Source organism: Anabrus simplex, chromosome 5 (assembly GCF_040414725.1).
Source record: "Anabrus simplex isolate iqAnaSimp1 chromosome 5, ASM4041472v1, whole genome shotgun sequence".
Lineage (NCBI taxonomy): Eukaryota > Metazoa > Arthropoda > Insecta > Orthoptera > Tettigoniidae > Anabrus > Anabrus simplex.
The window spans coordinates 302630548-302862961 of record NC_090269.1 but is presented as its reverse complement, the minus strand read 5'-3'; the positions used below and the strand labels follow the sequence as shown (position 1 = coordinate 302862961).

The following is a 232414-nucleotide window of genomic DNA, read 5'->3' as shown; positions in this document are numbered from 1 at the left end:
GTGGGAATCGAACCCTCTTCTACTCAGTTGACCTCCCGAGACTGAGTGGACCCCATTCCAGCCCTCGTACCACTTTTCGAATTTCGTTTCAGAGCGCGTAATCGAATCTGGATTTCCGGAGGTGGCAGCTAATCAGACTAACCACTACACCACAGAGGTGGACTGTTTGCAACAGATATCTATAAAAATAGCCAGCAAACTTCAGAATAAAGATCGTCCCGATAGTGACATACGGGTTGGACATCAGTTTGAATATCTTAGGAATTAGAACCTGCTGATCCTAGAACAGCCGGCCTGAGTGGCTCAGACGGTTGAGGCGCTGGCCTTTTGACCCCAACTTGCCAGATTCGATCCTGGCTCAGTCCGCTGGTATTTGGAGGTGCTCAAGTACGTCAGCCTCGTGTCGGTAGATTTACTGGCACGTAAAAGAACTCCCACGGGACTAAATTCCGGCACCTCGGAGCTTCCGAAAATTATTATTATTATCCTGGAACAAGTACAGAAAGTCTATTAGAAAAGAGGTCTCTGCGTATCGAAGTACACGCCTTCTAGATCTAGGGTGATATACGAGCTGGCTAGGAAAGTCTTCATAGCAAAACTGAGATATGAAATGGAGAGAAACACACTACTACACTGCTCGATCGAGACAATGTTAACTTCTGAATTGGCAAACTCAGACTATGACTTGCGACACACATTACGCGCTTTGCAGTGTGCGGTTTCCAAGAGAAAGTGTGCATAAACAAGATTTTCCACGAACCGACCCCAATTTGTAAGTGTGGACGGTGTGGAAACCCTTGCGACAAATATCACTGCAAAGAGAACGATTTCCGTAGTGAAACTGGAGTGAATAACAGGGGGCAGTGCAATCAAATGGGTCAACTGCAATATTATTTCCATGCATGTTTTGTGCTTTTCTACGATTATTATTATTATTATTATTATTATTATTATTATTATTATTATTATTATTATTATTATTATACCCTATTATTATTATTATTATTATTATTATTATTATTATTATTATTATTATTATTATTATTATTATTATTATTATTTAAAATGAAAATCCATAGCCTGTTTCCAGTCATTCGACCGGGTCAGGAATGCAATGAATGAAGCCACCATCTAGCGGCGAGGATAGGAATTGCGCCGGCTGCCGAAGCCTGTCGCACTCCTCTGGGGTAATGATTATTGACTGACAGATGAACTGAAATGATGTGATGACAGGGAAAACCGGAGTACCCGAAAAAAAACCTGTCACGCCTCCGCTTTGTCCAGCACAAATCTCGCATGGAGTTACCGGGATTTGAACCACGGAACCCAGCGGTGAGAGGCCGGTGCACATCCGCCTGAGCTACGGAGACTCCATTATTATTATTATTATTATTATTATTATTATTATTATTATTATTATTATTGTATGTGTATGTTGAGTGCTCAGTCCGGAGGCTGGTTTGGACCTCAACAGCTCCGCCGTCAGCCGTCATAGGTGACCCAGGTGTCACTGAAGCAGCGTATTAGGAAAATGAGAAGTGAGGTAGTTTCCCGTTGCTTTCCTCACTGAGCCAGGAGTTGCTATTACATATCAGTCTGCCAAGCCCACTGAAATGTGCGCACCAACCGACCCTAGGAGCAACATTTTCACATCATTCATAACAGGCAATAGCGTAGCCAGGATTTCAGTTTGGGGTGGGGGGTGGGGCATTCATCCAGAATTTTATTTTGATAGGTGTCCAAACTTCCAGGGTTTAGGTGGTGTAGAATACCTAAAAAGGAAAGGAGTGTCCTTGGATCCAAGTAAGAGGGGTGGATTCGTCCGGATTCCGGAAGCTAATAGTAATCTTTTTCTTGTCTTCTCCCGCTTTTCCCACAACTGTGGGACCGCTGGTACGAACTGTGCCGCACATGTGGATTTGGCCCTGTTTTACGGTCGGATGTCCTTTCCGACGCCAACGCTACATGGAGGGATGTAATCACTGCTGTGTGTTTCTTTGGTGGTTGGTAGTGTAGTATGTTGTCTGAATATCAAGAGGAAAGTGTTGGGACAAACGTCCAGTCCCCGAGTCAGAAGAATTAAACAGACGTGATTAAAATCCCCGACCCGTCCTGGAATAGAACCCGGGACCCTCTGAACTGAACGCCTCAACACTTGATCATTCAGCCAATGAGTCCGACTCCGGAAACTAATATTAATATACATTATACACTGACTGACAGTGACAATGCAACACCAAGGAGGAGTGGTTCGAAAGGGATGAAAGTTGGGGAAAAAACAGAGACGGCACGGACGAATAATTGATGTTTATTTCAAACCGATATGCAGGTTACACAATGCGCACGGCATCGACTCAGTAGGATGTAGGACCACCGCGAGCGGCGATGCACGCAGACACACGTCGAGGTACAGAGTCAATAAGAGTGCGGATGGTGTCCTGAGGGATGGTTCTCCATTCTCTGTCAACCATTTGCCACAGTTGGTCGTCCGTACGAGGCTGGGGCAGAGTTTTCAAACGGCGTCCAATGAGATCCCACACGTGTTCGATTGGTGAGAGATCCGGAGACTACGCTGGCCACGGAAGCATCTGTACACCTCGTAGAGCCTGTTGGGAGATGCGAGCAGTGTGTGGGCGGGCATTATCCTGCTGAAACAGAGCATTGGGCAGCCCCTGAAGGTACGGGAGTGCCACCGACCGCAGCACATGCTGCACGTAGCGGTGGGCATTTAACGTGCCTTGAATACGCACTAGAGGTGACGTGGAATCATACGCAATAGCGCCCCAAACCATGATGCCGCGTTGTCTAGCGGTAGGGCGCTCCACAGTTACTGCCGGATTTGACCTTTCTCCACGCCGACGCCACACTCGTCTGCGGTGACTATCACTGACAGAACAGAAGCGTGACTCATCGGAGAACACGACGTTCCGCCATTCCCTCATCCAAGTCGCTCTAGCCCGGCACCATGCCAGGCGTGCACGTCTATGCTGTGGAGTCAATGGTAGTCTTCTGAGCGGACGCCGGGAGTGCAGGCCTCCTTCAACCAATCGACGGGAAATTGTTCTGGTCGATATTGGAACAGCCAGGGTGTCTTGCACATGCTGAAGAATGGCGGTTGACGTGGCGTGCGGGGCTGCCACCGCTTGGCGGCGGATGCGCCGATCCTCGCGTGCTGACGTCACTCGGGCTGCGCCTGGACCCCTCGCACGTGCCACATGTCCCTGCGCCAACCATCTTCGCCACAGGCGCTGCACCGTGGACACATCCCTATGGGTATCGGCTGCGATTTGACGAAGTGACCAACCTGCCCTTCTCAGCCCGATCACCATACCCCTCGTAAAGTCGTCTGTCTGCTGGAAATGCCTCCGTTGACGGCGGCCTTGCATTCTTAGCTATACACGTGTCCTGTGGCACACGACAACACGTTCTACAATGACTGTCGGCTGAGAAATCACGGTACGAAGTGGGCCATTCGCCAACGCCGTGTCCCATTTATCGTTCGCTACGTGCGCAGCACAGCGGCGCATTTCACATCATGAGCATACCTCAGTGACGTCAGTCTACCCTGCAATTGGCATAAAGTTCTGACCACTCCTTCTTGGTGTTGCATTTGCTCTGTCAGTCAGTGTATATAAAATCTATATATATAAAAGCAAGTCGGGCTGGAGCGATGTATATATAAATATTTAAAAATAAAAAAAGACGTGAATTAATGAGCCACTTCCAGAAATCTCAGAAATTTGAAACTTGGTACGAGGGAAACTGATGACCCCAGGATCCCTAGAAAAATCGGAAATTCTCAAAATTCCCTGAAGGGGGCACGCTGGGGGGGCTCAAATTTTGGGCTCAGTATAAGAACACAGTCGTATAGTATATCCAAAACGATAACCTATAGGTTTCGTGGGCTTAAAAATTGTCGGGAATTTCCTAACATTTATCCCCCATCCCCCCAAATCAAGATGGCGGCACAACCTGCGAGACGAGGTAGACAATTGAAATTTGGTGAAATTATAGCTTTTGGTCTCTAACCGACGGGAAAATTCCAAGATGTTCAAATTTTTCACTTTTTACCCCCAAGGATATCGAAATATGTAGGCAATTTTAATGACTGTGCAGACATTCCTTTTGAGCTATTTTTTGGCTAAACGGTAAGTCGTATCACAAAACGGATGGCACAATGTCGCTTCAATTCGGAGTGATCTACAACTTTGCTCCTGTGACATTTTGTCGTATCTCTCTCCCTTATACGTTAAATTTGGCCGTATTTCTGGATTGTTCGTAAATTTGGTGATTTTTACAAGTATATTTTATTGTTTGACACACTTATAAGAATGATAGGATCATCACGTTGTGTGCGCACATTGGCACGATTAAGGGACATATGTGTACCAAATTTCATGATTCTAGCTTATACATAAGTAGGCAAAATGTAATGTAAAATGTTAAAAATGCACCCAAATTTCACCCTATTCAAAATTTGAACTCAATTTACCCCCTTAATATGGGAGATACGAGGAAATGGGTTAGAAACAAACATGTAGAGCGATAAATGAGGCGTCTGATGGCGCAAACCGTTTCTTAATATCATACACCGTTTAGGAGATATGAATCTCGAAGTGGAAGTCTGCACTTTTGAACGTGCTCATGCTTATCCGTCATCTATATATATAAAAGCAAGTCGGGCTGGAGCGATGTATATATAAATATTTAAAAATAAAAAAAGACGTGAATTAATGAGGCACTTCCAGAAATCTCAGAAATTTGAAACTTGGTACGAGGGAAACTGATGACCCCAGGATCCCTAGAAAAATCGGAAATTCTCAAAATTTCCTGAAGGGGGCACGCTGGGGGGCTCAAATTTTGGGCTCAGTATAAGAACACAGTCGTATAGTATATCCAAAACGATAACCTATAGGTTTCGTGGGCTTAAAAATTGTCGGGAATTTCCTAACATTTATCCCCCATCCCCCCAAATCAAGATGGCGGCACAACCTGCGAGACGAGGTAGACAATTGAAATTTGGTGAAATTATAGCTTTTGGTCTCTAACCGACGGGAAAATTCCAAGATGTTCAAATTTTTCACTTTTTACCCCCAAGGATATCGAAATATGTAGGCAATTTTAATGACTGTGCAGACATTCCTTTTGAGCTATTTTTTGGCTAAACGGTAAGTCGTATCACAAAACGGATGGCACAATGTCCCTTCAATTCGGAGTGATCTACAACTTTGCTCCTGTGACATTTTGTCGTATCTCTCTCCCTTATACGTTAAATTTGGCCGTATTTCTGGATTGTTCGTAAATTTGGTGATTTTTACAAGTATATTTTATTGTTTGACACACTTATAAGAATGATAGGATCATCACGTTGTGTGCGCACATTGGCACGATTAAGGGACATATGTGTACCAAATTTCATGATTCTAGCTTATACATAAGTAGGCAAAATGTAATGTAAAATGTTAAAAATGCACCCAAATTTCACCCTATTCAAAATTTGAACTCAATTTACCCCCTTAATATGGGAGATACGAGGAAATGGGTTAGAAACAAACATGTAGAGCGATAAATGAGGCGTCTGATGGCGCAAGCCGTTTCTTAATATCATACACCGTTTAGGAGATATGAATCTCGAAGTGGAAGTCTGCACTTTTGAACGTGCTCATGCTTATCCGTCATCTATATATATAAAAGCAAGTCGGGCTGGAGCGATGTATATATAAATATTTAAAAATAAAAAAAGACGTGAATTAATGAGCCACTTCCAGAAATCTCAGAAATTTGAAACTTGGTACGAGGGAAACTGATGACCCCAGGATCCCTAGAAAAATCGGAAATTCTCAAAATTCCCTGAAGGGGGCACGCTGGGGGGGCTCAAATTTTGGGCTCAGTATAAGAACACAGTCGTATAGTATATCCAAAACGATAACCTATAGGTTTCGTGGGCTTAAAAATTGTCGGGAATTTCCTAACATTTATCCCCCATCCCCCCAAATCAAGATGGCGGCACAACCTGCGAGACGAGGTAGACAATTGAAATTTGGTGAAATTATAGCTTTTGGTCTCTAACCGACGGGAAAATTCCAAGATGTTCAAATTTTTCACTTTTTACCCCCAAGGATATCGAAATATGTAGGCAATTTTAATGACTGTGCAGACATTCCTTTTGAGCTATTTTTTGGCTAAACGGTAAGTCGTATCACAAAACGGATGGCACAATGTCGCTTCAATTCGGAGTGATCTACAACTTTGCTCCTGTGACATTTTGTCGTATCTCTCTCCCTTATACGTTAAATTTGGCCGTATTTCTGGATTGTTCGTAAATTTGGTGATTTTTACAAGTATATTTTATTGTTTGACACACTTATAAGAATGATAGGATCATCACGTTGTGTGCGCACATTGGCACGATTAAGGGACATATGTGTACCAAATTTCATGATTCTAGCTTATACATAAGTAGGCAAAATGTAATGTAAAATGTTAAAAATGCACCCAAATTTCACCCTATTCAAAATTTGAACTCAATTTACCCCCTTAATATGGGAGATACGAGGAAATGGGTTAGAAACAAACATGTAGAGCGATAAATGAGGCGTCTGATGGCGCAAGCCGTTTCTTAATATCATACACCGTTTAGGAGATATGAATCTCGAAGTGGAAGTCTGCACTTTTGAACGTGCTCATGCTTATCCGTCATCTATATATATAAAAGCAAGTCGGGCTGGAGCGATGTATATATAAATATTTAAAAATAAAAAAAGACGTGAATTAATGAGCCACTTCCAGAAATCTCAGAAATTTGAAACTTGGTACGAGGGAAACTGATGACCCCAGGATCCCTAGAAAAATCGGAAATTCTCAAAATTCCCTGAAGGGGGCACGCTGGGGGGGCTCAAATTTTGGGCTCAGTATAAGAACACAGTCGTATAGTATATCCAAAACGATAACCTATAGGTTTCGTGGGCTTAAAAATTGTCGGGAATTTCCTAACATTTATCCCCCATCCCCCCAAATCAAGATGGCGGCACAACCTGCGAGACGAGGTAGACAATTGAAATTTGGTGAAATTATAGCTTTTGGTCTCTAACCGACGGGAAAATTCCAAGATGTTCAAATTTTTCACTTTTTACCCCCAAGGATATCGAAATATGTAGGCAATTTTAATGACTGTGCAGACATTCCTTTTGAGCTATTTTTTGGCTAAACGGTAAGTCGTATCACAAAACGGATGGCACAATGTCGCTTCAATTCGGAGTGATCTACAACTTTGCTCCTGTGACATTTTGTCGTATCTCTCTCCCTTATACGTTAAATTTGGCCGTATTTCTGGATTGTTCGTAAATTTGGTGATTTTTACAAGTATATTTTATTGTTTGACACACTTATAAGAATGATAGGATCATCACGTTGTGTGCGCACATTGGCACGATTAAGGGACATATGTGTACCAAATTTCATGATTCTAGCTTATACATAAGTAGGCAAAATGTAATGTAAAATGTTAAAAATGCACCCAAATTTCACCCTATTCAAAATTTGAACTCAATTTACCCCCTTAATATGGGAGATACGAGGAAATGGGTTAGAAACAAACATGTAGAGCGATAAATGAGGCGTCTGATGGCGCAAGCCGTTTCTTAATATCATACACCGTTTAGGAGATATGAATCTCGAAGTGGAAGTCTGCACTTTTGAACGTGCTCATGCTTATCCGTCATCTATATATATAAAAGCAAGTCGGGCTGGAGCGATGTATATATAAATATTTAAAAATAAAAAAAGACGTGAATTAATGAGCCACTTCCAGAAATCTCAGAAATTTGAAACTTGGTACGAGGGAAACTGATGACCCCAGGATCCCTAGAAAAATCGGAAATTCTCAAAATTCCCTGAAGGGGGCACGCTGGGGGGGCTCAAATTTTGGGCTCAGTATAAGAACACAGTCGTATAGTATATCCAAAACGATAACCTATAGGTTTCGTGGGCTTAAAAATTGTCGGGAATTTCCTAACATTTATCCCCCATCCCCCCAAATCAAGATGGCGGCACAACCTGCGAGACGAGGTAGACAATTGAAATTTGGTGAAATTATAGCTTTTGGTCTCTAACCGACGGGAAAATTCCAAGATGTTCAAATTTTTCACTTTTTACCCCCAAGGATATCGAAATATGTAGGCAATTTTAATGACTGTGCAGACATTCCTTTTGAGCTATTTTTTGGCTAAACGGTAAGTCGTATCACAAAACGGATGGCACAATGTCCCTTCAATTCGGAGTGATATACAACTTTGCTCCTGTGACATTTTGTCGTATCTCTCTCCCTTATACGTTAAATTTGGCCGTATTTCTGGATTGTTCGTAAATTTGGTGATTTTTACAAGTATATTTTATTGTTTGACACACTTATAAGAATGATAGGATCATCACGTTGTGTGCGCACATTGGCACGATTAAGGGACATATGCGTACCAAATTTCATGATTCTAGCTTATACATAAGTAGGCAAAATGTAATGTAAAATGTTAAAAATGCACCCAAATTTCACCCTATTCAAAATTTGAACTCAATTTACCCCCTTAATATGGGAGATACGAGGAAATGGGTTAGAAACAAACATGTAGAGCGATAAATGAGGCGTCTGATGGCGCAAGCCGTTTCTTAATATCATACACCGTTTAGGAGATATGAATCTCGAAGTGGAAGTCTGCACTTTTGAACGTGCTCATGCTTATCCGTCATCTATATATATAAAAGCAAGTCGGGCTGGAGCGATGTATATATAAATATTTAAAAATAAAAAAAGACGTGAATTAATGAGCCACTTCCAGAAATCTCAGAAATTTGAAACTTGGTACGAGGGAAACTGATGACCCCAGGATCCCTAGAAAAATCGGAAATTCTCAAAATTCCCTGAAGGGGGCACGCTGGGGGGGCTCAAATTTTGGGCTCAGTATAAGAACACAGTCGTATAGTATATCCAAAACGATAACCTATAGGTTTCGTGGGCTTAAAAATTGTCGGGAATTTCCTAACATTTATCCCCCATCCCCCCAAATCAAGATGGCGGCACAACCTGCGAGACGAGGTAGACAATTGAAATTTGGTGAAATTATAGCTTTTGGTCTCTAACCGACGGGAAAATTCCAAGATGTTCAAATTTTTCACTTTTTACCCCCAAGGATATCGAAATATGTAGGCAATTTTAATGACTGTGCAGACATTCCTTTTGAGCTATTTTTTGGCTAAACGGTAAGTCGTATCACAAAACGGATGGCACAATGTCGCTTCAATTCGGAGTGATCTACAACTTTGCTCCTGTGACATTTTGTCGTATCTCTCTCCCTTATACGTTAAATTTGGCCGTATTTCTGGATTGTTCGTAAATTTGGTGATTTTTACAAGTATATTTTATTGTTTGACACACTTATAAGAATGATAGGATCATCACGTTGTGTGCGCACATTGGCACGATTAAGGGACATATGTGTACCAAATTTCATGATTCTAGCTTATACATAAGTAGGCAAAATGTAATGTAAAATGTTAAAAATGCACCCAAATTTCACCCTATTCAAAATTTGAACTCAATTTACCCCCTTAATATGGGAGATACGAGGAAATGGGTTAGAAACAAACATGTAGAGCGATAAATGAGGCGTCTGATGGCGCAAACCGTTTCTTAATATCATACACCGTTTAGGAGATATGAATCTCGAAGTGGAAGTCTGCACTTTTGAACGTGCTCATGCTTATCCGTCATCTATATATATAAAAGCAAGTCGGGCTGGAGCGATGTATATATAAATATTTAAAAATAAAAAAAGACGTGAATTAATGAGGCACTTCCAGAAATCTCAGAAATTTGAAACTTGGTACGAGGGAAACTGATGACCCCAGGATCCCTAGAAAAATCGGAAATTCTCAAAATTTCCTGAAGGGGGCACGCTGGGGGGGCTCAAATTTTGGGCTCAGTATAAGAACACAGTCGTATAGTATATCCAAAACGATAACCTATAGGTTTCGTGGGCTTAAAAATTGTCGGGAATTTCCTAACATTTATCCCCCATCCCCCCAAATCAAGATGGCGGCACAACCTGCGAGACGAGGTAGACAATTGAAATTTGGTGAAATTATAGCTTTTGGTCTCTAACCGACGGGAAAATTCCAAGATGTTCAAATTTTTCACTTTTTACCCCCAAGGATATCGAAATATGTAGGCAATTTTAATGACTGTGCAGACATTCCTTTTGAGCTATTTTTTGGCTAAACGGTAAGTCGTATCACAAAACGGATGGCACAATGTCCCTTCAATTCGGAGTGATCTACAACTTTGCTCCTGTGACATTTTGTCGTATCTCTCTCCCTTATACGTTAAATTTGGCCGTATTTCTGGATTGTTCGTAAATTTGGTGATTTTTACAAGTATATTTTATTGTTTGACACACTTATAAGAATGATAGGATCATCACGTTGTGTGCGCACATTGGCACGATTAAGGGACATATGTGTACCAAATTTCATGATTCTAGCTTATACATAAGTAGGCAAAATGTAATGTAAAATGTTAAAAATGCACCCAAATTTCACCCTATTCAAAATTTGAACTCAATTTACCCCCTTAATATGGGAGATACGAGGAAATGGGTTAGAAACAAACATGTAGAGCGATAAATGAGGCGTCTGATGGCGCAAGCCGTTTCTTAATATCATACACCGTTTAGGAGATATGAATCTCGAAGTGGAAGTCTGCACTTTTGAACGTGCTCATGCTTATCCGTCATCTATATATATAAAAGCAAGTCGGGCTGGAGCGATGTATATATAAATATTTAAAAATAAAAAAAGACGTGAATTAATGAGCCACTTCCAGAAATCTCAGAAATTTGAAACTTGGTACGAGGGAAACTGATGACCCCAGGATCCCTAGAAAAATCGGAAATTCTCAAAATTCCCTGAAGGGGGCACGCTGGGGGGGCTCAAATTTTGGGCTCAGTATAAGAACACAGTCGTATAGTATATCCAAAACGATAACCTATAGGTTTCGTGGGCTTAAAAATTGTCGGGAATTTCCTAACATTTATCCCCCATCCCCCCAAATCAAGATGGCGGCACAACCTGCGAGACGAGGTAGACAATTGAAATTTGGTGAAATTATAGCTTTTGGTCTCTAACCGACGGGAAAATTCCAAGATGTTCAAATTTTTCACTTTTTACCCCCAAGGATATCGAAATATGTAGGCAATTTTAATGACTGTGCAGACATTCCTTTTGAGCTATTTTTTGGCTAAACGGTAAGTCGTATCACAAAACGGATGGCACAATGTCGCTTCAATTCGGAGTGATCTACAACTTTGCTCCTGTGACATTTTGTCGTATCTCTCTCCCTTATACGTTAAATTTGGCCGTATTTCTGGATTGTTCGTAAATTTGGTGATTTTTACAAGTATATTTTATTGTTTGACACACTTATAAGAATGATAGGATCATCACGTTGTGTGCGCACATTGGCACGATTAAGGGACATATGTGTACCAAATTTCATGATTCTAGCTTATACATAAGTAGGCAAAATGTAATGTAAAATGTTAAAAATGCACCCAAATTTCACCCTATTCAAAATTTGAACTCAATTTACCCCCTTAATATGGGAGATACGAGGAAATGGGTTAGAAACAAACATGTAGAGCGATAAATGAGGCGTCTGATGGCGCAAGCCGTTTCTTAATATCATACACCGTTTAGGAGATATGAATCTCGAAGTGGAAGTCTGCACTTTTGAACGTGCTCATGCTTATCCGTCTGTCCTTCTGTAACTTGAAAACTACTGGATATATTTCCACCAAACTTCATATTTAGCATCCACCTGTCCTTGGGTAGGTTTTAGCGCAAACTGTGTGTCTGTACACTGATTATTTTGGCGAAATTTCCGTACAGTTATCCGTTTCAGGTGTAATAATGACCATCTGCATCATTTTTAGCTTTGGTGTCTGTTTGTCTGTTTGTTTGTCTGTTAGTCTCTTTGTCTGTTTGTCTGTTTGTCTGTCCTTCTACAGCTTGAAAACTACTAAATATATATTTCCACCAAACTTCATATTTAGAATCCACCTCTCCTTGGGTAGGTTTTAGCGCAAGTATCGTTTCTAAATCCCTGAACTGAGTGGGGATTTTTACGAAACCGAAACCGTGATTTTGCACTCCCTCAAAGTATACACAACCGAACTTAATGGAAATCAACCTGCCTTAATGAAAATTAATTTTTAAACCTTTTTTTCTCATGTGCATCATTTCGATAACAGGATTTAGTAAGGGAGATATCATTAACGGACCGTTTTTCGGTACAAATCCCAGCGGACTTAACGCAAGAGCGGGTGCGTGTAAAGCGTACTTCTTACAACTTGAAAACTAACAAGATATTTGAACCAAATTTTATATATAGCATCCATCTGTCCAAGGGTAGGTTTCCTTGGTGTCTGTTAGTTAGTTAGTTTGTTTGTTTGTTTCTTTGTTTGTTTGTTTGTTTGTTTGTTTGTTTGTTTGGTCTGTTTGTCTTTCTCTAACTTGAAAACTACTGGATATATTTCCACCAAACTTCATATTTAGAATCCACCTATCCTTTGGGGAGGTTTTAGGGCAAATATTGTTTCTAAATCCCTGAACTAATTGGGGGTTTATACGAAACCGAAACCGTGATTTTGCACTCCCTCAAAATACACACAACCAAACTAAATGGAAATCTACCTGCCTTAATGGAAATTAATTTCTAAACCTTTTCTTCTCATGTGCATCATTTCAGTCACTTACAGGAAAGATAGTATGATCAAACTCTACACGAACATTGGCCCACCCAGTACCCATATGTGAGCCAAATGCTATGTCAGATAATTATCCGAAAAGTAATGCAATGTAAGATAATCTTACACAAATTTCAACCTATTCAACGTTTCTGATTCAATCTGACCCATGAATAGATTAGATGCGAGAAAATATCATAGGACCAGCCATTTAGATCGCTAAATACTGCGCCTTACGGTACAATCCTTTGTCGATATGACGTACCGTTTAGCAGCAGTTAATCTGTAAATGAAGGTCTGCAATATTGTAAACATTCATATACTTTCGTATGTCCATCTGTATATATTCATTGATGTCGATTTGTAGCGATCGAGAAAGGATGTGTCTGCTATTGTAATCAGTACTCCCTACACCGACTTTGACTGCTGGCAGTAGGAATGGGGTCCTTCTCCAACTCCTGTGTAACTGGCATTAGTAAGGAGGGCCTACCATTTTAATGAATAATTCACTTTTCGATTTGTCTTGCAGAAGGCAAGGGATCATGCAGTTTTGTTCGAAAGTCCCCTACTCTATTGTGTTTGGCTGTAGGCCAGGGTGCCCGCCATTATAAACAAATGTTCCAATCTAAAATTTGACTAGCATTAGGCATAGTGGCCTGCTATTTTCATGGAAGCTCACTAATTCCGTGTGACTGGCAGTAAGCTGGCTAGCAGCAGTAAAAAGGGACTGTCATTATAATGATAACTGCACAACTCAATTTTGACTGGTGGTGGGGAAGTTGCCTGGTATTATAATAAAAACTCCTCAACTGTAACCTGTCTGAAAGTAGGAAATGGGTGTGCCATTGTAACTAAAACATCCAAATCGATTGTGACCGCGCAGTAGGCATTGGGGCCTGCAATTATAATGTAAAGTTGCCAACTCGATTGTGAATGGCAGTTGGCAAGTGAGCCTGGCGTTATCATCACAACTCCGCAACCCTCACTTTACATTGGAAACAACGTATGTGGACCTCCCCATGCTATTTCTCGGATAAGGCTAAGAGACATGCAATTTTAAAACAATCTCATTTGCTGCACGCACAGTATTTACGTCGATATCCGTATACAATGTAGAATACCGTAGCGAAGCACGGGTACATTTGCTAGTGCTTAATAAAAGTATATTCGTTAAAACTCCTGGAGTGTCTGGACTCCTTGGACGACAACCCCCCCCCCCCCCCGGCTCTGTTACTCCCATCCCAACATAACTGCAGCATTTCATATATTCCGAGTAGGCCTACAAGTGAAATGAATGCAAGAATAAACAGTTTGAGTAAAGATGCAATATTCTGGTTTAGAATAAATACGGTAATGTTATTATAATAATGGTCATGTGATAAGCAATAAAGAAGTGACATTTTGTACAAACAATGCGGCAAAGAAAAAAACACACACGCACACACACACACACACGTCGAATAGAGGTTTCTCGCCCTTCTTGTCCATGGCTAGATGATGAAGCCAAGAGAATGATGGTCCACCGTGACTCGTTATTTCGACATTATAAAACAAACCCTAGATGACACAGACTTCCAATCTTAACCCATCTTAAGAAATCGCACAAAGCAGTTAATCAGAAATAAAATATGTATATATTTCCGCAATTTTGTTAACAACTTAAATTCTAATCGCGCATGGGACCAACTTAGAGCTCTGGGAATAGGAAAACATCAACAGAGACAGACGACTCCTGACATTCCACTTGACGAACTGAACGATTACTTTAGTAGAGTAAATATTCAACCAACTCCAATTAACTGCACCGACTCACCGCCGTCCCTTCCAGTCAATCCACCATTCACATTTCACAGTGTCACAGAAAATCAGGTTAAAAAGTCTTTGTATTCCATTAAATCAAAGGCTACAGGTGTAGATGATATTCCTATTACTTTTATACATAACATCATGGGTGCTGTCCTGCCTATACTACTGACGAATATACTGAACTACTGTTTACTAAACGGAACTTTCCCTACTGTCTGGAAAACAGCCAATATTATACCGGTACCTAGGAGTTTAGACCCGCAATCACTCTCTGACTATCGTCCTATGTCAATACTCCCTGCGCTTTCTAAAGACTTTGAACGTTTAGTATACGAGCAAGTTCTGGAATACCTAAATAAAATGCTCTTTTGGATTTAAGAAGAGTCAAAGTACCGCGACAGCACTTTTGAAGGTTACTGAAGACATTAGAAACGCTATGGACAAACGACTGCTCACTATACTGATCCTTCTTGACTTCAGTAGCGCCTTTGACACTATTGTAATTCCGACTATGATAAAGAAAATGAAACTGCTAAATTTCGACCTGGCTGCCCTTAAGGTTTTTAGTTCTTATTTGAGTAACCGTCAACAGCGTGTAACAGTAAACGACAAGGCCTCTATATGGAAAATGAAACTTAGTGTTGCCCCACAGGGCAGTATTCCAGGGCCCCGAATTATCTGTATTTATATCAATGACATACAATTTGTGACAGGAAGTAACAAACACTACCTCTATGTTGACGATCTTCAAATATATCGACACTGCAAGACAAGATATTAACAATGACCTCCGACGACTCAATATAAATATGCACAACGAAACTCTCTTATACTAAACTGCACAAAATCTCAGGCAATCATAACTGGATCACGAAAACTACTGAGCTGCTCAAACAATATCGCAACCAATATCGCAATCCCGCCTATCCTATTGAATGGTAACATTATTCCCCATAGTAAAACGGTTAAAAATCTCGGCGTAATGATTAATGAAACAGTTGCTTGGTCTGATTACACGAAAGAAATACGTAAAAAGATTTTTGGAGTGCTTCACCCTCTTAAACGGCAGAGGGATGTATTTCCATTTGAGCTACAGGCCAAACTAATACAGACACTGGTTATCCCCATTCTTGATTATTGTTTTAGAGAAGAAACAATTATACTTCAACGAGCACTGAATTCCTGCCTGCGATTTATTTACAATATCGGGTACGATGTTCATATCACCCCATACTATCAGGCTGTGCCTCAGTGGCTTACACGGCAGCACGCCGGTCTCTTACCGCTGGATACCGTAGTTCAAATCCCGGTCGCTCCATGTGAGATTTGTGCTGGACAAAGCGGAGGCGGTACTGGTTTTTCTTCGGGTACTCCGGTTTTCCCTGTCATCTTTCATTCCAGCAACACTCTCCATTATCATTTTATAGCATCTATCAGTCATTAATAAATCACTCTGGGAGTAGCGACCCCATCGTACTAATAGCCTATATCTGCTTCATTCATTACATCCCTGACCCAGTCATTGACTGGAAAACAGGTTGTAGGTTTTCATTTTCACTATCAGGCTGTCTCATGGCTGATGTCTGATAAACGTCGGCAGCTACACACTTTAACGATGGTGTATAGAGTGGAAGCTGAAAGTCAGCCACTGTATATTTCTTCTAAATTCATCTTTTCATCATCATTTCACAACTTAAATATATGTTCTAGATTCATTCTTTCTATTCCACTGCACCGCACAAATAAAATTAATAGATTCTTTGTGATGACTGTCGCCAGATTATGGAATTCCCTGCCAGCTCAGGTCAGAGAAACTAGCTTCTTTAAAATCACGATTTAAGGTCACCTGCCGAGACTACCTGCTGAGGACAGCTGACGGAATGAAGAATGGATATGTGCGTGCCTGAGGATTAGTAATTTTTAAGGGTTTTAAATATTACTTACTTACTTACTTTCTATTCATGGATTAGGCTAATAGCCTGTTCCGACCTCAGATTTCATTCCATCTCTTCACAGGACGACCAATATCTCTTCTTCCCGTAGGATGGTATTCCAGGGCAAGTTTTGGGATTCTTTCGTTATTCATCCTCAGAACGTGGTTTTTCCAATTTATCCTGTTTTGGAATATTCTTTCATTCATTGAGAATATATTTAATTTTTGTCTTATCTCTTCATTTCGTATTTTATCTTTTAGGGAGTATCCTTTCACTGATCTTAGGAATCTCATTTCAGATGATTGTATTTTATTCCTATAGCTTATTTTATCTACCCATGTCTCACTTCCATATAGCAAAGTTGGTACAACCATAGTCTTATAGAATTTAAGTTGAGTATCTTCTCTTACTTTTCCTTTCAGTGTTCGGCGAATTGTCCCACACATATATTGAAATCGTTGAAGCTTCTTCTTCACCTCGTCATCATCAATAAAAGATATTTCACAACCAAGGTACTTAAAATTTGTGACTTGTTCTACTGGTTGATTGTCGATTACTATCTTCGCTCTGATAGGATATTTCCCTTGCCACGCCATAACTTTGGTTTTTGTTCTGGATAGCCGAAGATTATAACTTTTACAAATGGTGTTTAACTGATGTATTGATTTCTGGAGTTTATCTTCATCATCCTGCAGGATAAATTGATCATCTGCAAAGAGCATAGTATTTATGTATGTGTTTGTGTTCAATTTTATTCCAGAGTGCACAATTCGTTTCCAATTTCTGATTACTTCATCTATATATATATTGAATAGTGTTGGAGAGAGGCTGCATCCCTGACGTACACCTTGATTAATTAATATTTCTTCCGTTAGTTTGTATCCTAAATCTAACACAATTCTCGTCCTTTTGTACAGACTTTGGATAACTTGAATAAGATGTTTAGGGTATCCATTTTTTACCATTATATTCCATAACTGTTCTCTATCTACCCTATCAAAAGCCTTTTCATAGTCGACAAAATCGACATAAATATTCAAGTTAAATTCTCTTCTCTTCTCTTCTCCAGTATCTGTTTGAGGTTAAATATATTATCTGTACAGGATCTGCCTTTCCTAAATCCACATTGTTCTTCCAATAAGAGATTGTGTGCAATGATTTTAAGTCTATTATTTATTATTTAGCATATATTTTATAGCCAACAATTACAAAATATTTAATAAATTTAATAACATATGCAAAAGTGACTTTGTTGTTCTGGCTGGTGATCGCAATGCTCGAGTAGGAAACAAACCAATTGCAGAAATAGTGGGAAATAAAGGTGAACCAACTTTGAATGAAAACGGTAAATTATTGATAGAATTTTCATCCTATAATCAATTAAAAATTACTAACACCTTCTTTGAGAAGAAAGATATACGTAAATTCACATGGACTGCAAGAGGACAGCGATCAATTATTGACTATATAATGGTCAATAAAAAGTTAGGCCCAGATGTAACAGATGTCAGATTACATAGAGGCAGCGATTTATATACAGATCATTATCTGGTCATTGCAAAAATCAGAATTCTTGCTAAATGGAGGAAAAGGCTGAATAGAAATATACACAGAAACCAAGAGATCTATAAGGTATATTTACTACAGGATGATGGAATAAAATACACTGACTGACAGAGCAAATGCAACACCAAGAAGGAGTGGTTCGAAAGGGATGAAACTTAGGGAAAAAACAGAGACGGCACGGACGAATAATTGATGTTTATTTCAAACCGATATGCAGGTTACACAATGCGCACGGCATCGACTCAGTAGGATGTAGGACCACCGCGAGCGGCGATGCACGCAGAAACACGTCGAGGTACAGAGTCAATAAGAGTGCGGATGGTGTCCTGAGGGATGGTTCTCCATTCTCTGTCAACCATTTGCCACAGTTGGTCGTCCGTACGAGGCTGGGGCAGAGTTTTCAAACGGCGTCCAATGAGATCCCACACGTGTTCGATTGGTGAGAGATCCGGAGACTACGCTGGCCACGGAAGCATCTGTACACCTCGTAGAGCCTGTTGGGAGATGCGAGCAGTGTGTGGGCGGGCATTATCCTGCTGAAACAGAGCATTGGGCAGCTCCTGAAGGTACGGGAGTGCCACCGGCCGCAGCACATGCTGCACGTAGCGGTGGGCATTTAACGTGCCTTGAATACGCACTAGAGGTGACGTGGAATCATACGCAATAGCGCCCCAAACCATGATGCCGCGTTGTCTAGCGGTAGGGCGCTCCACAGTTACTGCCGGATTTGACCTTTCTCCACGCCGACGCCACACTCGTCTGCGGTGACTATCACTGACAGAACAGAAGCGTGACTCATCGGAGAACACGACGTTCCGCCATTCCCTCATCCAAGTCGCTCTAGCCCGGCACCATGCCAGGCGTGCACGTCTATGCTGTGGAGTCAATGGTAGTCTTCTGAGCGGACGCCGGGAGTGCAGGCCTCCTTCAACCAATCGACGGGAAATTGTTCTGGTCGATATTGGAACAGCCAGGGTGTCTTGCACATGCTGAAGAATGGCGGTTGACGTGGCGTGCGGGGCTGCCACCGCTTGGCGGCGGATGCGCCGATCCTCGCGTGCTGACGTCATTCGGGCTGCGCCTGGACCCCTCGCACGTGCCACATGTCCCTGCGCCAACCATCTTCGCCACAGGCGCTGCACCGTGGACACATCCCTATGGGTATCGGCTGCGATTTGACGAAGCGACCAACCTGCCCTTCTCAGCCCGATCACCATACCCCTCGTAAAGTCGTCTGTCTGCTGGAAATGCCTCCGTTGACGGCGGCCTGGCATTCTTAGCTATACACGTGTCCTGTGGCACACGACAACACGTTCTACAATGACTGTCGGCTGAGAAATCACGGTACGAAGTGGGCCATTCGCCAACGCCGTGTCCCATTTATCGTTCGCTACGTGCGCAGCACAGCGGCGCATTTCACATCATGAGCATACCTCAGTGACGTCAGTCTACCCTGCAATTGGCATAAAGTTCTAACCACTCCTTCTTGGTGTTGCATTTGCTCTGTCAGTCAGTGTACTTACATCAAAATCGGCTGCAACACTATTCCTAAGGTAATTTCGGACCCTTTTTAATGTGCTGAATCTTCGCTCTGCTTCCGATGTTGAAACTGGAGTGCAATTTGTAGAGTTTTGTGTACCTCAGAGAACGATTCTTCTAAGGAATGTTTCATGAAGAATGTGAACAAATCACAGACAGAACGAATAGAGGCATCATTGCGATACATCACTGAAAGTTCATTTCTCAATTTCCTTTGGGAAATAAATTGACTGTAAATCGATGAAAAAGTATTGACTAAATTCGTTGGAAAAATTTCTCTGTACGTAGCAAACTTTTTCGGATCAATAATTTCGAAAATACTAAATATATGAGACTGTTGGAATCGGTCTTTCAGTTTGTTGATCACTATATCACACACTTCTTTGGCATCTACAGTCAAATTTACACCAGAGCTACATGTAGATCTTTTTGTTGTTGGAATAGAACATTCATCTTCATTTACCTGATACCTTTCAGTGTTCTGTCGTATTTCAGAAACAGCTTATTCAAAACGTTGTAATGCATTGGATATGGTAACTGCATTGGCACTCTGCATCTGAATCGTGTTATACAAAATATCAACATGTTTCGTCATCCCATAGAATAATTTCTGAAAAAATCTGAATTGTTAAGTTTTTTTTAAACCAAAACACTCCCTTATTGTTACATCATTCCAACCATCTTCGTTCTCAATCATCTCAAAACATTGTAGTAAATGTGATATCTTTTCATGAACACTACTCAGAACCCGAGACTGAAAGTTCCATTTTGTTGAAGAAACTGATGGCAATACTTCACTTCTCTTAGGTGATGAAGAGAAAAACGTAGTGAATCCTGCAATGTTTGCGAAGAACAACCTAACCGATTTTATATTCTTTGGTACAAGCATTTCGTATCACCAAATTTAGTTAATGAGCGTAACAGTGAACGTACTTGGCACACGGAAAAGTATTATGCATCAGAACCCGAACACCTCCCTTACTCCCTTGCATCACCGCGGCTTCATCAAATGCCTGAGCTATGAGCTTTTCCTCAACGTTGAAAGGTTCAAGTCGTTTTTTCAGAACCTCGCTGAGACCATAGGCTATCCTATCAGTAATATTTTCAAAGGAAATTAATTTTTCAACAGGTTTATTTTCCTTAATGTACCGCAATATGATACCAAATTGACTTTGGCAAGCAATGTCTGTTGCTTCATCTGCCTGGTTGCAGCATTGATATATTTGACCAAGTCTTCAATGTACACTTGATAGAAACAATCAAATAGTTCGTTTTGTGTAATATGTGACGCATATTTAGAAACTGATGTGCGAGTACTGTTCAAATGGTCATCTAACACACTGTCGAGATTACCAAGAAGATATAACATATCTAGAAATGACCACGGTTTGCTGAGTCCTGTATTTCATTATGTCCCCTCGGTGCTAACTCGAGAGTCCCACAAAATTGTAAGCACTCTACTACTCTATTATTATGTGTCTATTTGACTACTTCATTATGTTTCTGAATTGAGATTTTATATGCAGGGTCAATTTATGCACCAGTGTTAACAGTCCCAAAGAGTTTGTATTTACAGGCCTTTTCTAAGTGTAATGCGCTTTCCGCATGTGTTTTGATTCGTCCACTTACATGTTTTAGGTCCTTATAACTGGCCGTTGACCACTGTCCTTCACCACGAAATAGCACAAATTAAAACCAAACAGACTTTGTTTCTCTTCACTCACAGTTAACGGGTAGGTCTTCATCCATAAGTTTATTTTGGTGGATGTCCAAACTTCCAGAGAGTTTAGGTAGCGAAATAAACTCGTGTCCTCATTTTACTGAACCATGTATTATAGAAAGTTCTCTTTTTCTTGCCATCAAGTTGAGACAACGTGAAATCATTCGGCTGGTAAGCACCTAAACGTTTAATTTGAATATTTTCATCCAGACTTAATGAATTGAAGGGAGTTTTTAATAAACAATCCATTCGGTTCATCTTAAATTAGACACTCGATTGTCCAAACAACTGAGAATTGCCGTACCACAATAATCACAGTTCCGCGCAGAACCATGGCTGTTGACGTTCTATTAGTGTTGAATTTCATACTCGCTTCATAGTGTTTGCAATAACTACAAATAATATAAATTACATAGGATTACAAAGGTGGGGCCTGGCCCTCTGGCCCTTATAGTAAATTCGCCCCTGATGGTTCACATTTCTTCGGATCTACTGGAACTCTTTGTCTCCGCTGTAGATGGAGTGAAAGGATCAGTAACGTAGCCAGGATTTCAGTTGGGGGAGGGGAGGGGCATTTCGGGTAGGCCTTCATCCAGAAGTTTATTTTGGTGGGTGTCCAAACTTCCAGAGAGTTTAGGTAGCGAAATAAACTCGTGTCCTCATCTCGAGGTGGTGCAGCTCTTTTCAGGCACACCCCCAATGGAGGTGAGCTGCATGAACCATTTTAACCACATACTGTTCTTAAATTTCTGGCAGTATCGGGAATAGAACCTGGGTCCCCGAAGGATGGCAGCTAATAACACTAACCGTTACGCTACGGAGGTGGACGTTTAGGTGTTATGGAATACCTAAGAAGGATTCCAAAGCTAATAATAAACATTATATAAAATGCTTGTTAAAAGTACATTCGTTAAAATTCGTGGAGTGTCTGGACTCCTTGGACACTCTCCCACCTCTGGATACGCCCTTGTCTTCATCTACTATTCCCTTCTTAACAGAAGCCGGAGCATCGGAATTTTGTCCCGGCACGTGCCAGAAGCCAGCGACACGTAGCTGTTGCCATTACAATAGACTTCTAATGGCCATCGACCCAAGTCGGGATTTGAACCCGCGAACTCGGACACAAAAGGACAGCGACTCAACCAACTGAGCCGCATGAAAAGGAGGCGTTCGTACTTATCGTTATAAACAGATACAGTTATTATTTTTACAAAGTTTTTATGAGGAGCATTTATTAAGACGTACATTTTCTAACTGTCTTAAATGCACGATACCGGACCGAAGCACTAACTGGAAGCTAAGGAGCCTTGCAGGGATGTCGCTATATTCTCCGTTTACTTTTAGGTCTCGTTATTTTAGAATTTGAATTACGGCATCCTGCATTCGATTCCAGCCCTAGCAGAGTTAAGAAAGACATGACATGGGGAAGATACAGCCTTGTTTGTGGGTGCAATGGAGTAGGTCTTGAGTCTCCCGTAATCGAAATGTCTATGACCTGGAAGTTAGTCGCCTTCATGGGGCGTAGTACCAAACTGGTTCCTTTTTTTAAGAAGACAAATTAAATGAGGTTTCTATTTCCTCACAAACGAAGAACGATATTATTCATATTACGATGTTTCAATAATGCAGCCGATTTATGTTAACAGTACAGAAGCTATGATTTCGATTGTTGGATATAATTAGTGGCGCGCGGTGAACATATTCGTTATCCCAGCTGCAAAAATGTATTTAAATATAAGCAATCGTAGCCCACTACACTCAACATTACCATTTTATGAACTCACTTGATAACTAAGTGGAAATATAACAAGCAAACAGACCAACAAAAAAAAAATAAATAAATAAATAAATAAATAAATAAATAAATAAATAAATAAATAAATAAATAAATAAATAAATACATTTTAGATATTAAAGAACTTTTGATATCATAACTCACATGAATGATTTTTGGAGGTGAACTCAGCTGCGTATTTTCGCAGTAGCTGGTACTCTGCAGTCGGGAAGGGGGATTCAAATCCAGTCGAGATTTATGATGTGTAAGAGAATTTGGTGCACCTTGAAGAATTCGTCCGAGATGATATTTTACCATTCTGCCAACCGTTTTGGCCACTAAAGTAAGTGAGCAGTAAATAAGATTTATTTCATGTTGCTTAGTGACATAGTAGTCTGTCCTGAATCAAAGTCGACAACGTTGCCATCCTCATTAAAGGTGAACTCCATTCTTCTCTCCTGCATAGCAAAGTAGCGAACAGTTCTTTAAAAAATGAATCTTTCTGGCGAACGTCTTCCAGTAATGCTGCTTCAATGGAAAGCAGTGCCAAGCTTGAATGTCTTTTTTCACCCTTCTGTTCCTTGAGTCGGTTTTTATTCTTTTTCAAGCTGAGAAGGTCCTTTTCACCGACGCAGTAGACACTGGTATGGTACAAATGATCGCAGTTAACTTAGAAAGTTGTGGGAAACAAATTAATGATTGTTCTGAAAAGAGGCTCATTAATTCAAATGGACTCTTTTCGTTAAACTCCTCGCTACTGTAGAACGCCGTTAGTTCGTTTCTCAACCTAATTTCATCGAAATGGCCAGGGTATGAATTTAGAAGGCTAAATATTTCAGATTGAGGGATATTTTTCTAATAAATTTCATACTTTCCTTTCTCCGCAGATATTAGTCCTAAGAAGTTCGATTTCCCATAATCCTGAAAACGTATTTCAACGTCATTATCAAATATTTCACAGTAAATTTGTTTGTAATTAGGACTATTTCTTTTTGTTGGCTCACCTATTTCGTGCTGTTTCTACATAGATGGACTCAAATTCGCCCCTTAACGAATAAATGGCCTTCCGAATTTCATCAACTTTTCTTCGGCAGAAAATGACGTAGAAAGTTTTCGACTGGAGGATATTGTAGAGAAAATAAGCGAAAACAAATATTTTGTCAAATGTCCTAAGGAGAAAAAAGAAGTGAAATCATTCAGTGTGAGGAGGTAACCTGTCACTGGAGCTAAAATTTCATTCCCAATTTCGAGGGAAATGTGTAGCATTGAGTTAAAAACTTCACACAAATCACTTCTGTGAATGAACACGGTGCTCATTAACCTCTTTGTATAGTTCTACCACTGCCTTCGTAATATACAGGCCGTACTGTAGAAAGCGTGCGAAGCCAATCAGCTGATCGACTGAGGCGAGCTAACGGAATGTTTCAAATTAAACTCTTGAATGTAATTCATAAGGATTAGGAGAATTCTTTGTATAATTGCGAATGTCGAAAGACAGAAGTAAATTGCATGTTTGTTCTTTAAATTTGTCACATCAGAATTCACGTAAACAACTGTAATTAAGATAACGAAACCAGTAGCGTAGCCAGGATTTCAGTTTGGGGGGGGGGCATTTATTTTGATAGGTGTCCAAACTTCCAGAGTTTAGGTGTTATAGAATACCTAAAAAGGAAATGAGTGTCCTTGGATCCAAGTAAGAGTGGTGGATTCGTGCGGATTCCGGAAGCTGGTAGTAATCATCATTATCAACATCTTCTTCTACTACTTCCGTTCTTCCCACATCTGTGGGGTCACGGGTGCGAAGTGTGTCGCACATGTGAATTTGGCCCTGTTTTACGGCCGGATGCTCTTCCGGACGCCAGCCATATATGGAGGGATATAATCAATGTTGTGTGTTTCTTTGGTGCTTGGTAGTGTAGTATGTTGTCTGAATATGAAGAGGAAAATGTTGGGACAAACACCCAGTCTCCAATCCATAAAATAAATGCGGTAATTTTATTATAATAATGGTCATGGGATAAGCTATAAAGAAGTGACATTTTATACGATTAATGCGGCAAAGAAACACACATAAACGTCGAATAAAGGTTTCTCGCCCTTCTTCTCCATGGCTAGATGTTGAAACCAAAGAATGATGGCCCACCGTGACTCGTTATTTCGACATTATAAACAAACCTTAGATGACACAGACTTAGAATCTTACCGCATCTTAAGAAATCGCGCAAAGCAGTTAATCAGAAATTTTTAAAATGTGCATATTTCCGGAATTTAGCTAACAACTTTAATTCCAATCGCGCATGGGACCAGTTTAGAGCTCTGGGAATAGGAAAACATCAACAGAGCCAGACAACTCCTGACATTCTACTTGACGAACTGAACGATTACTCTAGTAGAATAAATATTCAACCTACCCCAATTAACTGCACCGACTCACCGCCCTCCCCTCTAGCCAATCCACCATTCACATTTCACAGTGTCACAGAAAATCAGGTTAAAAAGGCTTTGTACTCGATTAAATCAAAGGCCACGCCTGTAGATGATATTCCTATTACTTTTATACATAATATTATGGGTGCTGTCCTGCCTATACTGACGCACATACTGTCTACTGTTTACTAAACGGAATTTTCCCTACTGTCTGGAAAACAGACAATATTGAATATTATATTGGTACCTAAGAGTTTAGACCCAGAATCACTCTCTGACATTCGTCCTGTGTCCATACTCCCTGCGCTTTCTAAAGCCTTTGAACGTTTAGTATACGAGCAAGTTCTGGAATACCTAAATGAAAATGCTCCTTTGGACCCTTTGCAATCTGGATTTAAGAAGGGTCACAGTACCGCGGCAGCACTTTTGAAGGTAAGAAGAAACGCTATAGACAAACGACTGCTCACTATACTTATCATTCCTGACTTCAGTAGCGCCTTTGACACTATAGAAATTCCAACTATGATAAAGTAAATGGAACTGCTAAATTTCGACCTGGCTGCACTTAAGTTTCTTAGTTATTATTTGAATAACCATCAACAGCGTGTAACAGTAAACGACAAGGCCTCTAAATGGAAAATGAAATTTAGTGGTGCCCCACAGGGCAGTATTCTAGGGCCCTTAAGTTTCTGTATTTATATCACTGACATACCATTCGTGACAGGAAATAACATATCGACACTGCAAGACGAGATATTAACAATGACCTCCGATGACTCAGTATATATGCACAACGAAATTCTCTTATATTAAACTCCACAAAATCTCAGGCAATCATAATTGGATCACGAAAATTACTGAGCTGCTCAAACAATGTCGCAATCCCGCCTATCCTACTGAATGGTAACATTATTCCCTACAGTAAAACGGTTAAAAATTTCGGCTTAATTATGAATGAAACACTTGATTGTTCTGGTCACACGAAAGAAATACGTAAAAAGACTTTTGGAGTGCTTCACCCTCTTAAACGGTAGAGGGATATATTTCCATTGGAGCTACAGGCCAAACTAATACAGACACTCATTCTCCCTATTCTTGATTATTGTGACGTTGTTTTAGTTGATATGGCGAGAGAAGAAACACCTAAACTTCAACGAGCACTGAATTCCTGCCTGCGATTTATTTACAACGTCGGGTACGATGTTCATACCACCCCATACTATCAGGCTGTCTCATGGTTGAAGCCTGATAAATGCCGGCAGCTACACACTTTAACGATGGTGTTTAGGAGTGTTAGCTGAAAGTCAGATACTGTATATTTCTTCTAATATCACCATTTTTCATCATTTCACAAGTTAAATACACGTTCTAGATCCTTTCATTCTATTCCACTGCACCGCACAAATAAAATTAATAGATAATTTGTGGTGATCGGCGCCACATTATGAAATTCCCTGCCAGCTCAGGTCAGAGAAACTAGCTCTTTATCAAGATTTAAGGTCACCTGCCAAGACTACCTGTTGAGGACAGCTGACTGAATGGTTGAAGTGTGAATGTGTGCGTGCCTGAGGATTAGTCATTTTTAAGAGTTTTTAATATTGAAATGGCGTATGGCTTTTAGTGCCGGGAGTGTCCGAGGACATGTTAGGCTCGCCAGGTGTAGGTATTTTTATTTGACTCCTGTAGGCGACCTGCGCGTCGGGATGAGAATGAAAAGATGATGAAGACGACACATACACCCAGCCCCGTGCCAGAGAAATTAACCAATGATGGTTAAAATTCCTGACCCTGCTGGGATTTGAACCTAGGACCCCTGTGACCAAAGGCCAACTCGCTAACCACTTAGCCACTGAGCCGCAAATTTTAATATTAATTAGTTTTAATATCAATTTAGTTAGTAATTTACTTAAATTTATTTTTAATTCTATTAATTTATGTAGTTTTAACTGTTTTACGTATCTCAGTATTTTATTTAAGATTTTGATTAGTATGTGGTTAAGTGTACGAGAGGGCCTCGAGCCCTAACTTCGCCACTGTAAAAAAGGCACTAATAATTAAATAAATGTAGAATGTAAGGGGTATGTATATGGATATTTTGTTAGTTGGTAAAGAAAAATATACGTCACAACATATGCTAGGGAGTGTTTACCTTGTCCTATTAGTTTCCCTAGCGGTTAGGGCAGCGCAGCTGTGACCTTGCATCAGGGAGCCAGTGGATTCGAACCCTTCTGTCGGCAGCCCTGAAAATGGTTTCTTGTGGTTTCTCATTTTCACACCAGGCAAATGCTGGGGCTGTACCTTAATTAAGGCCACGGCCGCTTCCTTCCCACTCCTACGCCTGTCCTATCGCACCGTCACCATAAGGCCTATCAGTGTCGTTGCGACGTAAAGCTAATTGTTAATTCGTTTCCATCGCAAGCCTGGGGTGCAGAATATAGTAGTATAAAGTTACAGTTTTATGACGCTAATATTCGTATGTATAACTTTTATTAACATGCCAGAAACCAACGACATGGAGCTGTTGCCATTTCAACACCGTTTTGAGGGCCACCGACCAAAGTCGAGAGTTGAACCTGCGAACTCGGACTCAGAAGGACAGCGACTCAACCAACTGAACCACATGAAAAGGAGGCGTTTGTTATTATTTTTATAAATAGATTCAGTTAGTATGTTTACACAGGTTTTATGAAGAGCATTTATTAAGGCGTACGTTTTCCAACTGTCCTAAATGCACGAGTCCGGACGGAAGAACTAGCTGGAAGCTAAAGAGCCTTGCAGGGGTGTCGCTTCCTTCTCTGTACACTTTTCCAAACCAAACTCTATGGCGTAACAGCCCCGAAGGGCCATCGCCTACCAAGCGACCGCTGTTCAGCCCGAAGTCCTGCAAATTACGAGGTGTCCTGTGGTCAGCACGAACGAATCCTCTCCGCCGTTATTTTAGGCTTTCTAGACCGGGACCGCCATCTCACCGTCAGATAGCTCCTCAATTATAAGCTCGTGGGCTTAGTGTACCTCGAACCAGTCCTCAGGTCCAGGTAAAAAACCCTGACCTGGCCGGGAATCGAACCCGCGGCTTCCGATAAGAGGCAGGCAAGCTACCCCTACACCGCGGGGTCGGCTTGTTACATTTAGGTCTCCTTATTTTAGAATTAGACTTAAGGCATCCTGCATTCGATGCCCGCCATTGACAGAGTTAAGAAAGGCATGGTATCGGCAAGATACAGCCTTGTTTGTGGGTGCAATAGAGTTGGCCATGAGTCGCCCGTGATCGAAATGTCTACGACTTGGCAGGTAGTCACTTTCACGGGGCGTAGTACCAAAGTGGTTCCTTTTTTTTAGAAAAAAAATGAAGATTCTACTTCCTCACAAACGAAGAACGATATTATCAATTTTACGAACAGTTTCAATAATGCAGCCGGTTTAGAGTACAGAAGCTATGATTTCGATTGTTGGATATAATTACATGGTAACAATCAAAACCATCAATATCTACAGAAGATCCGTCACCGCACTCGGTAGGACCGGCTTTTTTTCATATCCACCGGACGAGTTGGCCGTGCGGTTAAGGGCGCACAGCTGTGTGCTTGCATCTGCTTCGAACCCCACTGTCGGCAGCCCTAAAGATGGTTTTCCGTGGTTTCCCATTTTTACACCTTAATGACAGCTGATGGCGGAGCTGTTGAGGATCCAACCAGCCTTAGGGATGAAGACTGAACATACAACATACAATTAAGGCTACGGGCGCTTCCTTCCCACTCCTAACCCTTTACTTTCCCATCGTTGCCATAAGACCTATGGTGCGAAGTAAAGCAAATTCTAAATTCAAAATAAAACATCTTTTCACAACCCCTTCCAAGGAAAAGCTGTATTCCACGCTACTTGCCTAGACTTGGCCACTGAAATTATTTCATGGGTACGCCACTGCATCCACTCACCATTTAAGGTACAAGGTAAGCCCGCAGAATGGTTGATACTCAAAATACACCATCATAAATGATGCGGTTATGACTCAAAAGTACTAAAGAAAGGTAAGGCACGCGACCTAGTGTTTTAAGTAGAATCTGAATCCATAGAACGTGACTTGCCATTTTAAAAATGTTTCATGCATCGACTGCGACTTAAGCCTCGGCCGTCTTGATGAGAAGATAGAACTGTTGGAAATGAGTTATCACCCCCGCTAATTACAAAATAGTTACATGCACTTTTGATGGTGCCATTTGAGGTTCCAATCAGTCCCCGGACATTTGACAAAATATATAGACCTACCTATAGAACTAAGGCACGCATCTGCGATCTGTCTTGCTACTGTTAGAATTTTTAAAAAATCATAACTTACCGAGGATGCACATTATTTTGCCCTTAGTGACAAAACGGTCCGTCTTCAAATAAAGTTACTTATATGGCACCAAATGCAGAACTAACGTGCAGCTCACAATCCTGTCACAGTCTTCCGAACGCTGCAACTTAAACATAGCACATCTTTCAACCACGGTACAACCCCAGTTTCCTGGAACCGATCTGCAAAAGCTGACACGATGTTGTAAGCTTTCAACTGTTTCTGGCCGTGGACACCGTTATCTCGATGGTCACGTTCCGGCCCCCTATTTAGTAATCCCTGGCTAATTGCCCTTTTCCTCATATTTTGGGATTTGTCAGCACACAGTTGCATTCCCAATACTGAGGTCTCTACAGTGAAGTATCCCCGCGCATCGCAATCCTAAGTGTTTTCCTTTCATTCAAACAGTACAAATATGGAGAATTATGAATGGCCGTATTGAGCCCTGCTAGTAGATTCTTTGTCGCTACGTTAATTTAATATTTCGGCGTAACTTTTTAAGTTGTTCGTACCGTACGTAAAACAACGGCTGATCCTCGCTCTAGTTTCAGGAAATATTCTGGGGGGGGGGGGGCCGGCCCCACTGCCCCCCCCCCCTTGGCTACGCCAGTGAACGAAACCTCATAGTTTACGTTAGGTATGGTATCTTCACGTGGTGAGTGATGTAAATTCAAGGGACGTAATACTTCTCGTGGAATTTATTTTAACTGTTATCGAATAAGACGTTTTTGTGGAAATATGATGTGTTGCGAATTTAAATACAGTGTGTGAAAGTTCGCAGTTGCCACAATGCTAAGAACTTGGGCGTACCACGGCAAAAATACAAATATACAAGTAAATATACCCTAATATTTTCATTTTCTTTGTATGAAGGCAGGTTACTTTCATGAAAACCGAAAATTCCAACCGAAAATGTACCTGTTACGAAGAATAAAGGAGCATGTTTCACTCGTTTCCCCGAGCTGACGATGAGTTCTGCTTTTGACTTTCTTGTCACACAGATTTACAGCAGGGCATTTTATTGTTGACACAGAACAAGCATAAAAGTGGACAGTAACCAATCGAACCTGCCTCTTCTTCCAAAAATTAATGCGAGTAAAAACAAAACTCAATCTAAAAATGTTGAACTAAATGCGATTTATAAAACCTAACCTTCTGCTAATGATTTTTATGTATACTATTTACAGTTTTAAAATTAAACTATTGTTGGTAGATAACATTTAGATGTTAGTAAGTAATACTTAAGGAATGATTCCTCGAAGTTTCCGTGAATGTGAGAAGTAACTAACGGATCTTGCTGGTCAGTGCATTAATATTCGGGAAAACGTGGGCTATTCTTAAACAAAAAATGATAAAAATGATTGTGTGGAAGAAAGGGTCTCAAGAAAGTCTTCGAAGGATAGTGCCAGAAGTGTCAAGAAAAAAAACAAGAAATCCACTGTATTTATGACCATCTAGAATTATGGACGTATAGTCTATTATTATTATTATTATTATTATTATTATTATTATTATTATTATTATTATTATTATTATTATTATTATTATTATTATTATTATTATTGTACCGGGTGGTACACCCCCACGCCGCTAATTCAAACTTTGCACCAGTTGAAACTCCTCTACTGGAGGAAGTCTGAACTTTATTTACTCTGTTAATTTTCAAGTTTCTCAGAAGATGTCACTACTTGGAAATTTTGAAGTTTCTGAACTGGGTCGTTTTCGATGTATTTTTGTTTTGCCTGTAGTAAGAAGTGTGGACATTCTCTTCCAGATGGCACTACTGAAGAACTACAATTGTGCACCCTAGTGCGAAGTGAAAGAACTATGTTTTTGGAGAAATTTGGAATTCATAAGTTTTTTCTTTGTTAAATTTCTTTCAGTTATTGTTTAAGTTGGCAATATTAACCCTTTCTTTCTGCCAGTTTTGAAACTGGCCAATCATAATTTTCCTGTAATTAATTTTCCACCAATAAGGTGTTTCTTCCTCATCTAGTGTAGGGGTTTTCGTCGTTAACCAATAAAATTTTTGTGGGAGGGTGTTCTCATTCCTGAAACGCCTCGAACTTTCCACGAGGGTATATAAACTGCTGATTTTCGGGTCTCCAGGCCACTTCAGTATCATCTATCAGTGCGTAAAGTACGTAGCAGGGGGCGGGAAGCGCCTCTTTCTTCGGACAGCAGTTCAGCCACCAGGTAATGGCCGTTTAATAACTTCTTTTCTTGTCAGCTCAGCAGTTTAACTCTCGGGGCAGGTCCGAAGCCTTTCCACCATGTAACTTTCCCCTAAAATGTAAAGACACTTAGGATCAATTCTATAGTATCAATTCTATCTTTTAAACTACATATTGGGATAGAGAGTGCTTAACCCTCTCGAGCTCCCACTCATATTGCATTGAGGTGAACTTATTTTCACAACCGTTTCTTCCTTAACGTAATGTAAATTGTTTCCTTCTAAAGTCATCTCTTTAGTATGGGATTAGCCCTTGCAGTAACGGCCTAGTGCCAAGTAGGTTTTATATAAAATGTGTTAGGAGTGCAAGAACGCCTCCTCTCAAGCTGGTATTTTAGAGGCCATGTAATTTACCTGTTTCTTTACTTAATAGGCCTCAGTAGGTTGGGTATTTTTACCCCTGTTTTCATGTCCTTGGAGGACAACTTGAATGTGGAGTTTGGTGTGGCCTTTGATAGGCTTAAATTTTGAGAGCGAGTTGCTCTTTCTTGAAAATCGAGTTGTTGTATGCCTCGAGGAGGCTTTACCGTGTAAAGAGGAGCAAATGCTCCTAGGCATGATTGGGGTCTTCTGCCCCTTTGTTGAATTCTGTATATCGTAAGGTTGGGCTTATAGCTCAAGAATTGTGTGTTTGGCTCTCGGAGGCCAAATCCTGTAATCACTGTAATTGTACATTTTCGAATTGTGTTTCGGCTACTGAGTACCTGTTCTATTTGTTATTTCTTGATCTTGAAAAGAAAATATAACCTTGTTAAATTTTATCTTAAATTTAATTTCGTATTTTGAGACCTGTTCACCCCCGCACCTTCTTTCACTTCTGCACATCCACTATACTCCGTAACAATTATTATTATTATTATTATTATTATTATTATTATTATTATTATTATTATTATTATTATTATTATTATTATTATTATTATTATTATTATTGTACCGGTTGGTACACCTATTCGCCGCACATTTGAATTTTCCGCCTTAAATTACTCCTCTACTGATGAAACTCTGAACTTTAGAACTGAATTAATTCAACCGTTTATCTGAAGATGTCACTGTGTTAATTCCGAATTGTTTTTGTTTACTAATTATCAAGAAGTGTGGACATTCTCTCACAGATGTCTCTACCAAAAACAATGACCATGCACTCTGGTGCGAAGTGAAGGAACTTTTGTTGAAGAAATTTTGTATTTATAAGTTTTGGTCTTTACTAAATTTTGTTCTTTCATTTGTGGGTTGGCAATATTAAGCTTTCTTTCCGCCTGTTTTGAACTTAGCCAATCAGTTATTTCTGTAATCAATTTTCCACCTATCAGAGGTTTCTTCTTCGAATTTCCATGTGTAACTCTTAGCTACCCAATAAAGTTGAGTGGGTGTGTCTTTATTATTAATGAAAGGTCTCGAATCTTCCACCAGGGTTTAAAAACTGCTGATTTTCTTGGCTCTTGGCCACTTCAACATCATCTAGCTTAGTGTATGGAAGTATAGCAGGGGGCGGGTAGCGCCTCTTCCTTCGGGCAGCAGCTCTTCAACAAGGTAGTGGCCGTTTATCATCTTTCTTTTTTCCTTGCTAGCTCAGCAGTTTAACCCGCGGGGCAGGTTCGAAACCTTTAATATGTAACCTATAACTTAAAACATGTAAACCTTTTCCTATTTTGTAAAACTTCATTTATCTTCAACTGTAATTCGGGGATAGAGTGTGCTTTACCCTCTCGATCTCCCCTTCATTTTGAATTCGAGGTGACTACGTTTTCGTAACCGATTTTCTCTTCCTTCTTAATGTGTTAAATTTATTTTGTATACAAGTCACCTCCATAGATTAGGATTAGTCCCTGTGCAATAGGCCTAATGGCTCTTAGGTTTTAAAATGTGTATTTAGGAGTGCTAATTCACGCCTCCATTCCTTTTGCGTTTTGGGCCATTTTTATTAACCTAGTATTTGTCCACTAAGGCCCGGTAGAATGGTTACAAGATACCCCTGTTTCTTTGTAAGTGTGCCTTGAGGGCAGTTTGTAGTAAAGTCCGTTTATGGCCTTTTGATAGGCTTGAAAAATTGAGAGAGGGTCGGCTCCTTCTTATATTTTGATAAGTGCCTCTAGAAGGCCTGATTGTGTTAGATGGGAGCAAGTGCTCCTTGTGTGAAAGGGTTTTCTGCCCTTTTGATCAAGTGTGTACCGTGGTAAAGTGGAGCTAATAGCTCAAGGAATGTAAAACTGGGGCTTGAAGCCCAGAACGTGTAAAGATCCCTGAACTTGTGTTTGAGTTTGGAAAATCATACTTGCACCTGATTTTTGTTTTATTGTTATTTCACCTAGCAAAAATATGTTAAATTGCTTCTAAATCTTGACCTTCCTGGTCTTGGACCTTATTGTTGGTTATTGGTTGACTTGTTGTTATTGGTTGAAGTCTAAAACTCCTTGTTAAATCTTGTTAAGTTTTGGTATTTTATAACCTTTATTGAAATTTTAATTCATCTTTCGGACTTGTAGTTAGTCCCATTCCAGCCCGCACCTTCTTTCACCTCTGCTGATCCACCAAAACACGGTAATAATAATTATTATTATTATTATTATTATTATTATTATTATTATTATTATTATTATTATTATTATTATTATTATTATTATTATTATTGTACGTTTGTTGTATCCATATTTGTATTAATGCATAATAATTATTTGTTGGGTACATTGACGAGTAAAGCACTGAAGCTTTGAGCGCGTAGATATTTCATAATTACAATGTACAGACGTATCAAGTCTTTGCATTGCACGGGCCGGGCGGAGGAAATAGTTCGCCTCTTTGCGTGACATCATCGGAACTACAGTACGCCCTGTACATCACGAAGGCAGTGGTTCCACCCAGTAGGTGAAAGACTAGGAAGTCTTCTCTGCAAATACTCTTCCATGAATTTAGCCCGTTTCGGTGAAGAGGGCTAAAAATATTTTGCATTCAGACAACTTGTTCACGGTATGGGACAAAACTAGATTCAAGCAGTGCGCATAGCAATGAATAAATAAAGCTTGAGGATGTGTTCTTTTAATTAAAGCTTGCACTCCATTCATATGCCCGGCCATTGAAGCAGCTCCACCGTAAGACTGCGTAATTACCTTATTACAGTCAAACTCAGTCAAATATTGTCTTACAATTTCTGAAATGCCTAAAGCTGTTCTATTTTTACTGACGTTACTGTGCCCGACAAATCTTTCCTTTGTTTGCCCATTGTAAAGTTAACGTAGAACTACAGAGAGTTGTGCAGTGTTGGAAACATCAATCGTCTCGTCCACTAAAACTAAAGCAAACTTGGCTTCTTTCAATTCAGATTTTATTTCTTCCAGCAACGAGTTTGCCACTGCATCAATTAAATCATTCTGAATTCTATTTGATACACCCCTAAAAATTGTGGATATCTGTGGCTTTTCAAGAGAGGGTCATATTCTGCAGTGTATTTTAACAGCTCCATGTAGTTACCTCTATTAACTGAAGTTTCACACTTACCATGCCCTCGGGAAGAAAGTTCTCGCTTACATAAAAAGCACATACCATTAACGAAACGCTTCAAGAATTCCCTGTTCTGTTTTACTCTCTCGTTATGAAATGTGGTTCTCTGTTTGAGCTGGTCATCTAGTTGTGTGTCCACCCTAACTTTGCCAAGCGACGCTAATAAGATGCTCTGTGTCCTATAGACTCTTCGTGAAAAAGAGCTGCATTGATAAAATTTCCCAAATTAATATACCCCGTCTTTCTGTCTTTATCAAAAAGAAGGCAAAACCAACAGAACACAGCATTCACTTTGGTGCATCCTGTCAACTAAACATATTTTTCGTACGAAGAAGCAGTGAAGTGCCTAGTGAAACCTTTTATTTGTTTTGTTAAGCTTGGTAAATCTGGAGTTGGCCTGCCTTCTTTTATAAGGCTGCATTTTTCGTGGAAAGGTCTACCTGAGAAAGGCCTTTCAAGAATATTTTCCACTACACATTCGCGCATATTTCCAAACTGATATTCACGGCAGTGCCGACACCATCATAACTTAATCTGCAGCGTCACGACACATAACACACTTTATATTCATGAATAATGGCACAGAACTCACGAAAACTTCACCTGTAATCCAAGGGGAACACTACAAAAATTCACTACTGTATATATCACCATTACAGACAACCAAATACAACATTCCTTTACTTCGCGCTTAACTCTGTGTTCATGCTGGGCAACCTAAATATTTTTCTGCGGCTATCGGAAAACATACTGTACACGTGCCATCAATGAATTGCTCGAAAAAACTTTATACATGCCGAAATACAAAAATAAAATATATTTTATATTACAATTGATTTCATAACCAGGCTCTATTTTTATTAGCAAGACGATGTGTAAGTGGCTATACTGTTAATTTGTTGATATTTTTGTTGTAGCCTCTAGTGTATGGCGCTGAACACGTCGAGTATCAAGTATTAGAACTAAAATGCCCTACCTAAGCTAGCTGGCCTGTCACCGTAAATTTCTGTTGGGGGAGGACCCACAGCCCCGCCCCGCACCCAGGGCAAGGAAGCGTCAAGTGCATGTGTCATCCAAGCGACTTAAATTTCGCTGGGGTAGCTCTCTTTCGTGCCGGCAAGGAAACCCAGCTCCTTGGAGAAGCTGAACTGCGGTAGTGCGAGTGGATCGTCGAGACACCTGTACTTGGCTTAGATATTCGCAGTTTTTAAACTAAAATAACAAGCGCTCCGAGGAATAATAAGTAAATACAAATAAAAAGTTATTTACTCCAGCAGCACTGGTGTAGATGGGGTTCAGTGCACGCCACTGGATATAATTCCATCGTAACCATCAAAACCAACAATATATATTGAAGATCCGTCACCGCACTCGGTAGGTTTGGCCTTCTCTTCAAATTCCCCTTCCAAGGAAAAGTCATATCCACGCTACTGGCCTGGACTTACACTCACCCACTGAAATTATTTTCTGGGTACACCACTGGATCCATTCACCATTTAAGGTATAAGGTAAGCCCGAATGATGGCTGGATACCAACGTACGCCGTCATAAACGATTCGGTTATGTTTCAAAAGTAAGCAAACTTAGGGTTCGTGAGAATTTACATCTTAGCGGCGGGATCTACGGTTTTAAGCAGAATCCGACTTCCCATTCCAAAAATTGTGTATCCATCGACTGCGATTCAAGCTTCGGCCATCTTGATGAGATGATAGAACCATTGAAACTGAACAATCACGTCCGCCAATTACAAAATAGTTACCCGCACTTTCTATGGTGCCGTTTGATTCCAATCAGTCCTGGGCATTTGACAAAACAGACAGGCCTACCTATAGAACGTAGGCATGCATTCGCGATCGTGTATTGCTACTAAATGTTAGTGCCAATCATAACTTACCGAGGATGTACATAGTTTAGGATACTTTATGACAAAACGGTCCATCTTCAAAAAGGTCACTAATATGGCACAATGGGGAACTGTCGTGCAGTGCACAATCCTGTTACAGTTTTCCCAACAATGCAACTTAAACCGCGGTACTACCCGACAATCGCGACCAGCTGTTTCAGGGTCCCTGGGAATTTGTTGTTTCCAGGAACCGAGGTACAAAAGCTGAAACGATGATGTAAGCTAGCAACTGTTTCTGGTCGTGGCCCCCGTTTTCTCGGTGGTCTCATTCCGGCCACCTACTGAGTAATCCCTTGCTAATTGTCCTTCTCCTCGTCTCTTAACATTTGTCAACACGCGGTTATATTTTCAATACTGAGGCCTCTACGAAGAGGAGTATCCCCGCGCATCACAATCCTAAGTGCTTTCTTTTCATTCAAGCTCCTTCAAGAAGTACAGACATAGCCCTACTGAGCCATGCTAGTAGATTATTTGTGTATACGTTAATTTAAAATTTCGGCGTAAGTTCTTAATTTATTCGTACCGTACGTAAAACAACGGCTGATCTTCGCTCTAGTTTCAGGAAATATTTTGGGGTGTCCATGCCCCGTGTATCCCCTCCCTGCCTACGCCAGTGGAAAGGATGCATTATCTGTATCCCTGCATGTCGCGAGAGACTATTTAGAGGGGAACAACCAAAGAATCTGTACTTGCTCTCTCATCTTCTAAGCCCCAAAACATATCTATGATTCTATGTAGTATCGGATAAATTTACACATATTTTATTTGAAATGAAGGTATGGTTACGAGAAAGGGCTGGCGATACAACAGCACAAGTGAGGAAAAACGCTGAAGAAGTTGCAACATTAAGGGAAAAAATAGGACGACTAGAGGAGGAGACGTTGAAACTGAAAGCAGAAGTGGAAGCCAACACTTTAAATCGCAGGAAGAAATGCCTATTTATATATGGTGTGCCGGAGGAATTGAGAGAAGATAAAGTGCTTACAACCTACAAGGTAGTGGACTTAATATAGGGGAAATTGAAAGTAAATTTTAGTGAAGTAGACATAGATGATGTGCAGAGAGTGGGGAGAATTAAAGGCAACAGGCCTATCAAAGTTCAACTGCTTTCTACGCTGATGGCGGATGCTGTGTTGGGCAATGCGGGGAATGTGCAGAGGGAAAAATATGGATCAAGAGAGACGTGGGAATGGAGGCGATTAGGAATGAAAAAATACTGAGAAAACACAACATTCGAGCTGTAAAGCAGGGGCTGAGAGCAACGATCAAAGGACAGGAACTAGTTGTGACAGGCAGCAACTGGAAGAGAATCTGGTCTGTGAATAGATTGATGGACTTAGAAATGAAGATAGAACAAGACGAAGAAAACGAGGGAAGAGCAGCGATCAGTAGCGATGATAGGCAAAACACACCAAAAGTATCAGTAGTCTATGTGAAGTGAGGCAGGGAGAGGGGCCAAGTGAAAATGGGACCATAATCAGTGAAGAGGATAGGCAGGAAAGTGAAAGCAGTGAAGTAAGAGAAGCGAAGGGTAAAAAGGTAAGGTCAGGGGCGACCTGGGAGAGTCTGGATATGAGTAGGAGCAGAGGGAGGAGCAGAAGTTTAAGGGACCTGAGTGGAGCTGAAGTTGGAGGCAAAGGAAACCAACAGAGTGAAGATAGTGATGAAATGGCGGCCAAGAGAGGTGGTAGAGAAGCAGGAAGGCACAGAAAATTGACAGACATGTGGGGTACAGGTGGAAATTAGAGGGGTGTTGTTACTCGAAGCAAAAAAGCATTAGTGTATTGAAGAGCGAAGTTAAAGATGGTTTGACGACAGAATGTAGAGTTGAGAAGTGATGTTCGCTGGTATGGTTCGATGACAGAATAAGTGAAGACGGTTGAGTTTATTGAAATGTGGTGTTGGAGAAGTATTGAGAAGGGGTGGTGTATTAATTGTTGTGGTATGAGTTATTGATGAGTTGATGTTGAATTACGAGTAATTTGTTAGTAACGGATGAAGTCGTAAGTGGTAGATGGTAGAGTGAGGGCAGATGTGTTGGTATGGAATTTAAGAGTAAGTGGTGGTGTATGTATTGTTGTAGTATGATTTATTGATGTGTTGGTATTGAAATATGAGTAAGCTGTTAGTATGGTATGAAGTGTAAGTGAAGGAGGTTTGGTAGATTGAAATGTGGTGCTGGAGAAGTATAGAGAAGTGGTGGGTGTATTTATTGTTGTAGTATTATTTATTGATGAATGAATGTTGAAAGGTGGGGTGGGAGAAGTAGGGAGAAATGGTGGTGTATTTATTGTTGTAATGTGAAGATGGTAAAAGCTGTGAGTAAGAGATGCAGTGGTAAGTGAAAGTGGCTTGGTATGTGGAAATGTAGTGTTAGAGAAGTATAGAGAAGTGGTGGCGTATCTATTGTTGTAGTATTATATATTGATGAATATGTGTGGTATTGGATTGATGGAGCGAGGAAGTGGTAAGTGAAGTTGGCTTGATGTTGAAATGTAGTGTTGGAGAAGTATAGAGAAGTGGTGGTGTATTTATTGTTGTAAAATTATTTAGGGATGGGTGCATTTATTCTTGTATTGGGAAACTGGTAAAGTGATGGTAGTTGTGTTGGTATTGAATTATGAGTAATTTGTGAGTAAGGGTTGAAGGTGTAATTGATGGCGGTTTGGTATGTTGAAAGATGGTGTGGGAGAAGTAGAGAGAAGTGGTGTATCTACTGTTGCAGTATTATTTATTGAGGTATAATTTATTAAGTCGTGGAGAAGTATGGAGAAGTTGTTAAGTTAAAGAAGGATTGATGGTATATTTTCATTGAAACCTGATGGCAAATTTATGTGATGGCATTGAATTGATGGAGCGAGTAAGTGGTAAGTGATGTTGGCTTGATGTTGAAATGTCGTGCTGGAGAAGTATAGAGAAATGATGGTGTATTTATTGTTGTAGAATTATTTATTGATGGGCTATTTATTGTTGTAGTGGGAAGATGGTAAAGTGATGGTAGTTGTGTTGATGTTGAAATGTGGTGCTGGAGAAGTATAGAGAAATGATGGTGTATTTATTGTTGTAGAATTATTTATTGATGGGCTATTTATTCTTGTAGTGGGAAGATGGTAAAGTGATGGTAGTTGTGTTGGTATTGAATTATGAATAACTTGTGAGTAAGAGATGAAGGTGAAGGGATGGCGGTTTGGTATGATGAAATGTGGTATTGGAGAAGTATAGAGAAGTGGTGGTGTATTTACTGTTGTAGTATTATTTATGGAGGTATTATTGATTAAGTCTTGGAGAAGTATGGAGAAGTTGTTAAGTTATAGAAAGACTGATGGTATATTTTCATGGAAACGGGATGGCAAATTTAATGCGGAGTGTGGCTGGATTTTTGAATTAGATTAGGTAGGGTTAAATATGAAGTGCAGTAACAGAGAAGTAGCACAAGGATAAAGTTGCAACATGAGCAGATGAATGTAAACAAAGTCCAGACTGGTGATGTAAGGGAGTGTGGACTCAGGAATCCGGAGTGTGTCAAGCAGAAGTACAATAGCGGTGAAGGAATGTGCCGTGACGGTAAGGATGAATGTGACGAAAGTGCTGAGTGCATAAGGACATATTTTATTTAAAGAACATAATTTGGAGTGGCAATAGATATATTTAGGGGAGACGATGGACGTGGCATGAAGGTACGGAGGATGACTACTGTGTTGACCCAAACTTTGTGGGTCAAGTTTCCGGAGTATCCAACGGACTTCATGGCATGTCCAAGGAGTACGTTTGGGGTTTATTACTATTATTATAATTTCCGTTTGTATTATTAATTTTATTAGGAATTTGTGTTGTCAATTTCTGTTGGTGGAATTTGGTGGCTTAGGATGAACATTGTTATTTTTCTCATTCAATGGATCGATTGGGTATTTGGTTACTGTGATCTGGAGAAAAATAATAATAATAAAGAATAATAAAGAATAAAGAATATTTTATTTGTATATATTAAAGTGTATTAAGAAAAGCGATGGGATATTTTTAGGCTGGTATCCAATATTCAGGAAAAGACACTCATATTTTCAACTAACTGGAGGAAGATTCTAGTCAGATCTGATTATTAAATATGTACCTTTCATTAGTACTACTTTTAGAAGGTCAACGTTTTGTCGAATCAAGGAAAATCATATCATGAAATAGTACTAAAGTTTATTTTTACTTACAGAGAATAACAATAGAAATGACACAGTACCGTACAACATATCTTCAGTGAGCATCACTTTGAAATAACTTACCAGTACGTCACAAATAACAGCATAAGAAAATAAACATAGTGATAATGGTAAATGTTTTATTGCGTGGTTGTCAGCTCTCAGGAAAATAATGAAACGACGACTTCGTGGACATGTTGGGCGAAGCGAAGTGAGGTACGCCTCATTGGTAATCTACAACCATCCTTTTCATGCTGCGTTTCAGAAAACTGATGATATTTTATGTATTTTTGTTCATGTTTGTTCATAACTAACTAGGTTCCCATGTAGTAATTTGTCCGTTTGATACATTTACCGGCCCAGAATGAATTTCGTGTGTTATTCATCAGTATGAAAATATAAACTATTTCACGTTGATTATATAGTTGATGATGTAGATGCCACACCTAAAAAACATAGAGAGTTTTCACGTTGGTTAAATCAGCATACATCCATAACAGTGTTGGGACTTTCATACTGGAGCTCACTTGAGGAACAGCTCATCGATAGGATACTGAGCGAATATTTTATTTCCCATTTCTTTGAAAAACTGTCCGAAAGCTTCTTCTGGAAGAGACTTCAGTGTTTCGAAGGCTTCCTTATGGTTCTCATTCAAGAACTTGTTGGTAGCGTCACCTAAAACAACACAAAATTTATTATAATCAACAAAATGACCATAAAAATAAATGTTTTAATATTATATGTAGAGCCTCTCAGATGGTAAACAAGTGATTAAGTTCCAAACTACATTCAGTAAAAGATTTAGTAGTTTAATTTTGCACTAACACATATAAAGTATTCAGCGACACAAGGATGGGAAACGGGTAGCATTTGGAACGTAGTGGCCACGGCCATGAAAAATTAAGGAGTTTTGCACCACCCCTCTATCTTGAATGTTCACTAGAAGATAGGAAAGCAGACCCATATTTTTTGTTCACCAACATAACAGCATCTGTAACGACTAATTGAGATGGTAGGTAGCTTCTCAGTTGAAATTGTAAGACCAGTAAGGGAGGACTGGAATCCTATTCTGAATAGTGTAGTGTAGTCTATGCTAGCAAGAAAAATTCCACGCCCTCATCATTACCCATATCAAGAAGGATTGTCCATGGTGGAAGTAGATTTGATATTTCTGTATTCAAATAAAACATTACTTTCGCTGAATTATAAAATAATTTTTCCGTAAGCAGATTACAGAATGACTAAGGAATCTAGGTGCAAGGATCGTGGGTGTGAGCAGGCATTAAGACGTGTGAGGGAAGAGTTAGAGTTTGAGAAAGATAATTAGGGTATTAACAGGGGACAGGAAATAAGGTAGAAATCTCCCTCAGACAATGTACAGGATACGGTAGGCGTATGAGTGTATGTATGTGGGGGGAGGGGAGGGAAGTTGTGGATGTCCGTGACAAATTAATTACTAACACAACAACTCGGTATGCACGTATTATAGCCTGGTGCCACCCACTGAACACAGTCCTTGAGGAAGTTGCATGACTTTTTCCGGCAGTGTAGTTGGAGATGTGCATATTCTGGTTAATGCAGCGCGGTCGAAACCACGAAAACTCACTTCAGGGCCGACAGTGGGGTTCGAACCCGCTATCTCCCGAATACTAGATACTGGCCGCACTTAAGCAACTGCAGCTATGGTGCTCGGTAGGGAGAAGTTTAAGGAAGTGGAGATTGTTATCAGTGACTGTGTAGGTGGGATTCTGACTGGAAAGTGATCGAGTATTTAAATGAGACTATGGAATGGTTATGTGGGGAAACTAGGAGTGAGATTTGTAGATAGATCCTAATGCATGGGTAGGAGGTAGGGTTCTCGGCTCAGATGACCTTCACTTGAACTGCAGTGGTACGTATAAGTTAGAAGGGTTCTAGAGAGGTAAGTTCAGGGAAACAAGGTGGGCTAGGGAACAGTAATGAGATTTCAGGGCGGTTGAAGTTATGTAAAGGTCACATAAAGTTGTTAGTGGTAAATGTAGAATTATTGTAAGGAAAGGAACAGAATTAATTTAATTGACATATATACAAGATACTGTAACACGAGTTAAATTATGGCTAAGAATGGAGATTACAGAAGCGGAAGTTTTCTTCCAGAGCTGGAGTGTTTACCGTAGAGATATGAGAGATTCGAAAGGAAAGGGAGTATTCATATCGGTGTACGAAAATTAAGTAAACAATGAAAAAATTAAGAATAAAAACCATGAATTTTCTGGGTGTAATGCTCATATCTAAAGATAATGGACAAACTTGATGTTTATGGGGTGTTATGTATTAAAAAGGATGACACTGACGTAGAATTATTTGATAAGATAATCAGCTATCTGAAAAACGACTCTGAAAGGGACGTGATTGTAGCGGATGTTCTACATATACCAAATGTTAATTGGAACGGTAATGATGACAGAAAACATGGCCAACAAATGGTTAAGTTAATCAGGGAAGAACAGATGAATCAGAAAGTGATGGAACCATCTAAATGTAAAAGTATTTTAGACACAGTGCTTAAAAAATCAGATGTACTCAATCGAGAAATTGAAGTATAGATTGTATAAGTGATCATGAAGCTGTTTTTGTTCTAGTTAAAATATATGTGATAGAAAGGAAGGTTGTAAAAGTAGAAATGTTAAGCAGTACCGTATGGTTGAATAAGCAACCACGAGGGAGTTAATAAAAAGCAACTATGGCCGGTGGAAAATCTATATAAATTAAGTTGTAGGGGTTCCACTGTCTGTAATTTCGTTTGTTTTGCCAATTTTTCAGATATATATCCGTTTTAGGTCAACTTAAAACCGAATCGGTGGTTTTTATTTTCCAGCGAAACGGCTAGATAGATCTCGACGAAACGTCACATTAATCTTGGGGGAGATTTTTATATGCATATGATTTAAAAATCTTTGAATAGGAAAATCTGAACAGTTTCCCTCCATTTTCTCTTATACTACTGATTTTCTGGAAAATCCGTGGATTGTACGTGAAACGTCTCTTCATTATAAACATTTTTTTTATGTTCACGATTTAGCTTACTCTTCAAACGACAGAGAATATGACCATTTTCTGCGGGTATCATGTTCTGGATTGAGTAACCGACAGACCGAGAACGAACATACAGGTTACTGTGGCAACGTATCTGACTGCTTGCAGCAGGGAAGTAACATACTGTCATTTTTGTCATCATTTCTGTAAACTCATGGTTGTTCCTTGGGTATAAAGAAAGAGAGACGTCAGTCGGCCATTCTGCGGGAAAATGGCGGAATGTCAATCCCCTGCGAACCATGTGACATTGCCGCGTTGGGGAGGCTTGCGCGTCCCAATGAAGCAGATAGCCGAGCCGCAGGTTCAACCATATCGGATGGGTATCTGTTGAGAGACCAGACTAACGGATGGTTCATTGAAAGGGGAGTAGCAGACTTTCGGAAGTTGCAAGGGCGGTAGTCTAGACGATTGACTGATATGGGCTTGTAATAATACTCAATATGGATTAGCTGTGTTGATACTGCTACATGGCAGAAAACAACGGGAAACTACAGCCGTAACTAGCTCCCGAAGACATGCATCTCTCTCTGTATGATTGATATACTGATGATCCTCCCGGTAAAATATTCTGGAGGTATAAAGGTCCCGCATTGGATCTCAAAGTGGGGACTGCATGAGAGGTGGAAATCAACAGGAAGATGGATACTGACATTCTGCGAGTTGAAGCGTGGAATGTTAGAAGTTTGAATCGTTGCAGTAGGCTAGAGAGTCTGAAAATGGATATGGATACACTAAAGTTAGATGTAGTAGGTATAAGTGAAGTACGTAGGCAGGAAGAGCAGGATTTTTGGTCAGGCAACTACCGAATTATCAACACAAAATCAAACAGGGGAAATGACGGAATTGATTTAATAATGAATAAGAAAATAGGGCAGCGGGTAAGCTACTGCACCCAGTATAGTGAAAGGATTATTGTTGTCAACATAGACACCAAGCCAATGCCCACCACAACAATGCAGGTCTATATGCCTACTAGTTCAACGGGTGATGAAGAAATCGAAAGAATATACAAAGAGATAGAAGATACAATACAATACGTGAATGGTGACGACAATCTAATTGTGATGGGAGATTGGAATGCAGTGGTAGGACAAGGAAGAGAAAGTAACAGAGTCGGAGTATTTGGACTGCGACAAAGGAATGAAATAGGAAGCCGGCTGGTTGAATTCTGCACCGATCATAATTTAGTCCTTGCCAATACTTGGTTCAAACACCACAAACGATGGCTGTATACATGAACGAGACCTGGAGACAGTGGAAGGTATCAAATAGACTTCATTATGTTTAGGTAGAGATTCAGAAACCAGGTGTTGGATTGCAAAACATTCCCAGGGCAGACGTGGACTCTGACCACAACTTGTTGGTCACGAAATGCCATCTGAAGTTGAAGAAATTGAAGATAGGAAGGAATGCAAGGAGATGGGATCTACACAAGTTGAAGGAAAAAGTGCGAAGGATTGTTTCAAGGAACATGTTGCACGAGGACTAAATGAAAAGGCTGAAGGAAACGCAATAGAGGAAGAGTGGACAGTCATGAAAAATGAAGCCAGTAAGGCTGCTGAAGAAATGTTAGGAAGGAAGAAAAGATCAACTAAGAATCCGTGGATAACTCAGGAAATACTAGACCTGATTGATGAACGACGAAAATACAAGAATGCTAGAAATGCAGAGGGCAGAACAGAATACAGGCGATTAAATAATGAAGTAGATAGAAAGTGCAAGGTAGCTAAGGAAGAATGACTGAAAGAGAAGTGCAAGGATGTTGAAGATTGTATGGTCCTAGGAAAGGTGGTTGCTGCATACAGGAAAATGAAGGAAACCTTTGGAGAAAGGAAATCTAGGTGTATGAATATTAAGAGGTCAGATGGAAAGCCACTTCTAGGGAAAGACGACAAAGCAGAAAGATGGCAGGAACATATCCAACAGTTGTATCAAGGTTAAGACGTAGATGATTTGTTTCTGGAACAAGAAGAGGCTGTTGATGCTGATGAAATGGGAGACCCAATTTTGAGGTCAGAGTTTGACAGAGCTGTGAGAGATCTAAATAGGAAAAAGGCACCTGGAATTGATGACATTCCCTCAGAATTACCAGCATGGTAAGGTTATTCCATCTGGTGTGTAAGATGTATGAGACAGGAGAAGTGCTATGCGATTTTCGGCAGAATGTTGTTATATCTATTGCCAAGAAAGCCGGTGCTGACAAGTGTGAAAACTACCGCACCATTAGTGTACTATCTCATGCTTGAAAATTTTCAACACGTATTATTACAGAAGAATGGAGAGACAAGTTGAAGCTGAGTTGGGAAAAGATCAATTTGGCTTCACAAGAAATGTAGGAGCACGTGAAGCAATCCTGACTTTACGTCTGATCTTAGAGGATCGAATTAAGAAAGACAAGACCATGTACATGGCGTTCGTAGACCTAGAAAATGCATTCGATAATGTTGATTGGACCAAGCTATTCATGATTCTGAAGCCGATTGGGATTAGATACTGAGAACGAAGGATTATCTACAATCTGTGTAAAAATCAGTCTGCAGTAATAATAATCGAGGGCTTTGAAAAATAAAGAGCAATCCTAAAAGGAGTGAGGCAAGGCTGCAGTCTGCCCTTTTCAATGTTTACATAGAACAGGCATTAAAGGCAATCAAAGAGGAAAAGGAATCACACAATCCAGGGAGAGGAAATCAAGACCTTGAGATTTGCTGATGATATTGTTATTTTATATGAGACTGCAGAAGATCTCGAGAAATTGCTGAATGGTATGGAGGAAGTCGTAGGTAAGTAGCACAAGATGAAAATAAATTAGTCCAAAACAAAAGTAATGGAGTGCGGTCGAACGAAGGCAGGTGTTGCAGGTAATGTTAGATTAGGAAAGTAAGTTTTAAAGGAAGTAGATGAATATTTTTACTTGGGTAGTAAAATAACTAACAATGGCAGATGTACGGAGGACATAAAATACAGACTAGCACAAGCAAGGAAGAGCTTACTTACGAAAAGAAATTTGCTCACTTCAAATATTGATATAGGAATTAGAAAGATGTTTCTGAAGACTTTCATCTGGAGCGTGGCATTATATGGAAGTGAAACATGGACGATAACTAACTTAGAAAGAAAGAGAATAGAAACATTTGGAATGTGGTGTTAAAACGTAGTACAAAAATATTTAAAATTGTTAAATTTGAATCAGCCTTGTCAATACACTTATCAATGAAAGAAAATTATTTATTCAACCAAACATGTTTCAGGAATACAACCATTCCCTTCATCAGTGGTCAGATCAAAGAATAAAACAACATAACACAATCTTTTGTTTTTACAATTCAAAGAAGTATTGTGTCCTAATAAATAATATCCATGAGTAAGGAAAACTTACGAAATATTATAAAAATGATCAATACATAACATTTTGTTGAACTGAATGAGAATACTATATAAATTTAAGATTTTCAAGTTTTTCTTCTTTTTGTTCCTTAATTGAGCATATGCTAGCCTATACAGAGGGGTATCTTTCGCACTTCTCTCAATTAAACTTGATTCAATTTTTTTGTTAATAAACTTAACCATGATAGGTTAATATTGTGTTTGGTCCGTATTGACTGGTCTGAATGTATAATATAACTATTTATAATAGTTTATTTAAATCCACCTTGATCAATACACTCATTAAATGAAAGAAACATTATAATTAAACCATACATGTTTCGGGAAATCTCAACCATTCCCTTCATCAGTGGTTAGATCAAAGAATAACACAATCTGACACAATATTTTGTTTTACAATTTGAAGGAGTATTGTGTCCCAATACATCATATCAAAGAGTAAAGAGAACTTATGAAATATTATAAAAATGATCAATACAAACAATTTTGGTTGAACTGAATGAGAACACTATACAAATTTAGGATCTTCAAGTATTTCTTCTTTTCTTCTTCTTTTTGTTCCTTAAATGATTATATGCTAGCCTAAACAGTGGGTTATCTTCTGTACTTTTTTCATTTAAACTTGATTCAGAATTACATTTTTGTGTAAGGTAAATTTCTAAATTTTCCAAAACATTCATCAGTTTTCCTTTTTTGGTCGAATGTAATAATTTCATGTCATTGGAAATGTCTGTAAATTTATGATTCTTTTCAACCATATGTTCTCCCATTGCCGAATCTCTTTTATGTTTGACTGCATTAACATGATCTTTGTACCTTATAGCCAAACTTCTTCCAGACTGTCCTATGTATCGTTGTTTACATGGTTGGCGTGTTAATTTGTAAATTCCTGATTTTTCAAATATACATTTATTCTCTAACTTATCTGAATTGAAAATAACCTTATTAGTATTATTATCCACTTTGCATGCAACATTGATGTTCTATTTCCTGAAAATTTTAGCCAGTTGATAAGAGTGCTTCTTTCGAAAAGTTATAACTGCAGATTTCTTTTTCTCTTTTCTCTTTTGGTTCATTTTTCACTTTATTTTTCATTCTATTAATAAATCTTTTTGAATATCCGTTGCTACGAGTGATTTGATAATAGAGAGATAAATATAATCCATTTTAATATAATCGAATTTTCAAAACAGATGACACACCTAATTATTACCGAGTTACGCAAGAAGATAACGCAATTATTGCGTCCTTCAAGCATACTTTGTTCATCAACTTGTTCAATAATCTTCAGAAGCATTATGAACATTGTGTGACATGTAGTGGCACATACTGTATCAACGCAAAACCCTTTCTATCCTGAATTATTTTTCTTAACAAAAAAAACATTTCACTGTTCTTACTGTGTTATTTGACTTTCAAATAAGATATTATGACTATTTTTAAAGAAATCCCCATTGTAATTATTGAAGTAATTATTATAGCCATATGGCAACTTTGGGGCATTGTGTCAAAGTAATAGGCACTCATTAAATTTTATATTCTTATTGCGCAGTTGGTATAGATCACAATAAACACGTCAATTAATATAGTAAAATAGTGAAAAAGTTAAAATTACAGTTGAATACATCACAATAAACACACAAATTAATATAGCAAAACAGTGAAAAAATTAAAATTACAGTTGAATACTAAATATGATGGACTAGTTCTTCTGAATTTTAACTAACGATTGTGAAATGGCAAGAAGGGGTCATTATTCCCATTCAAAATAAGCCAACCTTGCACGTCTTACACATCACCCTGGTGTAACCCACTTTACAGTTCCTGCACTTCTGTTTTTTTTTTTGGAATGTAAACTGGCCAGTGGCACAACACATCAGACCTCACATCAGAAACTGGCATGGCTACTTCTGGCCTTCTTTTCACAGTAGGCTGCAACTCTGAGCTTGGTTGACCTCTTTTCCGAATTTGTGACTTTCCTGCAGTTGTGAGTGAATTCGCAATCACACTCTGAAATTTCAACAATGAAAGTGCAAGGAGAATCAAAATTGTCTTTTCTCCACTTTGGATAAACTTTAATTTTGTCAATTGATGTTGATCCTGTATCTCTGGATGTTTGCTGCAGTTGTGTAGATGAACCGTTGATACCAGAAATGTCTATTACATCAGAATTATCTACTGCAGAAAGATTGGGCCTATGACAGTGCAGTCATATCTACTGAATTTGGTGGTTCATCAGTTGTAACACTCCTGCGAACAATATTCTGTTCTACTGTTTCAGGTTCATCGTCGTCAGTATCAAAATCTGATAAATCCCCATCAGGAATTACTGCCTCATTCAGGATACAGTCCAAATCTTTATGTGACAGTGGGAGGTTGGGGTTCTACCAAGAAAACCTCTCTTGTTAGGTTATGTGACGTCAAAAAATAACTCGTAACCTTAGTTTTAATACCAATGACCTATATGTACTAATAAAGAAATAATAATACAGTACAGTACACAGTACATTCATCAAGAAACTTGAATCATATGAGATAGGGGTATGAAAATCTAGAAGTAAACAAATGTGTACTACCTAATCTCCAATGACTGTAGTTGCCATATGGCAATAATTATTTTAGGAACTGCTTACAGTAAAATACATTAGAGATATGACTTCATTCATAGTAAAAATATAATTTAGAGTCTTTTACTGACATTTATATAATATTATGTAATGACTCATGCTTCAAATAAACTGTTTATTCACAGTTGAAAACGAAGCCCGCCATTCACATTCCATGTTTGAAGCAGCTGTTGGGACTTAAACAGAATACATGGAGCTCCAATAGTGTTACCAACTTCAGAACCACAATTATTTTGAAGAAATGATATCCAAGTGGCTAATATGGGCTAAAATAGCACGGTGATCAGTATAATATCGTTTCTGTAAAGGTTAAAAGTAATTGTTGCCATATGGTAGGTATGGGTAACAAAGGGTTAAATAATATTTCAATGTCGTTTGTTTTGCCGCATGCTGTATTGTACCGGTAACGGCGGTACAGACTAAGCCCCGTTATGAAAATCTTAAACTTACGTGTTATGCTCCGGTCCGCTTACGAAGAACTGACCGGGCAGCGAGCACCAGCTGCGCGCGTGTGACGTAGTGAGCGGGTGACGTCACAGCCTGCCCCGCTGCACTCCACAGCCTGGATTGATGCAGAATGTTCTACAAGTTTCGGATCAAATATAAATACGTGCTGCTTCGCTCAGCAGATCAGAGTGTGTCAGTGTGTCAGTGTGTGTTACAGCTTGTTATAGTGAGCAGCAGTGCGCTGCAGAATATGATACCAGTTTGCGGCCGGGATTTCTATAAGCACACTAGACTGTCGTATTCGCGCAGTCAGTTCGCGGGTGTGGTAACCGAACGTGAAGCCGCTGCTAAGTTTCAAGTTCGTGGACTTTAATATAGTCATGCTGAATGTGGACTTATTCAGATTTCCTTATATTGTGACAACCTTTTACTCCGATAGGACGTGAGGTGAATTGTGTATCGTCTGGACATTATTTATTGACTGTTACTCTATACGAGTGTCCAAGACCCGCAAATATCTTCGAATGTTCGAAATTGAAATTTGATGGACTTAAAACTGATTGCTCCTTGCCGAGGACTCGATACTTTAAGTTATAAACTGTATTTAATCCAAATTTAAATTACCAATCCGTAAATTGTGTCGACATTTTTAAACTGTGCAGGTGTGAACAGCGCATCTCTATTTTAATGAACAGTGCATTTCTACTCTAATGAACAGTGTATTTCAATTCTGGGCACATTTAGTTTATGAACAGTCAGTACACAGTTAATTTCGTCTTTTGGTTTCAACACGTGAACGAGTTTGATTCACGAGCGGAACGTCTTTATTTCATTTAAATTGAACAGTGCTTCAATGAACTAAGTAATGTGACATTACTTCACGTTGTAATAGGTGCAACGAACTTTAAATAACTTTAAACTGGACAATCAGTTCCGAGTGGACTTTACTTTGTGAATGTTTCTTTCACTTGACATGTGAAAAAGTTAAGTGACATTTCACCGAGACATTTTGTGTTTGGACTTTGTCAAAAGCATTTATAAACACTCTATCATCTGTGCAGAAGCAGCCGTTGCACTAACTCGCCCCAGAGCTGAACGATGTTCATTTATGTTCACCATTTACAAGGACTACCTCGACGCCATGGATCTTCAAAGCACCGAATAGATCTTCTAGAACTTCCATCGGGGGACGAATGGTGGTTCGTTGCTATGGAATGTGGAGCTGCCGGAATCCAAGGACATCGCCAGCCATAGGTCAAGGAACGTTTTCGACTGTATATGCTGTACAGAGGTGATATTAATTTAAATTTTTTTAATAAACTCTGAAACACAAGTTTTTAAGGTTTCTGTTAACAAACCCTCTCCCTCTGTGTGCACTTCAGCGACTGGTACACGCCCTGCGTCTCATCTCTACCAAAGTACTAAATTTACTGTTACAGAGGAGAGGGGTAGAAATTGGCGCCCCAGCCGTATCGGGGCCGATTTGGAGTACAGTAAAATTAGAAATTAGCGCTTCAGCAATATCAGAACTTAATTATGAGTGCAGTAGACATTAAATTGACACTTAACCATTCTAGACTCAATGTTGAAGTACTAGTAATAATTAAGAAGTGCAGTGATAGACAAAATCGCACTAAATCGTGTGACTTAGTAATTTAATTCAGATACATTTCCAGTGCTTTATGTGGAATAACTATTATTATTACAGTGAACTTTCTAACAAGATTTAACTTCTCCATAATAAGAAGTGTTATCAATGATATGGGATCATTTTTGTGTGTTAAATGTCTTGGAAATTTTTCTCTTTGAATGACTTTGAACATGAACTTTTAACCATTGGACAATAATGGTGATATCTGAATTTTTTTTCAAGTGATTTATGATTTTCTTGTTACTTGATTTAAATGCATTACCATCAAAATGGAAAATATTTTAGCTGCTATTGAAGCTCTTAAGATTAGCTTAAATGAACGTATCGCCAAATCGCATGCTCAAGTAGGTGCTGATTTACAAGCTCGTATTACCGAGGCTAATGCCGCAACTGCTCAAGTAGGTGCCGATTTACAAGCTCGTATTACCGAGGCTAATGCCGCAACTGCTCAATTAGGTGCTGATTTACAGGCTCGTATTAACGAGGCTAATGCCGTAACTGCTCAACTAGGTACTACTTTAGAATCTCGTATTACTGAGATTAACACTCGTATTAATGATATTAACACTCGTATCAATGAGACCAGTACCGCAACTGCAGCCAACTTAGAAAGTCGTATCACACAAGTAACTAAAATAATTAATACCAAGTTTACCGAAGTTAATGCTAATTTGGAAAATAGGCTTACTAAAGCTGGTTCTGAGATTGAAAAAAGATTCTCAGAAACTAATGCGAAGATTAATTCTAAGTTTACGGAAATAAACGAACGCCTCACCCATGACTTAGAAACAGTAAAACAGGACCTTAAACTACAAATAGTTGAAGACTTAAAAGCTTCTTTTCCTACCTCACATCAATTGATTAAGGAAGTTGAAAGCTTAAAGGCAGAATTCAAAGAATCTCATGGTCAGTTATCACAGGCACAAGCAAAAATAGCCTCTATTCAGGATAACATCCATGAATCTTTTAAGACTAACTTTCAGAAAATAAGTAATGAAGTCAATTTACTTAAGACAAAGCAAGAGGAAACAGATAAGCATGTAAAAAACCAATTAGATAGCGCACATACTCAAATCATTCGCATAGGCCGCGATGTAAATGAAGTGAAGCAGGACCTCGAAAAGGAAGTCCAGAGCGTGGAAAACTCCATCCGTGGGCAAGTTAAGACTATCAAGGTCGAATTGCAAGGAAAAATAGAGACGATTGATAATAGAATCTCTCAGGTGGAGAAGGAGGTGTCTACACACCAGTGTCAAGGGTCTAGTGGAGATACTTCTAGCATTTCCACAGTCTTAAAATTATCAGACGATAAACCTACAAAATTTTCCGGAAAGGAAGAGTACACAGCGAAAGAATTCCTTCTCAATATTGAAGAGTACTTTCAAGAAAATAAAGTACGATCCGATCATCAATTGAGGATAGCTTCTAGATTATTGGAGGGGAAAGCACTAAATTGGTACACAGCATTTAAATTTAACATTAAAACCTATGATGAGTTCAAGGAAGCCTCGTTGAAGAGGTTTTGGAATTCGGAAATTCAGCATTTGATTAAGTTACAATTATACTCTAGGAGATACAACACAGCTATTAATTCTTCACGATATTCTGATTTCCTCATTTCCCAATTAAAGAAGATGCAGTTCTTTGATCCTCCTTTGCCAGAACAGGAGTTAATACAGGTAATAACTTTACAATTTCCGGCGCATGTACAAGAAATTCTTGTGGCAGCCAATGTTCAAGACCTAGAACAACTTGATGATTTATTAAGGAAACTTGACACTGCACATACACAAAATCTACCTAGGGTTACTAAGACGAAAGAGGTTGCAACTAACCATGTCGAAGTTAATAACCCGCCAAGATCGAATCCCGAACCCCGTGAGGAAGTAGAACCACGGAGAGATCCGTTATCTCATTTCCGACGATTCAGGAGACGTCCATACAGGCAAAGTGCGCCTTATAGACGTAATCAAACGTGGAAGAAACCTACCGAATCGCTTACTCGAGATGGAGATTCGCCGAGAGCCGAGATCGAAAGAAGATGGAGAGAAACTCGCGAATATATCCAGAATCGAAACCGGGATGAAGGATTACCTGGCGCTACCTCTTTAGAATATCAAGAGCATGCCAGAAGACAGAACACGACGCCTGCGACCAACCTCGAATCGACAGGCGCAATTAAAAAAAAAACTCCGACAACACAACAATAAGATTGCCTGAAAACTGTAGTAGAGGGGAAATAATTTGTGTCACTAATATTAATTACTGGTACTTGGATGACTCGGATCTCTTGTATGAAGATCCCACTCCTACAACACCGAAGGTCCAACGAAGCCTTCCAGTTATTAGTATTACTTTGGATACCCTTTATGTAACTGCCCTAATCGATTCTGGAGCTCAAGCTTCATTGATGTCTGAGAGGTTAATTGAAATGTTGAAGGGAGGAGAAGACATGTTAGAGGATACCAGTCGCACAGATTAAAATTAAAGGGATAGTACCGGACAGGCATATCAAATGTAAATTTCAAGCTTTTGTTACATTTGACATTGAAGGTGTTCAGTTCGAGCATATATTCCTAGTCATTTCGCCGATGAAATTCAACGTCATCCTAGGGTCAGATTTCCTAGCCAAGTATGGGGGAATTATTGATTATCCTGCCAACGTCATACGATTTTTTAATATCGACTCTGTAGAGTTGCAGCTGGTAGACTGTAATAATTTGAAGTACCAAGGTCTGGGTACCCCATTCATAGAAGCCGGAGGCAAGATGAGCGATGCTTTGCCTGCCGATGAAATAGATTGCGAAGAGGGTAGACCCGGTCAAGAGGGACCCGTCGAGGGCCAGGAAGTGCCCATTTTTGAGGATATATTCGACGAAGGTCGTGATCACTTCATATTTCTCACCAGTGCGGCTGAAAGCCCAGAGTTCGATTCCCGCGTGGCGGAAGCAACTCGACAAATATTTGAGAAATTCCCTGAAGTTTTTGATGACAAACCAGGCGTTATTAGAGATTTTGAATACCAATTGAACGTCAAGAACACCTCTCCTTATAAAAAACGGCCCTATCCAGTTCCTGAGAAGTACCGAGAGGAAGCCAGGACTGTGATAAAGGAAATGAAAAAAATGGTATCATTTCTAAATGTGTCACTCCGTATCTAAATCCCTTGGCTATTGATAAGAAAACCAGCTGTTTCACATCCCGAACTTCGCATTTATGCAAAGTTTTGCCCACTTTATGTAGGACCATATAGGATTACAGAGGTTCTCGAGAACGCGGCATACAAAATCAAGAAACTGGATGGAAGCATCGAGGGTATTTACAATGCAGCCAACCTAAAGAAATATTTCAGGAGAGAATATCATTAAAAGAAAATCCTATCGAATTTTCTTTTCCCCAGGAGGAGGGGGAGATGTACCGGTAACGGCGGTACAGACTAAGCCCCGTTATGAAAATCTTAAACTTACGTGTTATGCTCCGGTCCGCTTACGAAGAACTGACCGGGCAGCGAGCACCAGCTGCGCGCGTGTGACGTAGTGAGCGGGTGACGTCACAGCCTGCCTCGCTGCACTCCACAGCCTGGATTGATGCAGAATGTTCTACAAGTTTCGGATCAAATATAAATACGTGCTGCTTCGCTCAGCAGATCAGAGTGTGTCAGTGTGTGTTACAGCTTGTTATAGTGAGCAGCAGTGCGCTGCAGAATATGATACCAGTTTGCGGCCGGGATTTCTATAAGCACACTAGACTGTCGTATTCGCGCAGTCAGTTCGCGGGTGTGGTAACCGAACGTGAAGCCGCTGCTAAGTTTCAAGTTCGTGGACTTTAATATAGTCATGCTGAATGTGGACTTATTCAGATTTCCTTATATTGTGACAACCTTTTACTCCGATAGGACGTGAGGTGAATTGTGTATCGTCTGGACATTATTTATTGACTGTTACTCTATACGAGTGTCCAAGACCCGCAAATATCTTCGAGTGTTCGAAATTGAAATTTGATGGACTTAAAACTGATTGCTCCTTGCCGAGGACTCGATACTTTAAGTTATAAACTGTATTTAATCCAAATTTAAATTACCAATCCGTAAATTGTGTCGACATTTTTAAACTGTGCAGGTGTGAACAGCGCATCTCTATTTTAATGAACAGTGCATTTCTACTCTAATGAACAGTGTATTTCAATTCTGGGCACATTTAGTTTATGAACAGTCAGTACACAGTTAATTTCGTCTTTTGGTTTCAACACGTGAACGAGTTTGATTCACGAGCGGAACGTCTTTATTTCATTTAAATTGAACAGTGCTTCAATGAACTAAGTAATGTGACATTACTTCACGTTGTAATAGGTGCAACGAACTTTAAATAACTTTAAACTGGACAATCAGTTCCGAGTGGACTTTACTTTGTGAATGTTTCTTTCACTTGACATGTGAAAAAGTTAAGTGACATTTCACCGAGACATTTTGTGTTTGGACTTTGTCAAAAGCATTTATAAACACTCTATCATCTGTGCAGAAGCAGCCGTTGCACTAACTCGCCCCAGAGCTGAACGATGTTCATTTATGTTCACCATTTACAAGGACTACCTCGACGCCATGGATCTTCAAAGCACCGAATAGATCTTCTAGAACTTCCATCGGGGGACGAATGGTGGTTCGTTGCTATGGAATGTGGAGCTGCCGGAATCCAAGGACATCGCCAGCCATAGGTCAAGGAACGTTTTCGACTGTATATGCTGTACAGAGGTGATATTAATTTAAATTTTTTTAATAAACTCTGAAACACAAGTTTTTAAGATTTCTGTTAACAAACCCTCTCCCTCTGTGTGCACTTCAGCGACTGGTACACGCCCTGCGTCTCATCTCTACCAAAGTACCAAATTTACTGTTACAGTATAAACCTATAAAGGACCCGAAGAGCTGTTGGGAGATCGGAGAAGCATTTTCTTTTCTTCATGAGCGTTCAAGTTCCCTGGAATCTCTGACAAAGAGATAGAGTTTGTAAGTCGAAAACGCGTAGATTGGTTATTGGTTGGTAAGAAGACATGAGCTGAGGTCAGTCGTTGCCACAAATGTTATTCCACCAGACAACATAGCACTCCAACATGATATGTTCATTCTAAGCTCCAGGATTCGCCTAGATCTTCGCATGGAAACTCTCGAAACCACGGATTAACGTATTAAATGCTGGATATTCAACCAGTATCACGCACGTGATGGGCACAACGAAACCTGATGGCAGTTTCATTAACAAGGTATTGTGGTGGAATGAACATGAGGAAGACGCCATTGAGGTAACAAATTAACTTAAAAGTCCTGACTGAGGCCAGATATCGACGAGGATGACCAGCCATACAAACAGTCGATGCAAAAAGGGGTAGTGTCAAGTGCAAAAGAGGGCCACTATAAGAGTGTCTACAATCAGCTGTATACACAAGAGGGTGCTGCAAATACTCCCATTAGGAAAGATACGCCATCGATTTGTGCATCACATTTGAGCACGCCATGACTATAAAGTAAAGTATGAAAAATAGGAACTGCTACGAAAATTAGACGTTGGAAGGGACATTCTGAGACCACATGTAACGAAGAATTTTTCACACACACTTATACCAGCGGCGGAACTTGTTCTTGAACTGCTCCAGACATCACTCCTGAAGAGTTGCCAAAGCTATCAACAAAATGAAAAACAAAAAGACGACCGAACCAGATAACCTTCCAGCTGAAGTACAGAAGCTGCTGGAGCCTGAGGCAGCTTAGTTTCTGGCAGAAGTGTTCAATACAGCATTGACGAATATAAAGACCCTTCCACATGGCTTACGAGCATTGCAGGTCCAATATGAAAAAGTAAAATCAATATCAGAGATTCGTCCAGTTATAAACAAGTCCACCTGTCTCACCACACAATGAACATTTCCGAATGTATGCAAGGCGCACGTCTTTGCGATATTGTCAATGTTGCTCCAAACCAAAGCGGTAATGTGAAAGACAGAGGAATAATAGATACCACACATGCCACACGCCTCCTCCACCAATATCAACGGAAACCATTCCACGTGGTACAGGTACTTGAAGGCAGAGACTGGTTCCAAAAAGGACATTCCAGGAATTATAAATGATCAAGCAGAGTGTATATTTGAGGAAGACAGAAGTATATAGTCATCAGTTTGTAAAGATAGTTGGGTGTAAGTATAATGACCAGGTAGAGGAGGTGACTAATACTGGTGAAGTAATTAAATTTTCCTTTGATAATAAATATATTTACAAACAGTACAAACGTTGAAAGCTGGACAATAAGCCAGTATTGATAATATTTGTGGGGATATACTAAAGGCAATGGAGTGGTGTATATTGTCATATCTAAAATATTTATCGATTACTGAGTGCATTAATGAGCTATACCGAATGAATGGAGACTTGCTACAGTACAACAGTACCCCCTGCGTACAAAGAAAAGGGTGATGAACATTAAGCGGATAACTACAGGCCAGTCAACTTGACGTGTGTTACATGTAATCTTTGGGAGAGCAATATTTTTGATTAAATTAGAGACATTTATGAAATTGCTAATTGGTTTGATAGAAGGCAGTTCGGGTTTGGAAAAAGGTTATTCCTGTGAGGTTCGACGTGTAGGATTTCAGCATAATATAGCAGATATTTTACATTCAGGCGGTCAATGTGACTGTATTCCTATTGACCTATCCAAGGCCTTTGGCATTTAGATAATGAAAGATTATTGACTAAACTGAGGCCTATTGGAATAGAAAAAATGTGACTAAATGGGTGGCTAAATTTCTCAAAAAACAGAACTCAGAGAATTAGCGTAGGTGAAGCATTATCTGCTCTTGTAATGATTAAGAGAGGTGTCCCGCAGTTTTTGGACTTCCGTGTTTTCTTTTATATGCAAATGATATGAGTAAGGAACTGGATTCAGAGATACGGCATTCTGCGGATGGAGTGTAATAAATAAGTTACAGGATTGTGAGCGATTTCAAAAAGACCCCATGGGGATCTCACTGTAAGTACTAACGTGTTAATAAAAGAAAAGTTCTTAATTGGGGTTAATCACACAAACGGGTTTGTAAATAACGGTTACAGATCTCTCCATATTGTTGTGAAGGTATTTAGTGGTCGTAGTAAAGTTGTAAAGGAGATGGTGAATTAGTCAATGGTTAGATCCCAGTTAGAATATGGTTCTAGTGTATGGGACCTTCACTAGGATTACTTGATGAGAGAACTGGAAAATATTCAAAGGTAATCAGCACAATTTGTTCTGAGTGATTTCCGACAAAGAGTAGAGCTACGAAAGTGCTGCAAACTTTGGGCTGGGAATACTTGGAAGTAAGGAGACGAGCTGCTTGACTAAGGGGAGTAATTCGAGCTGTAAATAGAGAGACGGCTTGGAATGACATTAGTAGACGAATAAGCTTGGGTGCAGTTTATAAAAGTAGGAAAGATCATAAAATGAAGGAAGATAAAGTTGGAATTCAAAAAGACAAATAGGGGCAAATAATATTTTGTAGGAAGAGGAATTAGGGATTGGAGTAATTTATCAAGAAAGATGGTTGATAAATTTCCAACTTCTTTGAAACCATTTAAGAACAGATTAGGTGAAATACTGATTGGGAATCTGCAACCTGGGCGACCGCCCTTGGCCGTCTCATAAGAGCCTATGTATAGCAGCCATCCTATGCAATTAGATAGCCGCCATCTTGCGCAAGCGCCCTTGGCCGTCTCCTAAGAGCAGCAGCCATTTTGTGCAAGCACCCTTAAGCCGTCTCATAAGAGCCTATGTGTAGCCACCATCTTGTAGAATTAGATAGCTGCCATCTTGCGCAAGCGCCCTTGGCCGTCTCATAAGAGCCTATGTATAGCAGCCATCTTGTGCAAGCGCCCTTAAGCCACCTCATAAGAACGTATGTATAGCAGCCATCTTGTGCTATTAGATAGCCGCCATCTTGCACAAGCGCCCTTAAGCCGTCTCATAAGAGCCTATGTATAGCAGCCATCTTGTGCAATCGCTCATAGCCGTCTCATAGGAGCCTATGTATAGCAGCCATTTTGTGCAATTAGATAGGAGCCATCTTGCGCAAGCGCCCTTAAGCCGTCTCATAAGAGCAGCTGCCATCCTGTAGAATTAGATAGCCGCCATCTTGCGCAAGCGCCCTTGGCCATCTCCTAAGAGCAGTAGCCATCTTGCGCTAGCGCCCTTAAGCCATCTCATAAGGAATGTATATAGCCGCCATCTTGTGGAATTGGCGTCGGGAAGGGCATCCGGCAAAAACTTTATTTTTTTAAATTTTTTTATTATTTGCTTTTACGTCGCACCGACACAGATATGTCTTACGGCGACGATGAGATAGGAAAGACCTAGGAATTGGAAGGAAGTGGCCGTGGCCTTAAGGTACAGCCCCGGCATTTGCCTGGTGTGAAAATGGGAAACCACGGAAAACCATCTTCAGGACTGCCGACAGTGGGGCTCGAACCCACTATCTCCCGATTACTGGATACTGGCCGCACTTAAGCGACTGCAGCTATCGAGCTCGGTCCGGCAAAAACTGAGGTTAGGCTCCTCCATGTGGTTAGGTGTGCTCTCTTATGCTAATTTCCATTGCCATACTACTGAAATAACGTCTCGAGAATATCCATTGCCATACTACTCAAGATAGCGTCGGGAAGGGCATCTGGCCGTAAAACTGATGTTAGGCCCCTCCAAGATAGCGGCTCTGAGGTTAGGCTTGCTGTATTACGCGTAAAAAGTAAGGTTAAGCCCCTCCAAGATAGCGTCTGTGAGGTTATGTTCGCTCTCTTAGGCGTAGCTAGAGGTGGGTTGCGCGTGGCGGCCATCTTGCGCATTAGCCCATGGCCCAGGTTTATGTTCGATGCACCCAGCTCCTTTATCAGAATTCCATCAGCAATGCTCGATGTGCTGTAGGAATCTCTACACCATTCACGTCCCAAGTTGGCGTGCATCATGGGTGGGCTTTATCTCCGCTATTGTTCTTCCTTTGCATGGACACTATGACTGCGGAGTTGCAGACACCACATCCTTGGATTCTGATTTATGGTGTCGATATCATGGTCTCCTGCGAATCTCTATTACATCAACTAGTCCAATGCTAAAAACGTGACTTGGAGTGTGATGGAGTACTTGGAGTGTGGAGAGCAAGGAAATGGGTCAATTAACATCAACGGCGTCGATCTTCCTGAAAGAAATCAATTTAAATATTTGGGTTCGATCATCGTTTCAGATTGCGACACACTTCCATTAACACAGTAAACGCAAACTGGATGAAGTGGCGTCGCCAAGTTGCTGGAGTCCTTTTTGATCGAAGATTCCATTATATTTAAAATCAAAGATTTATGGAATGATCGTTACTTCAGGGGCACTATACGGGACGAAAAGATAGCTATTTAGTCACAAAATAACGTGAATTGCATCTCTATGCTTGTTGTACTCTTTTGTTGTAGTTGTTGTTATTGGGTTGTTTTAATTTTACTTGATTATAACTTGTAATGTTAAGCTAGTAGTCAGCTCAACCAGCTTGATCTTCGATCAAAAAGGACTCCCGCAACTTGGCGACACCACTTCATCCAGTTTGCGTTTACTGTGTTAATGGAAGTATGTCGCAATTTGAAACGATGATCGAACCCAAATATTTAAACTGATTTCTTCCAGTAGCTTTGTAGTTGTTGTAGTATTGTAAGCTGTAGTTTTAAGCACTGGAAATACTTAAGTTGTGTGTGAAATTGTATACGGTGATGCTGGATTAGAATGTTAAATTACTAGTATTTCTTGTAATATTTCCTTCCCATGAAATTGCTTGTTGTGCTCTTCTTGTTGTAGATGGTGTTGTTGGGTAGGTTTTAATTTACTTTATCATCACTTGTAATGTTAAGCTAGTAGTAAGCTCAACCTATAGTACTGTAAGACGTAGTGTTAAGCACTGGAAATACTTCAGTTGTATGTGAATTTGTGTATGACGATGCTGGATTTAGAATCTTAAACTAGTAGTATTTCTTGTAATATTTTCTTTCCTTGGAATTGCTTGTTGTACACTTGTTGTAGTTGTTGTTGTTTGTTAATTATGTTTCAACATTACGACAAAGATTAGAAGTCATCGAAAGCAAAGTGTAGAATAGCGGAACCTGTGACTATGTGGGTAAGACGCTGGGGAGAAATAATAATAATAATAATAATAATAATAATAATAATAATAATAATAATAATAATAATAATAATAATAATAATAATAATAATAATGTCCGCCTCTGTGGTGTAGTGGTTAGCGTGATTAGCTGCCACCCCCGGAGGCCCGGGTTCGATTCCCGGCTCTGCCACGAAATTTGAAAAGTGGTACGAGGGCTGGAACGGGGTCCACTCAGCCTCGGGAGGTCAAATGAGTAGAGGTGGGTTCGATTCCCACCTCAGCCATCCTGGAAGTGGTTTTCCAGGCGAATGCCGGGATGGTACCTAACTTAAGGCCACGGCCGCTTCCTTCCCTCTTCCTTGCCTATCCCTTCCAATCTTCCCATCCCTCCATAAGGCCCCTGTTCAACATAGCAGGTGAGGCCGCCTGGGCGAGGTACTGGTCATACTCCCCAGTTGTATCCCCCGACCAAGAGTCTGAAGCTCCAGGACACTGCCCTTGAGGCGGTAGAGGTGGGATCCCTCGCCGAGTCCGAGGGAAAAACCGAACCTGGAGGGTAAACAGATGATGATGATGATGATAATAATAATATATTAAAAAAGGTAAGGGTTATTCTGCCCGAAGGCAGGTCCGAACCTCCGCAGAGGTGCACCTGAGCCGGAGTTTACGTGCGGTAGGGTGGCCAGTTCCTTTCCGCTCCTCCATTCCCTTACCTCCCACCAACAGCGCGTGGCAACCCAGCCAACTCCTGACCACGCCCAATGTTGCTTAACTTCGGAGATCCCACGGGATCCGGTGTTTCAACACGGCTACGACCGTTGGCAATAATATATTGGTTGAGTTAATTTAATTTGCTGCGAGACAATGAGAGGGTGCCACCACAGGTATTTAACGTGACAACAATATAATAATTATATACTAATATATATTATTCTTCTTATTATTATTATTTGGTCTCAGCGACTTGGCGACCTGCCTATCAATTCCGACATTCTGATTGTGCTGTCTAGCAATGAAAGCGGAATTCAATTGGACGGTGCAGTGGTTGAGTTAATTTAATTTGCTGCGAGGCAGTGAGAGGGTGCCACCACCATAGGTATTTAACGTGATAACAACAATGACATGGAATATCATCTTTTTGACCATCCTTCAAAAATCAACTACTCTGGCTGGAATCGAAGCCGCGAACTTGGGATCGTACGTCGCATGCACTATCATTGATACAGCGAGGCAATTGTCAACGTGTAAATATTCGTAAATAAATTGAACATTCAAAAAGGTAAAGAATGAGAGGGAGAGATGTCCGGAAATTAAAAGCCCCCTTCCCTTCCTAGATATGTTCTTGTTAGTTTCAGTTTCAATTATAGCTGCAACGGCATGGAAGCCGCTGAGGTATTGATGGTGTTTAGTGGTCATTCAACGCACGATTAGTAAGTCTGGGTGTTATGGAAGGTTAGTTATGTTAGTTTTCCTACAATAACAATTTCTGGCTCGGGGATGAAAGCAACGGTTTTATCTATATCCGCCGGCCTCGCGGTGTAGGGGTAGCGTGCCTGCCTTTTAGCCGGAGACCCCGGGTTCGATTCCTGACCAGGTCAGGGATTTTTGCCAACATCTGAGGGCTGGATCGAGGTTCACTCAGCCTATGTGATTACAATTGAGGAGCTATCTGAGTGCGCGATGGCGGCCCCGGTCAAGAAAGCCAAGAACAACGGCCGAGAGGATCCGTCGTGCTGACCACACGACACCTCGTAATCTGCAGGCCTTCAGGCTGAGCAGCGGTCGCTTGGTAGGCCATAGTCCTTCGGGGCTGTTGCGCCATGGGGTTTGGTTTGGTTTTCCTATCTATATCCACATAATTTGCAATTATGTTATGAGAATTCAGTCAGCCCATACAGATGGGCAGACAGGCGTTGTGTAAATTGATTAACCAAGCGGGTATGTTAAAAGGTCCAGATCATGTGGCTATAAACTTACATTCAAGGGATGGTGGGTTTGAACCCTACCGTTGGTAGCCCTGAATATTTTTCTGTGGTTTACTAGTTCAAACAGTTCAAATACCGGGGCTATAATTTAATTAAGGCCACAACCGCTAACTTCGCAGTCCTACCTCTTTCCTATCCCATCGTTACCGAAAAGTTTCTTGGGTTAAGTGGCATTAAACTGAAAAAAAAAAAAGAAAGCAAACGCCAGATAAGTTTGGAACTTAACCACGTGGTGACCAACGGGAAGACCCATATTTAAAAAAAAAGTCTAATTACACAGCACTGAAAATTATAATTTCCGATCAGGGAGACAGTGCCTTCAAACCTCACTATCAGCAACCCTGAAGACGATTTTCCGCAGCTTCCCTTTTTATACCAGGAAAATGCTGGAGATGTACCTTAATTAAGACCACTGCCGATTTCTTACCACTCCTACGTCGCAATAAGACCTATCTGTGACGATGTGAATTAAAGCAAATAGTAAAGCAATAAAAATGTATAATTTCTAAATTAATCTTGAAAGACGAGTTCTAATCCTTAGGAATCAACCTGATCAAGGTAAACATTGCACTTTCTAAATAGACTTTTCAGGAAGACCAACGAAAAAAGAATAAATTATATAGTTACTTAGGCCTACCTAGAGTCTTATCACCGTTGAAGAGATTGGTGAAGTGCGACTGCCCTTTGTCAACTTCGATGGTCCATTTGAGATCCTCAATGGGTCTGTACTCTTGGCCATCTTTCTGAATGGTTTTTGTTCTAATTGAAGCAATGGTTCGAACTCCAGCTGCAACGAAAAAAAATACATTTAGTTACGAACCTCAAGGGAATATGGATGTGAAGAATCATTAAAAAACACATTTTCGTATTTCACGCGTTTGAATCCAAAAATGTAAAATGTATGTAAATTATACTATAGTAACAAAAGTGTATTTAAACACACACACACACACACACACACACACACACACACACAGCTGTCAGCTAGCATTACATTTCCGAAACACACGTATTTTTCTCAGGAATTATAAGAGCTTTTTATTACAAGTTGTTTTATGTCGCACCGACACAGAGAGGTCTTATGGCGACGATGGGACAGGAAAGGGCTAGGAGCGGGAAGGAAGCGACCGTGGCCTTAGTTAAGGTACAGCCCCAGCATTTGCCTGGTGTGAAAATGGGAAACCACGGAAAAACATTTTCAGGGCTGCCGACAGTGGGGTTCGAACCCACTATCTCCCGAATACTGGATACTGGCCGCACTTAAGCAATTGCAGCTACCGATCTCGGTAATTATAAGAACTAGAGAAATCAATGTCAATACACTTAGATTATATAACTGCCTAAAATCTACAAGTAAAACTTGCAAAAAATGTACTTTTCCCTAAAATATATATAGTATGGCAGAAAACCCCTCCAAATTTAAGACGAAAAATATTTTCTTTTCGAGAACCCATTTTACCAGGAGTAAAATACGTTTTGGATAGACTTGTAATTATGTATTGTAGGCAGTGGCGTAAAGTAAGTAAGTAAGTAAGTAAGTAAGTTCTTCCGTGTAAACTGAACCTTAAATTGAGACAGAAATTTGAATTTTTAAGTGTCATTTAACGTTTTTGTATCCTTATTGAATCTTCGATTTCTCCGGTTTTAATATATTTTTTTCGTCGCATCTTAATTAGATTATTTCAACATTCTTTTATGTTTAATGACCATAAAATTCTAATGTGAGAATCGTATTGTGCCTAAAACGAGTTAAATGGGATTTTAAAACATTAAGAAAAGGTCAAAATGGTTCATTTCGTAATCCGTTAATAGAAATCTACTTTTTCTCGAGTCTATGTTGTGGAACTTCCAGTTATTTTGATTGCACATGCCTTGTAGACAACTTCCAGTATTTAGGTAGTGTTCTGTCATCAGGGAATACCATACATCAAGAGATTAGTAACAGAATACAGAAAGCTTCCAGATCTATCACGCTGTACGTCAAATACTTTGGTATGAAACATTTCCGTTAGTTTCCAAGATCAGCTTGTACAAAATATATCTAGTACCTATACTGACGGTCCGCCTCTGTGGTGTAGTGGTTAACGTGATTAGCTGCCACCCCCGGAGGCCCGGGTTCGATTCCAGGCTCTGCCACGAAATTTGAAAAGTGGTATGAGGGCTGGAACGGGGTCCACTCAGCCTCGGGAGGTCAACTGAGTAGAGATGGGTTCGATTCCCACCTCAGTCATCCTGGAAGTGGTTTTCCGTGGTTCCCACTTCTCCTCCAGGCGAATGCTGGGATGGTACCTAACATTAGGCCACAGCCGCCTCCTTCCCTCTTCCTTGCCTATCCCTTCCAATCTTCCCATCCCTCCACAAGGCCCCTGTTCAGCATAGCAGGTGAGGCCGCCTGGGCGAGGTACTGGTCATTCTCTCCAGTTGTATCCCAGACCAAGAGTCTGAAGCTCGGGGACACTGCCCTTGAGGCGGTAGAGGTGGGATCCCTCGCTGTGTCCGAGGGAAAAGCCGACCCTGGAGGGTAAACAGATGATGATGATGATGATGATGATGATGACCTATACTGACGTATGGTCTGGAAGCAGCAACACTTACTGGACCAACAAAGAGTCGTCTTCAGGCAACAGAAATGAAGTTTCTCCGTTCTTGTCTACAAAAAACAAAAATTGATAAAATAAGGAATGTGGATATCCGACAAGAGCTTGGATTGGAAAGAAGCTTGCTGGAGACTCTAGAAGTGAAGAGATTGCAATGGTATGGTCACATGAAAATAATGAACCCTCACAGGACTCCTCGAACATACTTTGACTACAATGTTCCTGGGAAGAGACCAAGAGCAAGACCTCGTAATGTTTGGGAAAAACAGATAATGAAGGACCTTGAAATTAGAGATGCGAACTGGTGTCGCGTATATGAGCAGCATCTGTGGATGGATAGAACAAACTGGAGGAGGCTCGTACACAACCGCACCCGGCTTGCTGGAGCGAAGAAATGATGATGTTATATGCCAGCTGTAGAACTGTTCACAACCTTCTTGAGGGCTTCTGACAGGGGAGCTGCCCATCTCCACCACTATCAAACCAAATTCTTCCGAAGTATGCGTTAATTCCGCCACAGGATGTCAACTGTTATAGTGCCGGTGGATACTTTTGGCTATTGTTGGTGACATGGTATTACTGTGCAGTTCTATTGGTGTATTGGCGTTACGACTCAGTGATCTAGCATAGCAGTTCCACGGATACATTACAGACAGTTGCGACAACTTGGGTCACTGGGTACTGCCAAACCTCTTATGAAGCAGTGTCCCTTGATGAAATAAATACATGTTTCTCCACGGAACGTCTCGCTCTTGAGACACCGACAGTATCAAACACCATTGACAGTATATTAAAGCAACAATCTCCAGTTCGTCTTTATTTGAATTTGATACCTACATCCTGACATAATATTGCCCATTATTGTGCATTTATTTAATACATGCCTTACTTCAGGCAATATCCCATATAAATGGAAAGATGCACTCATTGTTCCAGTCCACTGATCTCTATACATGGATGGCTGGTAGCTTGGGTAGCAGTAAGCCGAATAGAAGATAACTGGCGTAGTAAGATGGCAGCGAGCACACGGTGCAGTAGACCACGAGGAGCGCGCTTGCTTTGTTTATGCTTAGTTCAGTGACGCCAGGCCTCTTGATTGTAGTTCCACGGGTGTTCTGTGCTGTGTTATGGCAAAGGAAATAGTAGTATATTTTACGAATTTAGGTTCGTTGCTTTGTAGTATGATTTTAAATTAGAAGATTCAATTTCAATTCATGAGGGAAAGGAGTTTTCAGAGAAAATCCATAGAAATTTGATAAGGAAAGACCTTAGCAGGCACCAATAAAGAACTGAACTATCCATCTTCATATATATTGCGAGTAAGACTGTTGTGTTTTATAGACATGAAATTTCCTCATTATTGGTGTAATTTTCTTATTCTTATTCTTTATCTGTTTACCCTACAGGGTCGGTTTTTTCCTCGGACTCAGTGAGGGATCCAACGTCTACCGCCTCAAGGGAGTGTCCTGGAGCGTGAGACATTGGGTATGGGGATACAACTGGGGAGAATGACCAGTACCTCGACCAGGCGACCTCACCTGATATGCTGAATACGGGCCTTGTGGAGGGACGGGAAGATTGGAGGGGATAGACAAGGAAGAAGGAAGGAAGCGGCCGTGGGCTTAAGTTAGGTACTATCCCGGCATTTGCCTGGAGGAGAAGTGGGAAATCACGGAAAACCACTTCCAGGATGGCTGAGGTGGGAATCGAACCCACCTCTACTCAGTTGACCTCCCGAGGCTGAGTAGACCCCGTTCCAGCCCTCGTACCACTTTTCAAATTTCGTGGCGGAGCCGGGAGTCGAACGCGGGCCTCAGGGGGCGGCAGCTATTCACACTAACCACTACACCACAGAGGCGGACGGTGTAATTTTCACTGTGGTAAATTAAGCTGCAGGTTATGTGAATCTTTACAGTTTTGAATATTTACATTATCATTTCTATGCATCATAATTATGTACATTTATTTTTGTGTAATTTTCACTGTGGTAAATTAAGCTGCAGGTTATGTGATATTTTGGCAAGTTTTGAATACTTGCTGGTTTTATAAATGTGTACATTTGCTTCAGTGATATTTTAATTTGATAAACTGCGCGTTATTTCATTGAAACAAGAATTCATTATCAAGCACCGTTTACGATACGTCGAATTTAGACCTGTATAGTGAGCTACGTTTTAGGTAGGTACATCATTTTAAGAATGCATAATTTCGTGGCATACATGTATACAATTTACAGCAATGTTTCCAGGAACGGTTTTTCACTCGTATTGTGTTACCGATCGCTAATTGCATGTATTCAGCGCCTAAGTTAATATTTGTCGGCCGTTATTATACACTCACTTTTATTGCTATCCCGGAGATTTACTGACCTCGGAATGACGTGTCAGTGATCCCAATGTCCTTATGCTTTGAGTGTACATGTAGCTACATTTTTCATCATTCCCATGCGTCATTAATTGGGATTTAAAGTTGACTATATTATCATTGCTTCCTCATAAGGAGAGTTTTAGGATGGGTACGCCAACATGGCGGACCGCGCGCTCAACTTGGCGTACTTTCTCCTGCAGCGGAGAGCTGCCATCAGCGATCCATGTATAGAGATCAGTGTTCCAGTCCTAACAGACTCTCCAGCAAGCAATACTTCTGACTACCAACCTGCCTACATTCTCACAGCACTTTCTAAGGTTCTGGAGAAATAATGCATAAAAAGTGTTAAATACTTGGAAAGACATTCTTTAATTGATCCCTTAGAGTCTGGTTTTAAGAAAGGACATATTACTGTACAGCATTAATCAAAATTACGGATGACATTAGACGGGCAATGAACGTACGAAAAATTACTACACTTACTGTACCAGTGTACCTTTCTAGACTTCAACAGTGCGTTTGACAATGTAAATATACACATACTGTTAGCTAAGTTACAAAAACTTCACATGGCTCATTCTGATATTCAGCTTTTGGCTCATACCTCAAAAGTGGACGTCAGCAAGTTGTATCAAACACGACGACTACAGAATGGAGTACTAAGCTATCTGACGTTCTTCAAGGGTCTGTTCTTGGACCTCTTTTATTCGATCTATTGAACCCTTGACTTACCATTCCATCGTTGGTCGGCCACAGCTGCTACAGTAGAGCAATATTGAACTCTTAAATATTGGGGTCGTTGCGGGAAGAAATTCGGTCACGATCTTAACCAAACGATGGGGTTCAGAAGAGAGCCTAACTACTTGAAATGAGGAGCGAATATGTGCTTACTAACTTTTATTAAATTCTTAATGGCACAAAAAACTTTATTTATATAAATTCTTGACAAAAATTTTAATTATCACTTATAAAATGTTTCAAACGCAGTCACATTGCATAGCGTTAATTTATTTCTTACAATATCGAAGAGTTGCTTCGGGGAAAGTAATAAATTAGTGGACAGCGAAACTGAAAAAGTGAAAAGAAAACCTGAAAAATCGGACACCTATTAATCTAAACGATAACTGAGAATTAATCCACACGATCCGTGGAAAATCTGACCTTCAACCAGTAGAACGCCTGATTTCCTCTCAATTAAGGTTATCCACCAGTCGAATACCCTTTCGGATACGGAACACCCGCCGAATGGACCCTTAATCGAACCAAACTGACTATCAGTTGCTTTGGATAGGTTGCGAAATATTATTGGAAAGCATGGTGTTCACTACAAGTTAATAGCAGCATTCACAATTCCACCATGTATTTGTCCCGATGCTAAACGTGCATCACCCACACAGCTGTTCAGAAGGAACCAACAACAACACGATCCACGAGGATCTTACATTACGTCGTTCTGAAGGAACAAAACTGCGAAGTGCAGGAAACAGTTATTCATCATGCATTTAGAAGAAATGCCAAACACTGAAGTTAATTAAAAAGTGTTAAATCACTTGAAAAATATTATTATAAAACCGACTTTCAGATTTTGAACGGCTACGTTACGCTTAATAAAATTACAAGTCCACAGGGTAACATAAAACAGAATTAAAGAATTCTTTCCTACATAACAATGACTACCATCACAGATCCATCTACTTATTGTTTGTCCCACCACACTACCTACAAAGCTATCAATTGATCGAACTCAACTACGTATAAAAATGAAAGAACGACAAAGATTGAAAATACACTGACTGACAGAGCAAATGCAACACCAAGAAGGAGTGGTCAGAACTTTATGCCAATTGCAGGGTAGACTGACGTCACTGAGGTATGCTCATGATGTGAAATGCGCCGCTGTGCTGCGCACGTAGCGAACGATAAATGGGACACGGCGTTGGCGAATGGCCCACTTCGTACCGTGATTTCTCAGCCGACAGTCATTGTAGAACGTGTTGTCGTGTGCCACAGGACACGTGTATAGCTAAGAATGCCAGGCCGCCGTCAACGGAGGCATTTCCAGCAGACAGACGACTTTACGAGGGGTATGGTGATCGGGCTGAGAAGGGCAGGTTGGTCGCTTCGTCAAATCGCAGCCGATACCCATAGGGATGTGTCCACGGTGCAGCGCCTGTGGCGAAGATGGTTGGCGCAGGGACATGTGGCACGTGCGAGGGGTCCAGGCGCAGCCCGAGTGACGTCAGCACGCGAGGATCGGCGCATCCGCCGCCAAGCGGTGGCAGCCCCGCACGCCACGTCAACCGCCATTCTTCAGCATGTGCAAGACACCCTGGCTGTTCCAATATCGACCAGAACAATTTCCCGTCGATTGGTTGAAGGAGGCCTGTACTCCCGGCGTCCGCTCAGAAGACTACCATTGACTCCACAGCATAGACGTGCACGCCTGGCATGGTGCCGGGCTAGAGCGACTTGGATGAGGGAATGGCGGAACGTCGTGTTATCCGATGAGTCACGCTTCTGTACTGTCAGTGATAGTCACCGCAGACGAGTGTGGCGTCGGCGTGGAGAAAGGTCAAATCCGGCAGTAACTGTGGAGCGCCCTACCGCTAGACAACGCGGCATCATGGTTTGGGGCGCTATTGCGTATGATTCCACGTCACCTCTAGTGCGTATTCAAGGCACGTTAAATGCCCACCGCTACGTGCAGCATGTGCTGCGGCCGGTGGCACTCCCGTACCTTCAGCGGCTGCCCAATGCTCTGTTTCAGCAGGATAATGCCCGCCCACACACTGCTCGCATCTCCCAACGGGCTCTACGATGTGTACAGATGCTTCCGTGGCCAGCGTACTCTCCGGATCTCTCACCAATCGAACACGTGTGGGATCTCATTGGACGCCGTTTGCAAACTCTGCCCCAGCCTCGTACGGACGACCAACTGTGGCAAATGGTTGACAGAGAATGGAGAACCATCCCTCAGGACACCATCCGCACTCTTATTGACTCTGTACCTCGACGTGTTTCTGCGTGCATCGCCGCTCGCGGTGGTCCTACATCCTACTGAGTCGATGCCGTGCGCATTGTGTAACCTGCATATCGGTTTGAAATAAACATTAATTATTCGTCCGTGCCGTCTCTGTTTTTTCCCCCAACTTTCATCCCTTTCGAACCACTCCTTCTTGGTGTTGCATTTGCTCTGTCAGTCAGTGTAAAATATATTACTGGCTGACGAATCGAATCCACATTCGTAACTCAAGTCTCACACTAATACGTTGAGTGTCAACATGCACACTGCCAAAGCAAAATGGACATCATAACGACAAAACAATTAGGTCCGTAAAATAAAATAAAATACCGAAGTTATTTGAACTCATACACGCATGGAGAACTACAGTAAAATATTCAATCACCGTTAGCTCAGTACCCAATGTTGGACAACCCTCATTATACACGCCGTCAGTGATCCTATAATCTTGAGTAAACACCTTCCAGCTGTTGAGGGCTGCGCGCAAGTTTGGCCTCGTTATTACCGAGCTAACACTCTTCCCATTTCGTATTTTACCGCAGACACTACCTTTCATCAGGTCACTTCGCAAAAACATCTGATCTAAGACTTGAGTGTGTACAGCTGACATCCCAGCCCTATCGTCGGGCCTACTTAACATATGCACACCCTAACACTAACCTCTATGTACACGTACCTTCCTAATTCTATCGTTGAGCGTGAACTAGGACGTCTCATCATCAGTATACTCCTAGGATAACATGTGACGTCCTAAATCTATTGTCGGGCGGAAACTGAGTCGTATACGCTTCCCCTAGCATATCAGGCGAAACCGTAATTTCAAGAAAACTCTTAAATATCTCGGCTGTAAATCTGGTCGAAACCAATAACACACGACGAAACAACTCTTGCCACAGAACGTAAGTCGGGAAATGCAATAAGTCTCTATGTTGTTACTGAACGTGAAATCGAAAATAAATATCGCGTGGCGAACAATCCCCCAACTCAAACACGATCTCAGCATGCGCAATGAAGTTTAGGAAAGTATAATAGCTTCCAACACACGTCTAACATAAAGTGGATGTCGTAAAAAATAAGCATCACCACCGCCAAATCCACACTATAGTTTTCGGTGAGGCCCTCACATTCCTACCGTCTCATTTTTCCAATTATTCATATCCATGACTATCCAGTGAAACGAAACCCAATGAATCTACGCAGCCAAACATATCGCTTTAAAAACGTCCAATATCTCATTCCACAGATGTTTCCGATTTACTGATAAATTACCGCCTTGTAACTTATGAACTTTATTGATTGGAAACTTGTCATTACAGTCAAACAACACCAACCGTGTATTCAAAATGCTCTTCTTTCCTTGAGGTCATATTATTCTAATATTCATTACTGACTTTACGTAACTAGTCACTTGCATTTTTACTACCAAGAGTTACCATCTTCACCAAATCGTTTTTCACTTGGGATCTTATCTGAAATTCACTGTGCTTCACACAATAATTATCTCGACCTTCTCCAGGTCCCAGCTTTCGGATTGTTAGCGGAATATACCACAGCCTGCCACATAAATCTCACATTTAATATACAGCCTGTCTCATAAACTCTTCCTCGCAAATATAGCATGTCTCAAAAATTCATTGTCCTCGCCTTCTCATGGCGGTATTACGTAAAATCCAGGCTCCCATTTGCCTTCAACATTTCTACCACTCTTATCTCCACATATATAAATTCGCTCTCAATCCATTTTTCTTATATTTCAAGACCTTTTCTAATCTCAATCCTCTCGTGACAAGCAATCTTTATACAAATATACCTTTTGTTTTACTGTTTCTACAACTTTCGGACCTCGAGAATACAACAACAAACCGTGATTTTCCATATAATCGACATACACGATGTCACAAATTTCACTTCCCATGGACAAAACATAACTTTGTCGGATTTCACTGGAAATATTCTAAACGCCCGCAATCCTTGTAGAACATACTTGTTAAATCCACTCTTAACATAGGAATATTTTATCCCGCGTAGACATTATTATTATTATTATTATTATTATTATTATTATTATTATTATTATTATTATTATTTCGACAAAAGGTTTCTGAATTCAAACGATATTCGAAATTAAGACATTCGCCACGACTACGTTACCATTATCACCTTCCTAATTTTCCTCACTTCGGACAATATCTCATAGAACATTAACACAATATTTAAACGTTGCAATTTATGGTTTCTTGATGTGAATTTAACAAAACTAAAGATTTTCACACGCTGGCCAAAAATATAATATCTTTTCCTGATCATTACCAAATATCAACCCGACACACGCCTTGAAATTTGGTTGGGACAAACAACATTCTAACTACAACATTGATTAAAAGGCTACAGACCTGTGATTTTAGCCGTCGTCCTGGAGTTCTGGCTGCATTTAACCAGCAAACCTCTCGTCTAGCCTTCCATGGCTAACGTGTACATCTCCTTATAAATATATATATAACTTAAATTACACAACACTTTATAACGCACGTTTTGACACGTTCGCCCTTGTGACGAGCTCGCTCCTCAAATGGCGACTGACTTGTTCACCCTACTAAGAAGACCAGGTGTTCCAACAGATAAGGAACCAGACACTGTAGCTCTCATCCAGACTCTAACAAATATTATACGCACGCACTGAATACAAAGAGGAACTCAATTACTTATTCACCAAATATCAAAATCTTCAAAGTTCCTATTAGCGGCAGCTCAGAAAATTTCTCTCATCTTCCATTCTAACAGTATATTTGAACCATAGCCACGAACATGTAGTAAGTTATTTGGAGACCAAATTTTCACACTTTTCTGCCGACGAGTGATGTGGGCTCCGCCGCTCCAGAAACCAGACAGACACTGAGAAATATACGGAGGGACTTTTCTTTTATACTCTATGGGATGACGCTACACACACACTATGAAGCTTGGTTGTGCAATATGCTAATTCCGCATCCAATAGACCGATTTTCCTGAAATTTGTTCCATAACTTCGGACAGACTTACAATTTATTTAGGTGTTAATTTTATAATTTTCCCATACTCGCAACAGGCGAAATAAATTATTTCTGCCTGGGCGTTTCGCGGGTTTTCTTCATTCATCGACCTTGGCACGTGTCAGTAGTCCGCGGATCGGACGCGGATTCGTCTCTAGGCTTAACTGCATTTATATTTACCCTGGGGGTTCTGTCTTCACGTAGGGTTTAAGAATAATTTAGATTCTTTATTTCAGGATTTACTGTGTTGCCAAAATCTCTCGTTACGAAGAATTCCTTGAATTTGAAAAATTGTTGAATATTCGAAGTCCACCGAAGTGTCCCGGCGTTTCACGAGCTTGCGGTCGGCCCGACACGGTGAGCTCGTTCCCACGAGACAGCCAGACTCATGAAATGGCCGCTCTCAAACAAGTAACTTTTATTTGAAATAAATATTGAGAAAAAATAAAAAATAATTTTCTCATCGTAGAATTATGGGTTCACTATGTTAATGGCATTTCTTCTCAATTGAATGACTGCCATTATCACCTTTATACCGACGATCTACAAATATACTCACACTTAAAATTTTCCAACATTGACAATACAATTCACCAAATGAACTCGATTTTAAATTCAATTAGTTCCTATGCAAAAGAGAACTGCCTATAAATTACCCAAAGAAAAAACAATCATAATAGAACAACCTAGGCTTTTAAATATACTAAACATCACATATCTGCCTACTCCGATGCTCTGTGGTGAAGATATAACTTTTCAGAAGTCTGTAAGAAACCTAGGCGTCGTCATGAATGACACATTAAACTAGAATGATCACATAACAAGTGTCTGCAAAAAGACACATGCATCTCTTCAACCCCTAACACTTAAAAATCACCGGGAGAGTTGGCCGTGCGGTTAGGGGCGCGCAGCTGTGAGCTTGCATCCGGGATATAGTGGGTTCGAATTCCACTGTCGGTAGTCCTGAAGATGGTTTTCCGTGGTTTCCCATTTTCACGCCAGGCAAGTGTTGGGGCTGTATCTTAAGTGAGGCCACGGCCGCTTCCTTCCACATCCTAGGCTTTTCTTATCCCATCGTCGCCATAAGACCTATCTGTGTCGGTGTGACGTAAAGCCAATAGCAGAAAAAAACCTTAAGAATACATTCTTCCAGATAATGTGAAAATAACACTTATTCAGACACTCATTTTGTTTCCCAATAATTACTGTGATTATGTACTAAACGATGCAAATGTAGAACAAACAATGAAACGTCAGAGGGCAATGAACTCTTGAATAAACCTACATACTGCGACACTAATATTTCGACTTCTGAACGAAGCTACATCTGAATACAGTGGCTCCTTCCAGGTGTCTGGGGCAAGGCTATGGGACACTCTCCCTGGTAGTATACGTAATACACTTCAATAGACTCATTTGAATGGCCTTGTCGAGATTTTCTCCTAAATACGCGATCAGCTTGTGTGAATGTGAAAGAGAATAAAAACAAGTAAGCTCACCCGACAGAAAAGTGTTCTCCCTAGTGCGCACACACCAAAATGGATCGTTAAGCCTGTACAGATGACGCAGATAACAAGCCCTGTGCTCAAACGAACGTGAGCATAAGCCAAAGCAGTAGCGATCAGTCAGACATTAATGTTTCTAGCGGACAGTGTACATAAACATGGGTAGATGTAAGGATGTGACAGAGTGGCAAAAATGGCACTTGTGTTTGGCCGTGACCATGGCCATACAGTGCGTGAAGTTGCTGGATTTGTTGGTATTTCGCTGCGGACTGTTCAACGTGTCTACAAGCAGTGATATACTACATGTGGCTACGAAACACGTGGTCAGAATCGTGGTCGGAAAAAGATCATAACTGTGAGGGACCGGAGACGGGTTTCACGACTTGTGAATCAAAATCGCTTCCATAACCCGACAGATTTCTTCAGTCAGTGAATGAAGGTCCATCCCAACCTGTTATCGAGAGAACACTGCGACGGGAACTGTATGGGATAGACATTTGGAGTTGGTCACCTCGCAAGAGATCATTGCTCACACAGGCACATAAAGCTGCGCCTCTTCAATGGGCTATAAATCGTCGAATGGGGGCAGTAGCTGACTGATGAAACGTAAGGTAGTCTGAAGAATCACTTTTTTTGCCTGTATTCCAATGAGGAACGTCGTCGAGTGCACCAAAGGCCAAATGAAGCATTTCATCCTAGATGTGTGCAAGATCGGGTTCAAGCTGCAGGTGTATTTGTGATGTTTTGGGGGTGTTTTTCATATCATGGATTGGGCCCGTTCACTGACGTGACCACTAACATAAACCAGCCTGTTTATTTAAACATTTTGGATAATCAGGTGTTGCCTTTCAGTCAACATCCGTATGATGAGTATGCTATTGATACCCCGAATTTTCAAGATGACAACAGCATAGTTCATCGGGCAGGACGCATATGTTACTAGTTTTGTGAACACTCCCCAAACCTATTACATCTCGATTGGCCTGCAAAATCACCAGACTTGAACCCTATTGAAAATCGGTAGACATGTTGGAACAGCGGCTAAAGCGCCGACAGCACCATCCCCGCAATTTGGTGGATTTGCGCGATCATAGCCTCAGCGAGTGGCTTAACCTGGATGCGACGTACCTGCACAGCCTTGTGGACTCACTTCCTAACCGACTCCAGACGGTTATCAAATCCAGAGGCGGAGTTACACGGTAGTAAATGATGCTTGTAATCATTTCTCCAGGGGGGAATTTTTTTTTTCCGGTGAGCTTATGATTTAGAGCTATTGTTAGGTAATGTAGACGGATAATATTAATCATCAGCAAAATATATATTATAATATCCACTATTTTATTCCATTAATTTAGCTAGTTTCTAGATATGGTATCCATTCATATTAACTTTCAAATCTAGTGACTGTCTGCTGTATGTTGTGGTTAAGTGTAAGAGAAAGTCGTGAACCCTAACTTTGCCACGTACAGAGTCATAAAGTAAATAAATAAATAAATAAACAAATAAACAAATAAATGGGTTGCATGTACTTCACTGTGTTGACAGTGCATGAGCCAGAGAGAGGTGGTGGTGGTGATTATTGGTTTAAGAGGAAGTACAACTAGGCAACCATCCTCTATATAACACTAATCAGGGAGAAAAAATGGAAGGGGTCCGACACCTCGAAAAATGGAGGTATCGGCCAAAGAAAGACAAGGGCCACGAAGGGCGTGAAAATGAAAGACTCCCTAGCCCTCGCAAACCTAATAGCGTCGGGTTCAGAAAAGAACAAGAGTTGACCAAGGGATGTCGGATAGGAGGAGGAGTGAGGAGGAGTGAGGAGCCTGGTATAAGTAAGTGGAAGCAATGCCAGGACTCAGCTAAGGGCCCTGTGGTCGTCAACCCACTCTCCAAAGTTCAGAGCCCCTGGGGCCTCTTTTAGTCGCCTCTTACGACAGGCAGAGGATACCGTGGGTGTTATTCTACCGCCCCCACCCCCAGGGGGGAGCCAGAGAGAGCAGTACGAGCCATCGCCAAGTGGGGAACTTGGGAGTGTTATGAATTATTGTTCACCCAAAATGGCAAACCGTTGTTTGTTGTGGACGAGTAAAAGCACTAAGTGAAATGCGGACAATGTCGATGATGATGTTGTGTGAATCTGTCCACGTGAGAAAGAGTGAAAGCACTAAGCACTATACATCAAAAGAGTAATTGGAATATCAAAGACTACAACATCCAGACTCGTCTATCTTCTGGCAAGAGAAACATTCCTTAAAGACCTCTGAAAACCTATTAACATCACTACGAGTACCAAGAGAAGAAATTTGTCCAGAATTCTACAGCACAGGAGCCATGGTTAATCGTACATGGATAATGGCCAATTTCTAGGTAAGACATGTATTTACGAGAATGGCAGTCTCTGGTTTTCATCACCTCATTTGTGAAAACTCATCAATCAATCAATCAATCAATCAATCAATCAATCAATCAATCAATCAATCAATCAATCAATCAATCAATCAATACTGATCTGCATTTAGGGCAGTCGCCCAGGTGGCAGATTCCCTATCTGTTGCTTTCCTAGCCTTTTCCTAAATGATTGTATCATGAACCAACTATGACGTGTAAATGCCAATTATGTGGAAAGTTATAAGAACGTTATCATTTGGAACAAAATCAGTAAGCGGGTATGAAAATCAAAGAAGGTAAGAAGGAAAAGAACACAAGTGTACGTCAACATAATTTTTGTGTAAAGTATTATTCTAAACTTCGTATGGATATTTGTCTGCAATTAAAGTTTTATTATTATTATTATTATTATTATTATTATTATTATTATTATTATTATTTTATAAGTAGTTTTACGTCGCGCCGACACATATTGGTCTTATGGCGACGATGGGTCAGGAAAGGGCTAGGAATGGGAAGAAAGCGGCCGTGGCCTTAATTAAGGTGCAGGTAATAATAATAATAATAATAATAATAATAATAATAATAATAATCGAGCTCGATAGCTGCGGTCGCTAAAGTGCGGCCAGTGTCCCGTATTCGGGGGATAACTGGTTCGAACCCCACTGTCGGCAGCCCTGAAGATGGTTATCACATCAGTGGTTTCCCATTTCCACACCAGGCAGATGCGGGGGCTGTACCTTAATTAAGGCCACGGGCGCTACTCTCCCAATCCTAGCCTAGCCCTCTCTACCATCCTAATGTTTCCGAGGTCCTTCGATGTGTTAGTGGGACGTTCAACCATTAGCAAAACAGAAATAAACCCTGTCACAATAAATACATAAATGTCGTCTAAATTATCATCGGCAATATGGGTTGTAGAAGAATCTTGTTGGAAATACCTGTTGTTTCTCTCATCATCTGAAAACACTTCAAAAACTGTACGAGTGTGTTTGTACGGTATTTGTGTTTGTTTACGGTATCAATAAGCAAAATGGGCCCTATTATACAGTTACAGCACACCATATGTCTACTTTTACATGTAATGAAACTTGAATTCAACGGGTGTACTCCAATATTATCGTTCTGTGAAGTTACGTGACCATGCAAACGAAACCATGTCTCACCAGAAAAAATGTGCGATGTGGATAAACAGTGCCGTCAACAATATATTGTAAAACACAATTACAAACATTCATACGTTTATCATCATCACGGGCCGTACTTCACTTACGGTAATCACTCTATAAAGTTTCAGTTTAAGAAGGTCGGTAGCCATATAGACCGAGGCTTTTGAAACACTGACTTCCTGTGCAACATGTCAAAGAAATGTATTTGGAGAGCATGCAGACGATGCTACGATTCCGTCAATTTTCCTCTCCATCAGAACTTTTCGTTTCGGCTTATGAATTTCAGAGTTTCTTTTTACAAGTTGCTTTATGTCACGCCGACACAGATACTGTAGGTATTATGGCGACGATCGGGCAGGAAAGGGCTAGGAATGGGAAGGAAGCGGCCGTGGCCTTAAGTAAGGTACAGCCCAAGCATTTGCCTGGTGTGAAAATGGGAAAGTCATCTTTAGGGCTGCCGACAGAGGGGTTCGAACTCACTGTCTCCCGAATACAAGATACTGGCCGCACTTCAGCGACTGAAGCTATCGAGCTCGGTATTTCAGAGTTTAGCGATCCCGTTGATTTCTTAATTTATTAACAAGGAGCCTAACAGTTTCTCTACCTGGAAATGGAGCACCGGGGAATTTCACGTAGAATTGTCTACACACCTCTCTATACGAGTCAGTTTTTACATAAGTGTCGTACATAAAAACTCTTCGTTCAATCGTGAACTTTCCAGTTGGCATTGCAATTGATTAATTTGATTGTGCAACCTGAAATGCCGCTGCTCATTACGATTTGTAAAATCTGAGAGGTTGGTAGCCGAGTTCTTCTTGTAAATTGTTTCTAAAGTCATGACATTTTAATGACATTCAGCATTTCAGATTCACACTTCATTCATTAGGAAAGTCGTCGTTAAATAAGAAACTAAATTGTTGGAAACGTCCGAAATGATCTTTCGGGGAAGTCTGGCTAATTCCCGTGCACAAGGTTGGAGATTGAATCCCTCCCGTGTGGATGGAGGCATAGCATGCATCTACGGTATTCCCTACCTCTCGTAAGAGGCGTCTAAACGGGGAATCCCCAGGGGCTCTGATCTTGAGAGAGAAGATTGGCGACCGTGGGGCTCCTAGATTCGTCTGGTATTGTCTCTACATACTTGTGCCAGGCTTCCGAATTTCAACTTATCCAACTGACCTCCTTTGGTCAATGCTTGCTCTCTTCTGATACTGGTGGTATTTTTATGTTTCAGAGGTCTAGGAATTCTTTTATTTTCACGCCCTTCATGGCCCTGCTCTTTCTTTTGCTGTCTGTCTGTCGAGAAGTTTTCATTCCCCGTCCGTCGGGCGGGGCGGGCCCCCTAGAACGTTACGCGATCTCTCGGGCCGAGAGAAGTGAGAAGATCTGGAAGGTGTGAGAAATGAAGAAGATGGGTAATGCGAATTGATATTAGGTGGAGAAGTGATGAGAGTCTCTTGGTTGAGGAGATGTTAGGAGTTAGCTTGGCTGGGGAGATGAAAGGAAGTGAGGATTTATACAGGAGTATCGAGATGGAAGTTGCGAGAGGAAATAAGGTGGTGTAGTGTAGAAGCTATGTGGGAAAGGACAGTCCTGAGTTGTCTTAGATGGTCTAGTAGAGGTGGGGGGAGTGAGTTATGAACAAAGGGCGTAAGTGAACTGACGTGTTGTGTACGGTGAAAAGGAAGATGATCAAGCCGGGTGGGACGACGAGATGTGGATTGAGGATTTCGAGCGTGGGGAAGGGAACGAGAAGGTTCAACATTATGGCGACGGCCGTAGAGATTGACACCATGGGAGATGAGGTGGTCAACTGCTGCTGCGCTGGTGAGGTGGAGACGGATTAGATAGGTGGGGCCGTGGGTGTTAAAGATGCGAAACGCCATCCAGATGGGTATGCCTTGACGACGAAGTTGAAGGTGAACTTCCGCTGGCTAGGTGACGGGGTCGACGCCGTGAAGGACGCAACTGAACAGTGCGGGTGGAGTGGATGTCGATGGCGTTGAGCGGTTGGCGGCTGCTGCAGGAGCGGTTGAAGATGGTGGTAACACTGTTGAATGCGGTAACGGAGGTTGACGGGCTGTTGCTGGTGACGCTCTGGATGGCGGCAACAAAGGTTGACTGGCTGCTGTTGGTGCGGCTGAAGATGGTGGTGACATAGTTGCTGCCGATACAGATGGAGTTGGCGTAGACAATCGGTAGATGCGATGGGGGTCGGGGAGGAAGGTTGACATAACAAGCGATGGATGGGACGATGTAGTAGTGGTGAGGGAATGAGAAGAATAGGTGTGATAACAGAAGGATATGGTGGTGGTGATTGTGGTTGTAGGCATGGTGGGGCAAGGTTTAGGGAGGCTAACGTCCAACGAGGAGTCGGCCTATATGCTTTGTTGGCTCGGCGCGAGCGGATTGTAAAGATGTGTAGCCACGCGGCCGATCAAAAATAGCAGGAGAGTCTTCTGCGACGAGTTGTGTAGTCCACTGTAGAGACGTCGATGAAAGACGTTTCTTTTGCGGAAGAGCCAGCATCTTACATGTTTTCTTTCTGATTACGGTTAAGAGAGAATGATCGCCAAGTTGTATTTACTCTTAAGACAATAATCACGATCCCTACCACCAGATCGAATCCCACCGAATTTGGTTGTCATTTAAGAAAGCTTTATTGCGAGTGGCTCCTTTGACGTTTTTTTTATAGACCGAGGTTACTGAGACCGGACTATAAAAGCAGAATCTGAAGGCAAACTTGAATTAATATCTTGTTTTCCAGGTTATTTGAAACCAAGGTGGTGGTGGTGGTGGTGATTATTGTTTTAAGAGGATGTATAACTGGGCAACCATCCTCTTTAAAACCAAGGAACCAGTGAAATCTTGGAAGTAAAGTTACATTCAACCTAGTAAGAGTTTTAAGTATTGTATTGACTTTGGTGTTTACATCTTACTTTCATAAGGGGTTACTTACTGAAGTTGAATACAACGTCACCATTTCCTTGAATGGGCACCACAAGAATTTTCCCGTCTACTTCATATTGTGCTTCGAAATTCATTTGTGGTGTTACTATATCCATGTCAAGGTGTCCTTTGTCGATGTCCATTCTGAAATAAATAAATAAATAAATAAATAAATAAATAAATAAATAAATAAATAAATAAATAAATAAATAATGAAGTAATAAGTATAGAAGACGTAAATGGAAAAAGGGCTCCTTTCATCAAAGCTTCCACTCAAAATAAGTACAGGGTCCCTTATACAAACTAAAACCGTGGAAGCGATTCTGCGGTACGAAAGCTGCAGTATGGGAGGCGCGCGCATATTTCTTGACCTTGCAAGCAGCCTGCACGTGTTCAACCTGGCAAGCATCAGTCGCCAGTCTGAACCTCAGCTGTTAGCATGGCGAGACAGTTTTCATCTTAATGGTCGTGCGAACGGTCATAACTCTCGCCCTTGGTGTGCAGAAAATCCTAACGGTGATTATCAAATCCCTCATTATGATAGGAAGATTGGTGTTTGGTGCGCTGTTAGTGCAAGACGAATAATTGGGCCTATTCTTTTTCGAGACGGCAGTAAATGCAGATAGGTACCAGGATGACATTTATTATTATTATTATTATTATTATTATTATTATTATTATTATTATTATTATTATTATTATTATTATTTGCTTTACGTCGCACCGACACAGATATGTTTTATGGCGACGATGGGATAGGAAAGGCCGGGGAGTGGGAAGGAAGTGGCCGTTGCCTTAAAGAAGGTACAGCCCTAGCATTTGCCTGATGTGCAAATGAGAAACCACGGGAAACCATCTTCAGGCCTGCCGACAGTGGGGTTCGAACCCACTATCTCCCGGATGCGAGCTCACAGCTGCGCGCTCCTAACCGCATGGCTAACTCGCCCGGTGTTTCCCATTTTAACACCAAACAAATGCTGGGACTTTACCTTAACACTAGAACGGCCGAACATTCCTCATACCTATAAAGGCCGCAGGCGGTCATTTTGACCGCTGCCGCTTACTGACATATACCTAGGACCCAGGATCTGAGAAACATGCGAATGTTCAATTATTTATTTTAAAACAACATAGTTAACCATTAGGATGTATTGTATACGGGTGAATCCATTGTTAAATGTTAACAATTGTTCATATTATCTCACTTCTGATGGGTAACAATGTCATATTTCGGCGGACTTGCTATTGAATGCCTTTGTGAAAAATTATGATAAAAATAACGGTCTCTATTTGTTTACAAGCCTATTTAGGCACTTGACAAGCAATTCATGCAAGTTATTACCTTACACGAACATTTTCTACAGACTACTTTGTTGCACGAAGAACATGTGTCAGAGGTTTTGTTCTGTTTACAATTGGAGTTCACTTGACATTGTCGTCGCTTTCGACTGGCATATTGAACCTGAATCTGAGGCTCAGGCTGAAGTGTAGGGAGTTCAATCAACCGGGATCTTGTCTTCACAAAATCAGATCTTAGTTCTTGTATTACTTCAAGAATATAATCATCTCGAGAGATTCTCTGTCCCGTAACTTCCTTGTAGACCATACATGAATTTATTGCTGCTAGATCAAGTACGTTGTAAAATACATGTACAGGCCACCTTCGGCATCCAGCTCTAGTGGAGTATTCACGCGCCATTTGATCAACTACATCCACACCATACTTAGTTTCGTTATAAAATTCAGTAGTACTAGGGAGCTTCTTGTTATCTTCACTGACTCGAACGCTTGGATGTAGAGTGCTTAGCAGAAGCACATTCTTGTTCATTTTTCCTTGATATACTGTGAGAGTAGTGTGATCTTCCTTCTGAAGTACGACAGTCTCGTACAGATTCATACGTAGTGCTTTGATTGACACTGGGATTTCCTTCCGCACTCGATTGATTGTTCCAACAATACTAGTTTTCTTCTCTTTCCGTCTCTCAGCCAACTTTACCGATGTAGAGAAGTTATCAGTGGTCACGTTACGTCCTTTCATGAGGTATGGGTCCATAAGTTTCATGACAAAATTTTCAGGCAGTGACTCACTGGCGGGTCGCATTTCGTCTTTCCCAAGATAAGGAAACCCATTGCACACATACTTAGAATCAACGTCTACCAGTAGCCAGAATTGTATGCCAAATTGATCTGGCTTGTTGGCCATGTACTGCGTGAACCTGCACCGAGCTTTGCTGGGGAAGAGTTGTTGATCAGCTGTGACATTCGCATAACAATTCTCAATAAATCTATTCCAAATAGCCGAAGCCAAAGCAAATTTTTCTGTCTGCAAACGAGTGGATCTACTTTTACGGAGATCAAAGCGCAAATACCTTAGAATTTCTTTGAACCTGTTTCTTGCCATAGTGTTAGTGAAAACAGGGGGACCCCATAAAGAAGACCACATATGATCTACAGCTAGACTAGTAAGTTTATAAGCTCCACGGGCGTATAACAAAGCAATAAAAGCATCTAATTCTTCCAAAGAAATAGACCAATTATTATCCGTTGTCTGTCTACGAGCTTCGGTCTCTGTACACATCTTTATATGCTTCAACATGGATGCGTCAATGAATAAACGCCAGGCACTAACCTTGCTGTTAGTCTCTACGTTACGCTTAGCGTGAGAAGTAGGCCCTGCTGCCTCTTTCAGTACATTCTGAGCAGCCATCCTTCCAGGAGGGTTCCCACTACTGTCAACAACAGTCCAAATAGTTATTCCATCATTACCACATAACTGATCCCTTGGTGCAAATGAAGAAGACTTTACCAGTTCATGACCTCTCCCACCTCGTTCCCTTCCTCTTCGAACAGGTTGCCTGCTGCTAAGAGATCGTCCTCTGCTGCAAGATTGATCACGGCTGGTTGAAGGAGTAACTGCGTCTGTCGTAGGTGCGAAGTCCACTGTGTGCATATTTTCATCAGACGAATCACCATCACTATCCGACATATTATCACACTGTTGAGTTATAAAGTCCTCATCGTCACTCATTGCGTCTATATCTGATAACGTATCTTCGTCACCTGATTCGTCTTCTCCTAGCTTTTCAAGTTCTGCTAATAATTGAACAGGAGTAAGTTTTTGCCGCCGAGCCATTATTACGCACTATACGCCACAAGGTACAGGCACTAACTCGTCCACTCGCAACCACTGCTAGAGGCATACTATTTAGTTATATCATACGCCCCTATAGCGCCACTTGTAAATATATCACACGAAGCAAGCAGTGAGCAGAATAGAGCTCACGGTATCAAGGAAGTGAAGCGGTCAAAATGACCGCTTATGGCCTTCCTAGGTATAAGGGACAATATCGGTGTTCCCTTATTATCTACGGATGTAATTTTTGGCGTGAATGTACATAACCCTAAAAGATTAAAAGTCACAAAAGAACAACCTCGTGCGTAAAAAATTACGAGCGTGGGAATACCTTGAAATTCGCTAACGGTCAAAATGACCGCTCTGGCCGTTCTAGTGTTAACTAAGGCCAAGGCCGCTTCCTTCCAGTCCTAGCTCTGTCCTATAGGCTACTGTCGACGCCATAAGACGTCTCTGAGTCGGTGCGAGGTAATACAAACCAAACAAAAAATTATTGCGCTTGCGAACTTCGGGTGTTTTGCTTCTGAGTTCCAATTTTGAACCCTGCAGTTATAGACATTTAGATTTTGTCTTTGGTTCTAGAAAGTATCACGTTCTCTAGAGCCAAATTTTAAATTTCAGATGCGTAGAAGTGCCACATTAATTCATGTCTATGTACATTTTATACCTAGCTTTATACATCGCTACACTTTTTACAAACTATCAAGCCAGTGAAGATTCCGAAAAAGTTCCTTGCTGATACAGACATACTAATTCGAAGTGCTCTTAAGGAAATTCTTCAAATACCTGCAGACATTCCTAATGGAATGGTCTACACTGAGAAGAAATATAAGGGGGTTGGGACTCTTCTGCGCCACTTGGGAAGCTCATCTTCAGCACATTAACATCTGTAAGGTACTATTAAGCTCAGGTGACGAATACATCCGTGCTACAAGAAATCTGAAAGATGAAAGAACTCTCTCACTACAATCCCTCAATGTCCATCCATCTGACAATTTGCTACATCCACGCCTAGAAATAACTGATGCCAGGAAAGTGAGAAGAGTACTGAGAGAAAGGGCATTCAGTGAGTGGTGTAACTTGCATCAGAAAGGAAGAGGTGTATTTTTGTACAATGAATATACTCCTGCCAACTCCTGGATTCGAGACCATCAAGGCTTATCACATAGTGAATGGCGTGAAGCAATTAAGATGACAGCAAACATTTCAGCAGTTATATCGGTACCAGGAAGATCTCAGAACGATTCCCTTTGTAGGCGCTGCCTCAAAGAGATTGAAACTCTTGCTCATGTTCTGGGATCTTGTCCTCATAGTGAACTTTTAAGGAATACGCGTCATCATAACACATGCTCGTTAATTGCGACAACGCTGAAGGACCATGGTTTCCAGGTATTTGAAGAGGTTCATGGCTTAGCGGACAACGGAAGCCATAGAAGGATCGACATCATTGCTTTCAAGAATAAGAAGAGAGTTTACATCATTGACCCCACAATTCGCTTTGAAAGCCATAAGTCACAGCCCTCAGATGTTAACCTCGAGAAGATATTCATCTTTACTTACCAACATTTCCTTACTACAGGGAGAATTACCAGCTAGAGGAAATCGACATAGTAAGTCTGATGATTGGAGCTAGGGGAACGATTTCCGTTTTTGCCGCTAATTTCTGGAAACAGATGTCTCTGCCAGTTACAACGTTACGGGAGATTGCCATTGTAGCCTTAAGGGGTTCACTGATAATTCTAAGAAATCACTGTTACAATTAGGTTACCTTCAACATTTCTCAAGTACAGTATATCTATTTCTCTTCTAGAAATTAATGTAAAAGTATACTTTGTCGCAAGGCAGCCTCTGCATGAGAGGAAGTATTTCATAAAATAATAAAAGTTATTAACTACTATGTCCTGAGCTACTACAAAAAGAGATGACCTTGATCAATTCCTAGATAGCTACTTTATTATTGAGGGCGAACTTACTTGCAGTCCTTTACGTCGAAATCCTTCAAACCCCGCACTATAAGATTTCTCAGCGTCATGTGGAACTCAAAATTTCCTTGTCCGTCTTTGAATTCCAGTAGAGGAATATGAAGGGGTTCCAGTGGGACCAACTGCAATTCTGGTATTCCTGAAATGAAAAATGTTATGTATTATTGAAACTTCTGGAGTATTTGGGCTAGTGGAGGCACGAAGGGACATAGATGGGTTTTCATAGTGAAGACAAGGGTAATATGTATGCACAAAATTCTTGAGTGAATTAGCATTTCTAAGGCTGAAGTTATGTCAGTTGGGAAGACATCTAAGAAGATACGGAGTATGAAATTGGAGCAGGTAAATCATTTCAAGTATTCTAATATCCCAGTATGGTAGTACTGTATAGTGAACGACATCGAACTGAGATGCAGCAAAGTGAATGCAATCAATGGTATTCTGTAACAAGGAAATTAGTTCGAAGACAGCAATCCAAACATCGCTCTATTTTCAGGCCGACTTTACCGTACGGGAGTGAAAGCCTGGTGGACCCATGAAACTGTGTTCATAAGGTGGAGGGAGGTAGTCCACCTGTGTGGTATGGTGGTTAGTGTGATTAGCTGATACCCCCGGTGGCTGAGTAGATAGGAGGGAGGTCTATTCCCACCTCATTCATCCTCGAAGTGGTTTTCCGTGGTTTCCCACTTCTCCAGCCAAATGCCTGGACGTACCTCACTTAAGACCACGGCCGCTTCCTTTTCTCTTCCTTCTCTATCCCTTCCGATATTCCCATCCCCCCACAAGGCCACTGTTCAGCATAGCAGGTGAGGCCACCTGAGCAAGGTACTGGTCCTCCTGCCCAGTTTAATCCCCCGACCCGAAGTCTCACGATCCCGGACACTGCCCTTGAGACAGTGGAGGTGGGATCCCTCGCTGAGTCCGAGGGAAAAACCAACCCCGGAGGGTAAACGGATTAAGAAAGAAGAAAGAAGGAAAGAATGAAAGAAACAAAGAAAGAACTGGTAATGAGATACTGGCTACGTTGGAAATAAACTCGATGAAAGTAGCTGCATATATCGACGGTTCAGAGCAAGGCTATCGAAACTAGCGTTTTTCGCATCCTACATTAAAGCAAATTAAAAGTTCTTGTATGTTAGAAATCACCAAGGAGATTTGTGCGAACTTTTAATTTGCTTTAATGTAAGATGTGAAAAATACTGGTTACGACAGCCCTGCTGTTGAACCGTCGATATATATAGTGAGAAACCCAACGACTTTCCAGACATTTTGGTTTGCCACAAGGACAAAATTTAACTATCGGTACATCAAAAAAGTAACAGTATAAAATGTGAACATATAATATTGCCTTCTCCTGGGAACTTTTGCCCTTTAGCGTCCTGATCACGAAGTGAAAGGACTTGTACGCTTTAGGAATTACACTTCCTACGCGAGTGTCCCATTTTAGATCTCTCTTTACGCAGATTGCTAGGTACTTGCATGAGTCACTCTCTACGAGAGCGTCCTATCCAAGACAGTACTGAACGTTTCCCCCCACCCTACTTGCCTACATTTCTTTCCCTTTGTTATAAGACCGCATTTTCAAGAATTTATTTTCATTTTGATATCGAGTGCCCACTTATGGAGTATGCGCATTTAGATCGGTTTGTAATAACCAATTATGGCCAACATTCTGTATTCTTCTGTATATTATACAATCGTCCGCGAACAAGCTGCAATCACTTCGGATTTCATTCGGCAAATCGTTGATAAATGCCGTAAATAGGAGTGGCCCTATAACACTACCCTGTACTATTCCCGACGGTATAGAAACTTTCCCACCCTTACTGTCTGCGTGCGGTCTGTCAAACATTGCCGGATCCACAGACCCACCCTTTTATCAATATTTGTTTTTACCAATTTTTGGACCAGTATGTCGTCGTACTACATCAAATGTTTTAGCAAAATCGATTACAATAGCATCAACTTTGTCTAATGACTCGCTAATAAATTGAACGAGCGACAACATCAACCTCTCGCAGGAGAAACCTCTTCTAAAAACATGTTGCCGGCCATTAATCTACGAACTTTCCACCCATTGTTCCCCTGGATACCCTGCAATGAGGTGTTTCATTTGTTTGTACAATCAATGTAAGGTTAATGGGTCTATAGTTGTCCATTAGAAGTCTGTTGCCTCTTTCAAAAATCGGGACTACAGTTGCTTTCTTCCAATCATCTGGAATTTACGTATTGTTGAGAGACACAATAAATAGTATTTTCAAATAGTGTAGTATAGCTCTACCTACCAGTTTCAGAACCTCCTCGGCAATAATATATCAGGCCCTGGCGACTTATTTTTCCTTAAGCTCTTAATTCTTTCCTGAATTTTTTACGGCTAAACAGTGTTTTCGAAAATATCTATCGCAAGGCTATTCTGCTCATTAGTCCGGCTCCTTGACTAAGTGGTTAGCGTGCTGGCCTTTGGTCACAGGCGTCAAATCAGAAGACCTGCATCTGGTGAGCCGAACTTGTCCTTGGGCACTCCCGGCACTAAAAGCCGTACGCCATTTTTTCTGCTCCTTAAATACGTTAATTCATTAGCTATTAGTAGATTAGGAGTCAGTAATTACTTCACCTTCTCTGGACATTATCACTGACACATCATGGACGGCTCCTTTCCTCTTCCGTACTACTGTACTTATAGAGAGTATTCCCCCATTTTCCCTGGAAGAAAATATAAACCAAAACCAAACCCCATGGCACTACAGCCCTTGAAGGGCCTTGGCCTACCAAGCGACCGCTGCTCAGCCCGAAGGCCTGCAGATTACGAGGTGTCGTGTGGTCAGCACGACGAATCCTCTCGGCCGTTATTCTTGGCTTTCTAGACCGGTGGAAGAAAATATACCTTTCATCTATTTGTGTTGAGCAGCTTTCTTGTCAAAAACGAGTTCTTTGGACAGTTTGTGAAACCTATGCATACGCTTTCCTTGGTTGCCTTTTAAGCCCCAGGCATGTGTTTGGTGTGAAAATGAGAAAGTAGGGAGAATCATTTTCAGGGCTGCCGAGAGTGGGGTTCGAACCATTATCTCCCGAATGCAAGGTGACAGCTACGTGACCCAAACTACGCTGCCACTCACTTGATGGGGAGAGAATTATCTGGAAAGTATCGAATTTGATGAGTCTGGTTTTCTGTAAATTTGTGGTAATGTATGGAACCAGACATACATTCTTCGTCATTTAAGTGAAATGAGAGTCTAGAATGAAGAAATTTTAACGAATTTGCTGTAAATGTAAGCTGTAATTTCGGGTGTAATTTTCTAATCTAATCTAATGTCAAGATGAGAATTTTCAGAGACTGAATACGGGAGGACTTTTGATGTCATCTGAAGTTATTTTCTTAATCGAAAAACATGTAGTGCGAATTGCACAAACTCTTGTATCAGCCAAGTATGAAAGCAAGTTTTTAGCTATATGTAATCAGACATACATTCTTCGTCATTTAACTGAAATGAGCAAAGCAAAGTCACCTCCGTACAGGCCATGAAGGCCCTTGGAGGAGTGGAAGGTAAAGGCTTCCACCATTGTTAACCTCGGCACGTGATGGGGTAGAGTGGTTACCTCTACGCCCGGCCGCCTTTGCCCCCAGGAATTAACCTGGTACTCATTTTTGGTGTAGGTTGAGTGAACCTCAGGGGCATATGCACCTCCGGAAATGGAAATATCGTTTCTTAAATTTTACGACTTCCTAGCGGGGATTCGAACCCACGTCCTTCCGGGCGAACCGAGCACGCCTTTACCGCCTCAGCCAGGCAACCCTTTAACTGAAATGGGAGTCCAGAATAGTGAAATTTTAACGACTTTGCTCCAGAATCTAGTTGCCGTGGTGGCAATGCAATAAAAACAATCAGCAATGTGTTACTAAATAATTATTATAAGAAAAGTACTGAGTCTGCTGAAACAACAAAAAGAAAAAAGGAAAATACCTATTGTAGCCTAAAGTAACAATGTTGAAGTGATTCACCCATTCTTTAATGTTTAATAAAGGTTGAATGATGGAATATGCATGTATTATTGATATCATAATGCTTTGAGGATCATTACTGTATACGTTTCTAGATAATATAAAAACACATGACATCCCTGTTAGTTCCCATTACCAACACATCTCAACCCAAGATTTCATGGAGGATGGTTTCCCAACTGTACTTTCTCTTAAAACAGTAGTGGGAGTCGCCGCGGCCTTGTACTATGCTACAACGCTCAAGTCCTTTGCATCTTATTTGAATAATTGTTGGCAGCGGGTAACAAGTAATGATAGCATTTTCAGAATGGCGACTAGGAAAGTAGACACCCCGCAGGGCAGTGTTTTGGGATCACTACTTTTTTCGCTGTATATCAGTGACATCTCGTCTATATATATAAAATAACAGTTTTGTCTGTACATTGCTCAGAATTCAAAAAGAATGGTATTTCTCATGGGCGCCCGCAGGATCTTTTCCAGGGGGGGGGGCACATTAACAATTTTCTTGAATATAAAAACCAATATAACATCAGCAACATTAAATTCTTTACAGAAACTTCCAGTTATAACATATGCTAGATGACTGTCAGTAATTTCAGTTTATGAAATAATCTGGTATGATATTAAACAATTGAACATCAACATCTTTAGAATTCCAGGGGGGGCAAGTGCCCCCCCTTGCCCCCCCTTGCGGGCGCCCATGGTATTTCTGTATCGGTCATATCCACAGTAACAAGCAAATGCACTTTTTAATTTTCCGTCTTTCTGTCTGTCTTTGCGTACGCGCATCGCGAGAAAAAAGCTGAAGAGAATTTAATAAAAATCGGTATATAAACTGGGGGAATGGGCCACTATAATCTAGGTTATAAATAATTTTATTCACGCTGCAATTTTTTTTTTTTTTTTTTTTTTTTTTTTTTGTATTTTGCTTTACGTCCCACCGACACAGATAGGTCTTATGGCGACGATTATTCACGCTGAGTGAAATGGTAGTTTAGGAGAAGGCCTGAAATTGAATTCTCAAATATTTATGTTATTAGTGGTCCTATTGATAAATGCTGCATAACAAGTTATAGAGAATTAAATTTCCGATCATTTATGTCTCATACACTTTACCATACCAATCAATCAATCAATCAATCAATCAATCAATCAATCAATCAATCAATCAATCAACGGCCTAGAGGATTCGTCGTGTTGACCACACGACACCTCATAACACTAGATTTTTTTTGCTAGTTGCTTTACGTCGCACCGACACAGATAGGTCTTATGGCGACGATGGGACAGGAAATGGCTAGGAGTGGGAAGGAAGCGGCCGTGGCCTTAATTAAGGTACAGCCCTAGCATATGCCTGGTGTGAAAATGGAAAACCACGGAAAACCCTATTCAGGGCTGCCGACCGTGGGGTTCGAACCTACTATTTCCCGAATACTGGACACTGGCCGCACTTAAGCGACTGCATCTATCGAGCTCGGTGAAGCACTAGATAACACAGAACCTCCAACAGGGTCACATTCGATATAGTGACTTAACTATAATCAAGAGTAAGTCGAAGACTGAACAATGCAGATCTTAACAACTGGGACCACCTGAAAGAAGCTCTTATCAAGACGGCCAGTGAGCTTGCCCCTCTTAATAGAAGTAGGAAACATCCGTGGTGCACTGAAGACTGTGATAACACAATAACTTAAAGACAGGCAGTCTGGATGAAATGGAACTCCAAAAATCTCCAAGGGAAATTGGCAGAACTTTCTGGAACAAAGAAAAGATAATCCAAGGAACCAAGCGGGCCTTCACACACAACCAACTAATCCAAACCGAAGAGAGGTTCGTTAAAAGTAAATCCAGGGACTTCTACAAAACTTTCATGCAGACACTTGGAAAATACACTCCACCGAGTCTTCACTTCAGAGACTGACAGGGCAATCTGGCTTTTAACGACAAGGACAACTGCCGCCTCTTAGCCCAATATTTTAAGAACTTACTTAATTGTGATCCCCCCAGCAAAGAATTTGATTACGAACAAACCACACCAAACCCGGACTCGCTGCCTCCTTCACAGAAAGTTTGTGAAATCATTCAGCTTCTTAAGAATAATAAAGCAGCTGGAGAGAACTCCATTGTTGCTGAACTCTGGAAATGTGCTGGAAGCAATGCCGTGAGCAAGCTCACCGAGATCATACAGAACATCTGGGAAACAGAGATATAACCACGTGTTTTGACCTCAGCTCTGATTCATCCCCTTCAATCAATCAATCAATCAATCAATCAATCAATCAATCAATCAATCAATCAATCAATCAATCAATCAATCAATCAATCAATCAATCAATCAATACTTATCTGCATTTAGGACAGTCGCCCAGGTGGCAGATTCCCTATCTGTTGTTTTCCTAGCCTTTTCTTAAATGATTTCAAAGAAATTGGAAATTTATTGAACACCTCCCTTGGTAAGTTGTTCCAATCCCTAACTCTCCTTCCTGTAAACGAATATTTGCCCCAATTTGTCCTCTTGGATTCCAACTTTATCTTCATATTGTGATCTTTCCTACTTTTAAAGACACCACTCAAACTTATTCGTCTACTAGTGTCATTCCACGCCATCTCTCCACTGACAGCTCGGAACATACCACTTAGACGAGCAGCTCTTCTTCTTTCTCCCAAGTCTTCCCAGCCCAAACTTTGCAACATTTTTGTAACGCTCTTCTTTTGTCGGAAATCACCCAGAACAAATCGAGCTGCTTTTCTTTGGATTTTTTCCAGTTCTTGAATCATGTAATTCTGGTGAGGGTCCCATACACTGGTACCATACTCTAGCTGGGGTCTTACCAGAGACTTATATGCCCTCTCCTTTACATCTTCCCTAAACACCCTCATAACCATGTGCATAGATCTGTACCCTTTATTTGCAATCCCATTTAAGTGATTGTCCAATGCAGATCTTTCCTTATATTAACACCAAGATACTTACAGTGATCCCCAAAAGGAACTTTCACCCCATCAACGCAGCAATTAAAACTGAGAGGACTTTTCCTATTTGTGAAACTCACAACCTGACTTTTAACCTAGTTTATCATCATACCATTGCCTGCTGTCCATTTTACAATATTATCGAGGTCATTTCGCAGTTGCTCACAATCTTGTAAGTTATTTATTACTCTATACAGAATAACATCATCTGCGAAAAGCCTTATCTCTGATTCCACTTCTTTACTCTCATATCATTTATATATAAGAAAACATGAAGTTCCAATAATACTGCTTTGAGGAATTTCCCTCTTAATTATTACAGGGTCAGATAAAGCTTCGCCTACTCTAATTCTCTGAGATCTCTTTCCTATAAATATAGCAACCCATTCAGTCAATTTTTTTCTTCATAAGAAAGGAGACTTTACTGAACTCAACAACTACCATGGGATTGCTATCGTCCCGGTAACATTCTGTACAAGATATTTTCCAAGACGTTACTAACACGGGTGGAAAGTTAACTGGACAGTCAACTAGGAAAATATCAAGTAGGGCTTCATGAAGAATCTATGATGTGCTTAACAAATCCTTGCATGTTTCAAAATGAGAAACCGCAAGGTGGTCGTCACTTTTGTTGATTTTCGGAAGGCCTGCAACTCCGTTGATATACAAACACTTAACAAAATTCTCCAGGAACTGGGATTAGGCAACAAAATCTGCAGACTCATTCTATAAACCTTGACTAACACCCACTCCAAGGTTACATTTAGAGGCGTGGTTTCGGAAAACTTCGAGATAAAATCCCTACATCTCTTCAATTGTGTCATTGAAAAGGTTGAGAGGGAATGGCATGAAGAACTGACCAACTTGTTATATCCAGAGTGGGATATACCTGGGTCATAAGAAGAAAGGGCTGTGCCTGGCCTTTGTTGACGACATGACACTGATTGCCGATTCGCTGGATACACCAACAATACAGATCAATTGCCTCAGAAGACAGGCAGCCTAAGTGGGTCTTCAAGTGTCTTTGGAGAAAACAGAGTTATTTATCAGCATCAAAGAAGTTAGCAGAGAGATGTTACAAGAACGGAGAAAAATCAAGAGGACTGATAAATTTAAGTATCTCGCTGAATGGATTGAACCCAAATTATTAGAAGGGGCATCATTATCCATAAGAATCAACAAGATGGAACTGGCCAATCGACCGACAAAGAACACTTATAACAAAAATGCCTATCACGCAGTCTGTCAGTCATACGAATAGAAGCCATGTATGCCATGGAGTGTCTTTTATTGAACCGAAGATGGAGAAACTGAAAGTCAGAGAGAGGGGAATCCTCAGAAAGTTCTTAGGTCCGGTAAAGGAAGATGAAGAATTCCGTAGACGGCACAATTCTGAGCTCTACGAACACAGAGAGAGGCTCTCTGATTGTGCTATGAAAAGCACTTATATGGCCATATAGTAAGACTACCTCACAAAAGACTGACCAGTTACCTCTTAATCTTCTGGCAGAACAAGAAGATCCGTACCACTTGGCTAACAGAAACTGAGAAGGACGTTAAAGAACTGGGAATATCAGATCTTCAAGATAGATGGTCTGTACGAAGTACCCTGAAGGAAGTCCATGGATTTCAGGAAAAACCCTGGAAGAAAGGTACTCCCTGGACGGATGAAAGAAAGAAGTTACACCGGCAGAAAATTCGGCAATACTCTGCAAAGATCAAAGCCCAACAGTTGAACAAGCGTGGTCCAAAGTACACTACCGCTCATTAATTTCAATACACCCAATAACTGATATCTAGTTCTCTGTAGATAAGGTCTAATATCGTGAGTACGGTTGAGGAAGCAAGGGAATAGTACAACAGTTGTACACATGTCATGATTTTTGTTTGTGGTCATCGAGATACAATAGTACCCAACAAACAATGTTGTGTGCATAAACGTTATGTACCTATCGGATATGTTTGTATACCTATTTGCCGATGGACGCCGCATTTGGTGCACCTGTGTTGTTCACCGTAGTGATGTGATATCTGCAGCGAACGGCAAGCATTGCTACGATACATAACATGTGGTACCTGCATGTCAGTTCCTTCGTGACAGTTGAAGTGTGCACATCGCTAGTATGGCTCCACGACTAAAGATATCCATAGAAAAACTTGCTGCAATTGTAGCCCTTAGCCAAGCAGGTTTATCTATTCGCCAAAATGCGAAACAGTGTAGTGTGTCTATAGGGGGAGTGCAGTACACCCTTCATCGCCAGAAGACAACAGGTAGCAATAAGGACATACCACGACCAGGACGACCTCGTAAAATAACTAAAAGTGATGATAAATATATCAGAAATACCAGTAAAGAAATAGATTCAAAACAGCGCCCCAAATTCGTGCAGAATTAGTAGAAATGAACACGACAACAATATCATTTGCAACAGTAAAACGTAGACTGATTGAAGCCGGTTTGAAAGGATGTGTCACACCAAGAAAACCCCTTCTAAGGCCCATAAATAAATAGAAGAGACTTGAATGGGCTAGAAAACATCGTATTGGACATCGGAAGAGTGGACGGAGGTGTTATTCACCGATGAATCGAGTTCGAGATTTTTGGAACCAGAAGGAGAATATTCGTTCGCCGTTTTGTAGGGGAAAGGGTAGCCCAGCAGTGTGTTCTACCTACAGTTAAACACGGAGGAGGTTCTATTATGGTTTGGGGATGTTTTGCCGGAGATAAAGTTGGCGACATTGTGAAAATAGAAGGGTGTATGGATCAGAAGCAGTACCACCGCATACTTCAGTATCATGCAATACCAAGTGGATTGCGCTTAATAGGGAAAGGGTTCACCTTACAACAGGATAATTACCCAAAACATCAGTCGGCATACTGTACGAACTACATTGCATCAAAGGAAAAACAGAAAGTAATGAAAGATATGGTATGGCCGTTCCAAAGCCCCGATTGTAATCCCATTGAAATGGTCTGCGATGAAGTGGACAGACGTATCAGGGAAGTTAATATATCCAACAAGGAACATCTCCAGAAAATTGTTAAGGATGTGTGGAATCATATAGATTCACGATACCTACAAAAACTGATTGACCGCATGCCTCGAGTTTGTGAGGCAGTCATGAAATCCAAAGGAGAATACTTTGATGAAAGTAAAATATAATGATTGTGATTGTATTTTATATGTGTAAGTTAATATAATCTTTTGTGCGAAATAACGTTTGATTTGTGTTGTAAATCTGAAATACCAGGGTGTATTGAAATTAATGAGCGGTAGTGTAGGTCCATTCAAACCAAGAAGAAGAAGAAGAAGAAGAAGACAAAAAGTAGACACGAAAGAAAGAAGGGCTCCCTTTACATTAGATGGCCTAATAACACAGAGCTGGAAGAAAACTACATTTGAACGCCTACAAGCTTCATAACTTCCTGTCAGAAAAATAATTCCCCACCCAGCGACAGCTGTCACTAAAAGTAAATCAGTGACTAGCTGAGCATTATTGTAAACAATAGTCCGCGCACCTGTACACTACGGCTAATCTTGACCGATGTTCCAATCGTTAAAAGGATGAGTGAGCCCTCTGAAGACACTGGCCTGAAGAGTCTGTACCAATGATAACCTACACCGAGGGTTTGGCAGTGGTCGACGCGGTATTGTGTTACGTCGAGCAGCAAGCGGAAGCTAGGCTGACTTAACACTATGCTTCTGAGAAGATTGCTGGACGTTCCCGCTCAAACATGGGGCTCTTCTTTTTTTCTTTTTCTTTTTTAATAAAATACCACCGGGCGAGTTGGCCGTGCGCGTAGAGGCGCGCGGCTGTGAGCTTGCATCCGGGAGATAGTAGGTTCGAATCCCACTATCGGCAGCCCTGAAAATGGTTTTCCGTGGTTTCCCATTTTCACACCAGGCAAATGCTGGGGTTGTACCTAAATTAAGGCCACGGCCGCTTCCTTCCAACTCCTAGGCCTTTCCTATCCCATCGTCGCCATAAGACCTATCTGTGTCGGTGCGACGTAAAGCCCCTAGCAAAAAAATAAAAAATAAAATACTCTGGACAATTTGTCTAAAATGTAAGTTCGTGTTTATTTTAATCTTGGTAATCTAAGCTCATATACTGTATAACACGGGCATGTATCGTATTGTTTAACATTTTGTATACTGCTCACATTTTTTTCACGCATTACTTTTATTTCCGCGAAATGCGCGATTTTTTGTAAGTAGCTCGAATTACAGAGACACCTCAGTATTTCAAAATGTATATTTATAAATATCCATGCAGGTCGCTCGTTACGTCTCACTGTCGTATGATCGTTGCTCATTTTCTTCATCGTTCTTTTATACACATCAGTTCAAAAACTATTGACAATATTTGCGTGGAATATTTTATGGCAGCTTATTTATATGAACACATACTCCAGACTCTTTTCTTTGAAAAGTAATTTCACTTCTAAAAATTAATTAGTAGTAAAAAAAATTAGAAAACCAGGCGAGTTGCCCGTGCGGTTAGGGGCACGCAGCTATGAGACTGCATTCGGGAGATAATGGGTTCGAACCTGTACCTGGGGTTGTACCTTAATTAAGGCCACGGCCGCTTCTTTCCAATTCCTAGGCCATTCCAATCCCATCGTCGTCTTAAGATCTATCTGTGTCGGTGCGACGTAAAACAAATTGTAATAAAGAAATAATTAGAAAATAGGTATGAAAGGAATCAATCAAGGAAAATATATTCTGAAATAATATACTAACAGATTCTGGACTATGTTGATGACGTTAAGTTTAAAGATATTTCAGAAAAAAATTAATTATTAGAAGGCTTCATAAAATGGTTTATACTCAGTTCGACCACGACATGTCAGCGAGTACATGGCTGTACTCGGCCAAACATTTCATAGGGACCGGTCTTGTCTCTGAATATACCATCTCTAAAGAAACAACACACCGGGCGAGTTGGCCGTGCGCGTAGAGGCGCGCGGCTGTGAGCTTGCATCCGGGAGATAGTAGGTTCGAATCCCACTATCGGCAGCCCTGAAAATGGTTTTCCGTGGTTTCCCATTTTCACACCAGGCAAATGCTGGGGCTGTACCTTAATTAAGGCCACGGCCGCTTCCTTCCAACTCCTAGTCCTTTCCTATCCCATCGTCGCCATAAGACCTATCTGTGTCGGTGCGACGTAAAAGCCCATAGCAAAAAAAAAAAAAAAAAAAGAAACAACACCGCGTAGCCGGTGGAGTACAAAGAAACGCAACGGTTCAGTATAGAGTAACTAACAAGTATAAACACGTTTTTCTCATACATACCAATTAGTTCAGCTATTTTATTGCATGAGACCAATTTTAACCATAGTTGGTTAATTTCGCTGGCGTGGGGACTGGGTATATGTGTGTTCTTCATCATCATTTCATCCTCATCACGATGCGCGGGTCGCCTACGGGAGTCAAATGAAAAGACCTGCATCTGGCGAGCCGAACTTGTCTTCGGACACTCCCGGCACTAAAAGCCATACGCCATTTCAATATCCCACCCCATAAGTCCCAAACCCTGTAAAATTCCACCCACTCCCATCACAGGTAAAGCAACTCCAACACCCCAAGAACCCCTGGCGACCTCCCCCCCCCCCCAACATCAGGATATATGTTAAATGTAATAACAAAACCCTCCTATGTTTCAGAAGCAGTGCCTTCCAACCACAACCAAGATAACTTGGCAAACCATCAAGCAACAACAAATGTAAACCTGCTAACAAACAACTGTAAATACCCAGAACAACTTGTAAATAACTCCATTTTGGTCTACAAATAATTATGTAAAACAAGACAATGTACTGTAAATAACAACGTATTGTAAACATCAAGCACTGGAATAATCAAGTGTAAATATCCAAGTTCTATAAATAGCCAAGCTCTGTAAATAACCAAGTGTAGATAGCCCATAGTGTAACAGATGTAAATATCGTATTGTAAATATCAAGCACTGTAATAATCAAGTGTAAAAATCCAAGTTCTGTAAATAACCAAGTGTAGATAATCCATAGCTAAACAGATGTAAATATCCTAATAACCCCCTAATAAAAAAAATAAATAAAAAAAGAGGGGGGGAAGGGATATATCAAATACACAGTAGGCAAAACAATAAACAAGTAAATGTTACAGCACAAGAAAAACAATCTTATTGTAAAAACCCAAAAATTGTAAAAATGTAAAATGAATACTGTACATATTGAAGAAATCAATAAATACTTAGTCAAGAGGTCGAGACCCCCCCCCCCCAACTCCTTCAACTTAGCAAAGCTCCATCCCTCTCTACCAATCCCACCAAATCCCCAAACCCCGCCAAATCTCCTGGCCAGAGAGAAGGCGTAACCTTCTAGGTGGCCCGCCCCTCCCCTTCGGGGAGGGGAATGAAAACTTCCCCCTTGGCCCTTGGCCATTTCAATTCATGACTTCTTGACCGCTTTTACAGTTTTATATGTTCCTTCCTTCTGGTATCAAATTTGCATTTTGTTCTGATGTGGTACTGGTATACGACGATGTAGAGTTTTTCCGTAGGAATTTGTAATGCTTAACTCGTTACTCTGACATAATGTTAACCGAGCAAGCTGACCATGCGTCGCACAGCTGTGAGCTTGCCTTCGGGAGATAGTTGGTTCGAAACCCGCTGGCGGCAGCCCTGAAGATGGTTTTCCGTGGTTTCCTATTTTCACACTAGGCAAATGTTGAGACCGTACCTTAATCAAGGCCACGGCTGCTTCATTACCACTACTAGCCCCTTCATAGCCCATCGTCGCTATGAGACGTAACTGTGTCGGTGCGATGTAAAGCAAAATTGTAATAATAATAATAATAATAATAATAATAATAATAATAATAATAATAATAATAATAATAATAATAATAATAATAAAAGTCGTGTGATTATCACTAATTTGGTAGAACCCTTGTAAGGCAGACCTGATGAACTTGAGCAACGTCTGCCGTGTATAGGTAACCAACCGTATGTTAGTGTGAATACGGCACAACTGCGTAGTCAAGGAGACAAAGGAATTAACCGTTCACAGTTAAGATCCCATGATCCAGCCGGGAATCAATCACAGAAGCACGTAGCCAACTCATGTCTTGCCAAGCTCTTCTGGAAAGGTCATGTGGTCTCCTTGGGCGTAGAATGAGTGAGGCGACGTCACACCGGCGCTTGCTGTCCTCCGCTGGTTTATACTGTACCAGGAGTCTCAGATACATACTCCGCAGTAAAGTGGGTAGTCTCAGTAGCGGCGATTAGGAGGGCCGGGGGGGGGGGTCGCCCCCACTTTGTGGAGAAAACATTACATTTTTATTCCATTTTAGCTGTCTGAAACTAAAAATTATATGAATTGTTTAAAAAAGCAATTTGTACAAGCCCTGTTGTCTTATCAGCTAATTACCGAGCTCGATAGCTGCAGTCGCTTAATTGCGTCCAGTATCCAGTATTCGGGAGATAGTAGGTTCGAATCCCACTGTCGGCAGCCCTGAAGATGGTTTTCCGTGGTTTCCCATTTTTTCACACCAGGCAAATGCTGGGGCTGTACCTTAATTAAGGCCACGGCCGCTTCCTTCCCGTTCCTAGGCCTTTCCCGTCCCATCGTCGCCGTAAGACCTATCTGTGTCGGTGTGACGTAAAGCAAAATAGAAAAACAAAAAAAAAATCAGCTAATTCTTTCCTTTCTTTTATTATTAACAAAATTATTAGCGTAAATATGCACACCACGTCATTCGTCGTGGGTAAACGCCAAGAAGTGGAGACTTTGCCTGTGCTGTGAGGAAGGGTAGCAGGGGTATATTTTTCTGCCAAGGTCATGGACCCTGAGGTATGATTCACCTGCTTACCGCGCGCATTCGTCTGTCTGGCATTCTCTTTAGTGTCTGTTTGTTTCTTAGTGTGTAGTCAAATACTGAAAATCCACACCCTGTTTCCAGTCATTCGATCGGGTCAGGAATGGAATGAATGAAGCCCCCATCTAACGGCGAGGATAGGAATTGTGCCGGCTGCCGAAGCCTGTCGCACTCCTCTGGGGCAATGATTAATGAATGACAAATGAAATGAAATGATATTGGAGCGCCTCCGCTTTGTCCAACACAAATCTCACATGGAGTGACCGGGATTTGAACCACGGAACCCAGCGGTGAGAGGCCGGCGCGTTGCCGCCTGAGCTCCTTAGTCTATTGAATGATTTTAATTGTATAATCACGCCGTACTCCTTCTTAGTTGTACCCTACTACATGTTTAATATTGTTTCTTTGGTAAAAGTTTTAATATTGAATCAAATACTGCACTGAAGTTGGTAAACTGTCAACCTTTACCTCTCAGTCGAAATTCGCTCAGAGAGTATAAAAACTTACCATTTTGTAGGTTTTTGTTTGTTTGTTCAGTTTTTTTTTTTTTTTTGCTATTTGTTTTACGTCGTACCGACACAGATATGTCTTAGGGCGACGATGGGATGGGAAAGGCCTAAGGAAGTGGAAGGAAGCGGCCGTGGCCTTAATTAAGGTACAGCCCCGGCATTTGCCTGGTGTGAAAATGGGAAACCACGGAAAACCATCTTCAGGGCTGCCGACAGTGGGGCTCGAACCCACGATCTCCCGATTACTGGATACTGGCCGCACTTAAGCGACTGCAGCTATCGAGCTCGGTTTGTTCAGTTTTGGTGTATATAACTCCCCCCTCCCTCGGCCGCTATATCCCACAAACCCAGGCACTGTTTGTTGTCTGTATGCCCCCGCACTTTTAATCCCCAATCGCCGCTACTGGGTAGTCTACCTCATCCGCGACTGCGAGGGTGACCTGGGGCTATGAACTACGGAACGTGGTTTAGCGACTACGATTCTCCTATCTGAGTCTGGCATAGCTTCCACTTACTTGTGCCAGTCTCCTTACTTTCATCTTTCCTATCCGACTTCCCTTGATCAATTTTTGTTCTCTTCTGACCCGGACGTATTACGTTTGTGAGGCCTAGTGAATCTTTCATTTACTCATCCTTCGTGGCCCTTTCTTTTGCCTATACCTTCATTCTTCGAAAGTAAGGAATTCTTCCATTTTCTCTCTCCTTTTTTTTTTCTTTTTTTTTTTTTTTTTTTGCTATTGGCTTTACGTAGCACCGACAGATATAGGTCTTATGGCGACGATAGGACAGGAAAGGGAGCGGACGTGGCCTTAATTAAGGTACAGCCCCAACATTTACCTGGTATGAAAATGGGAAACTACGGAAAACCATCTTCAGGGCTGCCGACAGTGTGGTTCGAACACACTATCTCCCGAATACTGGATACTGGCCGCACTTAAGCGACTGCAGCTATCGAGCTCGGTCTTCCTTTATTTTTTTTCCTCTCTGATAAGTGTTAGGAGAGGATGGTTACCCAGATGTACTATCTTTCAAAGCAATAATCACCACGACCATGGTCCTGTGGACAAGTAGGTTGATGTCTCTTCATTTGGCTGCCGCAGAAAGACTCCAGCAAACTAAACTACATTATTTAACGAAATCATCGACTAACAAGGTCGTGCTCTTGACCAGAATCATGTTAGCTAATCAAATATCAGGTAATGAGTAACCTGAGGCTGATTTTTTGCTTCCGACCAGTTTACTAGACGAAGGTCTTGGTTCATCTATTGCCTCACTCAACATGACCTTGTCTTCAGTGAAAGTTAGTCCTTGACAGTAGCGTAGCCAGGATCGACCGATGGCGGGGGCTTATAGATAGAGCCCTGCACGGATGCGTATATCCGCGAAGTTAGTGTCTGGGCGGATACATATTGTATGGCAATGAGGATAATTTTGCTGATAATTTCTAAATAGTGACGTTTATTGATTTTCACTTGTGTTTTTGCTTGTGGATAGGCGACCATTGACATTGGTATGGGAGAATAGAGATATATAAAGAGCCTTGAAACCATAAAGCCGTAAATCTGACTTGAGCCTACCTGACTCCTGCCCGCAATTAATGGAAGGAAGAAACAAAGGTCAATACGTCAGTAGTTGTCGCAAGAGAAAATCCCTCATAAACTTGTGACTGTAGGGGTTCCGCTGCCAGGTGTCAGGCCTATTGTATTATGTTAACAGATCTATCCGATTCAATACCTTGAGTGTAATATCCTGTAGTTAAATATTTAAATTATCCGCGGATAACCATTTTGCGGATGCGGATAACCATTCGCGGATGCGGATGCAGGTGCGGCTGAAGGAAGTCTGGATGCGGAGCAGGTGCGTATATTATTCCATCCATTATTTCCACGACTTCTCATTTACGAAATTCTGTATGTATTCTAGAACCTGTCCTATTGATTTCAGTAAACTTTAAATAGACGTTGCGGCCCATTTATTTCACCCGAACGCTCCAAGCAGCTAATCCGCCGAGCTAGGCAAAAATTTAGGGGACAAGGAAAGGTACAATACCTTACGTTAATAACAAAAACAATAATACTAATACATAATAATAATAATAATAATAATAATAATAATAATAATAATAATAATAATAATAATAATAATAATAATAATAATACCAGATGAGTTGGCCGTGCATTTAGGGGCGCACAACTGTGAGCTTGCATCCGGGGGACAGTGGGTTCGAACCCCACTGTCAGCAGCCCTGAAGATGGTTTTCCGTGGTTTCCGATTTTCACACCAGGCAACTGCTGGGGATGTACCTTAATTAAGGCCACGGTCGCTTCCTTTCCATTCCTAACCCTTTCCTATCCAGTCGTCGCCGTAAAACCTATCTGTGTCGGTGCGACGTAAAGCAAATTGAAATAATAATAATAATAATAATAATAATAATAATAATAATAATAATAATAATAATAATACCGGGCGAGTTGGCCGTGCGGTTAGGGGCGCGCAGCTGTGAGCTTGTCAATAGCCCTGAAGATGGTTTTCCGTGGTTTCCGATTTTCACCCAGGCAAATGCTGGGGTTGTACCTTAATTAATGCCACGGTAGCTTCCTTCCCATTCCTAACCCTTTCCTATCCAGTCGTCGCCGTCAAACCTATCTGTGTCGGTGCGACGTAAAGCAAATTGTAAATAATAATAATAATAATAATAATAATAATAATAATAATAATAATTTAGTAATTGCCCGGCTGAGTGGCCTACTAACTGAACTATTCCGTTCGAATATTTGGACCTGTCTTGTTTGTGTGTCAAGCAGGAAATAGGTCATTCGCCAGTACCAATTTACTCCAAACAGTAAAAGAAGATTCCAAACTAGGCAACCCTCAGACGTTTGAAGAAAGCTATGTAAAAGTAAAAGGTCGACGCCCGTCAGTTTATAAACGATCATGGCAACTAGTTAGAAGGATATTTCGAAATGCCTGAAATTGACTGTGATGTTGTCAAGGAAATGCGAATTTCTGTTGAAAGTGATTACAGAGGTCGCGATAGTTCATCATAAAATAATGTAAATTACATTTATCCTGGGAGGATAGCATAACGGGAGCTGTGGAGTAAAATTGTTCAAACATGAATATCCCCAGCAGCATATAATTTACCATACTCTAATTCACTATTATTGACTGTGTTTCATTTAATGAACTTTGCGACCATGATCTGTACAGAGAATAGCTTGGTAAATATGAAGTATAATCATTCATTACAGAGATATTAAATTACAGTATTTTCCACAAAATAAATAGGAAATATCTGGATCTGTGTACAGATAGGTACTTACGATTCCAATGTGTTAAGTCACGGTCATTTCCTGCTGACACAAGTTAGGTTATGTGTGAAACTGAAAACTCAATACAACTCATATATTATAGGTTAGGTTACATTTATTGCTGGGTGTATTAAGTCACTCAGGTACTTCTGGTTACACGTGTGTTACTCAAGGGAAATTAGGTTAAGGTTACATCATATTCATCATTAGTAAATAACCGTCCGTGTTTCCAAAGTTGCTCAGTCTGTGTGTATGTGCGTGTTAATGTAAGTGAGCCATGGAACCTTCATGTACCAAGGACATGTATAATATTCTACAAGTTTGTAGATACCTTTGATTATGTGCCATAGTAACAAACCTGTTCCAAGACAGGTACTCACTGAGATATCCGATTATATTATGGAATCTGTCAAGACTTGATGAATTTTCAGTAATTGATTATGAAGTCATAGCAAAGCATCAAGAAAATGATGAAGAGCTGAAGCAGTTACGACAAGACAATACATCAATGAAATTCAAACAGTGTCAGTTAGGTACTCGGTACATGCTGTGGTGTGATGTCTCTACTAATAACATTCGCCATTTTGTTCCAAAGTTATGTCGCACAAAAATTTTCAAACAGATTCACGATATGGCACATCCTGGCGTGAAAGCAACTGTCAAAAACGTTGTTGCCAAGTTTATATGGCCAGGAATAAGAAATGATGTGCGTAAATGGGCTCAATCTTGCATTAGTTGTCAACAAAACAAAGTGACAAGGCACACTAAGTCTCCAGTTGGAAATTTCGAGCAACCAGATGATAGATTCAAAGTGGTTCATGTAGATATAATTGGACCCTTGCCACCATCAGAGGGAAACATTTACTGCCTTACTTGCATTGATCGATTCAACAGTTGGATGGAAATCATTCCAATGGCCAATATCACCGCCCAGTCAGTAGCAAGTTCTTTCTACAACAATTGGATAAGTAGATTTGGAGTTCCAGAAGTAACTGTTACGGACCAAGGGAAGCAATTTGAATCGGAATTATTTAGAGACTTAGCAAAGCTCTGCGGAGCGAAGGTGCAGCATACCACTTCTTACCATCCTCAGGCAAATGGAAAAATAGAACGGCTACATCGTACTCTCAAAGCAGCAATCAGAGCGCACAAGAACCCCAGATGGACTCAGAGCCTACCGACAGTTCTACTTGGTCTATGAGCAGCCATTCGAGAAGACTCCAACTACTCACTTGCAGAAATGATGTATGGAACCACCATCAGACTTCCTGGAGTTTTTCGAACCCTCAGTGCAGTTACAGTGCAATCCAGATACCTTTGTGACCCAACTTTGGGATCACATAAAGCATCTTAAGCCCGCTAAACCTAGAACAGTGACGTCCAGATCTACATTTATTCACAAAGACCTCTCTTGTAGTTCACATGTGTTCTTGAGGACAGACAAATTTAAAAATCCCTCGAGCGACCTTATGAAGGACCGTTCCGAGTGGTAAAGAAGCAGGATAAATATTTCACCATCAGTATCAAGGGCAAAGATGTTAACGTTTCCATTGATAGACTCAAACCAGCTTATATACTAGCGGATGAAGAAACAGAACGAGATACAGTGAGGTATCTAATCTACCTCCTATAACAGCCCCTGTTTCCGAAAAATACCATGCCAACCAGAAACAGGAAAATACATTCCAGAACAGTGAACGAGTCAAGACTACACGTAGTGGTAGAGTGATAAGATTTCCTACCAGATATCGGGACAGAATTCAGTTGATGACTTCTTAGGTTAGGTTAGCTTAGGTCAGCCTTTGTCATGTACAGTTCATAAAAGTTTTCATCTTCTGTTAACGTAACTTAGTTACTGGCAGGAGAGTGATGTAGCAGATTTTAGAAGGCAGTGAAAGACAAGAGACAAAAGAAATAACAGAAAAAAAGAAAAGAAAGGAGAAACCCTATATCGCGAATTCATTAAGATGATGTGTTTTTGCTTGTAAAGTCTTATTGTTGTACATACAGCAGGGTAAATAAATGCATTAAATACTGATTAGCGACCAAGAGTTATAAGCAGTAACAAATCTTCCAGGCGTCTTGTAGTAATACTATGTTGTAAGAAAGCAGAATTACCTAGAATCCTTGCCAGTATATATAAGTGGAGTTGTACCGAGATGTAAGTCAGTTGGTGTTGTTATCGTAGTTCAGCTGTTTTGAAACCGCAAGGTGTGGATCAGCAGTGAATTGTTATGGAGTTGTGCTATTGATACTGCGTCGGAAGACCAATCTTGGTTTACTAAGAGTGATTTGTTGACAGTCAGGTGTTGATATAGCGAGCTATCGGAGATCAGGTCGAACCATAGTGATACTGCTTCGCAGATCGATTGTTAATAAATTATTATGTATATATTTCAAGTGTTAGTTCATTGCAATTGTCTTAAGTGTAAATATATATATAAGTGAAGTCAGTGATAGTGGTGTATTATTCACTACATCGCTGCATACTACTTCACTTTCCAGCCCTACATTTTTCATATCCTTTCGTTTTGATACCGCAAGGTGTGGATCGGCAGTGGATTGTTATGGAGTTGTGCTATTGATACTGCGTCGAGAGATCAATCATGGTTTAGTACGAGTGATTTATTGACAGTCAGGTGTTGATATAGCGAGCTATCCGAGATCAGTCGAACCATATTGATACTGCTTCGCCTGTCGGAGTTGGTGCGACGTTAAACAAATATCAAAAAATGTTCCATCACAACTTTGTTCTGAATATCCATTTGCTATTGTTGCACTCATTGCTTGTACACTCCCACAGTCTGTCTTCCTCATAGTACGTACAAGTGTAACATTACAACTGACGCTGGCTGGGCTGCAGGTCCTGTGGGCTGTACGTCAGCAAGATGAGCAAGTATGTGACGGTAGTGCCCAGACAGGTCAACACAAGCGACGAATCCACCTTGAAGAAGCCGGCGGCGGTGAAGACTACATGGCTGAGCTGTACTTGTTGACATAACAAGTGTAGTTGACGTGCAGCTGTTGGTAGCACAAGCTGAAGACGACCCGCAAGGACACCTGTCCTCGTCGCCTGGAACGCCACCTGCTGGCAATAGCGAGTTAGCAGCGTCGTCAAGGCGACCAGCATCACCGGGTAGTAGAGCAGAATCAGCGGAGTTGACGTTCGAAGAGTGGCATTAAATTTAACTTGCATGAATATCCTCAAGAGAATAGCAGAGAAGCTCGAAGATATTGTCAACAAGAGTACTGTACCAAACGCACCACTAATATCTTGAGTGGCTTGACACAAATCGGCATGGACGGTTCTGAAAGTACGATATCTGTTATGTAGTGATTGTGTATTGTGATCTATGAACTCTATAGTTGTGATGTGTGCCACATCTGAGGGTTCCAGAAGTTTCTGATTCAGTAATATAAAACGGCTCCTCAAAAATGATAGCATGTACACAAAGTGCATAAGATTGACCATCGATAGGAGCTGGTTGAAGTCCAGTATTGTCAGTTTAATACCTAGCTTCAAATGAGATACACGGAAACAATGCATAAAAACCGAGGTCAAGATACACAAATACGAGGAACAGATCAGTATAAATACTTCTCTAGAAATGTTCATGAAAATCCCTTGTGAGTAAGTTTCTCTGCTAGGTTTTAGCGCATCATCTATTTTACGTATTTGCGATAGGAGTTTTAAGACAGCCTTTTTGTGACTTGTGAATTTCAGGAGTAGCGTAACCAAGACGGTGATGTGAGAGAGGCAGCTGCTGAAGGTGTTTGAAACAGTAAGGAACAGAGACTTTCTTGGGTTGTAGGACACAACCGTGTCCGCTAGTGTGAACAGTAATGAGCTGAGAAGGCCCACAACTAGAGTGAATGTGTACACAGCTCCGCGCATGGATGATGCTGGATGCAAGTCCTTGGTGGGTACTGAATATGGCGCACAACCAAATAGTGCACACAGATAGTAAACTGGTTTGTATGTGGAATAAATATCCACATTCTTACTTGCTGAAATCCTGCCCATGGCTGAGATAGTACAAGTAGTCTCCCCCTTTAAATGGAATGAACAATTCCTATCATGGTAATGGTGAGCAGTCAAGCAAGAAATATCCATCCTGGCTACGCACCGAACAAGAAGACTTTATAATAAAATGAATAAAATATGATCCAACACAACCTTCTATGTCGTGATTTTTAAAAGTAATTTTCCTAAGTGAAATGTTTAGAAAATAACTAGATTGAGTAGCACTCCATGTCACGCTTCAATAGGACCTTATCTAGGAAGCTGAATGACCTAGAACGAATGTACATTTTTGTTGGTTATCCGTATCAGGTCTGATCATGTCAGTGAATTTTATATTTCCTGTATACTAGCTTATTCGCTCCATCATCACGATGAAACGGCTGAATTTACAAGGGCGCTTCAAAAAGGGAAAAGGGTAACAAGAGCTCGCATGGAGAAACTTTATATTACAGGCAGACATAAAGATACACAGTTGTTAATACTTTAACATAATACATCTTATGTCGTGCAATCATTAGATATCACAATATATTTATTATTTAATTCATTTTCCACAACAACGTATGTAGTGCTGCCAATGTCACAAAATTACAATTCAAAGTAAAACATGGCCAACACCAAAATATCAAGTATCCGAACATTCTCCCAGATTGCAATTTTCAGTCCTGCAACAACACTGTAATAGTCAGTCATTTATCATAGAAACCATGCAGGATGCTTCACCACTCTTCCACATATAGTACGGTCTACTACCAGGCCTGTATCTCTCTTCGAGGCATCAGTTTTCTGTTTGATCTCTTCAGCTGATGACAGGAAACATTCTAACGCTATCAGACGTTGAACAGGACGCATGACCACTCCCCTCTTTGAACGAAGCCTCGAGCACAACGTCTCCTTTGCTAAATTTGTCATGCTGATTCTGCTTCACCTGAAGTTGGCCAAGATACTCTTTACGAAAGTGCATTTCTCAGTTGCAGTCGATAGGCTGCTCTGTACCTCGGTTGTGGTCCATCTATCGCATCGAGATCCGGTACACCTGACTCATGGGCCTCTTGAAGGAACATCGCTTGTGTGATTGGTCTCAAGTCATCAGGATTTTATGTGTCTGAAGTTAAAGGACGACTATTGATAATGGCTTCACACTCAAACATAACAGTCATTAATTCTTCAGATGTTAGCGAAGATTTTCCCAGAACTTCGCGAAAAAGGCCTTTCATCTATCCGATCAATCTTTCCCACCAGCCGCCCCAACATGATGCTGTGGGACGTTTGAGTTTCCATGCAATTCTTTTAATGATATAATAAGACTCCATCTGCTGCCAGTTAAGCTTAGCCATCATGTCACTTGCACCTCTAAAATTGGTTCCATTGTCACTATAAATCGCCGAAGGCCTTCCTCTACGTGATGTGAATCTTCGTAGCCCTTGAAGAAAAGAGTCTGTAGATAACGATGCGAGCAGTTCCAAATGCACTGTTCGGTACACAGAGCATGTGAACAAACAAACCCACAACTACTGATTACCTCTCACAATCAACGGGCCAACTAAGTCAACACCTACTACTTAAAACTCTTGGCATCTCTCACGCGATCATTAGGCAGAGGTAGTGTTGAAATCTTTGGTCTTCCTTTCTTGTACCTCCTGCAAATGACGCATTTTCGCACACATGATCTCACGACTAGTCTTCTATTCAAGATCCAGAACCTTTCCCTGAGAATACCCAACAGAGTCTGTGGGCCTACTTGACAATTCTGAGCATGAATATCATGAATAAGTCGCTGCATAACAGGGTGACCTCCTGGCAAGACAGCAGGAAGACGAAACTTAAAATTATCCTCCCTCTCTGATACTCTCGTATTCACTCGCAAAATACCATGTTCGTCCAGGATTGGTACAACTGAACTCAGCTTTTGGTCCTCAGGTCCACGAAAACTGTCATTCTGGATATGTTTCATAACTGTTCTTTCGCAGTCTTCCAGTTCCGAGCAACTCAGCTCTCCACTTTTCCTCCTTTTAGATTTACAGTTAAAAACAAACCGTTTAATCCCACCAATCAATCTCACTACCTTGTCAAATCGAAAAATACTTTTAGTGCCAGTCTGACCTTAATGGATCTTCTATGACGACGAGGCTTGTGCTAGTCGTTCTTCTCTCGTGCATAATTTCATCTTCATTCCTGACGCTACGATGTGAAGGTCATTCTTCCGCTGGGAGGTCCAACCAGGATGGCCCCTACCACCATCTAGAGGTTATAAGTTCTCTTGTCCCACATCCTCGAGTAGGCAGATAAGCAGGATTCAGTGCACCGGGCACATGCCTCCACGATTCCTTTGGAGTCGTCTTATTTCCCTAACCGTGTTCTCAACGAAGACTGAACAAAGGATCTCATGCTGTACCCATGTCAACACTGTCGTAGAATCTGTCCACAAGTAAACTGACTCGGTGTCGAACTCCTTTCTCACAGTCGACAACAATCGAGCACTCATTGTTGCTCCCATGAGATCGAGTCAAGGAATGGTCGGTCGGGGTAAATGAGATACTCTTGATTTTGCTTGAAGGATCTGGACTTGAACTCCTGACTCTGTCTGCGTACGCAGAAATACCACTGCGGCATATGCATCGGGGCAAAAGAGATACTCTTGATTTTGCTTGAAGGAGATGGACTTGAACTCCTGACTCTGTGTACGTAGAAATACCACTGCGGTATATGCATCTCGACTCGCTTCGCAGAAGGCGTGGAGGAGATCAGCGGACGTTTGGTCCGCACCGTAAGGTGCACCTACAGTCAGGTCCACAAAAGGTCCAATGTGCTCTGATACATTCAGTAAAGAGGGTTTACGATGGTATTGGAGATGTGAACAACGAAGCCTCTGCAGTGCTAGGTGTACAACAGGGATTGACCTTGAAGTTGTACAAGTGCAGAAGGATGGCACGAGAGATCATCAGCATGGAATGGGTGTGCAAGGGGAAGTAAGGAAGGTCAGGAACAACCTAAAGCGCCGCACAGAAAGCAACCCGCATGAACCCCTAGCACAAACTATGCGGATGATATTACGAGACGTGCACGATGAATTAATTTTGATGTTACCTGAAAGGAATACGTTGCGAAGTCAGGTCAATCGAAATCAAAATAGAGGTCGACCTACCAATTCCTCTTGATTGCAAGACATTGACATTCCCGATGAATACCGCATTACCCGTGCTGGAGAGAGGTTTCTTTTGTACGACTCCGGGCCAGAAAATGAGAATAGAACACTTATGTTTGTCACAATGGAGAACCTGCTAGCCCAATGATGTTTGCAGATGGCACATTTAAGACTGGGCCAAATCAATTCATGCAATTGTTTACCTTGCATGGTATTTTCCGAGGGCACGTCTTCTCATTTTTATACGTCTGACCGAGAACACATATCGAGTGCTATACGAACGTGGTGTAGGTACAGCTAGAGAAGAAAATATCCGTATAAATCCGGAAACAATAATGATGGCTTTCGAGTTGGCAAATATTAACCCAGTTCGAGAAATTTTCCCAACTGCAAACATAAACGGTTGCTTGTTCCACTGGTCCCAATCGATCTGGCGTCATATTAAGTCAATGGGATTAGCAGCAGAATATAACACCATAGGGAGTGAAGTACGGAAGGAAGTTGCATTGCTGTTAGGATTACCATTTGTTCCCATTGAAGACGTCCCTCATGTCTTTGATGACATTGTTGAAGTAATGTCAGAGGATCTTGACGGTCTGGTGGAATACGTCGAGCGGATATATGTTAGAGGAAGACGAGCTCGAGGTCGATGAAGAGCTGATAACGCAAGGGAACCTATCGAAATGTGGAACGTTTAGACCTTGTGATAAGTGGTCAGCAGATAACGAACAAAGCCGTTGAGGGGTGGCATAATAAATGTCAAAGCTTGATGACTGTTCACCATCCCTCCCTGTGGAGGTTCATAGACGCAATGATAGATGAACAACAGCAAAATGAACAAGATATGACCCATATTCTAGGAGGTCACATTCACATAAGACCACCAGTGAACAAACCAATGACACATTGCTGAAGTTGTGCAACGATATCAACAATATAAGGAAGAACAGCGCATGACCACTTTCCTGAGAGCCGTCGCTTACAGATTGAAGTTAAATCTTTCAGAAATGATTGATGAATGAAATCTATAACAGCTACTAAATATATATGCCGTAATTATTTCTGGGACACAAATAAAATATATGTATACATACGTATTTATTTATTATACATAACGTTTATTAAAATGTCTTCCAGTAATTGGACGAAAGAGGATTGCTGGCTAAATATTTGGTGGACACTACCTAGAGTGGACATATAAGCGATGGACGAAACAGGATTGTGGACTACATATTTAGTGGACATTGGACTTCAGATGGACTTCACCGCAAGTGGACCTTACGGCGTGGACCTTACGGGGTGGACCAAACGTCCTGGAACCGTGGAGGCTACGTTCTACATGTACATATTTCAGGGACTCTTACGGGGATCTCCAACTGATGTAATTCTCGAAGTTCACGAAGCCGTTTCCCAAAAGTGGTTTTCATTTCCGACGGTACTTCTGTGTCCCAAGAGACCTCATTTATTTTCTGCAGTAAAAGCTTCGGAAACAGCATAATGGGTACCGGATATCCAATTGGATCATAAATCCGATGGACAGTAGTCAGCACCATTCTTTTAGTTAACTTTCCTGGTGAAATATTTCCCAGAGGCTCACAGTTCAAACGAAGAACATCCTTGTTGCGATTACACATTATTCCAAGGACGGGTGAAAACTTAAAATCATCTTGAAGCAATGGATCAGTGCTCTCCCAACCTCTAAGCTCAAACTTGTGTTTGAAAAAAACATCTGAGCAGTTCTGACAAATAGTTCCAGCTCCTCCTTATTAGAGACACTTGTCACACAATTATCAACAAAAACTGTCCTTTAGCTGTCTAATAATATCAACAGTCACTCTATGTTCATCTTGAGCATCTAGAAATGCTTGGTCTAAAAGGTGTTCAATCACTGCTGCCAGTAAAAAAAGGGGCTTGAAGTCACTCCAAAATATACTCGATTTTGCTTATATGTTTTCACTTCTTCCTTGCCCCACAGGAAGCTACTTAAATTTGCAGAAATGCTTTACGAATATCAGAAATAACTCCAATTGACTTCTTTAGGAACTGTAGAAGGAGAGAAGGAATTCGTTTCATGAGATTGGGGCCCTTTTGTGGACAATCGTTTAGGGAAGGGTTGTTACCTCTTCTCGTGGAAGCATCGAAGACAGGTCTGATTGGTGTTGTCGCAGAATTCTTGATGACAGGTCGATGAGGGAGATAATGCCTATAAATTCCCAGGATTCGTAACAATTCTTATTCTTTGTTAATAACCAACAGTTATCACTACTGGAGGGAGTTATTATCCCTACTATTCTAATCTCTTATTATTATCGTGAGTATCCTCGCGATTCCCTGGCAATCGCCTACAGATTCCAGTCTGATCACCCGAAATTTCTTCTACTATCCCTCAATTTAGCCAGCCTTGAAAAATTTTATATATTCTTTTAAATGCTCGTAAGTTTTCTCTTCGAAATTTCTAGCCACTTTTCTCCTGTCGCGTATATTGGCTCCAAAGGCAGATGGTCTTTCAGTCATGGAAGTCGAACTTCGTATCTACTATCTCCTTTTACCTGTACAGTTTCGAGAAAATCTAGTCTTCCTTCTTGTTCCAGTTGATATTTCTTCTTTCCAGAGATAGGATCTTCTATCCCCAAAACGTCCAGCTCCCACAGGTTACTCACGTTCTCTATATTCAGCAGAATATGTGTCGCTTCTCTCTCACCACAAGCTGAGCGCGGATCTTTGGCGAATACTGTCCACCCTAATGTTGTCAACAGTGCTGTCACTTCTCTCACCATTCTACGCTCATCCAAGAGAATTGACTCTAGGATATCTGCTGCAATAAGGATCTCTATTTCCTTATCTCTCCCTACATCTGGGTTCTGGGTATGACAGTATGTAAGGCGAGGGACCTGACTACAAATAACAGGCTGGCTAAGAGCAGTCAATCTGAGCTGATTAGAATGATCAAGATTCTGAAGAACAAGTTCAAAAACATGATGTTCTACAGGAGATCCAATACTACCACCGAACACAGTATGACTCAAAGTCACTTTTCTGACCGCCAGAAGTCCTAATCTTTCTGCCAGTTCTTCTTTCAAGTAAGAATGCTGCGAATCAGAGTCCAGAAGGACACGCACAATTTCCTGATTATATCTACACACTATTTTAGCCAAGACCGTTTGAAGATAGACACGAGGAGTTAATGCAGAAATTCATTTCTAACTAGACTGAGACGAATCCTGTGACTCTTTCTCAACCTTCCCTTCTGAAATATCACACATGATTGGATAATGTTGCCACTTACACACATTACAGGAGAGGCGAGCATGGCATTTCCTTGCAACATGCCCAACCTTAAAGCATTTGAAGCATGCACCATTCAGGGAGAGTCTAGCTTTCTTTTCTTCGGGAGTTATATTTTTTAACCTGCTGGCATTGCGATGAAGCGTGAATCTCTACTTTACAGAAAACATACGCATTACCTACACCACCAGTGGAAACTAAACCCTGAGCAGTGGAACATCGGATTTTCTCAAAGGTTTTGATGTTTGAGTCTTGCCCGCACTTATATTACTGATCTTCCTAGTTAGCTGTAAGTATTCTTCATTTTCTACTTCAGATTTCAGATATTCTAACAGTCTTTTGAATTTTCTTGTGACCCACTTTCTTGCATATTATCTCCTCTTCTCTGCCACACTCGAATTAATTCATCAGTCAAACAAGACTCGACTAGAGGAAATAATAATGCGGCAAAGTTGTCAGTAGTTAGACCCATCGATTCTAGCGACCTAACATTAACCTTAATTTGATCATACAACACTGACAGGGAAGGTTTTTTTAGCCACTAGACTATAATGTCTCTCACATAAAGCTATATTAATAAATCCTTTCGACCATGACGTATTTTTAACAACTGAACAGTTTTACTACAAATTTTAGCAACAGAAGGAAAACCATTCACAAGTTCAGAAGCCCTTGTCCCAGGAGTCATAGATTCTCTTAGATAACCTTTCCTGCATCATCCAACTCACTACTTTCGTGTATTCGTTTGAGCTGTGCCACTGCCTTCGTGATGTCCAGGCCGTATTGTAATTAGCGCGGGAAAGCAATCAGCTGATCGTTTGGGGGGAAGTTTAGCACATGAGTTAGTAGAGTTAAACATTTTCACTCAGATATATGTGAGAATGAGTCGTCATCGACTGCATTATTAAGTGGAAAGTCGTTAATTAGTGAAGAAAACTTGGTGTGAGCGTGTATTTATGTGAAGCTATAGGTTAAGAAGATCGTTCTTCGGTGTTTTAATTTTGTAGTTTATTTGTGTAAAGTTATATTTATAGTGTAAAATTAATTGAGTTTCTGCTTTCTGTGTTTTATTATTAACCACGAATTGTATATGCTTGAATTAAGATGATCAGTGAGGGAAATCACCATGCCTTAGAGTTGCTGTGTGACTGGCTGCAAAGCCAATTATAAACAAGGAGAGTACACTGCGGTATTTGTGTTTCCTTTTGATGAAGAACTAGTTTAGTTATGGAAGAAGGCTATTCCCAGGGAGAATTTAATAGTTAATCAAAACACAGTTGTGTGTATCAAGCACTTTCCTGAAAATCACATCCTGAGAGAAATAAAGAGTGTCACGTCCAGATGGTGAGGTAAATTTTTTTATTATGTCATAAACATGGGTCCCATTAGGTAGGTCTTGTATTTTTATGTAATCAGACCTATGGCTTATCTGAATTTGTATTTGAAAATGCAAGTCTTATTTATGAGTATCACCGAGCTCGATAGCTGCAGTCGTTTAAGTGCGGCCAGTATCCAGTAGTCGGGAGACAGTGGGTTCGAACTCCACTGTCGGCAGCCCTGAAGATGGTTTTCCGTGGTTCCCCATTTTCACGCCAGGCTAATACTGCGGCTGTACCTTAATTAAGGCCACGGCCACTTCCTTCCCATTCCTAGACCTTCCCTGTTCTATCGTCGCCGTAAGACCTATCTGTGTCGGCGCGACGAGAAGCAAATAACAACAACAACAAAAAGAGTACCAAACAGCAGTGTGATTTATGTAAATTTTATCTTCTGACAGATTCAGATCTTATATATGAATTATCTCCAGAAGTAAGATATCTGAATTTCCTAAATCGAGGGGGCTTAAAGTATCCATCAGACATGTCAATAGAACTTAGAATTGAGGTGTACAAAGTATTTTGTGTGTTAGTGTCAGATACATATAAGATGGTATTTCTAAATTCAGACAATCCTAAGTGTGTCACAAAATCCTTGGCTTTGGAGTCAATGCAGTTGGCAGATTCTCTAGTACCGGGCGAGTTGGCCGTGCGCGTAGAGGCGCGCGGTTGTGAGCTTGCATCCGGGAGATAGTAGGTTCGAATCCCACTATCGGCAGCCCTGAAGATGGTTTTCCGTGGTTTCCCATTTTCACACCAGGCAAATGCTGGGGCTGTACCTTAATTAAGGCCACGGCCGCTTCCTTCCAACTCCTAGGCCTTCCCTATCCCATCGTCGCCATAAGACCTGTCTGTGTCGGTGCGACGTAAAGCCCATTAGCAAAAAAAAAAAAAAAAAGATTCCCTAGTCATTTGTGACTGCGGGAAGAAATTGGAAGACCTGGCCGGACAGTGTATATATATTTGGGTGAATATGTTTTTAAATAACTTTTCCAAAATTCACACCGACTTGTGTATTCAACAAAGTGCTTCAAAGAGAGCAGACCTACTCCTTACTGGTGTAACTTCCTGTAAGAGGTCCAGGAAAGCTGCAGTGTTCATGAAGTGGAAACAGTGAGGTACAGAAATAATTTATATTTGTAATAAATAGTATGATAATTGGCTGCATGTTTTCTGTCAGTGTGTATGATGTGAATGTTCCAGTTGACCAGAAAATGGATAAAATCGCAAGAATATGTCTCAAAATGTTAGGCTGTACTCACGCAAACGAACGTATATACGCGAGAAATAGAACGTTACGGAGAAGAATATGCATTGTATGTCAGAATTAACAAATATTTGACGATAGGTTTTGGTTTTATAAGGTGTTAACAGTTCTGTAAGTAATTTAAACGAGTATGTTATTCAAGCGGAGCGTATGCGTATCGCCTTCAAGTTCCCCCCAAAGCGTGACGTCATCAGAGGTACAGTACGGCCTGGACATTACGAAGGCAGTGGCTGTGCCCAAAGTGATAGCGACTGCATAACATCTCCCGATAATTTGACAAGCGATACCTTCGGCAATTTACTAACCAATCTACTAGTCTGAGAATCACTCGATATTGCGGAAGAAACATCACACGGTATTAAACATTCATTGAACTTCTCGTACTTACATTTCACTGTTGTCCACTTATCTCGATATGATTGGAATTCTTCATACTCCGTAGCTTCATCTTCGACGGTGCGTTCCTTGATACACCAAGCTTCGTGGATTCTGTCGTCAAATGTAAACAATCGTTCGGCCTTGTCTTCGAGAAGCTTAAACGTGGTGAAAACATTTTCTTGCCTCACATTTTCCTCAGCAATCTTGTTCTGGAAGATGTTGAACGCTCTTATAAATAAATGACGTAACTGTGTTCTTTCTTTTCTCTTTTTTTACAGCAGCCATGTCTTTGTGTCGATCGAAATCGAAAAGTGTGCCGTAAGCAAGCTTTCTCTTATTTTACCTTCATAGGATTATTACACGGCCAGAATTGTACTGTCATGGTCGCTAGATGTTAATACTTAAACATAATGTATCATATGTCGTGCAATAATTAGATATCTAATCTATTTAATACGATTTTTAAAAATGCTATTTGTTCGGGGCGTTGACCCATGTGGATATTTTGCCCCTACTGGCACCATATTGTATGAACCTGCGTGTAATTGGAATGACGGTAGTGTGGAATGTTGTGTGTGAGGAAAAGACGATTAAGTACGTCACAAACACCCAGTCCCCAGACCAGAGATTTTGATCATTACAATTAAAGACCCCTGACCCGGCCGGGAATCGAACCCGGGGGCGCCGGGTGACAGGTGGACGCGTTGGCCCCTACACCGCAGGGCCGTAGTATTTAATACGATAATCAGACTCGTGAATACAACAAAGGATATACGACTTTATTAATTTTTACAACAACGTCTGTAGTGCTGCCAATGTCACAAAATTACAATTCAAAGTAAAACATGGCCAACACCAAAACATCAAGTATCCCAACAACAGTATTTAATAGGGCACTGATACACATTAATATTCAACATAGTCACCACTCTTGTTTAAGTATTTTTCCAACGATACGCCGAGGCATATATGACGGCATCGAAAAATTCTACACCTACTGTCGACCAAAATGTGATTCGAGTTCGGAAATTGTTTATGAAATAACCATTAGGCCTAAATAGGGCATATTTTCCTCGTGTAATTTCACGTTAGATTATGTAGATTCTGAATTTTAAATTCATATTTTACTAATTTTCTATCGTGGGTGGAACGTGATGATTCAAACGTGTTCAACAATGCGTCAAATTTAAGAAATTGTTTCTGAAAACCCCGTTATCTGATCGAAACCAGATATTAACGCAATATACGCAAGTTACAATGAAATGTTTTATACATCGTTTATAAACTTCAGAATTTTAGGTTTCCAAGAAACCAGCTTTTTATTTGTTTTGTAATGTACGGTAACCTTTTCTTGGCTTGGAGCGGTAGGAAAATTGCGTTCTTGGTCGGGTTGTAATCTTTATTACATCCAATTAATATGCTGTATGATTGTGAAATACGTAAATTAATTTACTTTCAATATCAGTTTGTATTTTTATTCGAAAGTGCGGTATGGGCAAATACAGTAGAGAAAATACACGACAGTCTGCGAGACATCGAGGGGCAGCGATTAGAGCTCTATCTAGCGGAGTGACCTGGAGTTACTGATTCTGTCATAAGAGCACGTGTATTTGTATGTGAAGTGTTTGGTGTTATTTATGCGTTTGCAGTAAGTTAACATAAGTAAATAGTAGCGTGTGTCGTTCCTTTATATCTCCTGTCAACTTGAGTGGAAAGATACGTGCTGTGTTCGGCTGCAATAACTACAGTATGAAGTGCAGAAGGATTCGCGGTCTTCCTTCCGTTTCCCTCGTGACAAGAAAATGTAAGTAAATATTGTGTTTCCATATGTATTCTTCCACTGACAAAGTGATTTTTATAGTTCTTCCTAAATTCTGATCTGCGCGACCCATATTTTATCTGGCTTAAAATATAATAAGCTTATTTTATTGTATAGTGGAGCAGTTAACCATCAATACCGATGTGTTGTTGTAGGTGGGTTTTGAATGTCAGAGAAGTGATTTGGATAAGGTGTACAAGAAAGAATGGATGTTACGCTTGAGTAATTATTATAAGATCTGTTCATATCATTTCCAGGCCAGCGATTTTAGAAATCCCCGACTATACAGCCAAGGGTACGTTATCAAGTGTACCTTGTATTTTTACTCTAATTGTATGTAATATATTCCTCAAACAAAACTATCGACAACATTTTCAGCTTTTCTTTCTTTTATCCCTCTTTTCAGATTAAAACCAGAATCTATACCAACAGAGAATTAACCAAAAACCGCCCTTGAGGCGGTAGAGGTGCGATCCCTCTCTGATTCAGAGGGAAAAACCAACCCTGGAGGGTAAGCAGGTTAAGAAAGAAAGAAGTAGAACATTTTAAGGTGGCAGTATTGACCACGTAAACAGTGAAGACGAAAACGGAGTTACGGTCGGGAAGAAACTTCCTTCAATTCCTGCTTATTCAGTGCAAACCCAAACATCTAATTACTTCACAGCAAGTCAAGCAAGAACCTGACTAATTACATGTTGAGTTGAATTTTCTAGGAAGTGCTTCTTTGTGATTTTCTAACAATAGTGAAATTACCTTCGTTGTGTTATGGGATAAACGAAAACGAAACTAAAAGAAATATTTGACAGATCATCTTACAGTTAGAGCTTTCTGGGTATAGTACGTCACTTGATTATATTATCGAATCATAAAGCGATCTATTTTGGTATGTTATTAATTGTCACGTTTTTATGCCAGCGCTGAGGGGGAGTATTACTGGAATTTCTCCGCGGATTCTCTGGATTTTTCCACTAGCTTGTCTCGAGATAACTAGAAATGTCAACACAAGTAAACATACAACTTCTTCGAGCAAACCAAATGTAAGGTAAGGCCTAATGAGATTGACGGCCTGCTGTGAGCGTAAGTTCTTCGCCCCCCCCCCCAACCACTCACAAACTGATTATTATTTTATTCTTCAGTTGTTACCTCTACGTGACAGAAGATTGTGTCTTCCGTTTCGTGGTGCCGTACCATCTGTATTCAGTTTCGTTCAATATGAGTGAAGTGTGGAACTATTTTCAAATAGACCTCCATTTTGATGATCGCGATATTTGTAGCACTTGTAAAAATAGTTTTTCACGTGGTGGAAAATCTCACAACACTAGTACCGTAACTTTAAAAAACTAGTCAAATCAGTGCACAATTTTTTTTTTTTTCTGAACATCTTAATAAAAAATTATGGGGAAGTAGAAATTTAACTTATGAAGGAGTAATAGTAGATGTGACTCTTTTTTCACGGTCATCGACGACATCGGCATCATCATCCTCACCATCATTCTCTCAACAGTCTCAACCTACACTTCAATCATTTATGGATAAGAAGTCTGCAATTGAACCAGGTGATAGTCGGTCGAAGACAATTACCAGAAAAATCACTAAAATGGTGCGCAAAGATAACCAACCATTCAGCATTGTTGAGGATGAATTATTTAAGGAGTTTATTAATTATCTTGAACCTAGATATGCTATACTAAGCAAATATCTAATCAAATAATTCCAGAACTTTACAAAGAAGTGGAAAGAAGGGTAAGAAAAGAGCTCTAAAAAAGCTCCAAGTAGGTACAAGTACCGGTCCCAACATAGTTCGGGATGTGTGGGATCCGGTAAATGCAGCACGGGTGAAGTTTAAGGAAGCGGAGATTGTTATTAGTGAAATACTGTGTAGGAGGGATACTGAGTGGAAAGTGATTGTGGATTTAAATGATACCATGAGGTGGGTATGTGGGGAACTGGGAGTGAAATTTCTAGATCCTAATGGGTGGGTAAGAGATAGGGATCTGCTCTCAGATGGCCTTCACTTAAACCGCAATGGTACATATTAAGTAAGGAAATTTGTTTAGAAGGGTTATAGGGAGGTACATTCAGGGAAAACGGGTGGCCTTGGGAGTGGTGATAAGGGTACAGGGAACTGGAAGTCAAGTAGGTATGACACAAAAATTCTAGTGCTCAAATGTAGAAGTATTGTAAAAAAGGAACAGAATTAAGCAATTTAATAGATATATAGCCTACTTACCAGATATTGTAATAGGAGTTGAATCATGGCTGAGAAATGATATAATGGATGCAGAAATATTCTCACGGAACTGGAGTGTGTATCGTAGAGATACGATGGGAAGGGTAGGAGGGGGAGTATTCATTCTGGTGAAAGAAGAATTTGTAAGCTACGAAAAAGTTAAAGGTGACAAACATGACGTTCTAGGTATAAGGCTCGTCTCCAAGGACAACAGGCAACTTGATGACTTTGGAGTGCACAGACCGGAAAAGGTAGCGCTGATTCAGAATTATGTGCGAAATGATATGGAAAGGAACGTGATTGTAATGGGTGATCTCAGTTTACCAAATGTCAGTTGGGAAGGTAATGCGAACGACAGGAAGAATGGCCAACAAATGGCAAATAAATTAATATGGGAAGGCCAGCTGATTCGGAAAGTGATGGAACCAACTAGAGGGAAGAATATTCTGGATATGGTGCTGGTAAAACCACATGAGCTCTATAGAGAAACCGAAGTAATAGATGGTATTAGTAATCACGAAGCTGTTTTCGTCGTAGTTAAAAATAAATGTGAAAGAAAAGAAGGTATTAAAATTAGGACTAATAGGCAGTACCATATTGCAGATAAAACAGGCATGAGGGAGTTTTCAAAAAGCAACTACGATCGGTGGAAAACGAAAAATAAAAATGTAAACAGACAATGGGATGGGTTCAACCCTTTACTGCATATTGTTGCCCTGAGGCAACATATAACTTTTCACCTGTATAAATGGATACAGATTGTGGACAGAGGTAGTTTTACGGTACACCTTCAACTGTACAGTCAATTAAAGGCATATGCCACGGTGCTGGCAAAACAAGATAAGCTCTATAGAGAAACCGAAGTAATAGATGGTATTAGTGATCACGAAGCTGTTTTTGTCGTAGTCAAAAAAAATGTGAAAGAAAAGAAGGTATTAAAATTAGGACTAATAGGCAGTACCACATGGCTGATAAAACAGGCATGAGGGAGATTTTAAAAAGCAACTATGATCGGTGGAAAACGAAAAATAAAAATGTAATCAGACAATAAGATGGGTTTAAAGCAATCGTTGAGGAATGTGAAAATAGGTGCGTGCCTTTAAAGGTGGTAAGGAATGGTAAATATCCACTATATTATAACAGAGAAGTAAAGGGACTAAGCAGGATGTGCAGGTTGTAAAGAAAAAGAGTTAGAAATAGCTGTGGAAGTAAGGAGAAATTGAATGTAGGAAATTGAATCTAACAAAGAGGTCAGCTAAGGATAACATGATGGCAAGCATAATGGGCGGCCATAGAAATTTTAGTGAAAAATGAAAGGGTATATATAGGTGCTATAAGGCAGAAACAGGTTCCAAGAAGGACATTCCAGGAATCATTAATGAACAAGGGGAGTGTGTATGCGAGGATCTAAAAAAGGCAGAAGTATTCAGTCAGAAGTATATAAATATTGTTGGTTACAAGTATAATGTCCAGATAGAGGAGGTGACTAATACTAAAGAAGTATTAAAATTTAACTACGATAACAATGGCATTTACAGTAAGATACAAAGTCTGAAAACTAGAAAAGCGACTGGAATTGATAATATTTCTGGGGATATACTAAAGACAATGGCTTGGGGTATAGTACCAGATCTAAAGTACTTATCTGATTATTGTTTTCATGAAGGAGCTATACCAAATTAACGGAGAGTTGCAATGGTAGCCCCTGTGTATAAAGGAAAGGGGCTACTTAAAGCTGAAAATTATAGGCCAGTCAGTTTGACATGAACTGCATGTAAGCTTTGGGAAAGCATTCGTTCTGATTATATTAGACATGTTTGCGAAATTAATAAGTGGTTTGATAGAAGGCAGTTTGGGTTTAGAAGAGGTTATTTCACTGAAGCTCGACTTGTAGGATTCCAGCAAGATATAGCAGATATCCTGGATTCAGGAGTTCGAATGGACTGTATCGCGATTGACCTGTCTAAGCTATTTGATAGGGTGAATCATGGGATACTACTGGCAAAAATGAGTGCAATTGGACTGGAAAAAATAGTGATTTAAATGGGTGGCTATATTTCTAGAAAATAGAACTCAGAGAATTAGAGTAGGCAAAACTTTATCTGACCCTGTAATACTTAAGAGGGGAATTCCTCAAGGCAGTATTACTGGATATTTATGTTTTATTATATATATATATCAATAATATGTGTAGAGAAGTGGAATCAGATACAAGGCTTTGTGCAGATGATGTTATTCTGCACAGAGTAATAAATAAGTTTAAAGTTTGTGAGCATCTGTAAAATGACCTCGATAATATTGTGAGATGGACAGTAGGCGATGGTATGATGATAAACGGGCTTAAAAGTCAGGCTGTGAGTTTCACAAATAGGAAGAGTCCTCTCAGTTTTAATTACTGCGTTGACGGGGTGAAAGTTCCTTTTGGGGATAATTGTATATACCTAGGTGTTAATATAAGGAAACGTCTTAATTGGGGTAATCACATAAATGTGATTGTAAATAAAGGGTACAGGTCTCTCTGCACATGGCTATCAGGGTATTTGGGGTTTGTAGTAAGGATGTAAAGGAGAGGGCATATAAGTCTCTGGTAAGACCCCAACTAGAGTATGGTTCCTGTGTATGGTACCCTCAACAGGATTGCTTGATTCAAGAACTAGAACAATCCAAAGAAGAGCAGCTCGATTTCCGACAAAAGAGTAGTATTACACAAATGTTACAGGCTTTGGGCTGGGAAAACTTGGGAGAGAGGAGACGAGCTGCTCGACTAAGCGGTATGTTCCGAGCTGTCAGTGGAGAGATGGCGTGGAATGACATCAGTAAACGAATAAGTTTGAGTGGTGTCTTTAAACGTAGGAAGGATAAAGTTGGAATTCAAGAGGACAAATTGGGGCAAATAGTCGTTTATAGGAAGGGGAGTTAGGGATTGGAATAACGTACCAAGGGAGATGTTCAATAAATTTCCAATTCCTTCGCAATCATTTAAGAAAAGGCTAGGAAAACAACAGATAAGGAATCTGCCACCTAGGCGACTGCCCTAAATACAGATCAGTAGTGATTGATTGAATGTGAACACCGTACCTGTTACGACTGATATGTGGACATCAACAGCCTGCGACGATTATTTAAAAGTCACCGTTGATTTTGTGGATCTGGACTATAATCTTAAACATACATGCATTGAGGTGATACCATTTGAAGAAATGAGCCACACTGGTGAAACTATAGCCAATTTTTAAAGAAAACTTTAAAAACTTGGAGTTTAATTGGTAAATTAACGATCGTGATTCGTGATAACGATTGCAATGTTGTAAATGCCATGAAGTTAGTAACTTTACCCACCTGACGTGTTTAGGTCATACACACCATCTTGTTTTGAAGCATGGAATTTTCTTTTCAAAAAATATTGAAAGTCTCATTTCGTCATGCAGGAAACTAGCTGGGAGTTTCAAACACTCTTTAAAACCCACTAAGATTCTCAAAGCGGCACAGAAACATCTTTCTTTACCACAACACCGCTTGATTCAAGATGAACCTACGCGATAGAATTCAACTCTACATATGCTATGAAAACTTCAGCAGCAAAAGAGAGCATCCTCTGATCTCTTCTGGCCAGTGAATCTTACAGTATCGCAGTGGGATCTTGTTAGTGTACTGATTGACACATTAAATATTTTCGATCAAGCAACACTCGCCGTAAGTTCATTTCCAGTGTCAGTGTCCGAAGTGATACCCAAAATGAACAGTGTTATTTCTGAGTTGGAAAAGCCGTCAGACAGTAGATCAGGAGCTGCTACTTTTCGACAGTCATTGCTGGATAAAATGAACGTGAGGTATAAATCTATTGAAGAAAATTAAATATGTTCCATTGCAACGTTGTTGGATCCCCGCTTAAAAGGACGAGTTTTTCGCAGCCCCAGTTTATAAGTTGTGCTAAACACCGACTGGTGGACCTTGCTAACCAAGAGGAATATCCTGCATCCAAAAATGATCAGTTTTTTTTTTTTCAGATACCTATGTAGGAATAGTCGTGTAATTCTGACATACTCGTAAAAGTCGATCAGTTCACAAACTTTCCTTTTTTATATTTTGGATGTCACCTACTGAAAAGCCCGAGAAATTGCCAGGAATGTGGTACCTGTACAATAACATTATTCAAGAAAATAATCCTGTGTCAGATTCACTGCCACGTAACAGTTCCCGAGAAGAAATCACTGCATATCTTAAGGACGATTTGTCACCTCGCACTGGATTACTGGGAAAAAACCTCAAAATTTCCAAAACTAAAAAAAATAGCCACTAAATATTTGTGCATTCCACCTGCAACTGTTTTCTCTGAAAGACTATTTAGCACAGGAGGACTCATATGTGAGAGAAAACGAAGAAGACTTGACCCCGATAGAGTGAGTTTAAAAATTACTCTGGGTGAATTGGCCGTGCGGTTAGCGGCGCGCAGCTCTGAGCTTACCTACGGGAGATAGTGATCCCAATCCCACTGTCGCAGCCCTGAAGATGGTTTTCCGTGGTTTCTCATTTTCAAATCAAGCAAATGTTGAGGTTGTACCTTAGTTAAGGCCACAGCCGCTTCCTTCTCACTCCTCGCCCTTTCATGTTCCCTCGTCGCCATAAGACCTGTCTGTGTCGGTGCGACGAAAGACCACTAGCAGAAAACAAATGTAGACTGAGGTTTTAAAATTTTGTCTCATTAAATATATGCACCCAATTAATTTCATTGGCATTATACTGTTCTCCCAACATTCTATTTTGTATTGAAGCTAGAAGTAGAAATGACGGTATCCAGTATCGAAATCTCGGGTATCGTGGAAAATATCGTGTAATGGTATCCAGTATCGAGTATCGAGAAAAACTTGTATCGATCGATCCCTAATTTTTACATGTCATCCCCTTTCATTCCCCACCCCTAGCCGGGGTTTAGATGTTGCATTTTCACAGTGTTTTTTTTTTCTTTCTTTATGATAAGTCATATGTGCACCAAGTTTCGTTGAGAGCTATTTTGGAACATGCCCATATACATCCATAATCTCGGTTATTTTTACATTAATTTTTAAATTTTCACCCCTTCTCAACCTCTATACTGATTGCGGCTGAAGTATGACTTAATCAGCATCCAGAGTGTCACAGTTCAATACATCGACCTCGGAAACAATGAATTCGACATTAATATCAGTCGTTTTCGTTTATTTTTATATTTCGCCCCCTTCCCTAGGAGTGCCAGGGTATCTTACCCATATAGTAATTTTTTCCAGCCGGGCTGAGTGGTTCAGACGGTTGAGGCCCTAGCTTTCTGAACCCAATTTGGCAGGTTCTATTCTAGCTCAGTCCAGTGGTATTTGAAGGTGCCTCGTGTCGGTAGATTTTCTGGCACTAAAAGAATTCCTGCGGGACTAATTTCCGGGCGCTCAGCGTCTCTGAAAACCATATAAGTAGTAATGAAATGTCACATGGCTTTTAGTGCCGGGATATCCCAGGACGCGTTCGGTTCGCCAGGTGCAGGTCTTTATATTTGCCTCCCGTAGGCGACCTGCGCGTCGTGATGAGGATGATGAAATGATGATGAAGACAACACATACACCCAGCCCCCGTGCCATTGGAATTAACCAATTAAGGTAAAAATCCCCGACCCGGCCGGGAATCGAAGCCGGGACCCTCTGAACTGAAGGCCAATACGCTGACCGTTCAGCCAACGAGTCGGACATACAAGTAGTTAGTGGGACGTAAAACCAATAGTGAGTGAAAATCCATAGCCTGTTTCCAGTCATTCGACCGGGTCATGAATGGAATGAATGAAGCCCACATCTAGCGGCGAGGATAGGAATTTTGCCGGCTGCCGAAGCCTGTCGTATTATTATCCAGATAGTAAGTCATATGTGTACCAAGGTTGGTTGAGAGGTATGCAGGAACATACGCACATACGTCCATAATATCGGTCATTTTTTACATTTCTTTTTCACCCCTTCTAACCCTCATTCCGAATGGGGATGAACTTTGACGTAAAAGGTAGCCGATGTGTCACAGTTCACCTCAACGACCCTGAAAACTATGGATTTGACACTAATATCGGTCGTTTTTAGTTATATTTATACACTCCTTCCCCTAAGGGTTCTAGGGATGCCTTGCCTCCTCAGTATTTGTTCCAAATAGTAAGTAATATTGGTATCAAGTTTAGTTGACAGCTATGCTGGAACATACATACATCCATAATCACGGTCACTTTGGGCATTTTCTTTTTTCTGACCCCTTGGGGCTCCGTTTGGACTTAAGCGATATCCGCAGTGTCATTATTCATTTCAGCGACCCCAAAAACTGTGGATTCAACACTCTTTACAATTATTTATATACCTCACCCCCTCCCAACCCCAACTCTAGGGCCGCTAGGGTTGTCTTACCCCCTCGCGGTTTATCTCCTGATAGTAAGTCATATGTGTACCAAGTTTGGTTGAAATCGCTCCAGTAGTCCCGAAAACTATATATTCGACACTACTATTGGTCGTTTTTAGTTATATTTAAATGTCAATCCCTGCCCTAGGGGTTCTAGGGGTGTCTTGAACCCATAGTATTTTTTTCAGATAGTGTCATACATGTATTAATTTTGGTTTATAGCTGCACAGGAACGTACACACCCATTATGTCGGTCATTTTGGACATTTTCTCTTTTACACTTCTCTCCCCGGTGCCAAACGGGGCTGAACATGGACTTTTAAAAAATCCGGAATGTCACTATTCATCACATGGTCCCCGAAAACTATGGAATGGACACTATTTTCCATTATGTTTATATATCACCACACCTCGCTCCTATGGGTGCTAGGAGTGCCCTACCCCCACAGTGCTCGTCTCCAGATAGTGTCATAAGTGTACAAAGTTTGGTTGAAATTGCTCCAGTGGTTTAGGAGATGTATCATCTACATACACACGACACATTCATCCATTTTTGTATATAGACAGATTATATAGACTCGCCTTTGCCCGTAGGGGGCTTCGCACCCAAACCCCCGGCTGCTCTTCGTTAGGAGCGTGTGATAACTCGTGTAATTCCACTATTGACATTCTACATTTATTAGAGTTTCTTAAATATTTCTTCACATCTAACGCACAGTTACATTCTTTAAATTTGGCAGACCTATCAAAGTTGGTTCTATGACACAAAAGTATATCTCGATCACGGCATGATGGATCGCTATTTTCAAATAACAGGCACGGTCATGCACCTCCTAGCAAGGAAGGTGCTTTATAAAACATGGCGGCGTGTTCCCATCCTCCTATATACAGCGTTTCTTACCAGACCATCATGATATAACGTAACCTGCTGTCGCTTAGTGACAGTCTGTCCATCAAGTCGATCCAATCCTGGCGCGGCTTTGCAATTAAATTGATTACAAAAATTACTCGTAAAAGCTACTCATCGGATTTCGTTTAAACCACTTCCTAAATTGCCTCAGTAGTGGTAAGAAAAAATCGTGAAATTTTCAGCGAAATCGCTCCGGTAGTTTCAGAGTCCATGTGAGACATATTTTCACTTTTATATAGATAGATAGATCGGTGGCCGTTGCTCAAATCCCGCTGATTGGTAGAATGGCATTTTCATCTGAAAACTGCTGTATAGTCATGTCACATTACAAAGTTATTTCAGGTAGGACAAAGACAAAGGATTTCATGGTAGTTGAGAAATAATTGCGAAAATATTAAGAATTGAAACATAAGTTAAGAGTAAAGGTAATCACTAATCAGTGTCGGTGTAGAGAAACTTTAGCTGCTACCTTTAACTACGTGAAGATTATGGTAATTCTAAGATAAAAATCACAGTAAATTGACGTTGAAAACAAAACAGAAAAGAGAAGTGGAAATAGACTTTTATTTAACTCATTTAAAAAATAATTTCTGTATAAGGCTGCACAGATGATACGAAACAAGAAGGTAATAAAGGTGAAAAGAAGTATCTTAGCCACTGTAGGCCTACTATTAGAGAGAAGTATATTAGCCGCTATTCTGTGTAAGAGAAGTCTCTTGGCCATTCTGCTGTTGTAAGTCTTTCAGCCACTGTACTGCAGTAAGATCAACAAGTAGGTGACGACAGTGCCGGTGGCGGTCAACAAAAGAGGCAAGTCGAGGTTGAAGAACCCTGCGGCGGAAAACACCAAACGATTTGCTTGAGTTTGTAGACACAGCAAGTGAAGTTCTTGTGAAAATGAAGGCTCCAGGAGCTGTAGGCGCCCTGCTAGTTCACCCGTACTGGCAGCCTCCATGGTTATCATCTGACAGGACCTCGCCAGCACACTTACTAGTAGGATGAGCAATACGGGGCCAACGAGTAGAACCAGAGGGACGTTAGAAAAATAAATATACGAGTGGACTTTGATCATCAATGTCCCGAAGCTAGAAAACACAGATAGCAGAAGATTAGTACTGTACATATCATTGACGTCCTCTGTGACTTTGCTTAAGCAAGCGTGAATCAGTCTGACAGTCCGATACTTGTCGCTTCTCTGGACTTCGTAGAGGAGAGGTCTTACTCTGCTGGTCCTCAGATGTGAACTGATCAAAACTGCACTCAGTATATGAGCAGCTGCGTATTCAAAGTCCGATGACATCAAGAGCTTTTCATTCAGGATTTTGAAGCGATCCTTCAAGAAAGATAAAATATATATGAGTTGTAAATAATTGATCATTATCGCCGTTAAAGCGGAGTCCAGTGCTAAACGAACCATGAATACTGGTATGCTAAGGAATTGAAGATAACGGACGTATGTTGTCAAGGACAAGCAGATGAAGATCAGGCAGCCCATTATTGTGATCTCGTATATTGTCTTGAAGAAAAAACCCCTTGAATAGATCCCTTCAGGTGGTTTCAATACACGGTCCACTTTGCAGATGTCTGAGAGAATTCTCCGCAAGACCGCGTTATGACGGACTGCGTTGTCTATTATAATCGTTACCAGTGTAAAGTAGGAGAAACATGAGGAGCCCAGGTGTGCGCAGTTGATCCAAGTCTTGTCACCAGAGTCAAACACGACCGTGAGCACTGTACATGTTAACAGCAAGAAGACCAACATCACGGTGTGTGCAAGTCCGAGTTTCGACTGTCTTCTTTGAATGTCATGAGGAGCGAAACCAAAGAGCTTGGACAAGAAGTGTATCGGTTCGTAGGCAGAGTAGACATCGCTGCTGGGCGTAGACATGTGCACGTTTAGATGGGCAGAATACAACTTAACGATTGTTGCTATGAATAAAACATAGCTCATCGATCTGATGGCCGCGACACTCTATTTCGTTATTGCAAAGTGCAACACATTGCACCGGAAAGGCATCGGAAAATTATAAGCCAAACGATGAAAGCAACCAATATCTGATCTGATCTTCGTAGAGATTAGATTCAGAAAATGAGATCTGTCTGCTAGGATAGAAGCCCTGTGATAAAAAGAAAGAAAGTATGAAAGAAAGAAAGAAAGAAAGAAAGAAAGAAAGAACGAAAGAATCGTTAGATAAAGTGGCAGAGAGGCCTTTCTGGGATGTAATAGAAATATAAGAAATTAAGAAGAATAGCAAACTGTCAGTCGATCTAGATCATAGGAAAATATCTAATTATTCTCTAGAAAAGTGTTGGATTACGTAACTCAGTGGGATACAGGTCATAATTCAGTAACTAAACAGAATGGTAAGTACTATGAAACAAAGACAGAAATACTGTACACAGTAGGTCTACTAGCACACTAACTGTTGAAAACGCAATGACTTCAATTATTTACTTTTTATGACCAGTCAATAACCAAATCGAAACCAAGTGAAAGCACGTAATTAACGGATCGGGAATAGTGAAAGAAAGAAACACTGGGGTTCCTGTTTTGGGCCTGCTCAGGGAACGAATTGGTGGAGCATGGAGTGAAGTTCCCCATATCGCCGAATGAGCCGTGTAGAAGCGCTGCTGCCAAAGTCGATTGAATCGTCAATGCACTGTTGAACATAAATTTCTTCTCTTGAAGATACACTGCAAGTATTCAGAAGGCTTTAGCAGTAGTGATTCGCTGCTGAACGACAAGTGAAACTCCTTTGGAAGCGGGGATTCTGCCCCTCTCTCCCCTCCCTCCGACTTGAATTCATGTAAATAAAGATCTGCCCAAAGTAGTTTTCATGTTACAATTGATGCTTTTACGGCCCGTACTTATAGACATGATATAGGCTTTTTGGGCTTATGCCGTTTCAAGAAAATAAGGTGAAATTCTTTACGTTTCACAGAGAACTTGCTCTGCGCCTTCAGAAGAAAATCTCGACTGTTCACGAAGAAGATTTCTCCAAGAATGAAAGTTTGAATTTAGACGTTACTAATAGAAGTGTAAATGGTACGTTCATTCGTCACCGGATGACTCCCTGGACGCGATATAGCGCTAGCATTCGAAGCGGAATCTGACATCACCATCAGAATCAGTCTGAGAGGAGGTCACATAACAGGTGTACACACATTATTAAAGTATGACACTGACACAAGCATGGAATGAAACATCTGGTGATGATAAACGTACGAATTTGGAAAATAGCGAAACGAGATAACTAGAGTGAAGGGACAGGGAAGGCAACTACCTGCGTGAATCCTTAATGGCTGGCAACCACGTATTACTTAATGATAGCCAGTGTCCCTGTTGAAATTGCTAGGATTTCTACGTATTTCCACAGTTTTCCGTATAATCCTGGACCTGTAGTGTTTGGTGTGGGCAAGAGATCGAGCATCTTGGAACACGACATCGTGACCTGACGATAGGGCGTGCTCAGCTATTACTGATTTGTCTGGCTGGTTGAGACGAATATTTCGTTCGTGTTCCTTGATACGAGTACCAATGGACCTGCATGTTTGCCCAACGTATAACTTGCCGCAAGTACAGGGAATTTTGAATACCCCAGGATGTAAAAGTGGGAAACAATTTGTCCTTGGTTTTACCTAGACCGTAAGCAATTTTGGTGACGGTGCCAAACAAGGTTTTTATATTGTGTTTGTGGAGAACCTTGGCAATTCGATCTGTGGTGCTGTGAATGTAAGGCAGATAGGCACTTCCCTTCACTTCCTCTTTCAGTGATCTTTGCTTGGGCGTCCCGCTGGGGTGCAGGGCTGTATGAATCTGCACATCGCTGTAGCCAAGTTCTCTGCGAAACGTGAAGAATTTCAATGCCAAAAATGGCTTTCATGGCCGCAGATCTTAATATCTCGGGAAGAGAACCAGTTTTTGGGTTGTTATGCCGTGCGCGTTTGCAGAGTTTCGCCCAGACGTGCCATTTGGGCTCATCAGTTGGATTGGCACCCCCCCCCCCCCGTCCAAGACTCTGCTTAGCAGTGATAAACCAACTGCGTGGTCCCGCCGTGTTAGCAAATAGGGATTGCTAACCTGATAAAGAAGAAACGAATGTCCCTACTCCATAGGGAGTACTTATTTTTGAGGACGGAGAATTCACTCCTCCTTTAGCAGGTGAGCAATCCCTATTTGCTAACACGGCGGGACCACGCAGTTGGTCGGTCGGTAGATGCAGAGTGGGCCTCGGCCCATACGTGGCCACGGCTGGGCCGTGGTCCAACAGCTCTGCACTCTGACCGGCCAACCGAGCAGAGGAGGAGTGGCCACGGCTCTGCCGTGGCTCTACGCTTTTGCATTCGGAAGACGGGACAGGGCTGGACCTCACGGCTGGCCCCAACCGTCGGCTGTCCTGAGAAAAGTTTTCCAATCTCCTGCACTAAAGCGAATGCCGGAACAGTTCCTAGTATAGGCCACGGCCGCCAACCCCGTCACTTTCTCTGAGGATCTCCTTCAGAGTAACAAATCTCCCAGCCTGAGAGACAGCGTCACCGTTTAAGACGCCCGCCTCCCCCTTCAGGGGAGGAATGAAAACATTGTATTAGTAGTAGTAGTAGACAGTTGGTCTGCAACTGCTAAGCAGAGTCTTGGAGGGGCGTGCCAATCCAACTGATGAGCACAAATGGCACGTCTGGGCGAAACTCTGCAAACTCACACAGCCTAACCACCCAAAAGTTGGTTCTATTCCCGAGATATTAAGTAAAGAATTTCACCTTATCTTCTTGCCACGGCATAAGCCCAAAAAGCCTATATCATATCTATAGTTTCAATGTTGCTAGAAATTGTTTTATAGAGTACTCAACATGGCTTAGCTGTGTTGATACTGCTACACGGCTGAAAGGAACGGGAAAATACAGCCGTAAGTAACTCCCGAGGACATACAGCTCTCTCTGTGTGAATGTTGTACTGATGATGGCTTCCTCCCGGGTAAAATATTCCGGAGGTAAACTAGTCCCCCATTCGGACCTCCGGGTGGGAACTAAACGAGAGGGGGCGATCATCAGGAAGATGGATACTGACATTCTGCGAGTCGGAGCGTGGAATGTTAGAAGTTTGAATCATTGTGGTAGGTTAGAGAATCTGAAAAGGGAGATGGATAAGCTAAAGTTAGATGTAGTTGGTATAAGTGAAGCACGTTGGCAGGAAGAACAGGATTTTTGGACAGGCGACTACGGAATTATCAACACAAAATCAAACAGGAAAAATGCAGGAGTTGGTTTAATAATGAATAAGAAAATAGGGCAGCAGCTAAGCTACTACGACCAGTATAGTGAAAGAATTATTGTCGTTAATACAGACACTAAACCAATGCCCACCACAATAGTGCAGGTCTATATTCCTACTAGTTCAGCGGATGATGAAGAAATCGAAAGAATATATGAGGAGATAGAAAATTTAATACAATATATAAAAGGTGACGAGAATCTAATTGTGATGGGAGACTGGAATGCAGTGGTAGGCCAAGGAAGAAAAGGTAATACAATAGGAGAATTCGGACTGGGACAAACGAACGAAAGACGAAGTCGGCTGGTTGAATTCTGCACTGATAATGATTTAGTCCTTGCCAATACTTGGTTCAAACACCACAAACGACGGCTGTATACGTGGACGAGACCTGGAGACACTGGAAGGGATCAAATAGACTTCACTATGAACTGGCAGAGATTCAGAAACCAGGTGCTGGATTGCAAAACTTTCCCAGAAACAGACATAGACTCTGACCACAACTTGTTGGTCATGAAATGTCATCTGAAGAAATTGAAAGGAAAGAATGCAAAAAGATGGGATCTAGACAAGTTGAAAGAAAAGAGTGTGAGGGATTGTTTCAGGGAACATGTTGCACAAGGACTAAATGAAACGGTTGAAGGAAAAACAATAGAGAAAGAGTGGATAGTCATAAAAAATGAAGTCAGTAGCGCTGCTGAAGAAATGTTAGGAAGGAAGAAAAGATCAACTAAGAATCATTGGATAACTCAAGAGATACTAGACCTGATTGATGAACGACGAAACTACAAGAATGCTAGAAATGAAAAGGGCAGAAAAGAATACAGGCGATTAAAGAATGACGTGGATAGAAAGTGCAAGGTAGCTAAGGAAGAATGACTGAAGGAGAAGTGCAAGGATGTCGAAGGTTGTATGGTCCTAGGAAAGGTAGATGCTGCATACAGGAAAATCAAGGAGACCTTTGGAGAAAGGAAATCTAGGTGTCTGAATATTAAGAGCTCGGATGGAAAGCCACTTCCAGGGAAAGAAGACAAAGCAGAAAGATGGCGGGAACATATCCAACTGTTGTATCAAGTTAAAGATGTAGATAATTTGGTTCTGAAAAAAGAAGAGGCTATTGATGCTGATGAAATGGGAGACCCAATTTTAAGGTTTTGACAGAGCTGTGAGCGACCTAAATAGGAACAAGGCACCTGGAATTGATGACATTCCCTCTGAATTACTGACTGCCTTAGGGGAAACCAGCATGGCAAGGTTATTCCATTTAGTGTGCAAGATGTATGAGACAGGAGAATATCCAACCGATTTTCGGCAGAATTTTGTTATACTTGTGTGTGTTTGAGTCATCAGTCCATAGACTGGTTTGATGCAGCTCTCCATGCCACGCCGGTGCTGACAGGTGTGAAAACTACCGCACCATTGGTTTAGTATCTCATGCCTGCAAAATTTTAACACGTATTATTTACAGAAGGATGGAAAAACAAGTTGAAGCTGAGTTGAAGATCAACTTAGCTTCAGAAAAAATGTAGGAACACGTGAAGCAATACTGACTTTACGTTGATCTTAGAGGATCGAATCAAGAAGGACAAGCCCACGTGCATAGCATTCGTAGATCTAGAAAAGGCATTCGATAATGTTGATTGGACCAAGCTATCTAAGATTCTGAAGGTGATTGGGATCAGATACCGAGAACGAAGAATTATTTACAATATGTGTAAAAATCAGTCTGCAGTGATAACAATCGAGGGCTTTGAAAAAGAAGCAGCAAACCAGAAAGGAGTGAGGCAAGGCTGCAGTTTATCCCCCTTCCTTTTCCGTGTTTACATAGAACAGGCAGTAACATAAATCAAAGAGGAATTTGGAAAGGGAATCACAATCCAAGGAGAGGATATTGTTATTTTATCTGAGACTGCAGAAGATCTCGAGAAACTGCTGAATGGTATGGACGAAGTCTTGGGTAAGGAGTACAAGATAAAAATAAATAAGTCCAAAACAAAAGTAATGGAGTGCAGTCGAACGAAGGCAGGTGATGCAGGAAATAATAGATTAGGAAATGAAGTCTTAAAGGAAGTAGATGAATATTGTTACTTAGGTAGTAAAACAACTAAGTAGGGAGGACATAAAATGCAGACTAGCACAAGCAAGGAAGAGCTTTCTTAAGAAAAGAAATTTGCTCGCTTCACACATTGATATAGGAATTAGAAAGATGTTTATGTAGATTTTCATCTGGAGCGTGGCATTGTATGGAAGTAAAACATGGACGATAACTAGCTCAGAAAGAAAGAGAATAGAAGCTTTTGAAATGTGGTGTTACAGAAGAATGCTGAAGGTGAGATGGATAGATCGAATCACGAATGAAGAGATACTGAATCGAATTGTGAGAGGAGATCGATTTGGCTAAATTTGACGAGAAGAAGAGATAGAATGATAGGACACATCTTAAGACACCCAGGACTTGTTAAGTTGGGTTTTGAAGAAAGTGTAGGTGGTAAGAACGGTAGGGGTAGATCAAGGTATGAATATGACAAGCAAATTAGAGCAGATGTAGGATGCAATAGTTATATTGAAATGAAAAGGTTAGCACAGGATAGGATGGCATGGAGAGTTGCATCAAACCAGCCTATGGATTGATGACTCAAACAACAACAACAACAACAACAACAACAACAGAGTACCGGTATAATAATAATAATAATAATAATAATAATAATAATAATAATAATAATAATAATAATAATAATAATTTCATGTGGCTAATACTAGCCTGTGCAGCCTTTGTACGGCAGACTCTGCGACGAGGATGGGCGGTATCTGCCGTGTATAGGAAACTGCATGTTAATGTGGTGGAGGATAACATTGTGTGTGGCGTATGAGTTGCAGGAATGTTAGGGGACTGCATAAACACCCAGTCAGTCCCGGAGCCAAGGGACTTAACTATTTAAGATATAAATCCCAGACTCGGACGAAAACCTTCCATGTGTTAGTGAAAATTGTTCTTCCTTTGAACTTCACCGCACAACGACTAATTTTTAAAGACTACAATACTAAGGAATGTACAAAGGATAGAATGAGATTTTTGCAATCGGGAAGGCGCAACGGATGGCTGAAATTGTACTGCTACTACCGGCCGAGTTGGCCGTACGGTTAGGGACGCACGCAGCTGTGAGCTTGCGTCCGGGAGATAGTGGGTTCAATCCCCACAGTCAGCAATCCTGAAGATGGCTTTGCGTAGTTTCTCATTTTTACGGTAGGCAAATGTTGGTGCTGTACCGTAATTAAGGTCACGGCCACTTCCTTCCCACTCCTAGGCCTTTCTTATCCCATCGTCGTCATAAGACCTATCTGTGTCGGTGCGACGTAAAGCAAATTGTAAAACAAACACACACAAAAGTAAAGAAAATGTTCTGCTACTTCTCTCTTGGCCATGACAATGCACTGCCTTGCCACAGTTACTTCCACTACCGGTATATCATCCCTTAATACAGGCTGAGTGTTTAGTAAAATATGTAAGGCCTAATGGACTTCAATAAACTTTGACCCATTCCTAAGCTCGTGCGTCTCTTGCTAATAATTTCAGTATTTAAGACAGAACATGTCATTGCTGATAAATATATCTCATAGTCAATAACCAAATCAACTGCTAATAACAACACATGCAAAAAAAAAAAAAAAACACGGCAATTAACGCCCTTGAAAGGGCTTTGGCCTGCCCAGCGACCGCTGCTTAGCCCGAAGGCCTGTAGATTACAAGGGGCCGTGTGATCAGCACGACGCATCCTCTCGGCCGTTATTCTGGGCTTTCGAGACCGGGGCCGCCATCTCACCGTCAGATAGCTCCTCAATTCTAATCACGTAGGCTGAGTGGACCTCGAACCAGCCCTCAGGTTGAGAGAAAAGTCCCTGACCTGGCCAGCAATCGAACCCAGGGCCTCCAGGCGAGAGGCAGGCTCGCTACCCCTACACCACGGGGCCGGCTAACAACAAATGCACAACATATAATAATTGCAGTCAGGACATAGGCTATCACTTAATCATGAGGAAGTAATATTATAAACTATCAGTTGTACCATTCTGTTCAGTTATTAACAAATTATATTTAACGCCGAAATAATATTGCGCAACATGACGCCAACTGGAAGGGCGTGATGCCATATAGAACGCGGGAACTTAGACGGTGATTCCCTAGGCGATGCATGAGTGAGACAGAATATGTGGAAGAGGGAAAAAGAGATAAGAATTTGTTTGGGGAAGAACCATGCCACCCTAACATTAATAATAATTATTATTCTATTACCCTAACAATAATTTTTAGCGGGAGTAGTCAGGTTCGCCACATCACGGGAATTGAGCGATATCTCCTCTATCCGAAGGTTTTCCAGGATAATAAAAGAATAGAAACTATCTCCAGAATTTTACGAAGCCAACGATACGTGTAATGCTGTTAGTAAATAATTAGATTAATAACTACGTGGCCAGCCGCCGACCGTGGGAAACTGTTTAGTGGCTGCATACCAATCTCAAGTTGTTTCCAGGGGCTTCCCCGGACGTCGCGTGGGTTTCTGCCTCCTACAAGAGCTGAAAGATGTGGAAGGAGGTTATTTATTCGGCGATAAGACCGCTGCCCGTGCGTATCGCGTGTCTCCTTGTATTTTCGCCAGAAACCTTTGTTTAGGACAAAGACTGTGAGTAATAAGTGTAGTGGCGATAACTTAGATTCAGTGGATCGGAGATCCCTAAACTTTCCAGTAGTAATTCAAGTGTACGATAATACTTAGACGCTCTGCAGTGATATCGCGAGTGCATAATTAATTGACGGTAAAGAATGCCGTATTTATAGACTTCATTATGAAGCGGTAAGGGTGAAGTTTGCGAAGGGCAAAGGAAATACCAATGATAAACTAAAGCAATCGGTGTCATTCTTGCTAGACTTAGGAGACTAGATCAGCGGTGCATGAAATAGTAAGAATTGCCCCTAATGACTCAGTGTTGGTTTCAAATTTGAGGTCGCAGATAGCCAGTATTGATCTCCATTTCAAAAGTGAACAAAATATACCGGGAGATGGTGTGCTGTGAATAAAGTAGATATTTCATTCTAGTAAAGACCTGGGACGTGTGCGAGAGACGTGTGTTACGATCTTCCGGCCACAAACCCAAGAAGACCACCAATGAGCCATCCATACGGAAGAAGACGTCATGAACGAGCTACACATGGAGACTGGACCTAGAGGATCGACCCAGGACCATACTACCACCATGATGGCTTAAGCAACCGCAGTCAACCCGGAAGGAGAGGAAGAGGTCTCCAAGATGATAGATAAGTGAACCATACTTAAGTATATGTTAAGATCGGGGGTTCTTGCGCAGAAATACAGTAGTTAAATTTCTAAATATTGGTAGATGACGTGATTATAGCCTATCAGGCCATTCATTAAGACGATTTTATAACATTAATGTGTAACGCATATATATATATTTTTATGCAACAACGATAGAAATTAGGTTACATGATAGGAAGAAGAGTGCCTAGTATTACGGGAGCTTGTTTTGGGTACATTAGATTAATATATTCCTTAGGATATGTATAACATTTTCTTGTAAATGAGAGTTACTCAGAGTAGTTTATCGTTTCTCTCTGTTGGGTAGGATAGAAGGATCTGCGCAACGTAAGTGTCGTCAAAAGAAAGTTCTGATAATTTAAGACGGAGTATGGGTAGGAATAAAATGTTAGTTAAAGTTATGTCGGGATCTGCATGTTATTATTGCATGGTTTCCTGTGATTTGGGTGAGGCGGCATGTGAACTGTAGCAACGTCGTAACAGTAAGATTATCTGAAATTCCGACAGAGTTTTTCACTATGCACTTGACTTGAACCTGGGACTCAAGGAAGAGATATTGCGCTGTATTAAAGATGCGCCCTAGCGTTCATAATGAATTGGTACGTCAGAGTACCCTGATTTAATGAGATAGGCCCTAGATGCAGCCAGGCGTTTGAGCCTTTTTGTATTTGTGAAAGTACATGATCCCTTGTGTTAGGAATGGCCGAGTGAGCCGATATGCCCGCTTGTAAGAGCGGAAGAATGAGAGTCCTGGTCCCGTCAAGTCAAGTTCGCATCAGCTGGGAGAAACTAGGTCGAGGAGGCATGTTTGTTTACTGTTTTTTTTTTCTTTGCTGCTAGTTAGGAAGAGATCCTCACACCACTCCGCAGGTCAAAGACACGACCCACACCCTTTAAAGGGGAGTTTTCATCTCGTATGTCTGCATGCGAATTGTTATTTTTGGTCTGTTTCTCTTGTGTTTTTTTATTCAAGATCATTAATTTGATGTCTATTGTTGGCATCCGTGTGTACGGTATATTTATTTGTGTGGTAAGGCATTCCCCTTCAGGTAGAGAAGCATTTGACAGTGATGTTTCTGTGATTTGTCTCTTTCTTTCTCTTTCCGGTTACATATTAATATTGTCATGAATTATATATAGGACATCGTGACTATAAGGAATTAATAGTGTTAGGCTATCTTGTAAATACAATGATTACTTAATAGACATGAGTTCGCATCCGTATGCATACCTCTATGCATGGTAGGGACAGATACGGTTGCAGTGGTAGATCTATTTTAGTTGTAGTTGTAACAGACGAACTTGTGTGTACTCCCCAACATGTGAGGTGATCCCTTGCAATGGCTTTATTTCTGCGAGACAGTTCTGATCTTGGCATCATGTTTTTTTTTTACTTTTATAGGTCCGATGGTATTCCTTAAAGAGGAATACAAGTTTGGTTCACAGATTTACTCATCAGCACCGAGTCATCACTGAATGTAATTTTATAAATTATGAATATGCGCCTTTATATTGTACATAGGAAAGAGTGATGACAAAATTCTTGTTTATTTGATTAGTTAAACATGCTTTGTCCAGTAAAATATGAATCATAACTGAGTTCCTCATTTCGTAATTTGTAGAAATAGAGTAATTTTCCTAACCCCCATACTCTCGTCGCAAGGACCCAGTAATCGACCGCCTGCCGACTGCAGCTAGGCTGGTGCATTTATTTAGTAACAGGTAAGCAGGTAAGTTCGATTATGCATCGTTATTTATGCCCTGTAGGGTATACAGTATCCATATTGATATTTGTATTATTTAACGCCGATTGGTAACGGTAACATTTGACAAATAAAACTAGGAAGTTACCGCTTCGACGGTACATATACTAAAATTGGAACGATACAGAGAAGACTAGCATGGCCCCTGCTCAAGGATGACACGCAAAATCGTGAAGCGTTCCACATTTTTTGTCCGCCTCTGTGGTGTAGTGGTTGGTGTGATTAGCTGCCACCACCGGAGGCCCGGGTTCGATTCCCGGCTCTGCCACGAAATTTGAAAAGTGGTACGAGGGCTGGAACGGGGTTCACTCAGCCTCGGGTGGTCAACTGAGTAGAGATGGGTTCGATTCCCACCTCAGCCATCCTTGGAAGTGGAAGGCAAATGCCGGGATGGTACCTAACTTAAGGTCACGGCCGCTTCCTTCCCTCTTCCTTGTCTATCCCTTCCAATCTTCCCATCCCCCCGCAAGGCCCCTGCTCAGCATAGCAGGTGAGGCCACCTGGGCGAGGTACTGGTCATCCTCCCCGGTTGTATCCCCGACCCAATGTCTCACGCTCCAGGACACTGCCCTTGAGGCGGTAGAGGTGGGATCCCTCGCTGAGTCCTAGGGAAAAACCAATCCTGGAGGGTAAGCAGATTAAGAAAGAAAGAAAGAAAGAAAACTAGGAAAATTGTATAACTGGCCACTGACTAAGAAACTAATAAACTAAGCTAACAACAACAAAAATAATATTCGTAAAACAAACACGTATAGCAATGAAACTAACACAGTACCATTCCAAATGACATCATAAAAGCGACTGAGAGCAAGGCAAGCCACGTGGCGATGGCGTCTCTAAAATGTGGTATCGCTGGAATCGTTGCCATGTTAACAGACCATTTTCGATCAGCGTTTAGTTAAGTTTTAGCACTAAACGTCACGTTGAATGAAGCTGCCTAGCGATTGTACTGTAGGATCATGTGAGATGAATGACGATTTAAAAAAATAGATCACCAAAGGGATTAACAAAATAAGGAAAACAATTAGAGGAAGATAACAAACATACAGAAGCAAAAAGAAGCCTCAGTGCACCTCGAACAAACATCCTCAGTCCCTGGTCAGATGAACTATACACAGTACATTGTTAAAATGTCTGTCCTGACTGGTAATCGAACTCGGGTCCCTCTGAATCGAAGGCTAGCATGCTGATATAGATAATGAACAAGGCATCATATTGCAAGGTATCCAAAATGCATTAATCAGATTCGCCAGGCCATTCTAATTCAGTATTTAAGGGCTGGGGAACCATAACGCTGTACTGTGTCCCCTAGAACCAACGACCAACCCCCTACGACTCTGTCGCTGCGAATGCGGTATTGTATCTTATAGAACGCACGCGCTGGATTGGTGACCTTGACGTTTTAGCCGACATTACAAACCATTTGAGTGATTTGAATGTTTCTTTACAAGGCGAAAATGTGTTGATTGGTGGTCTGTTTAAAGAATTTCCATCTTTAAAACCATGTGACTTGTCCGGTTGTAACACTGATAGTTACTGTGAGGTCCTTAACAATTCGACAATGATTTAGAAATATCGAAGAAATGCCATCCAAATTAAGCATTTTTATGACGTCCTTTTCTTGGTAGGCCATGGCCCTATGGGGCTGTTGTGCACTGGAGTTTGGTTTGGGTTGGTTTCGTTTTGGGTAAAGTTTTAAAAACATGGCTAATAAATAATGACCAAATAATTGGAGTCATTGCATCTCGAGTGCATGGAAGAAATTTCATACTCTACTTAAAAGAAAGCACCGGCCGGGAGGGGGTGTACTTAAACGCCTTAACTGTACTTCCCATCCCATGAATGGAATTTAACACAGAAGTTGAGAGAGATATTAACTTAAAGGATTTCGTGTCGGTTGGTAATGATCTAGTGACATCAGAAACCTGCGATGTCGATGAAATGTCCCGTTTAGGCCACAACGCCTTGAGAAGCGTATTGGCAGGGTTTTGCTGAAGGTATCGTATGTACTATTTTTCACGTAAAATACGTCTATAGTTTCAGAACCGTATTGGGCACGAGAGTGTTTAAAAAACTCGAAAGTTTTAAAATGGAAATAATTTCTAGACGACGCGTGCGACGTGTCGTTTGATTCGCTCCAGTGGGTTCCGTACGTAAACGGCAAATGTAAATCAAACAGTGAATATTTGAGAAAATTGTCGTGCGAACAATTGCGATAAAATTCTATCGTAAATTATCGCGACATATGGACAATAAATGAGTTCAAAATAATCGGAATTGCTTTCGACAGAATAGAGCGGCCTGTCCAGAATTCCTACAAGTCCACTATCACCAATATCGAGCGTCAAAAGGCTTATTGGGGGAATCTCAAAATGGCCGAGCGTCATGAGGTATGTTCCGTGCTGCGCACATCTACTGTCCCAGTGGTGGAAAATGATTTGGGATTCATATTGTTGAAGATGTGCAAATTTGTTTAGAATTTCTTTCTTTCTTTCTTTCTTTCTTTCTTTCTTTCTTTCTTTCTTTCTTTCTTTCTTTCACCCACCAGGGTTGAGTTTTCCCTTAGACTCAGCGAGGGATTCCACCTCTACCGCCCCCAAAGCAGTGTCCTGGAGCGTGAGACTTTGGGGAGAAGGACCAGTACCTCGCCCAGGCAGTTTAACCTGCTATGCTGAACAGGGGCTTTGTTGGGGGGGGGGGGAGATTGGAAGGGATAGACAAGGAAGCCGCCCTGGCCTTAAGTTAAGGGCCCATAGACGTGCAATATTATTGCGCAATATCTGGGTTTGTGCAATATAATTGATAATGTGTATTTAATATTGAAGGGTTGTGCAATATATTGTACGAAATCAAAAAAGTTTGAAATATATTGCGCAAATTGCAAAATGCTGTACCGTGTGTTGGCAATATTGTGTAATATCCCGTCCTCCTGCCAGTTGGTATCAACAAGTGGGCGACAACGTACCGTGATGGCAGACGAACAGATGGTGAAAAAAGTTTATTTTGAAGTTTATGGAAATGTACCATGGCCTTCCGGCTCTATGGGACGTTAAGAGCAAAGATTACAGTAATCGCGTTAAAAAAGGTGAACCGAACGAGGTGCGTATTGAGAAATATCGCGAAAAATACCCGAACGCCGACATGCAAGAAGTTATTTAAAAAAATCAATTCTCTGCGTACAAACTTCCGAAAGGAAGTGAAGCGGCTTCGTGATAGAGAAAAGGTTGTTCACCAAACAAAAAACTGGCATGGACTGACTATATATTGCCACGCATATTGTACGTGTATGACCGCTTTGCACAATATATTGCACAATCATCAATATTATCTCGACACGATTCTATTTATTGCACAAACCCGATTGTTGTGCAATAATATTGTACGTCTGTGGGCCCCTTAGGCACCATCCTGACATTTGTCTAGAGGAGAAGTGGGCAAACCACGGAAAACCACATCGAGATTGGCTGAGGTGGGAATCCCCCCATCCTCATCTACTCAGTTGATCTCCCGAGGCTGAGTGGACCCCGTTCCAGCTCTCGTACCACTTTTCAAATTTCGTGGCAAAGTCGGAAATCGAACCCAGGGCCTCCGGGGGTGGCAGATAGTCACACTAACCACTACACCACAGAGGCGGACTTGTTTAGAATTAAGAAATAAAAATAAACTACCGGTATACCGTTCAAACCTATACTGACTAGGTCACTAGGTACTCTGTTTCGACAATACCTATTACGCGGTACGGTTCTGACGTTAAATCCGCGGTCGTGAACCCGAAAGAGTCCCTTTCTATTTTTATATCTTATGTGGTTAAGTGTAAGAAAGGACCAAGTGCCCTAACTTCGTCAAGAGAAATAAATTCAACTAACTAACTGACTGACTGACTCATTACTCAACTATTGAGTCGAATAGTAAACCCCGTAGAATTTGTTCTCATGTTTACCAGTTTCGTTGTTAGCGTGTAATATCTAGGTGTTACTGAGCAGAGCTTAGTCTAATTCACCATCTCCCCAACAAAAAGTTTCTTTCCGCTAAAAGACAATGAAAATGTTATAACTGTACGAAAATTCCTAAACTTTATGTAATACCTAAACAAGATATTAGTAAGTTTTCTGAAAAATGATTTTTGTCTATTTGTTTTACGTCGCACCGACACTGACAGTTCTTATGGTTACAATTGGATAGGACTGGGACGGAAGCGATCGTGGCCTTCAGTAAGGCACCTTACATCCCCAGAATTTGCCTGGTGTGAAAATGCGAAACTGCGGAAAAACATCTTCAGGGTCTTTGATGATGGGGTTTCGAAGCCCACTATCTCCCGAATGTAAGCTCACAGTTATGCAACTCAAGCTGTGTAGCTAACTCGCTCGGTGAATTAACTGAACCAATCCACAACAAAATATACTGGTTAGGTCTATATCCAAAGTTACACGAACGCCAAGAGTAAGACACTCACGACCACCACACTCCCTACCCAGCACAATAAAGAGCTGATCGACAACAAAGTACTTCAATTAGCGTACGCGTATATGCAATGTTACACGAAGAGTAACGGTAAGGTACCATAGCAAAATGCCTTCTACTGAACATACCAAGGAATTGATGTACTCTGGAAGCCTCCAAACCGAGCGCGAACACTGCTGAAACGTAAGTTAGTGACGACCGGTATGTTTATTAATATTATATAGGAAGAACAATTGAAATTTCGAAATTGAAATTTTGTTTGTAGTTTCAGGAACCAGTCAATCGATTTCATTAGGTAATTATTTCACCACTATCAGTTAATTTCTTCTAGATTGTGTTAGGGTGCACAGTATATAATAATTACGTAAGTAGTTTAAAAAAGTACAAGTAAGAAATATCGTGCGTCCAGAACCCTTACAAATGAACCGTTCGTGTAGTTAACGCTGACAACGAAACTGGTAAGCATGAGAACTACGTAGGTGTTTTGAAAAGTTCTCGGAATGTACTAAAATTAAGTATCTTACCTCGGTGGAACTGCTTTTATTTTTCAACATAGTCTCCCTGTAGGCTAATGCATTTGGTACAGCGATGTTCCAATGCCTTGATCCCATCTCGAAAATGAGATTCCTCCAGGCCTACAAAATACCTCTCCAATTCGGCTGTCAGTTCTTCCCTTGTAGAAAATCTCCGTCCACCGAGGAAAATTTTCAGCTTGGGGAATAGATGAAAGTCTGATGGTGCCAAATCAGGTGAATAAGGTGGATGTGGCAACAATTCGTACCTCAGTTCATGAAGTTTTGCCATGGTAACAACACTAGTGTGCGGCGGAGCGTTGTCCTGATGAAAGATGACCTTTTTCCTTGCCAAACCACGCCTTGTTTCGCGTAAATTTTCCTGTAGTTGGTCTAGGAGGTTTGCGTAGTATTGCCCCGTAATTGTTTGGCCAGTAGAAAGATAATCTATCAGCAGAATGCCTTTTGCATCTCAGAAAACTGAGGCCATGACCTTTCCGGCCGAACGCACTGCCTTTGCTTTCTTTGGTGGTGGTGAATCAGCATGTTTCCACTGCTTTGACTGTTGTTTTGTCTCTGGGGTATAGTAGTGGTCCCAAGTTTCATCTGTAGTCACAAACCGGTGCAAAAAATCTTGTTGGTTGCGCTGAAAACGGGCCAGACTTTTTTCGGACATTTCCAATCTGGTGCGTTTATTGTCCAATGTCAAGAGCCGCGGAACCCATCTTGCGGATAATTTTTCATACCCAATTCTTCGGTTAAAATATAATATACCCGTTCAGAAGACATCCCTACAGCTTCAGCAATCTCCCGCACTTTCAGTCGACGATCCTCCATGACCATTTTATGCACTTTTGCGATAAATTCTGGGGTCGTAACACTTTTTGGCCGTCCACTACGCGGATCATCATCCAAGCTCTCACGACCAAATTTAAACTCGCTGGTCCACTTGGCAACAGTTGAAAATGAAGGAGCAGAGTCCCCCAGTGTGTTCTGAAAGTTGGCATGAATTTCCTTTACTTTCATACCTTTCTTTACAAAGTATTTAATCACTGCTCGAATCTCAGTTTTTCCATTGTCACAAATCACTACGCGGGAACAACAACAAAGAGTCGTCACTACCACACTCCTGCAGCTAGAGCACTGATGCGCCACGTGTTCACACAGAAAGGATGTGTGATTATTGCGCGGGAACCTCGTTGCTCTAGCACTGACATCTAGCGGTGATTCCGAGAACTTTTCTAACCGTCCGTAATTCTCCCGTGCATATGCATTTTCCTCGTAATGTTTTTCCAAAGAAATGTACTTGAGTATGTTAAAGGAGGATTTCCAGCCTGCGGTCCGCGTTGTTGTACGTTTAGCCTGGAGTCTGAAACATAGTAGTTGAAATTCATAGTCCATATTGTAAATCGTTGTAAATCGTTGTAAATCCTTCAAAATAATCGCCATTAAGTTGAGAATGTCCATACAACTCCTGGAAACTGTCAGCGAAAATATCTTTAAGAATCGATCACAGAACGGCGGTCACAGCGTACTAGATAGCTGCCACGATGGTGATCGACGGTGTTTTGACCTTGAACTTTGCACGTAACTCCTTTTTGGTGGCGGGGAATTGCTGCTTGGATTCCGGATCGAATTTGTAGCACCAGCTCTCATCCCCCCCTCCCCCCAACGATAGTTCACAGAAAGGATGGATCCTGGTCTCACAAGGTAATGAAATCTCCAGAAGTATCTATCCGTTTTGCTTTCTGCTCGTCTGTCATCTTGCGCGGCACAAACCGATTACAGATCTTCCACTTATCAAAATCATCGCGTACGATGGTACGCGCCGTGTCCTTGCTAATGCCTTATTTCTCCACCATCAGTCGTAGAGTCGGCTGCCGGTCTTGTGCCAGCATTTGTCGCACTGGCTCAATCCTGTGGCTTTGCACGCGTAGCAATCGGTTTTGTATCCTGTTGATTCTACGCAGCGAGTTACAGTCGAAAGAGCGAATACCTTCACGTTAACATGGAACTTACCGAGCTAGTGGCTGCGTGGCTTGCTCACATAGCTGTCATATTACATTCTGGAGATAGTGGATTCAAACCCCACTGCCGGCAGCCCTGAAATTTTTTTTTTTTTTTTTTTTTTTGCTAGGGGCTTTACGTCGCACCGACACAGATAGGTCTTATGGCGACGATGGGATAGGAAAGGCCTAGGAGTTGGAAGGAAGCGGCCGTGGCCTTAATAAAGGTACAGCCCCAGCATTTGCCTGGTGTGAAAATGGGAAACCACGGAAAACCATCTTCAGGGCTGCCGATAGTGGGATTCGAACCTACTATCTCCCGGATGCAAGCTCACAACCGCGCGCCTCTACGCGCACGGCCAACTCGCCCGGTGCCCTGAAAATGGTTTTCCGTGGTTTTCCATCTTCACACGAAGCAAATGCTGGAGTTGTACCTTAATAAATGCCACTGTCGCTTCTTGTCTCTCCTAGCCCTTTCCTAACCATCGTCGCCATAAGACCTATCTGTGTCCGTGCGACCTAATGCAAATTGTAAAAAGAAAGAGAACGCTAATACTGGCGCCTCGAAGTGGCATGCCACTAAAACTGAAATCTCACATCAGATGTAGTGCTAGAGTTATCCTACGCATAGGTGTAAGAAAATTCACTTCAAAGATATCAGTGAAGTAACAATTAGACAAAATCTCGCAATCGGTGCGCATGTGAAAGATGTTAAACAGTTAAAGTCGAATGACTTTTAATTCTACATAGCGAACAAAGGGTACGAATGTACCAAACGCAACTGGTATTATTAGCAAGAAACCTACACTTGAATTGTACGTACTATCTGTGGACCACGGGGGAGGTCGTTGAGCGCATTGTTCACTTCTCTCTGACCGAGAGGCGGTATGCTCGATGTTTTAAATGTTATTGCTCAGTTCCTACCAAACAGACTGAGATAACACCAAATGCAGGGAAATTCTAGATGTTCCCTCTTAACACTAGAAAGCTTCATGAATGAATTAGTTGGTTTTGCGTTTATTCGATTTAAACATAACGATAGCCAGATAGACAGACAAAACTTTCAAAAATGATGGATATCGTCTTAGCATCGTGTTTATAGTTGGGGACAAAACATGACTACCTCGCCTCACACCACTACCCTTCAGTAGCAGCCCGTTGTCTATTAGGGGCTAATAGGATTTACTACGTCTGCCATAATCAGAGTTGCCAAATGTCTACCTCATTACCACCAAACGAGTCAGAGCAGGAATACAATTTCTTTATGGAATCTATTTGTCATTTCGATGTAAACAGAATTATTATTATTATTATTATTATTATTATTATTATTATTATTATTATTATTTTAACTCGGGAATTTAGACATGAAAAAATAATGCTAATATTGTATTATGGCGATCTAAAGTAGGATAGGAGGTAACGAAGAGACCCCTGACTACTAAAACGCAAACTTAAACGACCCATAAAACTGGACTAGCTCAGTGATAGTGCGACGGGCTACTAACCCGAAGTCGGGAGGTGCCGTGGGTTCTAATCCTACTGGCTGTTCTTGAAATGATTTCTGTAGTTTTCCATTTCACGTAAATGCCGGAACATTATAAGGCTGAAATATCCACAATAATAATAATAATAATAATAATAATAATAATAATAATAATAATAATAATAATAATAATAATAATAATAATAATAATAATATAATTTTGTGCTGTTGTTGTTGATGCTATTACCAATTGTATCCCACCAATAGACTGTACAGTGTTTTATGTAAACCATTTTGAAAAGTGAAAATAATAATGTATTCATACTGAATGAAAAGACAACTGAAATATTATTAACTATTCATCATCATCATCATCATCTGTTTACCCTCCAGGTTCGGTTTTTCCCTCGGACTTAGCGAGGGTTCCCACCTCTACCGCCTCAAGGGCAGTGTCCTGGAGCTTCAGACTCTTGGTCGGGGATACAACTGGGGAGTATGACCAGTACCTCGCCCAGGCGGCCTCACCTGCTATGCTGAACAGGGGCCTTGTGGAGGGATGGGAAGATTGGAAGGGATAGACAAGGAAGAGGGAAGGAAGCGGCCGTGGCCTTAAGTTAGGTACCATCCCGACATTCGCCTGGAGGAGAAGTGGGAAACCACGGAAACCACTTCCAGGATGGCTGAGGTGGGAATCGAACCCATCTCTACTCAGTTGACCTCCCGAGGCTGAGTGGACCCCGTTCCAGCCCTCATACCACTTTTCAAATTTCGTGGCAGAGCCGGGAATCGAACCCGGGCCTCCGGGGGTGGCAGCTAATCACGCTAACCACTACACCACAGAGGCGGACATTAACTATTCATAATTAGTATAATTATTGGCTCCTCCGTGACCCAGACGGTAGCCTCTGACAGTTAAGGGAAATCAACATACTTTAAGGCGTTAACTCCCACTTTAGGGTGTTTTGCAAACCATAAAAAGTTTCAAATAGGTTGGATTATTGTTATTTATTTACTTTATTCTACTTTATTTTCCATACATATTTGTAAAAGGGAAAAAATACATTTACTTTGACGTGTGGGTCCCCAGAAAAACTAGTTATTATTATTATTATTATTATTATTATTATTATTATTATTATTATTATTATTATTATTATTAACAAATACATCGCAATTGGGAACAGGTGGCAATGGTCACCTAAATTAGTGTGATAATAAAGTAATACTCAAAAATACTCAAAAACTGTTCGACGAAGCAGGTCCCGAGTGAAATCGTCTATTTTATCAAATTTAAATTTCTGCTTCCGAACTTTCTTTTTAGTGGGCGTTACATAGGTACTGACATTACTTGATTTTAAGTATTTTTTCACCGTAGTAACACAGATTCCTGTCACTTCTCGATGATAAATTATTTAAATTTTCGCCAGTTATGACATCGCCATTTCCTAAAACACCTCATAAGAAATGTTTAATGCTCCTCACCAAATCAGGGTTTGTTTTAATTTAACACCTCTGCCAATCACATTTTTGTCACTTTTAGTTGGAGTTCTTGCTGAGAAAGCAGCAGCAGCAGCAGCAGAAGAAGAAGAAGAAGAAGAAGAAGAAGAAGGTCCAGGCAGCTGATTTAATTCCGCTTCGTTACACTGTGATTCTTGATTTACCCATGGCCGGAACAATACCGACATATTACTGTTCTTGCGCTAAACTGATAATTTACAAATATTACAAATATCATATCTTACTATTAATAATGCTCACTAGGTCACTGCACTGCAGTCGGCTTGAAGAAAGAGTCAAGACTGAAGAAAGTGATTTGGCAACCTCTCCATACAAAGCTAGGATCGCATGGAGCTCATTAGCTCAGCAGGGTGCAGGGTGGGATTTACAGCTGGTTTCCAGGTCGCTTCCAAGAACTGAGGTCGTCATGTTTTGTCCCCAACTATACTATCAACCCTCTCAAGATAATGACAGAATAACGAACGTATGAACAAAAACTTCATTCTTATTATATTGGTAAGAAGAATACTACTGTAAGAAGTTAAATCATGTTAATTCACAGGCATAACTTTTACATGCCTTAAGAAGGCTCTAAAATGTTTTGCTTATTAATATAAAATATCCTACTTTCTTACCTTCAATAAGTTTCGGTTTTGCTTTCGTCATTGAGTTCTTGATGCATTCTCCGAGGTTAGGGTCACTCCGACTGCACAGAGTGAAATAGTCCCCAACTGTCAAAAATCAAAATAAATAAATAAATAAATAAATAAATAAATAAATAAATAAATAAATAAATAAATAAATAAATAAATAAATAAATAAATAAATAAATAAATAAATACATAAATAAATAAATAAATAAATAAATAAATAAATAAATAAATAAATAAATAAATAAATAAAATTAAAAATAGCTTGATCATCATCATTCTCACAGATGGCTGGATATGCAGTTTCTGTTGAAATATTCTCGTAGAATAGACCTGTCCCAGGCGTGCATATTTCGACCAGTAACCAGTGTGCATGATACACGAAGCGGTGTGGACAGGACGGCTGCGATCGCCGCAAAATCTTGCGGAGAAGGTTTTTGTCTTCTGCTGTGTAATGGCGGAAAGGGCCGTGTTTTTAAACAGCTGTTTTTTAGCCGTGTACTTTTAAAACTCACCGTGATAATGACATGTAAAAACATAATTCCTTGCTTTATGCAAATAAAATTGATCTAAATTATGTGCGGTAATCAAATTTTATAAATATCATGTTCAGAACACTTGATTGTACAGTACAACATGTTCTCATATTCTGTGTCAGGGGAGGAGATTAGGATAAATTGGATATAACTAATGTTACTTTCTTTGTACCAGGGCGAGTTGGCCGCGCGGTTAGGGGCGCGCGGCTGTGAACGTGCATCCGGGAAATAGTGGGTTCGAATCCCACTGTCGGCAGCTCTGAAGATGGTTTTACATGGTTTCCCATTTTCACACCAGGCAAATGCTGGGGATGTAGCTGGGGATGTACCTTAAAGGAGAACACAACACAAAAATCAAGTAGCCTCAGAATCAAAGAGTGTATCGGACAGTGTTCAACTATATATTTGCTTTTGCTGTGCGCCGCTCCGCAGGCCGGTGAACTAAGGAAACACGAGTAGCTGTGACGTCACTGCGCTGTAAGCGCTGAGCGAGCCATCCAGTTGATTATTGCAGTACGCGCTCAGCCGCTCTTCCGTTTACTTGAAGTATTGTTTATTATAATAGTGCGGTGACTATCGAAATGCCTTCCTGTAGTGTGTACGGCTGTAACAACACAACGAGTAGAAACCGAAAGTGTAGAGAGAAAGAAATACATTTCCAGAGGTTTCCAAATCGAAGTAAGTCGCCTCGAAGGTTTATAAGTTGGGTACAACTTTGCAAGAGGAAACACATTTCTCCCGGTAAGGGAGCTACTGTGTGCTCAGTGCATTTCAAAAATACAGACTATGATGAAACGCAACTTTTGAAAATGAAGGTGATGCCTACGGAAAGGCTGCAAGGTCCGAAATTGAAGCCAGGGTCTGTTCCTTCAATAAGATGTCTGGCGTCGACAGATGGAGATACTTCTCAGGCAGGAATGCTAATTCATACGGAAGCCGCTTCACAAAATACACTGTGGGAGTACTCGTCAGGAACTAAAAAGAGTAGGACGGAAAGGTATGAGGCTAAAAGACGAAGGGAGTTTGTTGACACAGTGTTAAACGGAAGTGATGACGATAATGATGTACACGACGTTCAGAATGATATGAGAGAAAATATTTCAGAATGATATGAGAGAAAATATTTCACCAGACAGACACGAATGTAGTGTAGAAATATAGTGTGAGTTAGGAAGTGAAATAGCTAGAAAATGCTTCGACGTTGCAACTTCCGGCACAGCCTTGAACAGTGACATAATGGGAGAACAGTTGAATGACAGTTTCTATGAACCAGATGAAAGTGACAGTGAAAGTTATATTAGTGATACTGATAACGAACACACTCAGGACGATGTACATATTACAGGTCATATTTCTTTGTAGCGGGGACAAGTTTGCTCACAGTCTTTGAAATTTGTTACATGTGTAAAAGTAAAGTGGAAAACATTTCACATTACATTAAAATCACTTTGCGATTGTGGTAATAAAGTCCGTTGGTATTCTCAACCTATGGAAGGAAAGAAACCGGAAGCAAATGTCCTAATATCATCAGCATTATTGTTGTCAGGCATTCTGTTTGAACCATTTCGGTCATTCTGCAAGTCCATTAACTTACATATGATGTCACGAACTGTATGTGATAGAATTATTCATGGAGTAACTGGTCCGATAGTGGAGGGTGCTTGGGATCAAGAAAGGACTAATGTTATTGATTGTTTGAAAAGCAGTGCCAAACCCATTTAGTTAGCCGGAGATGGCCAGTATGATTCTCCCGGCTTTTCAGCCAAATATTTAGTGTATTCACTAATGGATATAAATACAGGCCGCATAGCTCATTTGGAACTTGTTCAGAGAGTGATGGTGAAAGGTGATCTTGAAAGGGCTGCGCGTGAAAGATTGTACAGGAAGAAAATTGTAATATAAAACTCTTCCTTTCCGATAGACACAAAGGAGTAAGGTATTTACTGAGAACGCAGTATCCTGATATTGAACATGAATTTGATGTTTGGCACATATCGAAAAGTCTAATGAAAAAGATGAAAGCTCTCGGTAAAAACCATCCAGAAGTTCAAGCGTGGAAGGCCAGTATAAATAATCATTTATGGTGGGCAGCACAAACATGGAATGGAAACAGTTCTGTGTTAATTGATAAATTTACGTCAATTTTTCACCACGTAAAAAATGAGCATAAGTGGTTAGAAAACGGTGAATGGAAATCCTGTGAGCACGATACATTAACGGAGGAGGAAGAGAGAAAGAAAATGTGGATTAAAGGAAATTCAAGTTCATATGAAGCCTTGAAGAAAATAGTTTTAGACAAATCCTTTTTAAAAGATGTGGAACATATAAAACACTACGTTCACACCGGAAGCCTAGAAAGTTATCACAACCTTCGTTTGAAATACGCTCCTAAAAGAGTTCATTTCTCGTACAGAGGCTTAAAGCTCAGGTCAGTGATTGCTGCATTGGACTATAATTGGAACATCAATAAATTGAAAGCTGGTATCAAAACTCAGTACTCAAAATCAACAGGAGCCTGCGTGATAAAACAGAAATATGAAGCGTCAAGCGATGGATGGAAGAAGGCAATAATGAACAAAATAAATCTCTTGCAAACTAACTATAGTAGAGCCTCACCTGAAGATCAAGCAATGGATCTGTCACTGCCTAAAAACATCGCTCCAATACCTCGGCCTTCCAATGACGACCTGATCAAGAAGCACTTCTCACGATTTCACTCGCAGCAATAAATGAGGTACCGTACTTCATGTCAAAATAATAAATTACCTATATTTATCATACAAACAAGCTTAGGAAACTCTTACATAATTCTACTGTTTTAATTTCATTTTTTCATTTACAGCTTGAAGCGCACATAGGTGCCATCGGGTTCCGAAAATGTGTTCCTTATGGTGTTGACAACACATGATGGTATGACAACTCTCTTCTTTTTACCAATCGCAGCCCATGAATTTACCCACGAAGTGAACTGTTTGTAACAAATAAAACGCCAAGTTCTATTTGATGGATTTAAAGCTGTCAATAAACGTTTCCTTGCCATGTTCTTTGTTTTTAAGCCCATGTTATGCCTTGTCATTGTCAATACTTCACGGTCTAAAATAAGCCTTGTAAACGAGGGATTTCTTGTTATACACATAAATTTCTCAGATTTCACTGCTTTTACATTGTCTAATTCACAACAGCATACACTTTCTTCATCCGTATCCATGACGGCACACTCATTACATTTACACCAAATTCGCGTGCCGGCACGGCCTGTAGTGTTTAGCATATCCATGTCAAGATCGCTATCTGAATGGACATCAGTAAACGTCGTTCGTTCTGACTCATACTGATACGGACTAATGATATTTACATCCATTATAAAAATAAGCCCACTAACACTGGCAACAGAAGAACACGGCAGTAGCAGATGGAGTGCGGGAAAAGAGCAAGTTTACTCCCATCGTCAAGGCTGTCACATAGACTCTACAGCGCAGTAACGTCACGACCAGTTACTCCTTACGCACATAACTTGAGAATGGTTGGACATAGAGGGATCGGATTAACGGCATTGTTATTACATTCCCATAATACATCTTTAGCGATGAATAACGAAATATGTGTTTTTGTGTTGTGTTCTCCTTTAATTAACGCCACGGCCGCTTCCTTCCAAGTACTAGGCCTTTCCTATCCCATCGTCGCCATAAGACCTGTCTGTGTCGGTGCGACGTAAAGCCACTAGCAAAAAAGAAATTATTGAAATCGGCATACTGTACAGAAAAACATCAATACAGTGAACCCATAATTCTACGATGAAAAAAATTAATTCCAAATATTTATTTCAGCTATAAACAACGTTTTTGAGAATAGCCATGTTTTTATTTAAAGAGCCTCTCTGTCTCGTGGGAACGAACTCTCCGTGACAAGCGAGCCGCGAGCTCGTGAAATACCGGGATAATTCGGTGGACCTCGAGTAATGAATAATTTGTCAATTCCGAGAAATCCTTCATAACGAGAGATTCTGGCGACTTGGCAAATCCAGGAATAAAGGATCTAAATTATTTATAAACTGTATGTGAAGATAGAATCCCCAGGGTAAATATAAATGCAGTTAAGCCTGGAGGAAAGTGCGTCCTGCTCGCGGATTCTGCGACACGTGGCGAAGTCAATTTCCTGAAGAAAAAAGCCGCGAAACTCCGTGGCAGAAATAATTCATTACATCCGTTGCAATTATGAGAAAAATATGAAATTAACACCATAATGAATTATAAGTCTGTCCGAAGTTATGGAATAAGTTTCAAGAAAATTGGTCCAGTGGATGGGAAATTAGCAGATTGCGCAATCGAACCTCGTGGAGAGGGTGGCGTCCCTCCCAGAGGGTATAAAAGAAACCCCCTCCGCCTATTTTACACACTCCGTCTGATTGTCTGGATGGTGAAACCCGCGCCACTCGTCTGCAAGAAAGTGCGGGGTTTTGTTCTCAAAGTACTTTGTTATAAATTCGTGCCAATGGTTCCAGTAGAATATTAAGTGGAAGGTTATAGAAATTTTCCTGAACTTCCGCCGATGAAAACTTTGAAGGTTTAGAGATTTGGTTAAAATACGTAGCTGAGTTTCTCTTTCTATTACAATTGTGCGCGTTTGATATCTGTAAAAGGGAAGTCTGGAGGTTACCAGTGAGGTCTGATTTTCTTATCTGTTTAGAACACCTGGCCAGCAGTAGCTTGAACGGAAGCAGGGTCCTGGGAATACTGTGGCAGTCGCCATTTGAGAAGCGTGCTCGTCGCATGTTAAACGCGAAGAGAGTGCTGTATTTGCGGTGTTAATCGACACCGAGTGTAAAAATCTATAGCTTAAGTTTATATATATATATATATAAGATGATGTCAAATGTAGCCATGGAAGGCTAAGCACGAGGCCAGCTGGCTAAATGCAGCCAGAAATCCAGGATGACGACTATGATTACAGGTCTGTAAATATATTTTTATCAATGTTGTAGTTAGAATTTGTTTGACCCCATAAATTTTCAGTGCGTGCGTCGAATTTATATTTAGTAATAATCAGGCGAATGTATTACATTTCTGGTCGTCGTGTGAAACTCTTCAGGGCTGTAAAATTCACGTCGAGAAAGTATAAAATGCGAAGTTTAAATAATGTGTTAATATTCTTTGAGATATTGTTCAAATTGAGTAAAATTAGGAAGGTGATAATGATCATGTAGTTGTGGTGAATGTCTTAATTACGAATATCGTATGAGTTCAGAATTTGTTGTCGAAATAATAATAATAATAATAATAATAATAATAATATTTACCGCGGGATAAACATTTTCTATGTTAAAAGTGTATTTAACAGTTATATTCAATAAGGTTTGCGTGTGTCTCGAAATCCAGTGAAGTCTGATAAAGTTATATTTATTCATGGGAAGTTAAATTTTGTGACATCGTGTATGTCGGTGATATAGGAAATCACGGTGTGTTGTTGTATTCCTGAGGTCCGAAAGTTGTAGTAAAAATGAAAAAATGATTTTTTAAAAAAAGTTGTTTGTCACGAGAGGATTGAGGTTTGAAAAGTCTTGAAACAGAAGAAATGGATTGTGCCGAAATGATATGTTGAGATAAGAGTTGTATACATGTTGTAGGCAGAGGAAGCCTGTATTTCATGTGTAATACCGCCGTGAGAGGCGATGAGGATGAATTTTTGTGACAGGCTATATTTGCTGATGGCGAAGAATTTTTGAGACAGGCTGTATATTAAAGGTGATATTTCTGAGACAGGCTGTAGTATATTCCGCTTACAATCCGGAACAACTGACCGAATTGAAGGTTGGTTCGAAATGAGTGCTCTCTGATGCACATTGTGATTTCAAGTTAAGATCCCCAGTGAAAAACAATTTCTGTTGAAGATTGTAGCTCTTAGTAGTTAAGTCCAAGTGACGAGTTTACGTAAAGTCAGCATAATGAATATTATATTATACGACTTCAAGGGTAGAAGAGCATTCTGAATACACGATTGGTGTTATTTGACTGTAATGACAAATTTTCACTCAGAAAATTTCATAAATTACGAGACGATAATTTATCATTAAATCGGAAACATTGTGGGATGAGATATTGGACGTTATTAAAGCGATAGTTTGGCTGTGTAGATTCACTGAATTTCGCTTCACTGAATAGTTAATGGATATGGATATTTGGAATAGTGAGATGGTCAGCGATTTGAGGGCCTCACCCCAGAATTATAGTGTGGATTTTTGCGGTGGTGATGATTACTGTTTTGGCGATACTCACGTAATGTTAGACGTGTGTTGAAAGTCATTATCAGTTTTTAAAACTTCATTGCGCATGTCGAGATCGTGTTTGAGTTGTGGATTGCTTGCCACGCGTTATTTATTTTCAATTTCACGTTTTATTAACAAGATAGGGACTTAGTTGCATTTCCCGATGTGCGTTCAAACTGTGGCAAGATTTGTTTCATTGTGTGCTATTAGTTTCGACAAGGTTTACAGCTAAAATATCTAAGAGTGTGTTTGAAGTTACGATTTCGCCTGACATTCTAGAGGAAGCGCAGAAAACCCAGTTTCCGCTCGACAATAGATTTAGGACGTCACATGTTATCCTAGGCGTATACTGATGATGAGACGTCCCAGTTTACGCTCAACGATAGGTTTAGGAAAGTGTGTGTATGTACACAGAGGTTAGTATTAGGGTATGTATACACTAGGTAGGCCCGACGATAGGTCGGGGATGTCAGCTGTATATACTCAAGTCTTAGATTAGGTGTTTTTGCGAAGGGACTTCAGCGATGGTAGTGTCTGCAGTAGTGTATGCAATGCGAAGAGTGTTAGCTAAGTAATTTTGAGGCCATGTTTTGCGCACAGCCGTTACCAGTTGGAAGGTGTTTACGTAAGATTATGGAACCACTATATGGCATGACGTGAGGGTTGTCCAATATTGGGTACTGAGCTAACGGTGATTGAATATTTATTGCAGTGTGCCACGCGCGTTTGAGTTCATTTTATTTTATTTACGGACTTATTTGTTTTGTCGTTCTGACGTCCGATTGCTTTGCTAGCGTGCGTGTTGACACTCAACTTATTTATGTGAGACTTGAGTTACGAATGCGGGTTCGATTCGTCAGCCGGTAATATATTTTGTTTTCAACTTTTGTCGTTCTTTCATTTATATAATAGTTGAATGTGGTCGATTAATAACTTTGTAGGTAGTTTGTTGGGACAAACAATAAGTAGATGGATCTGTATTGGTAGTCGTTGTTGTAAAGGAAAGAATTCCTACATTTTATTTTATTTTATTTTACCATATGGACTTGTAATTTCATTAAGCGTAACGTAACCGTTTATAACCTGAAAGTTGGTTTTGTAATAATATTTTTCAAGTGATTTACCACTTTTAAAATTTAACTTCAGTGTTTGGCATTTCTTCTAAATGCGTGATGAATAAGTGTTTCCTGCATTTCGCAGTTTTGTTCCTTCAGAACGACGTAACGTAAGATCCTCTCGGATCGTATTGTTGTTGGTTCCTTCTTAACAGCTGTTTGGGTGAAGCACGTTTCAGCATCGGGATTATTTTATAACTTAAGGGTTTCACGAGATGACAATACATGGTGGAATTTTATTTTCAATTGTGAATGCTGCTGTTAACTTGTAGTGAACACCATGCTTTCCAGTAATATTTCGTAACCTATCCAAAGCAACTGATAGTCAATTTGGTTCGATTAAGGGTCCATTCGGCGGGTGTTTCCATATCCGACAGGGTATTTGACTGGTGGATAACCTTAATTAAGAGTAAATCTGGAATTCTACTTGTTAAGGTCAGATTTTCCACGGATCGTGTGGATTAATTCTCAGTTATCGCTTGGATCAATAGGTGCCCGATTTTCAGGTTACCTTTCATTTATCTAGTTTTCGCTGTCCACTAATCTGTGATATTTCTACTTTTCTAAGCAGAAAATTCTTCGATACTGTAACTAATAAAGCTAACGCCATGCAATGTGACTGCGTTTGAAACATTAAATAATTAAATTTTTTCATGATCAAGGATTTTATATGAATGATTCTTTGTGCAGTTAATTGATTCAATAAAAGTTAGTAAGCACATATTTGCTCCTCATTTCAAGTAGTTAGGCTCTCTTCTGAACCCCATCGTTTGGTTAAGATCGTGGCCGAAATATTCCCGCTACGACCCCAAGATTTAAGAGTTCGATATTGCTCTACTGCGGCAGCTGTGGCCGACCAACGATGGAATGGTAAGTTCAAGGGTTCAATAGGCTATATGTGCAGTACCGGTGTTTAATAACATTGATTCAAATAAGAACACTGTACAGAAACACGTCCGTGTAAGCTAGATGTATGGTACTTAATACAATGCAAAATAAATTAATTAATTAATTAAGCAAATAAATAAATGCATGGCATGTCCCTGGTGCAGGTCTTTCGATATGACACCTGAAGGCGACTTACGCGTCTGTGAGAACTGAGCCCTACTATAATGATTTAATGAACTATAATGCTCAAGAATTAACCAATGAAGGTTAAAGTCCCCAACCCGGCGGGAAATTGAACCCGGCAACCCTTGGACCAAAGGCCAGCACGCTAACCATTTAGCCATGGAGCCGGACAGCACACTGCCCTGAAACACGTCAATTTAAGCTGGATGTACAGTGTTCAATAACATTCATTCGAATTATCACACTGTGCAGAAAAAGGCCCCCTGTGGGCGGGAGTAGTAGAATAACACACACAGTGTCTCCTGCCTGTCGTAAGAGGCCACTAAAAGGGGCGCCAGTGAATCTTGACTTTGCAGTGTGGGTTTGTGAACATGGGGCCCTTAGCTGAGTCCTGACATTACTTACCTGCGTCAGGCTCCTCAATTTCATCTGTCCTATTCGCCCTCCCTTGGTCACCTCTTGTTCTTTTCAGACCCCGACGGTATTACGTATGGAGGACTAGGGAGTTTTTCATTTTCACGCCCTTCGCGGCCTTTGCCTTACTTTGGCCGATCTCCTCATTTTTCGAAGTGTCGGTCCCCCTCCAATCTTTCCCTCTGATTAGTAATAATAAAGGATAGTTGCCCGGTTGTACTTCCTCGTAAATAATCACAACTACCAACTGTGCAGAGAAATGCCCATGAAGTCTATATGTGCAGTATTGATGAACATTAATTTAAATCATTAGGTACATTGTACTGAAAAACGTCAATGTAGGTCATATGTACAGTATTGAATAACACTCATTGAAATGAACACAATATTGCAATCACCCGACTGTACACGAAATTGTCAATGTAGTCCATCACAAGTGAGTGGAAGCAATCCCAGGAGTCGGCTAATGGGCCCGTGATCGCCAACCCACTCACCCAAGTTAAGAGCCACTGGCGCCCCTTTTAGTGGCATCTTACGACAGGCAGGAGACACTAGGGGGGTGTTATTATACCACCCGCATCCGCAGGGGGTATTTTTCTGCACAGTGTGATAATTTCAATGGAAGTTATTAAACAGTGTACATTAGCTTAAAATTGACGTGTTTCTGTGCAGTGTTCTCTAAATGGTTAGCGTGCTGGCCTCTGGTGCAAGGAGTCCACGGTTCAATTTCCGGCCAGCTTGGGGATTTTAGACATAACCTTAATTGGTTAATTCCAATGGTTCGGGGCCTGGTTGTGTGTGCTGTCTTGAGCATTAGAATTCATGATAGGTAGGGCTCCATTCTCACAGACGCACAGGTCGCCGCCTATCAGGCGTCAAATTGAAAGACCTGCACCAGGCCTCTCCAGAGGCCACACATCATTTTTCCTTTCTTTCTTTCAATGAATGGTATTAAATACTGTGCATCTAGCTTACATGGACGTGTTTCTGTACAGTGTTCTAATTTTAATGAATATTATTAAATACCGGTAATGCACGTTTTTCTGTACAGTATGCCGATTTCAGTTAATGTTATTACATACTCTATTGGTACAAAGAAAGTAACATTAGTTATATCCCATTTATCTAATCTCCTCCCTTTACACAAAATATGTGCACTAATTAAAAAGATCGTATAAACAATATATTTTGTACAATCATGTGTTCCGAACATGATTTTTATACAATTTGATTACCGTACATAATTTAGACCAATTTTGTTGTATAAAGCATCCAAATATGTGATTACACGTCTTTCCCAAGAAGAGTTTTAAAAGTACACGGCTAGAAAACAGCTGTTCTAAAACACTGTCCTTTCCGCCATTACACAGCAGAAGACAAAGACGTTTTCCGCAAGATGTCACGGCGATCGCAAGGTCTGTCTAGGGAGGTCTGGTCACGCTACCGCAGTCCTTTGCGGTGGCGGCCATATTGGGTCTCAAATATCGTTATGTGGGCGTGCCTGATGTAATGACGTGAGTTATTACTTGTATTTTGAAGTAAAACAGGATACTGCGCCGCTCCAAATTGTCAAAATAAGACAACTGACGGAATTAGAGTGTTTCCCTTCCCGAGAGATAAGCAAAGGAGAGCTCAGTGGGTACAAAACTGTAGGAGTGACAAATGGCAACCTACAGATAATTACTTCTTGTACGAGGTTAGTGAAGTTATACATTCGTATTATTCCTGAATAATAGTATGTTTATATGAACGATGTGTTATATTTATAGGTCGTATTATGTATTTTCTTCTAGCATCATTTTGAAGAATCGCAATTTGAACTAAAGAGGGCAGATGGACGAAAACTACTCAAGTGGAATCCATCCCAACAATTTTCAACGTCCCTAATCCACCTAAGTCTTTGACATATAATAGGAAACCTCCCAAAGAGAGAGAATTGTCTTTCAAAACAAGCAAGAAAAGTAACAGGAAATGTGTAATAGTAGTATTGATGTTTATGAAAATTTCCTTTTCATGTGTCCGGCTCCATGGTTAAATGGTTAGTGTGCATGCCTTTGCTCACAGGGGTCCTAGGTTCGATTCCCGGCAGGTTTAGGAATTTTAACCATAATTGATCAATTTTGCTGGCACGGGGGCTGGGTGTATGTGTCGTTTTCATCTTCATTTTATCCTCATCACGACGCGCAGGTTGCCTACGGGAATCAGATCAAAAGACCTGCACCTGGCGAGCCGAACTTGTCCTCAGACGCTCCTGGCACTAAAAGCCAAACGCCATTTCATTCCATTCCTTTTCAGGTAAACTACAGACAGTATCATTCTAACCCTACGTGCAACGTAGAAATGTTTCACAGATATTTGGAATGCTTGTTCCTGTTCACTTACGAATTATAATCACAACAAACAATGGGCCTATCACTTCAAACCAACAATTTTTGTCTAGCTGGCCATCATTACAACAATTTTATTAATAACAGCAGTCTTATACTGTACTGTAGTTATTATTTACAGCTAAATGTTATTCATCTTAAATGCTCTATAGAGTACATTATATGGCTGGACAAATACTTAAAGATCACAACACTCGCTTCCCTCGCACTAACCAACTACTGTAATTTAATGTACCGTAGCCTAACATAATATCCTAATGTAATCCTAAAATAGCCTAACCTAGGTTAAACCCAACTTAATAGTGACTAAATTTCTATTTCTTATGGAATCGTGTCTACCAATGGCTTTAATTTTCTTAACAATTATGATTATTATTATTATTATTATTATTATTATTATTATGTGCATGAATATTAGGACTCAGCTAAGAGCCCCGTGGTCGCCAACCCACGCTCCCTAGTTGGGAGTGCCTGACGCCCCTTTCAGTCGCCTCTTATGACAGGCAGGGGAGACCGTGGGTGTTGTTCTATTGCCCCCACCCACGAGGGAAATTTATTTTGGGTTATGACTACGAGGCCCTCAGCTGAGTCTTGCAATTGCTTTCACTATTCTAGCCCATCCGACCTCCCCTGGTCAACACTTGTTCTTTTCCGACCGCGACGGCATTAGCGCATTCGAGGCCTAGGAAGTTTTTCATTTCCACGCACTTTGTGGCCTTCATCTTTCTTTTGCCGATACCTTCATTTCTCGAAGTGTTGGTCCCCTTCCATTTGTTTTCTTCTGATTAGTATTTGTAGAGGATGGTTGTCCAGTTGTACTTCCTCTTAAAACAATAATCACCATCACCTCTTTGTACTATATAGCTGCATAGGTTATCAATAAACTAGTTAGGAGTAGCTAAGAACATCACTCTTGTTACACATGTGCAGAATATTTTTGCCTTAGAACCCAAAGAAATACATCATGAATGGATAACAACAGTTACCATAATTTAATGCACTCAACTCAGGAGGCATTCAGTGTTTGTCAGCATACTGGGGTAACCTTTTAGAAACTAGTATCGGAAATTACTTTCTTAATAAAGAAAACGCTGAAGGTAATTTATTACAACCGTCGTTTAGTACTTTAAATACAGTACTTCAAGTTCAGTATTTCATGTACCAGTAACCATAATATGACACAGGTACTGTACAGATTTCTATGTTTCTGTCAATAAGATTACGTATTTGACAGATGATATTAATAAGAAACACAGTAAGACCAAGTTGTAAGGAAGTAAAAGAGAAGAACATGAGCTTTTCTATTGATTCTTGTTTCTCAAAAAAGAAAAAAGAAAGAATTTCAGGCTCTTAATTACCTTCCTATTCAAATAGCTGTGAATCTATTCATGTTATTTAAGTATTATACAGTTATATATACATGACCAGTAGATGCCCAATTAAATTCTTTATGAAAAACAGTTGGTATTTTGTTTTTATTTCAATATACGTTACCGAAATCCTCTAAATTCGAATTCACTTGTCTTTGGTACGCTCGCTTACAGACCCAATATGGCGGCTCCATAAGTAGCATTCGTGACTTGACCTCCCTAAACAGACCTTCGTGCATGATACGGACTCTGTACGGCTCGTCAGTAGAATATCTTCCCTGATAATACTGCATATGGGCAAAACAAGGTGATAAACTATGGATTCCAATTATTCCTGCAGTCTCTTATTAATTTGAAGACCGTATTTGAGCAAATATTGAAGGAAAAGGACTCTCTTCAGTCACATTTTCTGTAAATGGCACAAGTGCCCCCTCATAATTACAATTAGAATTAAATATTCAGTGTGATACCTTGTTTGAAGAGAAGTTAAGAATATCTAATGATATTGCTCATTTTTATTATTACTACCAATGTGATTGATTTCCTCAACGACATGAAAAAGCTGCAGTCATAATATGTTTGGTTCAGCATATGCATGTGAACAGATTCATTTTGCCGTAAAAGATCTTCAAATATGAACATAGATCCGAAAAGGCAGTCATCTAAAGGCAGTACTTCATATGAACGCTTCTAAAAAAACTATTCTAGAAATCAATCAATCAATCAATCAATCAATCAATCAATCAATCAATCAATCAATCAATCAATCAATCAATCAATCAATCAATCAATCAATCACTATGATCTGCATTTAGGGCAGTCGCGCAGGTGGCAGCTTCCCTATCTGTTGTTTTCGTAGCCTTTTCTTAAATGATTGCAAAGAAACTGGAAATTTATTGAACATCTCCCTTGGTAAGTTATTCCAATCCCTAACTCCCCTTCCTATAAACGAATATTTGCCCAAATTTATCCTCTTGAATTCCAGCTTTATCTTCATATCGTGATATTTCCTACTTTTAAAGACACCACTCAAACTTATTCGTCTACTGATGTCATTCCACGCCATCTCTCGATTGACAGCTTGGAACATACCACTTAGTCGAGCAGTTTGTATCCTTTCCCCAATATTTCCAATATTATATAAAACAACAACAACAAGTCACAGAAGTATTGAGATGGCAAAAAAGACCCCAAGATAAATAAACTCTGTAAATATGTATGGATACTGTAAGCAGGATTAAATATATATTAAATATCCTATCTTAATGTCATCTTCAATAACCATATTCAACAACTGCCACTAGCACTAATATTAGAATAATATTGATAATGACGTGTGGCCTCCGAAGAGGCCTGGTGTAGGCCTTTCGAGCTGTATTGTAGAGCTTGGCGAAGTGACACTGCTGACTGTTTTAAACATTCGATACGGCACAGCGAATTGCTTCGGAGCCAATATAGCGAGGTGGTCGTACAGTTAGGGTCACGTTGCTGTAAGCTTGCATTCGGAATACAGTGGGTGCGAACCCCACTGTCGGCAGCCCTGGAGATGGTTTTTCCGTGGTTTCCCATTTTCACACCGGGAAAATGCTGGGGCTGTGCCTTAATTAAGCCTACGGCCGCTTCCTTCGCACTACCAGCCCTTTCTTAACCCATCGTAGCCATAAGACCTATCAGTGTCAGTGCGACGTAAAGCAAGTTGAAAAAAATAGGAAAAGTTTATGCTTAGTGGGATTGAGATCGGGGCTCCTCAGAGCCAGATAAGCATCTTCACATTCGTGGACTGCTCATCGAACCTTTCAGCCACAATTCGGGAGCGATGGGCTGGAACATTGCCTTGTTGTATGCACAGTAGTTGTTTCGTTTTCATTCACCGAGCTCGATAGCTGCAGTCGCTTAATTGCGGCCAGTATCCAGTAACCGGGAGATAGTGGGTTCGAGTCCCACTGTCGGCAGCCCTGAAGATGGTTTTCCGTGGTTTCCCATTTTCACGCCAGGCAAATGCCGGAGCTGTACCTTAATTAAGGCCACGACCGCTTCCTTCTAATTCCTAGGCCTTTCCTATCCGGTCGTCACCGTAAGGCATATCTGTGTCGGTGCGACGTAAAGCAGATAGCAAAAAAAAAAAAAAAAAAAAAAAAATCGTAAATGAAAGAACTTGGAAATTGATCGAACTACTCCCTTGGTAAATTATTCCAATCCCCCTGTAAACGAATATTTCCCCAATTTGCCCTCTTGAATTCCATTCATATTATGACATTTTATTCTTTTAAAAAACTCCATTCAATCGTAGTCGTCTACTAATGTCATTCCATGCCATCTCTCCACTTATAGTACAGTTCGGAACATGCCGCTTAGTCTACTATATATTCGCGTAGCGTTATTTTGACCCATGTCGTTCTACCACACACGGATATAAAAAAGTGAAATCAGTACGTATTTCCCAGTCATACAGCACAACTACTGGATACGTAAAGATTACAATACAAATACGACCAAGAACGCAATTTTTCAACCAGCCTGAGCCGAGAAAAAGTTACCTTAGGAAATTGATAACAACCTTTTTCTTGGTACCAAAAAAATCTGACATTTATAAACTATATTTAAAACATCCCAATGTATATTTTGTTAAAATTTTTATTCGATTAGATGGAGGGTTTTGGAGAAACGATGTCTTAAAGTTCACGGGTGGTTGAAACACCCTTAAATATGGGCGCCTTTTGCGTTCCACTTGCGATAAAAAATATTACAGCATAAATTATAAATTCGAAGCCTACATGACCTAATGTGAAATGAAACGAGGAAAATGATGTTGTATGATTATGATTGTATTTTCAGTGGGCCTACTGGTTATTTTATAAACAACCTCTAAACTCGAGTGCACATAATATTTTTGTCTACAGTAGTTGTTCCCTTGCTCCCAGGTGTCCGCAGTCCAAAGTTCGCAACATTTTCGTAACAATACTCTGTTGTCGGAAATCGCCCAGAACAAATCATGCTGCTTTCCTTTGGATTTTTTTCAGTTCTTGAATCCTGTAATCCTGGTAAAGTTTCCATACACTGGAAGCATCCTCTAACTGAGATCTTACCATTGACTTAAGTTATGCGCCCTCTCCTTTCTTTTCTTTGAGGCCCTAATGTCTTCCTCAGGATGTTTCTCTCCACTAGTTATAGCTTCTTGATCAATCCTAATTTTGTCTCGTTCAAGCATTTAGCTGCGTATAAGGCTACCGGACGAATCACGGTCAAGTAATATCTCAGTTGGATAAAGTTGGAATTCAAGAGGACAAATTAGGGCAAATATTCGTTTACAGGAAGGGGAGTTAGGGATTGGAATAACTTACCAAGGCAGATATACAATAAATTTCCGATTTCTTTGTATTCATTTAAGAAAAGACTAGGAAAACAACAGATAGGGAATCTGCCACCTGAGCGACTGCCCTAAATGCAGATCAGTAGTGATTGATTGATTGATTGGTTTTATGTTAATCGAGTTCTTCTTCTTCTTCTTCTTCTTCTTCTTCTTCTTCTTCTTCTTATTATTATTATTATTATTATTATTATTATTATTATTATTATTATTATTATTATTATTTTGTGTAGTTTGTAGGCCAGGTTTCATCTTGTTGATTCTGGATACCAGTGCATCTTTTCCTGACAAATTGTTTTCTATCCATTCTCCAAGGTTTTTTTTTTAAATTCTCTCCACTTTCTGGATCCTTTTCCCCTCTATGGCCTTACATCTGGGTGCTGTTACGATGTTGGTCATGTAGGCTACTGTGTCTTCTCGTAGGAGGTTCGTAACCTTGCCTTACTCGCTGGTTCCTGGAGATGCGGAATCTGGTTCCGTACCTCGTCTACTGATTCTGATAGAACACCAATATCATCCGCGAAGGTTAGACACTCTACTTCATTTCCTGTGCTTTTGTAACCTATTCATACACCTCCTATTCCTTGCATTTTTGGCGCCACTCTCTAAACGTGCACAATTGAAAAGAAGGGGGATTTCCATCTCTCTGTCTGAACCAATTCCGATAATATCCCTTTGAAGCTGACCTTGGATGTTATGTCACTTTAAGTCTGTTCGATCAACATTCTGGTCTTCCTATCCAGACACATCTCTAGGATTGGGAGTAGTGCTTCTCGATCTGCCGAATCATATGCCTTCTTGAAGCCACTAATGTGAGAATTTTTTATTCCTCCATTATACTTCCTAAGTATACATCATCATCTACTAAAGGCAATGCCTTTTCGCTGTAGCCACACCTGACGATCTTCTGTTAGCCTCTTCATGTTGCTATATGAACCACATACCAGTTCACCGACGGAGTTCCTGATATATGACATCCTTGGTCGTCCCCGGGTCTCTTTCCCAGTACTTTACCTTCAATGATGGTTTGGAGAGGAGAGTCATGTCTCAGTGCGTGTCCAAGGAACTTTGCTTTCCTCCTCTTTATCGTATTTAATAAACGTCGATCCTCTTCTACGTTCTTTAAAACAAGGTAATTTGTTTTTTTTAACCATCCAACTTGTTTTTGTATTTCTTCTCCATAGCCACATTTATGCAGCCTCAAGTTTTGTGTCTTCCTGTTTCCCTAATGTCCAGGTTTCGCATCCATACAGTATCACACTCCAAACAAAGATCTTGAGAAATGATTTCTGGTCCCTAAGTATTTCAAATATAATTATTTATTAAAAATTGTTATCTCTCTGACAGGAAGAAATACGATTATCAATGGTTTCCACTTTTCATACCAATGTCGGATATGTAGGCCTACTTGAATGAAGGAGACCAGTATCTTCCTAATCCTACCCCTTGCCTCACCCAACTTCACCAAAAAAAAAAAAAAACCTACCTCTGTTAGGGTGATGTTAAACAGAAAAAAGGAAATAACAGGACATCGTAAGACATTGTATTCACTTACCATTTTTGGCTTTGCTCTTGGCTTCTAACGCCACGGGCGAAAGGACTGCAATAATAAGAAGTAGGTATCTGGCTACTGCCATCTCGATTCTCTTTATATACTTTCACCTGAAACAAAAAAGTAATGAGAGTTATATGCAAGAAATTTGTATAACACAAAGTGGATCTATTGACGAATTGATATCACTAGACCAAAAAAGTGAGTTGCATAGTAAGCCTACAGAAAAATATCATTTTATAAAATGGAGACGCAGAATTTGGAAATGACTTATTGTTGATTTTACAAAATGCATTAAGGGCACCCCAGGTGCTCTCAGCTTGTTGAACGTTTTTGATCACGGAGCCCTTAGCTGAATCTTGCATTGCTCGTATTTAGTTGTGCCAGCCATAGTTTCGCTTTCATTTCCGACCTCCCTTGGCCAACTCTGGTTCTCTTCTAATGTCGACGGTACCAGATTTGTGAGGCCCAGGGAATTTTTCTATTTCTCGTCTTTCAGTGCCCTTCTCCTCTTTGTGTTAATACCTAAGGTCTGAAACTCCTTCACTTTTTCCTCTGATCAGTGTTAAGAAGGGACGTTTCTCTAGTTGGAATTCCCCTTAGAACAGTAATAATCTCAATCACCACATTAAGAGCCATGATTTTATTTTTAAAGATAATTGTGTGGTATGACATCCTAAGAGGCTCTCCGTACGTAAAACATGAGACCTTGAGATTAGCTTGACTACGAATCAAAGTTAGGTAGGAAAGCTACATGTTACGCCTTTACTTAATTTACACGCAATTCAATAGTAATTTATATAGCGTAGAAAACCAGTAAGGTTCTAGCCGGGTAATATGGTTAAAATTTCCCTCGCGTGTAAATGCTGTCTGAGTATTTCAATTTTGTTTGAAACTAAAAACATTGTTTCCAAGTAAAGTAGATCCCTTCGCCCGACCGCCCAACTTCAAAAGGCGAGATGTTTGCGAAAAAAAAAAAAGAAAGAAAGAGTTTTCTATGCTTCCATATTTATACTAAAATTTATAAATAAAGAATTATTCGTTTTACCCAAAAATAATTATTTTAATAATATCTGAAGCCAAATTCAAATTTATAACTTTTGAATGATTTTTCGAGAAACGTTGGAATATTTATAACAACGTTGCTCGGTTGAGTCAGATCTCAGATATAAAGATGTTTAAGAGATTCTTTGGAGTGGTGGCACATACTGCAAAAATGAAAACTACCAAAATTACATTTCAATGGGATTAATCATGTAACTACGTGGAGTTGTTATAAATATGAATAAATGAAACAAATAATGTATTGTAAGTAATATAATTCATGTTCAGATATTAAATATTGCATTCTGTAGGGATTTGAAAGATTTTACGCAAATAAATCGTAAAAATTACAACCTTCGTTTTTATTTCGAAAAGTTTTCAACATATTATTTTAAAATGTATACATATATATAATTTATACACGTACACTATCTCCTCAAAATATTTCTGTTATTTTGAATTGATGGAACATGCTTAAATAATTATAAACTCCGATTTTTCTTTCTTTCTACTATATCTCTAATGTTAGTATTGAAATAAAGTTTTATTATTATTCTACATAAACTCATAAGCCCATTAAAATGTAATGTTGTGATGTTTAATATTTTTCAGTATGTGCCCACTCTCAATAAATTCTTAAAAATCAGGGGCATCGAACATTTATACCCTAGCTTTATATCTGAGGATATTTTTCAACCTCACTACGTTGTTGTAATTGTATTGCAAAATTATGTTTATAACTACTTAGTTCTCTGGTTTTTAACGAAATAATATGACTGAATTTGCACCGAATTATTTTATTTGCTGAACAAAATTAATTATAATATTTTTACATATATTTAATAAATAATAAATGAATCAACGAAGTTTGACATAAAATGCACCTGTTAATTAGCATCATGTTCGTTAAGAAGACGATCTTACATATTGAAATAAAAGAGTTCGACAAGAATGCATACATTAATCATCATTAGTGTCTTCATTTTATCATATGATTTATAGAGTCGAAAGTGCTCAAATGTACGAACAGAAATAAATGGTGCTTAAATTCAGCGCCTGGGTTAAGCTTATATTTTGTGTGTCTACCACCATTCGAAGTAGGCACATACGTGAGTGTAGGCAATGCCAACATTTTAAACTCATAGCTAGCATTAATCTGCTGAGATACGTCTACTGGATCCACATTTCCACACTCCTAGCAGCATAATGATTGTGAGTAGTGCCAAAAAATTTCAAAACTCATAGACAATTTTAATCTGCCCAGGTACTCTTATGGTTACTGGATGAACATTTGCATTCTACTATTACACTAATATGATTGTGAATGGCACCTTCGCTATTTACAAGAGATTCTGTTTAAATATTTTAAACTCATAATTGATACACATATGGTTTACTGTCTAGAGAAAAGCACTGTGGGGTAAGTCACCCTTAGCACCCCTAAGGGTGGAGGTGGGGAGAGAGTGGCTTATAATAATAATAATCATCGAAAATAATGTCGAATCAAACGTTTTTGGGGTCGCTGAGATCACCCCTATCGGCACAGGGGTGTGCGGAAGAAGGGGTGAATATTCCAAAATGACCGAGATTATGGATATATGAGTGTATGTCCCAGTATAGCTGTCAACCAAACTTGGTACACATATGACTTACTATCTGGAAGTAGTGGGACAAGACACACCAAACATCCCTTTGGGCGGGAGTGGAAAGGGGGTGAAGCATAAACATAATAGAAAACGACCAATATTAATGTAATTCCACAGTTTTTGGGGTCGCTGAGTCCAAATTCATCCCCATCAGCATGGGAGTGAGAAGGGGTGAAAAATAAAATGACCAAACTAACCAATATTACGGATGAATGTGTGTATGTTCCAGCATAGCTCTCAACCAATTTTAGTACACGTATGACTTACTATCTGGAAAAATGACTCTGAGCAAAACACCCTCTAGCAACCCTAGGAGAGGGGGTGAAATGTAAAACCCGTAATTGAAACTACCGATATTGGTGTCGAATCCATAGTTTTCGAGGTCGCTGAGATGGACTGTGACACTGCGGATTCCGTTTAAGTGAAAAAAGTGAGGTTGAGAAGGGGGTGAAAAAGAATATTCAAAATGACTGAGATTATGGATGAATGTGTGTTCCAGTATACCTGTTACCGAACTTGGTACACATATGACACTATCTGCAAAAGAATACTGTAGTGATAAAAAAACCCAAGCATCCCTTGGGGCGGGGGTGTGGAGGGGGTGACATGTAAAAATAATCGAAAACGACCAATATTAGTGTCGAATCCATAGTTTTCTGGGTTACTAAAATGAATAGTGACACTCTGAAGTTCAAATTCAGCCTCCATCAGCATGACGATTGAGAAGAGATTTAAAAAATGTATGTCCAAATGCCCGAGATCATAGATGTATGTGTGTGTTCCAGCATAACTCTCAACCAAAACTGGTACACATATGACTTAATTATATGAAAAAAATACTGTGCGGGCAAGACACCACTAGCAGCCCTAGGGTTGGAGTAGGAAAGGGGGTGAAATATAAAAAAGAATAAAAAACGACCCATATTAATGTAGAACCCACAGTTTTCGGGGTAGCTGAGATGAATAGTGACACTTCAGGTGCCGTTTAAGTCCAAATTCAGTCCCCAAGGTCCTGGAGGGATGAAAATGGGTGAAAAAATAAAATGCCCAAAATTGCCGAGATTATGGATGTATGCGTGTATGTTGCAGCATAGCTCTCAAGCAAACTTGGTACACATGACTTACTATGTGAAAAAAAATGCTGTGGGGGCAAGACATCGCTAGCACCCTTAGGGGAGAGGATGACATGTAAAAATATCAAAAAACGACCGATATTAGTGTAAAATCTATAGTTTTCGGGGTCGCTGAGATGAAGTGTGACTTTCTGAATGCCGTTTAAGGCCAAGTTCAGCCTCCGTCGGCATGGGGTTCGGAAGGGATGAAAAATGTAGTGTCCAGCATGTTGATTCCATAGATTTCTGGGTTTCTAGGCTGATTGGTGAGAGTCCCAGCGGCAGTTGAAATCGTGCACATCATACTATATCTATACCGCGGCGCGTGCATACATCTATCTATATATATATAAAGTAGCTTGTCCTGACTGACTGACTGATTCATCATCGCCGAGCCAAAACTACTGGACATAAAGAAATGAAATTTTGGAGATATATTCATATTAAGATGTAGGTGCTCGCTAAGAGAGGATTTTTGGATATTCCGTCGCTAAGGGGGTGAAAAGGGGGGTGAAATTTTAAAATGAGTGTGTCTATATCTCAAAACTTTAAAAGTTTACAGATGTGAAAATTGGTATTTAGAATCTTCTTTAAAAATAAGGAAACACGTATTTTTTTGTTTTGAGACAATCCCAATAGGAGGGGCACAAAAGGGTGAAAAAGGGGTTGAATGCCTTTAATCGGGATATCGGTACTTATATCTCAGAAACTGAAGATATTACAGACATGAAAATTGGTACTTTTGATCTCTTTTAAAAATAAAGAAACACGTATTTTTTTGTTTGGGGAAAATCCAATTAATGGGAGGGTGAAAAGGGGGTGAATTTTTAAAATGGGTGCATCTATATCTCAAAACTCTTAAAGTTTACAGATGTAAAAATTGGTACTTAGAATCTTCATTAAAAACAAAGAAACACGTATTTTTGTGTTTTCGGAAAATCCCAATAGGAGGGGTGAAAAGGGGTGAAAACGTGGTTGAATGACTTTCATGAGGATACTTATATCTCAGAAACTGAAGATATTACAGACCTGAAAATTGGTGTTTAGGATCTTCTTTAAAAATAAAGAAATACATATTTTTTGTTTTTGGAAAATCCAATTAATGGGGGTGTGAAAAGGGGGTGAATTTTTAAAATGAGTCTATCTATATCTCAAAACTTTTAAAGTTTAAAGATGTAAAAAAATGGTATTTAGAATCTTCTTTAAAAATACAAGAACACGTATTTTTTGCTTTCTTTAAATCCCAATAGGAGGGGTGTAAATGGGTGAATAATGGGATGAATGCCTTTAATGAGGATACATATATCTCAGAAACTGAAAATATTACGGAACTGAAAATTTGTATATGGGAGCTCCTTTAAAAATAAGGAAACCCGTATTTTTTTGTTTTTGGAAAATCCAATTAATGGGGGTTAAACAGGAGTGACAAACTGGGGTGAATTTTTTGAAAGACTATATCTACAGAATATCTGAGAAACGTAAAATGTTATAGACGTAAAAAGTGGGTATTTGGAATCTCCTGTAAATGTAAAGAAAGATAGGTGATTTGTTTTCGAAAACTCCACGTAAGGGGAAATAAAAAGGGGTGAAATTTTAAAAAGCGAATTTCTACAGTATATCTCAAAAACTTAACATGTTACAGAAGTGAAAAATGGTATTTTTATCTCTATTAAAAATAAAGAAACGTGTATTTTCAGCTTTCGGAAATACCACTTGGGTGGAAGGGGGGGGGGTAAAAGTGACTGAAAATGGTGTTGAATTCTTTTAATTAGGCTACTGATATCTCAAAAATGAAGATATTACAGACGTGAAATCTGCTTTAAAAGTAAAGAAACACGTATTCTCGGAAAATCCAATGAAGGGGGGTGGGGGGGTGAAAGAATTGAAAAATTAATTGAACTAATTGTATGAGAATACATACATCTAATAGAAACTAAAGTTGTTACGGACGTGAAAATTGGTATTTGAATCTAAAGAAAAACGCGTTTGGGGGGCGGGAGTGAAAAGGAGTTGAATTCCTTTCATGAAGACACATAAATCAAAAACTGAAGAAGTTAGAGTCGTGATAATTACTATTTAGAAGATCCTTTACTATTAAGGAAACAAGTATATTTTGCCGGAAAATTCACTTACGGGGTGGGGGGGGGAGGGAGGGAAGTGTGAAAGGAAGTGAAAATAAAGTGAATTATTTTTATGGGGATACTTATATCTCAAAACTGAATGTAACAGATGTGAACATTGGTGTTTGGAATATCTTTTAAACATAAAGAAACACGTCTTCTATTTTTTTGGGGGGGGGGTGTAAATAAACTTAACGGCGGTGGGGTGTAAAAGGAGGTGAGATCAATTGATTTTACTGTTCATAATGTACTTAAGGAGCCTCCGTTGCTCAGGCGGCAGCGCGCCGGCCTCTCGCAGCTGGGTTCCGTGGTTCAAATCCCGCTCACTCCATGTGACATTCGTGCTGGACAAAACGGAGGCGGGACAGGTTTTTCTCCGGATACTTCGATTTTCTCTCTCATCATTCCTTCCAGCAACACTGTCCAATATTTCATTTCATTTGTCATTCAACGATCATTGCCTCAGAGGTGTGCTTCGGCAGCCGGCACAATTCCTATTGTCGCTGCTAGATGGGGCTTTATTCATTCCATTCCTGACCCTGTCGAATGACTGGAAACAGGCTATATAGTTTCGATGTACTTATTCTGATCATAAACCGATCATTTTTAATCTTTCCTGGGCTGGTTTTCAACAGCCATCTTTTCCTTCGGAGAACGTTCTTAGATTACAGTAGATCCTCCTGGCATGTAAATAAAAATTTAAACACATTTGAAATAAACGATAGGAATGAGATGGACCGTCAAATTGTTCACCTCTATAATAAGGTCAACAATGCACGGAAGTATGTCATTGGTATCGCCAGAAATCCCGCACACTTGCCTACGCGCGACGATGGTGCTGGTCACATTGTAACAATGACACTGGCAGCAGATGTAATTTACCGCCAAGTAGCGATCTTGCATCTTGCTGTGGGGTTCAGAACATCTTTTAATAATAATAATAATAATAATAATAATAATAATAATAATAATAATAATAATAATAATAATGTTCTGGACCGTTGTCAAATGTGCGGACCCCCCTGGAAAATGGTCCTGGACGGGTAATGACTAAGAATGCAGTCCGGCCGCTGGTTCAGTACCGCCAAGGCACCTAAGACGACACCACGCCGGATCTCCTGAAGGATTTGATCCATATTAAAAACGCTTATAGGAAAAGATGGCAAAGATTTAGGGACCCAACTGACGGGGTGGAATATCTGGACCTAGCCCGGGAAGTACGAAATCGATTGCTGGAAAGAAAGATTGAAAAATGTGAGGAAACATACCGTAATCTATTAGAAAACGAGTCAGATCGCGAATTTTGGCGGATTCTCGCAGAAAACGAGTCAGATCGTGAATTTCGGCGGATTATATATCTAAAACAATTAGCATTCAATTATAAATTTCAGTATAATACCGTAGCGAAGCACGGGTATCTTGCTAGTATATATATAAAGTAACTTGTCCTGACTGACTGACTGATTCATCATCGCCGAGCCAAAACTACTTGACATAAAGAAATGAAATTTTGAGAATACATTCATAATAAGATGTAGGTGCTCGCTAAGAGAGGATTTTTGGATATTCCGTCTCTAAGGGGGTGAAAAAGGGGGTGAAATTTTAAAATGAGTGTATCTATATCTCAACTCTTTAAAGGTTTACAGATGTAAAAATTGGTATTTAGAATCTCCTTTAAAAATAAGGAAACACGTATTTTTTTATTTTGAGAAAATGCCAATGGGAGGGGTGAAAAAGGGTGAAATATTGGTTGAATGCCTTTAATGAGGATACCGGTACTTATATCTCAGAAACTGAACATATTACAGACCTGAAAATTGGTACTTTTGATCTCTTTTAAAAATAAAAAAACACGTATTTTTTTATTTTTGGAAAATCCAATTAATGGGAGGGTGAAATGGGGGGGTGAATTTTAAAATTAGTGTATCTATATCTCAAAACTTTGAAAGTTTACAGATGTAAAAATTGGTATTTAGAATCTTCATTGAAAATAAAGAAACACGTATTTTTTTTTGGTTTCCGAAAATCGCAATAGGCAGGGTGAAAAGGGGTGCAAAATTGTTTGAGTGAATTTAATGAGGATACTTATATCTCAGAAAATGAAGATATTACAGACCTAAAAATTGGTGTCTGGGAGCTCCTTTAAAAATAAAGAAACGTGTATCTTTTTGTTTTCGGAAAATCCAATTAATAGGGGTGAAAAGGGGGGTGAATTTTTAAAATGAGTGTATCTATATCTCAAAACTTTTAAAGTTTATAGATGTAAAAATTGGTCTTTAGCATATCCTTTAAAAATAAGGAAACACGTATTATTTTGTTTTCGGAAAATCCCAATAGGAAAGGTTGAAAAGGGTGAAAAAGGGGTTGAATGCCTTAAATGAGGCTACTTATATTTCAGAACATGAAGATATTGCAAACCTGAAAATTGGCGTTTGAGATCTCCTTTAAAAATAAAGAAACACGTATTTTTTGGTTTTTGGAATATCCAATTAATAGGGGGTGAAAAGGGGGTGAATTTTTAAAATGAGTATATCTATATATCAAAACTTCTAAAGTTTATAGATGTAACAATTTGTTCTTAGAATCTCCTTTAAAAATAAAGAAACATGTATTTTTTGTTTTCGGAAATGCCACTTGGGTGGAGGGGGTAGTTAATAATGACTGAAAATGGTATTGACTTCTTTTAATTAGGCTACTGATATCTCAAAAATGGAGATGTTACAGACGTGAAATGTGATATTTGGAATCTGCTTTAAAAGTAAAGAAACACGTATTCTCGGAAAATCCAATGAGGGGGGGGGGGTTAAAGATAGAAAAATTAATTGACTTATTTGTATGAGAATACATAAGCTAATAAAAACTAAAATTGTTACAGACGTGAAAATTGGTATTTGGATCTCCTTTTAAAACAAAGGAAAACGCGTTTTTGGGGGGAAACCATCTTGGGGTGTGTGGGGGGGGGGGGGAGAGTGAAAAGGAATTGAATTCCTTTCGTGAGGTCACATAAATCTAAAACTGAAGAAGTTAGAGTCGTGATATTTGGTATTTAGAAGACCCTTTACTATTAAAGAAACAAGTATTTTTTGCCGGAAAATTCACTTAGGGGGGAGGGGGAGGAGTTTGAAAGGAAGTGAAAAAAGTTAATTATTTTTATGGGTATACTTATATCTCAAAACTGAACGTAATAGACGTGACCACATTGGTGTTTGGAATCTCCTTTAAACATAAAGAAGCACGCCATCTTTTCATTCTTTTTTCGGGGGAGGGGGGATAAATAAACTTAACGGCGGTGGGGTGTAAAAGGAGGGGAGACCAATTGATTTTACTGTTCGCAATGTACTTACAAGGAGCCTCCGTTGCTCAGGCAGCAGCGCGCCGGCCTCTCACAGCTGGGTTCCGTGGTTTAAATCCCGGTCACTCCATGTGACATTCGTGCTGGACAAAAATGAGGCGGGACAGATTTTTCTCCGGATACTCCGGTTTTCCCTGTCATCATTCACTCCAGCAACACTGTCCAATATCAGTTCATTTCATTTGTCATTTATTAATCATTGCCCCAGAGAAGTGCGACAGGCTTCGGCAGCCGGAACAATTCCTATTGTCGCCGCTAGACGGGGGCTTTATTCATTCCATTCCTGACCCTGTCGAATGACTGGAAACAGGCTGTAGATTTTCGATGTACTTATTCTGATCATAAACCGATCATTTCTAACCTTTCCTGGGTTCATTTTTAAGAACCATCTTTTCCTTCGGAGAACGTTCTTAGATTACAGTAGATTCTGCTGGCATATAAATAAAAATTTAAACTAATTTGAAATAAACGATAGGAAAGAGATTGACCGTCCGTTCACCTCTATAATAAGGTCAATAATGCACGGAAGTATGTCATTCGTATCGCCAGAAATCCCGCACATTTGCCTAAGCCCGACGATGGTGCTGGTCACATTGTCAACAATGACAATGGCAGCGGATGTAAGTTACCGCCAAGTAGCGGTGTTGCATCTTGCTGTGGGGTCCAGAACATCTATAATAATAATAATAATAATAATAATAATAATAATAATAATAATAATAATAATAATAATAATAATAATGTTGTGGAGCGTCGTCAAATGTGCGGACCGCGCTGGAAACGGGTCCTGGACTGCTAATGACTAAGAATGCAGTCCAGCCGCGGGTTCAGTACCGCGAAGGCATCCAAGACGACACCACGCCGGATCTCCTGAAGGATTTGATCCATATTTAAAATGCTTATAGGAAAAGATGGCAAAGATTTAGGGACCCAACTGACCGGGTAGAATATCTGGACCTAGCCCGGGAAGTACGAAACCGATTGCTGGAAAGAAAGATTGAAAAATGGGAGGAAACTTGCCGTAATCTATTAGAAAACGAGTCAGATCTCGAATTTTGGTGGATTCTCGCAGAAAACGAGTCAGATCGCGAATTTCGGCATTCAACAATAAGCATTCAATTACAAATTTCAGTATAATACCGTAGCGAAGCACGGGTATATTGCTAGTACAGTTATAACTTTAATTTTTCTTAGGAAGAATCAGCTACTTCCCATGCAATCTGGGGTGCCATAAGGAAATAGTTTAACAGGAAACTAACTCGTTTCAAATTAAAGTTTAAAATTATACACATACATTTTTTCAAAAATCATCAGTTCACAAACCGTGAATGTCCACAAGAATCCGGAAATTTTACAATTTAGACGATGATAACCGAAAATATTAAGATTATTGTACGGAAAGCAAACACTAAATGGTTTATAATTTACAAGTGGTATAAGTGATGATTAAAATTGCCACCGAATCTTTTAAATCATTAGTCGTTTTGTTCATTGCTGAGTGTCATGAGCTCATAACTCTTTAATTTCTGCGTTGCAGCCTTAACACGATGCCTCCATCCATAGCGTTTGTCAGATTTTCCTAACATCATCTGAAGAGGTTTTTTAAAATGTCCACTATATTTTTTTCCAAAGTGATGGGCTGGATTGCAAGCTTTTTCTAAATCTACAAAAGAGTTCGTAAACCATCAATCAAAATCACAATAAAGAAATCTACAAAAATTCACTTCAAACAGGTAATACAAATGCTGAAAGTAGTACAGCTAGTATATTTTAAGCAAGCTCGAAAAATGGTATTCTTTTATGAAATAATAAAATCAATTCTATTACGCCTATCTTCATCATTCTCTTAACAATAGGCCTACTTAAATTAATAATAATAAAATATACATATTATTACTTATTATTACTTGTTACTTATTCGCTCTTGATTCAATGATTGCTATTTATGAAATATATGTAAACAATATTATAATGAATTATGTTCATGGCAAAGAAAATAATTTGGCGCGTATTCAATCCGATTGTTTTTGTTAAAAACTAGGAAAATAAGTAGTTATAAATACAATTTTGCAATATATTACCGTATGTAAACAACAATAAAACTTTATTTCAACACTAACATATATATTATTTAAAATAAGAGTTTTGTCTGTACATTGCTCAGAATTTGAAAAGAATGGCATTTCTGTATCGGCCATGTCCACAGTAACAAGGAAATGCACTTTTTTTTTACCTTTCCGTAATTTCTGTCTGTCTGTCTGTCTGTCTGTCTGTCTGTCTGTCTGTCTGTCTGTCTGTCTGTCTGTCTGTCTGTCTGTCTGTCTGTATGTATGTATGTATGTATGTATGTATGTATGTATGTATGTATGTATGTATGTATGCACACGCATCACGAGAAAACGGCTGAAGAGAATTTAATGAAAACCGGTATGTAAAGTCGGGCGATGACCCACTACAATCTAGGCTATAAATAATTTTATTAACGCTGAGTGAAATGATAGTTTAGGGGAAAGCCTAAAATCAAATTCTCAAATATTTATATTGTTAGTGGTCCTATCGATAAATACTATATAACTGAAATTATATACAATTAAATTTCCGATCGTTTGTGTCTTACACATTTTTACCGTACCGCCTATGATAACACAGATATACCTGAATTTGTATTTTTGTTGCTAAGTCCATACCAACGCCGAGCCACGAGAAAATGGGATAACAGAATTTAATGAAAATCGGTGTATGGAGGCGGGGAATAAGAAACTACAGTCTAAGCTATAAACAATTTTATTCGCCCTGGATTAAATTCTACCGTAGTTTAGGGAAATGGGACTACAATTTAATTTTTAAATACCTGTGTTATTGGTCCTATCGAAAAGTACTACATAGCACAAGTTATAGAGAATAAAATTTCTGATCATTTATGTTTTATTCAATTTACCGACTATGATAAGAGTGGTATTTCAGAGTCGGAAGAAACTAAATGTGAAGGCCTACAATATCGAAAGCGCATAACATTGATCAACAATAAAATTACATTGATCATTGTTTGTTGAACTCCGCCATACCGGTTGCAAGCCCGGGGCCTCATCTCGCAAGTGATGAGGAAGGAGGAGCAGGAGGAGTATAAACCTCGTTAAAAAACCAGGGTCCATCTGGCTCCGGATGGTAGCACCCTGTTATAGGGCCCCTACCTAGGGTTACAGGTGAAGAGGACCAACGGCTTGAAGGGTGGATGAGGATATGTCCCAACAGCTGGAAAGGCAGAGGAGTCTCTCTTCCTGGTAGTGGAAGCAGCGCTGTCAGTATCAGCACAGTGCAGGACTAAGGTGTCTGCTGGACTGTCGCTGAAAATTTACTGGCATGGTCAGGAAGACTTAAATGGCAGTAAAATTGCGATGTGGAAGGCAACGGGAAACCACCACATTATTTTTCCTAGTATAGCAACCATGGATAGTACGAATTGTAACTTAGATACTACTGATCACGGTACTCGGACACCAAGATCCGGCAGGGGAGTAACTGAGGTATCCCAGGTCGTCAGCAAGCGAAAACCTCAGAAGTTTGGAGAAGGGATTAAAATAGGGACATGGAATACAAGAACAATGCTAAAAACAGGAAGACTAGAAGAACTCAAACGAATTATGGATGAAAATAAAATAGATATCATGGGATTATGTGAAACTAGATGGCCTGGCAAAGGTGATTTCCACAGTGACCCATTCAGAATTGTGTACAGTGGAAATGAAAGTGGTGGACAATATGGAGTAGCTGTAATATTAGGAAAGAAGTGGGCAAACAACGTGCTAAACACATATCATGTCGATGATAGAATAATGATGGTGAAAATAGCTGCCAAACCAACAGATATGGTAATAATACAGGTATACTTCCCTACTACTGGACATGACATGAATGCTACTTGTGTTGATGGATCATTTAACTTTTCTAGATTCCATTTCTTGCTTCTTGGTTTCCTAAACTTCTTCAGCCTAATTCGACATTTTGCTAATACTGGGACATGATCGCTGTCGATGTCTAAGCCAGGATAACTATGGCATGACGTTACCTGATTTCTATACCTTCTCTTAACTAGAATGTAGTCAATTTGGTATCTGTTATTATCTCCGAAATTCTTCCATGTATAACGTCTTCTATTAGGCATGTCAAATACAGTGTTCATTATGATCATGTCCTGTTCTTCACAGAAGTCCATCATACGTTCTCCTCTATCATTTGTTCGTCCTAGACTGAATCTGCCAGCAACTTTTCTAGTAATATTGCTGCCAACCACAGCATTGAAGTCTCCCATTATGATTATGTTATCTTTGTCTTTGTTTAGTTTAATTATATCTTCTATTTTATTATACATTTCCTCAACTTCATCGTCGTCGTCATGTCCAGTAGTAGGGAAGTATACCTGTATTATTACCGTATCTGTTGGTTTGGCAGCTATTTTCACCATCATTATTCTATCATCGACATGATATGTGTTTAGCACGTTGTTTGCCCACTTCTTTCCTAATATTACAGCTACTCCATATTGCTATACGGCTGTGAAGGCTGGACTCTCTTGAAGGAGGACGTGAAACGACTAGAGGCAGTGGAAATGTGGCTATGGAGGAAGATGACAAGAACTAGCTGGATTGAGAAGAAAACTAATGAAGCAGTGCTTAGAGAAATAAACACACAGAGACATTTAATAACAACGATAAAAAGGAGAAAAGCGTCAGTTTTCGGTCACATTCTCCGGCATAATAACTTCATAAAGAACTTGTTCGAAGGCAAGGTGATGGGAAAGAAAGGCAGAGAGAAACCAAGGAAGAAGATCATTGAAGAGGTAGTTGAGATGATGGGATGCCAAGGTTATGGAGAGATGAAATGGAAATGAAAGTGGTGGACAAGGATCGCAGAGAGAAGAGATCAATGGCTGCAACGACAAGGCGAAGCCTTTAGATAATGATGATGATGATGATTGTTTGTTGTGATGTTCTTTTTCTCTTATGCTGCCACTCAACTCCGATAGATCGGATTACTGCTGCGTACCGAGAATAAGAGTCTGACTGAATATTGGCGGCAAATAGCTGGGGAGTGAGAAAACTTTCTTCTTTAGCATGTCATTCATCTGGTTTATACATTTTCTGATGCTGCTGGTACGTAACACACTGGTTCATCATAGTATTGCAGCTATTCGATCTCTACTCTGACGCGCTTTTTTTGAATGAGCAGTGTGCACACTTAAGGCAGAGGCTCACTTAGCAGTAGTAGTACGACCAGGTCTAGAATTACAATTTAGGCCTATTCCAAATTATAGCACCACAATTGACTAAATAACTCAAAATTCAACACAGAAAAGAGCTGTTTCTTAAGAAAAGCTTCTTCCTCTTCACTTTTATTAAATTCTACAGTCATTTTATTCCAAATTAGCAGTGAAAAGGGTGTTTCCCCTCTAGCTTGGAGGAAAAATTGGCTTACAGGTCAGATTTTTCCGCCGCCAGTGTAGTGAATTGAGATTTCACGACTCATCGGGTACTCCTAGGAAATAGATTAGTAAAAGGGCAGAGGTTTTGCACTGGGACTCTCCACTATTAGACCCCCCACCCCCCGTCGTTAAAAGACGAAGGGTGTTCACGGATCACGGCTGTCTGCGGCCTGGTCATTCCAGCTCTGGAACTTTGGACTGTATATCCCGCAGGAGTTCTTTTACGTGCCAGTAAATCTACCGACACGAGACTGTCGTATTTGAGCACCTTCAAATACCACCGGACTGAGCCAGGATCGAACCTGCCAAGTTGGGGTTAGAAGGCCAGCGCCTTAACCGTCTGAGCCACCCAGCCCGGCAAACGAAATTTTGGGGGTACATTTATATTAGAGCGTAGGTGCTCTCTAAGGGAGGATTTTTGGATATCCCGTTGCTAAGGGGGTGAATTATTTCAATAAGTATAGGCTTACCTATATTTAAAAAACTTGACAGTTTACAGATGTAAAAATTGGTATTTGGAATTTCCTTTAAAAATAAAGAAACGCGTATTTGTTTGTTTTCGGAAAATTCCATTAAGGGGGAGGGGGGGTGAAAAAGGTGAAAATGTGTTTGAATACCTTTTATGAGGATACTTATATCTCAAAAGCTGAAGATGTTACAGACATGAAAATTGGTGTGGGGAATCTCCTTTAAAAATAAAGAAACACATGTTTTTGTTTTTGGAAAATCCAATTAATGGGGGTGAACAGGAGTGGCAAAGGGGGTGATTAAAAGAGACTATAGCTACAGTATATCCCAGAAGCGCAACGTGTTACAGATGTGAAAACTGGTATTGGAATCTCCTCTAAAAGGAAAGAAGCATAGATAATTTGTTTTCGGAAACTTCACTTAACGAGAACTGAAAGAGTGCTTGCATTTTTGAAATGAGCGTGTCTACAGTATATCTCAAAATCTTAACATATTACATAAGTGAAAATCGGTATTTTTGATCTCTTTTAAAAATAAAGAAACATGTATGTTTTCGAAAAAAACACTTGGTGAGGGGGTAAAAAGGACTGAAAAGCGGATTGAATTCTTTTTTATTAGGATACTGATATCTCAAAAACTGAAGGTGTTACAGTCGTGATAACTGGTTTTTGGAGTCTATTTTAAACATAAAGAAATAGACTACTGTTTTTTCGCAAAATACACTTGGCGGAGGGGGGTGAAAGAATTGAAAAATTACTTGAATAATTTGTATGAGGACACCTATATCCCAAAAACGAACTTGGTATTTGGAATCTCACTTAAAAATAAAGAATTTTTTGTTTTCGGAAAATCCGCTGTAAAGGGGCTGGGGAAAGGACTGATAAAGGGATTGAATTTCTATATGGGGATATTAATATCTCAAAAACTGAAGATGAGATGTGGAAATGGGTATTGGGAATCTTCTTTAAAAATAAAGAATCATGTTTTTTATTTTTTTATTTTGACTTGAGAGAAGACTGTTTCTCACATGTACATTTCTATGTCGCATGGTCATCTTAGTCCCAAAAGGCAATACCACAGACGTGGTTTACAAGATGTTTCTGGAATAAATGAAACTCAATTTTTCGACGAGTTTATACTTTAGGGATTTTCAGATGTCTCAATACAGCACCGAGGAACGATTACTTTTATCAGATCACAAAATTCACGCGAGCGAAGCCGCGGGTAACTGCAAGTTAATATATACGTAACAATTCACTTACATGCTGAATAAACCAATAAAAAATAATACTGGTGTTTTTTTTTTTAGTTTTTCAGTATGTAGCATCACTCTGAAAATTCTGAAAATATCAGGCACATATTTATATCTGAGAATTTGTTCAGTCACGAAACGTTGTTATAAATATGCTAATGAATTAATGTTTTGGTTTCCGAAAAGTCATTAAAAGTTAGTTTTATTTTGAATTTGGTGCAAACAATATTAAAATAATAATTTCTGTGTAAAAGAAACATTATTTTGTTTATTTATAGGTGTTTTAATATGGGTATGTAAGCATAAAATTGTTCCCAAAAATCATGTCCTTTGAAGATTGGGTGGTCGGTCGAGGGAGCGTACTTGAAAACCACTTTGTTTTTCGAACAATATTTAATTATTCAGACAGTATTACATATGGGGACACTTTCGACCACTTTAGCCGGCTAGTCTTTAGGCAGGCGTAAATAAAGTGGGTTTTTTCCTGTTGTATTGTATATTAATAAAATAAAAATCGACACTAAGAATGAAAACCTCGTAAATAGGATTTCTTTCTGAAATTTAGAAATTTGGACGAAAGGTTGAAAACCTTGTAAACCAATCTTCTCTATGACAAAATATAGAAAAACTGAATTATACCACCCTCCAGCGACCACGTATAGTTGAATAGGCAGATTTAGCGTGAAATACTCGTAGGCCATTGATATAAGTATTAAAAAGTTTAGAGTTAGTTGTTTGTTACAGAGCTTAATTCGTGAAATAAAACGGCTAGTGAACGATCGATTTGTAAACTTACCTGGTTGCGGTCACCTAGATTAGTCATATTGCTACCTTTGATGCAATATGAGTTACACTAGACTCTCTTAAAATGCATGTAAACATAATGAAAACCTCGTAACTTTGAACAGTGAAAGTTTGAAAAACTCGTAGGCCTATGTCCAATGAGAGGTGTATAAAAAACATTTTTAAGTTATCAATGCAGTCATGTTTCTAAGATGTTATGCAACATGTTGTGAGAGGCACTGAAATCTAAACGAAAACAGTTTTTTCCTTCACTTGTATATTTTGTTACATCGGACATACGATATTTTCGTTTTTAGGTGTCGTTATGTTACATTTGGAATATTAATTTTATTTCAGTATAGGACATCATTATTAACTAAGTACTGTGATACAACCAATTTGACGAGAAACCTGCCTGTTTAAAGGCCCATTTTGTAGGTTTTACGTTCATATTTCGTAAACTATTTGTTCCAAGACTATCAAACTTTATCCGCTTTCTAACATCAACTAGGGAACAGTAAATACGTAATATCAGCTATCTGTCGTCCGCCTCCGTAACGTAATGGTTAGTGCTTTTAGCTGCCGTCCTTAGAGGCCCTGGTTCGATTCCCGGTATTTCTAAATATTTAAGAACGGTACATGCAGCTCACGTCCATTGGTATTCTGCCTAAAAGAAAGAGCTGCACCACCTCGGGTACGAGTTTATTTGGCTCCATGGCTGAATGATAAGCGTGTTGACGTTTGTGTCAAGGGATCCCGGGTGATTCCAGGCAGGGTCGGGGATTTTAACCTCCATTGGTTAATTCCGATGGTTCGGAAGCTGCGTGTATGTGCCATCTTCAGTATTAGAATTCATCATAGGTAGTGCACAATTCTCACAGACGCCTACAGGCGTGAACCCGGAAGACCTACACCCAACGTCTCCGGAGGTCACACACGCTATTATTATTATTATTATTATTATTATTATTATTATTTTCTTTCTTTCTTTCTTTCATTCTTTCTTTCTTTCTTGTACCGTATTAAAATGGGCTCTCAAAAAGAAACTTCACTCAAAAAATTGAATCTATTTATCGCTTCACTACTTATATTTCAAGTAAAAAATATGCTTTTCTAATTTTTCTTTGTAGCGTTTAGGCAATTAAACAAGTGTACTGGATTTAAGTTAAGCTGTTATGAGTCCCGAGAAACGTGTACCTAGATACTAAAAGAATGTCACTTTCCGAAATGTAATGTTAGCTGACAGCTGAGGGAGTGGCAGAGGTACCGCCATATTTAAATTGTCATTTAAAATACATTTTTGGTGCAGGCACTAATACATATTATATGAAAGCTTACTATATTCAAAGAAGTGAAAATCCGAAAGTGAATTTTCAATTACTTTTCTCGTTCAGATGCCTTTGAAAGACTTTTAAAAGGCCTGTTCTTTCAAGTACTGGTACTGTACTTTTAGAAACTGGTGTTACATACTTCTTATAGTAGAAAAAAGCAAAGTCATCTCCATAAAGGTCATGAAGGTCCTTGGAAAGGTGGAAGGTAAAGGCTTCCACTATCCGTAACCTCGGCACTTGATGGGGTAGAGTGGTTAGCTTTACGCCCTCGTATAGTAGTACTGAACCATTCAGTTCATGGACCAATAGTATAGATTTTAGTATTAGATATTGGGATTACCTGAGACCACCCAGGAAGCCATTGTCTTATGGTTTATTTCATAAAAGATTCCAGAAGAAGCGTTCTCGTGGGAAGAGAGCTAGAGCATCATGATGAAAATTTCCAGAAGCCTCATTATAGGGATTTATGTTCCAAGCCAAGCCACTTAATGAAGATTGGGGACGCTCCCCGTATCCCGGCAAACTAACTTTCGTAGGGAAGAAGGAATGAAATTAATATCGTTGGTTACGAAAGAGATGCATTGGATCTGATACATGGTCAGAGCTTTCCAATTCTGTTTCAAGCATGTCATTTAAATTTAGATAGGAACAGGGGGGCCGTCAGCCAACAGGTCAGTTTATGGTAGGTAAATTCTTGGTAATAAAGAGCTAGGCCTCAAGCTCGAACCCCGTACATTAGGGTAGATGATAGGTTGTATATTCCATGTTGGTGTGATTATATTTCATTTCGATAGTATTATATTAGTGTACGTGTAATCTTCATGGGTCAGGTCGAACTCCCTTGGTCATGTTAGGTAAGTCTGACAGGCAGGCACTGTTTATGGTGTAGCGTGTAGGCATATGTCTCTGCAGACGTAGGTTGTGTAGTTGAGATCAGGATTTACCCCGTAACTCACCTAGCTTCACTGACAGGGTGAGCGAGTCCGTATGTTGGAGAGATGTGGGCATTATGCATGTAGCTGACTGTATGAATTGATATGAGAGAGTCCCAGCACAGTTTGAGAGTGTATTGGATGCATTTGAGATGACGTATTATGGCTATGTGACTATAGCGTACTGAATTGTGCCTTTGTATTATCAAGATTGAGCCCATGGGAGGCGGAAATAAGATTTGTTGTATTGCTGGTGATATTGAGATGAGGGCGTGCAGCCCATGTGTATTTAAGAGAGCGCTTTTAGCAGCCAGATTATGTGAGGTACTTTGAAAGGCGAAGTTTCTTAGCACTCAGCTACAAGTAAGTCAGCTGAGCTTATAAATTGTGTGGACTGCTGCCCGTCGAGTGCACTGCTGGTGAGGGTTGGTTGTGCCTGACGTCACAGTCTTGAAACTCGGTTATATTGCTGTCTGCAGCTTGTCGAGTGTGTAGTGGGGGAGAGGACGACCTTGATGTTTTGACGCAGGGAGAGATTTTAGTTCTGTTTGTTCTGCTTTATTTTAACACTTGCCCGTTTGATATTGACTCCTTGGACAAGGTGGTGGTGTTCCTTTGATATTGTTTTTCTTGTATATGATTATTCAACGCCTTGCTCTTCATTGGACCAGGGATCGATACCGGGTCAGATCACTGTACATTATGTGTTTATATTTGTTTGCACCGGGGTTCGATGGTACGAGGCATAGTAAAATTTTATGGAAATTACTGTTAGATGTGTATTTCAGCAGATATCCATTTTCTCTTTATTTCATTACTTACACAACTGTATCATGCTTGTTACAGCAAAGGCTGTTTCGTGAAGGCAGTGAACTGGTAGTCATCAGCTCAACCTTATCTTTACCCCAGTCACATTTGAAAGCTCTTATATTTGTAAATAGTATTTTTATGTAATAAATCCCTGATTGTAAAACTTTGAATGCAGCGATGTTTTCTATTAGATATTTTTTGGTAGGATTTTCTCTTACCCTGCATCATGTCGTATCCACCTAAGTTATATTTTATGCCCTCATTATACCCTGATCCCCTGATTCATGTTCTACTGAGCTGCGGATTGTGGATACTCCTGTAAGGTAAGACATGTGCCGTACATACATCTTTTCTTGGATGTATGGGTCACTATGATGTTCTTGGTTCGAATTCGGTATTAGCCTGCCCGGAATCAAAAACATTATAGGGCACAGTACCAATACTTAAAGGGACAATTTATTTGAATTTTATTTCAAAATGTTAGATCTAAATGTATCCAGAGCACTTTCATAAGTGTATTTTATACAATATAAAAGCGAAAACCCAGTCACTCACTTTATATCTGACACCTTCTAATTTAGGAAATCCAAATTTCGCATGATGGTTGCCTCATTAGGTGCTCACTAAGAAAGCGTATGAAAAAGTTTGACCATTATGAGGATGAAGCTTGAAAGTGACAAGACTTGAAAATAAAACAACAACAACACATTACTCCTTAATATTACTGACCAAAAATGTTACTTATTTCAAAACCGCTAGAATTACGAACTTGAAATTTCACACGATGGGATCTCTTTTATGTCCTAGATGTTATTTGAGAAATATTTTTAAAAGTACCACCCCCAAGGGACTTGAATGGAGTGGGTGGAGCTGTGTAAACAACCATATTAATTATTCCGGAACCATTTGACGTATGAGGTTCAAATTTGAAATGATAGATGCTCTTCTACATCATGGTGCCAAATAAGAAATATGTTTAAAACATTCCATCTTTAAGGAGTTTGAATGAGAGTGAGACCCGATAGCAAAAATATGCATTTCTCTGAAGATGTTAGACGTACAAACTTAAAATTTCACTTAATAGTCCTAAATGTTGAATAAAACAAGGTTTGAAGAAAAATATAATTCCCGGAGTTAAATTGGGGTTAAGACTCGAAAACAAAACTATTAATGACTCCAAAACCGTTTGATACGAAATTGGAATTTCACATGATGGTTATTGTTTTAAGTGCTAGATGTTAAATATGAACATTTTAAAACATTCTCCCCTAAGAGTTTTACGAGAGCGTTAAGTTCGAAAACAAAAAACAGACATTCATCCGAAACCTTATGCGCAATGGAACTTCACATGACAGTGCTGTTTCATGTTCTGAAATATTTTAAACATTATACCCCTAAGGAATTTAAATATAGGGGTAGCTTCGAAGAGAAAAATATTAATTCCTCCGAAAATGTTTGACGTACGAAGTAAAAGTTTCACATGATGGTTGCTCCTATGTACCAGAGGTCAAATAAGACAAGGTTTGAAAAATTTCACCTCTCATGTCGTTAAGACCTGAAAATAAAAATATGCATTTCTCCGAAATCGTTTGAAGTACGAACTGAGTGTGTATTTTACAGGGTCCATCGACAGTGGGATCTCCAAAATGTAGAACTTTGAAAGAAAACGTTCAGTTAAAAGCCGCAGCAAAGCACTGGTATCTTCCCATTAAGGACCTTTAACAATATAGGAAACAAGTTTCACTGTAACACCGAAAAGATAAAACTGCTGACTGAACAAAATATTTAACAGCTGATTTTACTTCTTACACTGAAAATATCACTCCCTAACATGTTGTCACTATTTTAATTTTCATTGAAAAATGTTATACACTTTAAATGTTTATAATAGTATTGCTACTGAAGCGGACCCAACACCATCGCGGGATTCACGCTAACAGTAAGACGAAGAGGAAGAAGAAGATACTCCCGCAATAACACTAATATTCATCACTGGTATGATCTTGTAATTTAAATATAGGCCTATATTTGAAGAAGTTTCTTGGAACATTCGTAGCTGAGTCTGTTTCTTGTGATATTTTGGACAAAGGCAATTTTAGAATAAATGTCTTTCGACTTGAGAAGATGCTGGGATGTTAGGTAACCTTAATGTAGCTCTCGAGCAGCCAAGTACCAAAATGTAAATGGCGGTCTAACCTCTTCTACATGCGCTCTCCAAACTTCCCAGATTTCTAATATTCTAGATTGATAACTAGTCTTCCGGTTCTTTGGCCGAGTAGTCAGCGTATTGGCATTCGGATCAGAGGACCACGAGTTCGATTCCAAGTTCGAAGGCAAGAAAGGGGATTTTAACTATATTTGAATAATTCCTCTATGTCGGAGACTGGGTGCTTGTGATAGTCTTAATATACCACGTGGCCCTCCACCCCCGTACTTTTTACATGCAAGTGTCCCGCATGCACTAGTGATGAATAGGATGCCTAATCGCCGTTTTACAAAGGAGCGCTACAACGTGCTAGATTTCGGACGCAAAATAAACAGCAGTCATTTTACTACATATGTTCTGTAACGGGGTGCATTTATAAATATGCCAAAAATTCAGAAAATAAGTTAATATTTGATAACCGATTAATTTATACATGTACATTCCACTCTACCAAAAAGTTGCCTGTATGTGGTATGTGCCTTGAACGATCCATTAGCTCCTAATTGCAACTCTGTTTGGAGAAATACGGGTTTAGAAGGCAGGCGGTGATTTGGAAACTCCTACGCATACCGTCTGCGAGTTTTGGCTCCATTCCGACGATATTAAAATGATTAGATTTAAATGAAATTAGATTACAATTTTGTCTGTGTATTCGTCGGTGCTGAGCACTGCAGCCATTGTCGATATGTTGACAGCAACTGTTATACCAAATACCAGCCCACTACTATGTGTTCGAAAACGAAGCTTACTAACGCAAGGGGGTGCATTTGACGGGTAGCGCTGAGGAACATGCTGCGAGCGGCCGTTCGGTTGTGATCTATTCACATTCTGACGTATCGTGCCTGCAGGCAGTAATAACCATGTAAAAATCAGTTATTAGACATCCCGTTCAACATTAGTGCGTGGGGGACACTTATAAGTAGAAAGTACGGCGCTGCCGGGCCATCTGGTACATATTCATTTACGTGCAACATGTCGCACTACCAACCTCCACAGAAACACTCAATAGTGAATACATCACTCTACATAGGGTTGGCATCAGGAAGGGCATCTGAGCGTGAAACTGGGCTTAATTCACATTAGTGCCGGCCCCAGATAATTATGAAAAAAAAGGTCAGGAAAGAAAGGAGCTATTGATAACCACTTCTTCTAGAGGGATCGAAGATTTTACAAGTTTTAAAAAGCAATTTTTATAGCTTTCATTCCTCAAACTGAAGGGATAAGGCGGGCGTCTCAGAGGGTGACGCCCTCCCTTAGGCCAGGAGATGTGTGGTAATTTGCGATGCAGTGAAGGACGAAGGAGAAGGGATAGGCCGTGGCCTATCAATAGAAACTGTCCCACATTTGCCTGGAGATGAGAATGGGAAACCACGGAAAATCATTTTCAGGACAGCCAACTCGCCTCGCCTCCTCTGCTCGGTGCCTCTACCTGTACTACAGTATATTTGTAACAGATACTTCTTCATTTGGCATTAATTTATTAGTTGGCTTATTGAATGAGGCACTGCAAGTCCTTCGAAAAACGCCTATCACAGAGAAGGATTTCTTTCGAAGAAAGCACTTATTCAGCTTGATCATTGGCAGCAGCCTTCCTGATTGTATCAACCCATTGCTGAGAGTTGGCATGAAATATTCGACTGTACTGACGCCTCCAAGTAGAAATTAGGCCTCAGAACATGTGTAGTGCTAGAGTTACCGTATGTGCAGGTGTAAAAATATTAAATTCAAAGATCTCAGTGAAGCAACGATCAAAAAGACATAGTCTTGTAATCAGTGTATGCGAATGATGTTGAGGAGTTTAGTTCCAATAGCTTTGCATTCTACACAGCAAGGAGAAGGCAAGAAAGTACCAAACATAATCGCTATTGTAAGCACGAAACCAACAGTGGATCGGCGTGGTATCGGTGGTCCACGAGGGAAGTCGCCCTGTTCACTTCTCTCTAGCTGAAAGGAAGTATTCTTGAGGTTAACAATATTATTGCTTAGTTCTTACTTAACGGATTGAAATAAAATAAAATGCAGGGGAATTCTGGATGCCATTAGTTTAATATGGACAAGTTTCATGAATAAAGGATATGTAGTTTTTGCGTTAATTGAATCTAAACAGAACGACAGATAGACAAAAAATTATGCATATCGTCTCTGCATCATCAATTTATTATCAACCTCTCAAAATCGGGACAAAAAGCGAATGTACGGACAGACGTTACATCTTATTAGCAAAGCAAAGCCTTGAATGCCTTTAGAGGAATGCAAAGTACAAGCTTCTACTATTCTTAACCTCGGTACTTACTAGGTTTAGTAACTTTAGTAAGAGTTTAATCCCCTGCAGTGTGTACCAAAAAATCCCTTATTCCTTGTCAGACTCTGCAGCTGAACGGCGAGTGTGTTGGTTATCGGATACAAGAGTTTCGGGTTCGAATACTGGCCAGGTCATTGAAATTTATCTTCACTTGGGGCTAGGTGATAGGGCTTATTCGAAGTGTATCCTCTCTTCAAGGTATCAATAGTAATGGTGGGATGCGTTCAAAATTTGAATGGGGGCGGGAGGGGATACCACTCTACGTCATCTAGCATGTTTTTTTTTCTAGGGGCTTTGCGTCGCACCGACACAGATAGGTCTTATGGCGACGATGGGATAGGAAAGGCCTGGGAGTTGGAAGGAAGCGGCCGTGGCCTTAATTAAGGTACAGCCCCAGCATTTGCCTGGTGTGAAAATGGGAAACCACGGAAAACCATTTTCAGGGCTGCCAATAGTGGGATTCGAACCTACTATCTCCCGGATGCAAGCTCACAGCCGCGCGCCTCTACGTGCACGGCCAACTCGCCCGGTATCTAGCATGTTATTCCCTTATTTCACTTCCTCACCCTAAAACACAACACATTCATTGCGAAGTAGCTCTACATGACTCAAAGGTGATACAGAGCAGTGACAGAGTTCGGTTGCTGCGGTAAATAAGCCAACTGGGCAACACCTCTCGGCTGATACGCTGCTTTCTTCTCTCAAAATCATTCCATTAAATATAAATCAATATAAAATCAACAAATGCTTGAAGACAAAAAGCAGTTGCAATTTTAGCCTGCCATTATCATGAGCTTCATAACAAGCATATTTTTTTACGACTATGATCACCCAGTAATGAGAACAACAACATTTTTTTTACAAATATCAGATGAAACAAAAACTTGGCATGCAAGTCAAAAAGTAAGTTACTTTAAGATGTATTAAAGTTTGGCAACGATCAGATGAATACTTTTAAACGTTATGAATTTTCAAAATGAGCACTCAGCTGGGAATGGAAAAAAATACCGGCACTTTTCATATTAAAAAATGTTAGCTGGGTACGATAAAAATTTCTACAGTAAACGTAGAATAAAATAAGCTAAATGTTTATGTAGCTTGTTTCTATGTGAGACAAAGTATAAACTTGTTATTAAGGTGTCTATACTTTTTTTTTCCACGACAGTAATTGGATAGAGTGGTTATGTCTTCGACCGGCCACCCTCGGGAATTAACCTGGTACTCATTTCTATTACAGGCTGAGTAGAACTCAGGGCCATGAGCCACTCCAGAAGTGGAAACCTCGTTCCTTAAATTGTTATACTTCCTGACGGGGAATCGAACCCATGTCCTTCCGGATGAACCAAGTACGCCTTTACTGCCTCGGCTATACAGCCCCTGTTCGATTCTTATTATAGTAAGATATGTACAGTAAATTGATCTCAGTCACGCATTCTCTCTCATACGAATTACGCTGTTCCACTATTTCATTTTCGGAAATTACGTCTCCATAAGGAAACAAGTAGGTAGTCGCCGTTGACACTCTTCTATATTGGATTACATCCTTATTGCAAGTGAATTTCAAGGATGTGAACCTAGCTAAAATTATGCAGGCACCTGATCAAGATCCTTGAAATGAAATGTGATCAAGATCGTTGAAATAAAATGTAAGTTTCCAAACCTGTTTCTAATACTTGTTGGCCTAGTGCATATTTAAAATTCTAAAAGTGTGACTTTCAACACAGCATAGCCTGAATGCAATAAATACAAATAAAAGGTGGGTGATGTTTGCGGTCCGCCTCTGTGGTGTAGTGGTTAAAGGCCACGGCCGCTTCCTTCCCTATTCCTTGCCTATCCCTTCCAATCTTCCCATTCCCCCACAAGGCCCCTGTTCAGCATAGCATGTGAGGCCGCCTGGGCGAGGTACTGGTCATTCTCCCCAGTTGTATCCCCGACCAAGAGTCTGAAGCTCCAGGACACTGCCCTTGAGGCGGTATAGGTGGGATCCCTCGCTGTGTCCGAGGGAAAAAGCCGACCCTGGAGGGTAAACAGATGATGATGATGATAATGATGATGATGATGATGATGATGATGATGATGATGATGATGTCTGCTACCTTTCAAGCCTTGAGCCTCCCTTTCCATTCTCACCGAAAAGCTACAGTATTGCTGCGACGCTAAATGTATATTACATAAATAAATAAATAAATAAATAAATAAATAAATAAATAAATAAATACCGAGAAAGTGGCCACGTGGTTTGGGTCACGTAGCTATCAGCTTGCATTCGGGAGATAGTAGGTTCGAATCCAACTGTCGGCAGCCCTGAAGCTGGTTTTCTGTGTTTTTCCATTTTCACGCCAGGCAAATGTACCTTAATTAAGGTCATGGTAACTTTACTACGGGACAAAATTTTGGCACCTCGTCGTCTCCGAAAACTGTAAAAATAGTTAGTTGGATGTAAAACAGATAACATTATTATTATTTTTACATCGTTATGCCCTACTCAGGAGCACGGTTGAACTTGCTTAGCTGATGTGTTGGCCTTCTTTTCCTCCCAAAATCTCTTCATCCTCTCGCTGAGCTTCTTCCTTCGTTCTTCTGTCCAAATTATTATTATTATTATTATTATTATTATTATTATTATTATTATTATTATTTTAGTTTACATTAAATTTGAACCACGGAGACGTTACTTGTCATCTCATAAATACTACGCAAATTGGTCAAGACTCGAAACGCTACCTTATCGAGGCAACAGGTTACGCTGTACTGTGAGTTTGCTTTCGGTAGATGGTGGGTTTTAACACTACACAGTCGGCAGTCCTGAAGCTGTTTTCCTATGGTTGCTATTTTCACATCAGACAAATGTTGGGTCTGTGCCTTAACTGAAGTTATGGTCGCTACCTTCCAAATCCTAGCCTTCACTTACCCCATCGTCACCGGAAATTTGTATACGACCTATTGCATGTAACGCAACAGTTATCATGAATAAAATTAATCATTATTGATCTGCACTCAAATACACTGACTGACAGAGCAAATGCAACACCAAGAAGGAGTGGTCAGAACTTTATGCCAATTGCAGGGTAGACTGACGTCACTGAGGTATGCTCATGATGTGAAATGCGCCGCTGTGCTGCGCACGTAGCGAACGATAAATGGGACACGGCGTTGGCGAATGGCCCACTTCGTACCGTGATTTCTCAGCCGACAGTCATTGTAGAACGTGTTGTCGTGTGCCACAGGACACGTGTATAGCTAAGAATGCCAGGCCGCCGTCAACGGAGGCATTTCCAGCAGACAGACGACTTTACGAGGGGTATAGTGATCGGGCTGAGAAGGGCAGGTTGGTCGCTTCGTCAAATCGCAGCCGATACCCATAGGGATGTGTCCACGGTGCAGCGCCTGTGGCGAAGATGGTTGGCGCAGGGACATGTGGCACGTGCGAGGGGTCCAGGCGCAGCCCGAGTGACGTCAGCACGCGAGGATCGGCGCATCCGCCGCCAAGCGGTGGCAGCCCCGCACGCCACGTCAACCGCCATTCTTCAGCATGTGCAAGACACCCTGGCTGTTCCAATATCGACCAGAACAATTTCCCGTCGATTGGTTGAAGGAGGCCTGCACTCCCGGCGCCCGCTCAGAAGACTACCATTGACTCCACAGCATAGACGTGCACGCCTGGCATGGTGCCGGGCTAGAGCGACTTGGATGAGGGAATGGCGGAACGTCGTGTTCTCCGATGAGTCACGCTTCTGTTCTGTCAGTGATAGTCACCGCAGACGAGTGTGGCGTCGGCGTGGAGAAAGGTCAAATCCGGCAGTAACTGTGGAGCGCCCTACCGCTAGACAACGCGGCATCATGGTTTGAGGCGCTATTGCGTATGATTCCACGTCACCTCTAGTGCGTATTCGAGGCACGTTAAATGCCCACCGCTACGTGCAGCATGTGCTGCAGCCAGTGGCACTCCCGTACCTTCAGGGGCTGCCCAATGCTCTGTTTCAGCAGGATAATGTCCGCCCACACACTGCTCGCATCTCCCAACAGGCTCTATGAGGTGTACAGATGCTTCCGTGGCCAGCGTACTCTCCGGATCTCTCACCAATCGAACACGTGTGGGATCTCATTGGACGCCGTTTGCAAACTCTGCCCCAGCCTCGTACGGACGACCAACTGTGGCAAATGGTTGACAGAGAATGGAGAACCATCCCTCAGGACACCATCCGCACTCTTATTGACTCTGTACCTCGACGTGTTTCTGCGTGCATCGCCGCTCGCGGTGGTCCTACATCCTACTGAGTCGATGCCGTGCGCATTGTGTAACCTGCATATCGGTTTGAAATAAACATCAATTATTCTTCCGTGCCGACTGTGTTTTTTCCCCAACTTTCATCCCTTTCGAACCACTACTCCTTGGTGTTGCACTGTCACTGTCAGTCAGTGTATTTTGTTAATTGAGACGTCTTCAAAACTATACTCGTAAACGCCATACACGCCATGCTCTGAATCAGGTGTAGCGTTGTGGAGCGTTGTGTATTTAATTGTAATCTATCTGAACAATACTTCTGGAGATACACATGACCCTGAGACTCACTCAGCCTACACCATAAACGAGTACCTACCAGGTTAATTCCTGCGAGCAAGGGCGGCCCGGTCGTAGAGCTAACCACTCCCCCACCAAGTGCCGAGGTTACCGATAGTGGAAGCCTTTACCTTCATTACTTCGCTTGTGAAAGTCACTCTCTCTACCTGGACATTCTCTTTATATCCAACCACCTAGCGAGTTGGCCGTGCGGTTAAGGGTGCCGAGCCGTGAGCCTGCATTCGAGAGATAGTGGGTTCGAACCCTAGCGTCAGCAGCCCTGAAGACAGTTTTCCGTGGTTTCCCGTTTTCACACCAGGAAAATTCTGGGGCTGTACATTAATTAAGGCCGCGACCGCTTTCTTCCCACTCCTAGTCCTTTACTGTACCACCGTCTCCATAAGAGCTATCTGGTCGGTGCGACGTAAAGTCAATTGTAAAAATATATCCAACCAGTTTTACATACTTCTGACTAAATACTACTCTAAATCCTCACATACACGCTCTCATTATGCATTAATGAATCCTGGAAATTATTTTTTCCCCACTTTTCACTAAAATTGAAATAACTGCCAATTATACTTGATACTTGACAATTGTATTATCCTCAGCACACTTCTTCGCCAAATTCAATTTCCTGTCAAGTTCCTTCAGTCTCTCCTTACTTCCACGGCCAATCCTAACTCTATTGCTTTCTAACTTGCACCTCAATATCTCTATTTCTTGCGCTACGGGTAAGACTCCTGGACTGTTGCCATTCTCCGAGGACGAGGTCGCATATTGTGAAGGTCATCTAGTTTCTAGAAACTACAAGAAGTTGACAGTGCAATAGTAAGCACTTATTGCATCCACCACAAATACTAATTACAAAGCCATTATGTTACTGACAAGTAAAATCCATCTCGACTAATTTTGTCGTTAGAAGAGCACGTAATCATAAGTTAAAATGCAGTATTCCTTTTTTAGTAGTTACTGAAATTACAGTCACATGGAAATGATTTCCTCTACTACGTTATCTGCCCCGAAGGATTCAAGCTTTCGAATTATTACATTATTATTGTGTTTTGGCAGTTTTTGATGTGGAAACAGAACTTCGGCAGGGAGATTACTGTCCAAATTCCTACAATGGTGGGAGAAGGGGGTGAACACTATTTAACAGATACTGAGAAAGCAAACCTCTTTAGTAGGGAATTCAGAGATTCAGTAGATGATTGTCAGGAGTTGGAAACCGAAACATAAGATACAGAGGGAGAGACACAGAGGGAAACAAGAAGCTTCTCATTCACAAATGAAGATATTTTCAGAGAAATCCAACTGCTTCAGCAAGGAAAAGCAGCAGGAAGTGATCAAATTACTGGGGAGATGATAAAGACAATGGGGTGGTACGTAGTGCCTTATTTAAAATTTCTCTTTGACTATGCCATAAATAATAGTGTAATACCAAAGGAATGGAAGGAATCTATAATAATACCAATTTATAAAGGAAAGGGTGATAAAAGGAAACCGGAGAACTACAGACCAATCAGCCTGACCAGTATAGTTTGTAAAATACTGGAGAGTTTAATATCAAAGTACATCAGAGGGATATGTGATGATAAAAATTGGTTCATGAGGAGCCAGTATGGATTTAGAAAGAAATTTTCTTGTGAGGCACAACTGGTGGGATTTCAGCAGGACATATCAGATCAATTGGATTCAGGAGGCCAGTTAGATTGCATAGCCATAGATCTTTCCAAAGCCTTTGATAGAGTGGAACAGGGAATATTATTAAAGAAATTGGAGGGAATAGGTTTGGATGTAAGGGTTACACGTTGGGTAAAAACATTTCTAAATTCAAGGGTTCAGAAAGTCAAAGTAGGAAATAACGTATCGCAGGAAGAGAAAGTTTGGAAGGGAACTGCACAGGGTAGTATAATTGGTCCGTTACTTTTCTTAATATACACAAATGATTTAGGGAACAATATAACATCAAAAATAAGATTGTATGCAGATGACATAATTGTTTATAGGGAAATAAATAACATTGAGGATTGTTCAGAATTACAAAGGGACCTTGAGAGTATCCAACAATGGGTTGAAGAGAATAACATGAAGGTTAATGGAGGCAAATCAACTGTTACAACATTTACAAACAGGAGTTTTAAAACTGAATTTGAATATACTCTGGATGGGGTAGTTATCCCAAAAGATGGCAAGTGCAAATACTTAGGTGTAAGATTTGAAAGTAATTTGCACTGGAAGGGTCATGTGGATGACATTGTTGGGAAAGCATACAGATCGTTACATGTCATAAAGAGGCTACTTAAAGTATGCAACAAAGAATTAAAAGAGAAAAGTTACTTAAGTATGGTTCGTCCATTATTGGAATATGCAAACAGTGTTTGGGATCCTCACCAAGATTACCTAATAAAAGAAATAGATAGTGTGCAGAGGAAAGCAGCAAGATTTGTAACAGGGGATTTCAGGAGAAAGAGTACCGGTAGTGTATCAGAAATGTTAAAGGAACTAGGGTGGGAAACTTTAAGTAAGAGAAGGGAGAAAACTAGACTTATAGGATTATATAGAGCCTATACAGAAGAAGCAGCATGAGGAGATATCCATGAGAGGCTTCAATTGGAAAATAATTATATCGGCAGGACTGACCACAAATATAAAATTAGAAGGAATTTTAGCAGAAGCGATTGGGGTAAATTTTCATTCGTTGGGAAGGGTGTGAACGAGTGGAACAGTTTACCAGGGGTAGTGTTTGATCCTTTTCCAAAATATGTACAGATATTCAAAAAGAGAATAAACAGCAACAGAGAAAATAAATTAAATGTTAGATGGCATTCGACCAGTGCAGGTTAATGTAAATAAAAAAATGTGTGTGAATAAATGAATTCCATCCCCTGGCCTAAGGAGTTTGGACAGCCAAAGTAGGAGACTTCCTGTAGGAGTGAAGTACAGTGGGGACTTCGAGGGCCCTTGGACCGCTACGGTAGCTGTGAAGGCCCTTCAGGAACTCTGAAAAGAGGTGGTAAAAGCGACTCTGGTTAAGACGCAGCAGGTCGTTATGCTACTTAGGTTCCAGAATGGGTAAAGGAAAAAAAGTAAATAAATGCAATGTAAATTTTAATCTTATACCAGTTGTACAGTATCATTTGAAGTAATTCCACATACTGTATATCAGCTGACTATATTTGTAAGTAGTACAGGAGATATTATAAGTAGAATTTTGTAAACAATGTAAATTTATTAAGGATGATCTGTGTGTTTAATAGGAAAAATTGTTAGCACAAATAGTATAATATTGTATTATAGGAAAATGTTATTCTCTTTTTAATTTAATATTTAGTGCTTGACAATAATGTATTTTAGTGTACCATTTGCCACCGAGGTAGACACCTCATTTGCAAATAAAGGGATTTTGATTTTTTGTTTGTTTTTGAAATGAACTGAACATGGGAAAAACACATCAAAGCCCATACTGTTTGCAGTTAACATAGTAACATGGGAAGAAAATGAAATGGAAGTACCAGAAGAAGTTAATATACGGAATCCGGTGATAAAAAGGGATTGAAATGAGAATACGGAATCACCCACAACGAACATGTGGACAACCTCCCCAAACAAGCAGCGGAAACAGGCTAACCTTTGAGACGTACCTTGCATCCACTGCGTCATTTCTAGGGCAAAACAAGGAGCTTATGGCATGTGGAATGAAAAGTGGACTACAGTATATCCAGACAACATCGTGGACAATATTATTCTCAGATACAGCCTCATCTACCGCCGAAGCCATGGTTCTCTAAATGGAATTCGAAAAGGCGATACATTACATCCATCATCAGAATCAGATTCAACAGCAGTCATCTGTTTCGTATTCATGTTGCCGACTCCCCTATTGAACCTATATGTGACAGAGAGTCGTTGGAGAATCCAGAACATCTATCTTTTTAGTGCAACTGATTTATCAGCAACAAACACTTCTAAAGACACTTCTAAAGACAATGAACCACTATATATACCAAGCAGCCTATAAACTTTGCTCATTACAAAACGTGCCTCAGTGTACTCCGCTATCCAGACATTTCTGAAGAATACAGGACTCTGTTTATAACACACCCTATGGCAATTTCTCATCGTACCTTGTCAAACAAGAGCTCATTGTGTACATTTCATGAAGTATGTATCTGTTATGTTCATTTTCTGCGTATTTTATTGTGTTTCAGAATGTGTATCTATGCTGGCTATATGGTCATCACCAGGCCGAAAGTCATAAATAAACTTTTCAAATGTTAAATAAGCGTACAAAGGAATATAACAGAAGTGTCAACAAGAGGAAGGAAGGAAGGAAGGAAGGAAGGAAGGAAGGAAGGACGATAAAAGCAAATGGAAAACCAATAGAAGTGTTGAAAAGTTTCAAATACTTGGGAAGTGTACTCACAGAATGGGAAAGAGAATACAAGCTTTTACAAGAATGTGGGGGATATAGTTTGGAACCAAGAAGTTACAAGTAAATGCAAAGAAATTCTGTTCTTGACCCATTATGTATCGGACATGCAGCAGGTACATGAAAAACAAAGAAACGAAATGAGAGTAGACTTCAGTTGGCAGAGATGAAATTCCATAGAGGTGTTGTAGGAAGACAAGAAGAGATATAATTAGACATGAAGAGAATAGAAAGAGGAATGGAATTTAAAAACTACAGGAGGATGGAAACAAGCATGTTCAAATGGCATGGACACATCGTTAGCTTTCAAGTAGACCGTTACAACTCAGAAAACGTTAATTTTCAGAGGAAGCATTTTAAATGAGTGTTTATTTAAAATCTAGATATCTCAAAGATTTTACGTTCAAGAGCCAAGAAAATGAGCGAAATTCAGGTTTCGCCAATATTTAGTTCTAATTGTTTTTTATCCAACCTAATTATTCCTCCTAAAATACCCCTAATTTTGATTTGTGACAGTCTATCCCAAAAGCGCTCATTCCTTTTTGTCGATAAATGAACTAATAGAATACAGTCACTAAAAAACTGTTATATTCAGTTTATTTTATGGACAATACAGTAATAAAGGCATCAGAAATGAACTAGATGTACTAACCACATAGTCATAGTAATACCTTGGTACAACGTTCTTTTTAAATAAGGAGAGCAATCCCTGCTTTGGCCTCTTTTTTTTTCTTGTCTGTAAGTTTTATTTAGTTTCACTGAAGGGATACCGTATCAGTTTGTTGGCATCTTGAATATAGGATATGCACAGTGGAAAAGTATTCGTCTTAGTAAGAATTGTTATGAAAGAGTGTCCTGGGGTGCCCTTTCTGTGCCATCAGCACTTTTATATCTGACAACCTAACCGGTTCATCTTCTGCGTTTTTTTTCTGAAGTTCTTGATACCAAGCCGCGTGGCAAGATCTTTAACATATCCTCTTGGCACATTTATTGCACAGAATAAAGTTTTCCCGTTTTCTTTGCTTGCCTTATAAGGGTCCGTATTGGGTTGGCACATAAATAGGTCCAGATTTCTTACATCTGCTGATATGTCTTTCAATAATTGAATGGGCACTGCCACCTTCATTTTGGGAGTGTCTTGAATAATTGATCTTATAGACTCCAGTTTTGAAAAGCATGGATGTACGAGGCAACAATAAATCTATTCTTAATTTGTCCTGCTCAATTGTCGATGTAGAATATATCGTCTATCATTGCTTTCTATTTTGTTGACCTATCAGATTTATTTTGCAACTTATTAAAGTAATTTCACACGCAGGAACCGACTTCGTTGTCCCCTCTGCGAGCTTGCCCCTCATGCCACGTGATACCCAGTATTGCAACAGATTCTGTGGGTTTTTGATTCCACAACATTTTAAAAATATATTGGAACAAGACGGGACATCTCGAAATATAACATGGGGAAATCAACGGTTCGAAAAAACCTTGAGAAAAAAATTGGCACATCTCGAAATGATACACAGGAGAGAAAAAATAATCCAAGAAGCTGCCCTTCTCGAAAAACTCCGGGGTATCTAGCGTACAACCAGAGTAAAGACACAGCTGACTTGTGACGGTCTTCCCCATAATCTTCTTTGCAATGTGAACAAAGGCTGATACAAATGCTGCTTAGCGGATACTATGCGAGTTTAACATTCGACACTTTTCCTCATACAAATATACAGGTTTTGGAGTTGTTTCCCCCCCAAAAATCTAAAAGAATGTCACTTTTTAATTGTGACAGTCTTCTTCCAAACCGACGTCATGTTGTGAATGGGAGACCGAGATCTAAAGAAAGTATTTGCAGAGTAACCAACAGGAAAGGGACCAAAGGGAAGGCCGAAAAGGTGGATGGATGCAGTGGAGGAGAATATTGAGAAGAGAGGAGGAAACATAGAAGAAATAATGGAAGCAGGAAAAGACTGGTGAGTTTATAGGCATCGTGGAGGTTTTTCATCCATAACCCGACCCTTAATCCTTCACTCCATTTTCAACCCGCCTTGGTCAGAATGAAGGCGTTACCTACTGGGTGCCCACACCATTCCTTCAGGATGGGAATGGAAAATGCTCATGATGATGATGATGATGATGATGATAACATTTCAATGGTGTAAGCAGGAAGAAACTCCTTCCATTTCCGAGAAAATTGAATTTGAATAATTCGAGAGTGTTTCAAGAGCCTTCGTGGCTCAGGCGACAGCGCGCTGGCCTCTTACTGTTGGGCTCTGTGGTTCAAATCCTGGTCACTCCATGTGAGATTTCTGCTGGACAAAGCGGAGGCGGGACAGATTTTTATTCGGGTACTCCGGTTTTCCCTGTCATCCAGCAATACTCTCCAATGAGTCCGAAGGTCAAAACAACCCAAAGTTATTTTTGTTCCATAATGAACGGTCGCTGTTGAACTGGTTGGCGGACAATTGCGGTCACGGACATTTGCGGTCGCCGGACATTTGCGGTCACTGTAGCAGGGGGTGGCCCTCATCAGATTAATCTCGGGGTATCCCCGCTAACCTGCCTGAGCAACTGCTCGCTCCTTGCAGACCAACCTTTTCTCTCGCGGGCATTATTTAGAGATAGATACCGTCCACCACAAACACCATTCTATACAGAAACGTCCTGGTGTGAGTACTGTATTTACTATTGTGTGCTGCAATGGATTTGACAGTTACTAATCAGGGAAATCGTTGTGCACTTTACAAAGGTTATATGTACAGAAAGTATAGGGGGAGACAACCTGGTATCGTTACCTGGGTGTGTCTGAAGGAGAAGAACAGGTGTAAAGGGCGGCTGAGGACACGGGGCGAATAAATACTTCATACCATCGTTCATCAGTGTGGACCACCTGAAGAAGCGGCCTTCACAGTGAAAAAGCAGGTTCAAGAGGCAAAGAAGAGAGCAAGAGAAGAAGCGACTCCACTATCACAGATTTACGTGCAGGAGTTGGGTGATCTGCATAACAGGGGCTACGACTTTGTCACTGATATGCCAGCTCAGGAAACTTCAAAAAGAACAGTGCGTCGGCAACGAAATCAGGCACGCGGACTTCAAGCAGAGCCAAAAACAAGTGCTCAGATAATTCTTAATGAAGAGGATGAATTATGGCAGCCCGTTTCTTTTAGCTGATGACGGCATGGAAGTAAGAATTATAATTTTCAGTGCCGAAAGATGTAGTGAAAGTCTTAAACCTTGTGGGCTATTTTTTATGGATGACACGTTCAAGAGTTTCAACAAACAGTTCGCCCCGATATACACCTTTCACGCAGACCCTGGAGACCGGAGTGATGAAAAGGCAATGTTTATCCAGTCGTCTTTACGTTCCTGCTTAACAAAAAGAAGAAACTATTCGTTTCTTTCACCTTATCTTGGAAGCGGTTCCCCAATGGAATCCTAAGAAAAACACTGTTGACTTCGAAGCAGCTACGATATCAGCCCTACGAGAAGTATTTCCGTCATCAGAGTTAAGTAGCTACTTTTCACATGAAGCAACGTCTGTGGAGAAAAGTACAGGAATTTGGCCTAACGAGCGACTACATGGAGAACGAAGATATACGTCTGCACATCCGAATGTGCGCTGCTCTGGCATTTTGAAGCCAGGTGACGTCAGTGAGGGATGGCTGGTGATACATTCTCAGGCTCCTTCTACAGAAAAACTTACTGGCTTTTTCGATCATTTTCTAGACGTATGGTTTGAAAACAGCGAGATACCAATCACTATGTGGAGCTGTTACAAAAAGCGACATCGAACAACAAATGCTGTAGAGGGATGGCATCACAAGATGAACTCTTTAGTGGGAAATCCACATCCTCGATTCGACGATTTGGTGGTTTGTTTAAAGAAGGAAGCAGAAGCGACGAACTGCATGTACCAGAAACTGGAGCTCAATCTTGAAGGTGGAAGGAGGAAGACGAAATATGTGAAGAAAGATGACAAGACTGAAAGAACCCTTCAGAAATATGGAGAGACCAGTGACATTAGGCCCTGCGTAAATGCAATTTCTTACATAGAAAAACTAGCGTAATCTTTGCTACTTCAGGTATTCCTAATGTAAATAGGTGTGTACAAAGGAACAAAATTATAACGACGCTTACCTAAAGGCGACAAAAATAATTGACGAAGCTTAGTTGCAGCTGATTTTAAACACGCCAAAATTATTGTAATACAATAATTTATTATGCCAGTCTAAAGCCTGGATAAAGTGTGATGGGAAGCAGCATTTTCAAATACAGAATTTACTGTCGACCAAATTACTGTATGTACTCGAATTTGGAGGTTTTTCCCCCCTGTGTGTCGGGGACGCAGACGAAGAATACATCCACGGTATCCCCTGCCTGTCGTAAGAGGCTAAATGGGACCCCGGACGCTCACAGCTTGGGTTGGCAGTATCGAACTTGTTGGGGCCAGCAGTGTAAGCCACTGAGTCTAATTCTTTCCCATCCCATTTCTCCGAAAAATATGATAGCGTGACGTTAAACTACCAGAAATAAATAAATAAATAAATAAATAAATAAATAAATAAATAAATAAATAAATAAATAAATAAATAAATAAATGCATACATAGATAAGTAAATAAATAAATAAATGTTAATAGTGTTTTTCTAAAAATGAAGGACTGGTGAGGAATAAAAGTGTCTTTTACCTTGACCTACCTTTAATTATTCCACGATAAATAAATAGGAAACCTATTTTTTGAATTACCATCTGATATTTGTATATAAAAATTCACTTTGTGGTGTATTAGAGTTTAAATATCAAATATACGAGGTTGTATATCTGCGTGGTAGTGACGGGGACTTTTCGTGATGGTGGTGATTGCTGCTTTTGTGAGAAATTAGAACTAACCAGGGAAAAGTCGAATAGGTCCGACTCTCTTTTATGGAAAAAGAAGGGAAAGGCTACGAAGGACGTGAAAATGTAGGACTGCCTGGGCTTGACAAACATCGTGCCGTAGGGGTTGGAAGAGAACAAGAGTTGACCAAGAGAGGCCGGATAGGAAATCGAATCGAATATATTTATTTATCATCTACAGAATTGTATGTTACCACAAACATGACATGACTTGTTCTTCTCCTTCAGACACACCCAGGTGAAGATTTCATGTTGACCTTCCCTATACTTTCTGTACATATAACCAGTTGCCTTATTAGTGAATCTCAAATCCATTACAGCACCCAACAGTAAATACTTTCACCAGGAATTTTCGATATAGAAATGTGTTTGTCTCTAAATAATGCCCGCGAGAAAAAAAGGTGGACCTGCAAGGAGCGAACAGTAGTTCAGGCAGGTCAGCGGCGATATCCCGAGATTAAGCTAATGAGGCCCACCCCCTGCTGCACTGACCGCAAATGTCCGTGATTTTGTGATGACCGCAACTGTCCGTGGCCGCAAATGTCGGACACCGTTGAACTGATCCGACCGGTAGTTGGCAGGTAGAGGCAGTGCAGTGTAGTACTATTCTAGTAGAAATGTACAATGTTTTCCATGTTAAGCGAGAGGGGCTTTATTTATTGAACATAACAGGCGATTAGCCCCGATACATGTTCACAATGCCCCTTTCCATGCACAAACAACTAACAACAAAAGAAAAGAAACACGAGACTCCTTGGGTATGCCATGAGGTCCATCAGATACTCCGGAAACGTGACACCCCCAAGGGAGGGTCACCACGGCAGTCATCCTCAGTCCCTACATGCCACGTCCGTCGTCTCCATTTAATATTAAGAAACAAAATAAATATAAAATAAAAAATAAAAAGATAATAATATTAATAATATGAGGTAGGAGAGGGGCTTTAAGTTACTAGTTTTTGAGGGATTTAAATATTCAAAAGGTGGCAAGACACAATCGTTATTTGACAAGGAGGAAAGGCCGCTACATATATTTACTTTATTGGCCTGCGTCATTTTATTGGGGCAGTCGGTATAATATACTGTATGAGCATACGATAAGGCTTCTTTGATCCTTGGTTTTGATATTTTAGCGTCCGACCAGTTCGACCCCACGTCCTGTGTTAACCGTCGGACCAGTTCGGCCCCACTAATTGGTTGATCTCCAAATTCCTATAACCATCTGACCAATTCGATAATGCCCTCTCCAATATCATTTCATTTAATCTGTTAGTCATTAATCATTCCCCCAGAGGAGTGCGACAGACTTCGTCAGCCAGCACAATTCCTATCCTCGCCGCTAGATGGGGGCTTCATTCATCCCATTCCTAACCCGGTCAAATGACTGGAAACAGGCTGTGGATTTTCACTTCGAGAGTTCTTCACAAGACCAAGCACGCCACATTTGCACGCAACTTAACCCGCAGCTATCCGCCTTCACAGGCTCGTGATCTACGGTTTAAATTCGCCACCGTCGTGTTTTTGTGGTGTGTGCTAGATGCCATATAAATGATTTTTTATCATGCAGCAATCCGTAGCCGCTATAAATGACAGACCACAAATACGAGTATATCGATGAAGGCATTTGGAGAATACTGTGGTCACAATCCTTTACCCAAACATCTGTCCAAATTCTGGGTATACCATTGCGATGCCAGACTCAAAATCATCGGTTATAACTGTACTTGCGTAGGATAGTTCTTATTAATTATTATTAATAATGGTATTTACCGAGCTCGATAGCTGCAGTCGCTTAAGTGCGGCCAGTATCCAGTAATGGGAGATAGTGGGTTCGATCCCTACTGTCGCCAGCCCTGAAGATGGTTTTCCGTGGTTTTCCATTTTCACATCAGGCAAATGCCGGAGCTGTACCTTAATTAAGGCCACGGCCACTTCCTTCCAATTCCTAGGCTTTTCCTATCCCAGCGTCGCCATAAGACCTATCTGTGTCGGTGCGACGTAAAGCAAATAGCATAAAAAGTAATGTAATTGTTTTTACATCCCACTAACTACTTTTGTGACGGTTTTAGGAGACGCCTAGGTGCCGGATTTTGTCCCTCAGGAGTTCTTTTACTTGACAGTAAATCTACCCACACGAGGCTGACGTAATTGAGCACCTTCAAATACCACCGGACCGAGTCAGGATCGAACCTGCCAAGTTGGGGTCAGAAAGCCTCCGCCTCAACCGTCTGAGCCACTCTGCCCGTCAGGCTTGTTCTTGAAACAGTCAATAAGGTACTAATATTTTCAATACATAACATTCGATTTCCCACAGAGAAGGGGAAGACAATACGTACATTATTTTGTCAACCAATGTTGTTAAACATTTAATGTGCCTGTAACGTAAATAACGTACAAACTGAACTTTAAAACAAAACCAGAAAAACACTACTGTGGTCTACCGTGATCCATCTAGCTAATCATTTGTAATTTTATATTACTGCTATGGATTATTTAAAAATAAAGGATACTTTGGACAGAAGACCGTTAGAGGTCAAGGAGACATGATCTGGAGATAGACTGGCATAAATACACCCAAACTTTTACCATGGTCCCTATTATAAATATCGTGAACAAAGCTTGATTTTTTTATATTTAGATATAGGCAATGCCTGACTCTTCTCGCTCAACTGAAATTGAGGTAACTTAGGTGACTATCGACTATTCTAACATCCTGAAACCCAATGGCTTTAAAACACATTTTAAAAGCAATTTTACTGAGCCGGATAGATGCAGTCGCTTAAGTGTGGCCAGTATCCAGTATTCGGGAGATAGTGAGTTCGAACACCACTGTTGGCAGCCCTGAAGATGGTTTTGCGTGGTTTTCCATTTTCACACCAGCCAAATGCTGGAGCTGAACCTTAATTAAGGTAACGACCGCTTCCTTTCTACTCCTAGCCCTTTCCTGTTCTATTGTAGCCATAAGACCTATCTGTGTCGGTGCGACGCTAAGCAACTTAAAAAAGATAAGAGTACTTACTTTGTTTTTTTTTTTTATGGAATTTTATTATTTTCTGTGCCTAGCGTTAAAGTCATCGGCATTGTAAATTCAAGAGTGTAATTACTTTTAATCTGACAAATAGTTCTCGAGGAGATGGAATGTCTTCAAACATGCTTCATTCACCAACCGTGGGCCTTTCTACTCGAATTAATCGCTAATCAGTTACCCAAGGCACATGCTGCGCCTATTGACATACAGTGGCCCTTCACCTTCTTCTCTCACCTATTCGCTCTAATGTGCACGTAAATACACTATAATAACATTGTACGATTTAAAGTTAACGCGTCAGCTAATGCGTCAGCTAAGACACATTATTATCCTGACGGGTAATGTTCATCATTGCCCCCCTTATTTTGTACCTTTAGCACCTTTTGTTTGTTACTATAATGCTATTAACTTTGGATTAATATCGAATATTGGTTGAACGTGACGTTTTAAATCGTACAGTTCGTAGTGTATTAATGTACGTTAGAGCAGTGGTGTTATAACCCCAAAATCCAATTGTTTTACCTTTGTACCCCGGAAATACGAACAAATCGCGATTGTAACAGAAATAACAAATAATTGTTTCTAGATGCCTAATAATAATAATAATAATAATAATAATAATAATAATAATAATAATAATAATAATACTGGTGATGATGATCCGCAGCTTATCCGACTTGCTCAGGGTTCCTGTACGCACTGAAGCATGAACGAGTTATGACCGGTAATTTTAAGGCCGCATGCCCTTCCTGACACCGCGGGATTTTCGACTGAAAATCCCACCCCAGCAACACCAGGAATCAAACCTCGGTCGCCGGGAATTACGAGGTTTACATTGCCTAGCAACGATACATATACGAGTATAATTATTATATACTATGTACTATTATGTACTATATACACTGATACAAAGAAAACTGAAGCGAATAAGTGGGTTTGGAAACAAAAAAATTCAAACGAGCAATAAAAAGAAATGGCGTATGGCTTTTAGTGCCGGGAGTGTCCAAGGACAAGTTCGGCTCACCAGATGCAGGTCTTTTGATATGACGCCCGTAGGCGACCTGAGCGTCGTGATGAGTATGAAATGATGATGAAGACGACACGTACACCCAGCCCCCGTGTCAGCGAAATTAACCAATTATGGTTAAAATTCCCGACCCTGCCGGGAATCGAACCCGGGACCCCGGTGGCCAAAGGTCAGCACGCTAACCATTTAGCCGTGGAGCCGGACAAAAGAGCAATGCAGCAACATTTTTACATGCCTTGTGAATGGGATGTACAAATTGACACACACTTTAGAACGAATAGTGCGGAAAGGGGACTGTGTAGACAAAAACACTAAATCAAAACAAGATTTTATTGAAAATGGGCAGGCTCAATTCATTTTTGAATTGCTCACTGAAAGCAGTTAGAAGCTACGCTAAATTTGCGTACACCTTGAAACGACTCCGCATACCCCTAGTGGTAGGCCTACGCGTACCACTCTGAATACCACTGCGTTAGAGCGAATACCAAGTGGTCAGAAGGAGGGTGAAGAAATAGGCTCAGGATTCATTACGTAAAGCGTGTCTTGGCCGCCTGTGGCTAACGAATGAAACGCGTTCATAACATTCCATTTTTTCGAGAACTACTTGTTGGATTTGTAAAATAATCACACCTCTCAATTCATACTATCCATGACTCCAATGCCAGCTGTAGAAAACAATGTAGTTGCATTTAAAAACACATAGCTATCCTGCAAATATTGCAGTGCTGCACGTTCGATTCTGAGCCCCTTGATAACATTACTAAGAATAAAAACGGATTTTCGATAGATTTGGCGGTTTACGAGTTATTGGATATGAACATCTTTGTTGACTCACACTGTATACGTGGATTAATTTAGTTTTTCGGTGGAAGGAATTATGAACATACTGAATAGAAATAATCTCCATTTTAATTCCACTAATATCACGATGCATTTGAATGATAGCAGGAGACTGTTATCATCACTGATCACATGAATCAAATATATCATTATTGCAAATTTTACTCTCTTAAAGTCTAATTTATCATAACTACATTATAACGAAGTGTAATTTTATACGCGTCTTTCCATTTTCTTGTTCACTTAACTAACAGCACGAATACAACTCATCTTTTAGTCATCCTTTAACTTCCTTTCGGAATTTTTTTTTTTTTTTTGCTAGTTGCTTTACGTCGCACCGACACAGATAGGTCTTATGGCGACGATGGGATAGGAAAGGCCTAAGAATGGGAAGGAAACGGCCGTGGCCTTAATTAAGGTACATCCCCAGCATTTGCTTGGTGTGAAAATGGGAAACCACGGAAAACCATCTTCAGGGCTGCCGACAGTGGGATTCGAACCCACTATCTCCCAGATGTGAGCTCACAGCTCTTTCGGAATTTGTTGTTATCTGTTTTGAAACAGGTGCTTTATAAGTTGCTAGCGTTTAGAAGGTACAGTACATAAACTGGTTTGGACAGCTATCTCTACAGTCTGGATTTATTTGTGTCCTATGTAGAAGTAAATATTCTTAAGAACACTGTTGTTGTATGTTCGGTATTCAGCCCGAAGGCTGGTTTGATCCTCTACAGCTCCACCAACAGCTGTCACAGATAGCCTAGGTGTCACTGAAGAGGCATACTAGGGAAATGAGGAGTGAGTTAGTTTCCCGTTGCTTCCACTTCAAGTAATACTGTAGTGACCGAGAGAGTTGGCTGTGGTGTACGGGTTGTGTAGCTGTCAGCTTGTATTCGGGAGACGATGGGTTTGAGCCCTGAAGATGGCTTACCCTGGGTTCCCATTTTCACATCAGGCAATTACTGCACCTCAGTTAAGGCCACGGTCGCTTCCTCCCTAAACCTAGTGATTTCCTATACCATTATCGTTGAAAAGCTATCTCAGTTACTGCAACATTAAACTGCTAGGGGGGGAAAAAAAAGAAGGCTACAGTATAGTGGGAAAAGCGTGGAAACTCCTCTTCACGACTGCTTACGATTAGAGGGCGAATCGACTATCTTCAGAATACAAGCTTACAGCTACACGAACCATACCACGGAGTCAACTCATCGGCAGGAATTGTGTTATTCGCACCGCTCACACTTCAGCCACTTTCATACCGTCAACGGCAAAGATCAGACTGAGATGAAAGTACTGTAATAAAACTTAGTTTAGCCCACGAGGAGTTTGTAAACACTATATGTCACCAGATATAGATTCTGAACTTCCGTCACAACCAGGCGTGATAGCCAAGTGACATAATTGCTAGTTTCTCATCAACGCGGCCGATGTTCTTTTCTTTCTTTTTCAATTTGCTTTAGGTCGCACCGACACAGATACAGTAGGTCTTACGGCGACGATGGAATAGGAAAGGCGTAGGAGTCGGAAGGAAGCGGCCGTTGCCTTAAATAAAGTACAGCCACACCACTTGCCTGGTGTGAAAATGGGAGACCACGGAAAACCATATTCAGGGCTGGCGACAGTGGGGTTCGAACCCACTATCTCCCGGATGCAAGCTCACAGCTGCGCGCTCCTAAACGCACGGCCGGTCGCTGTTCGAATTGCCGCCAGTAATTTTGGAAATGAAAAGTCACATCCTCATGGTTTGGATTCCGCGTAAAAAGGAGGTGACGTGGTTAAGATCACCATTGAACAATCACGTAAAACTACAAGTTTGCTTGCTTTACCGTTACAAAAATTCAGACATGCTGTGTCACACATTTTGATCAATTTCTGTGGGAGTTAGACAAGTTCAATAATTAGAGAGCCGCTCCGGTACAAGGATCTCTTACCTGCACCTACAACTCCTCTCTGTTGACACTCTGGCGGGCGACTGACTGACTGCTCTGCCAGTCTGGTCAAGGTTTACATGTTCTCAGCTGAAGTTGCTCCTCGCAGGCATCCAGTTACTGGTTATTATGTTTGGAATTGCGAAGGTTGAAACTTTGCTTGTATATTACCTAATTATATTCAACTAGCTGATGCACCCGTGGTTTTCTAACTGAAGTCAGCATAGGTCATTACAGAAACGTCAGTAGGAATGTAACGATTGAAAGCAATAATGTCATATAGTACTCGATCAAATGAAAAACCGCACATTTTCTCACCTTTAACAAACAGTACTACGGTGATACGGATGTTGATTCCCATAGGGAATCTGAAATCCTTGTTCCGAATGAGTAAATTTATAATACCAATATAAATGGTCCGTTATTAGACATTATACATTTTCCAGCTAACTCATTCTTGGTTGCCAGCGTTTCGCCCCCGTGTGATAGGCTGGGCTCATCAGTTGGTACCAATGTGTTAGCTGGAAAATTTATAATGTCCAATAACGGACCATTTATATTGACAGTACTACGGTGCCGATCTGACAGTCCAAAGTCCCAGTGCTGCAATAACCAGGTCGCAGATAGCCGTGAACACTCCGCTGCCACTATCTATGTAGGTATGCACACTGCTCATTCCAATCAGTGCCACAGAGTAGGGATTGAATAGCTTGAATGCTATGATGAACCAGTGCGTTACGTACCAGTAGTATCAGAAAATGTATGAGCCAGAGGAATGGCATGCTAAAGAAGAAAGTTATCTAACTCCCCAGCTACTTCCCGCCAATATTCAGGCAGGCTGTTATACACGGTACGACTGGACGAGTTGGCCGTGCGGTTAGGGGCACGCAGCTGTGAGCTTGTATCCGGGAGACAGTGGGTTCGAATCCTACTGTTGGCAGTCCTAAACATGGATTTCTGTGGTTTCCCATTTTCACACCAGGAAAATGCAGGGGCTGTACCTTAATTAAGGCCACATCACAACAAACAATGGTCATTGTAATGTTATTGTTGATCAATTTTATGAGCTTTCTATATTGTGGGCCTTCACATTTAGTTTTCTTTCGACTATGTGATATTGGGGCGTCTTATAAAAATATTTAAAGCGTAGACTATAGTTTCTTTTTCCCGACTACGCATACTGATTTTCATTAAATTCTGTTCGCCCATTTTCTCGTGACTCGGCGCCGATATGGACTTAAGCAACGAAAATCCAAATTCATGACTATCTCTGTTATCATAGCCGGTACGGCAAAAATGTATAAGACATAAAAAATCGAAAATTTAATACTATATGACTTTAGTTATGTAGTATTTACCGACAGGCCCACTAATAACATAAATATTTAAGAGTTACATGTTAGGCCCTGCCCTAAACTACCATTTCACTCCGCGTGAATAAAATTATTTATAGCCTAGATTGTAGCGACTTTGAATACCGATTTTCATGAAATTCTCTTTAGCCGTTTTCTAGTGATGCGTGTACATACATACATACATACATACATACATATATACATACATACATACATAGTAGTATAATAAGCGGGTTCTGCGGCCTCCCCCCCGCGGGAAATTTGAATTCTGGCGGGAAATTTGAATTTTGGCGGGAAATTTGAATTTTGGCGCGAGATTTGAATTTGTAAACAAAGCCACGTGCTATTTGACAGCTGTCATCGACAACAACGCATCGCTAACCTCACTGCTGCCATCTTGACGGGCCTAAACCTCAGTAGTGCCAACTTAACCTAACTAGCGCGAGGTAAACAAGTCACGTGTTTTTTGACAGCCACGTGCTTTTTGACAGACAACAACGCATCGCTAACCTCAGTACTGCCATCTTGACGGGCCTAAACCTCAGTAGTACCAACTTAACCTAACTAGCGCGTGGTAAACAAAGCCACGTGTTTTTGACAGCCACGTGCTTTTTGACAGACAACAACGCATCGCTAACCTCAGTACTGCCATCTTGACGGGCCTAAAGCTCAGTAGTACCAACTTAACCTAACTAGCGCGTGGTAAACAAAGCCACGTGTTTTTTTGACAGCTGTCATCCGCCATCTTTAAACCACAGAGCACTGTGCTGCCCTTTTTATCGTAGTAGATGTAAAATTCGTCACCTGTCATCGGCAGTGCTACAATCTTGGCGGGCCTAAACCTTAGTGCTACCAACTTAACCTCACTAGCGTGAGATAAACAAATCCACGTGCTTTTTGACAGCTGTCACCAGCCATCTTTAATCTATAGAGCACAGTGCTGCCCTCTTTAGCTACTTACCTTTGAAATGTGGTGGCGGATAATTTGAAAAATGCTTTTTGACAGCAGCCATCTTGCATCGCAAACCTCAGTGCAGCCCTCTTTAGCTAGATACCTGTGGTGGCAGACAATTCTACGTGACAGCAGCCATCTTTGAGCACAGTGCTGCCCCTCTTTGTGGCGGCGGGAAATTCCAAGTGCTCTTGTTTGGAAACAAATTCACGTGCTATTTTCTGACAGCTGTCATCCGCCATCTTGCATAACAAACCTCAGTGCTACACTCTTTAGCTAGATACCTTTGAAATGTGGTGGCGGCAAATTCTACATGCTCTTGTTTGGAAACAAACCTATGCGCTTTTTTGACAGCTATCATCCGCCATCTTTAATCCAGAGAGCACCGTGCTGCCCTCTTTAGCTACTTACCTTTGAAATGTGGTGGCGGCAAATTCTACGTGCTCTTTTTTTGGAAACAAACCCATGCGCTTTTCTGACAGCTGTCATCCGCCATCTTTAATCCAGAGAGAACAGTGCTGCACTCTTTAGTTGAAATGTGATGGCGGCAAATTCCACGTGCTCTTGTTTGGAAACAAACCTATACGCTTTTTTGACAGCTATCATCCGCCATCTTTAATCCAGAGAGCACCGTGCCGCCCTCTTTAGCTACTTACCTTTGAAATGTGGTGGCGGAAAATTCTACGTGCTCTTGTTTGGAAACAAACCCATGTGCTTTTCTGACAGCTGTCATCCACCATCTTTAATCCAGAGAGAACAGTGCCACACTCTTTAGTTGAAATGTGGTGGCGGCAAATTCCACGTGCTCTTGTTTGGAAACAAATTCTACGCGCTCTTCAGCTGTCAACCACCATCTTTAATCAAGAGAGCACCGTGCTGCCCTCTTTGTGGTGGCGGATAATTTGAAAAATTCTTTTCGACAAGCAGCCATCTTTAATCCAGAGAGAACAGTGCTGCCCTCTTTAGCTATATACCTTCGAGGCGGTTAATTTGATAAATTCTATTTAACAAGCTGCCATCTTTAATGAAAAGAGCATCGTGGTGCTATCTTGCGGGTAAATTTTACGTCACAGCTGTCATCCACCATCTTGCATTGCTAACCTTAGTGCTACCCTCTTTAGCTACTTACCTTTGAAAAAAAATCTATTTGACAAGCTGTCACCCGCCATCTTGCATCGCAAACCTCAGTGTTGCACTCTATGTGGTGGCGAATAATTTGAAAAAATCTTTTTGACAAGCAGCCATCTTTAATCAACAGAGCACCGTGCTGCCATCTTTAGCTACCGCCATCTTACATCGCTTACCTCGCTGCTGCACTCTTTAGTTGAAATGTGGTGGCGGTAAATTCGAACAAGTTTAATCACGCATCGGGAAAGCTAGAGTAAGCACGTGCTGCAGTGATGACGTCATCATGCATGTTTAGACTTCTCCGTTTTCTTAAGAGTAAGTCGGTGTAAAGGAATGTGGTAGTGGTAAATTCGAACAAGTTTAAACATGCATCGGGAAAGCTAGAGTAAGCACGTGCTGTTGTGATGACGTCATTGTGCATGTTTAGACCTGATCGTTTTTTTTAAGAGTAAGTCGGTGTAAAGCAATGCATTAAGTACAACATTTTTTGAATGCGATCAAATATTTATTTACAAATGTACTACAACAGTGTTCGTTTTTGCTGCTGACAAGGTTGGTGTGCTTCTTAACAACGTATGCTTCTGAAATGCCTCCTGCAATATTCATATTAAACAAAACATTTAGAAATATATTATACTAAGTATGTTATGCTTTCGTGTCCTCCTAGTCCGAAAGGACCGGGCAACCCGTTGAACCTCCTTCGTGCTAGGGATTGGGGCTTGCAATTGTTCCCCATGAACGAAGAATTCCCAGTAAGCGCGAGTCATAAGCTCGCGTTGATTACGTCCCTGCCCTTTGTACACACCGCCCGTCGCTACTACCGATTGAATGATTTAGTGAGGTCTTCGGACCGGTGCGCGGGATCTGCTTCGCGCAGTTTCCGATGTGTCTGGAAAGATGACCAAACTTGATTATTTAGAGGCAGAGAAGATCATATACTTCTTACCTTGCTGTTATTCCTTTTCGGAATCATCATCATCATCATCATGAGGTACTAGAGAAAGTTCATTCATACACTGTGTACAGTGTTCAGTCCTCGGATTTGGTCCATCCCAATCATCATCACCATTTTCTCCTCGATGCTTGTAATGTCGTTCACAAGTTCTGCATAATGCTACTTCGATCGACATCTTACTGTGTAGAGGAAGGATGTCACAAAAATTATGTACGTAAGAGGCAGCGTACGTATATAAAAATCCTGGTGGTAAGTATTGAATAAGATGTTTCGGCATCGACGATCTATGTTTATAGAACATCTTAATAGCCTCACTCACTCGTGAAACATAAATAAGATGTTGCGTATGAGCATGCAAACAGCATGCACATTTACAGTTTTGTTCCATAGCGTACGATGTCGAAGCACACACTAATGAAAATGATAAAGATCTATTCTTATTTATAGTCTCGTAACAATATTCGTTAGCGGATGGTAAGTAACATCACTCATATGAATAATAAGACAATAGGCTGCTGTGTTAGCAGGAATGTTTTCAGATGTTTCAAATTCTAAACGAATATCAACTGGAGATTCTTTTATAGATTCTTCATGATAAGAGCAGTCTATAACTACAATCGGTGCTTTATTTTTAAATTCTTGAGGTGTAAATAGCGGACGATCTTCTTTCTGATAATACGATGATTGAAATTTACAAAACATGTCATAGAGCATCCCAAACTTATTTTTCTCAAAGTTAATGTCGATGTTTTCGTAGGGATACGTAATTCCGTTGAGATATAGTCTAACGTGTCTTAATTTACAGTGATCAAACAGTGAGCTATCTTTTTCGTGATTGAATTTACGATTAGTTTGAAATCCAAAAATAATGTACAAGGGCTTCTCAGTAAAACGTGATGTTTTAACAGCCCAGCTATGCTTGTTTGTGGGTGGTAACACAGAATATTCATGCAGCTCCCAACTTCTAAAACGTATAGGTAATGGTGTATCATTTTCTACAATCTTGAGCAATCGAAGTTTTTCACGATCAGATAAGGTTACATGTGGAATCCGCCACAGTATACGATGCAGTGTTATTTTCGATTCTACAGGTGTTTCTACTGCTTTAAGAGAATTGTAATCACTTCGATCACGGATTAGAATAAGCTCTTGTTTTGCGTTGATTATAATACGTGTAAAGTCTTCTGCGAATCCAAAAATATGTTTCAGTGATAACATACCCGTAAAAGTTCCATCCTCATTAATCATCCAGTTGTTAGTAGCTTTTGGACACCATCCAGCCATCCGCAAAAGATTACTTTCTTCGTCACAGAAAGAAGGGTAGAGTTTCATTGCACTTGTAATATCAACATTCTTCGTTCGATCTATTTCAACATTATTTACTTCATATCGCGCTTCAGAAAAGAGAAAAGCTAGAGCATGGTTGTTTAGTTGTGAAGTGCTTGGTCCACTTCCATCAGACTTTTCTAATCGTCCTTCAATATAGAGGTATCTTTCGTGTGGTAAGGTGTAAACATCTTGTTGATTAATAATAAAATGAATTTCATCGTTGTTATTTAATCCAAACGTAAAAGGTTGATAGGAATGAAGCTCACTTCGTACTACACTTTCACGACTTTCTACTGTATTCGTAATGTCTAGCATTTCTTCCATTCTGTTGTAGTAGTGTATATCCTAAATCTTGGAGTATCTGCTTAATGGGTATCTGTTAACTCGATGAGTCTCTGCACACATGTAGTATGTCTTCGGAATGTACACCGTGTTTTATAGATGGTTTTCATACTGGTTTAAGGTGTAGTTTGTAAGCTACGTACGCGTGCTGATCTAAATGAATAAGCTGATTATGTTTATTTACAAGTCTAAGAGTAATGTTTCTAATGTGTTTTACAGACACAGGATGATAAAGAACAACTGCTGGTTTCTCACAAATAGTATATCCACGTTCCTCTGTAACAATAAAATCGTGCAGGACGTGCGAAGTTTGTAGATTACTATTCAAGTCTGTAATAATATTACAAGTAATGTTCACATTATAATCATCGAAGAGTTTTATAGGTTGATCAGACTCGTAACGTACGTTCGGTAGGAGCTCCCTCGATGAAAATCCAAGCAGTGGTCCAATCGAATCAGGTTGTGATTTGAAGTCAATCTTAAATGATGATTCAATAACACATTTATGTGTAATGTTGCTTATAGTGATTGAGAATTTGTAATTATGATTACTAAAACTATCTTCCCCAAACTGATCAATTAACGTACTTTCAATATAGTCGTGAATATCGTCTACTGTATAACTACCTGAGGGTAGTGTTAGCACAACTCATCGTAATAGAACTTGTTTACACCATCACGCACATTATAGATTTTATTGTAGCTTTCAAACGATACTAGTCCAAGACTATGCGGCTGATAGCTAAGTTCGATTGGTGGATTAAAATAGACGGTTGTTTCAAGCCCTTCTCCACGTACAGCAAACGTTCTTTCACTGTTCGTCATCACGTAGACACTAATGCACTTTCTCTACTGTCTGGGTTTGATATAAGAACATAAGACATAATCGTCCGCACATGCGTGTATTAAAGTTTTGCACACGGTTTTTATTGTAAACAATGTCCGCACTGCTTCCGAAATAACGTATGAGCTCAAATGGAGGAGGTAAGTCTCCATAGCTATCAAAATACCATACTTTAGATTTACGTTTTACATAAGCAACGTAATGAGTTCCAGGTCCACGACTGTCGTCCAAGTTAATTACGGCACTTTCACGTTCACGTGGGCGTGCTGGTAGTTGATCGCGCATATACACTCCTCGAAAATAATGAATTCCTAGTTGTTTAGCAAACGTAAAAACTTCGTCATGCGTTAGAGCTCGATATGGCAGTGCATTCAGTAGACGTTTTTTGGAGAAATGTAGATACCAAGCCCTTTCTTGTATGGCGCTAGCTTCATGTTCATACCTTTGCCTCGTAACGCAATTGCCTCCATCGTCTTGTTATGACGTTCACTCTCTTTCAACTGTTGTTTCGCTTCTTCTACAGCTTTGACAGTTCTCGCTACAGCACTAGCACCACCTAGCAATGACCCTAAAGCTGCTAAGCCAGCAAACAGCGCAGGAAGAAATCCTCCTCGTTTTGGTACAGGAATAATTCGTGCACGTTTACTAAATATTGCTCTGCACTTTGGAGAAATTCTCGCTCTTGCTGCGCGTAACGCTTTAGTAATAGCTACACGAGGATTGTATTCCCCTCGAATAGCTTTTTGCGCAGCCTTTATAACATCTTTCCATCCAACAGTTTTTACTTTCTTCTTCTTCTTCTTCATGTCGTTTGGATATCGTTGTTTTACCATACTGGACACGACTTTACTAGTCAAGAGCAAATCATAAACTAACCGTTACCTCTTGTTTCGTTTAATATATATATTACTATTACGTACTTCATGATTCAGTTATCATGAAGATTATAAAGCAGCAAGACACGCTACCTGTTACCGACATTGTACCACATCTCTTACCTAGTTCTAGTACAACTACAGGAAAACGTCATGGAACGTTGTTTCCTTTTACTGTTCGATGTATTATATCAGGCCCGTCGGGATGCGGGAAAACAAATCTTTTACTCACACTTATTACTTCTGTAAATGGTGTACGCTTCGAGAATATTTACGTTTTCGCAAAGTCACTCTATCAGCCGCTATATACTATTCTACAAACTGTAATGCACGATCTAGTTAAAGATGGAATAAGATATTTTAAATTTAATTCGCATGAGCAAGTACCATCACCAGACGATGTGCTTCCTAATTCTCTTATGATCTTTGATGATGTCGCAACAGAACAGCAAAACGTTATTCGTGCATTCTTTAGTATGGGTCGGCATAAATATGTTGATTGCATCTATTTGTGCCAAACCTATTCTCGTGTGCCTAAGCAGTTGATACGCGACAACGCAAATGTTATTGTGCTTTTTCGGCAAGATGAGCGCAACATGCGACATGTGTATAACGATCATGTTAACACTGATATGACATTCGATGACTTTAAATGTATGTGTGCTAAATGTTGGTCATTACAACGTTACAGCTTTTTAGTTATTGATAAAGAAAGTGATGTACAGCATGGACGATATCGCATGGGTTTCGATCATTTTATATGCATTAACACAGAATTACAGTAACTACTTGATTAAAAACCATCATCATGTTAACATCTAGCAAGGAGATCACAAAACATATCATCCAAGCTCGAAACAATATTCGACGGAAATTTAAGGAGCTTAAACGTATTCAAGCAGACACGGATTTATTTTTTAAAACACAACTAAGTACACCACTCAAAAAAATTTTTAATTCTACTTCATTACCGCAGTCTACTTCAAGTTTTGCTTCTATGCAAACATCATATCATAAAGAGAAGCATGCAGAAGAAAAGCACGAACAAGATAAGGAAGAGAAGAAGCAGGATGTAGATCAAGAAGAGGAAGATAAAGAAGAAGAAGAAGAAGAAGAAGAAGAAGAAGAAGAAGAAGAAGAAGAAGAAGAAGAAGAAGAAGAACTTAATGATACATCACCATCTAAGCGTGTTGAGTTTTTAACTACAGATGTTATTGCTGAAACACCTACTACATCGACGCAAAATCTACCATCTTTGTCTGAGGTTATGATTACACCAGAGTATCGCAATCAGTTTAGAACTTTTATTCAAGATACCTATGGATCTCTCTTTGCACCTTATATAGAAAAACTTTTTACAGGACAAACTGACACCACCTACGGTATTCGCTACGAAGATGACTGTTTCCGGATAGGAAATTCAAATGTTAAGATTAATAACAACAAACTCATTGTAAAAGGTGTTACCTATAAACCCACGAAGGGACTCTTAGAACTTCTTTTCTCACGAATACCTGACAAGGATATAATTTTACAAGATGATCTTAAAAAATATAAAGCAATACTTTTTGCTACTGATGCAACACGACGTAATTACAAGAGAACAGAAGCTGTAAATGCGAATAAGAGTTACAAGTATCGTGAGTTTATTTCTAAGCTGTTTCCGACTGCACGTAGTCTTGATGTTATCTACAAGCCTTTGCTGCCGTATGTGGATGTAAGATACTGGAATGACCCAAACTTACTCGTTGAACGATTACAACTTTTAAGAGCATCGCAAGAGGCTGGTCACACTGGTCACGGATCAGAAATTCTAGAAATAGAAATAGAACTACGTTATGCCGGTATTATTTTGTAATGGCTCGTCAAGAGAAGATCTCACTTGTAAAGGTAAACATCGCACATGAGTTACATAAACCAGCACGTCGCACCTACTGTCGCAGACGCGTTATTACACGAGGAAAAGATGATCTCTGGCAAGCAGACTTAGTAGAAATGATTCCATATGCCTCTAGTAATAAGGGGTATAAGTATCTACTTACTGTTATCGATGTGTACTCGAAGTTTGCTTTTGCACAACCCGTACGTTCTAAAACAGCAGCTCAAGTTAAAGAAGCATTTAAACATATTGTTGAAGAATCGAAACGCTGCCCAAGGCTTCTTCAAACTGATCAAGGCAGAGAGTTTTACAACAAGGATTTTTCTTCTTACCTCAAGTTACTTGGCATTCAACACTACTCTACGTTCAGCAATCTCAAGGCAAGTGTTGTAGAACGCTTTAATCGTACACTCAAAACAATGATGTGGCGAGAATTTACAGCGCAAGGTTCATATCGTTGGATTGACCTGCTACCTAGACTTTTATCTACCTACAACGATACACCTCATCGCACTATCGGAACAAAGCCACGTCTTGTTACAAAGAATACACCTCGTATAAATGCTATTCATCTTGTAATTAAAACAGCTGATCCACGTCGCCATCGCTTTAAAGAAGGTGATTTTGTTCGCATCAGCAAACACAAGTCTATCTTTGCAAAAGGATACACACCTAACTGGAGCACTGAAATTTTTCAAATCAGAAGTGTTAAGCTTACTAATCCAGTTACGTATTTACTTCGCGATCTCAGAGGACAGCCTATTGAAGGAGGATTCTACATCGAAGAACTGCAGAAAACAAAATATCCTGATCACTATTTAGTTGAACGAGTTATTCGACGTCGTGGCAATAAACTGTATGTTAAATGGCTTGGTTTTAATAACAGCTTTAATTCATGGATTAATAAAGAGGATGTACTTTGAATCTTATGTGTGTTTTCTTTTAATCCTCTACGTTTCCTTTCTTCTAAGTCACTAGGACATGCTGTAGGATTAAACAACACCTGTAATATGTTTTGACAATTCATATTTATTTTAGAATATATATATATACATTTTTATCCTTTGTTTATTTTACGGTCTTTGTCACTCAGTTTTCGTTTTATTACATCAACAACGACAAGTGCTGCTATATTCTTCTGAGCAGCTAAAGCACTAGGTAATAACACACACACACACAGCATAACTTTACGAAGCAGATTTTAACAGCTACACGACATACTCTATGCAGGCAGCATGTAACTACATGTCAGGCGAATGTGTTCTAGGGCCGCAGGGGAGATGAAGCACGAAGAAAAGAAGATCAATCAATCTATTGATGAGTCCACGCCCAACATGCTTCCTCATCTTTCTCCCAGCACGTTTCTTCACCTTTTCCTTGTTTACTCTCTCCACAGCCATGATAAGTGTTTATAAGCGAAGACAACTCGTTAGTTTTAGGTCCGTGATACTGTTTAATTAGTTGACATGTACGGCACTGTCTCACAGAAGGTCTTCTACCTAAACTCACGTGTTCATGATGTAAACTACACGTTTGAAGCTCTGACAAAACAGGATCTTGAGTCCACTCACGAGGCACCTTATCCCAAATCTTCTTTACAGCATTCGCAGCTACATTAACCAAAAATTCCTTTGGTAATGCATTTAACTCTTCTTCAGTAAAAGTGTTTAGTTTCTTTTTGCTTGCATAAAACTTTACGATCGCCTTTTCAACTGCGTTACACTTAGTATCTGTTAGAAATGACATGATGTCTTTACTCTAAAAATGTTTCTTTTACACTAAGGTTATTTCGACACTGCAGTTTACATATGTTGTTCAATTCCCGGCATGCACTGCAACACAACCAATCAAAGAGCATGCATACATGTTGTAAAGACTGTTTACTTGTTTCTCTACTATGCTCTTTCGGAAGAGTTTTAAATGATGGGCACCCCAATTCATGCATGTCGATAACTTCACACGATGATGGTAGAAAATCACGCAACCATTCCTTCTTTTCACAACCCTTTAAAAGAACAAGATATGCTCTTGACAAATGTGCATTCATTATTAAAGGTAGAAAACGATAAGGTATTCCTTTTTCTTCCCACTTCAAACCTAAATATTTCAATCCACTGAGTCTGCTTTTTATCTTCATCTGTTTGCAAACAGTAAGGGAATGGTGGACTAAATACTAAACTAACAAGTTTTGGTGCCCACAACACACTGCAATCTAACACAGCCACCTCTTTAAACACACATTTGTTTCCGTTTACTTTAAAGCCTTGCACATCAACTATTAATGTTTTCGTCATGTTTGCACTCCACTCTCTATCACTGTTTCTCGAAGACTAAAGCTTTTAGTCAACGAACGGGTTTAAACATGCACAATAACGTCATCACTACAGCACATGCAAACTCTTGTTTTTATGATGCATACTTATTGCATTCCTTTACACCGACTTACTCTTAAGAAAACGGAGAAGTCTAAACATGCATGATGACGCCATCACTGCAGCACGTGCTTACTCTAGTTTTCCCGATGCGTGATTAAACTTGTTCGAATTTACCGCCACCACATTTCAACTAAAGAGTGCAGCAGCGAGGTAAGCGATGTAAGATGGCGGTAGCTAAAGATGGCAGCACGGTGCTCTGTTGATTAAAGATGGCCGCTTGTCAAAAAGATTTTTTCAAATTATTCGCCACCACATAGAGTGCAGCACTGAGGTTTGCGATGCAAGATGGCGGGTGACAGCTTGTCAAATAGATTTTTTTTTCAAAGGTAAGTAGCTAAAGAGGGTAGCACTGAGGTTAGCAATGCAAGATGGTGGATGACAGCTGTGACGTAAAATTTACCCGCAAGATAGCACCACGATGCTCTTTTCATTAAAGATGGCAGCTTGTTAAATAGAATTTATCAAATTAACCGCCTCGAAGGTAAATAGCTAAAGAGGGCAGCACTGTTCTCTCTGGATTAAAGATGGCTGCTTGTCGAAAAGAATTTTTCAAATTAACCGCCTCAAAGGTAAGTAGCTAAAGAGGGCAGCACTGTTCTCTCTGGATTAAAGATGGCTGCTTGTCGAAAAGAATTTTTCAAATTATCCGCCACCACAAAGAGGGCAGCACGGTGCTCTCTTGATTAAAGATGGTGGTTGACAGCTGAAGAGCGCGTAGAATTTGTTTCCAAACAAGAGCACGTGGAATTTGCCGCCACCACATTTCAACTAAAGAGTGCGGCACTGTTCTCTCTGGATTAAAGATGGTGGATGACAGCTGTCAGAAAAGCGCATAGGTTTGTTTCCAAACAAGAGCACGTGGAATTTGCCACCACCACATTTCAACTAAAGAGTGCAGCACTGTTCTCTCTGGATTAAAGATGGTAGATGACAGCTGTCAGAAAAGCACATTGGTTTGTTTCCAAACAAGAGCACGTGGAATTTGCCGCCACCACATTTCAACTAAAGAGTGCAGCACTGTTCTCTCTGGATTAAAGATGGTGGATGACAGCTGTCAGAAAAGCACA

The 232414-nt window shown here is 40.4% G+C and overlaps 1 protein-coding gene and 1 non-coding gene across 2 annotated transcripts; one reads left to right on the top strand and one right to left on the bottom strand.

Moving 5' to 3' along the window:
- Positions 1 to 41695: 41695 nt before the first annotated feature.
- Positions 41696 to 219384, bottom strand: LOC136874856 (protein takeout). Its single transcript, XM_067148538.2, has 7 exons — positions 219257 to 219384; positions 173721 to 173827; positions 155629 to 155724; positions 89171 to 89318; positions 84075 to 84208; positions 65676 to 65825; positions 41696 to 42392 (listed from the first exon to the last, which is right to left on the bottom strand). The coding sequence occupies exons 2-7, from the start codon at positions 173800 to 173802 to the stop codon at positions 42241 to 42243; spliced, it is 762 nt and encodes a 253-aa protein (XP_067004639.2). The 5' UTR covers positions 173803 to 173827; positions 219257 to 219384; the 3' UTR covers positions 41696 to 42240.
- Positions 145117 to 145221, top strand: LOC136875155 (U6 spliceosomal RNA). The gene has a single exon (XR_010860398.2). It is a non-coding gene; the product is annotated as a U6 spliceosomal RNA (small nuclear RNA).
- Positions 219385 to 232414: the final 13030 nt, after the last annotated feature.

Coding starts and splice junctions, on each gene's coding strand:
- LOC136874856 (XM_067148538.2), bottom strand. CDS start 173,802: ATGGCAGTAGCCAGATACCTACTTCTTATTATTGCAGTCCTTTCGCCC. Junction 89,319..155,628: donor AAAACCGAAACTTATTGAAG/GTAAGAAAGTAG, acceptor TTTTCATTTCAG/GAATACCAGAATTGCAGTTG. Junction 65,826..84,074: donor TGACGTTGTATTCAACTTCA/GTAAGTAACCCC, acceptor TTTTCGTTGCAG/CTGGAGTTCGAACCATTGCT.